Source organism: Canis aureus, chromosome X (genome assembly GCF_053574225.1).
Source record: "Canis aureus isolate CA01 chromosome X, VMU_Caureus_v.1.0, whole genome shotgun sequence".
In the NCBI taxonomy this organism is placed as follows: Eukaryota; Metazoa; Chordata; class Mammalia; order Carnivora; family Canidae; genus Canis; species Canis aureus.
In genome coordinates, this window is record NC_135649.1 from 82,908,600 (window position 1) to 83,113,257 (window position 204,658).

Sequence of the window (204,658 nt, forward strand, 5' to 3'; positions counted from 1 at the left end):
AGCAATCTACCCGTTTAATGCAATGCTTATCAAAGTATCCATAGCATTTTTCACAGACCTAGAAGAAACAATCCTAAAATTTGTACAGAAACAAAAAAGACTTCGAATAGCCAAAGCAATCCTGAAAAAGAAAAGCAAAGCTGGAGGCATCATGGGATGCTTGAGTGGCTCAGCAGTTGAGTGTCTGCCTTTGGCTTGGGGTGTGATTCGGGAGTCCCAGGATTGAGTCCCGCATCAGACTACCTGTGGAGAGCCTGATTCTCCCTCTGCCTATGTCTCTGCCTCTCTCTCTGTGTCTCTCACAAATAAATAAATAACCTTTTAAAAAATAAAACAAAACAACAAAGCTGTAGTCATCAAGGCAGTATGGTACTGGCACAAGAACAGACACATAGATCAATGGAACAGAAAAGAAAACCTGGCAATGGATCCACAACTACATGGTCAACTAATCATTGACAAAGCAGAGAAAACTATCCAATGGAAAATAGCCTCTTCAACAAATGGTGTTTGGAAAACTAGACAGTAACATGCAGAGGAATGAAACCGGACCACCTTCTTACACCACACACAAAAATAAATTCAAAATGGATGAAAGACCTAAATGTGAGACAGGAAACCATCAAAATCCTAGAGGAGAACACAGGCAGTAACCTCTTTGACCTCGGCTGCAGCAACTTCTTAATAGACATGTCTCTAGAGATGAGGGAAACAGAAGCAAAAATGGACTTTTGGGAGTTCATCAAGATAAAAGCTCCTGCATAGTGAAGGAAACAATCAACAAAACTAAAAGACAGTCTATAGAATGGGAGAAGATATTTACAACTGACATATCTGATAAAGGGTGAGTATCCAAAATCTATCAAATAGTAGCATTCATAACTAAAGTTTTATTAGAACACAGCCATGCCCACTTCTTTAGAAGTTGTCTAGACTGCTTTCCCACTACCATGGCGGAGACAGGTAGAGACCATATATGGCCCAGAAGGCCTGAAGTATTTCCTACCTAGCCTTTCATTGAAAAAGTTTGGGGGATCCCTGGGTGGCTCAGCGGTTTGGCGCCTGCCTTCGGCCCAAGGCCTGATCTTAGAGACCCGGGATCGAGTTCCACATCGGGCTCCCTGCATGGAGCCTGCTTCTCCCTCTGCCTATGTCTCTGCCTCTGTTTCTCGTGAATAAATAAATAAAATGTTGTTTTAAAAAAAAAAAACCACAAATGTTTTCATCACTGGAGCAATCTCCCAGCCTTCAGAACCCAAGAGGTAAAAGCTCTGAATGGAAAATACCAACCTGAAATGCCCACGTGCACAGGGAAGCTATCCTTGCCCATAGAGACCAGGTGGCTCCAACTCTCCAGCATCAGGCTCCTGAGAATGGTCCAGCTTCCTCCAGCTGGAGGGCCATACACAGCCACATCCTCAGGTGGCACAGCTTGTAACCATACATTCCTGTCCACTCTGGACAATGTAGGAAACACAGGTGGGGATTTCTCATCACTTTCCTAGTCATACTGCTCTGTGAGGAGTGAGGTAGAGTTCCTACCTGAAAACAAGTCTGTGTTACACCTTGGGGAAAAACCAAAATCAGAGAGGAAATGATGCCTCCAGATATGAAGCACTGAGAAGGACACAGCATCACTTCTGTGGCATTCCTACCAGAGGTGCATGATCTGAATCCAATCATGAGAAAACATGACATAGATCCAAACTGAGGGCCATTCTCAAAGCACATAACCTTCAAAAGTGTTGAGGTCACACAAATCAAGGATATTACCTTGCTTGGACTGCCATGACAAGGCACCACAGGCTGAGTGGCTTCAACAGAGATCTATTTCCTCACAGTTCCAGAGGCCAGAAGTCCAAGATGAAAATGTCACCAGGTTCAGTCTTTTTTTTTTTTTTTTTTTTTTTTTACCAGGTTCAGTCTTATTCTGAGGTCTTGCTCCTTCGCTTATAGATGGCCGCCTTCTCCCTGTCTTCACATGGTCTTCCCTCTGTATGTATCTGTGTCCTAACTTCCTTTCCTTATTTTTATTTTATTTTATTTTTTTTATTTTTTAAAATTTATTTATTTATTCATCATAGTCACAGACTGAGAGAGAGAGAGAGGCAGAGACACAGGCAGAGGGAGAAGCAGGCTCCATGCAGGGAGCCTGACGTGGGATTCGATCCCGGGTCTCCAGGATCGTGCCCTGGGCCAAGGGCAGGCACCAAACCGCTGCACCACCCAGGGATCCCCCTTTCCTTATTTTTAAAAAGATTTTATTTATTTGTTCATGAGAGACACAGAGAGAGGCAGAGACACAGGCAGAGGGAGAAGCAGACTCCCTGCAGGGAACCCGATGTAGGACTCCATCCCAGGACCCCATGATCACCCCTGAGCCAAAAGCAGATGCTCAGCCACTGAGCCACCCAGGTGCTCCCTAACTTCCTCTCCTTATAAGGACACCAGACAGATTGGAGGAGGCCCACCCGTATGAATTTATTTAACCTCAATTACCTCTTTAAAGACCTCATCTCCAAATAGAGTCACATTCTGATATGCTGGGGGTTACAACTCCAACACATGAATTGGCAGGGGGTAGTGGGCAGCTGGAAACAATTCAGCCCATAACATCAAGGGAAGATTTGAGAAACTGTTCCAAATTAGAGGAAACTAGAGAGACATAACTAATCCAATGTGTGGTCCCAAATCAGATCCTGTATTGGAACTGGTGAAAATGAATGAGATCTAGGGGTGGATGTAACACAGTTGTGTCAATGTTATATTTCATGATTTTTTAAAATATCTTTTTTTTAAAGATTTCATTTATTTATTCATGAGAGACAGAGACATAGGCAGAGGGAGAAGCAGGCTCCATGCAGGGAGCCCAATGTGGGACTCAATCCCAGGACTCCAGGACCACACCCTGGGCTGAAGGTGGCATTAAACCACTGAGCCACCTGGGCTGCCCAAATTTCCTGATTTTTATAACCACTGCATTGTGTTGGTTGTTGTTAATGGACTCAATGTTTGTGCCCCTCCTCAAATTTATATGTTGAAGCCCTAACACTCAGTATGGCTGTGTTTGGAGATGGGGTCTCTGAAGAAGTAATTAAGAAGTAATGAGGTTAAGTGGAGATTGTAAGGGAAGGGCCCTGCCCCGGGAAGATTGGAAGACTTTAGAGACCTTGCTCACATGGGTGCACCCCCTTCTCCCTGATGTCCACACACAAGGAAAGGCCACGTGAGGACACAATGAGAAGGGAGTTACCAACACATCAGGAAGAAAGCCCTCATTAGAGATGGAGTTAACTAGAACCTTGACCTTGCACTTCTCACCTCCAGAACTGTGAGAAAATACATTTTTGTTGCTGAAGCCACTTAGTCTGTGGTATTATGTTGTAGCAGCCTGAGCTAAGACAGTGGTAGGTAGAACATACTTGTCCTTAGGAAATGCACAGAGACGTTGAGAGGCACAGAAGCATCATGTTCACAACTTACTCTCAAATGGTTTGGGGTAAAAAATACATACATAATGTGTGTGGTGGTGGGGTTGGGGGGAGATAGAGGGGAAGAATCTTAAAACAAATGTGGCAAAATACTAACAACTGTTGAATCTGGCTGAACGGCACATAGGAGTTCTCTGTATTGTTTATGGAAATTATCTCTAAGTTTGAAATTATTGGTAAATAAAAGGTTAAAAGTTAACTTTGTTAGTTCCATTGGGATATGGGATCATTAGGAATTAAAGTAGTTTTTTATTTGAGAGAGTGCATACAAGTAGGGGGGAGGGGCAGATGCTTAACCAACTGAGCCACTCAGGCACCCCTAAAGCAGTATTTTAGAACAATATTTATGGAGTCTTTCCAATCTGGCTGGGTTCTCTGTATTGAAGATAATCTCCATGGGGCACCCAGGTGGCTCAGTTGGTTGGGTGTCTGCCTTCAGCTCAGGTCACTATCTCAGGGTCCTGAGATGGAGCTTTGTGTCCAGCTCCCTGCTAAGCAGGGGAGTCTGCTCCTCTGCCTCTCACTTGTGTGCTCTCTCAAGCAAATAAATAAAAAAAAATTTTTTTAATTTTTTAATAAATAAATAAAATTTTTAAAAAATACGATCTCCTTACTTGGGTACAATATTGGTCCCTTGGGCCTACACTTTGAGTGACCCCATCTATGCTCTCTCTGCAGTCCTGTGTCTATAAGACAAGAAGCTTCCCATCATTCTAAAGATGAAGCTGTTGCTGCTGAGTGGGTGGCCTGGGTCATCTTCATTAACTCTCCCAGCCTGCTAGGAGGGCCACTGCAGCGAAATTCATCCAGAGCACTACAAAGCATTTCCCTGTTCCCTAAAGCATCTTGACACAGCTCTCTTTGCTTTGTGTGAGACAGAGGGCACAAGCCCCTACCTATGCTCACCAGGAACACGATAATGACTCAGGACACTTCCTCTTACCACTTCTTCCTTCCCTCTCACCCAAACAAAAAGGCCATTGCCCTGACCTGAGACCCCACCAACACACTTTGTCTCCTTTCCACAGGGGGGCAGAGCCCAAAGTCTTCAGCATACGGACAGCCTGGCAGAGCCAGCTAGGGAGATGGAACATGCTCAGGACTCCTCTGGAAGAGCCCCATGGCCCTCAGTGGCTGGCTTTCACCTGGCCTACGGCTCCCTGTCAAGCCTCCCTCTGTTGCTGAGGAGCACCCTCTGCTGCTGAGGAGCATCCTCTTCTGCTCCCTTTGCTTAGAGGGCTTCTTGGGGCTCATTCCCTGAGGGGAATCCAGCCCTGCCCTCACATCCTGGGAAACCTCTGCCCACCCCCTCTTGGAAGAGTGACCCCCAGCCGGCACCGGAGCTGGCCTCCCTTCAGCCCTTCCTGGGTGCCCCCACCCACAACCATTTCTGTCCATCCACAAGGCATTCTCTTCTTTCTTTAGATCGTGGCTGATATCCCTACTCCCCAGGCCCTTCCTGCACACTCCTTCTCAACTGCAGTTAATCCCCTGCTCCCTCAGGACCTTTCCCAGAGGAGCCCCCTGTGGCAGATGCATAGTACTTTTGAAAGCTGGTGTGCATTGGTTCTTGGAGTCATTTCTCAGTCAAGTGCTGGATTCTATGTTAGGAACTACGGTTCAGCCTCTGCCCCTGGGGGACAGAGGGGCTGCATTGCAATAGCACCCTTGTAGGACACTGTTCCTGGTGTATCAGGAGCCAGTTTCAACCACTGCCCTGCCAATGGGACCTGGGCTCTTCATTCTGGTGTCCTGGGACCCAATAAGCCTCACCATGCAGCAGATGGAGGCAGTGCTCTGGGGAACAACAGTGTGCTTTGTGACCCTCTACCCACAGAGGGCCACCGACCACCTTGGCCTCTTGATGGGGGTGGGAGGTGAGGGAATGTGCCTTCTTTGAGCCTGGATCAAAGCCCTCTGAAGTCTTTTCATTATGGCAGTTCCACCTCCACCCTAATTCCTCCCCCCTTCTCAGTACCAGCAGCCTCGGGCCACACTACCCTCCCAGCCAGTGCCAACTCTTGTCTTCCTTGCTCCTCATAATGTTCATGGTGGTGTCGTCAGGATAGATTTCTCAGCTCCTTCAGAGCAGATTCCATTTTATAGTGCTCTTCATCCCTTCACTTGGCATAACCTTGGCATACTGTAAGAGTCCAAAGATTAGTGTTTCTGAATGTGTGGAAGAGGAAAGAAATTTCCTACCCAGGCCTCAAACATCACCTATTACTTCACCTGATTTCTGTGTCTGCTTTCTGTACCTGCGTGGCTCAGTGGTTGAGTGTCTGCCTTCAGCTCAGGTCCTGGGATCAAGTCCCATATCAGGCTCATCGCAGGAAGCCTGCTTCTCCCTCTGCCTGTGTATATGACTCTCTCTCTCTCTCTGTGTCTCTCATGAATAAATAAATAAAATCTTAAAAAAATAAATCACTGATTTTTAAAAACCCGGTCTCCCCTGTGAAACCCGATGATCCATTTTCTCAGGGCACTGACCAATGGCGTGCCTATTATTCTTAAAGGACTTGGAAGAAGAGCCAATGTCCAATGATCAATCACTAGTGGAAGACACAGTGTCATGGAAGTTCCATCCTTGCTGTCATTGGCAGTAGGCCCGACATACAGGGCAAATCAGGGATGGCCACAGGGTCTGGGTAAGAGCCACCCAGCTGTACGGTGAAAGAATTGGGATCCACCCCCAGGTGACCTGCCTCCTTGACTTTAACTACCATCTCATACCCAATGGACCAATAACCATTGCTGCAGCTACTCTACCCAGCACAGAAAAGACTCAACTGTGGGCAGAGACTCTTCTGGGGCCCTCTGACCCCTGGCTGTGTTAAACACATTGGTACAGGGGATGGCAGTCTCTTTTAAGTGAAAGCTTCAATGACGCTCACTTGGTGTAATAGCCTCAGACAGAAGTTGCCAGTTTCTAGTGGAGAACCAGATCGGCCTGTGTGAAGAAGAGCAGAAGAGAGCAGGAATGCCATTGCTCTGGCCTGTCCCATCTAAAGATGCCAGGGATGGGTGAGGGAGAGCAGGCAATGAAAGACTCTGACCCACTGAAAGGGAATATAGAGCTCACTGTTCAGGACCTGGCTGTCTAGATAGCAGGAGACCAAACAGGTGCTGAACAGATGAAGGGTTTCTACTTGGGTACTTTGAACAGCCTTGATGTGTCATTAAACAAAATCTTGCTCTTTTGCTTTTTGCTTTTTTGCACGAGTGGAATAGACATCTTTGGGCCCCTTTATGGCCTCCTGCACTGGCCCCCACCTATGGCTAGTGTTGGCTGCAAAGGGCAGACCTGGCACCAATGGTGTGCCCATGCTTTCTGTCTCTGTTAAGCCTGTATCACACTGGAAGTATTATTTGGGGTATAAAATTTTTATTTAAAAAAGATTTTATTTATTTATTCATGAGAGACACAAGAGGGAGAAGCAGGCTCCCTGTGGGGAACCCGATGCGGAACTCGATCCCAGGACCCCAGGATCACAACCTGAGCTGAAGGCAGATGCTCAACCACTGAGCCACCCAGGTGCTCCAGGGTATGAAATTTTAAATAAAAATAATCTCTCCATAATTCAACCCAAGTAATCATTGCCCTCTAGAACAAACAGAATAAAATTTGAGATATCCACTTGTAAAGCTATTAAAAAGAATGAAATTTTGCCATTTGCCACATGGGTGGACCTGGACGGTATTCTGCTAAGTGAAATAAATCACAGAGAAAGACAAATACCACATGATTTCACTTTTATGTGGAACATAAGAAACAAAACAAACAAACAAAACAAAACATAGCCCAGACTTAGAAATAGAGAAAACAGATTGGTGATTGCCAGAGGGGAAGAGGATTAATGGGTGGAGATAATGAGTAAGGGGGATCAAGAAATAGGAACTTCCAGTACTAAAATATATAAGTCATGGGGATATAATGTATAGCATGGGGAATATAGTCAATAATATTGTGTTAACTTTGTAACAGATGGATTCTTCCACCTTCATGTATTCCAAAAAAATCAACAAAATGAAAAGGCAACCTACTGAATTGGAGAACGTATTTGCAAATCCTCTATTGGATAAGGGGCTACTCTCCAAAATACATAAAGAATTCAAGTTTGAAAGTTGCCGAGAGAGTAGATATTAATTTTTTTTTTATTGCGGCAGAGATTACTAAAGCAGGAGAACCCCAATGGGGGAAGGTACATTTCAGGACAGAGTCAGGACCACTTGTTCAGCTGCCTCTCCACACCAGGGAACTCTGCTTCCTAAGTTAAAGCCCCGAAAGTCCTAGAGTGTGAGGAGACAAATATTGTCAATTATACTTCAATAAAAGTTTGATGCTCCCTCTGCCTGTGTCTCTGCCTCTCTCTCTCTGTCTCTCATGAATAAATAAATAAAATCTTAAAAAAAAAGAACGGACAAAGGACCTGTGGTAAATCTATAGAGTGGAATACTCGAGAGTAATGGAAACAAACAACAGGTCGATGCAACGATGTGGGTGAAAGTCATAAAGATAACGATGGCTGGAAAGCTGACCTCAAAGGGCACATACCATGCGATGCCATTTAGATAAGTTCAAACACAGACACAACTAACCTAGCCTGGGAGAAATCAGGATAACAGTTACCTTTGGGGGGGGGACTGTTATGGAGAGTAGATGGGAAGGGAATTCTGGGATGCTGGTAGGAAAGGAAGCTGGCCTGACACAGCTGGGCCTTGGGATTCCTCTGCTGAACGGGAGCATTTTTACAGTAGAAAAACAGACCAGGTCACTCTACAGCTGGGATGAATCAAGACAACATCTCTAATCATGTCTGACCACAAACAAAAACACATTGTCCAAACCACAATGATCGAATACCCTCCCTTTGTCAGCTAGTGTGAGTGACTCGTGCTTCTTTACCGATTACTTTTAGCGTTTCTTCACTCCTTCCACCATACAGGCTTCAGACACCCCCTGCTTCCTGACAGCACCCAATCTAAAGCCACATCTGGCTTCTCTAATCCTCCCCCAAATCACCTACCAGAGGCCCATATCCTGCAGGTCTTTTATCACACCCCCTTACTGAGACACCACACTGTTGTGCATTCTTCCTCGCTGCGCTGAGTGATAAATCCAACTTGCTCAACCTCATGTGTGTCCCTGGTGGTCTTCGGCTAGAGCGCTCGGACACACAATATGCTCTGTTCCTTGAAATGAATAATGTCTACATGGAAGTGTTCATTTGAGCGATTCATCATGCTTATGTGCTTGTTACTTATGCCTTTGTGTGTGTGTGTGTGTGTATATACACATATAATTGCAAAACCAACAGCACGACGCATGCTTATGGCAAGTTACCCAGTGTATTAAAGCTTCCCAATTTAAAAAAATTAATGTAACAAATACCAAACCACTGAGTGTTCATATAACGAAACTTCTTTGAACTCCCGTCACGCACTTGGGACTTTTCTGGGTGTCTGGGTGCACAGAAATGCAGAATACACATTTCCTGTCCTCGAGGGGTTTATAGCCAGTGAGTAAGGGACAGGGGAGGCAAAGTAGGGAGAGACAGGTAGGGGGCTACGAACCAAATTTGCAGAAATCCCAGTTGTTGAGAAATGTTATAGACAAGATATTAACCAGAGAGAAAGGAACATAACAAATCTACCTTGTTTTAAATATAGGTGAGATATTTTCATAATATTTTTAAATCCACCTTGTTTGTCTTAAATGTTATGGATATTTACCAAGGTCCCTGGTTAGCTTTCTATAAAAGACCGTGGCAACCCACTCAGAGCCCCACTCACTCTAGAGTGTTTCTTTCCTTTCTGTTCTCACCTTCTCTTTTTTTTTTTTAAAAAAGATTTTATTTATTTATTCATTCTTGAGAGAGAGAGAGAGAGGCAGAGACACAGGCAGAGGGAGAAGCAGGCTCCATGCAGGGAGCCTGACGTGGGACTCAGCCCCAGGTCTCTAGGATCACACCCTGGGCTGAAGGCGGCGCTAAACTGCTGAGCCACCTGGGCTACCCCCTGTTCTCACCTTCTCTTAATAAACTTTCACCTCACACATAGCCAACAAGCACATGAAAAAATGCTCCACATCACTTGCCATTGGGGAAATATAAATCAAAACTACAATGAGATATCATCTTATACCAGTAAGAATAGCTAAAATTAATAAGACAGGAAACAGCAAATGTTGGAGAAGATGTGGAGAAAGAGGAACCCTTTTGCACTGTTGGTGGGAAGGCAAGCTGGTGTAGCCACTCTGGAAAACAGTGTGGAGGTTCCTCAAGAAGATAAAATAGAGCTACCCTATGACCCAGCAATTGCACTACTGGGTATTTATCCCAAAGATACAGATGTAGTGAAAGGATACCTGCACCCCAATGTTCATCACAGCAATGTACACAATAGCCAAACTGTGGAAGGAGCCAGGATGTCCTTTGACAGATGAAAGGATAAAGATGTAATACACACACACACACACACACACACACAATGGAATATTACTCAGCCATCAGAAAGGATTAATATTTACCATTTACATCGGCATAGATGGAACTGGAGGTTATCATGCTGAGTGAAGTAAGTCAGTTGGAGAAAGACAATTATCATATGGTTTCACTCATATGTGGAATATAAGAAATAGCGAAAGAGACTATAAGGGAAAGGAGGGAAAGTGAGTAGGGAAAAAATTAGAGAGGTAGACAAACCATGAGAGACTCCTAACTGGGAAACAAAGGGTTGCAGAAGGGGATGGGGTAACTGGGTGATGGGCATTAAGGAGGGCACATGATAAGATGAGCACTGGGTGTTATACTATATATTGGTAAATTGAACTTAAAATATTTAAAAATTAAATTAAATTTAAAAATAAAACAAAATAAACTCTCACTTCATCCTTTGTCTGCAAGGTTCATTCTTTGGCTCCATGGGACAAGAACCCAGCAAATATGCTGCAAAGCTGTGGAAGAGTTGTTTTGACAGGTGCATCGTGTCCCTCGGCTGATTGGGAAAAGGCATTTCCCGGTGGTCACATCAGGAGGGACAGAATGCAGCAAGTGCCGGATAAATGTGGTAGGTAGCTGCCCACACCCAGGAATGAAAAGTCTGGAATGGAGGGTTTAAGAGGCCTTTAGTTTCTGGTTTCAAAACCAAACACCACTAAAAAGAAAAAGACCATTTTTTAACATATATATTTTAAGATTTTATTTATTTATTCATGAGAGACACACAGAGAGAGGCAGAGACATAGGCAGAGGAAGAAGCAGGCTCCCCGTGGGGAGCCTGAAGCGGGACTCGATCCCAAGACCCCAGGATCACGACCTGAGCCCAAGGCAGACGCTCACCACTGAACCACCCAGGTGCCCTGAGGCCAGTCAAATTCAATTAAGATAAAATTAAGATGAAAACAGAATTACGCATGAGAAAGGAAGTATAATTAAAATACCTAGAGATTTTTAAAGTGTGAGAACACTATGTGAATTTTCCAATTAAATGTGATGGGAGAGCACTCCGCCAATCCCAAGAGTGCCTGGAGTGCAGAGGACTCACAAACAAGAGACTGAGATGTAGGAGGGGTGAGAGCTCAGCAGAGAGGCCCAGCACCTGGAAGAACGTGTCATGCTTTGCTCTCCTTGGACTGATAAAATGGGGATAATGATAGTCCTCACTTGGTAGCTTCTTAGTAGATAAAATAAAAGCTGAAGAAAGCAAAGCACTTAACACAGGGCAGCGCGGGTGGCTCAGCGGTTTAGCGCCGCCTTCAGCCCAGGGTGTGATCCTAGAGACCCGGGGTTGAATCCCACGTCAGGCTCCCTGCATGGAGCTTGCCTGTGTCTCTGTCTCTCTCTGTCTTTCATGAATAAATAAATAAGATCTTTTTAAAAAAAGCACTTAGCACAGTGTTAGCACCTAAGGGCTGAATGTTAACTGTAGCTATTATTTCTGTTAGCACCTGCCTATCTCCCCCAATCAGGATGCCCCTTTCTTGCCCTAGAAAACACATCATTCCGTTTTATTTTTTTTAAGATTTTATTTATTTATGATAGGCACACAGTGAGAGAGAGAGAGGCAGAGACACAGGCAGAGGGAGAAGCAGGCTCCATGCAGGGAGCCCGACGTGAGATTCGATCCCGGGTCTCCAGGATCGCGCCCTGGGCCAAAGGCAGGCGCCAAACCGCTGCGCCACCCAGGGTACGCTCACAGCCTAGCTCAGGACGCTCCGCACCAGTCACGAGTTAGCTATTACTACCATCTTCATTTCAAAGTTGTAATTGAAGAAACTGAGGCACGCGGATAGGAAAAGAAAACAAAAACACAGTGGCCAAGTTTACAGAAACCACAATCTTCAGAGACTCGGTCGGGCCACAGCTCCAGCTCCTAAATGTTAGGTAACGCCGCAGCCACCCCGCTAGTGGGCGCAGCTCTCGCCCCGAAAGACAACGCCCACAAGGAAGCGCAAGGAAGCCCTTGCTCTGGAAGCCCCATCCAGTGGGCTGCGAGAAACCCTAGTGGGCAGGGCGTGTGGGGCGCCTAGGGACGCCCCGCTTTCGTTAGAATGCCCCTGGACTCCCCACCCCTTACTTGACGCCCCGCCCCCCACGTCCTGCACACCCCGCCCCATAGAGAACGCCCCACGTGCCCCGCCCATCACGCAAGAGTGCGCCCGTGCACCGCCCGCCACGTTAGACCGCCCCACTCGCCACGCCCTCACGTAGAACGTCCCAAACCCCACCCTCACGTGGAAAGACCCACAGGTCCTGCCCACCACGTAGAGCGCGGCACTCGCCCCGCCCACACATAGAACGCCCTCACCTGCCCTGCCCTTACATTAGACCGCCCCACACGCCCCGCCTTCTACGTAGAACCGCCCACATATCCCGCCCACCACGTTAGACCTCTGCGCTTACCCTGCCCCACGTAGAACGCCCTTCACGTAGAACCCACATGTCCCGCCCACACGTAAGAGCGCGCCACTCCCTCCGCACACACGTAGCAAGACGTCTAACCCCGCCCACTACGTTAGACCGCCCCCGTGCCCCGCCCAACACGTAGAGCGTCCCGCTCGCTCCGCCTGCCCGTAGGACACCCCTCACATCCCACCCCCTACGTAGAACCACCCACTTGTCCCGCCCCCCACGTAGAGCACGCCACTCGTTCTGCCCACGCGTAGAATGACGTCACAGTCCCTCCCACCGTTAGAGCGCACCCTCTGGCCCCGCCCAACACGTAGAACGTCCTGCTCGCTCCGCCTGCCCGTAGAACGCCCCCACACCCCGCCCCCTTCGTATATCCCTGTCCCGCCCATCACGTAGAGCGCTCCACACGCCCGCCCACCCTTAGAACGTCCTCACATGCTCCTCCCAGCACACTGACCGTCCCGCCCTTCACGTAGAACGTCCCGCTCGCTCCGCCCACACGTAGAACGCCCTCAAACCCCACCCACCACGTAGACCTGTCCATAGCCTGGCCCACAACGTAGATCACGCCACACATTCCGCCCTTCACGCAAAACGTCCCGCTCACCCCGCCCTTCATGTAGAACACCACACCGGTTTCGCCCAACTTTTGATCACGGAGCTTGCCTCGCCCTCTGCGTGGAAAGGCCGCCCAGGTTGTAGCCTTTCTAGTTCCTGGAATAGACTCGCACCTGGGACTCCCGCTGCTGCAGTCCCCGCGAGCACTGTCTTTACCACCTCCCCACGGATGGCGTGAACCTCAGTGGAACCAAACTGAGCAATGGGGAGAGGAGAAGGGCTGTGCTGTATAGAATCGGACGGCCGGGCGGAGGACTCTAGATTACTGTCCGAGTGGGACAGGTCTAGTGGGAAACCTATGGGGAGCGTACTCGGCAGCGGGACAGGCATCAGGGGATTGCAAACGATGGTGAGGCGGGAGGCACAGGTTAATCCCAGGCAGGGGTGAAACGGCTCTGTGAGGGATGGGGACCTGGATGCACCCTTATGTATGTAATGGCAGGGGCATCTTAGCAGTTGAAAGTCCCCAGTAATAGGTGAAAATAGCCTGGTGGGTCTGGGGTCAGTGGGAGTCTGTTTATCCCTCTGCCCCTCACCCCACTCATGGTCTCTCTCTCTCTCACTGTGTCTCTCAAGTAAGTAAATAAAAATTTTTTTAAATTTAAAAACCCCACCTTTTTGCACCGAAAATGTCTTAAGGATTCTTCCTTGACTGCCACTTCTGGCCCACATCACAACAGGTGTCAACGGGGGCAAAAGGCCTTCAGAGCACATGTGTTATGTGCAGAAGGGGAACTGGCATACACATGAGCTACTCTTTGTGGTCCCTTGTGCCACACGTGGGTTTTACAGGGTCCAGGGTGGGGGTTTTCAGAGTACCAGATCTGTATCCAAAGGGCTGTGGTCTGGCTTTTGCCAGGCTGAGGCTGCCAAGTCACAGTGAGATAGTGCTCTGGGCCTGTGACTCAGGCAGGATGGATGTCCTTAAAATCCACAGGGAAGACTCCTTTCCCCTACACCAGAAACTGTAGGAAGCATCTTCCTCCTGTCATGTCCTTTCAGTGAGTGACCTCTACTGAGAAATCTTAACCTTATGCTCACTTCAAAGAAGAAATGTTTGGGCAGCCCGGGTGGCTCAGCGGTTTAGCGCCGCCTTCAGCCCAGGGCCTGATCCTGGAGACCCGGGATCGAGTCCCATGTCGGGGTCCCTGCATGGGGCCTGCTTCTCCCTCTGCCTGGGTCTCTGCCTCTCTGTGTCTCTCTCATGAATAAGTAAATAAAATCTTAAAAAAAAGAAGAAATGCTTATAGGAAGTTGGTTGTTTATCATAAAGTATATATTGAAGAGTGCTCACAGCAAAGAGGCAATAAATTGATAAATGACACATAGATATAAAACAGCAATAGTAACATAAAGGGGGCTTTCTACATTCCGCATGAAGTTTTAAAATATGAATTCCAATCAGTCTGTGAAAAGCTAATATATATTTAAATTCATAGCAATACCGTTAAAATATACATTAAAAGGGATATAGTCAAAAATTTACTAGGCAAATTGGAATGCTGGAAATATTCAAATAATTTAAAAAGGAGTCAGAAAAAAACAAAAATAGAGGAAACAATCAGAAAAGTAATAAGCTATAGGACATAAATCCTAACAATTACATTAAATGTAAATATCCTACAAATTTTAGTATTATTTGTTATAGTTCTGTGAAAAATGCTGTTGGTTATTTTGATAGAAATTACATTAAATCTGTAGATTGCTTTGTGTAGTATAGACATTTTAACAAAATTTTTTCTTCCAGGGCATCCCCGGTGGCACAGCGGTTTAGCGCCGCCTGCAGCCCAGGGCGTGATCTTGGAGACCTTGGATCGAGTCCCACGTCCGGCTCTCTGCATGGAGCCTGCATGGAGCCTGCATGGAGCCTGCTTCTCCCTCTGCCTGGGTCTCTGCTCCTCATTCTCTCTCTGTGTCTCTATGAATAAATAAATAAAATCTTAAAAAAATTTTTTTTTCTTCCAAACCATGAACATGGAGCATCAGTCCATTTGTTGGTATTGATGAGGGAGCAGAAGGCAAGCTGAGGACAAAGCACAAGCTAACACCTCCCTGCCCCCGCCCACTTCCTGCCCCAGGAGGGATGTGTGTGACATTCCTCGGCACTCCTAGCTGCACTAGAACAAAAGAAAGGGAAAAACAAATAGTTAACTGATAGGATCACAGTCCTGCCTGCATGATTCCATGAGTTTGCAACTGTCTTAATGATTGATAAGATGAAAGCAATCTTCAGAAAACCTATAAACTCGATTCCCTGGACTCCCAACATCACCCTCCCCTCCATAGGACAGAAAATCTTATATAATCAGCCATTCCTCACAACCCCAGTGCAGCTCTTTGCACCCATGGGTCCTGTCCCTGAGTTTTAATAAAACCACCTTTTTCCACCAAAGATGTCTCAAGAACTCTTTCTTGGCCATAGGCTCCAGAGCCCACAACTCCAAACATCATCAGGGTGGAAGAATGTTGTACCTCCATTCCAACAGACTCTCTGGTATCTTTAACATTACTAAAAATATAAGAGAAACAAACAAGCAAATCAATACATTTGGTGTTTTTGCTAGCACCCCAACATCTGATTCTGTATGCTCTTCTGATTAGAAGTGGGATCTGCTCTTTTCGTGTAACTTGGGTAAACGTGGCTCCTGACTTACAAGTGGACTACACATTCTTTTTTTTTTTTTTGTCTTTACATATTCTTTTTTATTTATTTTTTTTAATTTATTTTTTATTGGTGTTCAATTTACTAACATACAGAATAACACCCAGTGCCCGTCACCCATTCACTCCCACCCCCCGCCCTCCTCCCCTTCTACCACCCATAGTTCGTTTCCCAGAGTTAGCAGTCTTTACGTTCTGTCTCCCTTTCTGATATTTCCCACACATTTCTTCCCCCTTCCCTTATATTCCCTTTCACTATTATTTATATTCCCCAAATGAATGAGAACATATAATGTTTGTCCTTCTCCGACTGGCTTACTTCACTCAGCATAATACCCTCCAGTTCCATCTACGTTGAAGCAAATGGTGGGTATTTGTCATTTCTAATAGCTGAGTAACATTCCATTGTATACATAAACCACATCTTCTTTATCCATTCATCTTTCGTTGGACACCGAGGCTCCTTCCACAGTTTGGCTATCGTGGCCATTGCTGCTATAAACATCGGGGTGCAGGTGTCCCTTCGTTTCATTGCATCTGTATCTTTGGGGTAAATCCCCAACAGTGCAATTGCTGGGTCGTAGGGCAGGTATATTTTTAACTGTTTGAGGAACCTCCACACAGTTTTCCAGAGTGGCTGCACCAGTTTACATTCCCACCAACAGTGTAAGAGGGTTCCCTTTTCTCCGCATCCTCTCCAACATTTGTGGTTTCCTGCCTTGTTAATTTTCCCCATTCTCACTGGTGTGAGGTGGTATCTCATTGTAGTTTTGATTTGTATTTCCCTGATGGCAAGTGATGCAGAACATTTTCTCATATGCATGTTGGCCATGTCTATGTCTTCCTCTGTGAGATTTCTGTTCATGTCTTTTGCCCATTTCATGATTGGATTGTTTGTTTCTTTGGTGTTGAGTTTAATAAGTTCTTTATAGATCTTGGAAACTAGCCCTTTATCTGATATGTCATTTGCAAATATCTTCTCCCATTCTGTAGGTTGTCTTTGAGTTTTGTTGACTGTATCCTTTGCTGTGCAAAAGCTTCTTATCTTGATGAAGTCCCAATAGTTCATTTTTGCTTTTGTTTCTTTTGCCTTCGTGGATGTATCTTGCATGAAGTTACTATGGCCGAGTTCAAAAAGGGTGTTGCCTGTGTTCTTCTCTAGGATTTTGATGGAATCTTGTCTCACATTTAGATCTTTCATCCATTTTGAGTTTATCTTTGTGTATGGTGAAAGAGAGTGGTCTAGTTTCATTCTTCTGCATGTGGATGTCCAATTTTCCCAGCACCATTTATTGAAGAGACTGTCTTTCTTCCAATGGATAGTCTTTCCTCCTTTATCGAATATTAGTTGCCCATAAAGTTCAGGGTCCACTTCTGGATTCTCTATTCTGTTCCACTGATCTATGTGTCTGTTTTTGTGCCAGTACCACACTGTCTTGATGACCACAGCTTTGTAGTACAACCTGAAATCTGGCATTGTGATGCCCCCAGATATGGTTTTCTTTTTTAAAATTCCCCTGGCTATTCGGGGTCTTTTCTGATTCCACACAAATCTTAAAATAATTTGTTCTAACTCTCTGAAGAAAGTCCATGGTATTTTGATAGGGATTGCATTAAACGTGTATATTGCCCTGGGTAACATTGACATTTTCACAATATTAATTCTTCCAATCCATGAGCATGGAATATTTTTCCATCTCTTTGTGTCTTCCTCAATTTCTTTCAGAAGTGTTCTATAGTTTTGAGGGTATAGATCCTTTACATCTTTGGTTAGGTTTATTCCTAGGTATCTTATGCTTTTGGGTGCAATTGTAAATGGGATTGACTCCTTAATTTCTCTTTCTTCAGTCTCATTGTTAGTGTATAGAAATGCCACTGACTTCTGGGCATTGATTTTGTATCCTGCCACGCTACCGAATTGCTGTATGAGTTCTAGCAATCTTGGGGTGGAGACTTTTGGGTTTTCTATGTAGAGTATCATGTCATCGGCGAAGAGGGAGAGTTTGACTTCTTCTTTGCCAATTTGAATGCCTTTAATGTCTTTTTGTTGTCTGATTGCTGAGGCTAGGACTTCCAGTACTATGTTGAACAGCAGTGGTGAGAGTGGACATCCCTGTCTTGTTCCTGATCTTAGGGGAAAGGCTCCTAGTGCTTCCCCATTGAGAATGATATTTGCTGTGGGCTTTTCATAGATGGCTTTTAAGATGTCGAGGAATGTTCCCTCTATCCCTACACTCTGAAGAGTTTTGATCAGGAATGGATGCTGTATTTTGTCAAATGCTTTCTCTGCATCCAATGAGAGGATCATATGGTTCTTGGTTTTTCTCTTGCTGATATGATGAATCACATTGATTGTTTTACGGGTGTTGAACCAGCCTTGTGTCCCAGGGATAAATCCTACTTGGTCATGGTGAATAATTTTCTTAATGTATTGTTGGATCCTATTGGCCAGTATCTTGTTGAGAATTTTTGCATCCATGTTCATCAGGGATATTGGTCTGTAATTCTCCTTTTTGGTGGGGTCTTTGTCTGGCTTTGGAATTAAGGTGATGCTGGCTTCATAGAACGAATTTGGAAGTACTCCATCTCTTTCTATCTTTCCAAACAGCTTTAGGAGAATAGGTATGATTTCTTCTTTAAACGTTTGATAAAATTCCCCTGGGAAGCCATCTGGCCCTGGACTCTTGTGTCTTGGGAGGTTTTTGATGACTGCTTCAATTTCCTCCCTGGTTATTGGCCTGTTCAGGTTTTCTATTTCTTCCTGTTCCAGTTTTGGTAGTTTGTGGCTTTCCAGGAATGCGTCCATTTCTTCTAGATTGCCTAATTTATTGGCGTATAGCTGTTCATAATATGTTTTTAAAATCGTTTGTATTTCCTTGGTGTTGGTAGTGATCTCTCCTTTCTCATTCATGATTTTATTAATTTGAGTCTTCTCTCTCTTCTTTTTAATGAGGCTGGCTAATGGTTTATCTATCTTATTAATTCTTTCAAAGAACCAACTCCTGGTTCTGTTGATCTGTTCCACAGTTCTTCTGGTCTCGATTTCGTTGAGTTCTGCTCGAATCTTTATTAACTCCCTTCTTCTCTTGGGTGTAGGATCTATTTGCTGTTTTTTCTCTAGCTCCTTTATGCGTAAGGTTAGCTTTTGTATTTGAGTTCTTTCTAGTTTTTGAGTGGATGCTTGTATTGCGATGTATTTCCCCCTTAGGACTGCTTTTGCTGCATCCCAAAGATTTTGAATGGTTGTATCTTCATTCTCATTAGTTTCCATGAATCTTTTTAATTCTTCCTTAATTTCCTGGTTGACCCTTTTATCTTTTAGCAGGATGGTCCTTAACCTCCACGTGTTTGAGGTCCTTCCAAACTTCTTGTTGTGATTTAGTTCTAATTTCAAGGCATTATGGTCCAAGAATATGCAGGGGACAATCCCAATCTTTTGGTATTGGTTCAGACCCGATTTGTGTCCCAATATGTGGTCTATTCTGGAGAAAGTTCCATGTGCGCTTGAGAAGAATGTGTATTCAGTTGAGTTTGGATGTAAAGTTCTGTAGATATCTGTGAAATCCATCTGGTCCAGTGTATCATTTAAAGCTCTCGTTTCTTTGGAGATGTTGTGCTTAGAAGACCTATCGAGTATAGAAAGAGCTAGATTGAAGTCACCAAGTATAAGTGTATTATTATCTAAGTATTTCTTCACTTTGGTTAATAATTGATTTATATATTTGGCAGCTCCCACATTCGGAGCATATATATTGAGGATTGTTAAGTCCTCTTGTTGAATAGATCCTTTAAGTATGATATAGTGTCCCTCTTCATCTCTCACTACAGTCTTTGGGGTAAATTTTAGTTTATCTGATATAAGGATGGCTACCCCTGCTTTCTTTTGAGGACCATTCGAATGGTAAATGGTTCTCCAACCTTTTATTTTCAGGCTGTAGGTGTCCTTCTGTCTAAAATGAGTCTCTTGTAGACAGCAAATAGATGGGTCCTGCTTTTTTATCCAGTCTGAAACCCTGCGCCTTTTGATGGGGTCATTAAGCCCGTTCACATTCAGAGTTACTATTGAGAGATATGAGTTTAGTGTCATCATGATATCTATTCAGTCTTTGTTTTTGTGGACTGTTCCACTGAACTTCTTCTTAAAGGGGAGTTTTAAGAGTCCTCCTTAAAATTTCTTGCAGAGCTGGTTTGGAGGTCACATATTCTTTTAGTTGCTGCCTGTCTTGGAAGCTCTTTATCTCTCCTTCCATTTTGAATGAGAGCCTTGCTGGATAAAGTATTCTTGGTTGCATGTTCTTCTCATTTAGGACCCTGAATATATCCTGCCAGCCCTTTCTGGCCTGCCAGGTCTCTGTGGAGAGGTCTGCTGTTACCCTAATACTCCTCCCCATAAAAGTCAAGGATTTCTTGTCTCTTGCTGCTTTAAGGATCTTCTCCTTATCTTTGGAATTTGCAAGCTTCACAATTAAATGTCGAGGTGTTGAACGGTTTTTATTGATTTTAGGGGGGGATCTCTCTATTTCCTGGATCTGAATGCCTGTTTCCCTTCCCAGATTAGGAAAGTTTTCAGCTAGAATTTGTTCAAATACATATTCTGGCCCTCTGTCCCTTTCGGCGCCCTCGGGAACCCCAATTAAACGTAGGTTTTTCTTCCTCAGGCTGTCGTTTATTTCCCTTAATCTATCTTCATGGTCTTTTAATTGTTTGTCTCTTTTTTCCTCAGTTTCCCTCTTTGCTATCAACTTGTCTTCTATGTCACTCACTCGTTCTTCCACCTCGTTAACCCTCGTCGTTAGGACTTCTAGTTTGGATTGCATCTCATTCAATTGATTTTTAATTTCTGCCTGATTAGCTCTAAATTGTGCAGTCATGAAGTCTCTTGAGTCCTTTATACTTTTTTCTAGAGCCACCAGTAGCTGTATAATAGTGCTTCTGAATTGGTTTTCTGACATTGAATTGTTATCCAGATTTTGTAACTCTGTGGGAGAGAGGACTGTTTCTGATTCTTTCTTTTGAGGTGAGGTTTTCCTTCTAGTCATTTTGCTCAGTGCAGAGTGGCCAAAAGCAAGTTGTATTGGGAAAAAGAGAAAAAGAGAGGAGAGAAAGAAGGAAAGAAAAGAGAAAGAGAAAAAAAAAGGGAAGAGAAAAAAACGAAAGAAAAAAAAAGAAGAAAAAGAGAAAGAAAAAGAAAGGAGAAAAAAGGGGGGGTGGGGGAAGGAAACAAATCAAAAAGCAAAACAAAAAAAAAAAAACAAAAAAAAAAAAAAAAAAAAAAAACAAAAAAAACAAAAAAAAAAAAAAAAAGAACCACCGGGGAGTATCTTCTGATTCTGTGTTCTTTAAGTCCCTTGGCTTCTCCTGGAAGTTGTCAGTCTAGCTGGTGTTCTGGGGGAGGGGCCTGTTTTGCTGGTTTTCAGGTGTTAGCAGTTGGGGGAGCTGCTGTGCCCCTGCCTGGTGCAGGGCTCAGTGGGGGTTGTTTACCCCGTGAGGCCGCAGGAGGAACAGCCCCAGTGGCGGGGCAGCTCTGGAAACCTGGATTCAGCTCCGGCAGGAACTCCGTCTGCAGGGCCTGGAGGCTCCGGGGCGGGGCCGCTGATCTGCTCAGCTGGGGCAGGAGCGTCCTTGCTGTTCTGGGCCCTCCCGGCCTCTGCCTGTCCCGGGGGAGGCGGGATCCTGGGCTGTGTCCCGGCGCCCTGTGCTCCGGAGCCTGCGCTGGTGGATTCGCGCTCCCGGGCCGCGCAACCCCCTCCGCGGAGCCGCCGCCCGAGCCCCTCCGAGCTGCTCCGGGTCCCGCCGTGCGCGCTGCAGCCCTTAGGGAGCTCGGCGCACTCTCCTGGGCGCGCAGTTGCTGTTACTGTCCCGGGGAGCCCGAGGGCATCCCCGCCCTCCTGGGTCCTGCTCCAACTCCCCGCGAGCCCCTTTCCGCCCGGGAAGGTTGGTGCAGTTCCTGCTCCTCCGGGACGGGGCTCTCCTGTCCTGGGGACACTCGCCCCGGCCTCAGCCCGGCTCCTCGCGGGGCCCCTCCCCCTGGAGGCCTTTGTTTCTTTATTTCTTTTTCCCCGTCTTCCTACCTTGATAGAAGCGCCAACTCTTCTCACTGTTGCATTCCAGCTGGTCTCTCTTTAAATCCCAGGCCGAATTCATAGATTTTCAGGATAATTTGAAGGTTTTCTAGGTAGTTTGGTGGAGACAGGTGATTTGGAGACCCTACTCTTCCACCATCTTGCTCCTCCCCCTGGACTACACATTCTTGATGAAGTTTTGGAATAGAGGTGAGGTCCGGAGCCAACGACCAAGAAAGAATTCTTGAGACATCTTTGGTGCAAAATGGTGGTTTTATTAAAGCACGAGGACAGGTCCCATGGGCAGGAAAAGCTGCTGCCCTGGGCCTGTGAGGGGTGACTGATTATATAACTGAGAGTTGGGAGAGGTTTGAGGATAGCTGTACTCTCTAAGGAATTTTGGAAGCAAGGTTTCCAGGATGTTGAGGGGGCTAGCTATTGTTGGGAAAAGGTCATTTATTACCGTCTAATAAAACCTGAGTCATGATACCCTTCAGATGTGTATCGGTGGGCCGTGTGCTTTGGGGGATGATTGCCAACATGCATCTTGGGGGTTTAGAGATAAAGGAAATTTCTAAAGGAATTCTTATATGTTACAGGTTCCTGGGGGTCAGGCTAAGATTGCCTTTTGCCCTTAGCAAAGTATGAACATAGAGGCAGTTGAGTCTGTAGAGGAATGTCCCTTTGCCTGTTTCAAGGACTTGTCAATGTGCTGCCCCAAGCTCGTGCCTTGTCCTCAGCTACCCCTGTGTTCCCCCATCACCAGGACCTCAGGATCACAACCTGAGCCAAAGGCAGACCTCAACCACTGAGCCACCCAGGTGTCCCACAGTGTAGGCTTTAAAAATTTTTCTATTTACATAATCTCCACACCCCATGTGAGGCTTGAACTCACAACCTTGAGATCAAGGGTTGCATGCTTTTCCCACTGAGCCAACCAGGTGCCCCAGTTTAAGCTTGTTAAACACAAAAACCCAGCACTGGCTCCAGGCCAAGTCAGCAAACCAGGGCTTAATACCTAACCTAACTGCAGTTTAAACCTTCCCCGGAAATGTAAGTCTTAACCTGTCTAATCAGGAATGTTCTGATCAGCACCAATAAGGTAATCTGTTACCCTCTCCATTACCCTCTCCATTGCCCAAAGGAAGGTGAGGTAATCCACCTAAAGACCCCTTGTCCTTCCACTGAAGGAAAGGTGACTTTGCTTGGAACAAGCCTATCTTTTCTTCTGCTAATAACTTTCTTGACCCACTCTTTTCTCTATAAAACCTTCCATTTTGTACAACTCCTTACAGCTCCCCTCTACTTACTAGGTGGGGTGTTGCCCTGCGTCATGCATGAATCACTTAATAAAGCTACTTAGATCTTCAAACTTGGTTGGAGTTTTGTTTTTTAACAGGCTGCTATAACAGAGTATCATAGTGGCTATATAAACAACAGAAATTTATCTCTCATGGTTCTGATGGCTGGGAAGTGCAAGATCAAGGTGCTCACAAGATTCTTTGTCAGGTCAGAGCTTTAGTTCTTCATTCAGAGATGTCAGTCTTCTCACTGCGTCCTCACACAGCAGAAGGGGCAAGGAAGTTCTCTGAGGTCACTTTTGTAAGGGAACTAATCCCATTCATGAGAGGTTCACCCTCATGACCTAATTACCTTCCAAAGCCTCCACTTCCAAATGAATGACATGGGGGATTGCTTTCAACATATGCATTTTGAGAGGACACAAATATTCAGTCTGCAGCATTATGCCCCTGGTCCTCCAAAGTTCATGTCCTTCTCACATGCAAAATACATGCATTCCATCCCAATAGCTCCCAAAGTCTTAAGTCATTACAACATCAACTCTAAAGTCTAAGTCCAAAGTCTCATCTAAATATCATCAAAATCAGATATGGGTGAGACTCAAAAGATGATTCTTGCTGAGAGGCAAAGTCCTCTTCAGCTGTGAACCTGTGAAACAAGTTATGTGCTTCCAAAACACAATGGTGGGACAGGCATGCGATAGACATTCCCATTCCAAAAGGGAGAACTAGAAAGAATAAAGTGGTAATGATCCCAAGTAAGTCCCAGATCCAACAGAGCAAACAACAGTAAACTTTAAAGCTGGAGAATAATCCTATGTAGCTCAATGTTCTCCCTCTGGGCCCTTTGGGGGGCAGTGTGACCCCTACAGGGTGCTGCCCACAATAAAGCTCTCTGAGGTGGCCCTACTCATGCAGTTACACCCTTTTTATATAAAAAAAAAAGATTTTATTTATTCATGAGAGACACAAAGAGAAAGGCAAAGACATAGGTGGGAGGGAGAGAGACATAGAGGGAGAAGTAGGCGGGTCCCTGTGGGGAGCCCAGTGCAGGACTTGATACCAGGATCCCTGGATCATGACCTGAGCCAGAGGGAGATGCTCAACCATTGAACAACCCAGGTGCCCCACAGTCACAGCCTTTGAGACTGCTCGGGGCCACAGGACCTAGCACTCTGGGGCTGTGGTGGCAGCGATAGCCCTGAGGATCTCTGAATCACCTTCAGGGTCATTCTTCCATAGTCTTGAAGAATAGTGTCTGGCTTCTGTTTGGATGGCTGGTCCATACTAATTTCCTTATCTTTGGCCACACCGTTGATGTTCCTGATTGGATCCAGAATGCTATAACTACATACATAAAAACGCTACCAATGTTTTGATTTTTACTTTCAATCATAATGCATATTTTAAAGAACTCAAGAGAATAGAATATGTACCTAGCTATTTAACTAAGTTTGTTGCTCTTCCTTCATTCCTGATGTCCCAAGTATCCTTCTGTTATCATTTCCCTTCTATTTGAAAAACTTCCTTTAAGAATGTTAGAGGGTGGGAGACTGGGAGAGAAAAGGTAGAGCATAAGCGCTCTGGTTTTTTAAAAAAATTAAAAAGATTTTATGTATTTATTCACGAGAGACACTTAGAGGCAGAGACATAGAGTGAGACTTAGAGAGAGAAGCAGGTGGGTCCCTGTGGGGAGCCCAGTGCAGGACTCAATCCCGGGACCCCTGGATAGCCACCTGAGCAGCGGGCAGATGCTCAACCACTGAGCCACCCATGCGCCCCCTCCCCCCGCGTTTTAAAATAAAGGTATCAGTCCCATCAGGGGGACTCCATCCTCATGATCTCATCCAAGCCCAAGCACCTCCTAATACCATCACATTGAGGGTTAGGGTTTCAACACATAAACATTCCATAGCAGCAATCAGTCTGACTGAGGTAAGGCTGCTGGTTGCAGTTTCATTTTCAAAGCCTTTTCAGTACTATTTGGATGTGTCCCATGTGTGTGTCAATCTATCTCTTAGCTCAGAGAAAGTCTTTGGAACAGATCTATGCATGTACAACTTGTGGGTAAGCAAAACCTCAGTTTTCAAATTGACTTGCTTCACCTTAAGAAGTGTCAGGAATGGGATTAAGGAGTACAGTTGTCATGTTGAACACTGTGTAATGTGTAGAATGTAGAATTGTTGCACTACCTTGTACACTTGAAACTAACACAATGCTCTATGTTAAAAATACTGGAATTAAAATTAAAAATACTAATTAAGAAGAAGAAAAAACTTTCAGGGAACTGTTTTTTTTTTTTTCTGTTAACTGTGGTAATTCATACCACAAAGTCTCAGAGGAGAACAGAAAACTTGAATATTTCTCAGGCCGGGGTCCCACAGCATCACCCCCGCTTCACTCTTGGCAGGGGAGGGGGTAGGGGGTGGGGCAAATGAACTCCAACCCTGCTCTATCCAAATGCTTGTGAGGGTTCTGGAGAAAATCCCTCCCCCATGTGCTTTATCTGAGTCTCCACCCTTAGTTCTCCAGCTTTTGAAAGTGGCCTGGATAGGGAAGTTGTTTTTCTTTCAAAGAAGGGCATATAATAATAATTTTTTCCCATGCCAGAGTGTAGAGATGAAGCATGAGACCAGATTGATGGGCCCAACACATGAACCACTATATTCTGTGGGGAGGGAATCTCTCAGGGGTAAGGCAGTGTTTTTCCATATCTTCTCTCATAACCCACTCTTGAGATATGGTGCTGAGCACTGTCCCAAGCAATGGGTTGTGGGGGAATACCTACAGACCTCCTGCTCCTAAGCTTACTCCCACCCATTCTTGGCCAATAGTATTTCATTTATTTGCTCCTTGGACAACCACACCTTGGGCCCCACTTTGTCCAGGATGCCAACTGTACTACTTGTGTGCAAATGACGTATCTTGTGCATTTTCACTTTTTTTTCCTAATATAAATATTCTGGCTTTCAAGAAAGAAAGAAAGAAAGAAAGAAAGAAAGATTGCTAAAGCAACTCCCAAAAATCTCCTGAATATCACTGGTAAATTGTCACCCCTTAGAATGGTGTTGATACATTTAGTCACCCCATCCCATTCTCAAAGACTCTGTAGAAGCTCCCAGCAGAAATTTCCCCATGTCAGTATCTTGGACTCTCTTGTTAAAATACTACTGAATCTGGGACGCCTGTGTTGCTCAGAGGTTCAGCGTTTGCCATTGGCTCAGAGCGTGACCCCTGGTCCAGGGATGGAGTCCCACATCGGACTCCCTACAGGGAGCCTGCTTCTCCCTCTGCCTATGTCTCTGCCTCTCTGTGTCTCTCATGAATAAATAAATAAAATCTTTAAAAGAAAAACTACCGAATCTGATTTCACTTACATGTGGAATCTAAAAAAGAAAACCAATGAATAAACAAGAGCAACAGAATAGACTCATAAATGGAGAAAACTTATGGTTGCCAGAGAGGAGGAAAGCGGGGGCTGGGTGAAATAGGTGAAAGGAATTAAGAGGTACAAACTTCCAGTTATAAAATAAATAAGTCACAGGGATGAAAAGTACAGCATAGAATTATATACTCAGTTATGTTGTGAAAACTTTGAGTGGTGATAGATGGTAACTACACTTCTTGAGATGAGCATTTTATTTTGTATTTTTTTAAAGATCTCATTTACTTATTCATGAGAGATACAGACAGAGACAGGCAGAGACACAGGCAGAGGGAGAAGCAGGATCCATGCAGGGAGCCTGAAGTAGGATTTGATCCCAGGACCCGATCCCGGGACTCCAGTATCACGCCCCAAGCTGAAGGCAGATGCTCAACCACTGAGCCACCCAGGCGTCCCTGTGATGAACATTTTATAATGTATATTAATTGCCAGATAACTATGTGGTATGCCTGAAACTAATATAACTAATAAAATTATATGTCAACTATACTTCACAAAATTTTATATATAAAATTTCCCTCCCCCCAGTTTTAAGCCATTCTCACATTTCTGATGCAAACACTATTTGGTCTTAGTTTATTATTCTTACAGTTTATTATTTTAGTATATTTAGCTTATAACTTATCATTTTTGTATTTATATTGAAAATGAGATTGATACTGGTTTTCCAATTGGAGGTTCTCTGTCAGTTTTTGCTATCATGATTGCTACCTTTGTAAAGTGAATTTGGAAGAATCCCATCTTTTTCAAAGATTTAAAACAATTTAGAATGGGAATAATCAATGCCTTGAAAATTTGAGAGAATGGCAATCAGACAATAAAAAGAAATAAAAGGCATTCAAATTGGCAAAGAAGAAGTCAAACTCTCCCTCTTTGCAGATGACATGATACTGTACATAGAAAACCCAAAAGACTCCACCCCGAGATTGCTAGAACTCATACAGCAATTCGGCAGTGTGGCAGGATACAAAATCAATACCAAGAAATCAGTGGCATTTCTATACACTAACAATGAGACTGAACAAAGAGAAATTAAGGGGTCAATCCCATTGACAATTGCACCTGGTAGCATAAGATACCGAGGAATAAACCTAACCAAAGAGGTAAAGGATCTATATCCTAAAAACTACAGAACACTTCTGAAAGAAATGGAGGAAGACACAAAGAGATGGAAAAATATTTCATGCTCCTGGATTGAAAGAATTAATATTGTGAAAATGTCAATTTACACATTTAATGGAATCCCTATCAAAATACCATGGACTTTCTTCAGAGAGTTGGAACAAATCATCTTAAGATTTGTGTGGAATCAGAAAAGACCCTGAATAGCCAGGGGAATATTCAAAAAGAAAACCAGAGCCAGGGCATCACAATGCCAGATTTCAGGTTGTACTACAAAGCTTTGGTCATCAAGACAGTGTGGTACTGGCACAAAAAAAGACACATAGATCAATGCAACAGAATAGAGAATCCAGAAATGGGCCCTCAACTCTATGGTCAACTAATAGTCGACAAAGCAGGAAAGACCATCCACTGGAAAAAGGACAGTCTCTTCAATAAATGGTGCTGGGAAAATTAGACATCCACATGCAGAAGAATGAAACTAGACCATTCTCTTACCCCATACACAAAGATAAACTCAAAATGCATGAAAGATCTAAATGTGAGACAAGAATCCATCAAAATCCTAGAGGAGAACACAGGCAACACCCTTTTTGAACTTGGCCACAGCAACTTCTTGCAAGATACATCTAGGAAGGCAAGGGAAACAAAAGCAAAAATGAACCATTGGGACTTAATCAAGATAAGAAGCTTCTGCACAGCAAATGAAACAGTCAACAAAACTAAGAACAACCTACAGAATGGGAGAAGATATTTGCAAATGACCTATCAGATAAAGGGCTAGTTTCCAAGATCTATAAAGAACTTATTAAACTCAACAGCAAAGAAACAAACAATCCAATCATGAAATGGGCAAAAGACATGAACAGAAATTTCAGAGGGAGACATAGACATGGCCAACAAGCACATGGGAAAATGCTCCGCATCACTTGCCATCAGGGAAATACAAATCAAAACCACAATGAGATACCACCTCACACCAGTGAGAATGGGGGAAATTAACAGGACAGGAAACCACAAATCTTGGAGAGGATGTGGAGAAAGGGGAACCCTCCTGCACTGTTGGTGGGAATGTGAACTGGTGCAGCCACTCTGGAAAACTGTGTAGAGGTTCCTCAAAGAGTTAAAAACAGAACTACCCTACGACCCAGCAATTGCACTGCTGGGGATTTACCCCAAAGATACAGAGGCAATGAAACAGCAGGACATCTGCACCCTGATGTTTCTAGCAGCAATGTCCACAATAGCCAAACTGTGTAAGGAGCCTCAGTGTTCATTGAAAGATGAATGGATAAAGAAGCTGTGGTCTATGTATACAATGGAATATTCCGCAGCCATTAGAAACGACAAATACCCACCATTTGCTTCAACGTGGATGGAACTGGAGTGTATTATGCTGAGTGAAGAAAGTCAATCGGAGAAGGACATACATTATATGGTTTCATTCATTTGGGGAATATAAAAAATAGTGAAAAGGATTAACGGGAAAAGGAGAGAAAATGAGTGGGAAATATCAGTGAGGGTGACAGAACCTGAGAGACTCCTAACTCTGGGAAACGCACAAGGGGTGATGGAAAGGGAGGTGGGTGGGGGAATGGGTGACTGGGTGACGGGCACTGAGGGGGGCACTTGACAGGATGAGCAGTGGGTGTTATACTATATGTTGGCAAATCGAACTCCAATTAAAAAATACAAAAAAAATTGAGAGAATGTGACAATAAAACTATTTAGGTGTCTTTTGAGGAAGGAATACTTTAATAATTTTTTTTTTGTCTTGGGACAACTGGGTGGCTCAGTGGTTGAGTGTGTCTACCTTTGGCTCAGGTCATGATTCTATGGTGCTAGGATTGAGTCTCGCATCAGGCTCACCACAGGGAGCCTGCTTCTCCCTCTGCCTGTGTCTTTGACTCTCTCTTTATGTCTCTCATGAATAAATACATAAAATCTTTAAAAAATGTTTTTTGTCTTTCATGACTTAGTGATTTAAATTTTCTTTCTTCAAAAAATAAAAAAATAAAAAAAATAAATTTTCTTTCTTCTTGGGTAAATTTTGGTCCACTGGTATTTTCCTAGAAAATTGTCCATTTCAGAGAATTTTCACAGAACTTAAAAATTCAATAACACAAAGCTTACACATCATATTGTCATGTAATAAAAAGTGACAACTTCAAGAAGTAAAACTGTCATGATCTGCAAATGACATGATACTATATATAGAAAGTCCTAAAGACTTCATCAGAAAACTATTAGAAGTAATAAATGAATTCAGTAAAGTTGCAAGATGCAAAATTCATAATACAGAAATCTGCTGCATTTCTATATGCTAATAACAAAGTAGCAGGAAGAGAAATTAAGAAAACAATCCCATTTATAATTGCATCAAAAAGAATAAAATACCTAGGAATAAATTTAACCAAGGAGGTGAAAGACTTGTACTCTGAAAACTATAAAACATTGATGAAAGAAATTGAAAATGACTTAAGAGGGGTGCCTGGGTGACTCAGTTGGTTAAGCATCTGCCTTAGGCTCAGGTCAGGATCTCAGTTTCCTGGGATTGAGCCCCATATCAGGTTCTACACTCAGCAAGGAGTCTACTTGAGAATTCTTTCTCTCCCTCTGCCCCTTTCCTGCTTGTTCTCTCTCTCTAAAACAAACACATCTTTAAAGAAAATAAAATGACATAAACAAATGGAGAGCTATACCATGCCCATGTATTGGAAGAATTAATACTGTCAAAATGTTCATACTACCCATAGCAATCTACAGTTTCAATGCAATCACTACAAAAAATAATAGTATTTTTCACGGAATTACAATAAAGAATCCTAAAATTTGTTTGGAACCACAAAGAAACCCCAAATAGTCAAAGCATCCTTAAGAAAGAACAAAGCTGGAGGTATCACAATCTATAACTTCAGGATATAGTGCAAAGCTGCAGTAATCAAAACAGTATGGTACTGGCACGAATAATAGACACACAGATCAATAGACAGGATAGAGGGAGATCCCTGGGTGGCTCAGCGGTTTAGCGCCTGCTTTTGGCCCAGGGCGCAATCCTGGAGTCCCAAATCGAGTCCCACGTCGGGCTCCTGGCATGGGGCCTGTTTCTCCCTCCTCCTGTGTCTCTGCCTCTCTCTCTCTCTCTCTTTCTGTGTGTCTCTCATAAATAAATAAATAAATAAATAAATAAATAAATAAATAAATCTTAAAAAAATAGACAGGATAGACACATAAACTGGGTAAACCTAGAGGGTATTATGCTGAGTGAAAATAGTCAGACAGGGAAAGACAAATACCATACAATCTTGCTTATGTGTGGAATCTACCAAACATACAAATAAAAAAAAACAGAAAAGACACATAAATAAAGAGAACAAATTGGTGGTTGCCAGAGGGAAGGAAGGTGGGGGAATAGGCAAAATAGGTGAAGGGGATTAAGAGGCACAAATTTCCAATTACAAAATAAATAAGTAATGGGGATGAAAGGTACAGCATTGGGAATATAGTCAATAATACTGTAATAATATTTTATGGTGATAGATGGTAACTACAATTACTGTGGTGAACGGAGCTTAATGTATAGAATTTTTTAAGATTTTATTTATGTGTTCATGAGAGACACAGAGAGGGAGGCAGAGACAGGCAGAGGGAGAAGCAGGCTCCTCACAGGGAGCCCGATGTGAGACTCGATCCTGGGACCCCAGGATCATGACCTGAGCTGAAAGCAGACACTCAACCGCTGAGCCACCCAGGTGTCCCCCTATTCTTCAATTTTAAAAGAAGGGATAAATTCTTCCTTGGAATAAAAAAAAACCACTTCCTGATCTCTCACCACAGCTATGAGCTATGGTGAAGCACATGGCCATGGACACAGCTTTTGCAGGCCCATTCCTCCTCCAGAGTACACAGGATACTGTCCCTTGAAGCAATGGGGACCATGGGTATAATGGAGCTAGAATGGGGTTTGGGGCATGTCTGGACACTGTCTCTTGTAGCTTCTTCAGATGTGCCAAGGAAATTGCCCACCTACTCTTACATCAATTTTAAATATCCAATAACAGTTCTCTCACACCACTCCCCATCTCCACCCCTTGTTGTCAACTGAGGCAAGGTGGAGAACCTAGACTTCCAACCCTATCTGGCAATAATGCAATCCTCTTTGCCAACCAGAGCACTGTCAGGGGAGTCCTACTAGAACAGGAGATTTTAATTAAGATCAAGAGTCTCATAACATAATAACACTGATCTCCAGGATATAATAAAAATCACTTGTCTTAGTAAGAACCAGAAAATTTTCAACCTGAAAGAAAAAAGACAATCAAGCAATGCCAACACTGAAATGACACAGATGTTGGAATTATATGACAAAAACTTTAAAGCAGTCATCATAAAAATGCTTCAATGGACAATTATAACACATCCAAAACAAATGATTCAGTTGGTCTGGGATGGGCCTGAGATTCTGCATTTTTTTAAAGATTTTATTTATTTATTCATGAGAGACACAGAAAGAGAGAGAAGCAGAGACACAGGCAGAGGGAGAAGCAGGCTCCATGCAGGGAGCCTCACACGGGACTCGATCCCGGGTCCCCAGGATCAGGCCCTGGGCCAAAGGTGGCACTAAACCACTGAGCCACCTGGGCTGCCTGAGATTCTGCATTTCTAAGAGTATCTCAGGTGATACCCATGCTGCTGGTCTATAGACCATCTTGATGTACCAAATCCAGTTGTAAGAGGCCTGGTTACCAGAGTCCAGAAAGGTGAGAGTCTCTGACTCTCTGCTAGTTAGGATACTACCTTTAGATAACTGGGCTCCCAGAAGCTCAGTGGAAATATGTAGACCAAGAAGACTTGAGCTTGAGTTTAAGGACAATCTAAGAAGGCATGAATCTTATATTTTACAGCCTAGACCTTCTTTTAGCTAGTATATGAAAAACTGTCCTTTATACTGATGACAAGTGGATGACAACAGCCTTTGCTTTTTAGCCACCTCTCAAAGAGAAACTTAGAAATGATTTTTATAGATGGTTGAGCAAAAAATGAGCACCTGGACAATCTTAGAAATGATCAATGAAGACCATGTCTAATTCTTCCGTATGGATTCATTTGAAATCAGAAGTGGAGATGTATTTGGAGAAAATATTAATTGGCTTAACTCATTGTGCTTGTTAAAAATCCACAGAGAGTCCATGTACAGTGAGGAGAGCCTCCTTTGAGTAAAACCTGAAATACCATATGGTCTGTGAGTCCCAAGGTCACTGTGGGAGACCAAATCAACTGCTCTAGGCAGAGGACTTCTGGGCATGAGTTCCAATGCTACTCTTCTAGTAGAATTAAATTTGACAGAGAATGACAGAGAAAGCTGGAATGGGTGTCACATTATCTAGACCAAAACCCATCTTTTGCAGATCAATTGTTGAAGCCTGAGTGAATAAAAAATAAGTTGAGTTAGTCAAGACATTGGACTTGAGTGAGAAGGGCCACCTCATTGTACAACTCCAGGGGAACCATTCACATACAGTCTAGATAAATGGAACTCACTGAATTCTGCAGTGTGCAACATGCACAGCTGTACATGGGTTCCGCCAGTCTGTAGACAAACCCATGAACTAAGTATGTTTTATATTTTAACATGTTCCCAGGCTCTTTTAAAATTATCTTTAGTATCTGTAACTATCAGTACATAGCTAGTATCTCATAACTTCAAATCATTATGTTGCATTTAAGATTGGCATTAGTCTCTTATTGAGGAGATCTGTTTACGGGAAAGATCAAAGAGTATAAGCCCTAGAAAATAACTTTGAAGGCCTCAAGTATCAGCCAAAGCCACCACCAGACTTGGGATTTAGCCTCATTCTGAAATTTCACTCTGTATGGTTTTGTTTTACATGCATTCCCTAGAAACTATGTTCCTCAGTTCTGGAAATTTTTTTTTTAATTTATTTTATTTTATTATGAACCCCCCATTCATTTTTTGTTTCCTCTTTCTGGAAATTCAGATATTGAACTTATGGATGGGTCTTCTAATTTCTTTTTTTTTAAATTGTCTCTTTCTTTGAAATTTTGCTCTACATTCTCAATCTTTCAGCCATTCAATCATGGACTCTTTCAATCCTATTGACTAATTTTACATTTGCTTTTGCATATACTTAATTCCCAAATTTTTTTGTTCTTTATTTTGTGTTCATAGTTTCTTATTCCTGTTTCTGGTCTTTATATTGACTCTATTTTCTCTGAGTTCCGTTTATTTTTTTATTTTTAAAAATTTTTTTAATGTATTCATAGAGACACACACACACACACACACACACACAGGCAGAGAGAGAAGCAGGCCCCACAGAAGGGGCCGGACGCGGGACTCCATCCCTGGTCTCCAGGATCACACCCTGGGCTGCAGCTGCAGGCACTGCTAAACGGCTGCTGCGCCACCGCGACCGGGGCTGCCCTCTGAGTTCCTTTTAAAATGTCTATTTGTTCTCTGTCTTTCGTGTTGGAGGCCTCTCTCAAATGTCTGGTAGTCCTTGCATGTTGATGCAGTATAAAGTTTATTGGAGACTCTATGGCTTGTCAATCAGTCGGTACCATCAGGTGATGAGCTGGTTCATTTGTTGGGGATCTTCTGTGAATTAATAAGTCCCTAACAGCAGTGCAGTGGCTAACAGGGCCTCAGGAATCACTACCACAGCTGTTAGGTTGGCTAATCATACTTCCATATTAAGCCAATAAGTAGACAGCCAACCCAAATGCATTCAGACAATTTATTATTCACAGACACAGCAAGAACAAGATCAGCTTGGTGTCAGCTCTCCACATTTCTTGTCTCACAGAATGTTACCAAATGGGAGGAGGAGCCAGATGACAGGCAGCATGGGTTGCTCTGTATAATAACCACATTTTTTAGTTTCAGTATTTGTTTGACACCTGAGGCTTTGCTGACCCTGAGGGGACTGCCCTTCCCAGGGTTAGCTAATTCCTGGAGAAAGCAAAAAAACAAAAAACAAAAAACAAAAAACAAAAAACAAAAAAACAAAAACCCAAAAAAACCTGACCTACAAGTGTACCTTTCATATGCAAATCAACCAATCCAAAGCCCATACCCCCAAGGACCATCTTTATTGGGTCCTCACACTCCCGGCTCTCTCTACCTGCCCTGATCTTCCCAAGGCCAGGTACAAGACACCTAGAGACAGCTTTTATGCCCTAGGGTCCACTGTTCAAGCTAGCCAATCCCAAGCCTGCTTACCTTGTCTTGCCTGTTACTTCCCTTGGAAACCACAACAAAGTCTTTTGCCCATATTTTCTCACTCCTGCCTCCTGGCTGACCCTGGTGCTTCCTCATGTGGCCTTGCATGATAGAACCTCTCTCTTGTTCCTAGGGATCTGCGAATATAAAAAGCTTCTTCCCTCATGACAGTCATCTCTGTGCCTGTGTGATTAAAACAAATCTTGGATACATTTAAAACATTTTTCCATTGAAGTCCCAACTCTAAACTACAGCCAAAAATTTTTATAGACTTATGCAGAAGGCTGCAACAAAATCCTGTGCTCATCTGAAACTAGGAGGATGGAGGAAAAATGATGTTGTAGTCTCCCACAAGGTAGAGAGGCAGATGGGAAACTGCTTCACAGCAGCTCTTCATGAGGCTGCTTGTCTGGCTATGTTCCAGGTAAAACTGTAGGACGTTCTGCCAAAACTCATGTCAAGCTTCAGCCTAGCATTTGCCTGTGTGGCCTATGTGGGGGTGTCACTGCCTGACCTTTCATGTATCCAACTAAGAATTTTTTTTAAAGATTTCATTTATTCATGAGAGACACACACAGAGAGATAGAGAGAGGGAGAGAAGGAGAGAGAGGCAGAGACACAGGCAGAGGGAGAAGCAGGCACCATGCAGGGAGCCCAATGCGGGACTCGATCCCAGGCCTCCAGGATCACGCCCTGGGCTGAAGGCAGATGCCAAACCGCTGAGCCACCCAGGGATCCCCAACTAAGAATGTTTTTAGAAGCATAAGCCACCCCACCAATTGCCCCCATTAGTGTATTGATAGCTGCAATGAAGTCCTTTCTGTTTGTCTTAGGTGACATCAGATGGGAGTGATCATGATTGTGGCTCCCAGTAGAATAATCAGACCCACTGGAGGATGGACCACAGCCAGACTCCTAGTCTGGAGCCAAGCAACCTATATATGTCATAAATCCAAGTTCAGCAAGAGGTGTTGGCAACTGCATACAGCCTGCCTTGAGGTGGCCATTAAGGAGTTCAGGGCAGTGAGATCCTCCATCCTGTCATGCCAGAGAGTTGAGACTACTTTGTATGTGGTAGGCAAGTAGAGGCCTCATGTTTGTGTTAGAAGTGGTACCCTACTGGGGCATTGATTGTAGCAGAGGGGTAAGTATCATTTGTCACAACAGGAATAAACCAATTTTGTGTCCCTTATGGTAGACAAAGTCAGTTGTATTAAACAGTTTCTACAAAGCAGGCTGGAATGCCTTTGATAACAGTTTGGCTATCATATCTGGCCTAATCTCAATGTGGCCAACTATGAGTGGACTGGAATTTGCCAATATTTGTAGTGACCTAAGCGGCAACATTCTGTTGACTTGGGGTTAGGATAAAATTCTTACAAGCCTGGAGGTTTATATTAATAATATGAACCTTAAGTACCAGAAAGGACTTGTAGGAGGAATATGACCCTCTGAAGTTTTCAAAGGAAAAGCTATTGATTTTTGTTAACAGAATTGAGGGGAAGATGACAGATCTAGCAATTGATTCAAGTGAGCACAATAGCAATTTTCAAGAAAAAGTACACAGGAGAGTTGTTTTTCCTTAGGCAGAAGAGGGAGACCACAGGGAACCAGCAATAATATGAGAAGGTTATATCCTGCCACATTGCTGAGAAAGTGTATTAGTTCTCATAGGTTTTTTTTTGTGTGTGAATCCCTTTGGATTTTATATTAAAAATCATGTCATATGAAAGTAAAGATTTTTACTCATTCCTTTCCAGTCTGGCTGCATTTTATTTCTTTTTTTTTTGCCTAATTTCCCTGGCTATAACTTCCAGTACAACATTGAACGTAAGTGGTGAGCACGGACATCCTTGTCTTGTTCCTGATCTTAGTGAGAGAGCTGTCTTTCACCAATTTTAAAAAATTTTATTTCCTTATTCATGAGAGATCCACAGAGAGAGGTAGAGACACAGGCATTGGGAGAAGAAGCCTCCTCACAGGGAGCCTGATGTGGGACTCGATCCCAGGACTGGGATCACACCCTGAGCCAAAGGCAGACAGTCAACCACTGAGCCACCCAGGTGTCACTGTTTTTCACCATTAAATGTGATGTTAACTGTGGGTTTTTTGTAGACGATTGGATCATGCAGAGAAAGTTTTCTTCTCATCTTAGTTTTGGAGTGTTTTTATCCTGAAAGGGTGTTGGATTTTGTCAAATGCTTTTTCTCTATCTGTTGAGATGATCATAAGGTTTTTTATATTTAAATTCAATTAGTTTCAGACATAGTTTTCAATAGTTCATCAGGCTTCAAGCTATATTACAAAGCTATGATCAAGACAGCATGGTACTGGCACAAAAACAGAGACAGATCAATGCAACAGAATAGAGAATCCAGAAATAGACCCTCAACTCTGATCAACTAATCTTCGACAAAGCAGGAAAGAATATCTAATGGAAAAAAAAACAGTCTCTTTGATCAAATGGTTTTTAATATTTTATTCTATTATTATTATGTTTTATTTATTACGTTAATTGATCTTCACATGTTAAACCAAACTTGAATTTCTGGAATAAAATCTCTCCTGGTCATGTTGTATAATACTTTTTTTATGTTGCTGGATTTGTTTAGCTAGTATTTTGTTAAGATTTTTTTTTGAGAATACTCATAAAAATTATTGGTCCATAGTTTTATTTTCCTGTGATATTTTTGTTTAGTTTTGATACTAGAGTAATACTACCTTTACACAATGAGTTGGGAAGTGTTCCTCCTCTTCTATTTTTTGGATGAGCTTTTGAAGTTTGATAATAATTCTTTAAACATTTGGCAGAATTCACCAAGGAGGCCTTCTGGGCCTGGGGTTTCCTTTGCTGGAAGTTTTCAAATTATGAATTCCATTATTTTGCTTGTTATAGGTCAATTCAGATGGAGATGGTCCATTTCTTTTTTTATTTTTTATTTTGAGAGAGAGTGTGAGTGTGAGTAGGGGGAAAGGCAGAGGGAGAGGGAAGACAGAGAATCTCAAGCAGACTCCCCACTGAACATGGAGCCTGACATGGGGCTTGATCTCATAACCCATGAGATCATGACCTGAGCTGAAATCATGAGAAGAATGCTTAATTGACTGAGCCACCCAGGGACCCTGGTATATTTCTTTTTTAAAAGTTTTTATTTAACTTCCAGTTAGTTAACATACAGTGTATTATTAGTTTCCAGTGTACAATATACTAATTCAACACTTCTATATGTCTGGTGCTCATCACAGTGAGTGTACTTAATCCCCATCACCAATTGAGCCCATCCCAGCTCCTCCTCTCTGGTAACCATCAGTTTGCCCTTTTAAAAAAGATTTTATTTACTTATTCATGAGAGACACACAGAGAGAGGCAGAGACACAGGAAGAGGGAGAAGCAGGCTCCATGCAGGGAGCCCAATGTGGGACTCGATCCTGGGAGTCCAGGATCACGCCCTGGGTCAAAGGCAGGTGCCAAACTGCTGAGCCACGCAGGGATCCCCCCATCAGTTTGTTCTCTATAATTAAGAGTCTGTTTCTTGATTTGTCTCTCCCTCATTTTTTATCTTTTTGCTTGTTTGTTTTATTTCTTAAATTCCACACATGAATGAAATCATATGGTATTTGTCTTTATCTGACTGGCTTATTTTGCTTAGCATCATACTCTGTAGCTCCATCCATGTCATTGTAAATGGCAAGATTTCATTCTTTTTAATGGCTGAATAATATTCCATTCCAATATTCCATATATATATATGGAATAATATATATTCATAAATGGAATATTATTCTATAATGGATTACTATATATTATATTATATGTGTGTGTGTGATATATCACATCTTCTGTATCCATTCAGCTATCCATGGGCACCTGGGTTCCTTCCATATGTTGGCTATTGTAAATAATTCTGCTATAAACAGAGGGGTGCATGTATCCCTTTGATTTAGTGTTCTTGTATTCTTTGAGTAAATACCCAGTGTACAATCGCTGGATCATTTGACAGTTCTATTTTTAACTTTTTGAGGAACCTCCATACTGTTTTCCACAGTAGCTGTACCAGTTTGCAGTCCCATCCACAGTGCACTAGTGTTCCTTTTTCTCCATATCCTCACAAACACCCGTTGTTTCTTGTGTCATTGATTTTAGCCATTCTGACTGGTGTGACATGATATCTCATTGTACTTTTGATTTGCATTTCCCTGATAAGTGATGATGAGTACCTGTTCATGTGTGTCTTCATTGGAAAAATGTCTCTTCATGTCTTCTGCCATTTAAAAATTGGATTATTATTTTTTTTTTGGTGTTGAGTTTTATAAGTTCTTTATATATTTTGGATACTAACCCTTTATTGGATGTCATTTGCAAATATCTTCTCCCCTTCTGTAGGCTGCATTTTAGTTCTGCTGATTATTTCCTTCACTGTGCAGAAGCTTCTTATTTTGATACAGTCTTAATAGTTTATTTTTCCTTTTATGACTTTTCTCTAACTTCTTTCTTTAAATTTATTTATTTATTTAAAAAAATCTTTATTTAGTTTGTTAGATAATGTCAGAATCCAAACAAGATCTTTTCTTTTTCTCTCTCTTATTTTACTTAAAATGAATTTTATTTCATTTTATTTTGGGGGGTACTGGAGGATATTTTATTTATGTATTTTTGTATATTTTTATTGGAGTTCAATTTGCCAAAATAGAGCATAACACCCAGTGCTCATCGTATCAAATGCCCCCCTCAGTGCCCATCACGCAGTCACCCCAACCCCCCGCCCACCTCCCCTTCCATTACCCCTTGTTCATTTCCCAGAGTTAGGTGTCTCGCATGTTTTGTCACCCTCACTGATATTTTCACTCATTTTCTCTCCTTTCCCCTTTATTCTCTTTCACTATTTTTTTATATTCCCTAAATGAATGAAACCATATAATGTTTGTCCTTCTCTGATTGACTTTCTTGACTCAGCATAATACCCTCCAGTTCCATCCACACTGAAGCAAATGGTGGGTATTTGTCATTTCTAATGGTTGAGTAATATTTCATTGTACACACAGACCAAATCTTCTTTATCCATTCATGTCGATGACACCGAGGCTCCTTCCACAGTTTGGCTATTGTGGACATTGCTGCTATAAACATTGGGGTGCAGGTGTCCCGGCGTTTCACTGCATATGTATCTTTGGGGTAAATCCCCAACAGTGCAATTGCTGGGTCGTAGGGTAGTTCTATTCCTAACTCTTTGAGGAACCTCCACACAGTTTTCCAGAGAGGCCGTACCAGTTCACATCCCCACCAACAGTGCAAGAGGGTTCCCCTTTCTCCACATTCTCTCCAAGATTTGTGGTTTCCTGTCCTGTTAATTTTCCCCATTCTCACTGGTGTGAGGTGGTATCTCATTGTGGTTTTGATTTGTATTTCCCTGATGGCAAGTGATGCGGAGCATTTTCCCATGTGCTTGTTGGCCATGTCTATGTCTCCCTCTGAAATTTCTGTTCATGTCTTTTGCCCATTTCATGATTGGATTGTTTGTTTCTTTGCTGTTGAGTTTAATAAGTTCTTTATAGATCTTGGAAACTAGCCCTTTATCTGATAGGTCATTTGCAAATATCTTCTCCCATTCTGTAGGTTGTTCTTAGTTTTGTTGACTGTTTCATTTGCTGTGCAGAAGCTTCTTATCTTGATTAAGTCCCAATGGTTCATTTTTGCTTTTGTTTCCCTTGCCTTCCTAGATGTATCTTGCAAGAAGTTGCTGTGGCCAAGTTCAAAAAGGGTGTTGCCTGTGTTCTCCTCTAGGATTTTGATGGATTCTTGTCTCACATTTAGATCTTTCATGCATTTTGAGTTTATCTTTGTGTATGGGGTAAGAGAATGGTCTAGTTTCATTCTTCTGCATGTGGATGTCCGATTTTCCCAGCACCATTTATTGAAGAGACTGTCCTTTTTCCAGTGGATGGTCTTTCCTGCTTTGTCGACTATTAGTTGACCATAGAGTTGAGGGCCCATTTCTGGATTCTCTATTCTGTTGCATTGATCTATGTGTCTTTTTTTGTGCCAGTACTACACTGTCTTGATGATCACAGCTTTGTAGTACAACCTGAAATCTGGCATTGTGATGCCCCGGCTCTGGTTTTCTTTTTCAATATTCCCCTGGCTATTCAGGGTCTTTTCTGATTCCACACAAATGTTAAGATGATTTGTTCCAACTCTCTGAAGAAAGTCCATGGTATTTTGATAGGGATTCCATTAAACGTGTAAGTTGCCCTGGGTACCGTTGCCCTTTTCACAATATTAATTCTTCCAGTCCAGGAGCATGGAATATTTTTCTATCTCTTTGTGTCTTCCTCCATTTCTTTCAGAAGTGTTCTGTAGTTTTTAGGGTATAGATCTTTTACCTCTTTGGTTAGGTTTATTCCTAGGTATCTTATGCTTCTGGATGCAATTGTCAATGGGATTGACTCATTAATTTCTATTTCTTCAGTCTCATTGTTAGTGTATAGAAATGCCACTGATTTCTGGGCATTGATTTTGTATCCTGCCACACTGCCAAATTGCTGTAGGAGTTCTAGCAATCTTGCGGTGGAGTCTTTTGGGTTTTCTATGTAAGGTTTCATATCATCTGCAAAGAGGGAGAGTTTGACTTCTTCTTTGCCAATTTGAATGCCTTTTATTTCTTTTTGTTGTCTGATTGCTGAGGCTAGGACTTCTAGTACTATGTTGAGTAGCAGTGCTGTGAGTGGACATCCCTGTCGTGTTCCTGATTTTAGGGGAAAGGCTCCCAGTTTTTTCCCATTGAGAATGATATTTGCTGTGGGCTTTTCATAGATGGCTTTTAAGATGCTGAGGAATGTTCCCTCTATCCCTACACTCTGAAGAGTTTTGATCAGGAATGGATGCTGTATTTTGTCAAATGCTTTCTCTGCATCTAATGAGAGGATCATATGATTCTTGGTTTTTCTCTTGCTGATATGATGAATCACATTGATTGTTTTACGAGTGTTGAACCAGCCTTGTGTCCCGGGGATAAATCCCACTTGGTAATGGTGAATAATCTTCTTAATGTACTGTTGGATCCTATTGAGTAGTATCTTGTTGAGAATTTTTGCATCCATGTTCATCAGGGATATTGGTCTATAATTCTCCTTTTTGGTGGGGTTTTTGTCTGGTTTTGGAATTAAGGTGATGCTGGCCTCACAGAACAAGTTTGGAAGTATTCCATCCCTTTCTATCTTTCAGAACAGCTTTAGTAGAATAGGTATGGTTTCTTCTTTAAACTTTTGATAGAATTCCCCTGGGAAGCCATCTGGCCCTGGATTTTTGTGTCTTGGGAGGTTTCTGATGACTGCTTCAATTTCCTCCCTGGTTATTGGCCTGTTCAGGTTTTCTATTTCTTCCTGTTCCAGTTTTGGTAGCTTGTGGTTTTCTAGAAATGCGTCCATTTCTTCTAGGTTGCCTAATTTATTGGTGTATAGCTGCTCATAATATGTTTTTAAAATCGTTAGTATTTCCTTGGTGTTTGTTTGGTGGTGATCTCTCCTTTCTCATTCATGATTTTATTAATTTGAGTCTTTTCTCTCTTCTTTTTAATAAGGCTGGCTAATGGTTTATCTATCTTATTAATTCTTTCAAAAACCAACTCCTGGTTTTGTTAATCTGTTCCACAGTTCTTCTGGTCTCTGTTTAATGGAGTTCTGCTCGACTCTATTAACTCTCTTCTTCTGCTGGGTGTAGGATCTATTTGCTGTTTTTTCTCCAGCTCCTTTAGGTGCAAGATTAGCTTTTGTATTTGAGTTCTTTCCAGTTTTTGGATGGATGCTTGTATTGCGACGTATTTCCCCCTCAGGACTGCTTTTGCTGTATCCCAAAGATTTTGAACAGTTGTATCTTCATTCTCATTAGTTTCCATGAATTTTTAAAATTCTTCTCTAATTTCCTGGTTGACCCTTTCATCTTTTAGCAGGATGGTCCTTAACCTCCACGTGCTTGAAATCCTTCCAAACTTCTTCTTGTGATTTAGTTCTAATTTCAAAGCATTATGGTCTGAAAATATGCAGGGGATGATCCCAATCTTTTGGTATCGGTTCAGACCTGATTTGTGACCCAGTATGTGGTCTATTCTGGAGAAAGTTCCATGTGCACTTGAGAAGAATGTGTATTCAGTTGCATTTGGATGTAAAGTTCTGTAAATATCTGTGAAATCCATCTGGTCCAGTGTATCATTTAAAGTTCTTGTTTCTTTGGAGATGTTGTGCTTATAAGACCTGTCGATTGTTGAAAGTGTTACATTCAAGTCACTAAGTATAAGTGTATTATCTAAGTATGTCTTAACTTTGGTTATTAATTGATGGATATACTTGGAAGCTCCCACATTCGGGGTATAAATATTGATGATTAAGTCCTCTTGTTGGATAGATCCTTTACGTATGATATAGTGTCCCTCCTCATCTCTTACTACAGTCTTCGGGATAAACTTTAGTTTATCTGATATAAGGATGGCTACCCCTGCTTTCTTTGAGGGCCATTTGAAAGGTAAATGGTTCTCCAACCTTTTATTTTCAGACTGTAGGTGTCCTTATGTCTAAAATGAGTCTCTTGTAGACAGCAAATAATGGGTCTTGCTTTTATATCCAGTCTGAAACCGTGCACCTTTTGATGGTGTCATTTAGCCCATTCACGTTCAGAGTTACTATTGAAAGATATGAATTTAATGTCATCATGATACCTATTCAGTCCCTGTTTTTGTGAATTGTTCCCTTGGATTTCCTCTTTCTTTTACAGAGTCCCCCCCTTAATATTTCTTGGAGATCTGGTTTGGTGGTCACATATTCTTTCAGTTTCTGCCTATCTTGGAAGCTCTTTATCTCTCCTTCTATTGTGAATGAGAGCCTTGCTGGATAAAGTATTCTTGGCTGCAGGTTCTTATTTAGGACCCTGAATATATCCTGCCAGCCCTTTCCGGCCTGCCAGGTCTCTGTGGAGAGGTCTGCTGTTAATCTAATATTTCGCCCCTTAAAAGTTAGAGATTTCTTGTCTCTTGCTGCTTTAAGGATCTTCTCTTTATCTTCGGAATTTGCAAGTTTCACTATTAAATGTCGAGGTGTTGAGCGGTTTTTATTGATTTTAGGGGGGGATCTATTTCCTGGATCTGAATGCCTGTTTCCCTTCCCAGATTAGGGAAGTTCTGAGCTATGATTTGTTCAAATACATATTCTGGATCTCTGTCCCTTTCGGCGCCCTCGGGAACCCCAATTAAACATAGATTTTTCCTTCTGAGGCTGTCATTTATTTCCCTTAACCTTTCCTCATGAACTTTTGTTTTTCTCTTTTTTCCTCAGTTTCCCTCTTTGCCATCAACTTGTCTTCTATGTCACTCACTCGTTCCTCTACGTCATTAACCATCATCGTTAGAACATCTAGTTTGGATTGCATCTCATTTAATTGATTTTTAATTTCGGCCTGATTAGATCTAAATCCTGCAGTCATGAAGTCTCTTGAATACTTTATGCTTTTTTCCAGAGCCACTGGTAGCTGTATAATTATGCTTAATTGGTTTTCTGACACTGTATTGTAATCCAAATTCTATAACTCTGTGGCAGAGACTACTGTTTCTGTTTGTTTCTTTTGTGGTGAGTTCTTCTTTCTAGTCATTTTGCTCAGTGCAGAGTGGCTAAAAAGAAGTTGTACTGGAAAAAGGAAGAAAAAAAGAAAAAACAAAAAGAGAAAAACAAAAACAAAAACAAGGAGGGGTACCCTCTGGTTCTCTATACTGTAAATCCCTCGACTTCTCTTGGAGTTTTCCAGGGCTACTTGGTCAAGAACTTGCTCTTCCCCTGTCCTTCCAGCTGGTCTTCTGGGGGAGGGGCCTGCTGTGCTGATTCTCAGGTGTGTGCACCTGGGGGAGCCGCCCGGCCTCCTGCCAGGTGCGGGGCTCAGTGGGAGCTGTTTATCCTAGGAGGCCCCTGTTCCCTGGCAGCCCTGCCCTTCCCAGGCCCCAGGCACAGGGTGACACCAGGAGGAACAACACTGGCAGCAGCCCGGTCTCCAGCTCTTGAGTCAGCTGCCGCAGTAACCACCGCAGTCTCCCAGTCCGCACGGGCTTGGATGCTCCGGGGGTGGGGGGCGCTGACCTGCACAGCTCCGAGGTGCCAGGCGCCAGCAGAGCCCTCGCTGTCCTCCGGCCTCCTTGCCACCGCCTGTCCCGGGGGGGACACAGGATCGTGGGCTGCGTCCCCCGGCGCCCTGGGATCCGGGGCCTGCGCTGCTGGAATCCCACTCTCAGGGCCGCGGCTCGGGAAGGCAGGCAGCGGGGCGCGGCGCCCTCGGGCCCGAGCCCCGCCCGCCCGACCTGCCTCCCCCCGGGCCCCGCCCGGCGCGCTCCAGCCCTTCCCCGAGCTCGAGCTCGGCCCCCAGTCTGTGGCGCGCTCTCCCCTGGGCGCCGCCCCCTCTGTCAGTGACCCCGGGAACCTGGAGGCCCCGCTGCCCCTCCCGCGACCCTGCCCGAGTTCGCCGCTAAGCGCCTTTCAGTCTGGGAAGAAGCCGGTGCGGATTTTTAAAGTTCCTGCTTCTCTGGGGCTGGGCTCTCCTGTCCCGGAGGCTCTCGCCGCCCCGCCTTAGCCCGGCTCCTCGCGGGGCCCCTCCCCCACCGGATTCTTCTGAACCGTTTGCCCGTCTTCTACCTTGTTAGAAGCACGAACTCCTCTCTCTGTAGTGTTCCAGCTGGTCTCTCTTTAAATCCCAGGCCGAATTCGTACGTTTTCAGGATGAGTTGAAAGTTATCTAGATAAGGTGGTGGGGACAGGTGACTTGGGGACCCTGGTCCTCCGACATCTTGCCCCGCCCCCTTTAAAAAATTTAAATTCCAGTTAGTTAATATACAGTGTAATATTAGTTTCAGGTATACAATTTAGTGATTAATCACTTATATCCAACACCCAGTGCTCATCACAATAAGTGTCCTCCTTAATACCCATCATCTATTTAACCCGTCCCTCCACCCACCTCCCCTCTGATAAGTATCAGTTTGTTCTCTATAGCTAAGAGTCTGTATCTTGATTTCCCTCTCTTTTCCTCGCCATGTTCATTTGTTTTGTTTCTTAAATTCCGTGAGTGAAATCATATGGCATTTGTCTTTCTCTGACTGACTTATTTCACTTAACTTAGTACTCTCTAGTTCCAACCACATCATTGCAAATGGGAAGATTTCATTCTTTTTTATGCCTGAATGATATATATATATATATAATATATATTATATATATTATCTCATCTTCTTTTTTTAAGATTTTATTTATTTATTCATGTGAGAGAGAGAGAGAGAGAGAGAGAGGCACAGACACAGGCAGAGGGAGAAGCAGGCTCCATGCAGGGAACCTGATGCAGGACTCGATCCTGGGTCTCCAGGATCATGGCCTGGGCTGAAGGCAGGCGCTAAACTTCTGAGCCACCCAGGGATCCCCTGATCTTTTTTAAAGTAGGGCTTGAACTCACAACCCTGAAATGAAGACCTAAGCTGAGATCAAAAATCGGACACTTAAATAACTGAGCCACCCAGGCACTGCCCCCACCTTTTTTATACCACATCTTTATTCATTCATCAGCTAATGGACATTTAGGCTCTCTCCATAGTTTGGCTATTGTTGATAATGCTGCTATGAACATCAGGGTGCATGTATTGCTTCAAATTAGTATTTTTGTGTCCTTTGAGATAAACCTAGTAGTGCAATTGCTGGATTGTAGGGTAGCTCTATTTTTAACTGTTTGAGGAACCTCCATACTGTTTTCCAAAGTGGCTGCACCAGTTCACATTCCCACCAACAGTGTAAGAGGGTTCCCCTTTCTCCACATCCTCTCCAACATCCATTGTTTCCTGTGTCGTTAATTTTAGCCATTCTGACTGTATGAGGTGGTATCTCATTGTATTTTTGGTTTGTATTTCCCTGATACCAGTGATGTTGAGCATCTTTTCATGTGTCTGTTGGTTATCTGGATGTCTTCTTGGGAAAAATGTCTCTTATTGGCTTATTTCTAGATTTTCTATTCGATTTTATTTTTGTGGAGTACCATATTGTTTAGATTACTACAGCTTTGTAATATAACTTGAAGTCCAGCATTGTAATGCCATTAGCTTTGCTTTTATTTATCAAGATTGCTTTGGCTATTTTGGGCCTTTTGTGGTTTCATATAAATTTTAGGCTTTTTAAAATTCTAGTTTTGTGAAAAATGCCGTAGTTATTTTCATAGAGGTTGCATGAAATGTGTAGATTGCTTTGGGTAGTATAGACATTTTAACAATGTTTGTTCTCCCAATCCATGAGTTGGTAATTCTTTTCATTTCTTTGTGTCATCTTTAATTTCTTTCATCATTGTTTTATAGCTTCATAGTAGAGGTCTTTTAGCTCTTTGGTTAGGTTTATTCCTAGGTATCTTATTATTTTTGGTTCAATTGTATATCAGATTGTTTTCTTAATTTCTCTTTCTCCTGCTTCATTATTAGTGTATAGAAATGAAACATCTATTTCTGCAAACTGATTTTGTATCCTGCAACTTTGCTGAATTCATTTATCAATTCTAGCATTTTTTAGTGGAGTCTTTGGGGTTTTCTACATATAGTATCATGTCATCTGCAAATCATGACAGTTTTACTTCTTCCTTACTGATTTGGATTCCTTTTATTTCTTTTTGTTTTCTGATTGCTGTGTCTAGGACTTTGAGGACTATATTAAATAAAAGTGGTGAGAAGGGACATCCTGATCTTGTTCCTAACCTTAGGGCTTTATCGACTGAGACACCCAGGTGTCCCTATATGAATGTATTATTAACCCATGCCATACACATTTTGTCTTTCTTTTTAAAAAATTATTTATTTATTCATGAGAGAGAGGCAGAGACAGAAGCAGGCTCCATGCAGGAAGCCTGATTTGGGACTCAATCCCAGGACTCCAGAATCATGACTTGAGCCAAAGGCAAAGGCTCAACCGCTGAAAACCCAGGCATCTCCGTCTTCCTTTCTTTCTGTCTTTTTCTCTCTTTCCTCTCCCTTCCTTCTTTCCTACTTTCTTTCCTTTCTTTCTTTCTCCCTCTGTCTTCCATCTACCTACCTACTTCTGTACTTACCTACCTACCAGGCTCTGATTCCAAACCTACACCACAGGGCTCATTCCAGCTTTACCTTTTCCTTAATTATAATTTCTTTCACTCACAGTGAGAAATCTGGTTCTCATTAACTACAGTATATTTACCTATTTGTTCAACTATAGTATTCACATAAGGAAATTTCAAAATTGCCAACACATACCCCTGGGAGAAAAAAAATTTATTATAGTATAGTATTTATGCTCAGTTCTTTTCACTTACATCCAGTGAAAATGTTGTTTTCCAATTTATGTAGGTTATGTCTTTTCTTCTCCATCCTCTGCAGTGTAATTTTATTAATTTGTAAAGTAATTAGGTTCATATTTAAAAGTTTGTGATCCATTTTGGTTTCCCCCACATCCAACTTAAAAATTTATGTATTGTAAAATTCACATTCAGTGGTATATGGGTTTTCTATGGGTTTTGACAAGTGCAGAGTCACTTGTGCACTACCACTTTCATGATACACCAGTTGAAGAACATAAGTTGTTTCCAGTTTTTGGCAATTATAAAGGAAGCTGCTTAGAAATTTACATATAGGTTTTAGTGTGAACATAAGTTTATCTTGGGTGAATACCTAAGAGTGAGATTGCCGTTTAATTTTATATGAAACTATGTAATGTATGAAAGCTCTAGTTGGTCCACATTTTTCAAAGCAGTTGTTATCATCAGCCCTTTTTATTTTTATTATTTGTTTAATATTTTATTTATTTAATTCATGAGAGAGAGAGAGAGAGAGAGAGAGGCAGAGACACAGGCAGAGGGAGAAGCAGGCTCCATGCAGGGAGCTCGATGTGGGACTGGATCAGGTCTCCAGGATCAGGCCCTGGGCTGAAGGCAGCGCTAAACTGCTGAGCCACCCGGGCTGCCCTTGTCAGCCCATTTATTTTTATTTTTTATTTTTATTTATGATAGTCACAGAGAGAGAGAGAGAGAGAGAGAGAGAGAGAGAGAGAGAGAGAGGCAGAGACACAGGCAGAGGGAGAAGCAGGCTCCATGCACCGGGAGCCCGACGTGGGATTCGATCCCGGGTCTCCAGGATCGCGCCCTGGGCCAAAGGCAGGCGCCAAACCGCTGCGCCACCCAGGGATCCCCGTCAGCCCTTTTTAAAAGTCATTTTAATAGGTATATAGAGGTATTTCGTTGTGGTTTTAATTTGCATTTTCCTAATGACAAATAATGTTGAACATATTTTCATGTGCTTATTTGCCATTTTGGTGAAGTGTCTGCTCAAGTCTTTTGCCCATTTTTATGGGTGGTTTGTTATAAAGTCTTATTATAAACTTTTGATTTTTTTTTTTTACACATTCGGGATACAAGTCAGATGCGTGTTTTGAAATTATTTTCTCCTAGTCTTTGGCTTGTTATCCTTTCAAGAACAGTTTCTTTGATGAAGTCTAATTTATCAAATTTTTTTTTTTTACTGGATTGCGGGTTTCATGTTATATCTAAGAAATCTTTGCTAACCCAAGGTCACAAGGTTTTCTTCCATGTTTACTTCTAGAAGTTTTTTTTTTTTTAATTTTTATTTATTTATGATAGTTACAGAGAGAGAGAGAGGCAGAGACACAGGCAGAGGGAGAAGCAGGCTCCATGCACCGGGAGCCCGATGTGGGATTCGATACCGGGTCTCCAGGATCGCGCCGTGGGCCAAAGGCAGGCGCCAAACCGCTGCGCCACCCAGGGATCCCTACTTCTAGAAGTTTTTTATTTTTATGTTTCACAGTTAGGTCTATGGTCCACTTTTTTTATGGTAAAATATACATAATATTCATCATTTTATCCATTTTAAAATGCACAATATGGTGGCATTTAGTATATTCACAATGTTCAACAACCATTACCTTTATCTAGTTCCAGAATATTTTCATCACCACACAAGGAAACCTATCCATTAAGCAGTCACCCCTCATTCCACACTCTCACCAGTCCCTGACAACAGGGACTGTCTACTACTACTACTTTCTGTCTCTACAGATTTGCCTATTCTGGACGTTTCCTTTCAGTGGAATCATACAATATGTGGCCTTTTGTGTCTGGCTTCTTTCACATAGCATAATGTTTTCAAAGTTTATATTGTGGCACGCATCTATGCTTCATTCCTTTTTATGGCTGAATAATATTGCATCATGTGAATATACCACATTTTGTTTATCTACTCAACAGCTAATAGACCCTTGGGTTATTTCCACCTTTTGGCTATTATGAATAGTGCCTCTATGAATATCTGTGTACGAGTTTTTATTCAAACACATGTTTTCAACTATTTTGGGTATATACCTATAAGTAGAATTGCTGGATCATATGGTAATTCTATGTTTAACTTATTGAGGAACTGCCAAACTATTTTCCACAGAGGTGGTTCAATTTTACATTCCCATAAGCAAGGCATGTATTTTCTCCATATCCTTGCCAAAATTTCAGAATACATAATTTTTTTCAGAAAAAAGGAGGGAATACTTCCCAACTCATTTTATTAGGCCAGCATTACCAAATACTAAAATAAGAAAAAAATATGACAGAAAAAGAAATCTGAAGACCATTACCTCTCACAAACATGACACAAAAGTCTTCATTAAAATATTGATAATATAGGGGCGCCTGCTGGTTCAGTCAGTTAACCGTCTGACTTAGTTTTGCCTCAGGTCATGATCTTAGGTCGTGGGATCGAGCCCTGCATTGGGCTCTGTGCTCAGTGAGGAGTCTGCTTAAGACTCACTCCCCTGTTGCCCCTTTCTCCACCCTCTCTCCAAAATAAATAAATCTGGGACACCTGGGTTGCTCAGTGGTTGGGCCTTTGGCTCTGGGCATGATCCCAGAATCCAAGATCGAGTCACACATTGGGTTCCCTGCAGGGAGCCTGCTTCTCCCTCTGCCTATGTTTCTGCCTCTCTCTGTGTGTATCTCTCATGAATAAATAAACAGACATATAGATCAATGGAACAGAATAGAGAACCCAGAAGTGGACCCTGAACTTTATGGTCAACTAATATTCGATAAAGGAGGAAAGACTATCCATTGGAAGAAAGTCTCTTCAATAAATGGTGCTGGGAAAATTGGACATCCACATGCAGAAGAATGAAACTAGACCACTCTCTTGCAGCATACACAAAGATAAACTCAAAATGGATGAAAGATCTAAATGTGAGACAAGATTCCATCAAAATCCTAGAGGAGAACACAGGCAACACCCTTTTTGAACTCAGCCACAGTAACTTCTTGCAAGATACATCCACGAAGGCAAAAGAAACAAAAGCAAAAATGAACTATTGGGACTTCATCAAGATAAGAAGCTTTTGCACAGCAAAGGATACAGTCAACAAAACTAAAAGACAACCTACAGAATGGGAGAAGATATTTGCAAATGACATATCAGATAAAGGGCTAGTTTCCAAGATCTATAAAGAACTTATTAAACTCAACAGCAAAGAAACAAACAATCCAATCATGAAACGGGCAAAAGACATGAACAGAAATCTCACAGAGAAAGACATAGACATGGCCAACAAGCACATGAGAAAATGCTCTGCATCACTTGTCATCAGGGAAATACAAATCAAAACCACAATGAGATACCACCTCACACCAGTGAGAATGGGGAAAATTAACAAGGCAGGAAACCACAAATGTTGGAGAGGATGTGGAGAAAGGGGAACCCTCTTACACTGTTGGTGGGAATGTGAACTGGTGCAGCCACTCTGGAAAACTGTGTGGAGGTTCCTCAAAGAGTTAAAAATAGACCTGCCCTACGACCCAGCAATTGCACTGCTGGGGATTTACCCCAAAGATTCAGATGCAATGAAAGGCCGGGACACCTGCACCCTGATGTTTCTAGCAGCAATGTCCACAATAGCCAAACTGTGGAAGGAGCCTCGGTGTCCATCGAAAGATGAATGGATAAAGAAGATGTGGTTTATGTATACAATGGAATATTACTCAGCCATTAGAAACGACAAATACCCACCATTTGCTTCAATGTGGATGGAACTGGAAGGTATTATGCTGAGTGAAGTAAGTCAATCGGAGAAGGACAAACATTGTATGTTCTCATTCATTTGGGGAATATAAATAATAGTAAAAGGGAATATAAGGGAAGGGAGAAGAAATGTGTGGGAAATATCAGAAAGTGAGACAGAACATAACGACTCCTAACTCTGGGAAACGAACTAGGGGTGGTGGAAGGGGAGGAGGGCGGGGGTGGGGGTGAATGGGTGACGGGCACTGAGGGGGGCACTTGATGGGATGAGCACTGGGTGTTATTCTGTATGTTGGTAAATTGAACACCAATAAAAAATAAATTTATTATTAAAAAAACAAATAAATCTTAAAAAATAAATCTTTAAAAAATATTAGCTACATATATGTAAATATATTTTATATACTTAAATTTATTAAAAAATATAAAAACATACAGGAGACTTATAAAAAGATGACACACACATATGTATATATCTCATACATCATAACAATGAGGATTCATACCAGGAGTGCAAGGCTGTTTCAACATATGAAAATCAATCATTTTAATTTACCATATTAACAGAATAATAAGCCAAACCATATAATCACCTCAGTAGATGCAGAGAAAGCATTTTATGAAATTAAATATCCATTTATTATAAAAGCTTAAAGCAAACTAGGAATATAATGGAAATTCCTTAACCTAACAAATGGCATCTACACAAAACCTACAAGTTACATCATGTTGAATGGTGAGAAATTGCATGCTTTCTTCCTAAGATCAGAGAAAAGGTAAGGATGTCTTCTCTGACTACTCTTATTCAATAATTTTGCTGGAAGCCCTAAATAGTGCTGTTAGATAAGAAAAAGAAATAAGAGGCATTCAGATTAGAGAGAAATAAGACTCTATTTCCAGACACATTGTTGTTTATGTAGGAATAATTTAAAAATCTACAACTAGAACTAGTGAGTTTAGTAAAGTTTCAGGATACACTGTCAGTATACGAAAGTCAATTATATACTATATACCGGTTATGAACAAGAGGAATTTGAAATTTAAAAATATAACATATAATATCACCACAAAAATGAACTATTTAGGTAGATATTTAACAAAATATGTATGAGATCTGTATATTGAAAAGTAAAAAGCATCAATGAAAGAAACCGGTCATCATTTAAATAAAAGAGATCGCACCTGGTGGTTCAGTCAGTTAAGCCTCCAACTCGATTTTGGCTCAGGTCCATGATCTGAGTTGAGAGATTGAGCCCCAGGTCAGACTCTGTGCTGGGTGTGGCACCTACATAAGATTCTCTCACTCTCTCTCTCTGCCCCTCCCCTCTTTCCCTCTCTAAATAAATAAATAAATAAATAGGAAGGTAGACCATGCTTAAAAATTGTAAGACTCAAAAAATTATGATGCCAATTGTCCCCAATTTGACCTATCGATACTAAATAATTCCAGTCTAATACCCAACAGACCCTTTTTAAACCTTATTTAATTTTTAAAAATTTAAAAAATATTTTATTTATTTATTCATGACAGACACAGAGAAAGAGGCAGAGGCAGAGGAAGAGAGAGGAGAAGCAGGCTCCCTGTGGGGAGCCCTATGCAGGACTCAATCCCAGGACTCCAGGATTATGCCCTGAGCCAAAGGCAGATGCTCAACTGCTGAGCCACACAGACGTCCCAAAACCTTTTATTTTTATTTTTTTCTTTTTTTTCCAAAACCTTTTAGATATCAATACACTAATTCTAAAACTAATATAGTAAAATAAAAGAGTAAGAATAACCAAAACAATTCTGAAAAATAAAGCAAAGTTGGAGTATTTGCATTATTTAATTTCAAGACTCACTATAGAGCCTCAATTATCAAGACAGTGTGGTATTGACACTGCAAGAAACACAGATTGATGGAACAGAATAGAGAATGGAGAACAATATAGAGAACCCTAAAATTGGCCACACAAATGGAGTTAATTGTTTTTCTTTCCTGTCAGAGAAAAAAGTACAAATAAGCGAGGAAAGGCAAAGGGCCAAAGGAAACCTGTGGTATTGGGTTTGAGTCAGAAATATCAGTATAAACTCATGTTTATTTAAAAAATATATAGATAAAGAAGTAAAAATAAATATGTAAGTATACATGGGTTAGAATATATATATATATATATATATATATATATATGTATGTATTTCCTTGCTGTTTGACATCACTAGCAGTGATATACCAGTAGCAATGAATGCATCTAATACCAAGAACTTGGTTTCTAATGCTACTTTCCAGGAAAGGAATCAGATCTCATTGGAGAAATTTATAGCTGATTCTAGATCTGGAATAGGGAAAATACAAGATAAACCTGGACCAACCTATTGTTCTAGTAAATAAGGAAGTGCTCTCCTCTACAGTAGAAGGATGGAGGCATGTCAGAGGGATGCAGGAGCCAACCTCAAAGACCTAACATGGCCAAACCTGTTTGTGCCACACAGTCATAATAAAAAATGCAGTATTGGATTATAACACAGAATAAAATGTCCATTCATATTGATATAAAGAAATAATTGAATGAATAAATAAATAGATGGAGGATGGAAAGGGCAAATCTTTTTTTAAAAGATTTTATTTATTTATTTATTCATGAAAGACAGAGAGAGAGAGAGAGAGAGAGAGGCAGAGACACAGGCAGAGGGAGAAGCAGGCTCCATGCAGGGAGCCCGACAAGGGACCCGATCCCAGGACTCCAGTATCACACCCCAGGCCAAAGGCAGGCGCTAAACCGCTGAGCCACCCAGGGATCCCCGGCAAATCTTTTTTTAAAGACTATTTATCAGGCTCCCTGCAGGGAGCCCGATGGTGAACTCGATCCCAGGACCCTGGGATTACGACCTGAGCCAAAGGCAGATGTTCAACCACTTAGCCACCCAGGTGCCCCAGGGGCAAATCTTTCTAGGAATCCCCCCCGCCAAAAAAAATAACAGAGGAATCCCAATTAATAAATGTAGAAGCAATCAGAGAAACAGAAAATCACTATTAAAACAAGACAGGAGTATTGCTGAAGGGAAGATCGACTGATGAATGCTAAAATTACTGGTAAAACTTTAAGGAGAAACAAGATATTTTCATAACTTCAAAATAATTCCTTGTGGTAGTTTTATTTTTTCTTATTTTTTTAAGATCTTATTTATTTATGAGAGACACACAGAGAGAGGCAGAGACATAGGCAGAGGGAGAAGCAGGCTCCCCCCTCCTCAGGGAGCCCTACACAGGACTTGATCCTGGATCCTGGGATCATGCCCTGAGCTGAACTCACCGCTGAACTCAACCGCTGAACCACCCAGGCGTCCCCTTTGTGGTGGTTTTATTTATTTTTTATTTTTTTGGATTTGTGGTGGTTTTAATATATGACCATAAACTCGTTGATACCCCTCCATCCAGATGTGGAGCTTAATTCCCCTTCTCCTTTACTATTGAGGATTTTGATTCATTTCTAATGAAGAGTAGTATGGAAAGAGGAAAAATAGTAACTTTATGACAGAGAAACTTAGGAGATACCACTATAACAAAGTAACCAAGGTGAATATCACCAGTAATAAATCATACTGATATCATCACAGGATCTCTGTGATTTCATCCATCCCCCAAATCCATAATCTCATCTCATCTGTTTATGATAAAACGTCAAACACAAGATACATGACTACTCTTCAAAGGTGTCAAGCTCATGAAAGACAAAGAAAGACCAAGACCAAGAAAGTCACAGACTGGAGGAGACTAAGGAAACATGACACCTAAAGGAATGTGAGAGGTACCTGGGTGGCTCAGTGGTTGAGTGTCTGCCTTTGGCTCAGATCCTGATCCCAGAGTCCTGGGATCGAGTCCTGAATCAGGCTCCCGGACATAAAAGCCTGCTTCTTTTTCTCTCTCTCTGCTTCTCTTTCTCTGTGTCTCTCATGAATAAATAAAATCTTAAAAAAATAAAAAGAATGTGATATCCTAGACTAGATCCTGGAATAGAAAAAGCTTAGTAAAGGATTAACCTTGCCCAAAGAAAGGTTTGGCTATTTGCCCTGGCTCCTAGGAGTACCTCTAAGCCTTTGGAGTGTCTTGTTTGATAAGAGAATCTGTTTACTTGAAGGCTTGAGCCATGCTGGACAATTTATACTAACTATATAATTTATGGTATGGGTTTTGGGCCGTGGTATCAACTTAGCCAGCCTCTGGAGGGCTAAAGACAATATATATCATGGGAAAAGACATACTTACTAAAAATTAATCAAAAGGAAAAAAATGGAGTGGAGAATATATATATATATATATATATATATATATATAAATTTATAATTAAATAAACCCTGTTTATGGATCTGAAAGCTCAATATTGTTAAAATGTCAATTATTTCCAAATAGATCTATAGATTCAATTCAATTCCAATCAAAACCCAAGCAGGCTTTTTTACAGTAACCAATAAACTGATTTTAAAATTCGTATGGAATTTCAAAAGAGCTCGAATAGCCAAAACAACTGTGGACAAGAAGAATAAAGTTGGAGGAGTTACACTATCTGATTTCAGACTTATTATGAAGCTACAGTATGCAGTAATGCTATAGTGATACAGAAGCTATGCAATATCAGGAGTGGTACTGGCATTAAGATAGACAAAGAGAAAAACAGAACTGAAGTACTTTGAGAAATACTGCCAAATGATCTTTTACAGAGATGAGAAGGAAATTCAGTGGAGAAAGAATAATCTTTTTCAACAAATGGTTCTTGAACAACTGAACAGCCATATGCAAAACAAAATGAATTTAACTTAAATCTTTTTCTAAATAAGACCATATAGAAAATTAAATCAAAATGGATGATAGAACTAAAAGAGTCATTATTATAAAATATCTATATGAAAGCATAAGACAAAATCTTAGTGACCTTGAGTTCTATAAAAATTTCTTATCATTACTCAAAAGGATGAGCTATAAAAGAAAGTATAAATGAATTGGAATTATTAAAATTAAAAACTTTTGCTATTCTGTTATTCGAATGAAATGGCAAACCTGGAAGAAAATGTCTGCAAATTATATATCTAACAAAGGATTTATCTCTAGGATATAAAAAGGACTTTTCCAACTCAATAACAAGACAAACAGCCCAATTTAAAAGTGGGCAAAATATTTTAAGGGAAACATCAACCAAGATGATATATAGATGGCAGAAAAGCATAAGATTCTCAACAGCATTAGTTATTAGGAGAGTGTACATTTAAAACCACAGTGAGATACCACTTCACTCCCACTAAAATGGATAAAATTCATAGGAATAATCATACCCAATGAGGGCAAAGATATGAAGCAAATGGAACACTTACATACTGCTGGTGGGAATATAAAATTGGTACACCACTTTGGAAAACAGTTTAGCAGTTTCTTAAAAAGTTAAATATACACTCACCATATGACCAAATCATTCATTCCTAGATATTTATACAAGATAAATGAAAGCTATGTCCACACAAAGACTTACATATAAATGTTCATATCAGTTTTATTTGTAATAGAAACAATACATTTTAATCAACACATGAATGGATAAACAAATTTGGTTATTATATATACAATGAAATACCACTTAGTAATAAAAGGAAATGAATATAGATACCTATAGCAACACAAATAAATCACAAAATAATTAGCTAAATGAAAGAAGACAAGAGTGCCTATTGTATGATTCCATTTATACAAAATTGTAGAAATTGAAACTAATCTATGACTGAAAACAGATCAATGGTTGCCTGTGGATAGGGGAAGGGTGTAGGGAGGGATAGTTGGATGACAAGGGGCATAATGAAACTTCTGGGGGTAATGACAATGTTCATTATTCTTTTGTAATGATGGTTTTAAAGGTGCATATATATGACATAACTCATCAAAATCTATTTACTGTGTGCTAATTATACCTCAGTAAAGCTGGAAAATACATTTGAGGACAATGGGAGAAATTTGAAAATAGGTTGGCTAAAAAATATCATAGAATTAGGTTGATAATGATAATCCAGTTATATGGGAGAATGTCCTTATTTTTATGAAATGGATGCTCAAGTATTTATGAGTATAATGCTATGTCTATAAACTTACCATCAATTTTTTAGGAAAAATGTACATATACATTGTTGAATCAAGGTAAAACTTATATGTGTGTTCACTGTACTGTTCTCTTAGTATTTCTACATGATTAGGAATTTGTGTAATTAAAATTTGGGAAAAATAATATTGCTATATTGTTTTATTGCCCATCCTCCTCTTCAAAGAGAGAAACATTAAATTTATTGTACTGGAATGTAGGCAAATCTTTTCTGGGAATTTCTCCAGGGAAAAAAACATTCTCTATCTTTATTGCCCAGGGATATAAATAAATCTGAGCACACTGTCTGTTGATGTCCAGACAATAAGAAACATGAGAGATTCATGGAGAACTATATTTGAACACAAGGCCAGAGACAATCACTCATAACTATAAAGAATAACGATATGAAATGAAATTCGACTGGTATGAAATGGATGGAGATGACAAAGACATATTATATATGCAATAATTGATGCCCTTGAAGAAAACTGGATCAGAAAAAAAATGCATCAGAAAAAAAGTTTATAAAACTTCACTGAAATGAAAAGCTTGAATCATGATTGCAACAGCTCATTGTAACTAAAATTAATTCACAAAAATCAAGACCAAGGCATATGTCTCTAAAGATCCTTAACTTCGAGCATAAAAAATTATATGGCAGAAAGGTACAAGAAAAAAAGAGAGATTAGTCTAAGACTTCTCAATGGCATCACTCAATTTTAAAAGAGCAATATTTACCAAATTTTCAGGAAAAGGAAGTAATTTATCAATCAGGGTTCAATCAAGGAAGTGGATTCACTATAATTATTATGGAATAAGTAATTTTTATATAAATTCGACCATGCACAATTGTGGGAATAGCTAAGAAAGTAAAGGTATAGAAAGGGGAGATGGAAGATTAGAGAAGTCACTAATCCAGCCCTTTTGAAATGCTGGCATGGATAGGTAAATCCCAGCTTGCAGGCAAATCTGAGAAGCCAGGCACATCCAGCTGTTGAAGTGAGACTGTCAAGGGAGAGCTTATAGAGAAGTCTGTGAAAAACTGTTGCCTTTGTGGGCCTCAGCCAAGCATCTGGTGGTTGGCCTGACCACTGTGGTCAACAGTGTTGGGAGATACAAAGAAGGGCTGAATACTGAATGGAAGCGAGTAAGGAAAAATTAAAACTTTCTGGGTACCTCTGCATCTGTCCTTCACTGTATCTAACATTAAACTTGTAGAATAATGATTGCTCCTTCACTTTGAACTCTCAAATCTCATGCAATCTCTACTTCTGGCCAACTCTAACCTGGAGTCAAATAGAATTCTTGAAAATGCATTTCTTTGATATGCGCCCAGACAACAGAGTAATACAGCCCAAATGATCTAGTATTTTTCTATCGAAAAAGTTTTGAAGTGAAGTAACAATACTAAGTTCAGCAATTTCTTCAGATTTGCTCAGTTTTTTTTCTTTAGTTAAATTAACTTTGAAAATAATATTCATCAAAGTTAACAGTGAACTCCTTGTTACAAATTCCAGGAATCAGTTTTCCATCTTCATATGAATTGATCTCCAGTCTGGACAATTCTTCCACTGTGACATTGCTTCCATAGTGTTTCCAACACTATCTTCTTTGAGCCTCTTGCTCACCTGTAAGTTTTACCTCTCTGGCTGCTTCTTCCCATTATCCTCTATAGATGAATCCCTCTTAACCTGGTCCTCAAATGTTGGTAGCACAAACCTTGGTCCTAGGCCTGTGTTTCCAGTTACCGAATAAATTTTCTTCAGGTAACTAGATGAGACTAAGATACCACAGACGAGCTCTCAGATCCTGCCATTTGATTAGAATAATGCATCTACTTGCCAAGGAATGCCTGGAGCTACCAGAAATTTGGAAGAGAGGCATGGAACAGTTCATTTCCTAGAGCTTTCAGAGGGAATCTGGCCCTGTAACACCCTGATTTCAGACTTCTGGCCTCCGTAACTGTGAGACCAAGCAATTTCTATTGTTTTGAGCTAATATACTTCTCATGTCAAATCTGTGAGGTAGGTACTACTGCGAACATCCTTTACAGCTGAAGAAATTAGGACAAAAAGGTTAACTAAACTGCCTAAGGAAACATTGCCAGTAACTAGTAGAGCCAGGATTAAAACCTTAGCAGACTGGTTCCTGGGCCCATCTACCTAACCACTATGAAAACTACCTTTTCATATTTTTAACAACATTGCTCCTTGTGACAAAAAAGTTTAAAAATAAAAAGGTGTGTATATAAATCTTAATAAGAAAAAGGTTGAATAAATTATTGTATATCCATCCCTATGAACTATCATGCAACAAAATTCTTGTTGAGTAATAAAGCAAGATGCAGAAACAGTTGTATGACATGATCCTGTATTTGAAAATCAAGGAAGAGGAACATCTGGGTGGCTCAGCGGTTGAGCATCTGCCTTCGGCCCAGGGTGTGATCCTGGAGTCCTGGGATCAAGTACCACAACGGGCTTCCTGCATGGAGCCTGCCTCTCTTTCGCCCTATGTCTCTGCCTCTTTCTGTGTCTCTCACGAATAAATAAAATCTTTTTTATTTTTATTTTTTTATTTTTTAATTTTTTTTTAATTTTTATTTATTTTATGATAGTCACAGAGAGAGAGAGAGAGAGAGAGAGGCAGAGACACAGGCAGAGGGAGAAGCAGGCTCCATGCACCGGGAGCCCGACGTGGGATTCGATCCCGGGTCTCCAGGATTGCGCCCTGGGCCAAAGGCAGGCACCAAACCGCTGCGCCACCCAGGGATCCCAATAAAATCTTTAAAAAAAGAAAATCAAGGAAGAAAACAATCCATATATAGCTTCTATCTGATTATAACATGGGAACATATATGTCTATATATATAATTAAGACCACAGATTAAAACATTAAAGTGTCATAGTAGTTGATTAGTACTGGTTATCTGTTGGAGATGAATAATGGAGGAGGAAATTCAATAAATAATAAATATATTAGTTAGCTTTTTCTGGGTTACAAGCCACCCAAAATTTAGCACTTAAAACAAACAATACTTAATTCATGATTCTACCAGTTGTCTGGGATGGGTGGGATGGAAGGCAGAGCTTTTCTAGCCCAGGCCAGTGTATTACTAATCTATTACTATGTAACAAGTTGCCTAAAATTTAGCAGCTTAAAACAACAAATATTTATTCTCTCACAGTTCCTGTGGGTCAGGAATTCAGGTGAGGTTCAGAAGGGTGTATCTGGTTGAAGGTCTTCATAAGGTTGCAGCCAAGCTGTTATTTAGGGCTATGGTCTCATACAAAGGCTAGACTGGGAGGATATGCAACCAAACTTATTCACTTGGGTCTCTCCATAGATCTGCCTCATGAGATGGCAGCTGGCCTCCCCTAGGGTGAGGCATCTGAGAGAGTACCCAAAAGGGATGCCACAGTTTCTCTGTAACCTAACCTTGGAAGTGACATCTCATTAATTCATTCTATTTATTAGAACCAAATTCACCAAATCCAGCTCAAGCTTGAGAAGAGGATTATACAAAGGGTGTGGATACCAAGAAATGGGGATCATGCAGGGTCATCTCAGATGCTACTGACCGCAATGGGCTTTAACAGGGTTGGATGGCTAGTATAGCTTCATTTGCATGTCTGGCAGATGAAAATCTGGTTGGTGTAGGGAACCTCAATTGGGATGGTTCATCTCTATTCCATCACTGCTCCATGAAGTCTGCCATTATCTAATAGCACAGCCCAGGCCTTTTCACACTTGTCCTTAGGATTCCAAAGAGGAGCAAAAGTGTGCAAACCTCAATGTGCAAGCACTTCTCAAACATCTGCTTGTATCATATTTGCTAATGTTCCATTGGCCAAAGAAATGGCCAAACCCAGTATTTTTTTTAGGATTTTATTTATTTACTTGAGGGAGACAAAGAGTGCGAGCAAGAGAGCACAAGCAGGGGGCAGCAGAGGAAGAGGTGGAAGCAGACTCCCCACTGAGCAGGGAGCCCAATGTGGGGCTTGATCTCAAGACCCTGAGATCATTACCCAAGCTGAAGGCAGCCACTTAACAGAGCGGGGGCTAAAAAAAAGGGAGGAGGGAACAAAAAACAAAAACCAGACAGAGTCACCCAGGTGCCCCTGGCCAAACCTAGTTTTAAGGGTTAGAGAAGTGGACTCTATCTCTTGATGGATGAAGTAGAAGAGTCACATTGAAAGGGGAGCATATATTCTGATGTTAGTGGTCTAAAGGAGACAATCTAGATTCCTGGCTTCTGCCCAGGATGTAGATATCTGGAAAGAGCATAGGTCCCATTCTTGTAATAAAAAAAATGGGTAATCTACAAAATCATAATTTTTGAACTTATCAGAGAACTATGATCACAAAGCAACCAATTAGCTTGATACATAAGACAACTGCTTCAATCCTCAACAGGAAGTTGTCACTGGGTCACTTGTGGCAAAGCAAGAAGGAAGATGGGTCCACTATACCAGCATTAAGATTTCAGCATGAAGTTTAATGAAGTTCTAAAGGCTGAGTGTGAGATAGTACGAAAATAGAGAACACCTGAGAGCTGGAAACCTAAGAGTAGTTGGCCTTCACTTGCAGGCTCTTTTCTACATACCTCCACTGGATGCTTACAAGAAATAATAGGGGTAGGGAAAGAGACAGGAGAAAGCCTCTCTCAGTGATGTAGGCCTGCAAGGGGACAGCTGCAGATAAAGAAATGGCACAAAGCCCCAGTGGGACCCTACTGCCTTACAGAGCAAAAGCCTTAAGCCACTGGGGGAAGTGATGTAAACCCAGTTGCCTCCAGGACACAGGTGCAGATCCATTGTGGCTAGAGAAAAGGGAAAAGGAAAAAAAAAAAACTTCCATTCATGGGGGAAGGGCAGTTAATCATCCTGAGTTGAAACCATTAAAGACCTTATACCAATGGGGAGGAGCAAGATCACTGAAAAACCCCCACCCTGAAGACCTAGGGATATAAGGCCTGTCTAAAAGTGAGGTTGGCCCAGGACAACTCCTGACCCCCTACTCATCTGGTCACCAAGAACCAAGTAATAACAGCAGTCTACTACTAAGAGAGAGACAAGGGCATAGAGAGAGATCTTCCCTGAGTTGCAGGCACACAGGAAAGGCCTAAAGGCAAGTGTGGTATAAGAATATTGAGAAAAATTATCTTGAAAACCATTGCCTGCTCTAAGCCCAAGGTAATACTTGAGAAATTTGACATCTATGGTACAATGAAGATACCATAGCAGCAACAAAACCTAAACCCAGACCAAATTCTAACTAGATGAACTCACCCCCTCCCTCCTTAATGATTTATAAGAAGAGCCGTCATAACTATGTCCAGGAATAAATATTATTTACCTCAGTTTCTACTCTCCTACATACAACATCTGAAATTTGGCCAAAAATTATTAGATGCAAAACAGAAAGAAAAAACAGTCCACTGTAAAGAGACAGAATAATAAAAAAAATCCAGACTCAGCTGACCCAGTTGTTAGTACTATCAAATAGGGAATTTAAATTAACAATGATTAATATGTTAGGGAGGATGGTGGGAAATGTGAACAACAGGTATGAACAGATGACGAATTTCATCAGAAAAATGAAAACCTGAAGAGTCAAATGGAGTACTAGAAATAAACAAAACATAACTGAGATGAAGAATGCCTTTAATGGGTTCATCAGTAGACCTAACAGAAGTAGGGGTTAAACAGATTGAACAGGGTAGGGGTCAAAATCCATGAACCTGAAGATAGGTTAACAGAAATTATTCCAACTGAAACACAAAGCAAAATAAAGATTGAAAAGGGACACACATAGAGGGATGGTAGAAATTTGTAACATTTTTCTATCTAACACAATCTATTTTCTGGTCATTAATTATTTATATTACCACACCATGCAAAAATATGTTCACCCTCATTCCAAGACCTCCAAACTTCTCATCCCAAATTGGCATCAGGCTCAAATCCAGGACCTCGAGTCTGAACCTGCATCAAGGTTCAGATGTGGCTGAAGCAGAAATTGGGTGTAATTTCTCAGTTTCTTGATCCAGAGACCTGTGAGCTAAATGACAAGTTATATGACTATCACCACCCCCCCACACACACATTCAACACACACACACACACACACACACACAATGGTGACATAAGGATTGGTGAACTGCAGTAGATACCCTCATTTAAAAGAAGGGAAGAATAAGAGGCACATGTTAATCACTGTTCCATAACAATTCTGAAATCCCACAGAGCTAATGTTGTCAGGTTTCCCCTGCCCACTCCAGGGGCAGATGTTTCTGGATTGGGTCACAGTTCTATCTGGGAACAGCTTCCCAGTCCATTTTAATATATTGTTCTTGGGTTTTCTCTTTGAGACATCTGTCTTTTCCCATAAGAAACGGCAGCTGAGTAACTTTCTCTGCTTGCTTCATGTTCATAGACGTTAGAGAAGGTAGTCCAAGGCTGCTTTTCATTTTGGACTGTTTCAATTCCTTTAAGTCCAACTTGGAGGTAGTAAAACTCTATTAGAAACTTTATAGGTGTTTGTGAATCTCATTTGTATTTACTCCATGCCCCAAATGCCACATTAACAATTCTTTTTAAGACAGGCCCCTCTCTACATCAGCAATGTATCAGGGTGCTGGACAGACAGTGTCATGAAGTTTTTAGAAACCATTTGGTTTAGCTGAGAGAGTCTCCCAAACACCAACTTAAATATTTCACACATTTTAACAAAGGGTCTTAGAGCCGCATCCATGATTTGATCTCTAACCTGAGACCATTTTTCACCTTGAGAATATTCTGATGAATGGAGAGACTGGAGGGTGTGAGGAATAGTTATTTTCCAACCCAGCAAGTCCTGGCTTTTTTGTATTTCTTTTTAATTCTCTGCTTGTAAATGGTACAGTTATTTCTGTAGTTCATCTCTCCTTTGGTACCTTGCCATATGCGGCTTTTTAGAAGCAAATTGGTATTTCCAACATTCTGTTGGAGATATCCTTAGCCAGATCCACAAGTTCATTTGGTATATTCTCTATCTTCTCACAGAGCATGGTGACTATTTTGCTATTCTTTCCTTAGTAAAAAACATGAGCTGCCATCTTTTCCAGCCTTTCTTAACAGTTTTCCTCATTGTTTCCAGTCTCCATCTGCCACCCGGGCCCAAAGCTAATGCCACATGTCTTATGTTTTGTATAATACCCCCCCCCCACACACAAGTATACACTTTTAGGTATTACTTAGCATTTTCTGTGCAACAAACTACCCAAAGCAGTAGCTTAAAACAATTATCATTTTATTTAAGTCATGATTCTCCAGGTTGGCTGGGGTAACTGGTATGGCTCTTTTGGTGTGGGCCAGTTTGGTTGGGGCTGGAGGTTGAGGACGGTCTCACTCTCATGTCTGGAAGTTGATCTAAGAGGCCTCATCTGTGCTGGCTTATCTCTTTTACATGTGGTTTCTCATCCTCCAGCAGAGCACTCTTGAGTTTCTTCACATGAAGATCTCAGAAAGAGCAGCAAGGGAAGACAAGCCTCAAGACACACTTCTCTCCAGCTTCTTGAATCTCTTTGCTAATGTACATTGGCCAAAGCAAATCACATGGCCAAGCTCAGGGTCAAGGAATAGAGAGAGCTCTACCTCTTAATAAAAGAAAAAAAAGTAACATTTCAAAGGGGTATGCATAAAAGGTTGGGAGAGGTCTGTGGCTCTTTTGCATTGTAGCACAATGAAAAAAAGATAAACAATGTTGTGGAAACCAGTATGAATAATAGGATTAGAGTTATGTATTAAAGTAAGATTGTATTTGTAGATGTGTGTGTATATATGAAACCATAATGGCTTTAAAACTGTGGAAAGATATTTGACAGACACAATTATATTAAATTCAAAACAATAATTTCAATTCAATTATCCCTCCTGTGGTGCAATGTCTTCTGCCACAAACACCCTACAGAACTGAGAGTTGGTCTACACATCAAATACATTCTTCTGTTCTTTCATTTTGTTGCCACTTTAAATTGCTTAATATAACACAGTACACAGGACTGTCATTTATATACTTTTGCTCACTCCATTTATAAAGAATTTGATAACAATTTGCCTTATAATACTTTCTACAGGAAAGGTTTTCCTAATGCATCAAACTGACAGCATTTTTTCCAGTATGAGTTCTATTATCTTTTGTGAGGCATGTAAATATGAAAAGTCCCTTTTATTCTGTGCATTTTGAGAGGATCTCTTTTGAATAATTTTTCTCATGTCAGGTAAGAGAGCCTGATGAATGCTTTTTATCATGCGGTGTATTCATATAGGATCTGTCTTGGATGGACTTTATAATATACACTAAGACCTGACTTCTGGGATAAGGCTTTCTCATTTTTAAGAAACGGGTACTTTCATGCATGGATATTGCGATGCATACTCAGAACTGATTTCTGAGTGAAGCCCTTTCCACAGTCACTGCATTTATAGGGTTTATCTCCAGTATGGATTGTCTGGTGTTTATTGAAATTTGACCTGTCAGTGAACGCCTTCCCACATTCTGCACACATGTATGGTTTCTCTCCTGTGTGAATTCGCTGATGTACTTTGAGATGTGGTTTCTTGGAGAAAGATTTCTCACACTCAGGACATTTATAAGGCTTCTCTGTAGTATGAATTCTCTGATGTGTAATTAACTCTGACTTCTGGATGAAGGCCCTCCCACAATCACCACAAACATAGGGTTTCTCTCCAGTATGAATTGTTTGGTGTTTATTGAAATTTGACCTGTCAGTGAAGGCCTTTCCACATTCGGCACATATGTAAGACTTTTCTCCAGTATGAGATTTCTGGTGAGTATTGAGATTTGACCTGTTGGTAAAGGCCTTCCCACATTCAGTGCATATATAGGGTTTTTCTCCTGTGTGAATTCGCTTATGCATCTGGAGTTGTGACTTAGAAGGGAAAGATTTCCCACAGTCACTGCATTCATAAGGCTTCTCTCCAGTATGAATTCTTTGATGGGCAATCAAGTGTGCTTTTTGGATGAAGGCCTGCCCACATTCAGTACATATGTAAGATCTCTCTCCTGTATGAATTCTCTGATGCATCCTGAGCGTTGATTTTTGGGTAAAGGCTTTCCCACACTCACCACATTTGTGGTGTCTCTCTCCAGTGTGAATTTTCTGATGTACATTGAGGGCTGAGTTCAGGGAGAAGCCTTTCCCACATTCACTGCATTCATAGAGTTTTTCTCCAGTGTGAGTTGTCTGATGTCTAAGTAGAGAGGACACCTGGAAAAATGATTTTCCACATTCATTGCATTTATAGGGTTTTTCTCTAGTATGAGTTTTCTTATGCATGATTAATTCTGAATTCTGGATGAAAGCCTTCCCACATTCAGGACATATATATAGTTTTTCATCTCTATGAACTCTCAGATATATACTGAGTAGTGGCTTCTGTGTAAACACATTTACACATTTGCTAAGTTCATGAGGTTTTTCCATAGTATGGATTCTCTGAGGTGCAAAGAGGTGTGACTTCTGGGTGAAGATCTTCCCAAAATCAGTACACATATTTGCCTTCTCCCCAACAGGAAATTTCAGATTGTGACTGAATGCTTGTTTGAGACTGAGGACTTTTCCACACTGATCACTTTCACAGAATTGTACTCCTGTACGAGTATTTTCATGGTTAGTATAAGAAGAGCCCTGTGTGAAAACGTGACCATGCCCCATATTTTTATCAAAGTTCTTTGTTGCATTGTTTTTACTAGGAATATGTAAGTCTAAATTATGCCTAAAACTCTTTCCAAATGAGTCACATTTCTGGGGTCTTTTCTGTGAAGGAATACGATTTGGGCTTGGATGAATAAATTTTCCATGGTCCTTATTTTCAAAATCCCACTCTGTATTCAATACTTTCTTATTGATGAAAGCAGAATGACTCAGAGGTTTACTCTGTTTTTCCTGATATCTTTCTATCTGTTCAGAATCTTGCCACAGTTCTTCTAAAATGGAATACAATGAATCGTCTCTTGTATCTTCACCGTCCATTTCATTATGAAATGAAGCTTTTCCAGAAATTCTTTTTTGTGGGGTCTTAATCCCAAACCTCCCATCTAAAAAGAGAAAGAAAAAGTAAAATTGACACAAAGAATAGATAACAGAGGATTAAAAGGTACACATAAGGGGATCCCTGGGTGGCGCAGCGGTTTGGCGCCTGCCTTTGGCCCAGGGCGTGATCCTGGAGACCCAGGATCGAGTCCCACATCGGGCTCCCGGTGCATGGAGCCTGCTTCTCCCTCTGCCTGTGTCTCTGCCTCTCTCTCTCTCTCTCTCTGTGACTATCATAAATAAATAAAAATTAAAAAAAAATAAAAGGTACACATAAGCTAATCAAAATTGAATACAGGGAAACTGGTAAATATGATGATGATGACCTCAGTGATGACAAGAAAAACACATATAGCACATACAGTGTGCCAAGTTCCTGCATAACATTTATGATGTTCCAGGTATTACTCTAATACACACACACACACACTCAATCCTTTCAAAGACCCTTTGAGGTATTTTCTATTATTAATCCACCTATTATAGATAAGGAAAGTGAAGCTCAGAATAATTATTTATATAATTTGCCCTAAAACATAGTTATTAAGTGTTGAAGGCTGGAGTTCAACATAAGCAATCTAGTTCTATTTTGGTTGGAGGCTTGGATATAACATAGACTGAAGATTAAAAAGACAAAGGTTTTCAGGGAGAATATCTGTGGAGAGAGTAGGTTTGGAGGGGATGATTCAGTCTAAGTTCTCATTAGCCTTTGATTCTAAATCCTCATTAATCTTGTTCCTTTTTACTTGTTAGCAGCAATACCAAATTAATGCGATCAAACAACCAATTTAATTTGCTAACAGAGTAGATTCTAAAAGTTCTCATTACAAAGAAAAAAACACTTTTTCTTTTTTTGGTATCTTTATGAGATGGACTATAACTAAGCTTCTCCTTTTTTAAAAGATTTTATTCATTTATTCACGAGAGACACACAGAGAGAAGCAGAGACATAGGCAGAAGGAGAAGCAGGCTCCCCATGGGGAGCCTGATGTGGGACTTGATCCCATTACCTGGGATCACGCCCTGAGCCAAAGGCAGAGGCTCAACAGCTTAGCCACCCAGGTGTCCCTGTAACTAAGCTTCTTGTGGTAATCATTTCACAATGTATTTAAGTTAAGCCACTATGAGTACACCTTAAACGTATACAGTGATATATGTCAATTATATCTCAATAAAACCAAGAAAAAACTAATTTATTCATGTCTATAGGAAAATACTGTAGTCATAGCCATCCTGACCTATACAAACAATAAATAGCTATTTATACTCCAACTCTCCATCTAGGTACAATTGTTTTCTTGGACCTGAAAATATTTATATTTAATAAAGTAGCATGAAATCAGAGAAAAAACAAGGTATCTGTGGTAGACTAAAAGCTGTCCACTAGAATCTGTTCCACCATCCTTTTGTATTAACAGAGTAGTAGCCAGGCATATAGCTGCCTAGTCATATAACATCTCTCAGCCTCCTCTGAAAACTGGTATGGCCACATGACAATGTTATCATCAACAGAATGTGAGAGAAAATGATGGGTGCCATTTTCAAGCCAGAGCATGGAGACAGCAGGCATGTTTTCTCTACACCCTCTTCTACCTTCTTGCTGGATTTGGCAGTAACACAGATACAAATATGCAGATGCCACACACACACACACACACACACACACACACAACCCCAAAGAGATGGTGGGGTTATGTTAATGGAAGGAACCCAGAATCTGGAATAAACATGAGCAACGAAGTGTTCCAAAGGCTGTGATATTAGAAACTTTATATAAGAGAGAAGTAAAATTCTTTAGCATTTTTTTTTTTTTTTTTAATTTTTATTTATTTATGATAGTCACAGAGAGAGAGAGGCAGAGACACAGGCAGAGGGAGAAGCAGGCTCCATGCACCGGGAGCCCGACGTGGGATTCGATCCCGGGTCTCCAGGATCGCGCCCTGGGCCAAAGGCAGGCGCCAAACCGCTGCGCCACCCAGGGATCCCAATTCTTTAGCATTTAAGTCACCATCTTATAATCTCCTTATTACTGCAAATAAGTTTTAATTAATATACTATTTTCATCCAGAGTGGGGATCACAGATTATTTCCATTACCAGCATAATGCATGAGGTGTATTAGATTCTCGATAATTTTAAAGTGGAGAAATTACACATTATTTCATTAGCAAGAGATGTGAGATAGTGAGAATGTTCTGAGTCATCAAATCCAGTTTTCCCCTGTTGGTTACTTTGATATTGTATTCTAGATACATATCCCATCCAAAATCTCATCCTCTTATTTTTAAGTTGCATTTTTATTCTCATGCACTTGGCTTTAATTTATTCTGTAGATATTAAAACTGGATTCCTAGGCATGGCTTCAAAAGTGGTTCTGCTTTTCACTTTAACTTATAAATATATAGAGAAAGTATAACTTATGGATAATTAAGTTAACTTCTAAACCCCTCATGTATCAGACAATGTTTAGATCACCAGTACCAATTTTCATTGTAAAAAATCTGCTCCTGCAGGGGGGGGGGGGGGGGGCGGGGAGCCAAAGAAAAATCTGCTCCTGCAAAAATAAGCTCCTCTACACCTTTCCTGAGCCCACAGATTCAATGAACAGTATATAAATGGAGAGTCAACAGTCTAGATAACAGCTGTGTGTGCAAGCTTGCATTCTATTTACCACTCCAAAAGTCCCGTTTATTCTTAAATCAAAAGACACATTCATGCCCTCTTCCTCCATTTAGCCTGCTTAGCATTTTCTTTTGTGCCTTTTTTGTGCCCCTTAAAAGGTATTCATGCTTCATTAAGCATTTTTGAGTCTTTTACTTTGAAAATTAATCTGATCATATTGCTACTGAGACTTTTTTCCCCTAAATTTCAAAAGCAGACACCTTCTGTGCTATTCATTTTGCCAATCATTTTAATAGATTTCTGTTATAATAGAAACACAATACACAAGCAGTAAACTTTTAATATTTGTTTTTTTAATATTTGTATGACTTTTCATTATTTTTACTTTCCAATTATAATCTATGTCCAATTGAAACCTCTCAGTCAAGTTTTTAAAAACACTCTGAAATATAGCAAAAAACTCTTAAGATCTTATCCCCCACAAACTCAATTAGTTAATAGTGCTAAGTATTTCCTTCATGCTTAGTGTTCAAATAATGAAAATAAGATAGAGGCTCTTGTTTTCAGGGACTTTCAAAATTACTAGGGGCAGAAGTATCTGAGAGATAGAGGAAGAGAAATGGAGAAGAGCAATGAATTTGCCATTCCATGGGATAGATGATAACTTTAAATGAAACAAAATTAAAGCGTCTATTACTTTAGGCAGAACACAAGATAAAGATCCTAGATGCAGAGATAAACTTCATATATGGTAGGCATTAAAGGCAAGGTGAAAATTTGAGGAAAGCATGAATTAAGGAACTGTACAGATACAATTTTATTTATTTATTTTTATTATTTTTTAAAGATTTTATTTATTTTTTCATAAGAGACACACAGAGAGAGGCAGAGACACAGGCAGAGGGAGAAGTAGGCTCCCTGTGGGGAGCCCGATTCAGGACTTGATCCCAGGACCCCAAGATCACAAACAGATACAACTTTAAATGGAAATACATGGCCACACTGGTCATGTGTTATATAATACAGAGTAATTGTAAGTTTACTTTATTAAGCTGATGCCAAAGATAATGGCAATGTTTTAGGTAATGAAATATAGCAGGAGGATTTAAGATGAAGTAGATACAAGAATAGAATCTGCAAATCTCATTAGGAACAGAATAATCCAAGCATAAGAAAATATACATCTGTTTTTGGGTGGTGCTAATAGGAATTAAGATGAGAGTACATCTGAATAGTATTCTTTAAAAAAAAATAGGAATTGCAGAGTAATTAGAGAAGATAACTAAGAGGGAACAAACAAGAAAACAGCAGAATCTGACAGAATTTAGAACATGAGGGTTCCTGGTTTGGGCAATGATGATGCCAATTTTTCACATACTAGTAAGGATGAATAAAGTAGAATATTCTATGAGAATTGTCTAATATGCAGGTAAATGTCATACTAGAACCCACTTATAATATACCAACTAGTGGTGTCAATATAGAAGTCATCAGAATACAAATAAAAAGCTTAAGTGTTCAGAATGGAAGACTCCTTTGAGTTAATTACTATAGGAACAAATACCCAGAAGATAGTAAACAGCACCCATAACCAGGGGTATCTCAATGGGGGTAAAGCCTCCATGGAAAAGGAAATGAGCAAATTAGGTGCAAATCAAGAAGAAAAAAATGATATAGTTAGAAAAGACAAAATAATCGGAACAAGCAATTCACAGAAGGGGAAACCCAAATGGATAACCAATATTAGAAAGAACAAGAAACAATACTACTTCACATTCATTAGATTGGCCACAAAATAAGAAATCTGGATAATTCCAAGTGTTGCCATAGATGTAACGAAATGGGCATATTTGTGTACTTCATGTATATCCCAATGATCGAGTAGTACCATTTCTATATAAATATCCCCAAGGAAAAATCTCAATGGCTTGTAAGATGTGTATAAAAAATTCTTTGTTTTGTTTTTTTTTTAAATTGAGGTATAGTTTCTACATAGTAAAATGCAGATCTTAACTGTAGAGACCAATGAGTTTTTAATATGTATATATCCATGTAACCTCTACCTAAATGAAAATATAAAACATTTTAATTGTCCCACAAAGTTCCTTGCAGCTTTTCCCAGTCAATAACTGACTCTCAGAGATAATCACCACTCTGATCATAGGCCATTAATCATTTATCACCATAGATTAGTTTTGCTTGTCCTTGAACTTCACATATATATATATATATATATATATATATATATATATATATATATACATATATATATATAGTATTCATCTGTATACCTGGCTTTTCCGTTCAATACACTTTTCTGAGATTCATCCAAGTTCTTGTGTGTGTCAGTAGCTCTTTCTCTTTCATTGCCATGTATTATCATATTATAATAAAATAGCACAATATTAACCCATTCTCCTGCTGATGGACACTTGGGGTGTTTCGCATTTTTTCGCAATTATGCCAATGCCAATATGAACATTCTGTACATTTCTTTTAGTGGACATATATATTCATTTAAGTAAATGCCTAGGAGTGGCATTGCTGGGATACAGGAAAGCCATACATTTAGCATTAGTAGATACTGCCTGTTTCCCAAAGTGGTTGAAGGTATTTACATTCCTACCATCAATGTATGTAAATTCCAGTGGCTCCAAATACTCGAGTAAGTATTGATATTGTTAAGTCTTTCTAATTTTATCCATTCTTTTATATGTATGTATCTGTGTAGGGTTGTCCCACTGTGGTTTAATTTTCAGTTCCTTGATAAGCAGCGATGCACAGCATTTTTTCTTTTTTAAAGATTTTATTTATTTATTCATGAGACACACACACACACACACACACACACACACAGATAGAGAGAGAGCGGAGACACAGGCAGAGGGAGAAGCAGGCTCCATGCAGGGAGCCTGATGTGGGACTCGATCCCGGGTTTCCAGGACCAGGCCCTGGGCTGAAGGTGGTGCTAAACCGCTAGGCCACCCGGGCTGCCCCAGCACTTTTTCATATATAATGACCATTTATTTGGATATTTCTTTTAAAAGTACCTGTTCGGGACACTTGGGTGGCTTAGTGGTTGAGGCATCGGCCTTCAGCTTAACATATGATCCCGGGGTCCTGGAATTGAGTCCCACAGTCCCGCATCAGGCTCCCCACAGGCTGCCTTTTTTTCCTTCTGCCTGTGTCTCTGCCTCTTTCTGTGTGTCTCTCATGAAAAAATAAATAAAATCTTAAAAAAAATAAAAGTACCTGTTCATATCTCTTATCCATTTCTTTTTCTACTGGGTTGTCTGCCTTTCTCTTTTTTTTTATTTTTATTTATTTATGATAGTCACACACAGAGAGAGAGAGAGAGGCAGAGACACAGGCAGAGGGAGAAGCAGGCTCCATGCACCGGGAGCCCGACGTGGGATTCGATCCCGGGTCTCCAGGATCACGCCCTGGGCCAAAGGCAGGCGCCAAACCGCTGCGCCACCCAGGGATCCCTGCCTTTCTCTTTTTGATTTCTAAGAGTTTTTTTATATATTCTAAATATAAGTCATTTATCAAATCTATGTATTGTAATTATCTTCTCCCAGTTTGTGGTTTCATATTTACTTTCTTAATATCTTTTGGAGAAGTGTAATTCTTCATTCTAATATAGTTCCACTTACTATCAAATGAGATGGGAAGTGCACTCTCTCTCTTTTTGTCTTCAAAAGAACTTGAATAATATTGGTATTATTCTTTCTTTAAATAAGAGGAAGAATTCACTGATGAAGACATGCGGGCTGGGAGCTTGTTTGTAGAAAGATTTTATTTATTTTATTTTATTTATTATTATTATTTTTGGATTTTATTTATTTTAAAGATTTTATTTATTTATGGGGGGGGGAGAGAGTCAGGAGAGGGGCAGAGAGTCAGGAGAGGCAGAGGGAGAAAAAGAGAGCTCAAACAGACTCTGCACTGAGTGCAGAGCCTGACAGTGGCTCGATCCCTTGACCCCGAGATCATGACCCAAGCAGAAACCAAGACTCAGACACTTAATTGACTGAGCCACCTAGATGCTCCTGATATTTTCATTATCATTCTGCTCAAAACATTTTCTAATTCCATTGTGGTTTCTTCTTCGACTTACGGGATATTTGCTTGTGTATTGCTTACTTTTCAAACATTTGGATATTTTCTGGTTGTCTTCTGTTCAGTTTTAATTTATTTCAATAGTAATTAGAGAACATTTAGCATATGATTTCAATCCTTTCAAATCTGTTGCAATAAGTCTTATACCCTAAAATTGAGTCTATTTTGCTCAGTATGCATATGCACTTGAAAAAATGTATATTCTATAGTTGTGGGAAGCAGTGACTTATGGTATGTCAATTAGGTTATATTGGTTTATCAAGTTCAAATCTTCTATCTTTTTTAAAGTTTATTTGAGAGAGAGAGAGATAAAGTATGAATGGGGGGAGAGGGACAGAGGGACAGGGAGAGAGAGAATCTCATGCAGACTCCCCACTGAGTGCAGAGCCCAAGGTGGGGCTAGATCCCATGACCCTGAGACTATGACCTGAGCCAAAATCAAGAGTCAGACACTCAACCGACTGAACCACCGAGGTGGCCCTCAAATCTTCTATATCCTTAAAGATTCTTTCGTCTGTAAATAGACAAAAATTAGTTATAGAGATAGGTATGTTAAACTTTCCAACTATAATTATGCATTTTGTCTATCTCTCCTTTTAGCATTGTCAATATTCACTTTATATATTTTGAAGCTACATTATTAAGTGCACAAAAATATAGATTTTTAATATATTCCTGTTGAACTGAAGTTTTATCAATTTCAGAGAAAGACAGTACATTGTGGAAGATACAAAAAACATTAAAACAATGATAGAGGAATATTATGAAAAAACCACATGCCAAAAATTTGATAACATAGATAAAATGTACAAACTCAAATAATCAAAACAAGAAGAATACTAGAAAATCTGAATATTTCTATATCTATTGAAGAAATTTGAGGGGCTCCTGGGTGGCTCAGTGGTTGAGCATCTGCCTTTGACTCAGGGTGTGATTCCAGGGTCCTGGGATCGAGTTCTGCATTGGGCTCCCAGCAGAGAGCCTGCTTCTCCCTCTGCCTGTCTCTCTGCCTGTCTCTGGTTGTCTCCCAATAAATAAATAAAATCTGGGGATCCCTTGATGGTTCAGTGGTTAGGCATCTGCCTTCGGCCCAGGGCTTGGTCCTGGAGTCCTGGGATCGAGTCCCACGTTGGGCTCCCTGCATGGAGCCTGCTTCTCTCTCTGCCTATCTCTCTCTGTGTCTCTCATGAATAAATAAATAAAATCTTTAAAAAACTGAATTTGAGGGGATCCCTGGGTGGCGCAGCGGTTTGGCGCCTGCCTTTGGCCCAGGGCACGATCCTGGAGACCCGGGATCGAATCCCACGTCGGGCTCCCGGTGTGTGGAGCCTGCTTCTCCCTCTGCCTGTGTCTCTGCCTCTCTCTCTCTCTCTCTCTCGCTCTCTCTCTCTGTGTGTGACTATCATAAATTAAAAAAAAAACAAAAAACTGAATTTGAAATTAAAAGTGATCCCACAAAGAAAACTTCAGACCCATATGAGTTCACTGGTGTATTTTTATCTTATATTTAGAGAAAAATTATAAAATTTATTTTTATCTTTTTAAAAGATTTTATTTATTTATTCATGAGACAGACAGAGAGAGGCAGAGACATAGGCAGAGGGAGAAATAGGTTCCTTGCAGGGAGCCTGATGTGGGACTCAATCCCTGCACCTGGGATCACGCCCTGAGCCAAAGGCAGACACTCAACTGCTGAGCCACCCAGGTGCCCCAAAATTATAAAATTTAAAGCAATCTTATACAAAATAAAAAAACAGAGGAGTGAAGATTTAAAAATCCTAGCAAATATAGCGGTTTTACATAAAGTCTTTCAGAAGATAGAGCAGGCATGAAATTTCACAGCTCATTTTATGAGGCTAGCATTAACATGATACTAAAAGTCAAAGATATTATAAGCAAAATATCCCCCAAAACTAAAGACTAATACCTCATTTAAACAGAGAGATAAGAATCCTTACCAAATATTAGCAAATTGATCAAGAAACATAAAATAGATAATATAATCATGATCAAGTAATGTTTATCCCAGTAAGGCAGTCAGTTTAACATCTGAAAATCTGTGAAATTCACCATATCAGCAGAATAAAGTGTTCATCTTAATAAAGGCAAAAAAAAAAAGCATCTGGAAAACCCAATATCCATTCATGTTAAAGACCTTCACCAAGCTAGAAATAGAAAGAAATTGCCACAAATTAATAAAGGACATCTAAGGAAAACCACACCTAATATACTCAATGCTGAAAGAGTGAAAGCTTTTGCCCTTAAGATAAAATAAAAATAAAGGGCACGCAGACTAAAAAGGAAATGATAAAAAGACATGGTAATTGATGCAAAAACTTTGTAAGGAATTTACAAAAATATTCACTAGAATTAATAAGTGAATTCAGCAAGTGTCAGAATACAGGATCAATGTACAAGAATCAATTAAAAAATTTCCACCTCTAGTATGGAGAAGTAAGCTCCTTAAAAAAAGTCCTCTACGGATAGTAACTGTATTCTCTAGGAAAACAAAACAAAACGTGTAATGGTAGAGTGAACAAAAGCAAGTGGATTTTGAAGAGGAGTTAGAAGTCAGAAGAAGTCTGAACAGAGATCTAAGTTGCTACCCACCATAGGTGAGGCAGCATCTCCAGTTTGAGTTAACTGACTACTATGACAACAACACAGAAGAATATCACAGAAAATGGTGTTATTATAGCAGAATCTTGATAATATTTGGGATAACAATCCAAAATTACTCAATATAAGATGACCCAGAAAAATGTTTGTTTGGTCACTATCCAGTGTCTTCAGTTGTTTTTTTTTTCCTCAAATTTTTATTTAAATTCCAGTTAGATAAGGTATAGTGTAATACTGGTTTCAGGAGCAGAATTTAGTGAGAAATCACTTACATACAATACCCAGTTCTTATCATAACAAGTGCCCTCCTTGATACCCAACATCCATGGGTATCATTCCTCACTTACCTCCCTCCATCAACCCTCAGTTTGTTCTCTATCATTAGAGTCTCTTATGGTTTGCTTCTCTCTCTTTTTTGCCCCTTTCCATATGTTCATCTCTTTTGTTACTTAAATTACACACGTGTGAAATATGATATTTGTCTTTCTTTCAGTAGTTTTTAAAGTATGTTTTTCATAGTTAACAGGATTTATATCTTTTAGATAGGTGGGTCTAATAGAAATGATTCAATCATATTAAACTCAAGTTATTTTTTTATATGGTGTGAGTTCAAGGGTATTTTTCCTCCAATACTGATATCCATTTGTTCTAGCTCAATTTGTTCAAAAACAAAATTCCTTTCCCCCCACTGAATTGTATTTGTACTTCTAACAAAACTCAGTTGTCCATATATGTAGTGGGTCTATTTTTGGATTTTCTCTTCTATTCCATTTATATATCTGTTTGTCCTTACATCAAAACCACACTACCTGGATCATTGTAGCTTTACAGTAAATCTTAACACTTCTTTTTACTTTTTTTTATTTTTTTAAATTTACTTTTATTTTTTTTATTTATGATAGTCACAGAGAGAGAGAGAGAGGCAGAGACACAGGCAGAGGGAGAAGCAGGCTCCATGCACCAGGAGCCCGATGTGGGATTCGATCCCGGGTCTCCAGGATCGCGCCCTGGGCCAAAGGCAGGCGCCAAACCGCTGTGCCACCCAGGGATCCTTTAACACTTCTTTTTAAAGACTATGTTGGCTATTCTAGGGCCTTTTCTTATCCATAACAACTTTAAAATCTCTGTCAGTTTTTATTCCCTAAAATTATAAATAATTGATTGAACAAGTAGAATACAATTCATTAAGCAATAGATTTCAACAACATGCAACCAACTCGATTTATACACTATAGAATACAACACTGAACAGCTGAACACACATTCTTTTCAGAGACACACAGAACATCCCCCTACATAGACCATACACAGAAATCATACAGAGTGTATTCTCAGACTACAACAGAATTAAATTAGACAACATAAAGTAAATAGACAAATTCTTTGAAAAATACAACTATGTCTGACAAAAGATGAAAGAGAAAATCTGTGTAACTCTATGTCTATGACAGATTGAATTTGTGGATTTTTTAAAAAAGATTTTATTTATTTATTCATGAGAGACACAGAGAGAGAGAGGCAGAGACACACAGGCAGGGGGAGAAGCAGGCTCCCTGCGGGGAGCCTGATGTGGGACTTGATCCCAGGACCCCAGGATCATGCCCTGAGCCAAAGGCAGATGCTCAACCACTGAGCCACCCAGGCATCCCAGAAATTGAATTTATTTATTTATTTTTTTCCAGAAATTGAATTTATTATTAAAACTTCCCAAAAAAATAATAATAAATAAATAAATAAATAAATAAATAAATAAAATAAAACTTTCCCATCAAGAAAATTCCAGGCCCAGATGGTTTCACTGGTGAATTCCATGAAACAGTAAAAGAAGAAATAACAATCTTACACAAACTATTACAGAAAACAGAAAAGGGAACACTTCACAACCATTTATGTGTCCAACATAGTCCTAACACCAAAACCTGACAAACACACTGCAAAAAAAAAAAACTAAACCAGTATCACTCATAAAAATGCAAATACTTTAAAACAAAATATCAGTAGATATAATCCAACAATATACAAAATAAAGGTTATACATTATAATCAACTAATATCTCAGAAATACAAGGTTAATTTTTTTTTTAAATTTTTATTTATTTATGATAGTCACAGAGAGAGAGAGAGAGAGAGAGAGAGAGAGAGGCAGAGACACAGGCAGAGGGAGAAGCAGGCTCCATGCACCGGGAGCCTGATGTGGGATTCGATCCCGGGTCTCCAGGATCGCGCCCTGGGCCAAAGGCAGGCGCTAAACCGCTGCGCCACCCAGGGATCCCATACAAGGTTAATTTAACATTTGAAAATCAACTCACATATTAACAAAATAAAAGCAACAATTCATATGATTAATAAGATGAAGAAAAAGGATTTGACAAAATTCAACATGTAACCGTGATTTAAAAAAAAAAAAAAAGCTCTTCAACAAGCTAGGATTAAAAAAGAACTCACATAATCTGATAAAGGGCAGCTTCAAGAAACATAATGGAGAATGGAATGATTTTTTTTAACTCTAATATTGGGAATAAGGCAAGCATGCCCTCACCACTTCTATCTAACATCAAACTGAAGGTGTTAGTGAAATAAGAAAAGAAATAAAAAGCATGAAATTGGAAAGGAAAAAGTAAAAGTGTCTCTAAAGTGATAATGATTACTTACATAAAAAACCTCAAAGAACCTACAAGAAAACTAATAGGTGAATGTAGGAATGTCTCAGGATACAAAGTCAATGTACAAAAATCTATCATGAGCAATTTATACTAGTTATGAACAATCCAAAATAAACTAAAAAAACCAATGTCATTTTACCACAGTGTCAAAAAGCATCAAAGATGTAGGAATAGGGACACCTGGGTGGCTCAGTGGTTGAGCGTCTGCCTTTGGCTCAGTGCCTGATCCCAGGATTCAGGATAGAGTCCTGCATCGGGCTCCTTGTGGGAGGCTTGCTTCTCTCTCTGCCTGTGTCTCTGCCTCTCTCTCTCTCTCTGTCTCTCATGAATAAGTAAATAAAATATTAAAAAAAAACTATGTAGGGATAAATTCAATGAAGGATGCAGAAGATTTTTTTAAAAGATTTTATTTATTTATTCATGAGAGACACACAGAAAGAGAGGCAGAGACACAGACAGAGGGAGAAGCAGGCTCCATGCTGGGACATGCTGGGCTCCATGTGGGACTCAATCCCGGGACTGCGGGATCATGCCCTGAGTCGAAGGCAGATGCTCAACCACTGAGCATCCTAGGCATTCCTGCAGAAGATTTCTACACTGAAAACTATAAAACAACAACAACAACAACAACAACAACAACAAAAGAAAACTATAAAATACTGCTAAAAAATAAAAATAAAAATAAAATACTGCTGAAAGAAATCAAACATCTAAATAAATGCAGAAAATATGCCATGCTTATGGATTAGAAGGCTCAATATTGCAACAATATCAATTCTCCTAAAACTAATCTATAGCGTCAACTCCAAACAAAACCTCAGCAGGCTTTAAAAAAAAAAGCAAACTGATTATAAAATTTATATGGAAATGCAAATGACCTAGAAAAGCCAAAGTCATTTTTTTAAAAAAAATGTAAAGTTGGAGAACTTATCCTGCCTGATTTCAAGACTCATTATAAAAGCTATAGTAATGAAGAATATATGGGTTTGCCAAAAGGACAGTATATTAACTGTTTTCTGTATTTTTTTAAAAAGTTTTTAATTTGAATTCCGGCATCGTTAACATACAGTGTTATATATTAGGTTCAGGTGTACAATATAGTGACTCAACAATTCTATATATTACTCAGTGCTCATCATAAGTGAATTTTTTAATTCCTATCACTTCTTTTACCCATATTCCCACTCACTTCCCCTCTGAGAATCATCAGTTTGTTCTCTATAGTTAAGAGTCTGTTTCTTGGTTTGTTTCTTTTTTTCCCCTTTGTTCATTTGTTTTGTTTCTTAAATTCCACCTGGGTGGTTTAGTTGTTGAGTTTCTGCCTTCGGCTCAGGGCATGATCCTGGAGTCCTAGGATCTGGTCCTGCGTCAGGCTCCTTGCAGGGAGCCTGCTTCTCCCTCTGCCTATGTCTCTGCCTCTCTCTGTGTCTCTCATGAATAAATAAAATCTTTTAAAAAAATTCCACATATGAGTGAAATCATATGGTATTTGTCTTTCTGTAACATTAGCATAATACTCTTTAGTTTCATCCATGTTCTTGCAAATGGCAAGATTTCATTCCTTTTTATAGCTGAGTAATATACCGTTTTCTATATATCACATCTTCTTTATGTAATTTCTGTATTCTTGATGCTCTACCATCTGGTGCCTTCCTTGTTCATCCTGAAGAAACTGCCTTTCTCAGTGCTAGTTAATTCCTAGAGATAGCAAATGACTTCCGTTACAGCACATCTTTCATATGCAAACTAATCCAGAGCCCACAGTCACCAACTCTCCTCCTTTGTTAAGCTTTCACAGGTTGAGCTACCATCCTCCTGCCCTCACCTCAGTATCAGGTATCAGGTAACTAGAGACAGTCCCTACATCTCTGGTGCCCCACTGAAATGACTCAAACTAGTCAATACTCAGCCTCCCCAGCCTGCTTACTCTGCTTCACCCATTCTTTCCCATGAAAATAACAATAAAGGCTCTTGTTCATGCTTTCCCCTTAAAACTTTGGCCTCCTGATGGACCCTAGTGTTTCCTGGTGTGGCCTTGCATGGTGTGGCAGGTCTCCTCCTCTTGGGAACTGTGAATTACAAATTATCTTTTCAATGGCAGTCATCTCTGGATCTGTTGGTCTCACCAGACCCAAATAATATTAAAACTTACATTTTTGAAAGATTTTATTTATTTATTTATTTATTTATTTATTTATTTATTTGTTAGAGAGAGAGAGAGTGTGTGTGAGAGCATGTGAGCATGGGGGGTAGGGGCAGAGGGAGAAACAGACTCCCCTCTGAACAGGGAGCCCAACTTGGGGCTTGATCCCAGGACCCCCGTCTCATGACCTGGCCCAAAGGCAGCTGCTTAACTGACTGAGCCACCCAGGTGCCCCTAAAACCTACATTTTAAAACAGAAAGACATACAGATCAATTGAGCAGAATAAAGAGTCCAGAAATAGGTTCACATATATAAAGTTAATTGATTTTGAAAAGCACGACGAGGAAATGCAATGGGAAAAAAATCTCTTCAGCAAATGGTTCTGGAACAAGTGGATGTTGTACTGATAAAAATGGATTTGTAGGTCTAAACTGAGAAAGATAAAATGCTAAAACTTATGGAACATGAGAAAATCTTTGTGACTCTATGGGAGGCAAAGATTTCTTAAACAGATAGATCACAGAAAGCACTAGAAAATTTTAAAAGATGATAAATTAGGGCAGCCCTGGTGGCTCAGCGGTTTAGCGCCGCCTTCAGCCCAGGGCATGATCCTGGAGTCCCGGGATCGAGTCCCACATCGGGCTCCCTGCATGGAGCCTGCTTCTGTCTCTGCCTCTCTCTCTCTCTCTCTCTCTCTCTGTCTCGTGAATAAATAAAATCCTTTAAAAAAAGATGATAAATTAGACTCCATCAAAATCAAAATGTTTGCTTTTTGTTTAGGCACCAGTAAGAAAAGTGAAAGCCATAAATTGTAACAAAATATTGGCAATGTATATATCTGGCATAGGAGTTACATCCAGCAAATATAAACAACTCTGAAAACTCATTAAGAAAATAACCCAATTAAAAAATGGGAAAGATATCAGAATAGATGCTTCAAACAAAAATGAACAAATGGTCAATAAGCACATGAAATGATACTTATCGTTACTCATCAGAGGAATGCAACTTAAAATAATAATGAAATACCATTACACATCCACTATAATAGCAAAAATTAAACAGATCTATAGCAGTGAGTGTTGGCAAGGATGTGGAGTGACAGAAATTCTCGTGTGCTGCTGCTGAAAGTGTAAGATCATACAGCCATTTTGGAAGGTAGTTTGGCAATTTCTTTTTTTTAAGATTTTATTTATATGAGACAGAGAGAGAGAGAGAGCGCGCGAGCACCAGCTGGGGGGAGGGGCAGAGGGAGAGGGAGAAGCAGACTCCCCATTGAGCAGGGAGCCAGATATGAGGCTTGATCCCAGGACTCTGGGATCATGACCTGAGCTGAAGGCAAATGCTTAACTGACTGAGCCACGCAGGTGCCCCAGTTTGGCAATTTCTTACGAAGACAATCATACATTCATACAATTATATGACCCATCAGTGCCACTCCTAGGTATTTACCCAAGAGAAATGTAAGCATATGGTCAAAGACATACCAGAATGTCCACTACAGCTGCATTCATAATAACCAAATAATAACCACCTGTCATCAACAGGTATGGAGAGAAACAAATTGCAATCTATTCATATCATGGAATAGTGTTCAGCATTTACAAGGAATAAACTCTCAATATACTCAGTAACATGGATGAATCACAAAATCATTAAGCTGAACAAATGAAGCCAGACCCGAATGGGTATTACAGTAGGATTTCACTCGTATGAAACCCTAATAAAGACAAATCTAACCTATAGTGACAGAAAGCATTTAATGGTTTGCCTGGGGCCAAAGTGGTGGTGCATATTGACTGCAAGGGACACAGAGGTTCATTTTTATGAGACAGAATATTCCCTATATTGTGATTAGGGTGGTGGTTAAACCAGTATGTGCTTTCATCAAACTGCATACTTTAAATAGATACATTTTACTGTACATAAACTAGACCTCAATACACTTAATTTATTTAAAAGACAAAAATGCTGAGGCACCTAGGTGGCTCAGTCAGTTAAGAATCTGCCTTTGGCTCAGGTCATGATCCCAGGATCCTGGGATCGAGCCCTGAGTTGGGCTCCCTGCTCAGTAGGGAGTCTGCTTCTCCCTTTCCATCTGCCTTTCTCCCTGCTTGTGCTTGCTCTGCTCTCTCTCTCTCTCTCTCTCAAATACATAAATAAAAAATTTTAAAGCTTTTATTTATTTGAAAGAGAGAAATTATGAGCAGGGGTAGGGCCAGAGGAAGCAGACTCTATGCTAAACAGGGAGCCCAATGTGGGACTCAACCCCAGGACTCTGGGATCATGACCCAAGCCGAAGGCAGACACCCAAACAACTGAGCCACCCAGGCACCCACATAAATAAAATCTTAAAAAAAAAGACAAAAATGCTAAGTGACAGTGATCCTAAGGTCAGAAGATGGGAGAGAGGCAGGGCAATAGGGGAGGTGGAGAGGAGTAAGGTATCTGAAAGTAGTACCTTCAAAGAGAAGAGGAAGTGAGGCTGGTTGTGGATGAGTTTACTGGTATCTTAGAGTTAAGAAGAAAATGAGGAGGAAGAAAGTGAAAAGGTCCTTGGAGGAACAGGAATGGGGCAATCAACTGGTTTTCAGAGAAGGCAAAACCATTAAAACCTGACAGTATATATTGTAAAAATCTAAGACTCTGAGGGTGGGGTTTAGGTAATGAAGCATAAAAATGTGATGGAAGGAAAGAACATTCAAAGAAACAAGATCTATAGGGAGGAAGCCTGGCATATGATCCTGAGTGCAGGAATTGTAGCAATTCCCCAGGAGGAAAGCCAGCCAAAAAAGACAGCTGATCACAGGAAATAAAGGGAGAGAGCAGTCGGGTACCTAAAAGGCCAATGTTCACTCTTCTTCAGCAGTTTCCAAAGTTGAAATCCTTCAAGAAGGTAGCAATAATAGCATTTTAAAGGCATAGGCCTTTTAGGAAAAGAAAAGTGTCTCCATGTCCCCCATCTGTCTGGGTTGTACTCACTCACCGGAACAGCTCTGATGTGGGGTTTTCCTCTCCAAAATCCACGGCTCCTCTCCTTGTTCCAACTTGAAGATGACTTCTGGTTTGGGAACTTCATACCCTGTTAATAGGACATGATAGAATTGGGACTGGCTAACTGCTTTCCACTTGTTTTTTTTTTTTTTTTTTGAAGAAGTAACCACATTTCATTGGGAAAATGAGTAGTCATCACAGAAGTTAATGGACTGAAGGATCTCAGGCTAATCAAAGGACACCACCAGCACACCCTTCAGATGGCTCAGATTACTCAGCAGCTCAGAATGGAAATACTCTCATGGAGGCTCTGTGTTAGTTTCCTAGGGTGGCTGTAACAAAATGCCAAAAACTGGGCGGCTCAAAACAGCAGAAAGTCAGTCTCCAGCTGGAGCCTTTCAAGTCTGAAATCAAAGTGTTAGTAGGGCTATGATTTCTCTGGCGGATATAAGGGAGACTCTCCCTTGAATCTTCTAGCTTGTTTGCTGGCAATTTTTAATGTTCTTTAGCTTCTAAACGCATCACTCCAGTCACATGGCCATCATATCCCTGTGTGTCTCCACATACTCTTCCCTCTATATGTGTTTATTTCTATGCCCAAATTTCTTTTTTTTATAAGGACAGCAGTCATATTAGATTAGGGCCCACCCCAAGAGACTCATTTTAACTTGATTACCTCTATAAAGACATTATATCCAAATAAGGTCATATTCTGGGGGTACTGGGGGTTCAGATTTCCATATATTTTTTCCAGGGGGACACAACTCAACCCATAAAAATCTGCCCTCTAAGCCACCTGGGTGGCTCAATGGTTGAGGGTCTGCCTTCAGCTCAGGTGGTGATCCCGGGATCCTGGGATTGAGTCCTGCAACAGGCTCCCTGCAGGGAACCTGCTTCTCCTGCTGCCTCTGTCTCTGCCTCTCTATGTCTCTCATGAATAAATAAATAAAATCTTAGAAAAAAATCTGCCCTCTGATCCTCCCCACGAAATTCATGTCCTTCTCACGTGCAAACTATACTAACCCCATCCCAATATCCCCCAAAGTCTTCATCATTCTAGCATCAAGTCTGAAGTTCAAAATCTATCTAAACACCAACTCAAAGTCTCAAATCTTATCATCTAAATTACCCAAATTCATTATGGGTGTGATGTGAGTGTTAGTCATCTTGGGGCAGCTTTTCTCTGCACAAACCTGTGAAAGCAGACAAGTTATTTGCTTCCAAAACACAATGGTAAGAGGCATAAACTAGACATTCTCACTTCAAAAGGGAGAAATTGAATGAAAAAAGGGATCATATCTGCCCTACGACCCAGCAATTGCACTGCTGGGGATTTACCCCAAAGATACAGATGCAGTGAAACGCCGGGACACCTGCACCCAGATGTTTATAGCAGCAATGTCCACAATAGCCAAACTGTGGAAGAAGCCTCGGTGTCCATCGAAAGATGAATGGATAAAGAAGATGTAGTCTATGTATACAATGGAATATCACTCAGCCATCAGACACGACGAATACCCACCATTTGCTTTGACGTGGATGGAACTGGAGGGTATTATGCTGAGTGAAATAAGTCAGAGAAAGACAAACATTATATGGTCTCATTCATTTGGGGAATATAAAAAATAGTGAAAGGGAATAAAGGGGAAAGGAGAAAAAATGAGTGGGAAATATCAGAGAGGAGACATGAGAGACTCCTAACTCTGGGAAACGAAAAAGGGGTGGTGAAAAGGGAGGTGGGTGAGGGGTGGGGGTGATTGGGTGACGGGCACTGAGGGGGGCACTTGATGGGATGAGCACTGGCTGTTATGCTATATGAAAAAAAAAAAAACCTCTACATTTTCCTTCAAAAAAAAAAAAAAAGGATCATAGATCCCAAGAAAGTCCAAAACCTAGCAAGGTAAATTCCATAAAATTTTAAGGCTTGAGAGTAATTCTTTAAAAAAAAATTAAATTAAATTAATTAACATATAATGTATTATTAGTTTCAGAGGTAGAGGTCAGTGAATTATCAGTCTTTTTTTTCAGACTTTATTTACTTATTCATAGGAGACACACAAAGGGAGAGGCAGAGACACAGGCAGAAGAAGAAGGCTCCCTGCAAGGAAGCCTGATGCAGGACTCGATCCCAGGACCGCAGGATCACACCCTGAGCCGAAGGCAGATGCTCAACCACTGAGCCACCTAAGTGTCCCTGTGATTCATCAGTCTTATATAACACCCAGTGCTCCTTACATCAAGTGCCTTCCTTAATGCCCATCACCCAGTTATCCCATCCCCCCTACTCACCTCCCCTCCAGCAACCCTCAGTTTGTTTCCTGTGATTAAGAATCTCTTATGGTTTGTCTTCCTCTCTGATTTTGTCTTGTTTTATTTTTCCCTCCCTTCTCCTAATTCTTATTGGCTTGATGTTCTGTCCTCCAAAAGCCTACCAGTGGTGACCCCCACCCTATTGACCCAGGGCCAGGAGTGGCACCATTCACTACCTCCTCTACTGGTCCACTAGCAAAATATTTGCTTCCTGTTCCTGTGACCTTACACTCTGCTGTTCTCTTAGTTCCAAAGGGAGGAATGTTTCCGCCAGGAGATACAGTAGTGATTCCACTGAACTGGAAGTTAAGTCTGCCACCCGGATGCTTTGGGCTCCTCATGTCTCTGAATCAAAAGCCAAATCCATAGAATGTTCAACACTGAGTAAATGATGATGTATCAATGTAAGTTTGTTAATTGCAATAAATGTAACCCTCTGGTGGGGGATGTTGTTAATGGGGAAAAAAAAGGCAAAGAGAGGAGTTACTGTGCTGACTACTGGGGTGAGTGATCCTGATGACTCAGGGGAAATCAGACTGCTACCCCACAATGGAAATAAGGAAGTCTGGAATACATGAAATCCCTACTTGTGCCCTGTGATTAAAGTCAATAGGATCTATAACAATCCAATTCAAGCAGGACTACTAGTGGCCCAGATCCTTTAAGAATGAAGTTTTGGGGGGTGCCTGGGTAGCTTTGCCAGTTAAGCATCTGTTTTCGGCTCAGGTCATGATCCCGGGGTCCTGGGATCGAGCCCCGTGTCGGGCTCCCTGTTCAGAGGGGAGTCTGCTTCTTCATCTCCCTCTGCCCCTCCTGCCCTCTTGCATGCACACATGTGCTCTCTTTCTCAAATAAAAAAATAAAATCTTAAAAAAAAAGAATGAAGTAGGTAAAGAACCACAGTCTTTTGAGGTGTTTGCTGTGGGCAAAGGGAACAAAGAAATGGTTAATGATGTTGGGGATTTACCCCAAAGATACAGATGCAATGAAACGCAGAGACACCTGCACCCCGATGTTTATAGCAGCAATGGCCACAATAGCCAAACTGTGGAAGGAGCTTCGGTGTCCAACGAAAGATGAGTGGATAAAGAAGATGTGGTTTATGTATACAATGGAATATTACTCAGCTATTAGAAATGACAAATACCCACCATTTGCTTCAACGTGGATGGAACTGGAGGGTATTATGCTGAGTGAAATAAGTCAATGGGAGAAGGACAAACATTATATGTTCTCATTCATTTGGGGAATATAAATAATAGTGAAAGGGAATATAAGGGAAGGGAGAAGAAATGTGTGGGAAATATCAGAAAGGGAGACAGAACGTAAAGACTGCTAACTCTGGGAAACGAACTAGGGGTGGTAGAAGGGGAGGAGGGCGGGGGGTGGGAGTGAATGGGTGACGGGCACTGGGGGTTATTCTGTATGTTGGTAAATTGAACACCAATAAAAAGTAAATTAAAAAAATAAAAAAATAAAAGAGAAGACAGAAAAAAAAATAAAAAAATAAAAAAAAAGAAATGGTTAGTGAAAGAAGGAATTCTACCTTAAGACAGCAACACAGACACCTTGTCTCAGTTTGCAGTCTACTGGCCTGCCCTGCAGATTTCACATTCAGGATTACAACATCAACTCACTTGAATTTCCAGCCTGCAGGCCTGCGCTATAAATCTCAGACTTGTTGGTCCCTGCAATCAGGCGAGCCAGTTCCTTAAAATAAATCTCTTCCTTGGACTCTGTATTTGTATTCATCCTCTCTGTCTCTCTCTCTGTCTTTCTCTACATATGTGTGTATGTATATGTGTGTGTATGTGTGTATACACTCTGTATATGTATATACCCATATCTGGGTTCCATTTCTCTGGAGAACCATAATACAGATTTTGAAGAATAGTACTAGAGGAATAGAATACTGAGTTTTTTGAATGGGTTATGGGGTTTCTAGAATTGGCTCTCTACTCTGATTAGATTTGAAGGCACTAATGACTCTATTTCCCATAAGTAATGAGGGCCCAGATAGTCCATGGAGTGATGTGGCAAAAGAGATGTGTAAAATATCACCACATTGATACTCCTAATCAAATGCTTGTGAGAGGCATGGTTCTGGGTGACCTTGTATTTGACACCTTAGAAATTTTTGTCAAACTTACAAGCATAATAAGATTGCCAGGTTGTTCTTTTTTTGCCAGGTTGTTCTTAATCATGCTGGACAAAGGGGTTGGGGTGGTGAGAGGATATGATTTCCCAGCTCAAGCACTGCATAAACAACCTGAAAATTTCTACATCTGTCCTGAAAGAAACCCCTAGCTTCTGTAGCTACAGAACTGATACTGCTGAAAAGCAAATCTAGAGTCTCATTCTGTGGGTGGCTACATTACAACGTAAGTTGAATTCCCAACCTTACAAGGTGTCTGCTATTAAGGTAAGGGAATTGACTGAAAAGAAATGGGATCCAGAAAATTGGAATGGACACATATGAGGACACTGAATTTCTAAATTCTGATGAGCCTTCTTCATGAGTAGAAGCAGCCCTCCTACCCCCATCTGAGAAGATTAACCCTACCTTGCCCAAGGATCCCTCAGTGGCCTTCTCTGAGGTACCTGCCTTGCAAGGTACTGGTGATTTCTCTCACGACCTACCCCTACTACCCTTATTTGCTTCTAGACCTAGAACTAGACTCGAGTCCCATCAGGGTACAAAGGGTGAGGTATAGTGTAATCCATGATCTAGATCAAGATCAGAACCATCCCTGGAGTCAATCATTCATCCCTCTTATTTTTTTTTAAATTTTTAAAAAATTTCTATTTATTTATGATAGTCACACACACACACACACAGAGAGAGAGAGAGAGAGAGAGAGAGAGAGAGAGAGGCAGAGACATAGGCAGAGGGAGAAGCAGGCTCCATGCACCGGGAGCCCGACGTGGGATTCGATCCTGGGCCTCCAGGATCACGCCCTGGGCCAAAGGCAGGCGCTAAACTGCTGCACCACCCAGGGATCCCCATCCCTCTTCTTGAAGGCTGATGTGTGTGCACAGCCAAACACTTTTCCCAGCCTATCTTCTACCTGTAGAATCCCAGATGTCTTCCAGCCCCCTCATTTTTTCCTGTCTTCTTCAGTCTAAGCTGGCAGCATTTCTAATGACATGGTTGATGGTATCCACAAATCATACATCTGATCTCTTTAGCAATTAGTTGCCCACATATTTGGGGTTCTTTTCAGAGTCCATCTCATTTTTTGCAATATGGATAGGCTGAGCATTTTCCAAATCTTCAAGTTCTGGTTCTCTCTCTCTCTCTTTTTACTAATAATTCCTCTCCAATGTTCCTCTTTCCTCCTACATTTTACTGTCAGCAGCACAGGAAAGCACAGGCCATGCCTTTAACATTTTGCTGAGAAATTTCTGCAGCTAAATATCCAAGTTTAGTGATGCCCGGGTGGCTCAGTGGTTGAGTGTCTGCCTTTGGCTTAGGTCCTGATTGCGGGGTCCTGGGATTGAGTCCCGCATCGGGCTCCCCGAAGGGAGCCTGCTTTTCCCTATGTCTCTACGTCTCTCTGTCTCTCATGAATAAAAAAATAAAATCTTTTAAAAAATAAATATCCAAGCTTATCACTTATAATTTCTACTTTCCACCCAACAGGACACAATTCAGTCAAGTTCTCTCCCATTTTGTAATAAGGATCTCCTTTCCTCCAGCTTCCAGTAACATGCTCTTCACTCCATCTGAGACCTCACCAAAAGCCCCTTTAATGTTCATTATTTCTAGCAGTGATTTTTTTTTCAAGGCAGTCTAGGCTTTTTCAATCAAGCACCTAAAACCTTTCTAGCCTCTACCTATTATCCAATCCCAAAGCCACCTCCATTTCTTTCTCAGTATTTGTTATGGCAGCTTCCCACTTCCCAAGTGCAAAAATCTGTATTAGTTTCCTAGGGTTGCTATAACAAAGTAGCACAAGCAAGATGGCTCGAAATAACAGAAATTTACTGTCTCACAGTTCTGGAAGCCAGAAGTCCAAAATCAAGGTGTCATGCTCTTTTTGAAGCAGAACCTTCAAAATAGGAAGGAACTGTCCCATGCTTCTCTCTGACCTCCTGGTGGCCCCAGGCATCTCTTGGCTTATAGATGCATCACTCCAGTGACATGGTATCTTCTTCTCCTTATGTGTCTTCACATTGTCTTTCCTCTGTGTATGTCCGTCTCTGTGTCTAGATTTCTCTTATTTTAAGTACACCAGTCATACTGGGTTAGGACCCACCCTAAAGACCTCGTTTAAGCTTGATTACTTCTGTAAAGACCCTAATTCAAAAAAGATCACATCCTGAGGTACTGGAGGTTAGGACTTCCAACATTATTTTACATGCAGGATACAATTTTACCTGTAATGTGCTCCTTGTAGATTCTTAGGAGGGCTATGCTTACCCACTGAGAGCAGGTGGCTGTAGTTCTCCAGCATCACATCCTGGTACAGGCGTCTCTGAGTAGAGTCCAGTTGCTGCCACTCCTCTCTGCTGAAGTCCACAGTCACATCCTCGAATGACACTGAGAGCTGTAACAATACAATCCTGTTCAGGGTGACATGGTCAGCACTGGGGATAGGGAGAGGATCAGTAAGAAATTAGTTTTAATGATTTTCTGCCAGAACATGCTTATACCGTATGCCTATGAAATACCTAGTATAGGCAATGTGTAGCTACAAATATCTCATCGTACATTTTTGCCATTCATTGTATACATTGAGTCAGTCTTTCTTTTTAAAAATAATAATTTTGTACAAGATTTGACCTTGATCCTATTTTGTTGTTCATTTTATTTTTATTTATTTTTTTAAGTTTTTTTTCTTAATATCTTATTTATTTGACAGAGAAAGAGTGCAGAAGCAGCGGAGCAGCAGGCAGAGGGAGGGAGGAGAAGCAGGTTCCATCTGCCTGTATTCTGCCCGGGCAGGGAGCCGGATGCAGGGCTCGATCCCAGGACCCTGGGTTCATGACCCTAACAAAAGGCAGATGCTTAACTGACTGAGCAATCCAGGTGCTCCTTGTTGTTCATTTAAATAGGAAGTTTGTATTCTAGAACTTTCATTTATTTTTATTTTTACTTTACAGCCATTTATTGTGCTCTAGTGAAAGAGAAAAAAAGTGCTAGTGTTAGAAATGCCACTGTCACATCCACAAATGCCAGTCATTGCAAACCAAACCATGTGTGTCTGTAGGGTGTCTGAGCATGCAGTTTGCTTTCACTGCAGGAATGGGGTGGGGGCAGGCTGAGCCTGGGTTCTGAGGGTTTTGCTTAGGGGGAACTTCCTGTCCTGGGTACCCACCTGTGAGGGAGTCAGGGGACAGCTAGGGGTAGTTTTGCTCAGTGAGTCCTTTGGGTGCTGCTGGGAATACCTGGCTGGATGTTGGACTCTGAAGCATTCTAAGGAGGAGGGCCCCTTAGTATTAAGCCTGTAGGGAGGTGCCAGGGGGCCTCCCAGTGATAACCCTGTAGGCAGGTGCCAGGGGGCTGGAGGATGCCATGCAGGGGGAGGGGGTTGGTGGGGCCTGCTCAGCCCTGCTGAGAGCAGCAGCCAGCCTCCCTGGAGGAAAGACAGAATAGGGGGCCCAGGGCCCAGGGCCCCAGGCAGAATTGTAGTAGTTGGTGGGTGGTGGTTGTGGGCAGGCTCACCCAGGTCTAAGTATTCAGGTGTCAGGCAGCCATAGGGGTCATAGACCTGGCACAGCAGCCTATATGCTGTCATGCCCTGCTGCGAGGCCCCCTTGTTGCTGCCCATCTGCAGACTGGTGTTGAATATGTCACAATGCTCCATGCCTAACCCTGACTTGAAGATTGTCACTTGGTCCCAAGTACAGTCAGGCTGGCCTGGCTGGCTCCCTTGCTGGTGATGGCGGCCTAGTCCAGAGGCTGGTGTTGGCCCAGCCTGGGGTCACAAAGGTAGTGCTGGGAGCCATAGGCCATCGTTCCCTGCTGGCTAGCAAACTTGTTGGTGCCCATCTGTAGCCCAATGATGCTCTGTCCTTCTCTTAGCTTCCCTAGTTCAAATTTTAGTTCCTGCTCCTCTGCATACTTGACCCCTATGTTTACCTTATTCCCTTTCATCTTGGCCATGCTAGCCAGGGCTGTCAGGATGAACTGCACTTGGGTGTGGCTGGTGTTCTCAAACAGGTCACTGGCCTCAAAAATGTCATGGGGCTTCACCCTATACTTGGTGATGCCTTGAAGTTGCCGATGTTTTCCAGCTGATGCCCATTTTGGGTGGACTCACTGACCTTCTTCATGGGGCCTGGCTTGGAGCTTACTGATGCATTTGCAAAGAATGATGCCATCTTTGAGGCTGTCCATCAAGTTGTTGCTGATGCGGTGCCCTGTCACCTCCTCGATGCACTCTCGAATCTCCTGCTCACACTGGTGGTCATACTTCTGGGGCCAGCTTGTTCTTGGCCTCAACAGACAACCTATAGGCAGGGCCCTGGTTGAAGTGAGCAGAGAACATGCTGGCTGGTGGTAGGCAGCAGTGGCGGGGGTGCGGAGGACCAAGGCAGCAGCTAAGACTCCATCTGTCTGTGTTCTATAACTTCTAGAAGGAAGCATGCATACTTTTTTTCTTTTAACTTTACATAGCTCCCTCTACTGTTGCTTTAATTAATTCTTTAAAAATATGGCATTTTCTCTTGATGCTTTTTTATTGCTTATTTCTAATTTAATCCTATAGTGGTCAGAAAATATGCTCTGTATGATTTTAACATATGGTCTATCTAGGAGAATGTTTCATGTGTCCCTAGAAAAGAACTATATTCAACTGTGGATGGCTGTAGTATTCTATAATATATAAATCAAAGCAGCTGAGTGTTGCTGAAATTTTCTATCACCATACTCATTTGTCTTCTATTTCTTCAATTATTTGTCAACTTTTTGGTAAAAACAGGCAAGGAAATGTTAAGGTTTACATGGCTATGCAAAGGACCTAGAATACCCAAAGCAAGGAATAGTATGGAGGATTTACATGTAATGTTAAGTCTTACTATAAAGCTACAATACTTCAGACAGTGTTGTATTGACCTAAGTACGGACAGATATATCAATGGAGCAGGGTAGAGTCCAGAAACAGAACCACACACATACAGACAACTGTTTTTGACAAAGGCACCAAAGTAATTCAATGGGGAAAGGAAAGTCTTTTCAAAAAATTATGCTGGAACAATGGACAGAAGTTTTGGAGGAAAAAAAAAAAACAAACCTTGACCAATACTTTACACCACATAAAAAATTAACAATAATTAAGTTCCAGTATGACTGGATTAATTTTATCAGGCCAACTTTCATATAGATAATAACTATACTCTGAACAAAATATTTTTAAAAAACTATCTGGAGATGCTGAATAGCAACAAAAATCAGCTATTTACTGGAAGAGAACTGATAATTAGAAGAAGAGATGGAACTGGATGTGATTACCAAATTTACAGCCTTTTACTTGTAAATAGACCTACTCACTGCTATGCAGGCTAACTGAAATTCCAATAGAAAAACTTCACTCTTACTACTTGAAGAATCAGGGAGTTTTGCAGTCATCATGACCATCAGAAAGTCAAGGGAGAATTTAGACAGAAAAAGGTACATAAATTCTGTGTGTTAACTCTTCCTAATCTCTGGTTGACTACACAGATTAACTAAAATTTGATTTATCACATCACAGAGGAGACAGTTTCCAGTTTGAGTCCAGCCAAATTAAGTGCTTGCTAAACCAAATGAAACAAAAACTCAGCGATCCTCAGGGGAACTAAAACAGAATTCAAAAGGTCTACAATATATATTCACAATAACCAAGATACAACTGAAAATAATCAACATAGAAAGAGAGAGAAAGGTATCAAGAGAAATAAAAGAGGCTCAAGAGGAAAAGCAATCAGAATGACCCTGAACTGATTCAAATGCTGGAATCAGCAGTAAAGGATTTTAAACCAGTTATCTATAAGTATGCTCAAGAACATAAAGAAAAATATGTTCACAGTGAAAGAATAATAGGATAGTTCAACTGAGAAGAACTATAAAAATAACCAATTAGAATTCTATAAACAATTATGTGTGAACAAATTGGACAACCTAGAAGAAATGGATAAATTCCTAGAAACACACAACCTACCAAGCCTGAATCATGAAGAAATAGAAAATCTAAACAGACCAAATACTAATAAGGAGACTGAATCAGTAATCAAAAACCTCCCAACAAAGAAAAGTCCAGGACCAAACAGCTTCACCAATGAATTCTACCAAACATTCGAAGAATACAAATCCTTCTCAAAATCTTCCAAAAAACAGAAGAGTAGGAAACACTTCAAAATTCATCTAATGAGGTCAAAATTATCCTGATACCAAAATTAGAGAAGGATACCACAAGAAAAGAAAATTACAGGTCAATATCCCTGATGAATACAGATGCAAAAATCCTCAACAAAATATTACCAAAATGAATTCAACAATACGTTAAAAGAACCATACAAAATGAACAAGTGGGATTTATTCCAGTGATACAAGGATGGTTCAACATCTGCAAATCAATCAATGTGACACACTACATTAACAAAATAAAGGATAAAAATTGTATGATCATCTCAATAGATGTAGAAAAAACATTTAATGAAGTTCAACATCCATTTATGATAAAAACTCAATAAAGCAGGTATAGAGAAAAGATATCTCAACACAGTAAAACCACATATGACAAGCCCACCGCTAACAACATAATCAATGGTGGAAAACTGAAAGCTTTTCTAAGATCAAAAACAAGACAAAGATGTCCACTCTTGCCACTTTTATTCAACAGAGTACTGAAAGTCCTAGCCAGAGCAATTAGGCAAGAAAAAGAAATAAAAGGCATCTGAATCAAAAAGGAAGAAAAACTGTCACTATGTGCAGATGACATCATATTACATATAGAAAACCCTAAAGACTCCACTAAAAAACATGTTAGAACTAAAAAATGAATTCAATAAAGTTGTAGGACATAAAAATCAATATATAAAAACCTGTTGTATTTCTATACACTAATAATGAAGTACCAGAAAAAGAAATTAAGAAAACAATTCCATTTATAATTGCACTAAGAAAAATACCTAGGTTAAAAAAAAGAAAAAGAAAAAAGAATAAAATGCCTAGGAATAAATTACCCAAGGAGATAAAAGAACTATATATTGAAAATTATAAAGCATTGATGAAGAAAACTAAGAAAGACAAGAAAATAGAGAGATATTCTGGCTCATGGATAGGAAGAATTAATATTGTTAAAATGTCCATATTACCAAAACCAAACCACAGACTCCCTGCAATCCCTATCAAAATTCCAATGGCATTTTTCATAGAAACAGAACAAACCTAAAACATTTAGGAATCACAAAAGACCCTAAGTAGCCAAAGCAATCTTCAGAAAGAACAAAGCTGGAGGTATCATAACCTAGATTTCAAACTATATTACAAAGCTATGATAATCAAAACAGTATGTTATTAGGATAAAAACAGATGCATAGCTCAACAGAACAGAAGAGAGAGCCCAGAAATAAAATGACCCATATGGTCAATTAATTTACAACAAAAGAGACAAAAAATATACAATGGAGAAAGGAAACTCTCTCCTTTTTTAAAGGTTTTATTTATTTATTCATGAGAGACACAGAAAGAGAGAGAGGCAGAGACACAGGCAGAGGGAAAAGCAGACACTGAGGGAAGCCTGATGTGGAACTCGATCCCAGGACCCCGGGATCATGACCTGAGCCAAAGGCAGAGGCTCAACCACTGAGTCACCCATGCATCCTGAAAATCTCTTTAATAAATGGTGTTGGGAAGAGTGAACAACTATATGCAAAACATGAAACTGGATCACCTTCTTATACCATACACAAAAATCAATTCAAAATGGAGTAAAGACTTAAATGTGAGACCTGAAACCATAAAACTCCTAGAAGAAAACATAGGCAGTAATCTCTTTGATATCAGTCTTAGCAACATTTTTGTAGTTATGTCTCCTCAGGCAAGGGAAACAAAAGCAAAGATAAACTATTGGGAATACACCAAAATACACTTTTGCACAGCAAAGAAAACCATCAACAAAACAAAAAGGCAGCCTAGTGAATGGGAGAAGATATTTGCAAATGATATATCTGATAAGGGGTTAATATCCAAAACATATGAAGAACTTAAACACCAAAAGAACACCCCCAAATAATCTTATTTAACAATAGGCAGAACACCCGAATACAAATTTTTCCAAAAAAGATATACATGAAAAGATGCTCAACATCACTGATAAACAGGGAAATGCAAATCAAAACCAGTGAGATATCACCTTATACTTGTCAGAATAGCTAGAATCAAAAAGAAATAATAAGTGTTGGTGAGGATGTGGAGAAATAGGAACTCTTGTACACTGTTAGTGGGAATGGAAATTGGTGTAGCCACTGTGGAAAACAGTGTGGAGGTTCCTCAAAAATTTAAAAATAAAATATCATATGATTCAGCAATTCCGCTATTGAGTATTTACCCAAAGAAAATGAAAACACTAATTTGAAGATACATGTACCCCTATGTTTATTGCAGCATTATTTACAATAGCCAAGATATGGAAGCAATCCAAGTGTCCATTGATAGATAAATGGATAAAGAAGATGTGGGATATATAAAATGAAATATTATTTAGCCATAATAAATAATGAGATCTTGCCATTTGTGACAACATGGATGGACCTAGAGGGTATTATGCTATGTAAAATAAGTCAGAGAAGACAAATACCATATGATTTCACTTACATGTGGAATCTAAAAAACAAAACAAATGAACGAAGAAATGAAAAGACAAGCTCTTAAATACAGAGAACAAACTGGTGTTTGTTCCCTACCAGAGGGGAGGTGAGAGGGGATAGGTGAAACAGATAAAGAGGATTAAGAGATACAAATTTACAGTTTTAAAATAAATAAATCATGAGATGAAAAGTACAGAATAGGAAATATAGTCCATGATACTGTAATAACGTATGGTGACTACATTTATTGTACTGAGAGCTAATATATAGAATTGTTGAATCAAGATGGTGCACACCTGAAACTAAGATGACATTTTACGTTAGAAATATTTTAATCAAAAAAAGGAAAAAAACCCTAAAACTAAAAGTGCCCTATAAGAAAACAAGGGAATATCTTTGCAACACTGGGTCAAGCAAGGAATTCTTGACATAGGACAAAAAACAAATGTAAAAGAAAATTTTGATAAATGGGACTTTACCAAAATTAAAACTTCTGCTCATCAAAAGATGCCATTAAGAAAATGAAAAATCAAGACACAGAGAAAATATTTGTAATATATATATAAAACACCCATAGTAAGAATGTAGAAAGAACTCCTACAAAGTAATAAAAGAAACATAACCCAACTTTTTAAAATGGGTAAAATACTTGAACAGACACCAAAAAAGATCTACAAATGGCCAATAAAGCATATGAAAAGATGTTCAACATCATTATTTATGAAGAAAATGCAATGTATTTATTTTGTAAAAAATTTAATTCTGGTACATTTAACATACATTATTATATTAGTTCGAGGTGTACAATATAGTGATACAACAACTCCATACATCATCCAGTTCTCATCATGACAAGTGCACTTCTTAATCCCCATTACCTATTTCATCCATCCTCCCACCCACCTCCCCTCTGGTAACCAGCAGCTTGTTCTCTAGTTAAGAGTCTATTTTTCTGTTTATCTCTATTTTTTTTTGCTTGTTTCTTAAATTCCACAGAGGAATGAAATAATATGGTATTTGTCTTTCTCTGACTCATTCTGCTTATCATTATACTCTCTAGATCCATCCATGTTGCTGCAAATGGCATGATTTTATTCTTTTTTGTGGCTGAGTAATATTCTATTGTATGTATATAGCACATTCTTGTCCATTCATCTATTGATGGACAATGGGCTGCTTCTATAATTTGACTATTGTAAATAATACTTCCATAAACATAAAGGTGTATAACTGGAAAAAAGTATGGAGGTTCCTCAAAAAATTAAAAATTGAATTATATGACTTAGAAATTGCACTAATTGGTATTTACTCAAAGAATATGAGGAAAATTCAATTTAAACTACACTGAAAATAGCACTATATGCTCACTAGACAAGCTAAAATTAGTAATGAATTAAAAAATTGGGACGCCTGGGTGGCTCCACAATTGGGTGCCTGCCTTCAGCTCAGGTCACGATCCCAGAATCCAGGATCGAGTCCCACATTGGGCTCCCTGTGAGGAACCTGCTTCTCCCTCTGCCTGTGTCTCTGCCTCTCTCTCTCAGTCTGTGTCTCTCATGAATAAATAAATACATCTTTTTAAAAAAAGAATTTAAAAATTGCTGATAGTCATGTAAACTGAATCATCACTGGAGAACCTTGTGTAGCAGTTTCTAATAAAGTTAAATATACAACCACCCTATAATATAGTGTTTACATTCCTTGGTAGTTACTAAAATAAGTTGCAAACATATTCACTCAGAAAAATTCTACAATAATGTTCATAGCAGGCTTTATGCATGATAGCCAAACACTAAAACATTCAAAATGTTCAAAGGCAGATGACTGCATAAACAAATTGTGGTAGATTCATACAATGAAATATTCAGCAATAAAAAGGAAAGAGCTGGTGACAGACACAACCTGAATTACTCTCCAAAATATTTTGTTATTTTAGAAATAGAAGCCAAACACAGACCAAATGATTCTATTTATATGACAATCAAGAACAAGCAGAGCTGGGTGCCTGGGTGGCTCAGTTGGTTAACCCTCTGCCTTTGGCTCAAGTCATAATCCCAGGGTCCTGGGATGGAGTCCCATATTGGGCTCCCTGCTCAGCGGGGAGTCTGCTTCTCCTTCTCCCTCTGCCACTCTCCCTGCTTGTGCTCTCTCTCTAATAAATAAAATCTTTTTTAAAAAAAAGAACCAGCAGGGGCAGCCTGGGTGGCTCAGGGGTTTAGCACCACCTTCAGCCCAGGGCATGATCCTGGAGACCCAGGATTGAATCCCACGTCAGGCCCCCTGCATGGAGCCTGCTTCTCCCTCTGCCTGTGTCTCTGCCTCTCTCTCTCTGTGTCCCTCATGAATAAATAAATAAAATCTTTTTAAAAAAGAATAAGCAGAGCTAATATATAGTGATTAAAAATCTTAAAAATGGTTGTCTCAGAGGTAGGATACTGACTGGTCAAAAGGGTGATGGACCTATTCCGTATTTTAGTTTGAATGATGGTTACACATATATATTCGTCAAAACTCATCAAACTATACATAATCCAATGTCTTTCTAATATAACTCAGTTTCAAAAAACACAGAAAACAAAAGTGCAAATTAGAAATATATTTAGGGTACACTGTGGGCCCCAAAGAGAAAATAGTTCTACTGGGGGTATAGGTTTAGGGTCTTTAGACTTGGATAGTTTAAATAGAATCTTGAGGGGAAACATTAAGTATGATGGAGATAAATGGGGGAAATATTTTCTAGAAAAGACAAAGAGAAAGGTATGGAGAAAGGAAAATACATGGTAATTAAAGAAAGAATGAATAGCTCTGTAAAAAGGAGAGAAGACTATAAAATATGTGAGGCAGGTGATTTTAAGAGAAAAATCCAAGGAAGTATGTTAGAGTCTGATCATGAAAACAGTGCAAATTCTTTTCGTAATACAAGTATATCTTGTTATATTGGGCTTCACTTTATTGCATTTTGCAGATACTGCATTTTTTACAAATTTTAGGCTTGTTGCGACCCTGCATTGAGCAAATCTATCAGTGCTGTTTGTCCAACATTTACTCATTTTGCATCTATATGTCACATTTTGGTAATTCTTGCAGTATTTCACACTTAATTATTATTTTATTTCTTTTGGTGATCTGATATCAGCGATCTTTGATGTTACTATTGTAGTTGTTTTGGAGTACCATGATATACATCCATATAAGACAGTGAACTTAACTGATAAATGTATGTGCTCTCTTTTTTTAAAGATTTTATTTATTCATGAGAGAGAGAGAGAGAGAGAGAAAGAGAGAGAGAGAGGCAGAGACAGGCAGAGGGAGAAGCAGGCTCCATGCAGGGAGCCCAATGTGGGACTTGATCCCAGATCCGGGGATTACGCCCTGAGCCAAAGGCAGATGGCCAACTGCTGAGCCACCCAGGAGTCCCTAAATGTGTGTGATCTAACTGCCCCATCTCTCTCCCTCTCCTTATGCCTCCCTATTCCTTGAGACACAACAATATTGAAATTAGACCAATTGATAATCCTACAATGGCCTTCAAGTATTCAAGTGAAAGGAAAAGTCACATGTTTTTCACTTTAAACCAAAAGCTAGAAAAAACTGAGCTTAGTGAAGACATGTCAAAACTGGAGATAAAACCAAAAGTTAGGCCTCTTGCACCAGTTAGCCAAGTTGTGAATACAAAGAAAAGTTCTTAGAGGAAATTTAAAGTGTTCCTTCAGTGAACACATGGATGATAAGAAAGTGAAACAGCTTTCTTGCTGATATGGAGAAAATTTTAATGGTCTCGACAGAAGACCAAATCAGCAAAAACATTCCCTTTAGCCAAAGCCTAATAATCCAGAGCAAGGCTCTAACTCTATTTAATTCTGTGAAAGCTGAGAGAGGTGAGGAGGGTGCAGAAGAAAAGTCTGAAAACTCAACAGCAAAGAAACAAACAATCCAATCATGAAATGGGCAAAAGACATGAACAGAAATCTCACAGAGGAAGACATAGACATGGCCAACATGCACATGAGAAAATGCTCCGCATCACCTGCCATCAGGGAAATACAAATCAAAACCACAATGAGGGGATCCCTGGGTGGCGCAGCGGTTTAGCGCCTGCCTTTGGCCCAGGGCGCGATCCTGGAGACCCGCGGGATCAAGTCCCACATCGGGCTTCCGGTGCACGGAGCCTGCTTCTTCCTCTGCCTGTGTCTCTGCCCCTCTCTCTCTCTCTCTCTCTGTGTGAATATCATAAATAAATAAAAATAAAAAAAAAACACAATGAGATACCAGTGAGAATGGGGAACATTAACAGGGCAGGAAACCACAAATGTTGGAGAGGATGTGGAGAAAGGGGAACCCTCCTGCACTGTTGGTGGGAATGTGAACTGGTGCAGCCACTCTGGAAAACTGTGTGGAGGTTCCTCAAAGAGTTAAAAATAGATCTGCCCTACGACCCAACAATTGCACTGCTGGGGATTTATCCCAAAGATACAGATGCAATGAAACACCGGGACACCTGCACCCCGATGTTTATAGCAGCAATGTCCACAGTAGCCAAACTGTGGAAGGAGCCTCGGTGTCCATCGAAAGATGAATGGATAAAGAAGATGTGGTTTATGTATACAATGGAATATTCCTCAGCCATTAGAAACGACAAATACTCACCATTTGCTTCAACGTGGATGGAACTGGAGGGTATTATGCTGAGTGAAATAAGTCAATGGGAGAAGGACAAACATTTTATGGTCTCATTCATTTGGGGAATATAAAAAATCGTGAAAGGGAATAAAGGGGAAAGGAGAAAAATGAGTGGGAAATATCAGAAAGGGAGAACATGAGAAACTCCTAACTCCCTAACTTTGTTTGGGAAACAAACTAGGGGTGGGGGAAGGGGAGGTGGGGGGGTGGGGGTGACTGGGTGGTGGGCACTGAGGGGGGCACTTGATGGGATGAGCACTGGGTGTTATTCTATATGTTGGCAAATTGAACACCAATAAAAAATAAATTCATACAAAAAAGAGAAGTCTGAAGCTAGCAGAGGTTGCTTCATGAGGAAAGAAGCCATTTCCTTAACATAATAAAAGTGCAGGGTGAAGCAGCAAGTGCTGATGGAGAAGCTGTAGCAAGGTATCCAGAAGACCCAGCTCACAGAATTAATGAAGATGGCTACATTAAAAAACATATTTTAATGTATACGAAACAGCCTTCTGTTGAAAGCAGATGCCATCTAAGACTTTCATAGCTAAAAAGAAGTCAGTGCCTGGCTTCAAAGCTTCAAATGACAGGCTGAGTCTCTTGTTAGGGGCTGATGAAGCTAGAGACTTAAAAGTTGAAGCCAATGTTCATTTATCATTCTGAAAATCCTAGGGCTCTTAATGATGCTAAATCTACTCTGCCAGTGCTCTATAAATGGAACAACAAAGCCTGGATTACAGCCTGTTTATAACATGGTCAACTGAATATTTTTATCCCACTTTTGAGACCTGCTGCTCAGAATAGAAGATTCTTTTCAAAACATTACTGCTCATTGACAATGGCACCTGGTCACCCAAGAGCTCTGATTGAGATGTACAATGAATGAATGTTGTTCTCATGCCTACTAACATAATATTCATTCTGCAGCCCATGGATATAGGAGTAACTTTAACTTTCAAGTCTTAGTATTTAAGAAATCCTTTTTTGTAAGACTACAGCTGTCATAGATAGTGATTCTTCTGATGGATCTGGGCAAGTAAACTGAAAACCTGGAAAGGATTCACCATTCTAGATTCACCATTCACCATTCTAGATTCACCATTCGCCATTAAGAACATTTATGATTCATGGGAAGAGGTCAAAACATCAACATTAACAGGAGTTTAGAGGAAGTTGATTCCAATCAACCCTCATGGAAGGGTTCAAGACTTCAGTGGAGGAAGTAACTGCAAGACTTTGAAGGGTTCAAGACTTCAGTGGAGGAAGTAACTGCAGATGCTGAGAAATAGCAAGAGAACTAGAATTAGAAGGGGAGTCTGAAGATGTGAGAGTCTCACAATGAAACTTTAATGGATGAGGAGTTGATTCTTATGGATAAGCAAAGAAAATGGCTTCTTTTTTTTTTTTAAGTAAGCTCTACACCCAACATAGGGCTTGAATTCACGACCTCGAGATCTGGAATAACATGCTCTACTGGCTGAGCTAGCCAGGTGCACCAAAAAGTGGATTCTTGAGATGGAATCTACTCCTGGTGAAGATGCTGTGATTACTGAAATGACAACAAAGGGTTTAGAATAAATAAATTTAGTTGCTAAAGTAGTGGCAGAGTTTGAGAGGACTGACTCCCAATTTTGAAAGGAATTCTACTGTGGGTAAAATGCTATCAAACAGCATCACACACTGCAGAGAAATCATTCATGAAAGTAAGAGTCAATCGACACAGCAAACTTCACTGTTGTCTTATTTTAAGAAATTGCCACAGCCACCACAGACTTCTGCATCTACCACCCAGATCAGTCAAAAGCCATCAACACTGAGGCAAGATCCTCCACGAGCAAAAAGATTATGACTTGCTGAAAGCTCAGGTGATGGTTAGCATTTTTGAGCAATAAAGTATTTTTTAATTAAGGTACTTTTTTTTTTTAGACAGAATGGTATTGCACACTCTATAAACTACAGTATAGGTTTTTTAAAAAGATTTTATTTATTCATGAGAGACACAGAGAGAGAGAGAGAGAGAGGCAGAGACACAGGCAGAGGGAGAAGCAGACTCCATGCAGGGAGCCTGACGTGGGACTCGATCCCGTGTCTCCAGGATCACACCCCGGGGCTGAAGGCAGCGCTAAACCGCTAAGCCACCGGAGCTGCCCAACCACAGTATAGTTTAGCATAACTTTTATATGCACAGGGAATTAAAAAAATTCATTTGACTTGCTTTAATACAATATTCATTTTATTGCAATGGTTTGGATTTGAACCTGAGATACCTCCAGCATATGCCTGTAGATCACCACTGAAGTGTTTTATATACCAGGAAAGAGATATGACTTGAGTTTCATATTAAAATGTTTATCTTTCTGGGGTGCCTGGGTAGCTTGCTCAATTAAGCATCTGCCTTTGGCTCAGGTCATTATCTCGGTCCTGGAATTGAGCCCCCCATTGGGCTCCCCACTCAGTGGGGACTCTGCTTGTCTCTCTCCCTCTGCCCACATTCTGCTTGTGCTCTCTTTCTCTCTCAAATAAATAAAATCTTTAAAAAATTTTTTAAAATGACTATCTTTCCTCTAAGGCTGTACTTTAGGATAAATAGTTGATTATGGAACTTTATTCTTTGCAGAAGTATTCCAGGTAATAGGTGCTAATAAAAGCAGAGATCTTCAAAAAGTGGAAAACTATTAGGTAAAAGACTAAAGGAACTTTACAATCTGGCTGGGGATGACGACTCCTGAATACACTGAGAGAGATAACCAGGCATTTTGTGCCTCCTAGAGGTGTGAATCAGCAAGCATTCACCATTACCTATGAAGTATTCTTTTCTTTTTTTAAGATTTTATTTATTTATTCATGAGAGACACAGAGAGAGGCAGAGACATAGGTAGAGAGAGAAGCAGGCTCCCTGAATGGAGCCAGATGTGGGACTCCATCCCAAGACCCAGGATCATGACCTGAGCCAAAGGCAGATGCTCAACCAGTGAGCCACCCAGGTGCCCCACTATGAAGTATTCTTGCCAAAAAATTAAATCCGAATTGATCAAGCCTCTAGATTCATCAGTTCAAATTAAAACGGAGATACAGGAACTATTTATTATATAAACAACCACGAGAATACAATTAGCAAATTTCAAAAACATGGGACCAAAGTCAGGGCATATGGCCCAGTTTCTTCAACAAATAAATAGCAAGGGGAAAAATACAAGGGAAGAGAATGTGTCAGATCTGTTACAAATTAAAAGGAACTCAAGAGGGTCACCTAGGTGGCTCAGTGGTTGAGCATCTGCCTTTGGCTCAGGTTGTGATCTTGGCATCCTAGAATCGAATCCTGCCTCAGGCTCACTTCAGGGAGCCTGCTTCTCCCTCTGCCTATGTCTCTGCTTCTCCATTGCTCATGAATAAATAAATAAAATCTTTTCAAAAGGGAGGGGGATTCGAGAGACTATTAAAGGACAATTCTCAAGGGGTCTCACATTTCTGCATGCCTTGCAAGCAGCCTCACTGACTGTCTTTTGTTCTGAACTGTCTTTTCTGTTTTTAAAGATTTTATTTATTTATTTGAGATAGAGCACATGCATGAGCTGGGCAAAGGGCAGAGGGAGAGGAAGAAGCAGACTCTGCTGGCAAGATTTCATGCTTTTTTATGGCATATATATATATATCTCACAACTTATTTATCCATTCATCTGTCGATAGACATATGGGCTCTTTCTATACTTTAGCTATTGTGGACATTGCTGCTATAAACATTGGGGTGCAGGTGCTCCTCTGGATCACTACATTTGTATCTTTAGGGTAAATACCTAGTAGTGTAATTGCTGGGTTGAATGGTGTTCTATTTTCGACTTTTTGAGGAACCTCCACACTGTTTTCCAGAGTGGCTTTTATCAGCTTACATTCCCACCAACAGTGTAAAAGGGTTCCCCTTTCTCCATATCCTCATCAACATCTGTTTCTTGAGTTGTTAATTTTGGCTGCTCTGACCTGTGTGAGGTGGTATCTCATTGTGATTTTAACTTGTATTTCCCGGATGTCGGGTGATGTTGAGCACTTTTTTCGTGTGTCTATTGGCCATACGTATGTAGACAGAAATAAGCCTTCTGTCAGCATTACAACCCACGAATGTTTTTCTTAGGGGCCTAGAAGCCATCGCTTTGAAATGTAAACATCAAGGAAGATGGTTCCTGTCACGTTGGGAATTTAGCCTGGGCACCTGGCTTTAAACTGTACTATCTACTTATCACAGAGGAAATTTGATTTTGCCTTTTAGATAAAGACAATTAACTAGCACAAATGGCCATTCCACTTACCAGGGGAAGTTAGGAGGAACTATGAAAGAATGTAGAGCAAATGGTGCTGTCAAGTCCTCTCCATGAGGACTAGTTACCATTTATCTTGAAAACATGCATATAACGGACTGTAACTGCTCAGCTATGAAAGAGAGTGAGATTTCTTTCTGTCCTTACAATCTCTTTAGCAGATTACTCATAAGGCAAATCATAGTCTGGTTTAACACTCAGTAATAAAATTCTTTACCTTATTTTTTTTTACATTTGTAGAAAGAATTTCCTAGGTTGCCAGGAGATTTTATTTTTAATTTCCCCCAACAATCTACTGATAAGGATGGGATGGCCTTAAAGTTCCTGACCTGAGGGGCACCTGGGTGGCTCAGTCAGTTAAGCATCTGACTCTTGGTTTCGGCTCATGTCATGATCTCAGGGTTTTGAAATCAATACCAGCGTTAGGCTCCACACTCAGCTTAGAGTCTGCTTGAGATCTTTCCCCCTCCCTATCCTTCCCTCTCGGCTTCCCCCCGTTCCCCTGCCCTCTGCTCTCTCTCCCAGGCACAATCTCGCTCTCTAAAAAAAAAAAAATACTAGCTGGATAAATCATGCCCTCCAAATCCTAGATTTTACCCTTGAGGAAACGTGTAATACAGGACCTAACATCCATCAGGATTACCACTAGCTTTGATGGTGGAAAATATGGTAAGCCAAGAATGTTGCCTGCAGGTCTTTCTTGTAAAGAGCTAATGTATCACCATATAACATTTGGAATGGGATCTGTTTGGAATGAGAATCCAGTATTACAGTGGCTTGAGGACAATACCTTTGGTTTGAGTGAATTGACTATCTGTGGTAGTTTTTAGAAGGACCTAGCCTCAGCAAATGAATTACTTGTGTTCATGGGATGACTATCATTCCAGGGAAAAGGTAAAAATTACCTGGAAACAATGAGCAAAACAGAAGAAGAAATGAAATAATTAAAGTCATTTTTTCTTTACCAAACTCTCCTCCTTTCTCTGCTGTCCCCATTTCCTTGCTCCCCTTCCCTTAGATGTCTTTATCCCTTCCTGTCTCAAACTAACTCCTGCTAAGAGGGAAGCTATGATCTCTGAGCTAGGCAGTTTTGTTAATTAGTAGATTTCCCTGCAAAGAGGGACAAGGGCACAACTTTCTTGAGCCAGTAATGAATTATTTGCCCTGTGAGAGGCTTGTGTGCTTCATGTCCTAGCTCCGTTCCTATTTCATGATTAACCTAGAAGCTAGATTCCACCTCCAAGAGTCCATTCTTACCACATACCACATAGCTAGGAAAACAGAGATGATAAAGCAACACCATGAAGGAATAATTTGGAACCTGGATAAAAGACCATGTCCTCACGTGAAGGCAACAGGCTAAGAGAGTAGCAAGAGCAGTCACTTGGAAAAGACACAGTAAAAAAGGTGGCAGGCTGAAAAATACCAACACGGGATACCAAATCTCCCATGCATGACATCAAAGTGTCATCTAATTCTACATTTTTCCTGATTTGGTGAGAAGACGGGAAGCCCTTCCTAAGCTCATAAAGCTGATGTCATTAGGAAGCTACCTGGGTTCCCCAGAAAGCCTTGAAAAAGGAAGAATGCCCTTCTACTCTGCCAATGTTACTCACCAAAGGCCTGTTCTTCCTGTGCCCAGGGAAGACCCATAGAGGTTTGCACAAGTACGTGGCAAGGGTTTTTTCAGCTTACAACCCCACACATGAGGATGTGCAGAATTCTGCAACCAGCAGGCTTTGCTTGTTTGGTGGAGCAAGCCTATCAGGACCGGAATTAAGCTGCTGCATCAAGGGGTATCATGGCCAAAAGACTCTAACTATCTACTGCCCCCCTACCATAACTGCGGAAGAACCTAGGGCTTTGGGGACCCACTTTTTTTTTGGGGGGGGGGACCCACTTAAAGGGCCTGCAAATGGCCATACTTGAATCCATTCTGCTAAAAGTAAGTTGAGAGAAATTAAAGCAGTGTACCCAGGAGATGAGTGAGTTCCCTGTTGATGTCCATCAGCAGTTTGTTGAGGCTTTCTCAAAATTTACTGCAAGGGATCCAGGGGCAGATCAAAGTCACCTGCTGGTACTACCCACCTTTGTCTCAGCCTAGGACAGACCATTGTTCAAATCCTAGCATCAGCTGCTGAATTTGAAGACAATCTAGAGAAAGATGACGAAGAAGAGAAGCAACTAAAAACCACTGTGTTAACTGCTCAGTTACAACCATTTTCTAAGGGAATATTTCTACTCTGGACAACATGAAGGGAGCCAAGGCAGATGGGAAAAGTGTATGTCATTATTGCAAGAAGCCAAGACACCGGAAGAAGATTTATAGAGACTCCAGAGGACAGTGATAAGAACAAGGAACGAGGGAACCAGGAAAGCCCAGGAGAAAGCCCTCAGCCAGGTAATAATAGGCAAATGGCTCAAAATTGACAGCTCTAGGAATTCCTGGAGGTGGGAACTGGTGAACCACAAGTTCAAGAACTTTCCCTCAGGCTAAACTATGTTTGTCTTTTCTGGTAAATACTAATGCTACTTATTCTGCAATTCCCTCAGAAATGTGTCACTTTGATCTAGTGGTAGGTCCACACATGCTGCTGACATTTCAGGTCAGCCTTCTACTTGCTCCCTTTCTTTCAAGGTTTCCATACAGATAAATCATCTGATGAAGAACATGCTTTCTTACTTTCTCCTGCCAACCTACTGGCAAGAGATTAGCTTCCAAATTTGTTGTGCAAAATAAGAACCACCATATTCTGTACTCTGAACGGAGTTCTATGGTGCTTCCCTACAGAAAAGACACCTGATTTGGTGGCTCTGTGCCTTTAAAAAGAAAAGAGGTATGGGAGAGAGTGGCAGTCTCACTCTGTGCTATAAAAATATCCCAAACTGAGACAAATCAATGCATTGCTTTGGGCCCTGGAAAATGATATTAGTTTGATTAAAGACCTAGAATCAATAAAAGAAACTTACCAAAAAGATAAGCTCTGGCCATGTGTAAAACAATATCCTTTGTTGAGAGCCGAATTAGAATAAAATTGATTATAAGAGAATTAGAAAAACCAGGGATAATTTAAAAAGGGAGTTCACCCTCTAATACTCCCATAATTCCAGGAAAGAAGGTAAATTTGATGAAGATAGACAATGTACATAGATCTGTAACAAGATTTTAGAGAAATAAATTTGTTGTCCTATTAGCCCCTATAGTTCCTAACTTAGCAACTATTCTGATGTTAGTACCAAAGTCAGCAAAGTTTGTCTCTGTAAATAATCTGTGCTCTGCTTTTTTTTTCTGTTCCTCTAGCTTATGAGTCTAAATTCTTAAGGATTTTACTTCCTTCTTTTTAAGATTTTATTTATTTATTCATGTGAGACACACATACACACACACACACACAGAGAGAGAGAGAGAGAGAGAAGCAGAGACATAAGCAAAGGGAGAAGTATGCTCCCCTGGGGAGCCCGACACAGGACTGATCCTAGGACCCCGGGATCATGACCTGAGTCAGAGGCAGATGAACCACTGAACCACCCAGGCACCCAAGGATTTTTACTTCTTAAGCACTCCAGTTTTATGGCAAGGGGGTCTCCTACTACTCACTCCAGCCATTTGCAGGAAAGCTTAGTGAAGTCTATTCCACTAGAGGAAGTGATAATTATTCAATATGTAGATTATTTGCTAGTGGCTTCTGAAACTGAAGAGCAATGCAAAACTGGTACTTTGGCTTTGTTACAATTCCTTGCTTCACTAGGCCATATGGCCTCTCTGGACAAATTCTAATATTGCCATGCTGAAGTAAAATATTTAGGGTCTCTGTTATTAGGTAAAGGCTGTAATTTAGTAGATGAAAGGCTCTATTATGGAACGTCTGGGTGGCTCAACAGGTGAGTGTCTACCTCTGGCTCAGGGCGTGATCCCAGGGTCCCGGGATCAAGTCCCACATCAGGCTTCCTGCAGGGAGCCTGCTTTTCCCTCTGCCTATGTCTCTGCTTTTCTCTCTGTGTTTCTCCCGAACAAATAAATACAATCTTCCAAAAAAAAAAATCAAGACTCTATTACAATAAGACACTCAGACAATCAAAGGGACTGGTGGGGTACCGTACACAGTGGATCCCAGTTTCTGTGGAGGGAGCAGAACCTCCAGTGGAGCACTGGCAAAGTGAATCTACAGACTCTCTGACTTGGTCCCTAGAACCTGCAGAGGCTTGTAAACAACTGAAATTGGGTAGTCTCTCCTTCCTCCACCTTTGGAGATTCCAAACCTTGAAAAACCTTTCCACTTGTTTTGTGGAGCTTTAACTCAAAAGATGGGGTTAAACTATACATCAGTGGCAATTTTTAGGTTCCAGATGCTTTGGAGTGGTGGAAGCAGCCACCATACTTAGTGAAAAGACTCAAGCCCTTACTTTGGATCACATGATTTATTTGCATGTCCCACATGCTATGACAGCTATCTTACAAGTACATAAGACTAGTATTTATTTGTACCCCATCTAATTATGAATAAACATTATTATCCAGTCCTAATCTTGTGCTTAGAAGATGTAATCTCCTAAACCCTGCTACTCTTTTACCAGGTCTTGACCAAATGGATGATCATGAGTGTATAACAGTAATAGAAGACACTAGACAGCAATCTGATTTTTCTGGTATTCCTGTTCAAAATGCGTATTTGATAATGCTTACTGATGGACCATTTACAGGAGAGGCAAAGGGCCATCTTGAGGCTTCATGCATTGTGGCAACTGCTCAGGAAATCTTGGAAGCTTACGTTTTGCCTAGAATCAAATCGGCAGTAACAGCCAAGTTAATAGCAGCTTTAGGGCTGTAGTTCTAGGTTTAGGACTTAAAGTGAATCTATATGCTGATAGTAAATATGTATGTGGTGTCTGTTATGTAATAGGGAAAATGTGAAAAAATAGGGGATTCTTGACTTCAATGGGAACTAAAATATTTCATGGAAAAATAACATCCGAGTTGTTAGTAGCTTCCCAACTGCCTGCTCAGGTATCAGCAATCCATTGCAGAGCGCATATAGAATTGAATGAACTTCCAAAGGGAAGGATTTTGCCGACAGAGCTGCAAAAGCCACTGTTAAAATGTGATACACTCACTTTAGAAGCCCCACTTCTAATACAACAGGAAACTTTCATTCTTTTTTAAACAGATGCCTTCCAAAAGGAAATGTACAAACAGATTAAGGCACTGAAAAGAAATTCAACTGTACCATGATTATTACCTAACAATATAATTCCTGGTCCACAGTCTCTACAAACCTGCTTGCTATTGTTGACTCACCAACAAAATCAGCCAAGTCAGTGAGGGATTTTAAAGACATTAGATTCTTACTATGCTCACCAAAAAGACAAATTTATTCAAAACATATTAAAGAGCTGTGCTATTCATCAGGCCATTCCCAAGGTAAGTGCCATAAGTTTCTTCCAGGCCATTCCCAAGGTAAGTGCAAGAAGTCTTCCCCAGCCAACTTTACCAGGACCTGGTGGTAGTCGGATTTCACAAAATTAATGCTTGCAGAAAAAAGGTAAGAAGTTTTGTCTAGGTATGGTATATATAATGTCAGGAGGGCCTGAATTTTTCCTTTCTTCAAAAGTCAACGCTAAGGATGCCTAGGTGGCTCAGCGGTTGAACGTCTGCCTTTGGCTCAGGGCATGATCCTGGAGTCCCAGGATAGAGTCCCACATTGGGCTCCCTGCATGGAGCCTGCTTCTCCCTCTGCCTGTGTCTCTGCCTCTCTCTCTGTGTCTCTCATGAATAAATAAATAAAAATCTTTTTAAAAAGCCAATGCTAAGGCAATGGTAAACATTATTTTATTTTACTTTTAAAGATTTATTTATTTATTTACTTGGGGGAGTTATGCATGAAAGAGAGAGAGAGAAAGAGAGAGACAGAGAGAGTGAATACACAGAGGGAGGAGAAGCAGACTCCCTGCTGAGCAGAGAGCCCAGTGTAGGGCTTGATCTCAGGACCCTGGGATCATGACCTGGGCTGAAGGCAGATGCTTAACCAATTGAGCCACCCAGGTGCCCTGTAAACATTCTTTTAATAAACAGAATTCCCACTTTGGGAATACCAGAGCATATTGAATCAGACAGAGTAAGTCAATTTATTTATACTCTTGTTCAGAAACTATGCAAATGATTTCTATAAGCTATTATATACCCTATCATTCTTTGTTCTGTAGACATACAAAGCAAATGAATCAAACTCTAAAAAGACTCACTGGCCAAAATTCAGTGACCAATTAGGATAAAAATTACCTACAGCTTTATCACAGGCTTTGTTAAAAATTAGAATCCCTGCTAGCAAAGGCAAAATCTCTCTTTGAACTTAGGGTTGGCAGGCCTATGAATTTTGGTCTGAGACGATGTCCTGTACCTAATTTAGCTGAATTCTCTCATAATCATATTCAATACTTAAAAGGGGTTTCTCTCTTCCCTAGAAGACCTCGGACAAAAGGTCATGAAAACCTAGAAGGACCTCTTGAAAGAAGACTGCCACCTCTACCAATCAGATTTCATCTACATAAAAGTGTCTCAGGAAAGACAGGCTGTCATGACATTGGGAGAACAAAAACTACAAGTGTACAAGTAGAAAAGCGACCACCTTTTGGAAGGTAGGAGGTGTGGACAGTTGACTTGAGGGAGATACAACTATGGGTATGGGCAGAGGGGAGTGAGCCCAACTTATAGAGGCTACCGCAAAGTATTATAAGCAGTGAATCACAAAAATCTAAACTTTTAGAAGTCCAATACAGTGGGGGACATGCCTGGCTTAAAGGTGCTCAGGGGGTGAAGTGTGGCAGGATTCCAGGTATGACACTATGGTCTGAGGATCACCTGGGTCACAAGAAGAATGGGTGGCACCAATGTGCTGTACTGTTCCCAGGCACTGTAGCAGGAATGCCAGCTGAGAGCACTGAGTCGTGGTACTGGCTTTCTGCTGTTTTTGCCATAAAATGCAAACCACTGCAAACCATGTGTGACTGCTTTCCTGGAAGGGGTCAGCAAACAGCAAAAGTTTGGCGAGACCCACCCTGCCGAATGTACGGGTCTGCACTGCAGGAGTCCCTAAAATTTGGAGTTTCGAAACTCAGTTACCTGCCAGAGATAAAAAAAAAAAAGGAAAAAAAAAAAGCTTGGGCACAGGCAGGGTGAACACAGGGTTCTTTTTTCTTAAAGATTTTATTTATTTATTTATTTATTTATTTATTTATTCATTCATTCATTCATTCATTCATTCATGAGACACACGCAGGAAAAGGCAAGACACATAGGCAGAGATATAAGTAGACCCCTGGCACTAAATTCTTTTCTTTCAGTAATCACTCTGAATGTAAATGGACTAAATGCTCCAATCAAAAGACACAGAGTATCAGAATGCATTAAAAAAACCCAAAATCCATCTATATGCTGCCTAGAAGAAACTAATTTTAGAACTAAACACACCTGCAGATTGAAAGTGAGGGGATGGAGAACCATCTATCACGCTAATGGACATCAAAAGAAAGCCAGGTAGCCATATCAGACAAACTAGATTTTAAAACAAAGACTGTGATAAGAGATGAAGAAGAGCATTATATCATTATTAAGGGGTCTACCCATCAAGAAGATAAGGGATCTACCCACCAAGGAGATCTACCAACTGTAAATATTTATGCTCCTAATTTGGGAGTGCCCAAATATATAAATCAATTAATAATAAACATAAACTCGTTGATAATAATTTAATAATAGTAGGAGACTTCAACATCCCACTTACAGCAATGGACAGATCATCTAAGCAGAAAATCAACAAGGAAACTATGGCTTTGAGGGTTTTTTAAAAAAGATTTTATTTATTTATTCATGAGAGACACAGAGAGAGGGGGGGGGGGCAGAGACACAGGCAGAGGGAGAAGCAGGCTCCATGCAGGGAGCCTGATGTGGAACTCGATCCTGGGTCTCCAGGATAAGGCCCTGGGCTGAAGGAGGCGCTAAACTGCTGAGCCACCCAGGCTGCACAGAAACTATGGATTTGAATGATACACTGGACCAGATGGACTTAACAGATATATTCAGAAAATTCCATCCTAAAGCAGCAGAATACACATTCTTTTTGAGTGCACATGAACATTCTCCAGAATAGATCACGTACTGGGTCACAGATCAGGCCTTAATCAGCACAAAAAGACTGAGATCATACCATGAATATTTTCAGACCACAATACTATGAAACTTTAAGTTAACCACAAGAAAAAATTTGGAAAGACCTCAAATACATGAAGGTTAAAGAACATCCTACTAAAGAATGAATGAGTTAACCCAGAAATTAAAGAAGAAATTTAAAAAACACAAGGAAGCAGAAGATGGCAGAAGAGTAGGGTCCCCACTCACCTGTCCCTACCAACTTACCTAGATAACTTTCAAATCATCCTAAAAACCTACGAATTCAGCCTGAGATTTAAAGAGAGAACAGCTGGAATGCTACAGAGAAAAGAGTTCGCGCTTCTAACAAGGTAGAAGACGGAAAAAAAAAAAAAAAGAATCCAGTGGCGGAGGGGCCCCCCACGAGGAGCCGGGCTAAGGCCAGGCAGCAAGAGCCTCCATGACACAAAAGCCCAGTCTCAGAAAAGCAGGAACTTTAACAATCTTCCCGGATAGAAAGGCACTCGCAGGGAACTCGGGCAAGATCCCAGGAGGGGCACTGGTGCCTCCAGGTTCCCGGGGTCACTAACAGAGGAAATGTGCCCCTGGGGAGAGTGTGTGGCAACCCGTAGGTCGAGCACCGTAAAGGGCTGGAAAGCAAAGCGTGCCCGCGGGGCCTCGGGAGCAGCTCAGGCGGTGGCTCCAGACAGAGGGGACTGCGCAGCCGCAGGAACGCGATTCCAGCGGTGCAGGCCCCAGATCCCAGGGCGCCGGGGGACACAGCCCAGGATCCTGCACTCCCCACAAGACAGGCAGAGCCCGGGAGGGCACAGGACACCGAGGACACTCCTGCTGCCAAACAGGAAGGAGCTGTGCAGACCAGCACCCCCCGCCCCCGGAGCATCCAGGCCAGTGTGGACTGGGAGACTGCGGTAGTCACTGTGGGAGGTGATTACAGGGCTGGAAGGCTGGCCGCTGCCAGTCTTGTTGTTCCTCCTCCTGTCACCCTGTGCCTGGGAGGGTCGGGGCTGCCAGGGTGCAGGGGCCTCACAGGATAAACAGCTCCCACTGAGCTGGGCACCTGGCGGTGGGGGGGGGCAGCTCCCCCAGGTGCACACACCTGAGAATCAGCACAGCAGGGCCCTCCCCCAGAAGACCAGCTGGAAGGATAGGGGAAGAGCAAGTTCTTGACTAAGCAGCACTGGAAACCTCCAGGGGAAGTCAAGGGATTTACAGTATATAGAACCAGAGGATACCCCTCCTTGTTTTTTGTTTGTTTCGTTTTTTTTTTTTTTTTTTGCTTTTTTTCTCTCTTCCTTCCTTTATCCAGTACAACTTGTTTTTAGCCACTCTGCACTGAGCAAAGTGACGAGAAAGAAGAACTCACCACAAAAGAAAAATCAGAAACAGTACGTTCTGCTACAGAGTTACAGAATTTGGATTACAATTCGGTGTCAGAAAGCCAATTCAGAAGCACAGTTAAACTGTGGAAGGAGCCTCGGTGTCCAACGAAAGATGAATGGATAAAGAAGATGTGGTTTATGTATACAATGGAATATTACTCAGCTATTAGAAATGACAAATACCCACCATTTGCTTCAACGTGGATGGAACTGGAGGGTATTATGCTGAGTGAAGTAAGTCAGTCGGAGAAGGACAAACATTGTATGTTCTCATTCATTTGGGGAATATAAATAATAGTGAAAGGGAATATAAGGGAAGGGAGAAGAAATGTGTGGGAAGTGTCAGAAAGGGAGACAGAACGTAAAGACTGCTAACTCTGGGAAATGAACTAGGGGTGGTGGAAGGGGAGGAGGGCGGGGGGTGGGAGTGAATGGGTGACGGGCACTGGATGTTATTCTGTATGTTAGTAAATTGAACACCAATAAAAAATAAATTAAAAAAAAAAAACAGAAGCACAGTTAAAAAGCTACTGGGGCTCTGGAAAAAAAGCATAAAGGAATCAAGAGACTTCATGACTGCAGAATTTAGATCTAATCAGGCCGAAAATAAAAATCAATTAAATGAGATGCAATCCAAACTGGAGGTCCTAATGACAAGGGTTAATGAGGTAGAAGAAAGAGTGAGTGACACAGAAGACAAGGTGATGGCAAGGAAGGAAGCTGAGGAAAAACGAGAAAAACAATTAAAAGACAATGAGGATAGGTTAAGGGAAATAAATGACAGCCTCAGAAGGAAAAATCTATGTCTAATTGGGGTTCCAGAGGGCGCCAAAAGGGACAGAGGACCAGAAAGTGTATTTGAACAAATCATAGCTGAGAACTTCCCTAATTTGGGGAGGGAAACAGGCATTCAGATACAGGAAATAGAGAGATCCCCCTAAAATCAATAAAAACCGCTCAACACCCCAACATTTAATAGTGAAACTTGCAAATTCCAAAGATAAAGAGAAAATCCTTAAAGCAGCAAGAGACAAGAGATCCCTAACCTATATGGGGAGAAGTATTAGGTTAACAGCAGACCTCTCCACAGAGACCTGGCAGGCCAGACAGGGCTGGCAGGATATATTCAGGGTCCTAAATAAGAACCTGCAGCCAAGAATACTTTATCCAGCAAGGCTCTCATTCACAATAGAAGGAGAGATAAAGAGCTTCTAAGATAGGCAAAAACTGAAAGAATATGTGACCACCAAACCAGCTCTGCAAGAAATATTAAGAGGGACTCTGTAAAAGAAAGAGGTAGTCCAAAGAAGCAATCCACAAAAACAGGGACTGAATAGGTATTATGATGACATTAAATTCATATCTTTCAATAGTAACTCTGAACACGAATGGGCTAAATGATCCCATCAAATGATACAGGGTTTCAGACTGGTTAAAAAAGCAAGACCCATCTATTTGCTCTCTACAAGAGACTCATTTCAGACCTAAGGGCACCTATAGCCTGAAAATGAAAGGTTGGACAACCATTTACCATCCAAATGGTCCTCAAAACAAAGCAGGGGTAGCCATCCTCATATCAGATAAATTAAACTTTATCCCAAAGACTGTAGTAAGAGATGAGGAGGGACACTATATCATACTTAAAGGATCTATCCAACAAGAAAACCTAACAATCATGAATATTTATGTCCCTAATGTGGGAGCTGCCAAGTGTATCAATCAATTAATAACCAAAGTAAAGACATACTTAGATAATAATACACTTATACTGGGAGAATTCAACACGGTGCTTTCTGCAAATGACAGATATTCTAAGCACAACATCTCCAAAAAAAACAAGAGCTTTAAATAATACACTGGACCAGATGGATTTCAGAGATATTTACAGAACTTTACATCCAAACACAACTGAATACACATTCTTCACAAGTGCACATGGAACTTTCTCCAGAACAGACCACATACTGGGTCACAAATCAGGTCTTAACTGATACCAAAAGACTGCGATCATCCCCTGCATATTTTCAGACCATAATGCTTTGAAACTAGAACTAAATCACAAGAAGAAATTTGGAAGAAATTCAAACATGGGGAGATTAAAGTCCATCCTGCTAAAAGATGAAAGGGTCAACCAAGAAATTAGAGAAGAATTAAAAAGTTCATGGAAACTAAAGAGAATAAAGATACAACCGTTCAAAATCTTTGGGATACATCAAAAGCAGTCCTGAGAGGGAAATATATCACAATACAAGCATCCCTCAAAAAACTCAAATACTTACAAGCTAACCTTGCACCTAAAGGAACTGGAGAAAACAGCAAATAAAGCCTACACCCAGCAGAAGAAGAGAGTTAATAAAGAGTTGAGCAGAACTCCATGAAATAGAGACCAGAAGAACTGTAGAACAGATCAACAAAACCAGGTATTGGTTCTTTGAAAGAATTAATAAGATAGATAAACCATTAGCCAGCCTTATTGAAAACAAGAGAAAAGACTCCAATTAATAAAATCACGAATAAAAAAGGAGAGATCACAATCAATACCAAGGAAATACAATCGATTTTAAAAACATATTATGAGCAGTTATACGCCAATAAATTAGGCAATCTAGAAGAAATGGATGCGTTTCTGTAAAACCACAAACTACTAAAACTGGAAGAGAAAGAAATAGACAACCTGAACAGGCCAATAGCCAGGAAGGAAATTGAAGCAGTCATCAAAAACCTCCCAAGATACAAAAGTCCAGGGCCAAATGGCTTCCCAGGGAAATTCTATCAAATGGTTAAAGGAGAAACAATACCTATTCTACTAAAGCTGTTCTGAAAGATAGAAAGGGATAGAATACTTCCAAACTCGTTCTATGAGGTCAGCATCACCTTAATTCCAAAACCAGACAAAGACCTCACCAAAAGTAGAATTATAGACCAATATCCCTGATGAACACCGATGCAAAAATTCTCAACAAAATACTAGCCAATAGGATCCAACAATACATTAAGAAGATTATTCATCATGACCAAGTGGGATTTATCTCCGGGACACAAGGCTGGTTCAACACTCATAAAGCAATCAACGTGATAGATCATATCAACAAGAGAAAAAACAAGAACCATATGATCCTATCAATAGATGCAGAGAAAGCATTTGACAAAATACAGCATCCATTCCTGACCAAAACTCTTCAGAGTGTAGGGATAGAGGGAACATTCCTCAGCACCTTAAAAGCCATCTACGAACACAGCAAATATCATTCTCAATGGGGAAACACTGGGAGCCTTTCCCCTAAGATCACGAACACAACAGGGATGTCCACTCTCACCACTGCTATTCAACATAGTACTAGAAGTCCTAGCCTCAGCAATGAGGCAACAAAAAGAAATAAAAGGCATGCAAATTGGCAAAGAAGAAGTCAAACTCTCCCTCTTTGCAGATGATATAAAACCGTACATAGAAAACCCAAAAGGCTCCACCCCAAGAATGCTAGAACTCATACAGCAATTCGGCAGTGTGGCAGGATACAAAATCAATGCCCAGAAATCAGTGGCATTTCTATACACTAACAATGAAACTGAAGAAAGAGAAATTAAGGAGTCAATCCCATTGACAATTGCACCCAAAAGCATAAGATACCTAGGAATAAACCTAACCAAAGAGGTAAAGGATCTATACCCTAATAACTACAGAACACTTCTGAAAGAAATGGAGGAAGGCACAAAGAGATGGAAAAATATTCCATGCTCGTGGACTGGAAGAATTAATATTGTGAAAATGTCAGTGGTACCCAGGGCAATTCACACATTTAATGGAATCCCTATCAAAATACCATGGACTTTCTTCAGAGAGTTGGCACAAATCATCTTTTTTTTCTTTTTTGTAAATTTATTTTTTATTGGTGTTCAATTTGCCAACATATAGAATAACACCCAGTGCTCATCCCATCAAGTGCCCCCCTCAGTGCCCACCACCCAGTCACCCCCACCCCCGCCCACCTCCCCTTCCACCACCCCTAGTTCGTTTCCCAGAGTTAGGAGTCTCTCATGTTCTGTCACCCTCACTGATATTTCCCACTCATTTTTCTCCTTTCCCCTTTATTCCCTTTCACAATTTTTTATGTTCCCCAAATGAATGAGACCATATAATGTTTGTCCTTCTCCGATTGACTTATTTCACTCAGCACAATACCCTCCATTTTCATCCACATGGAAGCAAATGGTGGGTATTCGTCGTTTCTAATGGCTGAGTAATATTCCATTGTATACATAAAACACATCTTCTTTATCCATTCATCTTTCGATGGACACCGAGGCTCCTTCCACAGTTTGGCTATTGTGGACATTGCTGCTATAAACATCAGGGTGCAGTGTCCCGGCGTTTCATTGTGTATCTTTGGGATAAATCCCCAGCAGTGCAATTGCTGGGTCGTAGGGCAGATCTATTTTTAACTCTTTGAGGAACCTCCACACAGTTTCCGGAGTGGCTGCACCAGTTCACATTCCCACCAACAGTGCAGGAGGGTTCCCTTTTCTCCACATCCTCTCTAACATTTGTGGTTTCCTACCTTGTTAATTTTCCCCATTCTCACTGGTGTGAGGTGGTATCTCATTGTGGTTTTGATTTGTAGTTCCCTGATGGTGAGTGATGTGGAGCATTTTCTCATCTTAAGATTTGTGTGGAATCAGAAAAGATCCCAAATAGCCAAGGGAATATTGAAAAGGAAAACCAGAGCCGGGGGCATCACAATGCCGGATTTCAAGTTGTACTACAAAGCTGTGATCATCAAGACAGTATGGTACTGGCACAAAAACAGACACACAGATCAATGGAATAAAGATCTAAATGTGAGACAAGAGGGGATCCCTGGGTGGATTAGCAGTTTGGTGCCTGCCTTTGGCCCGTGGTGTGGTCCTGGAATCCTGGGATCAAGTCCCACATCTGGCTCCCTGCGTGGAGCCTGCTTCTCCCTCTGCCTGTGTCTCTGCATCTCTCTCTCTCTCTCTCTGTGTGTCTCATGAATAAAGAATAAAATCTTTTTTAAAAATTAAAAAATAAAAATAAATAAATGTGAGACAAGAATCCATCCAAATCCTACAGGAGAACAGAGACAATACCCTTTTTTAACTTGGCCACAGCAACTTCTTGCAAGATCCATCTAGGAAGGCAAGGGAAACAAAAGCAAAAATGAACTATTGGGACTTCATCAAGATAAAAAGCTTCTGCACAGCAAAAGAAACAGTCAACAAAACTGAAAGACAACCTACAGAATGGGAGAAGATATTTGCAAATGACCTATCAGATAAAGGGCTAGTATCCAAGATCTATAAAGAACTTATTATAAACTCAACAGCCAAGAAACAAACAATCCAATCATGAAATGGGCAAAAGACATGAACAGAAATTTCACAGAGGGAGACATAGACATGGCCAACAAGCACGTGAGAAAATGCCAACAAATTGGGCAACCTGGAAGAAATGGATAGATTCCTAGAAACTTACAAACCACCAAAACTAACAGGAAGAAAGAGAAAATTTGATCAGATCCATAACCAGCAAACAAATTGAATCAGGAATCAAAAATCTCCCAACAAACAAAGTTCTGGACCAGATGGCTTCCCAGGGGAATTCTACCAAACATTTAAAGAAGAGTTAATACTTATTCTTCTCAAAGTGTTCCAAAAAATAGAAATGGAAGGAAAACTTCCAAACTCATTCTGTAATGCCACCATTACCTTGATTCCAAAACCAAAGACCCCCACTAAAAAGGAGAATTAGTGGCCAATATCCATGATGAACATGGATGCAACAAAACACTAGCAAATTGGTCCAAATAGCACATTAAAAGAATTATTCACCATGATCAAGTGGGATTTATTCTTGGGCTGCCTGGGTGGTTTAGTATTCACAAATCAATCAATGTGATACACCACATTAATAAAAGAAAAGATACAAACCATGTGATCCTGTCAATAGATGTAGAAAAAGCATCTTTCAAAGTATAAGCATCCATTCTCAATAAAAACTCTCAATACAGTAGGGATATAGGGAACATACCTCAACATCATAAAGGCCAGATATGAAAGACCCACAGCTAATATCCTCCTCAATGAGGAAAATCTGAGAGTTTTTCCCCTAAAGTAAGGAATACAACAGGAATGCCCACTCTCACCACTGTTACTTACCATAGTACTGGAAGTCCTAGCCTCAGCAATCAGACAACAAAAAGAAATAAAAGGCATCCAAATTGGCAAGGAAGAAGTCTAACTTTCACTATTTGCAGACAACCTGATACTGTATGTACAAAATGCAAAAGATTCCACCAGAAAATTGTTAGCACTGATACACAAATTCAGTAAAGTCACAGTATACAAAGTCAACATACAGAAATGTGTTGCATTTCTATACACCAATAACAAAGCAGCTGAAAAAGAAATCAAGGAATTGTTCCCACTTGTAATTGCACCAAAACCAGTAGGATACCTAAGAATAAACCTAACTAAAGAGGTAACAGGTCTGTACTCTGAAAACTATAGAACACTTATGAAAGAAATTGAAGAGGACATAAAGAAATGGAAAAGCATTCCCTGCTCATGGATTAGAAGAACAAACATTGTTAAAATGTCTTTACCTAAAGCAATCTACACATTCAATGCAATCCTTATCAAAATACCTCCAGCATTTTTCACAGATCTAGAAGAAACAATCCTAAAATTTGTATGGAACCAGAAAAGATGCTGAATAGCCAAAGCAATCCTGAAAGAGAAAAACAAAGCCAGAGATAATCACATTTCTGGATTTCAAGCTATATTACAAAGCTGAAATCATCAATGCAGTATGGTACTGACATAAAAACAGACACATAGATCAATGGAACAGAACAGAAAACCCATAAATGGATCCACAACTCTATGGTTAACTAATCCTCAGCAAAGCAGGAACGAATATCCAGTGGAAAAAAAAAGCGGTCTCTTCAATAAATGGTATTGGGAAAACTGGAAAGCCTCATGCAGAAGAATGAAACTGAACGACTTTCTTACACCATACATAAAAATAAATTCAAAATGAATGGAAGACTTAAATGTGAGACAAGAAACCATCAAAATCCTAGAGGATAACACAGGCAGCAACCTCTTTGATATTGGATGTAGAAACTTCTTACTAAATAGGTCTCTGGAGGCAAGGGAAACAAAAGCAAAAATGAATTATTGGGGCTTCGTCAAGAGAAAAAGCTGCACAACAAAGGAAACAATCAACAAAATGAAAAGGCAACCTATAGAACAGGAGAATATGTCATTGCAAATGACATGTCTGATAAAGAGCTAGTTTCCAAAATCTATAAAGAACTTATCAAACTCAACACCCAAAAAAACAAATAATCCAGCTAAGAAATGGGCAGAAGACATGCATAGACACGTTTCCTAAGACACCCAGATGGCTAACAGACACATAAAAAGATGCTCAACATCACTCATCATCAGGGAAATACAAATCAAAACCATGATGAGATACCACCTCACACTTGTCACAATGGCTAAAATTAGTAACACAAGAAATAGCAGGTATTAGAGAAGATGTGAAGAATGGAGAACCCCCTTACATTGTTGGTGGGAATGTAAACTGGTGCAGCCACTCTGGAAAACAGTATGGAGGTTCCTGAAAAAGTTAAAAATATATCTATCATATGACCCGGCAATTGCACTACCAGGTGTTTACCCAAAGGATACAAAAATATGGATTTGAAGGGGCACATGCACCTTGATGTTTATAGCAGCATTATAAACAATAGCCAAACTATGGAGAGAGTCTAAATGTCCATCAGCTGATGAATGGATAAAGAAGAGGTGGTATATATATACAATGGAATATAACTCAGCCATGAAAACAAAGAATCTTGCCATTTGCAACTATGTGGATGGAACTAGAGTGTATTATGCTAAGTGAAATAAGCCAGTCAGAGAAAGACAAATACCATATGATCTTACTCATATGTGGAATTTAAGAAAGAAAACAGATGAACATATGGGAAAGGAGAGAGGGAAACAGATCATAAGAGACTCTTAATGATAGAGAAGAAGGTGAGGGTTGAGGGTGGGTGGGAGATAAGCTAGATGGGTGATAGGTATTAAAGAGGGCACTTGTAATGAGCACTGGGTGTTGTATGTAAGTGATGAATCAATTAATTCTACTCCAATAACTGATATTGCACTGTATGTTAACTAAAATTTAAATAACAAAAAAATAAAGTGGAAACTTGGAAAAAAAGTTAATCAGTGAAGACAACTTTAGATCCTATCAACCTGGAGATGGCACCTACATAACAACAAACTTTACTAACTAGCCTTTATCTACCATTAGTTTCTTCCCATATATTTACCTTCCCACAGTTTGGTGTCATTAGAAGCCTAAAACTGTTGTTGTTGTTGTTGTTTTCTTGTCATTTCTCCATTAATGTATTGTTCTTTGTTGCAGATGCTCTATAAGCCAGAGTTCTAAGTTACCACTTTGTGTTCCTCATTCTCCTTTGGGTATCTCCCAGGTATACATAAGATATACATGTTAATAAACTTCTTTTTGTTTTTCTCTTGTTAATCTGTGTTTCAGTAAGGGGCTCAGCCAAGAACTTAGAAGGATGGGATGAAAATTATTTTTTCCCCTCTATAAGGTACTCTAGTGAACTTATGTATGGGGCTATTTTAGTTACTTAAGAATCACATTTTAGGGGTAACTGGGTGATGGGGCATTAAGGAGGGTATGTGATGTGATGAGCATTGGGTGTTATACTATATGTTGGCCAGTTGAATTTAAATTTAAAAAAAAGATCCAGAAGACTCAAAAAAGGTCACATTTTACTAGAAAACATGTTATTTGTTACACTGCTTTTTTTTCTGTACTCCCAATAATGGTCTCTGCAATAACATATTTCTGATCGATTCATATTGTATTCCCAGAATAGACATGACTTGGACTTGTAATTCCAACAACCGAATTATTGGCAGACTAAAGATGGAACCATCTTCATTAGTAATTTTTTATAATATCAAAGTAAAGTCACTTATATGCATCAAGATACTCAAGCCCTAAATTTGACACACAATGTTCTGTTAACTGGTTTGATCAAAAGAATCCTTACAGAAGAAAGAAATTCTTTAACTACATAACAATCGAGAGAACTGTAGGAGTAAACCCACCAGCAAATTATTCTCTCACCTTTACTATGGTAGGTGTTTGGTTCAATAAAACTAATGGCCGTAAAGAGAGTGATAGTAAATTACATCCAAACTGGTGGAAATCCTTTCAACAGACCCCTCAAGATACATATTTTTATATACTACCCATATATAATATAGAGGTCTACTATATTTGGAACATGGCAATGCCCTGAGCCTATTTTAATAGCCCTCTAGAATTATAGGTTGATGGTTTCTCTTAATATATCTGAGCCCAATATCCGTTGTCACAACCAGACATGTATTCTTTGAGCCCTCCCAGAATCTATCTAAGGGGCAAACAAGGGCAAAAGACTTATTAGAATACAGTCCTGGGAGGAACAGGAATAAGCATAGGTAGAGTGATCCCTTATAATATTGCAACTTTGAATAATAAACTTAGTGCTTTGAGGGAATTACAGAAGCACATAATACAACTGCAAACTGGGTTGAATTATATCATGCAAGATGGTTAAATGCCATGGGAGCTCAAGTAGGATGGAAATGGAGAAAATTCTGGAATTGGATTGCTTGGAATAATTTAATGATAGAACAAAAAATCACCACAAAGGTCTCAGAGCCACCTATCTGTACAGTCAAGAAGCAATTAGCTACCAAATAGTTCCATGATAGCATCACAGTTCAGTTACACGACTGTTCATCTTTAAGGAAACAAACGGGTATTAGACTATGACTACACCAGAATGGATAGAAGAATGGTCTAAAAAAGCATCTAATTAATAGACAAACAAACCTGGCATTTATATAAGTGAAATAAGTCAGTCAGAAAAAGACAAATACCATATAATCTCACCCATATGTAAGATTTAAGAAACAAAACAAATGAGCAAAGGGAAAAAGGAGAGGCAAACCAAGAAACAGACTCTTAACTATAGAGAACAAACTGATGGTTGCTAGAGGGGAGAGGGGTGGTGAAATAGGTAATGGGGATTAAGAAGTACACTTGTGATGAGCATTGTGTCTTGTATGGAAGTACTGAATCACTATATTCTACACCTGAAACTAATAACTAGTATTACACTATATTAACGAGCTGGAACTTTTTAAAAACTTGAAAAAAAGAAGAAAAAATTTGGCATTTATAGAGACTGCAGAAGATAGGTCTAACATTACTGGATTAATTTTAAGATATAAATTCTCTCCATTCCCAGTATGGAGAGATTCACAAAAGTGGATGCCTATTATTCATGGAGATTTGTGTGCCCATTATAATAATATAATTATTGATTTGGACCAATGCAAAAAAATGGCCCATTGGCTGGGTTTTTCCTCAAGACTTAAAACAATTAGGGTCCAATACATTAATCACTGGAAATTCAATCTACACCCTTCAAAAAGTGTCGTGTAATAATACACTGCATAATGACCATGGGTGTCTTTGTGTTTTGTATCTGGGAAATATTATTTGGGGAGACAGAACAACTAATGCAGGGATAAACTATGTAAAAGTGATGTTACTTATTGAATGATAGGAACTCAGGAGAAATTCATTGGACCTTATAAGAAAAAACTCTTTCAAAATTAGATTATCAGGCTTCCAAAGAGCTAGTCTTTAGGCTTGGATAAGATTTCACAAGACATTAAAAAATAATCCTTAACTATTTGAAAAAGCAAGCAATAGACATCACAACAGTTTGTAAAGGTACCCTGCGGGGAAAGGGCAATTTTTGCACACAGCTAATCAAGACTGTGCTTTAACTACTGGTAAACATACTTAAAGGTTTATTCCCTAAGGGAAATACTACAGATTTTTCCACTCATGTTATGGATGTTTCCATAATTGCTTTGCTTTGTTATTGTGTAGACTTGCTGGATATTTAGGTGGCTGCAAATTGCCTTGAGAAAGGTCGAAAGTTCAATGGACATAGAAAATTGTGGTATTATTATTTTTAAAAGGGGGAAATTGTAAGGATTAGAAAACTGAATTTTCCTTGTTGTCAAAAGGGAAAAAGACCTTTTCTTCCCTCTCTTTCCTTAGAGCATTTCTTTGCGACAACTAGTATTTGGGGTTTTTTTTAAGACTTTATTTATTCATAACAAGGCAGGAAACAACAAATGTTGGAGAGGATGCGGAGAAAAGGGAACCCTCTTAAACTGTTGGTGGGAATGTGAACTGGTGCAGCCACTCTGGAAAACTGTGTGGAGGTTCCTCAAACAGTTAAAAATAGACCTGCCCTACGACCCAGCAATTGCACTGTTGGGGATTTACCCCAAAGATACAAATGCAATGAAACGCCGGGACACCTGCACCCCGATGTTTCTAGCAGCAATGGCCACGATAGCCAAACTGTGGAAGGAGCCTCGGTGTCCATCGAAAGATGAATGGATAAAGAAGATGTGGTTTATGTATACAATGGAATATTACTCAGCTATTAGAAATGACAAATACCCACCATTTGCTTCAACGTGGATGGAACTGGAAGGTATTATGCTGAGTGAAGTAAGTCAGTCGGTGAAGGACAAACATTATATGTTCTCATTCATTTGGGGAATATAAATAATAGTGAAAGGGAATATAAGGGAGAAGAAATGTGTGGGAAATATCAGAAAGGGAGACAGAACGTAAAGACTGCTAACTCTGGGAAACGAACTAGGGGTGGTAGAAGGGGAGGAGGGCGGGGGGTGGGAGTGAATGTGTGACGGGCACTGGGGGTTACTCTGTATGTTAGTAAATTGAACACCAATAAAAAATAAATTAAAAAAATTAAAAAAAATTAAAATTAAAATAAAAAAAAGACTTTATTTATTCATGAGAGACACAGAGAGAGGCAGAGAAATACGTAGGCAGAGGGAGAAGCAGACTCCCTAAGGGGAGCCCAATGTGGGACTCAATCCTAGTACCCCGGAATCATGCCCTGAGCCTAAGGCAGATGATCAACCACAGAGCAACCCAGGTGCCCTGACACAACTAGTATTAGTAAATCCTTCCTCTGCCCCTTAGATATGCACATAAATCTTTTAAAAGGCTAAATAGGTCTTCCGTCAGCATTACAACCCAGGAATGTTTTTCTTAAGGGCCTGGGAGCTATCTCCTTGAAATGTAAACATCAAGGAACAAAGCGTCCTTATCTCCCCATCATGCTGGGAGCTTAGCCTGGGCACCTGGCTCTAAGCTGTAACTACCTGCTTGTCACAGAAACAGGAGAAGCTTGATTTTGCCTTTGGATAGTGGCAATGAACTAGCACAGATGGCCACCTTAATTGCCAAGTGAATTTAGGATGAAAGAATTAGAGTGAAACGTGCTGTCATCCCTCTTTCATGAGGACAAGTAATCATTTACCTTGAGAACAGACTGTATCTGCTCAGCAACACAAAAGGTCCAAGATTTCAGTTTCTGCAATCTCTTTAGTTAATTGCTTGTGATGTACATTTCGATTTGATTTAATGCTTTGCTTACTCAAGAAAATGGTTTTCTTTCTATTCTCCATTTGTGGAGATTTCCTAGGTTGCCAGGAGATTTTAATTTTTTTCCCTAACGTGCAACCAAGCTGATTTTGGCCACTGTATTTTCTGTAACAAAGTCTTTCATTGATGACTCAGGAGTCTTCTGAGTTCTGTGGACACTGGAAACCGTGGCAAGCCAACTTGTTAGGTTATAAGTAGCGGCAGCAGGGGCAGTGCAGGGGAGTCTTCACAGTTCTTGACACCAAGGACCAAGACCAATCTGTACTCACATGGCAAGGCCTATGAAGTGCTTTTGCAGTGTATTCTCAGAGTTAATGGGAGTACCTTGGTATTTCAAACCAGTAAGTGGGTTAGTTAGCAAGACTGCCTCTATCTTCTCCTGTCCAAACTTTTCACCAGACAGATGAAGTCCCTTTGGTTGGCCAGTCAGAAGCCTTAATCTCAATGGCTCTGCTGGTGACATTATTATGCCTTTGCCATCAGAGGTGGCTGGCAAACCCTGACAAAATTTAGGGGTCTCCTCACCAAGTCAAGTGCCTGGGAACTCTTGGTGGGTTAACAATACTCTACCCTTCTTGCCATCAAGGAAAAAGTTCCACTTCTTTGAACTCAACACCTAAAAGGTAGCCCAGCATCATACTGGACTCTTTCGGTATGGGAGACAGTTTGTGTCTTCCCTGGACATTCTGCTTGATACTTTATGTTGGCTAAACAGCAAACCAATGTTTTTTGAATGGGGCTCAAACCAACAGGCTGTATAGATAGGATGCTGTCTAGCTAGCTGTGGTACATTCTCTGTTCCCTACTTTCAGGGTCTTAAAAGCTTGATGAGCCTATTGAGCTAACAGTTTATATAACTCCTGATTTTGCCTACTGGGGTCACTAGCAAAGGGAGGTAACCACTACTTGGAAAAGCCTGTTGGGGTTTTGGCCTTGTCATCTTTCTTCCACAGCTACTAGCAACATCTCTTATGAAAAGCAGCTACCAGCTTGTTATTGGTCCCTTGTCAAAACTGCACACCTGACCCAAGGAGGCCTTAAAACTCTCTAGCCTGATAGTCCCAATTTGGGGTAGGTCAAGACTCGATGACTAACAATATGGAAAGGACACCCCCCCCAAATCATCACTTGTCAAAAGGAAAGAGTATATTCAAGAGCACAGCTGGCCTGACACCAACAGCATCTTAGCTTTATATGATAATGAGACAGCTATCCCTTTGGAGGAAATTTCTTTCCCATTCTGCCACGTGGAGCAATGCTGCTGGACTTAATGGAGCCCCTGGTTCACAGAGGTTTCCCCAAATACCTGGACTTAATCCACTAATGGTTTGGCCAAGCTGGAATCTAGCGGTTTCCACTGGGCTCTTGTAGCTGTGCTACCTCACCAGAACCGAGAATGGATGTGGACACTCTACTCAGAAGGCAGAACTCAGGGCCATTCCCATAACCCTGGCTAATATTCCCTTTGATATTTATTGATCCTTGACCTATTGCCAATGTCTAGCCATTCAGTCTCCTATGTGGAAGACTACACACTGAGAGATTGGACAGCCCTTTGGTATCATGGACTATGGAAACAAATTGCAGCTACTAACTGGAACAGTCTGGGTTACCCAGATAGATGCCTATGGGAAGGGACCATTCTCTAATAACACTGACTGGAATCAGGCTACTGGTTGAGCCTTCTCTGTCCAGATAACTGCCACTGTATTCTGCACCCATCATCACATTGGACACGGCAACACATCCATCAATATAGACTACTACCTTTCTGATGCAGAAGCTACCACTGCATGCCAAACTTGTGACTCCTTCTGAAAGATGACTGGTTTGATGAGGGAGGGCACATCCCATGAAGTATGGCCCCGCCTGCCCATGACAAACTGTATCACACCTCAGGCCCCCTCTCAGAGCTCTTTCACTGGTGTTGCACCATTGGTGACATTTTTTTCAGGTTAGAGTACTACCATTTCAGTCTGCTCATTTCGCTCCAGCCACACAATTGTGGCTCTTAGAATTAATGTGTGTCTGGTTTTCAGCTTTCTAGACTCTTGGCAGCCTGAAGATGGTTCGCCTTTTATTGCAAAAGCCATGTAGCAACAGGCCAATAGTCAAGGTATCAGTGGACTCCCACACTGGTATTTTTTTGTACTTGAATGGTCTTCTCAAAAATGGACTCAAAAGAATTTCAGACTCTATCTGCCCCACCTCTTCCCGGTCCATATACCCTAGTAAGGCAGTTTGGTCAATGAATATGGCTGTCCCCAGAATAATCTTTCAGTCACTCCCTGGGTACTGATCAGAACAAAAAGCGTTAGGGGTTATATGGACATATTTTGACAATTTGGGATCCTGTCTTAAACATTCCTGGGTATAATCCTCTTTTTTCACCTAATGGCAACCCAGACTGTTTGGTAACCCTCTGGGTGGCAGCCCAGCCAGAAGGCAGGGAGCCTAAGAGATGTAAATCAAATTCTGATTCAGTCATTTTAATTCTCTGGTTGGAGTGACACTGTTCTAGATCCTAAGGATAATTGGTTTAGCATATCACTCACTGTGTCTCCCCACAGTGACTTACATGGGCCAAAGTACAGAATGGAACAGACATCTGTAAATTTATTAAAAAACAGGGATCCCTGGGTGGCGCAGCGGTTTGGCGCCTGCCTTTGGCCCAGGGCACGATCCTGGAGACCCGGGATCGAATCCCACGTTGGGCTCCCGGTGCATGGAGCCTGCTTCTCCCTCTGCCTGTGTCTCTGCCTCTCTCTCTCTCTCTGTGACTATCATAAATAAATTAAAAAAAAAAAAAAAAAACACCCTCGCCCCTCAGGCACCTGACCACATCAGATGAAAAGTCTGGGAACTAATAGTAGATGGGGTGGGGAGGTTTGAATTTATAGTTACTAGATTAGACCATATGATTTTTTTGTCAGTAGAGGGTGAGCAAGAACATAGAACCTGAAGAGGAAACACATAAGACCCCAAAGGGTACAGATAAAGGAGGGACATTAATGATCTCGGTCTTTCAGAACCACCCCTGGAGACTTCCTCACAAAGGAAAGTGCCCTGGTACACTTCCCCAAAACAGCTGTAAGGGCCTTCAATTTAACTATCAGGCCTGCCAATACACGCAACCAGGTTCCCAGTAACCTTGCTCCATCAGGAACAGCAGGGAGGGGTCCCAGCTCTGCATCCCACAAGCAAAACAGCTGTCAACACATCTAAATGTCTCCTTTGAGCCACTTTCCCTCAACCATCACTCAGTCATTCTTGGGAGGCAGAAGAATGCCACGTGGCTGGTGACACAGACACACAGGACTAGCCTCAAGTTCCCAAACAGTACTGAAAACTCTTGACAATGCTGAACTGCACCTGAGCCCTGATAATAGTCAGTGACAGCTAAGAAATACCCCCACTTGTTTGTGTTCTTCCTCAAGAAATGACCTGCCACCAAAAAAAAAAAAAATCATCCTTCTCATATAACTTATATAAGGCTGGCTTGTCCACTCTTTCTCATGCCTCTCATAAGATTCCCAAATAACTCCCTTGTTTACCCATGACAAGGTCAAATGCAGACCTTTCTCCTTTTGCCTGAACCTGTGGACAAGGAAGGCCAGCACAGACCCTCTAACTCCCTGTTCTTTGTTCATAAATGATTAACTGAGATGAGAAAGCTATCCCTCTTAAACTAGGCAGACACAGAAATAAACATTTCTTTTTCAGCTGACTGAATTGAGAATTTCCCTGATTGCCAAAACAATTCCACCCATAAACCTCCCCACTATAGCTTTCTTACTCCTCCCTGTGAAAGTAAAAGACAAAACCACCCTGCCAAGACACTCCAATTTTCACATCTTAAGTACTCTCTCAACAGCAATAGCCTGAGTAAAATCAGTATTCTGACTTGTTCAGTTTTTGTCTTGGACAGTTTGGTGTCATGACTTGAATAGGACTAGAAGCCTATCTCTGGAACCCCATCTTCCCCACTTAGGTAGTGAGGCTGCAAGCACAAACTGTGTTCCTTCCTTGACTGGTGATCCAGGGATCCCATGATGAGTTCAGCTCCTCATCCCTGTGCTCTGGACACCATCCGTGGTAGCACAATAAGGATGTGATTTTCATTCTTCCTGTGGTTTTATTTTGCTGCCAGATTTTGTTTAACCTTGGTATTCATTGGAAGCTCTCAATCCAGTTCTCAACCCCTTCATAAAACTCCTGCCAATTACACGCCTCACCACTATGGCAACAATTCACTGCCTCCAAAAACAGCAGAATTTTATAACTAAGGACAACTCAGAATTCCAATGTCTCCTTTGGGGCATGTGAGATCTCCCCAGATGTGTTCATTTATGAAGCAGCCTCAAATCTTGGGGCTCTAAGACCTCTCTTTTCACCAATGGTCAGCTTATTCTGTTTGGTACAAAGAGGCTGAAAAATGAGAAAATACCTCCAATCTATCCCAAACTGTATAGTCCCTTAAGGACTATCTCTCTTACTACCAGTCTGCCCCTCCTGCTCCTCCTTCATCCCCAACTAAACTTTACAACCCTTCCTTCACCATAACCCTCCATGTGTACCACTCTAGTCCTTTCCCCTACTCACCATTCCTCCTCATTCTATAGATTCCTTTTATCCCCACTTCAGCCCCCTACTCCCCCTCTTCTACTGTCTGTGGCTCCATTAAACTCTCCTGCTCCTAATTACCCTCCCTAACCTAGATTACTGCCCTCCTCCAACTGTGATAGAAGGTCAACAACCTGAGTGTGTCGCTGAACAAGGCTTGGTCTTGTTCAGATTTACATGCTGTTGTTAAAGACTTTCAAGGAGCAGCCTGGGTGGCTCAGCGGTTCAGCGCTGCCTTCAGCCCAGGGCATGATCCTGGAGACCCGGGGTTGAGTCTCACGTCGGGCTCCCTGCATGGAGCCTGCCTTCTGCCTGTGTCTCTGCCTCTCTGTCTCTGTGTCTCTCATTAATAAATAAATAAAATCTTTAAAAAAAAAAAGACTTTCAAGACCCTTGTAAGAACAGAGAATTTAGTAATGGATTCAGACTGGCCTTTGGGGGATAATCTCCTGGGTTCCCTGATTTATATCAACTAATAAAACTGCTTAGTGGGCCCCAAAGATAGACCTTCAAAAAATCAGAACGCCTCCAAGGCTAACATGCAAATTAAAATCAGAGGGGAGAACAAAACAATATATAGATTCAATGCAATCCCTATCAAAATACCAACAGCATTTTTCACAGAGCTAGAACAAATAATCCTAAAATTCATAGAGAATCACAAAAGACCCTGAAAAGCCAAAGCAATCTTGAGAAAGAACAATGCTGAAGGCATCACAATCCCAGATTTCAAGATTTACTACAAAGCTGTAGTAATTAAACAGTATAGCACCAGCACAAAAATAGACACACAAATCAATGGAACAGAATTGAGATCCCAGAAATAAACCCACAATTTATGGTCAATTAATTTATAGCAAAGGAAGCAAGAATATACAGTGGGCAAAGACAGTCTTTTCAATAAATGGTGTTGGGAAAACCGACAGCTACATGCAAAAGAATGAAACTGGATCACTTTCTAACATCATTCACAAAAATAAACTCAAAATGGATTAAAGACCTAAATGTAAAACCTGAAACCATAAAAATCTGAGAAGAGAACACAGTCAATAATTCTCTAACATCAGCCCTAGCAACATTTTTCTAGATATGTTTCCTCAGGCAAGGGAGACCAAAGCAAAAACTTTTGGGACTACACCAAAATAAAAGGTTTTGTAGAGCAAAGGAAACCATCAACAAAACAAAAAGCTAACCTACTAAATGGGAGAAGATATTTGCAAATGATATATCCAATAAGGGGTTAATATCCAGAATACATAAAAAATATACAATTCAACACCAAAAAAAAAACCAAACAGTCCATTTAAAAAATGGGCAGAGGGGAACCAGGGTGGCTCAACGGCCATGATCCTAGGGTCCTGAGATCGAGTCCCACATCAGGCTCCCTGCAGAGAGCCTGCTTCTCCCTCTGCCTGTGTCTCTGCCTCTCTCTATGTCTCTCATGAATAAATAAAATATTTTTTAAAAAATGGGCAGAGAACCTGAATAAAAGACATAGAGATGGCCAACAGACATATGAAAAGATACTCGGCATTACTAATCACTGGGGAAATGCAAATCAAAATCACAATGAGATATCTTACACCTGCCAGAACCTTTAGGCTCAAAAGATAACAACAGCTGTTGGCAAGGATGTGGAGAAAAAGGAGCCCTCATGCACTACTGGTGGGAATTCAAGCTGGTGCAGCCACTGTGGAAAACTGTATGGAGGTTCCTCAAAAAATTAAAAACAGAAATACCGTATGATCTAGTAATTCCACTACTGGGTATTTACCCCAAGAAAACAAAAATACTAATTGAAAAGATCTACTCAGCCATATGTTTACTGCACCATGATTTATAATAGCCAAGATATGTTAGCAACCTCAATGTCCACTGATAAACAAATGGGTAAGGACGATTTTGTGTGTGTGTGTGTGTGTGTATATATACATATATGTGCGTGTGTGTGTGTCTATATATATATAGAGAGAGACACACACACACTGGAATATTATGCAAGTATAGAAAAGGATGAGACGAGCCATGATGCCATTTGCAACAACATGAGCAGACCCAGAGGGTATTATGCTAAGTGAAATAAGTCCATCAGAGTAAGTCAAATACCATATGTTTTCACTCATATGTAGAATCTAAAAAAAAAATGAACAAACAAAAGGCAGAATCAGACCCATAAATACAGAGAACAAACTGATGGTTACCAGAGTGGAGGGGAGTGAGGGGATGGGCAAAATGGGTGAAGGGAAGTGGGAGATATAGGTTTCCAGTTACAGAATGAATAAGTCAGGGGAATAAAAGGCATAGCATAGTCGATGGAATTATACTAGCATTACATGGTGACAGATAGTAGCTATACTTGTGGTGAGCATAGCATAATGTATTAGAGAAGTTAAATCACTATGTTGGGGAGAGACTTTTAGAATCCAGTCTCACTGTCTTCCCCTCAAAAATGTATTAGAGATACAAGATTGCAGGGACACCTGGGTGGCTCAGCGGTTGAGCATCTGCCTTTGGCTCAGGTTGTGATCCCAGAGTTCCAGGATTAAGTCCCATATTGGGATTCCTGCATGGAGCCTGCTTCTCCCTTTGCCTATGTCTCTGTGTCTCTCCCTCTCTCTGTCTCTCTCATGAATAAATAAAAATCTTTAAAAAAAGAGATTGCAGACAATGAAGAGATAACTTGATCTCTAACTACAGACACAGATTAGAAAATACTTGAAAAGATTACTCTGGTCTTGCTCTTGACAATTACACTGCATCCACCTTGGTCAGTAACTGTTCATGGCCTACATCCAGAAAGTAAAGACATTATCCAAAAACATAAATTGGTGAACTACTCTTCCCTCCTAAATACATACACTAGCTCAACACCAGAAGGACTCCACAAATGAACACAGTGCAAACCCATGATTAGAAGGAAACAAGCCAGGGCAGTCTGCTCCCTATAAAAATTCCACAGACAGGGACACTTGCAGATATCATTATTAAAGAAAAGCAAAGGGGCCCTAGACTTGGGATTTCTTGGCCTTAAAATACAAAAGGGAACAAAAGTCCAAAAATCCCTCTCCCCAATGGCTTTCCTCAAAGGGACCCTCCCACTTGTGCCCACAGCTGACTCAGTGTGCAAGGGGAAATGATCATCTCTGAGCCATGGACATCCTACCATCTTACTAGTGGAAGCAAGGTAACACATTTCATTACTAATACCTCTTCTTCTCCTACTGCCCTCCCTCAGAACACACAAACCATACCTGTGGTGGAAATGGATAACATGCAACACAACTTCCTTCCATCTAAACCTCCTCCTGTCTTACCAGGTTCTCTCAGTACCCAGCACCATGTCCTGCTTAGCTCCACTACTGCAGTAAGCCTCCTGGCAAAACACAGCTCTTTTACATGAACCAGTGAGCTATAAGCCCTCTATTTGTGTCTGTATGTGTGTTTACATGTCTGTGAGTAAGTAATACTTTCCTACCTCTAGGCAAAAATGAATAGCCCTCAAATTCCCCCAAATTAGGTAGCTCTGAACTCCTAGTACTCTCAATGTGCTTAAAACAAAGTGTTCTTACAGACAGGAACTCAAATATTTTAAGAATTCAAGTTCAAATAATTGAGGTAAATCTTTGACGAATGAGACTAGTTTAATATTGTCAGTTAATAAAAAACAGCCACATCTTCTACATTCCCAGAATCAAGTATAATACAAGCATACTTTTTTTTATTGTAACCAGCTTTTATTTTTAATGATATAGAGGAGAAAAAAAGAGAAAGTATCCCAGCACATTATTTCTAAAGGGTACTACTTTTAAAACTTTGGTTTATTACATTTGTGTGTGTATGTGTATGTGTTTAGCGTGTGCATATGTGTGACTACAGTCAGGGTGTATACACTGGTCACCATGTAAAATGTACTTCACCCCCTGAATCGTAGTTCAAAATGTTTAGAAAAAAAGACATTTTAAAACATACTTGAAAGCCTTTGCTTTATTTGCAAGACTGCCTTTAAGAGCAAGCAAAGCAACAGGTTACAATGTCATTTTCCATTATATAAAATATTTGCCTGAAGAATCCAGGATGTCTGACTGAAGTCTACAAACGGAGCACCTTTCTCTGTCCATCAAACAGCCTTACTGGGGAGGTTCTCAGTACATCAGTGCTTTGTAGACAACTGCCACCATACTTTTCATTCCAAATTGCCATCAATTGCCAAATCACTGACTTTTTTTCAGTCCACTGGAGGCTGACTCTTACATACTCATGTTAAGAGTGGACAGGACTGGACAGAAGACATGAATAGACATTTTTCCAAAGAAGACATCCAGATGGCCAACAGACACATGTAAAGATGCTCAACATCACTCATCATCAAGGAAATACAAATCAAAACCACAATGAGATATCACCTCACACCTGTCAGAATGGCTAAGATTAACAACTCAGGAAGCAACAGATGTTGGCAAGGATATGAAGAAAGGGAACCCTCTTATACTATTGTTGGGAATGCAAACTTGTACAGCCACCCTGGAAAAGTGTGGAGGTTCCTGAAAAATCTAAAAAGAAAACTATCCTATGACCCAGCAATTGTACTACTAGGTATTTATCCAAAGGATAACAAAAATTCTGATTCTAAGGGATACGTGAACCCCAATGTTTATAGTGGACTATCAATAATAGCCAATTACGGAGAGAGCCTAAATGTCTATTGACTGATGAATGGATAAAGAAGATGTGGTATGTGTACACACACACACACACACACACACACACACAGAATGGAATATTACTGAGCCATAAAAAAGCACGAAATTTTGCCATTTGCAACGACATGGATGGAACTAGAGTGCATTATGCTAAGTGAAATAAGTCAGTCAGAGGAAGACAAATACCACATGATTTCATTCATATGTGCAGTTTAAGAAACAAAACAGATGAACATAGGGGAAAGGAAGGAAAAATAACATAAGATAAAAACAGAAAGACAAACCACAGGAGATTCTTTACTACAGAAAACAAATAGGATTGCTGGAGGGGAGGTGGATAGGGCTAAACAGGTTATGGGCATTCAGGAGGGCACTTGTGATGAGCACTGGGTATTAAATTTTTTTTAAGTCATGAGAGGCACATAGAGAGAGACAGAGACATAGGCAGAGGGAGAAGCAGGCTCCCTATGGGGAGCCTGATGCAGGACTTGATCCCAGGGCCCCGGAATCATGACCCAAGCCAGAGGCAGATGCTCAACCACTGAGCCACCCAGATACCCAGCACTGGGTGTTATATGTAAGTGACAAATCACTAAATTGTACTCATGAAACCAATACTACACTGTATGTTAACTAACTTGGACTTATATAAAATCTTGGAAGAAAAAAATAAAATCTTTAAAAGAAAGTTGACCAACAATCTAAACAACCATTCCCCTCAGCACATCCCATTTGCCCTTAATGATCCATACTGGTATTTAAAACCACCCCACACTGTCAACCCCAACTGTTCAGCATATGCTAACTACACCTTATCCCCCAACATAGTTAATGCTTGAGATCTCCAAACTCCATAATTCCATTTTCTCAGGATTGAGTGTAAAAAATATATATAGGGGCACTTTTCATCCCTGGTAACCATCATTTTCTCCCTACCACTTTCCAGTCAGGCTTATGGACCTTGCTTGGTTCTACCCAAAGACGCTTCCTCCTGAGGAGCCACGCTAAGGTTAACCACAACCATTTATTAATAACGGTTTCCACAATGCAAACACTGGCTGTAATCCCTATGATACTACTTTTTATGTGGCTGCCAGCCTACCTCTGCCTTCCTCACACCAACCTTTCCTGTGTCTTTGCAATCCTTGTTTGGGACCTTCAAATGTTGAAAACCAACAGCCCACCTGCTGACCACATGTCCCTTTGGAGACTTATACAACCACTCCAAAATAAGCCAACTATAGTGTGTTCTTGAACTTCCCTGGGAAATCAGCAATTCTCTCTTTATGCACCATTTCTTCATGAGGGCCATTTCACCCACCAAGGGAATTCTCCAACTAGAAAAAATAATTCAAAATCGCTCCTTGGCTCTTGCAGAAGTAATAAATACCACTTCTACCTTAGGAGCACTGTAAATAAATTTAAACTCGCTGGCCCAAGTCATTCTGACAATCATGTAACTCTTGACTTCCTTCCTAGTCAGGGAGGCATCTGTGCCATAGCCAACAACATATCTCATTGCACTTGGATGCATGCCACAGGCCAAACAGAATAGTTAGTCATGATATTCAAGAAGGTTACTTGGCTTTCTAAGGTTGATATGGACAGCTTGTGAAACATGTTCTCCTGGCCAGAATATAGGATCCTGCCTTTGAGGTATATTGCAAAGATTATTAATCCTTCTCATGCAGTTGGGGATGCATCCTTCCCATAGTCTTAAATGCTACCATTCAGGCAGTCTTGACAAATGATTCAACAACATATCATAATCCAGCAGACCCGAGAACAACTACACCTCCAAATGACTTTGCACACAGAGATCAAAACTAAACTGACAGCTTTACATGTAGATTGACAATCCACAAACCTGGATTGATAATCATAGACCCAGGCATTCCCATATTGCCTTATTTTCCAGATATATTTAAGGACAACCTTATTGTTATCTTAACAAGAGATGATGTTGAATTCCACTTGAGCCCTGAAAACAGCAATAGTTTAAGAAATCACCTCATCCTTTTGTGTTCTTGAAATGATTTATAGCAAAGAACACTTTTCCCCATATGCTTTAGGTAAGACTTGCTGTCCACTTGTTCTCATGACCCCCATAAGACTCCTGGGTTTACCTGTGACTAGGCCAAACACAGACCTTTCCCCTTTTGTTGAAACTGTTGAAAGACCAAACACAGACCCTCAAACTCCTTATTCTCTCTCTCATGAATGATTAACTGGCATTGGCTTAAAGTAGCCAGACACAGAGAGAAACATTTTAAGCAGAGATTTCCCCTGAATGCAGAAACAATCACACCTGTAAATCACCCTACTATAACTTGTCTACTTCTCCCTCTAAGAGTAAAAGGCAAAACCACAATACTGAGACACTCTGCTCTTCAGATCTGGGGCACTCTCCTGACTGCAACAGCCTGAACATAATTAATTTCCTTTCTTGCTCAGTTTTGTCTTCAACAGTTAAAGACTACCAGCTGGCTGACAGGTCACATTGGAGGCAATCTCAATCTGTGTCCCCAGACTGCTAAGGGTCCTATTTAGAGGGCCCCCCCATTGTAAACAACACTTTCATCCAGGGGGTACACCCTGGAATTGTACTTTATGTGTGAAAGCCAGCTATTAACTTGCCTTCCCCTTGCCAAAAAAAAACAAAACAAAACAAAATCACAGTGCTTTGCATCTTAGGGGTGGTTGTTAAGATGGAGACTGGTGGTTGAGGTAGCCCTTAAAACAACTCTAGAGATCTCTCCAGAAGGAAGCTACCCTTGGTTTGCTACAAGGAGCTTCCTAGAAGGATAAATGGCTTGTATATTTATGTGCATCCTGAGGGAAGGTATTCCTATAACAGGGATCATCCAATTAGAAAAGGTGGTAAGAAATTTGTTCCTGATTTTAGCTGAGGTGATCAATCATACTACCTTGGCCCTGGAAGGCATTCCGGTCAGCCTCAACTTGCTGTCCAGGGTTGTTACAGATGATGAAATTGCCCCACTGGGCCAAGGCAGAAACTGTGCAATTACTAATACGTGCTGCTGCATCTGGATTAGTGCCTCAGGCCAAGCAAAAAGGTCACTATAGAAACTTAAGTAGAAAAGCACCTGGCTTTGTGAGGTGAACCTTAATGACTTACGGGATTTGTTCAGTTGATTGAGTCTGGAATCCTGGAGGTTATGGCTGAGCAAAATACTGCAGCATGGCCTCATTCTGCCACTTGGAACTCTATAATTGCTTTAATTAAATGCTGCATGAGACAAACAATAGATTTGGCACTGGCCTCCATGAGTCAGATTAATCAGAGTGACCAATGGAATAGCGTACTCATGAGAAAATTTGCAGAAAGCAAAACAATATAGAAATGGTATTAGATATTATGGATATCCAGTGGATATTGCTGGGAGACAATTCTCCACGGGACTTGCACAGTTCTGCATGTCTAGTGAGCACAGGCATGGACCACCCTTTGTTCTGGACTATCTTTTCAAGGATGTTTGCATGACAAACAGCCTTAGAACATATTTGTGCCACCCTCCAGGGCAAAGGCCAGGTTTGCTTACTACTCATTATAAAAGATTCAGGTAATCTAAGGAACCCACTGTGTCACACAGGCCTTTTCATGTCACACAGATGTGACACAGAAGGCAGATGTCACACAGGCCTTTTCATGTCACCCCATAGGAAACTGGCACAAATGCGAAGACACCGGCTACTATTGCCATGGGTATTAAGTCCTCTTTCTCTGACCCAGGAGTCTCAAGACTTCCGCCAGCATCCAGGCCACTGTGGCAGGCTCACTCTTTAGTTTGCAAGTAGAATAAAATCTCAGACCCGGGGATCCTTGGGTGGCTCAGTGATTTAGTGCCTGCCTTCAGCCCAGGGCGTGATCCTGAGGTCCCGGGACCGAGTCCCACATTGGGCTCCCTGTGTGGAGCCTGCTGCTCCCTCTGCCTCTCTCTCTCTGTGTCTCTCATGAATAAATAAATTAAATCTTAAAAAAAAAAACTCAGACCCATTCCAGTTCTTGACGAGACACAGGAACACAATGCAATGACATGGATGGTTCTAGACAGTATGATGCTAAGTAAAATAAGTCAGAAAAAGACAAATATTCTCTGATTTCACTCATATGTGGAATTTAAAAAACAAGACAAACTAAAAAAGGGGAAAAAAAGAGAGACAAATCAAGAAACAGACTGTTAATCATAGAGAACAAACTGAAGGTTAACTGAGGGGGGGAGGGAGGGGAGGGAGGGAGGTGACAGAGATTAAGGAGGCCACTTGTCATGATGAGCACCAGGTATTATATGGAAGCACTGAATCACTATATTGCACACCTAAAGCTAATATAACACTGTTCACTAACTGGAATCAAAATAAAAACTTAAAAAAATGCAATGTTTGGACTTCATTTGGATTCTGATTTGAAGGAACCAACTTCAAAAAGACACTTGTTCAGCTGTCTTAAAAATTTGTGTAATATGTTGGCAGACCTCAATAAAAAAGTGAAGTAAACAAACAATATAGAAATGAAGTCTTTAACAGTTCCTGCCCCAATAGTAGGTAACAAAGAAAGAATTATGATTAGTGAACAAAGTGAAGTGGAAATGAATAATGATTTTTAAATATAATACAGAAAAATATGGAAGAGAGGAAATTCTATATGTATATCATTTGTGTCCCTAGAGACTGACCCAATTTGGACAAGCTCTCAGAATTCAAGGAAAGCTTATAACAAATAAAAGAACTCTTGAAATAGCAGTACAAGACTCTTATCATGACTCATACTGGACAATTAATAGATACTGTTTCAATAATTAGATTTTTTATAACATTAATGTTATAAAGGTACCCACTGAAAGAACCAAAAAAGAATTCAACCCTTTCAAATTACTAGAAGGAACCCAAAACAAAGCAAAATGGACCATATAGTGAAAGACATTTTAAAAGTAGCATTAAAACTAGAAGGCATAATATTAAACACACCTTTTCAAACATATAGAAAAAAATGTGCAAGGACTCAAAATTACAATGGTAAAAAGGATGAGCAAAGGTGTATCAGGAAAAGCCAGCAGAAAGGAAGCAAGGTCTCCATTTCAAAACCAACCAGAGGAGAATTCCGGGACAAAAAAACTAAGTAAGACAGAGGAAGACAATTTATAAAGATAAAAGACTCGATCCAAAATAAAGAATTCTGGACATCATCAAAGTATAAGGAAGTGCCCACAGAAAGGAAGCAAGGTCTCCATTTTAGTATCAGTCAGAGGTGAATTCTGGACAAGTATTAAATAAGACAAAGGAAAGCAATTTATAAAGATAAAGGACTCAATTCAAAATGAAGAATTCTGGATGTCATGAATCAACCCCTATTGCATCAGTGACAATCCCTACTGTGAGTTTTGGGAAGAGACTTAAGTGTGAAGTGCTCAACTTTGATACTTTTTAAAATCAAGAATGGATGCTGAATTTTATCAAATCCCTTTTCTCCAATGATATGTTAATATTGGCGAATTACATAGAGATTTTGTAATATTGAACGGTGTGCTCAGAATGAAAGCTCTTTCAAGGAACTGCTAGATTCTCTTTGGTAATATTTCATTTATAATTGCCCCATCACTCACTATTCATAAGTGGGAATGATCTGTAATTGGTGTTCCCTTTGTCAGGCTTCTGTACCAAAACATTAAACAGAGTATTAAGAAGCCCTCAGGAAAGCAAGATTCTGGCAAGGATGTAGGGTATGAAGCAGGAATAAGGAAGAGTTGAGGGGTGGTGGGGGGGAGATGTTGGCTTAATGGAGGCTCCCAGGATCTGTAGAGAACTGTACCGGGAGGAGGGTCATAGGGGGAGTGACCCCCACCCCAGTTTGAGGAAGCAAGTCCCTGGCCAAAAATCCAACCAACAGGAGAGGGCGTTAAACACACACAGAGCAGAAGGTTTGGTCTATGAACTTGCAGGAATTACTGGATCTGGTGGAACACCTCAGCTGGAAGTGGATCAGGGGTCAAGGGCAGATTTTTTTTTTTTTTTTACAGATATGAGCTTGGTTTATTGGTGTTCAATTTGCCAACATATAGAATAACACCCAGTGCTCAAGGGGCAGATTTTTTTTAAGATTATTTATTTATTCATGAGAGACACTGAGAGAGAGGCAGAGAGAGAAGCAGGCTCCACGCAGGGAGCCCGACACGGGACTCGATCCCGGGACCCCAGGATCACGCCCTGCGCCAAAGGCAGGCTCCAAGCCACCCAGGAATCCCAAGGGGCAGATTTTTTGAGATGAAAAATATCACTGCATGTTATATGCTTTGGGAAGGTATCAGCACAGAAGAGGAAAGGTGATAATATAGGAAAGAAAAGACATACCTAAAAGTGTGGGAGGGGGCGGTGGTAGAGCGGAGAGCTCATTTCTTTTTAACAGGAAGGAAAGTTTGTGGGTATAGGAAAGGAATAAGTAAAGGCATTCAAATCTCTCATTTTCCCTCTACGAGTTTTGCTTTAGTGCATAAACTTTAAAATGCGCCACTTGGAGTTCAATTCTGTTATGAACTGGAGGCATGTATCTCCCTAAAATTTGTATGTTGAAGCCCTAACCCCAGTGAGATGGTATGCAGAGATGGGGCCTTTGGGAGGTAATGAGGATTATGAGGTCATGATGATGGGGCCTTCATGATGGGATTTAGACTGGGGTCTTCATATAACTGCCCTTTTAAAAAATACCAGAGAACCTGCTTGTTTAATCCCCCTCTGTGTGCACACAAAGAGATCATATGAAGACAGTAAGGTGGTGGCCACCTACAAGCCAGGAAGAGGGTACTCACCAGAACCTGATCCTGCTGGCACGAGGATCTCAGAATTCCGGCCTCCAAAATCATGAGAAAAAAATTTCTGTTGCTTAAGCCACCCAGTCTAAGGCATTTTGTTATGGCAGCTCGAGCCAAAACAAACCCTCCATGTGTTTTCTGAGATTACTTGTTTTCTATTTAATAGATATTCATGTAAAACATTTTAATGTTTGTAGACATGATTTGCTTTTGCTAGCTTTTTACTTATTTTTAACTTAATTCTCTGTGGCTATAGAATATTATAATCTACATTATAGCAAAGCTTTAGATTATTTTTCTTTGCATGATCAAGGGTAGGTTAAAATGGCTAATGGTAGAATTAACTATTTCTGTTCCTTTTAATTTCACATAGTTTAAGGATATATACATTACCTATATGCATGCTGATAATTTTTTTATTTCTTAGTATTTAATAGTCTGAACCATTTACCTTCATCCCTTGTGATGTTTTTCCATTCCCTCTAGTCTGGTATTAAAAATGTAGCTCCAGATTTCCATTGGTTTTTGTTTGCCAAGTCTATTATTTTCCTGTCCCTTTATTTTTACATTTCTTGGGCCTTTTCATTTTAAGTGTAACTAAAGTTTATAAAATAATGCTTGACCTTGGACAGTTTTTGCTTGTTTCTTTTTTTCCCCATCTGATCTGAGAGTCTTTCTTTTAAGGGATGATTTTAACCCATTCATAATATGTGATTACTGTAATACTAGGACTGATTTCTGCTATTTATATAGTTCTTTTCATTTCTTTTAATTTCCTTGACAAATCAAATTTTGCGTTTCCCCACTCAATGCTCATTTGAAAGTTACCCATTCTAGTTTTATTCTTCTGCTTTTTCCAGCATAAGACCATAATTATTAACAAGAATAAGAGAATCATAGTATTCTTCATTTTTCCTTTCATTCTTCAACTATTATTTGTGTATATAATTGTAATTCTAGTTCCAATTTGTAATATATACTCATATATATTTGCACTGTATTTTTTCCTTTACATAATAGAAACAAAAACTGACATCAAAAATATATTTGAAGAGGAGTGCCTGGGTGGCTCAGTTGGTTAAGGGTTTGCCTTCGGCTCAGGTCATGATCCCAGGTTGCTGGGATCAAGCCCCACATCAGTCTCTCTGCTCCACAGGGAGTCTGCTTCTCCCTTTCCCTCTGCCCCTTACCCTGTTTCTGCGCTCTCTCTCTCTCTCTGACTTGTGCTCTCTCTACTAAATAAATAAAATATTTAAAATATATAGAGATATTTGAAGAAAATATTAACATGTTAATGGGAAATGCAAAGATTACTTGAAAAAATACAGATGACATACCTTATTCTTGAGCAGGAAATCTGAATTGTTATAAAGAAACAAATGATACTATCTTAAAATATAAATGTAATGCAAGCTCATTGACAACAGCAAGTAGATTTGTTTTTAAATTTGGTAAGCTGATTATAAAAATATAGAAATTAAAACAATCAAGAAAACAGTAAATTTCTTTAAAAGAAGGGTACTCAGAGACTTAGCCCTACATTCTATTAGAATAAATTATAAACAGAGGAATTAGAATAAAGATTATGACTATTATTATTATTTTGTTTTTTCTATCAATTTTTTATTTAAACTCTAGTTAGTTAACATATAGTGCAATATTGGTTTCAGGAGTAGAATTTAGTGATTCATCATGATTATGACTATTATTAGATCAATGGCACAGAATAAGGTCCATAAATACAGCCAGAGTTATATATTGGAATGTATATATACACTAATATAGAATTGTATGTTAGTGGAGAAAATATAGGTTATTCAATAAATAGTGTTGGGACAGATGAGTAGGCATCTTGAAGAAAATGAAAATGGAGGGCCGCCTGGGTAGTTCAGTCAGTTGTGTCCAACTCATGATTTCAGCTCAGGTCATGATTTCAGCTCAGGTCATGATTTCATGGGTCGTGAGATTGAGTCCCAAGTTGGGCTCCACGTTCAGTGGATTCTCTTCTCTCCCTCTGCCCCTCTCCCATGCACATGTGTGTACCCACATGCTCTCTCTAAGATAAATAAATCATTTTAAAAAAATAAAATAAAAGTGGACCCCTACCTAAGGCTTTTACAACAACTACCAAAAACCTAGATAGTCAGAAAAGTAAAGGTAAAAACTAAAAACATGAAAGTACTAAAATAAAACATAGCTTTTTTTTAAGCAGAGTTGAGCATTGGGGAAGGCCTTTCTAGTTATGACACAAAATTTGGAGGACATAAAAGACTCATAAACACAATTATGTGAAATGAATAGAGAAAACACTAACATTTTCATTTAAAAGACAAATGAGAAACTGAGGAAAAGCATTTGGGTCCCATATAAAGAGTTAAAGTTAATATGTAAATAGCAACAACCTAATAGAAAAATGGGCAAAGGAAATTTATATCAGCTCAGGAAAAATAAATGGCTGTTTAAACACAGTCAAATATATTTAACCTCAGCTACACTAAGAGAAATGCAAATTAAATCTGTACTGAGATACCATATTTTAACCTATCTGATGTGCCAAAAAGAAAAAAGTGAATATGACAAGACATTGTGCTCCACAGGGTAAGGTAAAAACAGTCACTCTTCTATAACTGGTATGACCTACAAGGTAGGCCACTTTGCTATACCTCTCAAAAATGAAAATGCATATATGTCATTTGTCCTGAGAATTCTTGTGCTCGCTTCGGCAGCACATATACTAAAATTGTCCTGAGAATTCTATTTTCAGAAATTTCTCTTTAAACATACCCCCTTGCACCCACCCCTCTCTATCTGTATGATTCTGACTACTCTAGGTACCTTATGCAAGTAGAATTTACGCATTTATCTTTTAGTGACTAGATTATTCATTCAGGACAATGCCCTCAGGGGTTCTCCATATTGTAGCATGTGTCAGATTGAATACTATTCCACTGAATGTAAAGACCATTTGGTTTATCCATTCATCTGTCAGTGGCCACTTGGGTTACTTCCACCTTTAGGTTATTCTGAATAATGCTTCTATGAACGTGGGCATTCATATATCTCTTCAAGTCCTGCTTTCAGTTCTTTGGGATATAGACCCAGAAGGGAATTGCTGGATCATATGGTAATTCTATTGTTTTAATTGAGATATAATTGACATATAACATATTTTATTGGTGTCAGTTGCACATGATGATTTGGTATTTGAATATGTTGCAAAAGGATCACCACGATAAATCTAGCTAACAACCACCGTCAAATATAGTTATATTTTTTTCTTGTGATAAGATCTACCCTCAGCAACTTTCAAATATATGATACAGTATTACTGACTATAGTCACCATGCTGTACAGTATATCCCTGGGATGACTTATCTTATAGCTGGAGATTTATACTTTTCAACCTACTTCACTCATTGTGGGCCCCTTTGCCTCTGCCCTCTATCATAGCCTCTGGGAACCACTGATCTGTTCTCTGTACCGTGAACTTGGTTTTTGTTTTTTGGTTTGTTTGTTTTTTAGATTCCAGATAAAAGTGAGATCATACAGTAAAAAAAATTTTTTTAAATAATAAACATACCTCCTTTTGTGTTAAGTGAAATATGCATAAGGACTTTCATTGCAGCATTGTTTATAATAGCAAAAGACTGGAAATACCTTAAATGTCTGTTAGGGGAGTGTTATATTCTTATATACCCATATATTAGAGGAAGATTCCAATTCAGTCTTTAAAAAGAGTAAGTAAAAAAAAGTTAAAAAAAAGAGTAAGTAGCTCAGTCAGTTAAGCCTCCAACTCTTGATTTCAGCTCTGGTCATGATCTCAGGGTTGTGAGATCAAGAACTATGTCAGTCTCCACACACAGCAGGAAGGCTACTTGAGATTCTTTCCCTCTGCCCCTGTCCCCACTCACATTCATGCTCTCTCAAATAAATAAGCCTTAAAAAAAAAAAAAAAAGAGGGATGACTGGGTGGCTCAGTGGTTGAGCATCTGTATTTGGCTCAGGGCATGATCCCAGGATGCTGGGATCGAGTCCTGCATTGGGCTCCCCACAAGGAGCCTGCTTCTCCCTCTGCCTGTGTCTCTGCCTCTCTGTGTCTCTCATGAATAAATAAATAAAATCTTTTTTTTAAAAAGAAACAAAACAAACGAGCAAAGGAAAAAAAAAGAGACAAATCAAGAAACAGACTCTCAACTGTAAAGAACAACTGGTGGTTACCAGAGGGGAGGTGGGTGGGAGGATGAGTGAAAGAGGTGATGGGGATTAAGACTATACTTATTGTGATAGGCATTGAGTAATGTATAGAATTGTTGAATCACTATATTGCATACCTAAAACTATACAACACTGTATGTTTTTTAAAAGATTTTATTTATTTATTCATGAGAGACACAGAGAGAGAGAGGCAGAGACATAGGCAGAGGGAGAAGCAGGCTCCATGCAGGAAGCCCAATGTGGGCCCTGATCCCAGGACTCTGGGATCATGCCCTGAGCCAAAGGCAGAGGCTCAACCACTGAGCCACCCAGGCATTCCATAACACTGTATGTTAATACTGGAATTAAAATTTAAAACTTAGTAAAACAATTAGAGGGTACATATCTTTTTCCTTTTCAAAAGACTTTTATTATGAAATATAATATTCATGTAAAAATACAGGAAACAAATATTTGGCTTACTAATTATTGAAGGCAAATACCTACCTAATTCTCACCCTGGTAGGGGAAACAGAACACCGCCAGCTCCTTGCCCAGAAGCCTTCCTCATGCCTCTTCTCCTCCCTGACTCCTTAGCCCCCACCAATCACGGAAAACACTGTCCTGCCTCTGATGGTAAACACTGTCTTATTTTGCTTTCTAGTTTTACCACCTCGCTATATACTCCTGTACAATATAGATTCTTTTGGCCTTGTCTTAAGCTTTATGTGAATTGAAATAACACAGATTCTTTTGTGTCTGACTTCTTTACTTAATATTATGTTTAACTTATTTATCCACTTACTATTAATGGACAATTAAGTTATTTCTAGGTTCTGGTTGTTACAAATAATGCTACAGTGAGCATTTATATCTGTGTCCTGGTATATCAGCCAAGGATTTCTCTTGCATATTTTCCTAGAGAATTGTCTCTTCACATGGTCTACATGCACCTGGATGAAGAAGGCTAATATGTTTTTCCAAAGAGACTGCGCCAATTTACAGCCCCACCAGCAGCACAGAACTACAGATATGAGCTAATACAGCAACAGCTGTACGTGCTGACATGAACATATGAGCTGCTTATAGGGCTCTACATCCTCTCAACGCTTGTTATTGTCAGTCTTAATTCTTTTTAAGGTTGGTATTTATTCATTTCAGAGAGAGAAAGACAGAAAAAGAGCACGAGCAAAGGGGAGAGGCAGAGGGAGAGGGAGAAACAGATTTCCAGCTGAGCTGGGAGCCCAACGCAGGGCTCGATCCAGGACCAAGAGACCATGACCTGAGCTGAAGGCAGATGCTTAACTGACAGCCCCCCAGGTGACCCTCAGTCTTCTTAATTTTAGCCATTCCAGTGAAAATGTAGTGTTATTACATTGTGCTTTAAATTGTGCATTTCCCTGATGACTAAGGAGACTGAGCACCATCTCCGGTGTTTATTAGCTACTAGATATCTTCTTTTGTTACATGCCTGTTCAAATAAGGCCTCTGACTACTTAGTAGTCTGCTTTTTTTATTATCTTGTTGTTCTTTATATATTCTGGGTATAAGGCTTGCTTGTCTATCTCTTCTCCCACTCTGTGGCTTGTGATCTTCTTAATGGAAGTGATTGGTGTACAAGTCAGGATAATAGTAATCTTTGGGAGTAGGAGGACTCTGGAATGCTAACTCTGGATACTTTCTAGATCTACACAGTGAAAAATCACTGAGCTATACATGTCTGCTTTGTACACTTTTCTGTATTTATGTTGTATTTTACAATAAAAATCTTTTAAAAAGGGCCACCTGGGTGGCTCAGTGGTTGAGCATCTATCTGCCTCTGGCTCAGGGCATGATCCTGGTATGGAGTCCCACGCTTCTCCCTCTGCCTATGTCTCTGCCTCTTTCTATGTCTCTCATGAATAAATAAATAAAATCTTAAAAAAAATCTTTTAAAGATAGGCTTAATCTATGACCTGTTAACTCCACCACTATGTATATAGTTAAGAGATAGGGGTACACATGTATATGAGGGAACATGAAAAAAATGTTCATGGCAGTATTGTTTGTAATTCATATTATATTTCACCTAAATTAACAAAATTGATACAAATTTATTTAGTAGGCCACCGTTTTATGAAATAAAAAGGAAAAAATAAGAATGTGTTTTCAGCTGCTTTTATTTGCATAAAAAACTGCTAATCATTTATAGAAAACTAACTAACCTGGTTGAATGTATTAGTACTGAGCTGAGAGGAAAAAGAAAGCTAGACTGTATACTTTTATATTTTTAAATTTTATAGAGTTGTATGTTTTTTAAATTTTTTAGTCATGTGTCTATATCATTATTCAAGACATTAAACTAAAAAATTTACTATATCCTTAGAGTGATAAGATGCTGCATCCATAAAACACAAACAGCATGTGGGGTACCTGGGTGGCTCAGTCATTAAACTTCTGACTCTTGATTTCAGCTCAGTTCATGACCTCAGAGTTGTGAGATCAAGCCCTGAGTCAGGCTCCTCATTCAAGCGGGGAGTCTGCAGAAGATTCACTCTCTCCCTCTGCTCCTCTCCCACATGTACCCTCTCTCTCTAAAATAAATAAATAAACCTTAAAACAAAACAAAAACAGTATGCTATTAAAAAATTGTGAAAACAAAAAGAGCTATTTGAAATAAAAATATATAACAGCATTAATGAGACATGAAAGAAGAATTGGAAGATAATTTAAAAAACTACTAGTGACAACAGCAAGAGAGAAAGAAATGGACATTAGTAGAACAAAGAATTTTTTAAAATGGAAGATCAATGAAGTAAGCAGAGCTTTTTGAAAGACAGAGAAAAATGTGTGACTAGAAAAGGACTAAACTGGAAACTAGGCTTTTAAAATTCTGCACAAAAATGATTCCTAACCTAGAATTCTACACCCAGCCAAAAATATAAATATACTCTCAGGGTCAAGTAAATATATTTCCATGGTATATATTATTTTTTTATTTCTATAAATATATTTATAAAATTATATATATTAATATATTCTTGTGTGACATTGTCAAACATACAAAGTTTTGTGAAATCTACCTGTCACACATCCATTCTCAAGGATACACTGGAGGATGTACTCCCACAAAATAAGAGGATCAAGAAAGAAGACGACACAGGATCCGGGAAACAGGAAGGAAGACAGAGGGTCCCCAGGAAAGGGAATTGGACACAGGACAGAGGTGAAAGGGATTTCTTGGGGGATTTCTTCCCTTCAAAGGGAAGGTACCACCATAACAAGTGCCTGTGAAGTTGAGAGCAACCTGACTAGTCTTCAACAAGCCAACCAGCTCCAGGAGAGACTTCTTCAAAGACAGGCCACTGATGTCCAGAGTTGAGAACATCACCATCTATTACCAGCTGTGTGCACATGGGCCAGATATGTTTATTCTATGCCTCAGTTTCCTCTTCTATAAAATGGGAATAACAATGGCATCTACTTCTCCAGGTCGTTATGAAGATGAGTTAGTATATGTTGTGTGCACCTAACACTGCTGGCACAGAGTAAACATGATATGAGTGTTTATTGTCATTATGATTATTACCTACTAAGTTTGAATATGCAGAGAGGAGATTTAAACAACTTTGAAGGGACTCCTGGGTGGCTCAGTGTTTGAGTGTCTGCCTTTGGCTCAGGTTGTGATCCTAGGGTCCCAGGATCGAGTCCCACATCGGGCTCCCTGCATACAGCCTGCTTCTCCCTCTGCCTATGTCTTTGCCTCTCTCTCTCTCTCTATGTCTCTCATGAATAAATAAAAGCTTTAAGAAAACCTCAAGAATTCAGAGTTGAATCATTGATATATATATAGTAAAGAAATGACTCCAGAAAATTATTAATTCCAGGGAAAAGAAAGAATTGTACAGAAATAGTAATCTAAACAGCACAGATACTACATGACTCAAATATAGTCACAGTAATAAACACTGATAAGGAATCTGATCAAAACAATAATATTTATAGGCAAATGTGTATGTTAGTAGAGGTGTATGGAAAAGCTAAATCTCTACCTTCCATAATGGAAGTCACTAGATAATGGCCAAAACTTTAAAAAAAAAATCAAATCCATTAAAAAGATTAAGAGTGCTTGCCTCCAGGGAGCCAGAATCTGGCAGAAACAAAGCAGGAAAGAGCCATTTTTAAAAGACGAGTTAGAGAATTGTTTGACATCCTTTACCACTTGTAAATAAAACTAAAAACTAATTTCAAATGACAAAGTGGCAAAAAATATTCACAAAAATATATGAAAACTATAATGGGTCATGAACCCTAATTTAAAAAAAAACCTTAAAAATCCATAAGCAGGGATCCCTGGGTGGCTCAGCAGTTTAGCGCTTGCCTTTGGCCCAGGGCGTGATCCTAGAGTCATGGGATCGAGTCCCACGTCGGGCTCCCTGAATGGAGCCTGCTTCTCCTTCTGCCTGTGTCTCTGCCTCTCTCTCTGTCTCTCATGAATAAATTTTTTTTCACAGGCTCAACACAAAGTTTATTTTTTAGTTTTGTCACAATGCGGGATTCCTCGTCAAGTGGCTTTCCAAAGGGTGATTCAGTGACCCAGGTTCCTTTCTTCTTGTGGCTCTGCCTTCTTTTTTTTTAAATTTTTTTTATTGGAGTTCAGTTTGCCAACATATAGCATAACACCCAGTGCTCATCCCACCAAGTGCCCCCTCATTGCCCATCACCCAGTCACCCCAACCCCCTGCCCACTTCCCCTTCCACTACCCCTTATTCATTTCCCAGAGTTAGGTGTCTCTCATGTTTTGTCACCCTCACTGATATTTTCACTCATTTTCTCTCTCATGAATAAATAAATAAAAATCTTTTTAAGAAATCCATAAGCTATGAAACTGGAGATCAAGTAGGAGAAAAACTCTGGAAGAAACACAGACACATGGAGGCTAAACAACATGCTACTGAACCACAAATGGGTCAAGCAAGAAATCAAAGAGGAAATCAAAAATACATACAGACAGATGGAAATGAAAACACAATGGTCCAAAATCTTTGGGACTCAGCAAAAACAGTTCTAAGAGGGAAGTGCATAGAGATACAGGCCTATCTTAAGAAGCAAGAAAAATCTCAAATGAATAACCTAACCTTACACCTAAAAAGCTAGAGAAAGAAGATCAAAGCCCAAAGATAGAGAAGGAAGGAAATAATAAATATTAGAGCAGAAATAAATGAGATAAAGACTAAACAAAATAGAAAAGGGCTATGAAGCTAAGAGCTGGTTCTTTGAAAAGATAACAAAATTGATAAACTATGATCTCATCAAGAAAAAAAGAATATTCAAATAAAATCAGAAGTGATTTTAATGATTAAATGATTTAAAAAGGAGATATAACCAGTGACTTCATTGAAATACAGAGGATCATAAGAGACTACTATGAAAAATTATAAGCCAAAAATTGGATGACCTAGAAGAAACAGATACATTCCTAAAAACATATAATCTCCCAATACTAATTCAGGAAGAAACAGAAAATTTGAATGGACTGATTAACAGCAAAGAAATTGAATCAGCAATCAAAAAACTCCCAACAAATGTCCAGAACCAGATGGTTTCACAGGTGAATTCTACTAAACATTTTTTAAAAGTTACTTCTGGGGCACCTGCGCAGTGCAAATGGTTAAGCATCTGACTCTTGGTTTCAGCTCAGGTAGTGATCTCAGGGTTGTAGGATCAAGCTCCTCATCAGGCTCTGCACTCAGCACAGTGTCTGCTTAAGATTCTCTATCCCTCTCCCTCCTCTTCCTCTGTCCCTACCCCTGATCTCTCAAATAAATAAAATCTTTTAAAAAAAAAGACTTACTACCTATTCAAAAACTATTCCAAAAAACAGGAGAGGAAGGAAAATTTTCAAATTCCTTCTACAAGACCAGCATTTCTCTGATACCAAAACCAGACAAGGACATTACCAAAAAAAGAGAACACTGATACAAAAATCCTCAACAAAGTATTAGAAACTGAATCCAACAATAACATTTAAAAAATCCTCACCCTAACCCATAGTCAAGTGAAATTTATTCCAGGGAAGCAATGGTGGTTTAATATTCACAATTCAGGAATGCCTGGGTGGCTCAGTGGTTGACTGTCTGCTCAGGGCGTGATCCCCAGGTTTGGGGATTTAATCCCACATCAGGCTCCCTCTGGGGAGCCTGCTTCTCCCTCTGGCTATATCTCTGCCTCTCTCTGTGTCTTTCATGAATAAATAAATAAAATCTTTAAAAAATAATATTCACAAATCAGTCAGTGACATACATCACATTAACAAGAAAAAAAGATAAAAACCATATAATCATTTTGGGATACCTGGGGGATCAGTCGGTTAAGCATCTGTCTTCGGCTCAGGTCATGATCCTAGGGTCCTAAGATTGAGCCCCGCATCAGGCTCCCTGCTCAGTGGTGACCCTGACGTGAGGCTCAATCCCAGGACCTCAGGATCACGACCCAATCCAAAGGCAGATGCCCAACCAACTGAGCCACCCAGGCGCCCCTGCCTGTGTTTTCTTTTAGGAGTTTTGTGGTTTCAGGTCTCACATTTAGGTCTTCAATCCGTTTTGAGTTTATTTTTATATATGTTGTAAGAAAGTGGCCCATTTTCATTCTTCAGCATGCAGCTGTCCAGTTTGCTGAGCACCATTTACTGAAAAGACAGGTTTCTCCCCATTCTATATTCTTGCCTCCTTTTGTTATAAATCAATTGACTGTATAGTTGTGGGTTTATTTCTGGGATCTCTATCCTGTTCTCTTGATCTCTGTGTCTGTTTTTGTGCCAGTAGTATACTGTTTTGATTCCTACTTATTATATATTGAAATCTGGGATTGTGATACTTCTAGCTTTGTTCTTCTTTCTCAAGGATGCTTTGGCTATTTAGAATCTTTTGTGTTTCCATGCAAAGTTTAGGATTATTTAAGTTTTATGAAAACTATCTGGTATTTTAATAGGGATTGCATTGAATCTATAGCTCACTTTGGGTAATAGGGACATTTTAACAATATTAGTTCTTTCAATCCATGAGCTTAGTGTATCTTTCCTTTTGTTTGTGTCATGTTCAATTTTTTTAAATTAACATTTTATAGTTTTCAGAGTATAGATTTTTTACCTCCTTGGTAAAATTTTTTCCTAGATACTTTATATTCTTTTTGGTACAATCATAAATGGGACTGTTTTCTCAATTTCTCTTTCTCCTACTTTGTTATTAGTATACATTGATTTTGTATCCTGTGACTTTACTGAATTTATTATTAAGTTCTAATCGTTTTTTGGTGAAGTCTTTAGGGTTTTCTTTTTTTAAAGATTTTATTTATTTATTCATGAGAGACACAGAAGGAGGCAGAGTCATAGGCAGAGGGAGAAGCAGGCTCCCTGTGGGGAGCCTGATGTGGGACTCAATCCCAGAACTCTGGAATCACGACCTGAGGTGCCCCCTCTTTAGGGCTTTCTATATATAGTATCATGTCATCTGCAAATAGTGACATTTTACTTCTTTGGATGTCTTTTATTTCTTTTGTTGTCCGATTGCTATGGCTAGAATTTCTGGTATGTTAATAAAAGTGGTGGGAGCAAGGGCACCTGGGTGGCTTAGTCAGTTAAGTGCCTGCCTTTAGCTCAGGTCATAATTGCGGGGTCCTGGGTTTGAGCCCCACATTGGGCTCCCTACTCAGCAGGGAGTTTCCTGCTCCCTCTCTGCTCCACCTCATTCGTACACCCTCTCTCTCTAATAAATAAATAAAATCTTTTAAAAAGTGGTGAGAACGGATATCTTGTCTCGTTCATGTTCTTAAAGGAAAAGCTTTCAGTTTTTCATCATTAACTATGTTAGCTGTGAGTTTTTCATATATGGCCTTTATTATGCTGAAGCATATTCCCTCTAAACCCACTTTATTGAGAGTTTTTATTATGAATGGATGTTGTTCTTTGTCAAATGCTTTTTCTGCATATATTGAAATGACCACTTTTTTTGTGCTCACCAAACTCTGGACAAGGTCCAAACACTCCCTACTGCAGGCAAGGAGAAACTCTGAAGAGGACTGACCTGAGGGAAAGAGCACCCACAAAACAGCAGCAGAGTGCATATAGTATATACGAGGGACACTACCTGAAGTGCCAGGCCCTGGATAGTATATGACCTGTTCTTCATTAAGTCATTACTCTCAGAAGCAGGAAACATAACAGGCTTTTCTAACAGAGAGAACAAAACAGAGACCTATACAAAATGCCAAGGTGAAGGATTCATCCCAAAAGAAGGAATAAGACAATGTCACTGCCAAGGATCTAATCAAAATAGATATAAGTAATATGCCTGATCCAGGATTCAAAGCAACAATCCTAAGGATACTAGCTAGGCTTGAGAAAAGCATATAAGATACCAGGGAGACCCTTGCTGTACAGATAAGAAACCTAAAAACTAGTCAGGACAAAATAAAAAATGCTATAACTGAGATGTGAAACCAATTGGATGTAATGACCACAAGGATGAAAGAATCAGAAAAATGAGTAAATGATATGGAAGATAACATTATCGAAAATAATGAACTAAAAAGATTAGGGAAAGAAAAATATTGGCTCACGAATATAGACTTCGGGAACTTAGCAACTCTATAAAGCATAATGACATTCATATTATAGGAATCCCTGATTATGAGGCAGAAGTTTTTTTGAGGAAATTATAGCTAAAAACTTCCCTAATCTGGGGAAGGAAACAGACATTCAAATCAGGGAGGCACAGAGAACTCCATCAAAATCAACAAAAGCAGGCCAACACCAAGACACATTGTAGCAAAATTTGCAAAATATAAAGATAAGGAAAAAACCCTAAAAGCAGCAAGGGAAAAGAATTTCCTAACTTGTAAGGGAAGACACATTAGGTTAGCAACAGACCTCTGACAGAAACGTGGCAGGCCAAAAGAGAGGGGCAGGATACATTCAGTGTGCTGAATGGGAAAAATATGCATCCAAGAATACTCTATCCAGTAAAGCTGTCATCCAGAATAGAAGGAGAGATAAGAGTTTCTCAAAGACTAAAGGAGTTCATGACCACTAACCTAGCCCTGCAAGAAATATTAAAAGAGACGCTTTGCGTGGGAAAGACTAAAAACAACAGACTAGAAAGGAACAGAAAATCTCCAGAAAAAAACACTTAACAAGTAATATAATAGTAATAAATTCATACTTATCAATAATCACTTTGAATGTAAATGGACTACATGCTCTGATCAAGAGATACATGGTGCCAGACTGGATTAAAAAAATAAGATCCATCTATATGCTGCCCACAAGAGACTCATTTTAGACCTAAAGATACCTGTAGATTGAAAGTGACAGGATAGAGAACAATTTATCATGCTAATGGATGTCAAAAGAAAGCTGGAGTAGCCATACTTATATCAGATAAACTGGATTTTAAATCAAAGACTGTAACAAGAGATGAAGAATGGCACTATACCATAATAAAGATCTATCAACAAGAATATCTAACAACTGTAAACATTTACAACTTGGGAGCAGCTAAATATATAAAACAATCCATAACAAACTTAAAGGACCTCATTGATAACACTACAATAATACTAGGGGACTTTAATACCCCACATACAGCAATGGACAGATTATCTAAGCAGAAGATCAACAAAGAAACAAGGCCTTTGAATAACACACTGGACCAGATGGACTTAAAAGATCTATTCAAAGCATTTCACCCTAAAGTAGCAGAATACACATTATTTTTAAGCACACATGGGACATTCTCCAGAAGAGACCACAAATCAGGCCTGAACCAGTACAAAAGCCTCAAAAAGATTGAGATCATATCATGCATATTTTCAGACCACAACATTGTGAAACTTGAAGTCAACCACAACAAAAAAATTTAAAAGACCACAAATACATGGATGTTAAAGAACATTCTACTAAAGAATGGATGGGTTAACCAGGAAATTAAAGAAGAGTTTAAAAAAATATATGAAAACAAACAAAAATGAAAACACAACAGTCCAAAACCTTTGGGATGCAGCAAAAACAGTCATAAGAGGGAAGTATATATCAACACAGGCCTACCTAAAGAAATCAGAAAAATCTCAAATACACAACCTAACATTACACCTAAAGGAGCTAGAAAAAGAACAACAAATAAAGGCTAAAGCCATCAGAAGAAGGGAAATAATAAAGGTTAGAGCAGAAATAAATGATATAGAAACAAAAAATAGTAGAATAGATCAATGAAACTAGGAGCTGGTTCTTGCAAAGAATAAAATTGATGAACCCGTAGCCAGACATATAAAAAAGAAAAGAGAACAGATTCAAATAAATAAAATCACAAATGACAGAGATCACAACCAACACCACAGAAATACAAACAATTATAAGTGAATATTATGAAAAATTATATGCCAATGAATTGGGCAATATGGAAGAAATGGATAAATTCCTAGAAACATAAAATAGCAAAACTGAAACAGGAAGAAATAGAAAATTTGAACAAACCAATAATCATCAAACAAATTGAATCAGGAATAAAAAAATCTCCCAATAAACAAAAGACCAGGGCCAGATGGCTTCACAGGGGAACTCTACCAAAATTTAAAGAATTAAAACTTATTCTTCAGGGATCCCTGGGTGGCGCAGCGGTTTGGCGCCTGCCTTTGGCCCAGGGCGCGATCTGGAGACCCGGGATCGAATCCCACATCGGGCTCCCGGTGCATGGAGCCTGCTTCTCCCTCTGCCTGTGTCTCTGCCTCTCTCTCTCTCTCTCTCTCTGTGTGACTGTCATAAATAAATAAAAAATTAAAAAAAGAAATATAAACATTAAAAAAAAAAACTTCTTCTTCAAAAACTGTTCCAAAAAATAGAAATGGAAGGAAAACTTCCAAACTTATTCTACAAGGCCAGCATCACTTGATTCCAAAACCAGACAAAGACTCCACTGAAAAGAAGAACTATAGGGATATATCCCTGATGAACATGGATGCAAAAATTCTCAATAACATACTAGCTAATCAAACCCAACAATACTTTAAAAGAATCATTGACCATGATCAAGTAGGATTTCTTCCTGGGCAGAAGGGGTGTGTCAATATTTGCAAATCAAACAACATGATATACCACATTAATAAAAGAAAAGATAAGAGGTCAATAAATACAGAAAAAGCATTTGACAAAATTCCCCACCTTATCTTAATAAAAACTAAGTAGGGATAAAAAGAATATACCTCAACATCAGAAAGACCATATATGAAAAACTGAGAGCTTTTCCCCCTAAACTCAGGAACAAGAGGGGGATGTCCACTCTCACCACTGTTATTTAACATAGTTCTAGAAGTTCTAGCCTGAGCAATCGGACAGCAAAAAGAAATAAAAGGCATCCAAATTGTCAAGGAAGAAGTCAAACTTTCACTATTTGCAGACAACCTGATACTGTATGTAGAAAACCCAAAAGACTCCACCAAAAAATTGTTAGCACTGATACACAAGCTCAGTAAAGTCACAGTATACAAAGTCAACATACAGAAATCTGTTGCATTTCTATACACCAATAATGAAACAGCAGAAATCAAGGAATCCACCCCATTTACAACTGCACTAAAAAATATAAGATGGGGCACCTGGATGGTTCAGTGGCTGAGCATCTGCCTTTGCTCAGGTCGTGATCCCGGGGTCCTGGGATCGAGTCCTACATTGGGCTCCCTGCTTCTTCCTCTGCCTAAGTCTCTGCCTGTTTCTCTGTGTCTCTCATGAATAAATAAATAAAATCTTTAAAATATGTATATAAGATACCTAGGAATAAACCTAACCAAAGAGGTAACAGGTCTGTACTCTGAAAACTATAGAACACTTATGAAACAAATTGAAGAGGACACAGAGAAATGGAAAAGCATTCTATACTCATGGATTGGAAAAACAAACCTTTAAAATGTCTCTACTATACAAAGCAATCAACACATTAAATGCAATCCCTATTAAAATACCAATAACATTGTTCACAGAGCTAGAGCAAATAATCCTAAAATTTGCAGAAACCACAAAAGACTCTGAATAGACAAAGCATTCTTGAAAAGGCAAGGCAAAGCTGGAGGCATCACAATTCCAGACTTCAAACCATATTACAAAGCTGTAATCATCAAGACAGTATGGTAATTGGCACAAAAACAGACACATAGATCAACAGAACAGAATAGAGAACCTTGAAATGGACCCACAACCATTTGGTCAACTAATTTTGAACAAAGCAGAAAAGAATATCCAACGGAAGAAAGTCTCTTCAACAAATGATGCTAGGAAAACTGGACAGCAACGTGCAAAAGAATGAATCTGGGCCGCTTTTCTTACACCATACACAAAAATAAATTCAAAATGGATGAAAGACCTAAATGTGAGACAGGAAACCATGAAAATCCTAGTGGAGAACACAGGCAGTAGCTTCTTTGACCTTGGCCATAGCAACTTCTTAACAGACAAATCTCCAGAGGCAAGAGAAACAAAAGCAAAAATGAACTATTGGGACTTCATCAAGATAAAATGCTTCTGGGGGCTTCTGGGTGTCTCAATTGGCTAGGTATTCCTCTCCTGGTTTTGGCTCAGGTCATGTTCTTAGGGTCCTGGGATCAAGCCCTTTGTTGGGCCCCTTATCAGTGGGGAGTCTGTTTCTTTCTCTCTCTGCTCCACCTCCCAACACTCATGCTCTCTCTCTAAATAAATAAATAAATCTTTAAAAAAAAGATAAAAAGCTTCTGTACAGTGAAGGAAACAATCAATAAAACTAAAAGGCAACCTTTGGAATGGGAAAAAGATATTTGCAAATGACATATCTGATAAGGGGCTAGTACCCAAAATCTATAAAGAAGTTATCAAACTGAAAAACCATAAAACTAATAATCCAGTTAAGAAATAGGCAGAAACCTGAACAGACATCTTCTCAAAGAAGACATACAGATGGCTAACAGACACATGAAATGATGCTCAACATCACTCATCAGGGAAGTACAAATCAAAACCACAATGAGATACCACCTCATACCTGTCAGAATGGCTAAAATTAACAACACAGGAAATAGCAAGTGTTGGCAAGGATGTGGAGAAAGGGGAACTCTCTTACATTGTGGGTGGGAATGCAAACTGGCACAGCCACTATGGAAAACAGTATGGAGGTTCCTCAAAAAGTTAAAAATGGAACTACCATATGACCTAGCAATTGCACTACCAGGTATTCACCCAAAGGATACAAAAATATTGATTCAAAGCGGTATACGTACTCCGATGTTTATAGCAGCATTGTCAATAATAGTCAAATTACAGAAAGAGCCCAAATGTCCATCCAAATGGTGAATGGATAAAGAAGAGATAGTATATATACATACAATGGAATATTATTCAGCCATAAAAATGAAATCTTGCTATTTGCAATGATGTGGTGGAGCTAGAGTATTATCAAAGTAAAATAAGTCAGTCAGAGGAAGACAAATACCATATAGTTTCACTTCATCTGTGGAATTTAAGAAACCAGATGAACATAGGGGAAATAAAAAAAGAGAGTGAGAAATGCAAACTATAAAATAGACTCTATAAGGAACAAACAGGGTTGCTGGAAGGGAGGTCGGTGGGGTTATGGGCTAAATGGGTGATGGGTATGAAGGAGGGCACCTGTTTGATAAGCACTGGGTATTATATGTAGTAATGAATTGCTAAATTCTACTCCTGAAACCAATATTACACTATATGTTAACTAACAAGAATTTAAATAAAAACTTGAAACAAACAGGACAGCCCGGGTGGCTCAGCGGTTTAGCACCGCCTTCAGCCCAGGGCCTGATCCTGGAGACCCGGGATCGAGTCCCACGTCAGGCTCCCTGCATGGAGCCTGCTTCTCTCTCTGCCTGTATCTCTTTCTGTCTGTCTGTCTGTCTCTCTCTCTGTGTCTCTCATGAATAAATAAATAAAATCTTTTAAAAAATACTTGAAACAAATAAAAATGAAATAGTAAAAGAATAAAAAAAATGAAATCTCACTATTTATGACAATATGGATGGACCTAGAGGGTATTATGCTAAGTGAAATAAGTCAGAGAAAGTCAAATACCATATGATTTCATGTATATGTGGTATCCGAAAAATAAAACAAATCAAAAAACCAAAAACAGATTCTTAAGTACAGAGAACAAACTGGTGATTGCCAGAAGAGAGGTCAATGATGTAATGGCAAGATAGATAAGGGGGATTAAGAGATACAAACTTCCAGTTATAAAAATAAATAAGTCACAGGGATGAAAGGCATAGCATAGGAAATAGAATCAATAATATTGTAATAATATTTTATGGTGAGAGATGGTGATTAGGCTTATTATGGTATTCAGTAATATATAAAACTTTCCAATCCGTATGTTGTACATCTGAGGAGTGCCTGGGTGGTCAGTTGGTTAAATGTCTGACTCATGATTTTGGCTTAAGTCATGATTTCAGGGTTGTGAAATCAAGCCCTGCATCAGGCTCCACATTGGCCATGGAGCCTGCTTAAGATTCTTTCTCTCCCCTCTGCCCCCACTGCTCCCCCTTAAAAAAATTTTTGTGCATCTGAAACTAATATAACATTGTATGCTAATTATGCTTCAGTAAAAAAATCCACAAGCTAAGATAAATAAATGGACAAGAAAATTCACACAAGGGAAATGAATGACCAATAAAAATTCCCTGATTATACTGCTTAATTAAAGAACAAGTCATACAAATTAAAGTAATGAGATACTATCTTTCATTCTGGATGAACTCCTGCCTCTAGGCACCTCTTCCTCCTCACCTCACAGGAGCTGTCACATCTCTCCCCAGCTAGAGCTAGGGATGGCCCAGGAGAGCTCCGGCTGGCTGGCATGTTCCTGCTGGGCCTCAGCCCTCCAGTTCTCTTGCTGATGCTCGTGCCACAAACCCGAAGCCAAATGGTGTCCGTGGACTCAATCAGAGCTGCTGGGGCCGGAGGGAAGTTCTTGCAGCCTCCACTACGGGGTCTAGCCCAGGAGCTCCATAAAGTACTCCAAGATTCCTGGAAAGATAGTATCCACACAGACATTCAGGATTCACCCTGCAAACACTTCCTAGAAGCACCAAAGTACAGTTCCTGGCACTGGATACCATGGGGTGGACAAAGTTCAGTTAATACCTATTCTAGTTATTCATCAAAATGGAATATGAACAAGACCATGAGATTGAGACAAAAATTATTTTTAAAAAATTTTTATTTATTTGAGAGAAAGAGAGCCCATGAGCATGACAGGGAGGGAGGCAGGGAGAGAAGCAGACTCTCTGCTGAGCAGAGAGCCTGATGTGGAGCTTGATCCCAGGACCCTGAGATCATGACCTGAGCTGAAGGCAGATACTTAACCGATTGAGCCACCCAGGTGCTCTGAGACAAAAATTATTAAAGCCCGAAATTCTAGTCCTGCCAATTTTCAGCTATGAGAATATAAAAATGTTTCTTCAGCTTTCTTTTCAAAATGAGTCAAAATTATTCACCTCAAGGGGTTGTGAAAATTAAATGAGATGATGTTTATAAGGTACTTAGCAGCAGGCTGGACCAAGTAAATATTTAATTCATATTAGCAAGTATTGTCAGTAAAAGGAATCAGGCCATATGCGGAAGTAGGTAATTCTCTTAATTTGCACAACAATCCTGTTACCCATGTGTTGTCACTATTATTATTTCATTTTATGCACACAGAAACAGAGGTTTAGTGATATTAAGTCAAACCCAGTCTACCTGGCTTCAAATTTTACATTCTCAACACTACAACATATAGTATCTTTTGTATGGTAGGCTTAAAAATAAACATGGTTCTGTTTAACAGATGTTGAAAACATGACTGTGATTTGGAACAACAAAAAAAATTAGTTTCTCAAAACAGAAGAGATATGCCATAAGGAAAATGCTAATGGCCTTGGACTACAATGTTTTCACTACCTTGAAATATTCAGAGGTAAAATTGTTTCTCCTTTTACAGGATCTAAGGAGGAGAGGGCGTCTCTGTGTCTACATCAAGGAACAATTTTATTCTGATCAACTAATAGAAACACTACGGATTTAGTCATTCTTGTTGGGAAAGGGAAAATATCCTTTATAAAAGGAAGAGGAACTTGATTATGAAGAGGAACTTAATTAAGACAACAGAGTAAGAAATGAGATAAAGAGGAAACAAGTAAATAAATAGTAAAATAAAAGACATGAGTAAGTTGAATTTTAAACATATAAACATGATGTTATAGCAAAGAGAGACCTGCTTTCTTTCCTTATGCCCTTGGAACTTCTACAAAATTCCATCAAATAGCTTGGCCATGAAGAAAATCTGGCAAGGGCACCTTGGCGGCTCAGTCAGTTAAGTGACTGACTCCTGGTTTTGGCTCAGCTCATGATCTCATAGGTCTTAGGATTGAGCCCTGCATAGGGCTCTGCACTCAGCAGGAAATCTGCTTGAAAGATTATTTCTCTCCCTCTGCCCCTTCCCTCCCCTCAAATAAATAAATCTTAAAAAAAAAAGAAAATCTGATAGATATCTTAATGTTGGGAACTGACAGGCTATATTATTATATTGATCATAATATAAGATGTTCAATATCATTAGTCATTAGGGAAATGCAAAGCAAAACCAAAATATTCCATTCATTAGGAGACAGCTTCGCATCCATCAGGATAGGTAAAATAAGGGGAGAAAAGACAATAACAGGTATCGGTGAGATGTGAATAAATTGGAGCACTCATATATTGCTGGTAGAATTGTAAAATGGTATAGCCACTCTGAAAAACATTTTAGCAGTTCCTCAACATGTTACCCATAGGGTCACAGCAATTCTACTCCTAGGTACCTTGCCAAGAAAAATGGAAACATATGTCCACTCCCAAACGTATATACACAACTATTCACAGCAGTATTATTCGTAGTAGCCAAGAAGTGGAAACCACCTAAATGTCCATCAACTGAAGACAGGTAAACAAAATTTAGTATATCCATACAAGGGAATATTATTTAGCAATAAAAAAGAAGTACTGATACATGCTACAACATGAATAAACCTTGACATCATTATCTTATGTGAAAGAAGCCAATCACAAAAGACCACATATTTTATGATCCTATTTATGTGAAATATTCAGAATAGGCAAATACATAGACACAAAAAATTGGTTAGTAGTTGCCTAGTCTGGGGGTGTGGGGTGGCATGAATGCTGAATGTCTGCTAATGTGTATTAGGTTTCTTTTCTGGGGTTTGGAAAATGTCCTAAAATTAGACTGTGGTGATGATTGTACAATTCTGTGAATGTACTAAAAGCCACTGCTCTAAATGGATGAATTTTATGGTACTGGTATATATCTAAATCTATTTTGTATATCTAAATAAATCTGTTTTAAAAGAAAAGAAAGACTTGCCTAAATAACCCAGGATCAAAGTGGGAAGTCAATACAGAAGCTACACAATTTTTACCAGAAGTCATGGAACACACTAAAGTCATATAGAGTGAAATTTACAACTTTTAATGGCTTGATTTTAATAAAAAATAAATGTAACAAAAAGAGTAATGTATTCAGCCTAAAACACTGGAATTAGAAAAAACAAAACCAGGCAAAGCCCCCCCTCCAAAAATAAGCTAGTCATTAATAAAAATAAAATCTTAAATAATTCAAATAAATATAATAGGCAGTTTAAAAAAACAAAACAAAGAGCTGGCCCTTTGAAATGACCAATGTCATAAATCACCCCCTAGCAAACCAGATAAAGGAGGACAGTTTAAAATAAAGAAATACATACACATACACACATACACACATACACACACACACACACACACACACACACGGAAAATCTTTCCCAGACAGGGCAGTGTTTCAAAGTAGTTATTGTGAGTTATACATAACTGTATAGCAACGTATTTTAATATTGATGTGAAACAGGTGATTCTCTAGCAAGGTGTAAATTAACAAAGTTAATATAGGAAAAAAAAGAAGGGAACAATCAACGTAGAAGAGATCAGGGAAAAAAATGACATAACACAACAAACACAAATAATAAGACTCTGACCTGTAGAAAGGAAAGGCAAATAGCCCATGGATTTTAGGGCCTGAGGAACAACAACACACTGTTGAGTTCCCTAGGTCTCCTTTTCCTCCCATATATCACAAACAGGACACTGGAGAAGCTTATAACTCAGAACTGTTAAAAGGCACAGACAAAAAAAGCTCTGAGAAATGCCTACTTCCCTTAATCACAGGGCCAAGAAGAGGGTGGCCTAACTAAATATACCACCCCACTCCAGCCAAATACTAAGAGAATACACATTCTCTTCAAGCACCCATACACATTCTCAAAGACATATCACACTCAGGGAGGGTCATAAAACAAACCTCAATAAATTGAATTTATATGGTGTATGTTCTTTAATATCATCAAACTAGAAATCAGTAACAGATAACAGGAGAGTCTCCAAGCACTTGAAAATGACACAATACATTTCTATATAATCCATGGATCAAAGAGGTGATCTCAGGAGAAATTAAAAAGTAATGAATGAAAATTAAAATACAACATATCAAAATTTGGGGGATGGAGATAAAGCAATGTTGAGAGGGAAATTTATAGTACTAAAATGTTTATATTAGAAAAGAATTAAGGTCTTAAATCAATCATTTAAGCTCCCATCTCAAGAAATTAGAAAAAGAACAAAGTAAACCCAAAGCAAGCAGAAGGAAAGAAGTAATAAATATATAAGAGCATAAATCAATGAAATTGAAAACACTTACCAAATTGTTGAATCACTCTATTGTACACCTGAAACAAAAATAGTTGAGACAAAATATATATGTAAATACATAAAAAAAGAAAGAAATGAAAACAGAAAAACAATACAGAACAATAACTGAAACCAAAAGCTGGTCCTTTGAAAATATTTATAAAATTGGTAATCCTCTAGCAAGACTGATGAAGATACAAATTACCAATATCAGAACTGAAACACAAGGTATAACTAAAGATGCTGCAGCCATTAGAAGTAAAGTAAGGGAATACCACAACAAATGTGCATAAATTCAAAAGCTTGGATGAAATTGTCCAATTCTTCAAAAAACACAAATTCCCACAAGTCACTCATTATTAAGTAGATACTCTGAAAAAAAAATAGATAACCTGAAGTCACATAACTACTACAAATGTTGAAGCCATAATCAAAAAGCTTCCAAAAGGGAATGTCCAGGCTCAGATGGTTTCACTGGAGGATTCTATCAAACAGTTAGAGGAAAATTAACATAATTCTACATAATCTCTTCCAGAAAATACAAAAGGAGAGATTATTTTCCACCTCATTCTATGAGGCCAGTATTATCCTAACACTAAAACCAGACAAAGACAGTACAAAAAACTAAAACTGTAGACTAATGTCTTTCATATACCGAGTTGCAGAAAATCCTCAAAAAAAAAAGCATTAGTTCATCAATTCCTGCAACATATAAAAAGAATTACACAGCACAACCAAGTGAGGTTTATTCCAGGAATGTAAGGCTGGTTCAACATTCAGAATTCAATCAGTGCATTCTCCCATATTAACAGGCTACAGAAGAAAAATCACAAGATCATGTAAATTCATACAGTATTGACAAATTTCAATACCCATTCATGATAAAACTAGATAGACACATAGATCAAAGGAACAGAATAAAGAACCTAAAAATAGCCCTACACAAGTATGGCCAATTTATTTTTCACAAAGGTGCAAAACAAGTCAAGGAAGGAAGGATCGTCTTCAACAAATGGTGCTTGACATTCAAATAGATGAGTTTCAGTCTAAGTCTCACTCTATATACAATACTGAACTCAAAATGCACCATGGACAGCAGGAAGGAGAAATGGAACAATCACCAACACACGGGAGAATTTCTCTCTCCTCTCTCAGTAACGGGAGACAAGGACACCAAAGAGTACAAATTTTGTATGACACAGTTGACAACTAAACTAAATATATTTTTTTATTAAAAGAAGGAACATTTATAAAAATTCACCACGGCCTAGGCCATGAGTCTCCTCCTGTTTCAAGAAATGAGCTTCATAGACATTTTTCTGACCACAGAAAACTAAAGCTAGAAATCTATTAAAAAGATAAACTTTTGGAAACTAAAAACGCACTTCTAAATAACCTGTGGGCAGAAGAAAAATCAACTCTCAGGGAACACTTAGAACATAATGCACCGAACCTCTGGGTCTTTAGAGTGAACTTCAGGACTTTAACGTCGAGAGAAGAGGAAAGCCTGCAAAACAATGATCGAATCATCCAACTGTTAGACAACCGATTCCACCACTGACCACACAGAATGCCCCAACACTCACGCTCCCCGGGCCCCATCGCTTCCACATCCCTCGGACGCAGAGCACTGAGATCCTCCTGACAACTATTAAACACTGCTGAGAACCGTAGCCGCTTCCGGTCACCACCCCTAGCACTGCCCCTTCTGAGGGTTTGGGGCGACGGACGAAGGGGGCGTGGCCCTGCACACGCGCAAAACCACATTCGAAGCCGCTCTCAGCCCAGAGTCAACATGGGGGTGTTACGGAATCGGTGCTTCGAGGCGTTCGGTGCCCTACAGCCGCGTCGTCAGGAGGGGAACATGGCCGCGCCCGTGTCGCGCTTCCCCGTCGGGTGCGCCATGTTGGGGGAGTAACTGTTCCGTACCAAGGGTAAAGAAGCCTCTAGACTCACAGAGCAGAGCCGCGGAGCTGTCTCCGTGGCGGGGAGCGTGGGTGGCGACGTTCTTTGGGGCGGGCTTCCTGGAGGAGGGGTCTTTGGACCTATACTCTGGATTTGTGTAATAATGTTCAGAGAAGCTAAAGGGCTTCTGACAAGGCGCAGAGGTGCCCTTGGCTGTTCTCTCCCGGCAGATACCACAGGATGAGAAGGTGGTGGGGGGGAGAAGTCAGACTGGTTTACAGTCCTCTCCTGGAACATACCACGAGCCAAGAAGGGGAAGAAATTGGGGGTGTGCAAGTCTCCTTGGGATATAGCCCTGAGGGAAAAAGGGGGAGAAGTCAGTGTCAGATACTCTTCTGTTGTTCTTGTAGGGGTTGGCTGTGTGGGATCTGAATGCTCCCATAGTCTACATTATCTCCCACTCCAGCGACCTCAGATAAAATATGTACCAATAATACTTTTTGGTTTTCCTTAATCTAAAGCAATATGTCAATAAAACTGTAGGAAACTATTATTTTTATTTCCATATAAAATAAAATCTGCATAGTGATAATGCCCTTTGAAAATGTAGCTTTAACATAAGACTGATTCTGCCCTTCAACCCGTTTGCTGCCCCTAACATTGCTTCTTTTTTTTTTTTAATTTTTATTTATTTATGATAGAGAGAGAGAGAGGCAGAGGGAGGAGCAGGCTCCATGCACCAGGAGCCCGACGTGGGATTCGATCTTGGGTCTCCAGGATCGCGCCCTGGGCCAAAGGCAGGCGCTAAACCGCTGCACCACCCAGGGATCCCCTTAACATTACTTCTAATATGGAAATTCTGGAGATGCTCATATCCTTCTAGGAGATGTCAGCGGGGCAGAAAGGGAAGTCCTGTTGCCCTTTAGCTGGGAATGCCTACTTTTCCTTCAAAACCCAAGTTCAGAGGATCCCTGGGTGGCTCAGCGGTTTGGTGCCTGCCTTTGGCCCAGGGCACGATCCTGAAGTCCCGGGATCGAGTCCCACGTCGGGCTCCCGGCATGGAGCCTACTTCTCCCTCCTCCTGTGTCTCTGCGCCTCTCTCTCTCTATGTCTATCATAAATAAATAAATCTTAAAAAAATACCAAGTTCAAGTATCTCCTCCTCCAGGGAATCCTCCTGACAGAGGTCAAAGGCTCTGTACCCTCTGAAGGCTTTTCTGGATCCTCGGATGAGGAAGGTATTTTGAGGGGGCCTGACACAGGCTGGATGCAGTCCAGTCACCTACCCTCTGGGGCTCAGTTTAACAATCTGGAATGTAAGGGTGTCCTACTCAGCCTAAGACCATCTGGGACTAATTTGTAGTCTGACTGATCTATCAATCAATGAGGGAGACCACACACCAGAGGAACTATAGAGTATCTTACTAAACAAAGGAAAAGGTAGAGTTACAGGATTTTGAGGAATGGTGAAGTTTAGATGAGATAGAAATGAAGCAGTGTTTTGGTAACCTTAAAGCAAAACAGGGCTGTATGTGAACCCCAAAGTGAACGGAGTCCTGTTTTCCTGAAAGCAATAAAGCTAAGATGGATGTAAAATGTCGTGTCTAGATACTCCTTATCTCTGGTCAGAGTTGGAAATCCTGGCTGCTTCTTCGTGTCTAAGTGACTTAGAGTCTCCAGTGGGAGCAGGATGTTTCATTCATACTGATACCGTTTCAAATGGCAGCTTTCTGATAGTCTGTGATTGTAGAGATGGAAGTTTCCCAGTGACTAAGAAAGCAATAGTCACTCATAGTAGAGTTCTTTATGGCATTACAGCTGCAGGACGTCCTTGGGAGAAATGTTTCCTGTTAACTTTGCATCTTAGTTTATCTGTGATTATTCTCCCAGCCTGTTGAATGGCAGGGCAGATTTTTTTTAAAGATTTTATTTATTTATTCATGACAGACACACAGAGAGAGAGAGAGAGAGGCAGAGACACAGGCAGAGGGAGAAGCAGGCTCCATGCAGGGAGCCTGATGTGGGACTCGATCCCAGTTCCCCAGGATCACGCCCTGGGCTGAAGGCAGCGCCAAACCGCCGGGCTACCGGGGCTGCCCAGCAGGGCAGATTTTTATAGTCTGAGCTAATTTTTGCTATCTTAGGGGGTTGGACTCTAATCATTCCAAATTCTCTTTCTACATATATATCCCTGGTCTGATAGTTTATTGAATGAATAAACAAAGAAGGAATTGAATCAGTGGTAACATGTCTGGCATACCTCTATATAGAGTTCCAAGAATCATTGTCCATGTTGTTGATCATCCTAATAGTACTACAGTTATATTAAAAAATAATAGGTCTGTTAGACCATTTCAGAGAAGGAAAGATAGAGCCAATAAGCATATGAGAAGTTCAAAGTCATGAACGATCAGGGAAATAGAAATCAAGACATGATAAGATGACATTTTATACCCATTCACTTTACAAAAATTTCAGTCTGTTAATACCAAGTGTTGAAGATGATGTGCACCCACAAGATTGTTTTGCCCTGTTGAAGGAATGTGAATCAGCGTAAGTGCTTGTAGAAAGCAAAATGGAGTCTGTCCTGTCAAGCAGGAGCCTATGTCAAGCAATGACCAACCAAGTAGTTAAAGTTACTGCAGCTGATAGATATCACCAGGATCAGTATCAGCTGACACCCCGGAACTTATAACAAGCAGAACTAGAGAAGGTCTGCAGAGGCCCAATTAAACCCCTTTAAAAAGGGATTTTTTCAGGGGTCCAAGACTAATTAAATCCCTTTAAATGGGGGAAGATTTTTGCAGCAAACTGTCAGACTCTTTAGACATGACCTTTTTTGTCTGACCACTTTTAAAAAGGCAACTGCTACCAAAGGCTCTGCCCAACTCATCTCCGAGCAGAACTGAGATCCTTCACTGGTTGAACATAAGAAGCAATAAGTGCTAAGAACTGACCCAGACTATATGGAGACCTTATCTCAAACGTGCGCTCACAGACTGTCTTTGCATCTGGTTTGTTAACTTCCTACACCTTCTGTTATCTTGTTTGTTGTGCGGTTTGTCTCATGTCCTGCTCTTTGTGCTGTGTAAGAAGCCAAGTTTTTTTTTTAAGATTTTATTTATTTATTTCACAGAGAGAGTGCGCGTACAAGCAGGGGGAATGGCAGGCAGAGGGAGAGGGAAAAGCAGGCTCCCTGCAGACCGGGAGCCTAAGGCAGGACTCGGTCCCAAGACTCTGGGATCATGACCTGAACCAACTGACTGAGCCACTCAGGTGCCCAGAAACCAAGTTTAAGCACTAAGCACATGGTAAAATGTCATTGAGTTTAAATCCTGAACGTGCTATATAATTGTGATTAACTTTGCTTTATTATTGAATAAAGCTGATATTGTGGAAAGACACAACTCGTGTATACACTTTCATACCATGTTTATGGCACCGCTTTAGAAAATAGGCATTCTGGGACACCTGGGTGGCTCAGTGGTTGAGCATCTGCCTTCCACTTAAGTGGTGATCCTGGAGTCCAGGGATCAAGTCCCACATCGGGCTCCCTGCATGGAGCCTGCTTCTCCTCCCTCTGCCTGTGTCTCTGCCTCTCTTACTCTGTGTCTCTCCTGAATAAATAAATAAAATCTTAAAAAAAAAGAAAATAGGCATTCTCTCCTACAGTGAATATTTACATACCTCACAATTCAGCCAGTCCACTCTTAGGAATATATCCAAAAGAGGGTAGGGCACCTGGTTGGTTCATTCAGTTAAGCATCTGACTCTTGATTTTGGCTCAGGTCATGATCTCAGGGTCGTGAAGTTGAGCCCCACGTCAGGCTCTGCACTGGGTGTGGAGCCTGCCTAAGATTCTCTCCCTCTCCCTCTGCCCCTCCCCACCCCCTCATACCCTCTCTCTTTGTCAAAAAAACAAAAAAACCACTCCCACATGAAACCTAGGATATGCATGACAATCTATTCACAATAGCAAAACCTAGAAACAAAAATGGATGCTCATCAACAAGAGTCAAAATGAATAAACTAGGATAATACTCAATATGGATGAATATTAAGGGAAAAATACCCTGTAATTCCCGAAAGATTATATAAAGCATAACACACTTTTATAAGATTAAAAGCTACTAATATAAAGAACATAAGCTATTTAAGACTGTATGTAGTTACAATAAAATTATAATAAAATACTATATTAAAAATAAAAGATTTACGAACTTGGGATTCAGTTCAGGGGAGGCAGAGCAATGAATTGGGGACCCAGGTTACCATCAAGGCCGTACAATGGGTAGTAGGCACATTAAGTGCTAACTTTATTATTACACCTATTTACATTAGGGGTACCTGGGTGGCTCAGTCAGTTAAGCATCTGCCTTCGGCTCAGTTCATGATCCCAGAGTCATGGGATGGAGCCCCACATCAGGCTCCTAGCTCAGAGGGAAGTCTGTTTCTCCCTCTGCTCCTCCCCCGCTGCTCATGCTCTCTCTGTCTCTCTCTCTAATAAATACACAAAATCTTTAAAATAAATATAAAAAATAAAATAAAGTAAATAAAAACTATTTAAGTCAATTGGGAAAATAAGGCTATTAGATAAATATCTAAATGTAAAAAGGCAAAGTCTGCTTGGAGAAAAAGTTCTGTCCCTTCCTTGAATAGAGCAATAAAATTTTTAGCCCCAGCCCAGAGATGCCATCCAGTGGTGGGAAGAGCAGAGAGACAGGAGCCCCATGACCTTGACACTTACTGAAGTCCCTGCTAAAGATGCTCTGGCTCCATGGCTCACTCCATCATGCCTGCTCAAATGTCCTTTCTCTTGATGTCTTCTTTCCCTGACCTACCCCCACCACTCTCTAGCTCCTCACCATGCCTTAGTTTTCTTCATAGCCTTCTTTCTTTTTATCAGAAATTATCTTATTCAGGCAGCTCTGGTGGCACAGTGGTTTAGTGCTGCTTGCAGCCCGGGGTGTGATCCTTGGAGACCCGGGATCGAGCCCACGTTGGGTTCCCTGCATGGAGCCTGCTTCTCCCTCTGCCTGTGTCTCTGCCTCTCTCTCTCTCTGTGTGTCTCTCATGAATAAATAAATAAAATCTTTTTAAAAAAAGAAATTATCTTATTCATTTACTATTTGCTCATTTACTTGTTCATGCTAGTACTGAAGTGATTTCTGCCTCTCATATATGTGGAGTAACTGCTTTATTTTTGGTATCTTTACTAGAGATGTAGACAGCAGTAAAATACACACAACCAGGGTCATTATCTTAAAAGATTAATTATTCCCTTCAAAAGATTCTGCAGGCATCTCTGGATGACATGACTAATTATAAAATTGATTTGGTAGGAGTAACGTAGGAAACACTAAAGAGATGGAGAATTTAAGACCCTATTTGTTCATCAAATATTTATTGATCACCAGTCACTGCTCTTGGTACTTGATATTTGGTAAAATAAAATAGACCCCAAATTCCTGGCTTCACCAGCCCAACATCCTAGTGGGGAAAAGAGCAATAAACATGGTTTTCTCAAAAGTTGATAACTACTACAGGGGGTGGATGGGGCAGTAATGTGAGTTAGAAATAGGGGAGGAGGGGGGCTACAACTTTAAATAGAGAGATCAGAGTCTCCTTTTAAACTCTACAACTGGCCCACTCCAGGATTCAAGACAGTCAATCCTGAATCCTGGAGTGGGCCACTTGTGAATCTTCACATTTATGCTGGCAACCAGTTGAAAACAAGGAAAAATGCAAGGTCAGAATATTTACAGATCTGCAGCTAAGGACATAATGATGAGCACCTCTTTGTCCTATGGTAAATGCAAAGAATGATATCCACAGTCTTTATTTATTTATTTTTAAATTTTATTTAAATTCAATTAATTAATATATAATGTATTATTGGTTTCAGAGGTAGAGGTCAATGAATCATCAGTCTTATATAACACACATTGTTAATTATATCACAAGCCCTCCTTAATGTCCATCATCCAATTACCTCATCCCCCCTCCTCCACCCCTCCAGCAACCCTCTGTTTCCTATGATTAGGAGTCTCTTATGGTTTGTCTCCGTCTCTGATTTCATCTTGTTTTATTTTTTCCTCTTTTCACCTATGATCCTCTATTTTGTTTCTTAAATTCCACATAGGAGTGAGATCATATAATAATTGTCTTTCTGTGATTGACTTATTTCACTTGGCGTAATATCCCCCAGTTCCATCCATATCATTGCAAATGGCAAGATTTCATTTTTTGATGGCTGAGTAGTATTCCATGATATATATATCACATCTTCTTTATCCATTCATCTGTTGATGGATATCTGGGCTCTTTCCATAGTTTGGCTGTTGCGGTCATTGCTGCTATAAACATTGGGGTGCAGATCCCCATCGGATCACTACATTATATCTTTAGGGTACATACCCACTACTGCAATTGCTGGGTTGTGGGGTAGCTCTATTTTCAACTTTTTGAGGAATCTCCATACTGTTTTCCAGAGTGGCTGCACCAGCTTGCATTCTCACCAACAGTATATGAGGATTCTGCTTTCTCTGCATCCTCGCCAACATCTGTCATTTCCTGACTTGTTAATTTTAGCCATTCTGAGAGGTGTAAGGTGATATCTCATTGTGGTTTTGATTTGTATTTCCCTGATGTTGAGTGATGTTGAACATTTCTTCATATGTCTGTTGTCCATTTGTTTGTCTTCTTTTGAGAAATGTCTATTCATGTCTTCTGCCCATTTCTTGATTGGGTTATTTGTTCTTTGGATGTTGAATTTGATAAGTTCTTTATAGATTTTGGATACTAGCCCTTTATCAGATATGTCATTTGCAAATATCTTCTCCCATTCTATCAGTTGTCTTTTGGTTTTTTCGATTATTTCCTTTGCTATGCAAAGGCTTTTTAACTTGATGAAGTCCCAATAGTTCATTTTTTAAAAAGATTTTATTTATTTACTCATGAGAGACAGAGAGAGAGAGAGAGAGGCAGAGACACAGGCAGAGGGAGAAGCAGGCTCCATGCAGGATGCCCAACACAGGATTAGATCCTGGGTCTCCAGGATCACACCCTGGGCCGAAGGCAGGCGCTAAACCACTGAGTCACCCAGGGATCCCCCAGTAGTTCATTTTTGCCTTTGTTTCCCTTGCCTTTGGAGACCTGTCTAGTAAGAAGTTGCCGCCTGTGTTCTCCTCTAGGATTTTGATGGATTCCTGTCTCACATTTAAGTCTTGCATCCATTTTGAGTCTATTTTTGTGTATGATGTGAGAAAATGGTCCCATTTCATTCTTCTGCCTGTGGCTGTCCAATTTTCCCAACACCATTTGAGGAGTGATATCCACAATCTTCTGATCAGCCTTGTCTTACATGCTTTCTTCCTTTAGTAGATGAAAAATATCTTACAATACTAAAAAATATTATCTGTCTTCCACTGACAGAGGTAGAGGAAAGCCTGGTAAAAGTATCAGGTTCAGTGGCTAAGCAGGGACCTCTGGACCAACAGCCACAACCATTTACACATGTCAGTAGACAACAGGCAATGATGGCTTATTTATTTTACACCCAACTTTTTAATGGAAAAATTTTACACTATACAGAAGTTGAAAGAATTGTACTACAAACATCCAAATGCTCTCCACCTGGATATAACAACTGTTAACTTTTGCTACATTTCCTTTATCTCTTTTTGTACATACATACAGGCCCCATCATTTCAAAATAATGTCCAAAATAAGTAAATACAAAAATATAATATCCAAAGAAAATTATTTAAGTAACTGAAGTAGAGGCTGCATTCAGCTGATGGGCATCAGGTAACCCCCACCCACCCCACCCACTCCACCTCGCATTGAAGCAGGATTAGGGTTGGTTTTTTTAAAGATTTTATTTACTTATTTTGACACAGAGAGAGCACAAGCAGGTGGAATGGCAGGCAGAGGGAGAGGGAGAAGAAGTAGGGAGGAGGGCAGGCAGAAGGAGAGGGAGAAGCAGGCTCCCCACTGAGCAGGGAGCCTGAGTTGGGGCTCAATCCCAGGATCCTGGGACCATGGCCTTAGCCGAAGCAGGTGCCTAACGAGCTGAGCCACCCAGACACCCCAGGATTAGGATTTTTATAGGGAAAAGTTAGATACGTGTCTTTGCACTTTGGGCTTAGGTGATGGTTTTTTTTTACCTGAAGAGAAACTCACAGTTAGGGGGTTGTTCTTGTTTTTGTGCTCTTCTCTCAATCAGAGCTGCATACCATCAGAACAGTACTTTCTGAGAATTGTTTTTATAAGCCTTGTGGCTTATCCATTAATCAAAGTTCATGCGGGAGGGGAAAGAATAGATAGCAAAAGAAAGAAAGGACTCCAGCATGTTTGTTGTATAATACCTTTCTACAGTAAACTGGACATCATGCTCCCTAAAAGCTAAATACTCAGCATGTATCTCCTCAGGGACTGAATATACAAACAGACAATGGCCAGATCTATACAGTTGATCCTTGAACAAGGGAGTTTTGACTGCACAGGTCCACTTATAGGCAGAATTTTTTTTGATAAATACAGTATAGTATTGTAAATGTATTCTCTCATGATTTTCTTAATACCATTCTTTTCTCTAGCTTACTTAAATGTAAGAATACAGTATATAATATACATACAACATACAAAATATATGTTCAAGGCTTCCAGTCAATGTTAAGCTATTAGTTAAATTTGGGAGGAATGAAAAGTTATTCCACTGTGTGAGGGGGAGGTCAGTCCCCCTAAACTCAGCGTTGTTCAAGGGTCAACTGTATGTAACACTAGAACTCTGACCTACAACCTCTGTAGCAACAATCCTGGGAAGCCAAACCACTGCCTCTGCAGCAGTGGTTCTAGACGGTCAGAACTTGGTCAATGACTACCAACCTCATTTTTTGCCCCCACTCTCCACTTCCAACTCAGGTCCAACCAGAGAAAACAAAATCTGCTCCCCAAACCAATCACCTAAGATGCGCTGCTTCTAGTTAGCCTGCCTACAGCTTCCCCATGCCAACAGCTTTACAATCAGGGCATACCTGAAGCCTTCCCTTTTTTTACTGTAAAGTTTTTTCCACTCCTCTGTCTGCCTTTGAGTCTCTGCCAAAAGGCAAGTGACAATGTCAGACTTCCTTGCCATGGTGAGCTCAGAATAAATGGCCTTTGCTGTTCTCATTTGGTTTGTCTTCATTTATTTCCACAGGACGTGCCTGAAGTCTTTCTTTTCTTCACTATAAAGCTTTCCTACATGTTGGTGGCTGATTCCCTTGCTATAGAAAGCTTTGTAGCCTCTTTCCCCATTGGAGTCATCTTTGTATATTTCCACACTCCTAAGAACAAGGACCTTGTTTTTTTGTTTGTTTGTTTGTTTGTTTTTTATAACCACAACCCCATTCCCACATCTAAGAAATCCATGATATGAATTTCAATTTTTTAAAAAGGATTTTATTTATTTATCTGAGAAAGAGAGAGAGTGCTCGCAAGCGTGCATGGGGGGAGGGGCAGAGGGAGAGGAACAAACCGACTGAGCACAGAGCCCTACATGGGGCTCCCCATACAGGACCCTGAGATCATGACCTGAGCCAAAGTCAGATGCTTAACTGACTGAGCCACCCAAGCACTCTAACTTTCAATTTTATTTAAAAATTATCATACAGTAAAATTAACTACTTTGTGTACAATTCATTAGTTTGAATACATGTATAGATTTGTAAAACCACCACTACCATCACGTTACAGACAGTTTCATCACCTTCTCCAACTCCTCCCAAAAACTGCATCACACTTAAGAAATTTAACAATCATAAAATAATATATGCATCCCAACTTCAAGTTTTTCTAATTATCCTCAAATTTCTTTTAAAGTCCCAAATACAAATAGGGTTCATTCATGGCATTTGGCATCATTCATGGCATCACACCTCTTTAGTCTCTAATCTCTTTTTAAACTAAGAGTATTTTCCCAGCCTGTTTTTTTTTGTTTGTTTTTGGTTTTTTGTTGTTGTTGTTTTTGTTTTTTTAAATTTGTCATGACCTTGGTATTTCTGAAGAGTTTGCCAGTTGTGTTGTAGATGGTTCTGCAATTCTAATTGTTTCCTAATGAATAGATTCAGGTCAAACAGCTTGGGAAAGAAATCTGCGTGGGTGATTTGTCCCTCTCAGTGAGTCATGTCTGGAGACATGTGTCCATGCATCCTATATTTGTTAATACTAAATTTAATTTCTTCATTGTAAAGAAATCTTTTTTTTTCTTTTCTTTTTTCTTTTTCTTAAGATTTATTTATTTATTCATGACAGACACAGACTGAGAGAGAAAGGCAGAGACATAGGCAGAGGGAGAAGCAGACTCCTCACAGGGAGCCTGATACGGGACTCGATCCCAGATCCCGGGGGATCACGACCTGAGCCGAAGGCAGGTGCCCAATTGCTGAGCTACCCAGGCATCCCATTCTTTTCTTTTCTTTTTGAGGACTTATTTATTTATTTTAGAGAGAGAGAGCAGGGAGGGGCAGAGGGAGAGGGAGAGAGAATCTCCAGCAGACTTCTGGCTGAGCTTAGAGCCAGACATGGGGTTTGATCTCACAACCCTTGGACCATTACCTGAGCCAAAATCAAGAGTCATAACGTACACTTAATTGACTGAGGAAGCCAAGTGCCCCAGAAATCCTTTTTCTTTTGTATTTAATTATTTATCTGTTGGGTAATTCATTGATGATCCTGTGAATAATCTCTTCCCCCAATGTGTTAGTTTGCTAAGTCTGCCATAACCTAATTCCATAAAACTGGGTGGCATAAACAACAGAAATCCACTTTCTTACCATTCTGGAGGCTAGAAGTCCAAGGTCAAGGTGTTGGCAAGTTTGGTTTCTTCTGAGGCCTCTCTCCTTGGCTTGCATATGGTCCCTCTCTTGCTGCATTTTTACATGGTTGCTCCTTTATGCATGTTTGGCATGTTTGGTGTCTCTCTGCAAATCCCAATCTCCTCTTCTTATAAGGATACCAGTCAGATTGGATCAGTGCCTACCCTTAAGGCATCATTTTAACTTAATCACCTCTTTAGAGGCCCTATCTCCAAATATGTCACATTCTCAGATACTGAGGATTACGGCTTCAACATATGAATTTTGGGGGAACACAATTCAGCCCATGACACACAGGTAAGCATTCATAAAATTGTTTTATCATCCATTGATTATGTTTGCCTAAAACAATGATTAACTTGGGATTTGCAAATGGTGGTTTTCTAATTCTGTATCTTTCTATATTAGTTGACATTGTTCTGTAAAGAGTTTTCCTTCCTTGCATGTTCATTTGTTTGTTGAGAATTATTATATTCATGTGCCAGCATCATAATGTATTTGCAGATACATTACATAACATACAACTAATGCTTAAGAAATATCAGTGCAATTAATGAATAGTAAGTACTATCATAACATTCTACGGGAAATCCTACACACAATACTCATTGATTCCAGTTTCCTTCCCCAATTGCAATTTGTTATATATACTGGTTCTCGGGTCTTTCTTTACCTTGCTCTCTCTGAAACTATGTTTATTCTTACTTCTAATATTACATCTTGATGCTTCTTGAATCTACTGATTGGAATCATACTGATTATTTGACTTCATTGATTTCTTTGAGTCCTACTGATGCACACTTGGATTTTTCTTTTTTTTCTTTTTACACTTGGATTTTTCTATTTCAAACAATGCCACAGTGAGTGACCTTATAATATACCTTCCAAACATGTATAGGTAAATTCCTCGAATAGAGTCCCAGAAATGTAGCTTCTGAGTTGTAATTAAATGCATTTGTAATTTGCTAAATATTTTCAGGTTCACCTCCATAGAATTGTATCACTGACTATGCCCAACATAGAGTGTCGGTTTTCCCACAACTTCACCAACAGAGTGTGTTATTAAACTTTTAGATTTTTGCTAATCTTGATAGATGAGATATGATATTCCAAGTGTTTAAATTTTCATTTCTCTTAGTATGAAAGTGATTGAGCATCTTTTCATATGTTTCGAGCCCCTTGTAATCCTCCTTTAGTCTTACTCGGTTATGGCATATGATTTTTTTAATGCACTGATAGATTCTGTTTCCTAATGTTTTACTTAGGAATTTTTTCTTTGATGTTTCTAAATTAGAATGCTCTAAAATTTTCATTTTTGTGCAAAACTCCACAAGTCAATGTACACACATGTAAACATCACCACAATCAAGATTACAAATATTTCTATCACTGTGCCCCCAAAGTCTCGTCTTGCCTATTTGTAATCTAGAAGTCCTCCCCATCCTCACCTCCAAATAACCACTGATGTGTTTTCTGTCATTATAGATTCATGTGCACTTTCTAGGATATTATAGAAATGGAGTAATACAGTATTTTCTCTTCTGTGTTTGGTTTCTTTCACCCAGCATAATTATTTTGAAATCATTCAGGTTGTGTGTGTCAGTTACTTTTTATTGCTGCGTAGCATTATAGCGTATGGATCTACCACTATCTATCTATCTATCTTTATCTATCCATTTGACTCTTTTTTTAAAGATTTTATTTATTTATTCATGAGAGACACTCAAAGAAAGAGAGAGAGAGGCAGAGACACAGGCAGAGGGAGAAACAGGCTCCATGCAGGGAGCCCGATGCGGAACTCGATCCCGGGGCTCCAGGATCAGGCCTTGGGCTGAAGGTGGCGCTAAACCGCCGAGCCACCCGGGCTACCCCTATCCCCTATCCATTCGACTCAATGGACTTCTGTGTTCTTCCCAGGTTTAGGCTCTTACACATAAAGTTATTTTAAACATTCATGTACAAGTCTATGTATGGACATAAGCTGTTATATCTTTTGGGTAAATACCCAGAGTGGAATGGCTGGGTCATACAGTAGGTGTATGTTTACCTATTTAAGAAACTGCCAAGCTGTTTTCCCATGTACTTTTATAATTTTACAATTCCACCAGCAGTGTATGACAGTTCCAGTTGTTCCTTACCCTTGCCAACACTGGTGAAATTGTCTTTTTAGTTTTAACCATTCTAATGGCTGTGAAGTGATATCTCATTGTGATTCTAATTAGCATTTTCCTGCTGTCTAATGAATCTTTTCATGTGCTTAATGGCCATTTGTATGTTTCCTAAGGAGAAAACTTAGATTATGGATGTCACTCTTTCTCCTTTTCCAATATATGTGTTCAAGGTTACAAATTTCCCTTTAAGCATTGCTTTCACCATATCTTTTTTTTTTAAGATTTTTTTTTTTAATTTACTAATGAGAGACAGAGAGAGAGAGAGAGAGAGGCAGAGACACAGGCAGAGGGAGAAGCAGGCTCCATGCGGGGAGCCTGACGTGGGACTCGATCCCAGGACTCCAGGATCACACCCTCGCTGAAGGCGGCGCTAAACCGCTGAGCCACCTGGGCTGCCCGCTTTCACTGTTATCTCACACATTTTCGTAAGTTGTATATTTCATTTTGTTTACTTCAAATATTTTTCATTTCTCTTGAGGCTTTTTCTTTGACCCATGTTTTATTTAGAATTGTGTTATTGAATGTCTAAATATTTGGGGATATGGATAGAGATAGAGATAGAGATAAAGATAGAGATATATATTTTATGAGGGGAGAGAGAGAGCCTGTGTGAGTGGCAGGGGAAGGGCAGAGGCAGAGGCAGAGGAAGAGGGAGAGAGAATCTATTGGACTGTGTTTTTCTTGCATTTAGCATGCTTTTATAATTTTTTGTTGAAAGCTGGACATGATGTGTTGGGTATCTGATGTACATGGGCCTTTAGTGTGAAGTTTTATGTTAATCTGACTACGAGCTGAGTGTGTTTAATGTTTGCTATAGCTATAGCTGCCAGAGCCTTGAGATACCTCTAGTGTCCTTGTTTTGGTTTTTCTTCTCTCCCTAAGAAGAAAAAAAAGTGTCTTTGAATTCCCATAATATATTAATTAATATATAATATAATAATATAATTAATATAATATTCTGTCATATAGAGTCTGTGTTCTTCAGCTCTTTCAGTTTTAATCCACTGTCATTATTCTGGAGGCCAGTTGATGTGGTGGTATGGAGTGAAGGAAAGGAAACATTCGTTTTTTTTAATATTTTATTTATTTGAGAGAGAGAGAGAAAACAAGCAGAGGGAGGGCTAAAAGGAGAAGCAGGCTCCCCGCTGAGCAAGGAGCCCAACACAAGGCTCCATCCCAGGACCCTGAGATCATGACCTGAGCAGAAGGCAGACACTTAACTGACTGAGGGACCCAGGCATCCAGGAAAGAAAGTGTTCTGTAATTGTATAATTAAATCTCATTCTTTTACTGGGCCTGAGTGTCTGGAATGTGACCTTCAGAAGTGTTTTTTAGCCTTTTTTTCCCTCACTCCCTTTAGATCAGAGAGGAAGGTTAGAGAGGGCTGGAGTTGACTGCCTTTACCCATATAGACAAATCTCTGGAAAAAAATTGTTTCTTTTGGAGAACAGTCCCTCATTACAGAGAAATCTCTGGGTGTACATCAAAATGGTAACTTTGATCCTCCTCTTACCCACAACCTAAGGGAGTTTTCTTAGATTTTCACTTTGAGAATCTGGTTGGGTTCCTGGAGGTAAAATCTGTAAAAGTGTGAGGCCTCCCTAAGACTGGACCCCCAGACGTTTCTCACTCACAAGCTGATCTACTCTTAGCCTCTGGCAATTTGTCAAAATTACCAGTGAAAGGTCCTACCAGTTTATGGCTCCAATGGCTTCAGCTTCAGATAACGTAAGCTAACATTGGCTGTGATTCCCTGTATATTTGTTTGTCTCTCCAAATTTTGGGGTGACTGTTGGCTCCATAATCCTGATTCTCTGAGAAGTCTATGAAAAGTCAATGATTTTCAGTTTGTTCAGCATTTTTTTCTTGTTGTTAGAGTGAGAGTAATGACCTCCAAGCTCTTAATACATCAGAGCTGAAACTAGAGGTCTGTATGTACTTCTAATCTCGAGTGGTTAAAATAAAATCTTGAGTGGTGCATTTTACTGCATGTAAATTTTTCCTTAAAAATGTAAATAAATACTGACCTCCAGTTTATGATATGCATGTTGAAGTTTTTAGGAGTGATGCGTGCTGGTGACTGGAAAATATATTGAAATGCATCCATAAAAAGCTGAGTTGATGAATGGACAGAAGGGTGGATAAATGAATAGAAGAGATATATTTAATAAAATGTGTTTTTCTGCATGCTTACTTTAAAATTCTTTCAACTTTTCTTTATACCTGGAAGTGCTCATAACAAAATGTTGGAATTAGTGTATCATCCTGTATATAATTGTTTCTGATTAATTTTTCCCCATAATACTGCTCATACTGTTGGGTCTCGCTGTAGTTTGACCTTTGCTGAGCATCTGGTTTGTTTCCAGGTTCTGATGTTGTTAATAGGCTTTCATGAATGTCTTTTTACATGTTTTCTGGGCATATGGGCAAGAGTTTCTCTTGGGGTTATTCCTAAGAGTAGACTCACAGTGTGGTGAGGTATTTGTAGAAGGGGATGCCAAATAATTTTCCAAAATGGGTTCACTAATTTATACTCCCATGAACACTGTAAGAGATATTGTGGGTCTGCGCTCTCACCAACATTTAATCTTGTTCAATTGCTTAATTTTTGTCCAATGAAAGGGTATATATGGTAACTCACCATGGTCTCAACATGAATTTCTCTGACCATTCAAGATTTGCTAATTATCTTGCTTATTTCTTTTTTAACTTCTACTTCCTTTGTGGATATTTTGTTTTCCTGTCCTACAGTTTGTACTAAAAGCTTAAATAATTGGTTTCAGTCTTTCTCATTTACTAATAAATGCACTTTATGATATAAATCATCTTAAGTATATCACTTTGCACATCACATAGGTGTTATGTAGTGCTCTTGTAATTCCAAGTAGCTGGTAATCTGTTTCCACATCCTCCTTAACATAAGTATTGTTTTTAGAGATTTTATGTATTTATTCATTAGAGACACAGAGAGGCAGAGACATAGGCAAAGGGAGAAGCAGGCCCCCTGCATGGAGCCAGATGCAGGACTCAATCCCACACCCCAGGATGACGACCTGAGCCAAAGGCAGATGCTTAACCAATGAGGCACGCAGGTGCCCTCCTTAACCTAAGTATTAATTTTGTGTGAGTGCTTTCACTGTCCAAGCATTTGAGATTTTTGCTGTCTCTTTGTCTTTATCTCCATTTTTATTGCATTCTAGTCTGTGAATATGGCCTGTGTGATATAATTTGTTAAAATTTGTTATATCCTTTGTGGCCTAGTGCAAGGAAAATTTTTTCAGAATATGTCATTTATGTGTAAAACATGTGCATTCTCTGTTGAGTATGAAATAAGGATTGAATATAGACATATAAAATATCAAGCTTTTAAGTTGTATTATTCCAATATGAATACCTTGCATATGTCATCCCTTGACCTGTCCATTTCTGTGGGATATAATATTTTTATACTGTAATTGAATATTTGCAAAATTTTTCCTGTTGTATTAGTTTTTATTTTATATATTTCAAAAGCATATACATACCCCCACACATATAGATGCTCAGATTGGTGGATTTTCTCAGCGGCTGCATGCTTTATTTCTCTTAAAATTCTTCACTTTGAAATCTATTTTATTAATATTATTAGTTGTGAATATTCCCATCCATTTCTTGTCCCAATTTTTAAAAAATTCATGATGAACTTCTTACATATATACTAAAATAGAACAAAAAGCATGCCGAATCCTCATGTACCCATCACTCAGTTTGAACAGTTATTATCAACATTCTGTCTTTCTTGCTTCATCACTCCTCCACCCCTCACTCCTGTCCTCCCTTGTTTGAGTATTTTAAAGATAATACCAAACTTCATATCATTTCACCCATATACTTCAGTATAAATCTCTATCATCAAAGGATGCTTTGCTTTCATCTTCTTTATCTCCTCCTCCCTCTTTTTTTTAAGTTTTAATTTAAATAATCTTTACACCCAACTCGGGGCTTGAACACATGACCCTGAGACCAAGAGTCAGGCACTTAACTGACCAAGTCACCCATGCACCCTGGGCTAGGCCCTTTCAAAAAGCTTTCCCCACTGCTGGGTCAGAAGGGCCTTCAGCTGGCATGGACTCTCCTACCACAGTCAGGGAGGGCTTCCCATAAGAGGTATGTGAATTTGGGTTTTGAAGAATGAGTAGCAGTTCATCCATTGAAGAGATATGATGGCTTCTTCTCATCTATGCACCAGAGGGGCAATGGTATCTCCATAATTTCCATATTTGAGGTACTACAGGGCAGTAAACTCATTGTGGGGCAATGCTGAAAATTGGTTGTAATGCTGCACCAGCATAATTATCACTTAGATTTAATTTTATAAGTGACCCTAACTGCCTTTAGGGAATTAGGAATTAGGATGATGACTGCTCTGGCTGCTTCCTGCTGAAATGAGGTGGCGGTTGTGCAGCAGTTAGAATCTATCCAGGGGTCAGTTCAGGGATGGCAGTATGGATCCAAGGGGGGGGTCACAATTGACAGCAAATAGTGTATGCATCAGCACATGCAAAAGGATAAGCATTAAACAAGTGTTGGGGGGGCACCTGGGTGGCTCTGTGGTTGAGCCTCTGCCTTTGGCTCAGGTCATGATCCCAGGGTCCTGTGATTGAGTCCTGCATCAGTCTCCCTGCAGGGAGTCTGCTTCTCTCTCTGCCTATGTGTCTCTGCCTCTTCTTTGTGTCTCTCATGAATAAATAAATAAAAATATTTTTTTTAAAAAGTGTTAGGTTCAAAACTGTGATCACATCTCTTAGTTAAGATCCCCAATTACCAATTCTGTCAAATAGACCAGTGGATATCTTGATCTTATTTAATTGATCATGAATGTCTCCTATAAATTGGGACACCTTGTGGGGATTATCTGTAATTTTAAAACAACACATGGGAAGAAACTTAGCACACCTCAAATGGCATAGCAATAGCAGGTAGTCAGTAATGTCCTGGTTTTCAAGAAGTCCCTATCTGACTTCACTTAATTCTTGGTTGAGTGTGTCTAGTGCCTGGGAAGTATCATTTAGAGTCCTGCTGAGCAAGCATACTGTTTTGGTTATTTTGTGTTGCGGTCCCAACATAAGTCCTAGAAGTGCCATAGTGAGCTTTGAGGCTCCTCTCACCATGAAGGCTGTTTTATGTTTGGCTAAAGCCTTTGTTTGCAATTGTACATCAATAGAGGTGGCTTCTAGGATGAATATGACTAAGGGATAAAACCATGAAGAAGCCCCTTTTTGGGAAATACATTGCAATACAAGCCTCCCTCAAAAAATTGGAAAAAATTCAAATACACAAGCTAACCTCACACCTAAAGGAATTGGAGAAAGAACAGCAAGTAAAGCCTACACCAAGCAGAAGTGAGATAATAAAGATTTGAGCAGAACTCAATGAAATAGAGATTAGAAGAACTGTGGAACAGATCAATAAAACCAGGAGTTGGTTCTTTGAAATAATTAATAAGATAGATAAACCTGCCAGTCTTATCAAAAAGAAAAAAGACTCAAATTAATAAAATCATGAATGAGGGGCACCTGGGTGGCTCAGTGGTTGAGTGTCTGCCTTTGGCTCAGGTCATGATACTGGGATCCAGGAATCGAGTCCCACATCAGGCTCCCTATAAGGAGCCTGCTTCTCCCTCTGCCTATGTCTCTCCCTCTGTGTCTGTATCTCTCATGAATAAATAAATAAAATCTATTTTTAAAAAAGTCATGAATGAAAGAGGAGAGATCACAGCCAATACCAAGGAAATACAAACGATATTAAAAACGTATTATGAGCAGCTATATACCAACAAATTAGGCAATCTAGAAGAAGTGGATGCATTTCTGCAAAACCACAAATTACCAAAACTGGAACAGGAAGAAATAGAAAACCTGAACAGGCCAATAACCAGGGAGGAAATTGAAGCAGTCATCAAAAACCTCCCAAGACACAAAAGTCCAGGGCCAGATGGCGTCCCAGGGTAATTCTATCAAACATTTAAAGAAGAAATAATATCTATTCTACTAAAGCTGTTTCAAATGATAGAAAGGGACGGAATACTTCCAAACTCATCTTATGAGGCCAGCATTATACCTTGATTCCAAAACCAGACGAAGACCCCACCAAAAAGGAGAATTATAGACCAATATCCCTGATGAACACAGATGCAAAAATTCTCAACAAAGTACTAGCCAATAGGATCCACCAGTACATTAAGAAGATTATTCACCATGACCAAGTAGGATTTATCCCCGGGATGCAAGGGTGGTTCAACACTTGTAGAACAATCAACGTGATAGATCATATCAACAACAACAACAACAAAAACAAGAACCATATGATCCTCTCATTAGATGCAGAGAAAGCATTTGACAAAATACAGAATCCATTCCTGATTAAAACTTTTCAAAGTGAAGGGATAGAGGGAACATTCCTCAATATCTTAAAGCCCATTTATGAAAAGCCCACAGCGAATATCATTCTCAATGGGGAAAAACTGAGAGCCTTTCCCCTAAGATGAGGAACTGACAGGGATGTCCACTCTTACCACTGTTATTCAGCATAGTACTAGAAGTCCTAGCCTCAGCAATCAGACAACAAAAAGAAATAAAAGGCATTCAAATTGGCAAAGAAGAAGTCAAACTCTCCCTCTTTGCAGATGATATGAAACCTTACATAGAAAACCCAAAAGACTCCACCGCAAGATTGCTAGAACTCCTACAGCAATTTGGCAGTGTGGCAGGATACAAAATCAATGCCCAGAAATCAGTGGCATTTCTATACACTAACAATGAGACTGAAGAAAGAGAAATTAAGGAGTCAATCCCATTTACAATTGCACCCAAAAGCATAAAATACCTAGGAATAAACCTAACCAAAGGAGTAAAGGATCTATACCGTAAAAACCACACAACACTTCTGAAAGAAATTGAGGAAGACACAAAGATATGGAAAAACATTCCATGCTCATGGGTTGGAAAAATCAATATTGTTAAAATGTCTATGCTACCCAGGGCAATTTACATGTTCAATGCAATCTCAATCAAAATACCATGGACTTGGGCAGCCCGGGTGGCTCAGCGGTTTAGCGCCGCCTTCAGCCCAGGGTGGGATCCTGGAGACCAGGGATGGAGTCCCAGGTCTGGCTCCCTGCATGGAGCCTGCTTCTTGCTCTGCCTGTGTCTCTGCCCCCCTCTCTCTCTCTCTCTCTGTGTGTGTGTATGTGTGTGTGTCTCATGCATAAATAAATAAAATCTTTTTAAAAAATACCATGGACTTTCTTCGGAGAGTTGGAACAAATAATCTTAAGATTTCTGTGGAATCAGAAAAGACCCCGAATAGCCAGGGGAATATTAAAAAAGAAAACCAATGCCGGGGGCATCACAATGCCAGATTTCAAGCTGTGTTACAAAACTGTGATCATCAAGACAGTGTGGTACTGGCACATAAATAGACACATAGATCAATAGAACACTTATTTGTTCTATAGAGGGCAGTGTGATGGTGATATTGTGCATTTCTCTTTGTGTTTTTGTGTATTTGAATCTTATTAGGTACAGGTGTGTATGTGTGTGTGTGTGTGTGTGTGTGTGTGTGTGTATTTAAGTAGGCTCCAAGACCAATGAGACGCTGGAACTCAGGACCCTGAGATCAAGACCTGAGCTGAGATCAAGAGTCAGACATTTAAAGGATTGAGCCACCCAGCTGCCCTGAGGTATGTGTATTTTTAGATTAGATATTATCAAATGACTCTCAGAAATATCATATACATTATATTACATACATTATGTATATAATATATATTAAATACCCAATATATGTAATATATACATATATATAAATAAAGGCATATGAAATACTCATACTAGCAATGTATAAAATACCTCATTTTCCCAAAGCCTCTCCAGCACTGGATGATGTTCTTCTTTTTCATTTTATATCATTCTAAGGAATGAATAATTATATCTAGTTCCATTTTACCTATGTTTTTTCACCTATTAGTGAGGTTGAGCATCTTTTCTAGTTAAATAGGCCGTAGATTCCTTCTGTGCATTCCCCTATCCTTTGTTTATTCCTCTTCTCCCCCCTGGCTTTTACATAATGAACTTTCCTATACTCCTTCATTTGAACATCACCAATGTCATGTCTATTCCCATATACTTTAAGATCAATGTCTGGACATTTTCCTATATATTACTGGCCTATTTATCCTTGTTTTGCTTGCATTTGTTTTCATTATAAGTTTTAATATTTGCTAAACATCCTCTCAGTATTTCTTTGCATAATTTTCTTGGCTTCTTACACTTCCTTTTTTTTGGTATATTTTTTAATTGGAGTTCGATTTGCCAACATATAGCATAACACCCAGTGCTCATACCGACAAGCGCCCCCCTCAGTGCCCATCACCCAGTAACCCCATCCCCCACCCACCTCCCCTTCAACTACCCCTTGATCGTTTCCCAGAGTTAGGAATCTCTCATGTTCTGTCTCCCTCTCTGATATTTCCCACTCATTTTCTCTCCTCTTTTCCTTATTCCCTTTCACTATTTTTATATTCCCCATGAATGAGACCATATAATGTTTGTCCTCCTCCTATTGACTTACTTCACTCAGCATCATATCCTCCAGTTCTATCCACGTTGAAGCAAATGTTGGGTATTTGTTGTTTCTAATGGCTGAGCAATATTCCATTATATACATAGACCACATCTTCTTTATCCATTCATCTTGCCACGGACACCGTGGCTCCTTCCACAGTTTGGCTATTGTGGACATTGCTGCTATAAACATCGGGGTGCAGGTGTCCTGGCGTTTCACTGCATCTGTATCTTTGGGGTAAATCCCCAGCAGTGCAATTGCTGGGTCATAGGGCAGATCTATTTTTAACTCTTTTGAGGAACCTCCACACAGTTGTCCAGAGTGGCTGCACCAGTTCATATTCCCACCAACAGTGCAAGAGGGTTTCCCTTTCTCCACATTTTCTCCAAAATCTGTTTCCTGTCTTGTTAATTTTCACCATTCTCACTGGTGTGAGGTGGTATCTCATTGTGGTTTTGATTTGTATTTCCCTGATGGCAAGTGATGCGGAGCATTTTCTCATGTGCTTGTTGGCCATGTCTATGTCTCCCTCTGTGAAATTTCTGTTCATGTCTTTCACTCATTTCATGACTGGATTGTTTGTTTCTTGGCTGCTGAGTTTAATAAGTTCTTTATAGATCTTGGATACTAGCCCTTTATCTGATACGTCATTTGCAAATGTCTTCTCCCATTCTGTAGGTTGTCTTTGAGTTTTGTTGACTGTTTCTTTTGCTGTGCAGAGGCTTTTTACCTTGATGAAGTCCCAATAGTTAATTTTTGCTTTTGTTTCCCTTGCCTTCTTAGATGTATCTTGCAAGAAGTTACTGTGGCCAAGTTCAAAAAGGGTGTTGCCTCTGTTCTCCTCTAGGATTTTAATGGATTTATGTCTCACATTTATTTATTTTTATTTTTTAATTTTTTTAAAGATTTTATTTTTTATTCATGGGAAACACACACACACACAGAGAGAGACAGAGACAGAGACAGAGACAGAGACACAGGCAGAGGGAGAAGTAGGCTCCACGCAGGAAGCTGGATGTGAGACTTGATCCCAGGACTCCAAGACCATGCCCCGGGCCAAAGGCAGGCACCAAACTGCTGAGCGACCCAGGGATCCCCTCTTGTCTCACATTTAGATCTTTCATCCATTTTGAGTTTATCTTTGTGTATGGGGTAAGAAAATGGTCTAGTTTCATTCTTCTGCACGTGGCTGTCCAATTTTCCCAGCACCATTTATTGAAGAGACTGTCCTTTTTCCAGTGGATGGTCTTTCCTGCTTTGTCGAATATTAGTTGACCATAGAGTTGAGGGGCCATTTCTGGATTCTCTATTCTGTTCCATTGATCTATGTGTCTGTTTTTGTGCCAGTACCATACTGTCTTGAAGATCATAGCTATGTAGTACAACCTGAAATCTGGCATTGTGATGCCCCTGGCTCTGGTTTTCTTTTTCAATATTCCCCTGGCTATTCAGAGTCTTTTCTGATTTCAGACAAATCTTAAGATGCTTTGTTTTAACTCTCTGAAGAAAGTCCATGGTATTTTGATAGGGATTGCATTAAATGGGTAAATTGCCCTGGGTAACCTTGAAATTTTCACAATATTAATTCTTCCAATCCAGGAGCATGGAATATTTTTTCATTTCTTTGTGTCTTCCTCCATTTCTTTCAGAAGTGTTCTGTAGTTTTTAGGGTATAGATCCTTTACCTCTTTGGTTAGGTTTATTCCTAGATATCTTATGCTTTTGGGCGCAATTGTAAATGGGATTGATTCCTTAATTTCTCTCTCTTCAGTCTCATTGTTAATGTATAGAAATGCTACACTGCCGAGTTGCTGTATGAGTTCTAGCAATCTTGGGGTGGAGTCTTTGGGTTTTCTATGTACAGTATCATGTCATCTGCAAAGAGGGAGAGTTTGGCTTCTTCTTTGCCAATTTGAATGCCTTTTATTTCTTTTTGTTGCCTCATTGCTGAAGCTAGGACTTCTAGTACTATGTTGAGTAGCAGTGGTGAGAGCGGACATCCCTGTTGTGTTCGTGATCTTAGGGGAAAGGCTCCCAGTGTTTCCCCATTGAGAATGATATTTGCAGTGGGCTTTATGTAGATGGCTTTTAAGATACTGAGGAATGTTCCCTCTATCTCTACACTCTGAAGAGTTTTGATCAGGAATGGATGCTGTCTTTTGTCAAAGGCTTTCTCTGCATCTATTGAGAGGATCATATGGTTCTTGTTTTTTCTCTTGTTGATATGATCTGTCACGTTGATTGCTTTGCCAGTGTTGAACCAGCCTTGTGTCCCGGGGATAAATCCCACTTGGTCATGGTGAATAATCTTCTTAATGTACTGTTGGATCCTATTGGCTAGTATCTTGTTGAGAATTTTTGCATCTGTATTCATTAGGGATATTGGTCTATAATTCTCCTTTTTGGTGGGGTCTTTTTCTGGTTTTGGAATCAAGGTGATGCTGGCCTCATAAAACGAGTTTGGAAGTATTCCGTCCCTTTCTATCTTTCAGAACAGCTTCAGTAGAATAGGTACTATTTCTTCTTTAAACGTTTGATAGAATTCCCCTGGGAAGCCATCTTGCCTTGGACTTTTGTGTCTTGGGAGGTTTTTGATGACTGCTTCAATTTCCTTCCTGGTTATCAGCCTGTTCAGGTTTTCTATTTCTTCCTGTTCCAGTTTTGGTAGTTTGTGGTTTTCCAGAAATGCGTCCATTTCTTCTAGATTGCCTAATTTATTGGCGTGTAGCTGCTCATAATATGTGTTTAAAATTGTTTGTATTTCCTTGGTATTGGGTATGATCTCTCCTTTTTCATTCGTGATTTTATTAACTTGAGTCTTTTCTGTTTTCTTTTATTAAGGCTGGGTAATGGTTTATCTATCTTATTAATTCTTTGAAAGAACCAACTCCTAGTTCTGTTGATCTGTTCTACAGTTCTTCTGGTCTCTATTTCATTGAGTTTTGCTCGAATCTTTATTAACTCCCTTCTTCTGCTGGGTGTAGGTTTATTTGCTGTTATTTCTCCAGTTCCTTTAGGTGCAAGGTTAGCTTGTGTATTTGAGTTTTTTTCGAGTTTTTTTTTTAATTTTTATTTATTTATGATAGTCACAGAGAGAGAGAGAGAGGCAGAGACATAGGCAGAGGGAGAAGCAGGCTCCATGCACCGGGAGCCCGACGTGGGATTCGATCCCGGGTCTCCAGGATCGCGCCCTGGGCCAAAGGCAGGCGCTAAATCGCTGCGCCACCCAGGGATCCCCGAGCCGGTTTTTTCGAGTTTTTTGAGGGATGCTTGTATTGCGATGTATTTCCCTCTTAGAACTGCTTTTGCTGTTTCCCAAAGATTTTGAATGGTTGTATCTTCCTTTTCATTAGTTTCCATGAATCTTTTTAATTATTCTCTAATCTCCTGGTTGACCCTTTCACCTTTTAGCAGGATGGTGTTAACCTCCACGTGTTTGAGTTTCTTCCAAATTTCTTCTTGTGATTGAGTTCAAGTTTCAAAGCATTATGGTCTGAAAATATGCAGGGAACAATCCCAATCTTTTGGTATCAGTTAACACCTGATTTGTGACCCAGTATGTGGTCTATTCTGAAGAAAGTTCCATGTGCACTTGAGATGAATGTGTGTTCAGTTGTGTTTGGATGTAAAGTTCTGTAAATATCTCTGAAATCCATCTGGTCCAGTGTCTCATTTAAAGCTCTTGTTTCTTTGGAGATGTTGTGCTTAGAATATCTGTCATTTGCAGAAAATGCCGTGTTGAAGTCTCCCAGTAATTGTGTATTATTATCCAAGTATGTCGTTACTTGGTTATTAATTGATTGATATACTTGGCAGCTCCCACATTAGGGCCATAAATATTCATGATTGTTAGGTCCTCTTGTTGGATAGACCATTTTGGTATGATATAGTGTCCCTCTTCATCTCTTACTACAGTCTTTGGGATAAACTTTATGTGATATGAGGATTGCTACCCCTGCTTTGTTTTGAGGACCATTTGAATGGTAAATGGTTCTCCAACCTTTTATTTTCAGGATGTAGGTGTCCTTAGGTCTGAAATGAGTCTCTTGTAGACAGCAAATAGATGAGTCTTGCTTCTTTTATCCAGTCTGAAACCCTGCGTCTTTTGATGGGATCATTTAGCCCATTCATGTTCAGAGTTACTATTGAAAGATATGAATTTAGTGTCATCGTAATACCTATTCAGTCCCTGTTTTTTGTGGATTATTTCTTTGGGATTCCTCCTTTTTTAAAAAAAAAAAAGATTTTATTTATTTATTCATGACAGACACAGAGAGAGAGAGAAAGAGAAAGAGAGAAAGGGAGGCAGAGACAGAGGCAGAGGGAGAAGCAGGCTCCATGCAGGGAGCCCAATGTGGGACTCGATCCTGGGTCTCCAGGATCACACCCTGAGCCAAAGGTGGCACTAAACCAGCGAGCCACCCAGGCTGCCCCCGTCTGGTTTTCAAAGGCAAATGTAATGGGAATTTGTCTTCCCAGTGTGGATTCCCCATGCCTGGTGTGCCTAATATAGGGTCTGCTTTTCCTCCTTTCTGCACCCACGGTGTCCCTCCCTCCATGAACAGTCCTGCAGATCAATTTGTCTCCCAACCATGTCTCCACCCTTCTTTGATGTGGTCTCTCTCTACATTTAACTGTGGAGAATCTGTTCTGCCCATCTTTGAGGGCATTTTCTGGGATATTTACAGTAATGTGGGTATTATCTGTGGGATGAGGTAAGCCTGGGAACCTGGATTCTCCTACTCCACCATCTTCCCCAGAAGTCTAGTTCCCTATTCTATTGACTCATATAGTAATACCTTTAGTCCTAGCATTACAACTGTACTGTAGTATCATATTTACCTATGGAAAAGGACATTTCTCACAACTATTCAATTCCCTCATTCTTAGTATAGTAACTGAAATCATCATTGTCCAAATAAGAAAATTTTCTTCCCTTCTAAAGTCTGCACTCTGAAATTCCTATCCTTTTTTTTTTCTCTTTCTGAAGGTTCTATTTAAATGTCTTTTCTTTGAGGATCCCTGGGTGGCTCAGCAGTTTAGCACCTGCCTTCGGCCCAGGGCGTGATCCTGGAGTCTGGGGATCAAGTCCCATATCAGGCTCCTTGCATGGAGCCTGCTTCTCCCTCTGCCTCTCTCTCTCTCTCTCATGAATAAATAAATAAAATCTAGAAAAAAATAATAAATGTCCTTACTTTTCAAGTCCCATCTGTGTTACCTTAAACCAAGGTTATATTTTATCATGTTTGGATTATTCTGTTCACAATGGAATTATCTTTTTTAAAAGATCTGTATTTATTTATTTATGACAGAGAGGCAGAGATACAGGCAGAGGGAGAAGCAGGCTCCCTACGGGGAGCTCCATGCTGGACTCCATCTTCAGACCCCAGGGTCACGACCTGAGCCAAAGGCAGACACTCAACCACTGAGCCACCCAGGTGTTCCCTCATAATGGAATTATCTAATTCCAGTTTTTAACAAATTCATTTTAAATACTATTGACAGATTTCATTACCTGAACCATTATATTTATCTTGTACTTGCTTTATGAAATAAAATTGCAGTTACTCCCTATTATGCAGCACATAATTAAATTCTCCTCTCAGTGACAACAAGCCACATATTTCCAATTTAACCTTATATCTATATATCTTCCATAACTTATGCTTGACTTCAGTTTTCTTAATGTTTCCTATATGTGAAATTCCTTTCTGCATCTAGGCTATTGACTATTTAGGGCTCTGACTATTTAGATATGTTTCCCTATTCCATAAAAATAGTTCTTAATTAATCCAGCATCTAATATTCTTTTCCTTTCTTCATCCCCATTCCGTAGAAACTCAGAACAAATAGAAACTTTTCCCACTTATTTTATTTTTTAGTTTAAAATTTTTGCAGAGGTAATATGTGCATAAGTTTTGAAATTCAAAAAGTGTGAAAGAGTACACAGTGAAAATTCTCACTCCCACCTCTGTCCCCAGTTCCCTTCCCTAGGGACTAACCAGTATTAATCATTTCTTAGGTTTCCTTCCAGAAATATTCATATACAAATAATACTTTTTAAAATTGTGTGGTATATGATCACTTCTATCCTAGATCCTTTTTTTAATCTTTAAGAATAAGAGCAATAGTAATATTTTATTCTTAAGTTTTCTAACAGAAAAATGGAGAAACCAGTTCAAGTGCTGAAATTATTGGTTTTGTGAAGATAGACAAACCAGAGTGTCTTGTTTCAGTAGGTGTTTTTTAAGTGTGTCAGAAAGAATTCAAAGAAACAGATTATTAGCGGTAAGGGAAACCTTGGCTTGAAAACAAAAAAGAATTTAGCCTTTGTTCATTAGTTATTCCAGTAAAGTGAACAACTCTTACTAAAAAGGCATCAAAGAGAATAGTACAGATAGTGTTGCTTTTAAAATTCAGAGAAAATGGGACACCTGGGTGGCTCAGTGGTTTGAGTGTCTGCCTTGGGCTCAGGACATAATCCTGGAATTCTGGGATCAAGTCCCGCATCAAGCTCCTGTATGGAGCCTGCTTTTCCTCCTATGTCTCTGCCTCTCTCTGTGTCTCTAATGAATAAATAAGTAATTTTTTTAAATGAGAGAAAATAATGTCTTCCTACAGGTGTGGTGGGGTTGTGAATTAATTTCAGAGCATAAGAGTCTTAAATGATCTATGAATCACACATACATTTTGGGTTTTTTAATTTCTTATTTAAATTCAATTAGCCAACATAAAGTACATACTTAGTTTCAGATGTAGTGCAATGATTTATTGGTCACTTATGACATCCAGTGCTTATCACATCAAGTGCCCTCCTTAACGCCCATCATCAAATTACCCCATCTCCCCACTTAGCTCCCCTCCATCAACCCTTAGTTTGTTTCCTATAATTAAGAGTCTCTCATGGTATTTCTCCCTCTCTGATGACTTCCCTTTCAGTTTTCCCTCCCTTACCTATGATTCTCTATGCTGTAGTGATCCAAAGGGGCACCTGCACCCCAATGTTCATAGCAGCAATGTCCACAATAGCCAAACTGTGGAAAGAGCCAGAATGCCCATTGACAGATGAATGGATAAAGAAGATGTGGCGTATATATATACAATGGAATATGCTCATATTCCATTCCACGAATACCTATCATTTACATAGACATGGATGGAACTGGAGGGTATTATGCTGAGTGAAATAAGTCAATCAGAGAAAGACAGTTATCACAATACATTTTTAAAAATTATTTATTTATTCATGACAGAGAGAGAGAGAGAGGCAGAGACATAGGCAGAGGGAGAAGTACGCTCCCCGCAGGGAGCCTGGTGTGGGATTCGATCCCAGGACCCCCAGGATCACAACCTGAGCCGAAGGCAGATGCTCAGCCACTGAGCCACCCAGGTGCCCCTATCACATGTACATTTTGAGTTGGCACAAAGAAACAAAAAAGGCAAAGTTAATAGAAGAAGAGCCTGAATAATTATTGGATTTAGTAATAAACTGGATTTTTTTTTAAGAAATAGTTATTAGCAGAATGCAAACTCACATTCATAGCTATTTTTTTTCAGACCGATGACTCCATTTATATGCTTCTTTAAGTCTATGGGCTCAGAGTGTTAAAGAAATTATTTTTAGCATAGGCATGAACTTTTTACATTGAAGGTTGTTAGTTGTGATTAAATATTGCCCATTCTAGTATGTTTTTAAATGTAGTAAAAAGTTGGAAAAAGTTCCCAATCCCTGCATGTGAATTGGTATGCTTAAGATCTACAGAATAAAGGAAGAGGCTTGGGGATATAAAAAGTACAACATAAGAGTGTAAGAACAGTGAAGTTTGGGGGACAAGACAAAGTTCTTGATTCCAGTATTTTAGCCTGACTTTTTAAAAGAAAAAACCAAAACTGGACTTTGTGATCCAGTAATGCTCAATATCTTAAAATTTGGTAGAATTGGATAATAGTATAATTTATTAATTCTATTAATATTAAAGACCTACTGTATTTCATCTTCTATACAAATCATTTAAATATTAGTTATTTCCCCTTCCAGGTAATGTGATGCATTACTTAGGGTAAAGCTGAGCCTTAGTTTAAATCTAATCTCTCAAATGCATACATATATATATGTGTATATATATATATATATATATATATACACACATATATGTATACATATATATATAATCCATGTTATCTTGGGAAAATTATTTACTCATTTTGAGCTTAATTTCCTTTAAAAACATGTATAATAGTATCTAACATAAAAGATTGCTGTGAGGATTTAATGAGTTTAAAGATATGTATGTATGTGTGTATGTATATATGCATCACTTAGAACAGTGCCTGGAAGATCCCAAGTGCTGTATAAGTACATAGCATATGGCAAAACCCATAAGAGTGTTTCCACCATTATCATCATTATCATCTAATGTCCCTCTGTCCAACCTGGATCAGTTGCATATAGCTCATCTATATTTGGTTAATTATTCTATGTTCCAATTTCATGTTCTTTCTTCTCTTTTTAGGAGGGAAGTGTAGGATTAAAACCCTATAACAGAGAATTACCGTAAAAACTTATTTCACAAAAAAAAAACTTATTTCACAGTGAGATAGTGGGTGAATTCAAGAGGAACTATTTATTGTTTCCATTATAAATAAAAAGCGTAGTAAGATGATGACCAGATAAACATAAGGAAAACTAAAATAGACTTTTGAATGATGTTGCCTTCATCAATAAGAACACATTGAATAGGAAGAGAGACTATATGTACATAGAAAAATAATCTACAGGAGCCCACGTTTAATTCATAAAATTTTACTCAGTTTTTCCTATACTGATGGTGCTAATTCTCACACAGGAAGAAATTCTGTGAACCTAATCAATTTGGTAAAGTACTCAGCTATAAGCAAGAACATGTTCCTCTTCCAAAATTTCTTATTGGGAGGATAGCCTATGTATGCACTGAATATAGGAAGGTCTACACTAAGAAGTCACACTTCTCTGCATATCAGATTATTCATTTTTGGAAAAAGCCCTGTGAATGCAAGGAATGTGAGAAGGTTTTCACCCATCTGTCAATACTCAGGTTGCACTGGAGGATTCATACAGAAGAGAAACCCTTTATATGCACTGAACATAGGCAGGCTTTTATCCAAAAAACACACTTAGTTGCACATGAAAAAATTCATAGTGGAGAGAAACCTTATGAATGTAGTTACTGTGTGAAATCTTTCCCTTCCAAATCACAACCCCATGAACATAGGAACACTCGCACAGGAGAAAAACCCTATATACGCACAAAATGTGGGGAGATCTCCAAAAGATCAAATCTCCTTGCACATCAGAAGACCCATACTGGAGAGAGAGATTATGTTTGTCCTGAATGTGGAAAGCCCTTCACTTCCAAGTAAGTATTGATTACATATTAGAGAATTCATACTCAGGGAAAACCTTATGAATGCAGTGACTATGGAAAAATCTTTACCCAGAAGTCTCACCTCAATGTCCATCTGAATTTTCATACTGGAGAGAAACCCTATGTATGTACTGAATGTGGAAAGACCCTCAACCATAAGTCAAGCTTAATGCTACATCAGAAAGTTCATGTTAGAGAACAGCTCTATGAATGCAGTGGCTGTGGGAATTCTTTCACTTTTAAGTCACAGGTCTATAAGCATCAAGAAAGTCACACACAAGAGAGACCCTATATATGCAATAAATGTGGAGAGGCTTTCACCAAAATATCAAATCTCTGCACACCAGAAAATTCATACTGGAAAGAAATCCCATTATATATCCTGAATGTGAGAAGATTTTCACATACAAGTCAGTTTTTATTACACATCAGACAATTCATACTGGGGTGAAAACTTATGAGTGTGATGACTGTGGGAAATCTTTCATAAGTAAATACCAGCCCCAACAGCATCAGCAAAGTCACACAGGAGAAAAGCCCTATGTATGCACTGAGTGTGACAAGGCCTTAATCAAGTTTGAATAAGCACTGGAGTACTTGTCCTCAAGCAAAACCTTATAAATACAATGACTGTGGGAAAGGCAGCATCCAGAAATCAGCTGTTGGTATGCATCAATGTCTTCCCATGTAAAAAACACAAAATCTTTGTGTTTTTTCAATTTAAGAAAAACCTTCTCAGAGAAGTCAGATCTAAATATATGTTATAGAATTCTTGCAGCAGAAAAACCACGAGTATATTCAGGAAAGAAGCTGAGGAAAAAACTTCTAAGAATGCATCAGAGCAGAGTTTCCCTCTTTGCACATCCTCATTAAGTGGAGTTGACACTTGGTGCCTCACCCAGATCCTCTTTACTGGCCGGAGCACCCATCCCCATGGGTTGCAAGTGCTGGAACAAACAGCTTATACCTGTGACTTTCTGCAGAGAATTGCCCTTGGCTGGTCATAGCGCCAACATACCTTCAGATCCCTAGGAAGTTATACCACCCTTCTGGGGAGTAGCCAACAATTGATTATATAGGAATACAAGAGCCCATGTTCCTGCTTCAAAGCACAGCTTTGCAGTGCAGTTGATGCTGCAGACACTCCTGTCCTTCCCCACACAGCTTTCCCGTGTGTCCAGACACAACTAGACTTTTCATGAAACTATACTCTTGCATTGATGATTGCTTCCCTATCCTGCTTCTTTTATCCCCTTAGAGATTTCACCTAAGGAAGACCCTGAATAAATAATGTACATCGGGGATCCCTGGGTGGCTCAGCAGTTTAGCGCCTGCCTTCGGCCCAGGGCATGATCCTGGAGTCCCGGGATTGAATCCCGCGTCAGGCTTCTGCATGGAGCCTGCTTCTCCCTCTGCTTCTTCCTCTACCGGTGTCTCAGCTTCTCTCTCTCTGTCGTGAATAAATAAATAAAATCTAAAAAAAAAAAAATGTACACCCAGATGCCTTTACTTAAGATTTTTACTATTCATGAGAGACACAGAGAGAGAGGCAGAGACACAGGCAGAGGGAGAAGCAGGCTCCCTGCGGGGAGCCGGATGCAGGACTTGATCCCAGGGCCCTGGGATCACACCCTAAGCCAAAGGCAGATGCCCAACCACTGAGCCACCAAGTTGTCCCTCAGACATGAAATATTTAAGAGTATTCCACCCACTTACTCTATTTGAGGAAAACACTAAAGGAAGTATTCTAAATAAGTGAATACTAAATCAGAAGATAGATCTCAAAATAAGAGAACAACACAATTGTTAGCAATGACTTGTAAAATATACACCCTTGGGTACACATTCATATAGCCATAGTTAAGTTATGATAATGTGACTGGGGATTTTGAATTAAAATGTTAAGTAAATTTTCTTTTTTTAAGATTTTATTTATTTATTCATGAGAGAGAGAGACAGGCAGAGGGAGAAGCAGGCTCCACGCAGGGAACCCAATGTGGGACTCGATCCCGGGTCTCCAGGATCACACCCTCGGCTGCAGGCGGCGCTAAACCGCTGCCCCACTGGGGCTGCCCAGTATATTTTCTTGAAGCAGAAATGACTTAGTTTCAGAAAAATATAATCTTCAAATAAGCAGTTTAATTTCTCTAGAAAAATCCAGAAGTGGGGACGCCTGGGTGGCTCAGCGATGAAGCGTCTGCCTTTGGCTTAAGGCGTGATCCCGGAGTCCCTGAATCGAGTCCCACATCGGGCTCCCTGCGTGGAACCTGCTTCTCCCTCTACCTATGTCTCTGCCTCTCTTTCTCTGTCTCTCATGAATAAATAAATAAAATCTTAAAAAAAAAAGAAAAAAGAAAAATCCAGAAGTGATACTGTTCATTTCACTGAGACAAATATGGAGGATAGAGCAATTTCCTTTAGAAAGAAAGGTCTAATTATATTCTGATCAAATAGTAGAGAAAACAAATTAAATTATGTCTGTTAGAAGTAAAAATGTAGGGGCGCCTGGGTGGCTCAGTTGGTTCAGCATCTGCTTCGGCTCAGGTCATGATCCTGGGGTCCTGGAATCAAGCCCCAAGTCAGGCTCCCTGTTCAGTGGGAAGTCTGCTTCTCTCTCTCCTTCTGCTCCTCCCCTCACCTTGTCTTACTCTCTCGTTTGTGCTCCCTCTCTCAAGTAAATAAAGAATATTTTTTAAAAGAAGTAAACATGGGGGATCCCTGGGTGGCTCAGCGGTTTGGTGCTTGCCTTTGGCCCAGGGCACGATCTTGGAGTCCCGGCATGGAGCCTGCTTCTCCCTCTGCCTGTGTCTCTGTGTGTCTCTCTCTCTATCATGAATGAATGAATGAATAAATAAATAAATAAATAAATAATCTAAAAAAAGGAAGTAAAAATGTATATAATGAACAATTAGCAAGAAAAATTTCCAAACTAATGAAGTAAGGGGGAGAAACAAAACATCAGAAACTTCATTGAGCTTCATTGATGAAGAAAAGGATAAAAGTTCTATTTAGGAA

The 204,658-nt window shown here is 40.0% G+C and overlaps 1 protein-coding gene, 1 long non-coding RNA gene and 1 pseudogene across 11 annotated transcripts; 2 read left to right on the top strand and 1 right to left on the bottom strand.

Annotated features, from left to right (window-relative positions):
* Window positions 1–12,890: 12,890 nt before the first annotated feature.
* On the top strand, window positions 12,891–14,994 carry LOC144308194 (uncharacterized). 2 transcript variants are annotated; one of them, XR_013374784.1, is made up of 2 exons: window positions 12,891–13,370; window positions 14,769–14,994. It is a non-coding gene; the product is annotated as an uncharacterized LOC144308194 (long non-coding RNA). The 2 variants fall into 2 exon arrangements; XR_013374783.1 differs by having other exon boundaries at window positions 12,891–13,098.
* A 42,452-nt stretch (window positions 14,995–57,446) lies between these two features.
* Window positions 57,447–170,428, bottom strand: ZNF81 (zinc finger protein 81). 9 transcript variants are annotated; one of them, XM_077888452.1, is made up of 7 exons: window positions 170,287–170,419; window positions 170,154–170,207; window positions 168,711–168,738; window positions 164,726–164,965; window positions 92,043–92,169; window positions 85,302–85,397; window positions 57,447–68,151 (listed from the first exon to the last, which is right to left on the bottom strand). In XM_077888452.1, the coding sequence occupies exons 4-7, from the start codon at window positions 164,795–164,797 to the stop codon at window positions 66,443–66,445; spliced, it is 2,004 nt and encodes a 667-aa protein (XP_077744578.1). In that variant the 5' UTR covers window positions 164,798–164,965; window positions 168,711–168,738; window positions 170,154–170,207; window positions 170,287–170,419; the 3' UTR covers window positions 57,447–66,442. The 9 variants fall into 9 exon arrangements, with proteins under 9 accessions (XP_077744578.1, XP_077744581.1, XP_077744577.1 ...); XM_077888455.1 differs by lacking the exon at window positions 170,154–170,207 and having other exon boundaries at window positions 92,043–92,185; window positions 170,287–170,428; XM_077888451.1 differs by lacking the exon at window positions 170,154–170,207 and having other exon boundaries at window positions 170,287–170,427.
* Window positions 164,796–202,334, top strand: LOC144308927 (uncharacterized; annotated as a pseudogene).
* Window positions 202,335–204,658: the final 2,324 nt, after the last annotated feature.

Excerpts from the sequence above, each read along its gene's own strand:
- ZNF81 (XM_077888451.1), bottom strand. The coding sequence starts at position 164,797 with ATGCCAGCCAGCCGGAGCTCTCCTGGGCCATCCCTAGCTCTAGCTGGG. Across the intron at positions 85,398-92,042 it reads CAGCCACCTGCTCTCAGTGG|GGTATGAAGTTCCCAAACCA; the intron begins GTAAGCATAGCC and ends TCCTATTAACAG. Across the intron at positions 68,152-85,301 it reads CCCACATCAGAGCTGTTCCG|ATGGGAGGTTTGGGATTAAG; the intron begins GTGAGTGAGTAC and ends TTCTCTTTTTAG.